At 41.9% G+C, this 288,358-nt stretch overlaps 3 protein-coding genes and 1 long non-coding RNA gene across 8 annotated transcripts in view; 2 read left to right on the forward strand and 2 right to left on the reverse strand.

Annotated features, from left to right (window-relative positions):
- Fsd1l (fibronectin type III and SPRY domain containing 1 like) overlaps window positions 1-25,139 on the reverse strand; it is a 105,745-nt gene extending 80,606 nt beyond the window's left edge. For all 3 annotated transcript variants that reach the window (XM_052715229.1, XM_052715228.1, XM_052715227.1), the window contains exons 1-4: window positions 25,008-25,139; window positions 6,477-6,572; window positions 5,520-5,651; window positions 3,313-3,414 (exon numbers count right to left, since the gene is read on the reverse strand). In XM_052715229.1, the coding sequence (XP_052571189.1) occupies window positions 3,313-3,414; window positions 5,520-5,651; window positions 6,477-6,572; window positions 25,008-25,022 (345 nt within the window). In that variant the 5' untranslated portion in view covers window positions 25,023-25,139. The remainder of the gene's footprint in view (window positions 1-3,312; window positions 3,415-5,519; window positions 5,652-6,476; window positions 6,573-25,007) is intronic.
- An 8,683-nt stretch (window positions 25,140-33,822) lies between these two features.
- Window positions 33,823-216,326, reverse strand: Slc44a1 (solute carrier family 44 member 1). Of its 3 annotated transcripts, none has more exons than XM_052718900.1 (16): window positions 216,179-216,326; window positions 173,306-173,395; window positions 162,246-162,388; window positions 136,404-136,540; window positions 124,781-124,871; window positions 117,312-117,481; window positions 115,331-115,420; window positions 112,050-112,189; window positions 110,858-111,044; window positions 109,680-109,845; window positions 108,602-108,758; window positions 107,316-107,399; window positions 101,961-102,098; window positions 91,968-92,204; window positions 89,894-89,974; window positions 33,823-34,704 (listed from the first exon to the last, which is right to left on the reverse strand). In XM_052718900.1, exons 1-16 carry the CDS (start codon window positions 216,209-216,211, stop codon window positions 34,690-34,692), a joined length of 1,959 nt encoding a protein of 652 aa, XP_052574860.1. In that variant the 5' UTR covers window positions 216,212-216,326; the 3' UTR covers window positions 33,823-34,689. The 3 variants fall into 3 exon arrangements, with proteins under 3 accessions (XP_052574860.1, XP_052574859.1, XP_052574858.1); XM_052718899.1 differs by lacking the exon at window positions 33,823-34,704 and adding an exon at window positions 85,183-87,538; XM_052718898.1 differs by lacking the exon at window positions 33,823-34,704 and having other exon boundaries at window positions 88,257-89,974.
- A 12,314-nt stretch (window positions 216,327-228,640) lies between these two features.
- LOC128096253 (uncharacterized) lies at window positions 228,641-237,832 on the forward strand. Its single transcript, XR_008213569.1, has 3 exons — window positions 228,641-228,878; window positions 229,456-229,517; window positions 237,687-237,832. It is a non-coding gene; the product is annotated as an uncharacterized LOC128096253 (long non-coding RNA).
- Window positions 237,833-287,835: 50,003 nt separating this feature from the next.
- Window positions 287,836-288,358, forward strand: part of LOC128096708 (ATP synthase F(0) complex subunit C2, mitochondrial) — a 636-nt gene continuing 113 nt past the window's right edge. Inside the window, exon 1 of the mRNA XM_052716620.1 lies at window positions 287,836-288,358. This exon is cut by the window's right edge and continues 113 nt beyond it. Within this exon, the coding sequence (XP_052572580.1) occupies window positions 287,896-288,321 (426 nt within the window). The 5' untranslated portion in view covers window positions 287,836-287,895 and the 3' untranslated portion in view covers window positions 288,322-288,358.

The following is a 288,358-nucleotide window of genomic DNA, read 5'->3' on the forward strand; positions in this document are numbered from 1 at the left end:
AAAATGAAGCTTTGCTTAACCTTCTTCTTAGTCTACAATGAAAAGATACAGAAACTAATATATTTTGTTAATTTTTCAAGCATTTTGAATACTTTCTTGTTTCTACACTTTAAAAATCTGGAGGCTGTGTATATTGTTCAGTTGATAAAGTACTTGCCTAGCATGCATACGGCCCCAAGTGTGATCTCCAGCACATAAACTGAGCATGGTGGTGTGTGCCTACAATTCCAGCACTCAGGGGGTGGAGCCAGGAGGATCAGGAGTTCAAGATCATCTTCAGTTATATAGTAAACTCAAGGTGAGCTTGGGATACACATAAATCCTGTTTCAAAACAAGCAAGCAAGCAAACAAACAAACAACAAGACTAGGCTGTCTTCCTAAGAATTTACAGAACAGTTCTTTTGCTGTCTGGGATCAATGTCAGGCTGCGTGGCAGTATTCAGAAACATCACAGGAATGGTGGATTTCCTGGCTGGTCTGTGGTTGTCAGTATGAAACCACTGTCAAACCACTAAGATTACATTTATACATGCTTCAATTCCAGGACTGTAAGTAACCTGAGATATTAGTTCCCCCAATAACCTTGCTTCCTGTGGCACGAGGCCCACATCAGACCCCCTTTAATAGCAGTACCTTTGCTAACTACACCAGAGTTGATGCTTTTTCACAGCCAACATGGAAAAGCAAAAAGGGAGTCTCCACTCAGGTGCTGGTGTGGCCATCGGGCAAGCCCAGCCTCTCCCACGTCTTCTTTTTCTCCTGCCAGTTCAAAAATCTTTGAGTTCCTCTGCTTCTCCCTGAGCATAGACTGTGGGCACATGACGTCCTTGTCTCACCTTCTCTCACCATCTTTTTTCTGCTGATGAAAGGCGTGTTTGCTTCCGCCAGTCTCCCCTGCCCAGCAGAGGCAGCACTGCTCACTGCAGAGGCTTTCCAGAACTTTCTTTGCTGCTCCTGTTTCCACATATCTTGGTAGGCTTTTTCATTTGTATTTTCCAGCCTTAAGATCAATATTTTTTTCTTCTTCAAATGTTCATGAACCTGGAGCTTCTTTTTCTTATGTAAACCCAAAGAGTAAGCCGTACCTTCTGTGGTGTAACTAAAAATATTCATTTGTGGCATGTGACATCATAGGCCACAGGGAGCAGACTCCAGGATGTGAAAACGCTCCTAATGTTTGAATCTCAAGGACCTACTGTCTCTGCCAAAGACAGGAAAAGTGTATTTCTTCTTAACATTATTTTATTTTCTTTTTATACAAAGGAAAATTAAAAAAAAAAAAGGTATCTCAAAATGTTCTTTTTCCTTTAAGCAAAAACCCTAACCTTGCCATGTAAGGAGGCAGAGGCAAGTGAATCTCTGTGAGCTTTAGCTTTAGGCCATCCTGGTCTACATATCAAGTCCCAGGCCAGCCATGTCTACATAGGGAAACCTTGTCTTTTCTTTTTCTGAGACCTTTGGAAATGAACTAGTTGCATATCCATTGATTCTATACATTAAATGGATATATGTGTGTATATTTAACTTGTGTTATATATATTTATAAATATATATAACATTATATATATATAATATATAATATTATAAATATATTATCTTTCCTCATAAATGTACTATTTTCAAAACGTATGATCAGGGCTGGAAGAGATGGCTCAGTGGTAAAGAGCATTGCTGCTTTTGTAAAGGACCTGGGCTCGATCCCCAGCACCCACAGGGTGTTTTACAACCCCCTGTAACTCTAGTCCAGAGATCTGATGCCCTCTTCTAGCCTCTGAGGGCACAATACATATACATGGTACGCATACATACATGCAAGCAAAACACTAATACACTACAAACAAAGAAACAAATGCACACATGCTCACTTAAAAGTAAATAGCCTGAAACAGTACCACTCACGCCTTTTTTATAACCAGCACATCTGCACACTAGACTACATTTCTGTAAGACACCAACACTCACAAATAAAAGGTAAAGTTCTATTTCACTGTGTGTTTAGTAGATACTTCACGTATTGTAGTTGTCCTCAAAGCTAAAGCACACTTCTGTTAAAGGTCCTTCTCTGTTCTCAGCATTCCTGACCAGCCTGAAGGACCCTCTCAACCCTCTGTCCGCAGAGCACCAACTGAGCTCCCTCTCTGTCTGCTCTTCTCATTGCTCAGGAGACTGACACACCCTGAGCGGTAGGTATTCCAGGGGTGAGTTATCCTGAGTGACAAAAAATAAAGAAGTCCTATTTTTCTTTTCATCTGTGATCAAATGCAGACGACATTGTTCCCTTTCACAGTACCTTGCAGCTGTTATTTCACTGTGGGTACTCATGTGTAGGAAACCATTTTTCCCTTTTAATCTGACAAGTGGTTGGAAGGAAGTGGATAATTATATACTGACTTGGATATTGTTCTGGCCAGTTCTTTTCATTGGAAGAGTTCAAGGTTTGAATTCAGGGTGAGAAATTTTTTTGACAAAGGATCTAAGCACTGTTCTGCAAGCCAAGTACTAGTGACAGGAGAAACCAGAGTCGGTAGAGTCCTAGCTATTTACCTAACAATCCAGATCTCATCTGAACTTCTTGCATATATTTACTATCAACCAAACTTCTAATATTCAAAAAATAAGGTGAAGTATGTTCTAAAATCCTATCACATTTGTACCATTTTACTTGTTCACTTCAGGTCATAGAATACTGATAAATAGAAGCCCTTCAAATCCAGATCTCATGCTAGGAACAGGAACACAACAACTTAAACAGTCTTGAAGACAAAGAAGTATGAAAAGAATCATTTGTGGGGTTTAGCCAAGGCTATTTTGCTGTTGTTGTTTCCAATTATATTAGCCCAACTTAAAGACTTTAATATGGGATATTTAAAAATAGTGTGATGAAAAGAATTGCTTTTCCCAGCTTACTAACAGCTCACCACTCATCTACTAATTGTCCGTCCAAGTTATCCACACCAATCTGTCAGTAACTAAGCCTCTGAAGTAGGCCTAGAGACAATTATGACCTGGCTCAAGTACTAAAAAACCTTTAAAACAAATTGCTAATAGGGATATGACTGAAAAAAGAAACATGGCTCATTTAAATTGAGCATTAAAGAAAAAGAGAACTAAAATAATCAATTACTGATCCCAAAGATACAGACTCTAAAAAATACATGCTTTGAAATCAGTGAACACCTTGTATTTTATTTAGCAAAAACCCCAAGACCTTTTCAATATCAGAAATGACAAAACACTTCTTTAAATACTCCTACAGTATACTAGGATAAGGTTTTTTATTTGTCTGTTTACTTCCTTTTCGTTTTATTTACCTTTGAGAACTCTTCAGGTTCCTTTATATCTAATGATCTTGTTGCAAATTCTAGTAGTTCTTCCGAGTTTTCTAGGGCGTTGTTACATTGACTAAGCTGACTCTAGAAGGAAGCACAACACCCAGATCATTAAAATGAACTTGCCTACTGCCAATCTCAAATGATGCCAGAATAAATTTAAAGAGATTTTAACAGTAATGATTGAATAAATAGGCATATGTTACAAAGCTACTGAAGAAAGATAATTACCATCAGTTATACATGACAAAATTGCCTCTTTTCCTATAATTTATCCAAAACAGCCTAGCTGAGGCTGACAAGATGGCTTGGTGGATAGAAGCATCTGTAGTCTAAGTCTGATGATAAAAATCTGTCCATGGTGGAAGGTTAAAAACTGACCTGAAAAAGTTGTCATCTGACCCACATTCACATACCACCCCCTCTCAGACATAAATATTTGTAAAAGCTTAATTACATGCAGATAAAAATACTGAGTATATAATTTAAAACAAAGGACAAATAAAGCGAGTATAAATAAGTGGGATTGAAATTAACTTACAGTTTCTTAGAGTAGTCAGACAACTGTCCGTAATAAACTAGAATATCAGAATAATCTACCTGCAGAAATCAACCTTTGTAATAATGAAGACTGAATTTCTCAATAATGTTTAACTATTTAAGTTAGCACAGTCTGAGTCCACTTATGCATGATTCAAGTAAGAAAAACTATTTTAAATTGTAATTTATAGTTACAGAACAATGAAAAGAACCTGGAGTGACAAGGCAAAATACAGACTACGAGAAAATATTTCCAAATCCTATAGGCCATGGGTTAACATCCAGAGCTCCAAGGCTAGGTGTGCAGCTACACAGAGCATGTGCCTAACACATACATAATCCTGGCTGCATTCAAAACCCGGCACAGCCACGCTGAAAACAAAATTAAAAATAAAAGTATAGCAAGAATACATAAAGAAAGCCTGTAAGTTTAAAACAATAAATAAATTACTCAGTAAACAGGAAAAATGAATAAAATTTCTTCAAGAAAAATACATAGACATTAACAAGCACACAAAAACTGTTCATCTCTCTCTCTAATCACTAGGGAAATGGAAATCAAAACTGTAACAAAAATACTGATTCATAGCCAGGCCTAGCAGTGCAAGCCTTTAATACTAGAACTCAAGAGGCAAAGATAGATGGATCTCTATGAGTTTGAGGCCAGCCTGGTCTACAATTGAGTTCCAGGACATCCAGATCTACATAGTTAGACCCTGTTTCATAAAAGCAAGCAAGCAAACAAACCAAATTGATTCATACCCTTTTATGATGTCTACTACCAAAACAAAATATCAGGAGACAGATGCTAATTAGAATGGAGCAGCTAGAATCACTGCACAGCTGGTGGGAATATCAGAGTGCAGGCAATGAGGAACAGAGCATGTGGCACCTCAAAAAACTAAAGGGTGGCTGCCACATCATCAGCACACTGACTTCTGGGTACACAGCCAAAAGAGTGTCCTGTCCACACTCACTGCAGCACTGCTTACAAGTCAAAGGTATAAACAGCTCAGGGTCCATAGACAGACGAACAGTTAAAGATGACATAGTATATAAAGAAATGCTATTCAGCCGCAAGGAAATCTTGGCATATGCTAGAGCATGGACAAACCTTGGGAACATTATGCTGAAGTTGCATGGTCACAAAAGGACAAACGCTGTACAATTCTACTGTCATGAGACATCTAAGTAATCAAAATAATGGAACAAACGGCACAACTGCCAGGAGCTGATGGAGGGGAAGTGAGGAATTGTTACTTCAGAGGTGAAGAATTTCAGCTTTGTAATGAAATGGAAAAGATCCTGAGTTCTGCTAAACAACAGTATAAATCAAAAAGCTGTATCTTAAAACAGCGGACAGTAAATTCTGTTATTTTTAACCACAATTTTAAAAAATATTAAAGGTATTTATGATCCAAGCCAAGTTAAAAATCACTCTGGCAAGACAAAGATATGGTTACACTTTGTTGTGTCTAAAGAAGTCCAGCAATTGAGTTCGAGGCCAGCCTGGGCTACCAAGCGAGTTCCAGGAAAGGCGCAAAGCTACACAGAGAAACCCTGTCTTGAAAAACCAAAAAAAAAAAAAAAAAAAAAAAAGAAGTCCAGCATTAAGTAGAACACCATGTTTCAGAAGCTGCACACCTCACCTGTAACTCCTGTGATTTACGGGCTTGTTCCTGCTTGATGCTGGTGATCATGCTTTCTTTTACGTCATCTAATATAGAGTACAAACTATCAAATTCTTCATCTAACTCTGAAAGTATGTTAGAAGAATTTTCCTATTTAAAAGAACAAAACAAAGATTTTACTAAAGAGCTATACAACACTTAAAAACAAAAAGGCACAAGCAAAGGGAAGAATAAATTCCTATCATAAACTACCTTACTCTACAACAGTGGTTCTCAACCTTCCTAATACCGAGACCTTTGATACAGTTCCTCATGCTGTGGTGACCCACAACCATAACATTATTTTCATTGCTACTTCATAATGTTAATTTTGCTACTGTTATGAATTGTAATACAGGATATCTAATATGTAACCCCTGTGAAAGGGTCATTCAATCCCCATGGGGTCACAACCCACTGGTCTAATAGAAAAATAATAAACTTTAATGTATGACCTCAGGTCATCATAAAAGATTATTTGCTCCACCCTGCGCCATTTCCTAAGCATCCCTCTCCCCTACCTGAGTACTGAGCCACTGCATCCCTCTATGTCCTCCTTTTGTCTACTTCTTCCACCAAGTCCTATTATCAGCACCCCCTCATTATGTATGGTCAAGAAATGGTGTGTTTTCCACAACTTTGAAGAGGCACCACTTGCTCTTAATTGGAATTAGTAAAGGAAACCCTCAGACATAAAGAACAAGACTTCAATACTTGCTTGTAAACACACATAAACAGTTGTCCTTGCCCCTTACCACTTGCTTTCCCTGAGCAGAACGCAGGGATGACACAGGAAGTGATTTTACTCTTCTGTCCTTTGAAGACCCTATTCCCAGCTGCATTACATTATACTCCTAAGTTGATGCAGTGTTAGTTATACTTCACATTTTACTAGCAATCATTCATCTATACAATTTTTGATAGAAATATTCATACCTGAACTCCTTTGAGTGTGTGATTTAGTGTATCAATAAAGATCTGAATCTCATCGTTCTTACTTGCCAGAGTTGAAATGATTCTTTGTAGAGCTTCCTAGAATTTAAAACAAAACATTATCATCTCATAGAAGGCATACTTGAATCTCCTAACAACCATTCCTAAGAACATCTATATAAGAGTGCATCACATAATAAATGGGAACAACATAAAGCTGCTCTTTGTTCAAATTTCCCCGAAGCCTATGATTACACACAGTGGGCTATGTACTTGTCCTGTTTTAAACTAATTCCTAGTACACTATGCAATCACCTCAAGACATTTCAGACTGAAAATTATCAATGCTGTTGTATACCTTTTTTTCCCCCTTTAAGATAATGTCTCACTATGTAGCCCTGGCTGACCTGGAACTCATTATGTAGACCAGGACAGCCTCAAACTCAAAGAAGTATGCCTGCCTCTCCCTCTGATTCTCAAGTGCTAAGATTGAAGGCATGTGCCACCACACCTAGCTCTATTTCATATCCACAGTATTATTTTAGACCACACAAAGCCATAATGCTTAAGCATGAAGAATAAAAAAATCCAACATATTTATTCACAAAAAATAAAAAGACAAATTTTAGAAATATGAAGAGCTACATTGCAAATCTGCAACTAGAAGAGTATTAGTTACTTGACCACTACAAAACCAGAGTAAACTATTCTAGTAGCAAACACCCTAGACTTTGACAATGATTCCAAGTCAAATAAAATGTGTGGCTCTTTAATTTCCTCATACGCTAGTTCAGTTCTATTAATAAAATTTTCTAAGACAAGTAGGCTCTGTATATGTGACCACTGGCCACATGAAGCTCTCTCCAAAACAGCTACTTATCACCTAGAACTAATTCTGTTCACTGTACAGAAATGTGGGACCACAACTGAAACTACATTTATTGTTCATATTTTAGTTTTTTCTTATTGGAATACATTAATTATACAAAATAATGGGCTTCAACGTGTCATTTTCAGACATGTATGTAATGTACTTTGATGATATCTTCCCATTCAGTTAATTTCAATATATAGAGCTATGTGTGAGCTGTACTGCCACAGTGGACAGTACAGCTCTAATTGCTTAATAACTTCACTAATAATAATGAGAAAAAATTCAGTAAAAATCAAATGCAAGTACTTTTCCTGTACAACATTTCCCAGAAGCATGGGATGCTTTCTGTAAGTATCTAAGCTTAACTACTAGTAAAGCTGATAAAATTTCATAGAACCAAGGTTCCCTTCAACATATAGTTGGTCATTGATAAAAGGGTTATATATACAGTTCCCAGGAAATAATATAAGAGGACAATCCATGTAGCATTAATGAAAATTAAGAACAGTTACAACAGATATTATTTAATTCTCACAATCCCTGGTGATAAGGAGGCATTATCATCCTTTGGCTCAACCTCAGGGCTCTCTGCTTTCTTCATTTACTGACACCATTTCTTCCCATCCTCATATTTGTGGTATTTTAAAATCTTCCCATCCTCATATTTGTGGTATTTTAAAACAATATAATTAAGTTGTGCTAGAAAAGGTCTATGGGCACCAAGAGTTAGCTGTTTAACCTGTCCATGCTCTTCCCAGAACTATGTATACAGATGGCAGGATGCAGCCAAGACTCTGAGGTGGGGCAAGCACAGAGGGGCCACAGTGCTTCTAAAGAGATGTAAAAAGGAAATCCAAGACTTCCATGTACAAGCCAGAGTCAGGCTCTCTAGGTACTTAAAGCAACACAATGCAATAGTAAGAACAGTACTACACCATCCTCTGGCTGTTTACAGGAGGTGCCAATTAAAATGACCTGGTTCTTTCTAGTTAATGGACTGCTGCTGCCTAACTCTCATCCTCACAAGGGCAAGTGTTGTAGCTTAGTGTGGCAATGTTCCTTAGATACCCTTGTCTTAAAAGTTGTTCCCTGGAGTGGCATTACTAAAAGGTAGTGGAATCATTAAGTAGAGATATGGTGGTATTTTATTTGTACTGAAATGTGATTTTAATTGTATGTTAATAAATAAAGTTGCCAGGGGGTCAGAGCTATTAGAACCATAGCAAGAGCAAGGCGGTTATGCCGCACGCCTTTAATCCCAGCACTTGGTAGACAGAGCTAGGTAGATCTCTGTGTGTAAGAGGATACAGCCAGCATTGGAGACACACGCCTTTAATCTCAATACCATAGAGGACCTGGAGGGCTGTACATACAGGCAGTGACAAAGCAGTCATGTGTTTGGGTTTACAACCAATAAGAAGGCAGAACAGACAGTCTATATAAAGACGAACAGACAGGAAGTAGCCTTTTTCGGAGAGCTCTCTTGGCTGAAGCAGGAAGGGTAAGGCTCTTAGCTCTGACCTCTTGGCTTTCTTCTCTGAATCGGCTCTGTGTCTCTTATTTAATAAGACGGTTGGTTACATCTACATAGAGACTAGTAAATCACAGGGGTATGTTCTTCCTCTCACTCCTTTGCTCCTCAGCTATGAGGTGAGTTTTGCTCCATCACATGATCCATGACATGATGTGCTATCCTCTCCATAGGTCCAAGGGCAAAAAGGCCCAAGACAGCCAGGAACTGAAACCCACAAAACCATGCGCTCAAATGACCCTCTTGTAGGTTACAGCAGATTAGCACTGCAGCAAGGGGAAGCTGAGTTCATCCACATACAAGGTAAGAGTTCTTATCCATAGAGTTCTTCTGGACAGAGAAGGAAGTGAAGACTTAACTAGCTGCCCAAGTTACACTGCTGGAGAGATACAGTCGGAATCTGTTGCAGTCCAAAGCCCATGCTCACAATCATTTTGGAATACTATCTCTAAACCTGATTAATTTGTGTCATTTGGTACACCTATACGATGAAAAAATATCCTTTAATAGTTGGTGTGTTAGGTTTTCATTGGCAAAGACCATTTCGGGAAATCCCGTAGTAGAGACTCATATTGAACTTAAGCTCTGTTCACCGTCAAGCACATGGAGCCAACTGTAGGGTCATTTAAAAACACTGACACTGCACCACAACAGAGGTAGAGGAGTCTTCAAGAGGCGACCTTAGTCTATGGAAAACAGGTGCCAGGTCCCGAGGGATGCAGCCCAACATCAAAGTTTCAATAATCACCATCCGTGTGTGCTCAGTAAAAACCGAAAAAAAAAAAAAAATGTACACAATAGTACACAAAAGGAGCAAATATCTCAGAGAGGACACTAAAACTCAAACGCTTCCCCACTTTCACTTAACTTTAGGAGCAAATTTTGAAGTTTTGTAGCAAGAACTCTGGGGACAGATGCAGACTGTCTTGGCTATATAAGCTATGAGATCCTTGGGCTTTTTTCAATGAAAGGCTTGCTTTTGTTAAGTTCCTGTTTTTTACTGAGTACAGTCAAACATACCTAAATACTCTAATTTTATGTCTTCGTAATAAATCCTCTAAATCATTAAGAGTCACCCACCCGCTGCAAATGAACAGGCTCTTGTCTACTACTGGAGTTAGAAGTTAGGGTGCAGTCTTTACTGGCTGTAGCATTCTCCTCCTTAGAGCAGCAGGCCAACAGAGATACAGTGTGAGCCAATAGTAGCCACACCAAAAGAGTAAGAGAAACAGGTGACATTCATTTCCATATTCTACTTCACCTCAGCTATCTAAAATGTTATCCTTTCAACTTATAGTAAGCATTCAATCATTATATAACTGGGCGTGGTAACACACACCTGTAGTCTCTGCTACATGGGAAGCAGAGGCAGGAGGATTTCTTGAGTCCAAGAATTCAAGGCCAGCCTGGTAACAGAATAACACAGTAAGACACCAATTTAAAGAAACCTATCGGGTTTAACAATTTTCGACGATCCTGTTTTAGGAGAACATTAATAGGGGCTGGAGAGTTGACCCAACAGTTAAGTGAACCTGCTGCTCTTTCAAGGTAAGATTCTGAGCACACACACAGTGGTTCACAACCATCTCCAGTTGTAACTCCAGTTCCAAGGGATCTGATGCCTTCTTCTGGCCTCAGCAGGCACCAAGCAAGCATGTGGAGCTGTACATATATGCAGGCAAAATACTCAAACAGAACAAAATGAATAAACCTAATTTAAAAAATGTAAATAGCGTCTCTACATCTTGAAAGTCCAATGTGTACTTTCAGCTCCCAGCATACCTCAATTCATTCAGCCTCATGTGTCCAGAAGCTAGGCAATACAACTTTACAGAGATCGCTACCTTACAAGCAGGCCGCAACTTCCTCAGAGGAGAAAGAGTTCAACTATTGATTCAACAAATTTGTAATTTGAAATAATCTAAATGTTTTCTCAACTTTTTTCTTAGATAAGTAGACATTCTTATGTTGCTTATATTATGCCAGATTCTTGAATTCTAAGTACCTTATATAAATATAAGTAGAAATGGTCAAACCAAGTTCCTTTACTAGAGTTTCAGAGTTTCACTAATTTCTAAGTTTTTATTTGTATAATTATTACACTAGAAGATGGAAAACGTTATAAAGTTATCAACTCTCAAAGGAAATGGTATGGATGCAGCATTTCTCTCGGATCCTAGAAGAATCTTAGAAGCCACCACAACCAAGGGGAAAAAATAAAGGGACTCTGCCAGTAAAACGTACACTGCTCACCAATATTTTTCATTAGAGAGGGGTTTTAGGAGATCAGAGTAAAAATGGAAACTGACAAAAAATAAAACTGTACCCAGGGACAGCTGTCATGTGAGTTATCAAACTCAAAGCCCCACCAGGACAATGTCTATTTTGTATGATAGTGTTCAATACTTCCAAAAACAGAATCTTTAGATTACAATTAATCTTATTTTTACATTTCCATTTAATTCATTAGAAATTCTCGCTATTATCAAAATAAGAACCAATGACCCTTTTCAAACTGTATTGGTCCAGGAAGGGCTATAGCAGAAAGAAGTTCTACCATTGCAGTGCTAGATGGCAAGCAGTACCTAAAAATACTATACTTTTTACCAGGAAACAGTTGGGGAGAATGGTCATTAAAGGCTGGCACCGTCTTTCTGGAAAACAGCCTCATCCTTTGATCAGGTGGAACCTCTCAGGCTCACATTTCAATATAACCTGGACACCAGGACAGTGGGAAGAAGAGGAGCAGCTTTAGCTACTGGTGATGCTGCAATGACCTAAGGCCAAACTAGGTGGCAAGAGCTATCAGCCTTGGCTATGAAACACACTGATGTGTGAGACCAGACAAGTCAGCTCTATTGGGCATTGGAGCTCTTGGATGTAACATCACATTTATTTTCAAGACTACTGTGACAGGTTTGGTTGTTTTTTTTTTTTAAGATTTATTTTTATGTATTTGAGTGTTTTGCCTGATCATAGAGGCCACATGTCTATGGAGGCCAGGAAAGACTGTTGGGATCCCTTGGAACTGGAGTTGCAGTTGTAAGCTACCATGTGGGTGCTAGAAACCAAATTGTAGCCCTCTGCAAGAGCACTAAGTGTTCTTAACCACCAAGACATTTCTCCAGCCCTGTGATGGTTAATTCTAATTGTCAAATTGACACAATCTAGAATCATCTGGAAAGGGATATGAATGAAGGTCTTAGATTATACTGGCCTGTGGGCATGTCTAAGGAGGATTATATTGGTCATCTTAATTGAGGTGGGGAGACTTACCCAGTTTGGGTGGTACCATTCCCTGGGCAGGGTTAGGAGGAGAGAAAACAAGCTGAGCATTAGGATATATGATGCACTAATTCACTGTTCTCTGCCTATGATTATATCATGTGACAGCTGCTTCCAGTTCCTACCACCTTTACTCCCCATATGACGGACTATAAAGTCTGGGATTGTGGGTTAAATAAACCCTGTCTTCAGTTGCTTTTGTCAAGGTATTTTTTATCATAGCAACAGGAAAGGAATCTAATATAGTTATTGAGAACATTATAAACTGCAGCAAATACCTATTCAGTAACAGAAACCCAAAGAAACCAATGTAACATTGGCAGCTAATGCAGATATAGTGATGCTTCTATATATATTTTTAATTAAATTTTTTTTTTATTTTACATACCAACCCTAGTCTCCTCTTCCTCCCCTCTTCTCCCCAACCTCCCCCATCACAACCCCCATCCACTCCTCAGAGGGGGTAATGCTGTGGGATGTTTTGTATGCTGTAAATATGTATTGCTCTGATTGGGTGATAAATAAAATGCTGATTGGCCAGTAGCCAGGCAGGAAGTATAGGCAGAACAAGCAGACAGGGAGAATTCTGGGAAGAGGAAGGCTGAGTCAGGAGACACCACCCTGACATCCAGAGAGCAACAAGTAATGGCACACAGGTAAAGCTACAGAACACATGCCAACATATAGATTAACAGAAATGGGCTGAGTTTAAGTGTAAGAGCTAGTCGGTGGTAGGCCTGAGCTAATGGCCAAGCACTTTTAATTAATATAAGCCTCTGTGTGCTTACTTGGGTCTGAGTGGCTGCGGACCAGGCAGGACACAGGAAAACATTCAGCTACAGGGTAAGGCCTCCCTTGGGTAGTCAACAAAGTCTGGCATACCAAACTGAGGCAGGGCCTAGCCCCTCCCCCTGCATCAAGGCTGAGCAAGGTATCCCACCATAGGGAATGGGCTCCAAAAAGCCAGTTCATGCACCTGGGATAAGTCCTGGTCCACTGTCAGGCGCCCCATAAACAGATCAAGCCACACAACTGTTACCCACATCCAGAGGGCCTAGTTTGGTCTCATGCAGGTTCCCCAGGTGTCAGTCCAGAGTCCATGAGCTCCCACTAGCTCAGGTCAGCTGTCTCTGTGGTTTTCCCCATCATGATCTTGACACCCCCCTTGCTCCCACAGTCCCTTCTCCATCTCTTCAACTGAGCTTCAGGAGCTTGGCCAAGTGCTTGGCTGTGGGTCTCTGCATCTGCTTCCATCAGTCACCAGAGAAGCTAGGTAAAAAGGAGGACCCTAAGAGGGACATGCAAGAATCACCCCAGGGGGGGAAAGGGTTAAGATCTCCTGGGTAAACTGGGAGGGGGGAGTAGAGGGGAGGAGATGGGGGTGGGAATATGAGGTATCTAAAGGGCCGAGTTTGGGGAGGAACAGAGAGGGAGAGAAATGAAAGATATCTTGACAGAGTGAGCCAGTATTGGGTTAGGAAGAAACCTGGTACTAGGGAAATCCCCAGGAACTCACAAGAATGTCCACTCCTAGCAATTGAGGGTGCCTGAGCTAGCCTTCCCCTATACTCAGATTGGTGACTACCCTAATTGTTATTATAAAACCTACATCCAGTGGCTGCTTCTATATTTAATATCCTGAAATTTTCCCAAGGACAGACTGCTAAGAAAAAGGGCCCAGAGTTTCTGAATCCACCTGCCCTTTAATCTGTCATTATGGAGAAACTGGGGGACTGCAAAGGACTCTGGCCAACAGTTTATACTTAGTGTAATAAATGAGTCCAAGTTCCACAGGAAGTATTGAGAACTAAATTATAAAGGGCACCAGGGCTTCACCCATTCTGTTCCAAGAATGAGACTCGCTAAAACCAGGGTGGAAACAACTGAACCACAGAAGAATCTGGAGCTCAGGAGACAGAAAATCAAAATATTTATGATAAACTACAACCATCTCCAAAATGTACTTTAAAAATCCGTAAACAATAATAATGTGAGCTGACTTTGGAAATTTAACCTTAGTGTGTGTATCAGACAACAGTTTTCTCTAGGTGACAGGGCCAGGAAGAGGTGTATACAGAGACAGTATGTGACTACTCTGGAACACATGCAGGGGGAGAGCAGACTGAATAGGTGCCAAGTCAGAGCGTTTCCATTTGTCTGTTTGCTTTTTAAGTAGTTTCTAAACACAATAGGCAACATGCCAGGGCAAATATGTTCTGTATTCAACTACCCCAGATGATCTCTCCAGAACTTCCAAGCTCATCAGTAGTTTTCATAACGAAAACACGAACTGACAAAGCTGAGGCAGAAGTTCAAAGACTGAAGCTTCCACGAGTATGACAGGCACTGTGCAGAGCAGAAGAACCTGAACTTTCAGGCACAAGCCTTCCTCTGAGCCCCAGACCATTTCAAGACATTTCCTACGTGAAATCTCACTTGGATGCCTCAGAAGTCAGCAGATCATCATCTTCCCTCACTGACCTGCAGCCACTCTAGTGTTCTAGCTCTATAAAGGTCACTGCCAGCCACAAATTCAAAAATTTCACATATCATTATTTCCTCCCCTGATTTATAACCTACACATAGCCACAAAGTTCTACCACTTTTAATCCTAAATAGCTTTAGCTAGTTACTAACAATTCCAGTACAAGTCACTATCATGTCTCAACCTGTACCAAAGCCCACACTCTAACAAAACTTTCAACCAACCTTGGATATATTCTTTCTTCACAATAATCAGTTTTTAACTTTCTATTAAAATAATAAGATACCATCACCCTTTTTGGAGACATCTCACTGACTCTTGTATAAAGAAAAAAATCTGAACACAACATATAAAGCCCTCATAATCTTTCTATGGCCCATCTCACCTGCTTCAATTTATAACTTTCTTCCTCTCCTCCCAGATGTATAGACTGTTTTGAGTTTCTCTATTAAGACTCTCTTCCCACCTGGGAACTCTCACATTCATAACTACAATTCTAAGACATACAATGTACTGTTTAAACAAAGGTTATATGATAAGCATTGTGGTGTCTGTGACAGTATCAAGGCTTCATGGTGAAGGAAGGCACTCATGTTGAACTGTTCATCTACACCATGGGAGCCTATCTGCATGAAAGGGTGCCTACAAGGACCTTGGATTCATGTCAGATCTCAAGCCTCCTGTTACCTTCCAAACATTTATGGCTAACATGATAAACATCGATAGACAAAGGCCATATAAATCATTTGCAGCTTACTTATTTAGATGGCTATATTTTTTTAAGACTTCAGGCAGTAATAAGTAAAAGTTCTAAATGATACAGGTCTGAAGACAGGCTCTGAAAAATACCCATCATGTAGCCATGGCAAAGCACAGAGTATGCCTCCAGAGATGAGCAGTCTTAGCTGCTGTGCTTGGTCACGTAGCACAGTCACTAGTACTTCAAAAGACCGTGCCATCAGAATCAAGACTATCAATTACTTGACTGTGAATTTATAATAGCACAACTGCTAAGCCAACAAGAAAAAGGGGGTTATATACCCTGGACAAACACAACTGCCACCATCCCCAGACTGGATCAATGGGATGTACAAAGCCTAATGCACTTTCTTCAAGGGAGCACAACTTATACTGTGGAGTAAAAACACAATCAACAGACTGGGCAAATGCACAGCAACACTTTCATACCGTCAGGAGCCAAGGCCAGCTAAAACTTTTTACATCTTAATCTTTTCAAGATTCTTATAAATGGGTCTGGAGAGATGGCTCAGTGGTTAAGAGCCCTAGCTGCTCTTTCAGAAGATTTGGGTTCAATTCCCAGCACCCATATGACTGTTCACAACTATCTGTAACCAGCATGCACACAGAGCACAGACACACATGAAAACAAAACACCCAGACACAGTTTAAATGAGAAACAATCTTGTAAGGTAAGATATTAATATTATCCTCACTTTCCAAAGAAGAAGCCAAGGCATTAAGAAGTTCAAGTAGCTTTTCCAGACTCAGACTTCAGAAGAGAGCAGTCAATATCAACTATTACACTGCACTATCTGATATGGAAAATCAGCACATCTAAGAGCATCAAAACCAACTAAGATTGTGCTTCAAAATTGAAGAAAACACCCTGGAACTGATCAAAGCAGATTACGTTATGTACTACCTACAGAGGGTCTGTTCCTTCTGTTTCACAGGACTGGTGAGAGGCGGTGCTTTGAGCCTAAAAGCAGCATGTCATCATGGCAGAAGTGTTGGACAGAGGAAACCAGGAGGCCAAAGAGAGAGCTGAGCAAGCTGGGGTAAGCCCCACTGACCTGGCAACCTCCCACCAAGCCTCTCCTTCAGTGTCACAGGCTGGGGAGCAACCTTTACCACAGGGCTGCCCAGATTCAATCATTGCACCCTGCAAGTCATTTTGTAAGTTGGAAGCTAAGTTACTTTGCTCACCACTTTGAAATGGCATTGTTCTAACTTATGCGATCCAGCAACATCTGATAACTCCAATGTGAGTCTTAATTTAGCTGCATCCAATAGCAACAACAACAACAACAAAATTCTGCCAACTTGGGCTACTTATCTAAAACCTGCCCAGTGCAACAAGCCCCTGATATTATGATGCATAACCTTCCCCTGTTTAGAACAAATGACCTCAAACCATCAGAACCCAACTTTACCTTATACCATCAACCATTATCCATGTGTCATGATTAAGAAATACTGACACATGGGCTTTCCCATCAGCAGCTCCTCAGACCAAGAGACTTCTGAGATAAATTCTACATTCATATTTATAACAGTTAAGATATACAAAACTAGAATCACTGTGAATACCACAAATGCACCTGCAATTTAAGAGGCCAATCTACTACTATATTCAAACAGGTTATTATTTAGTTAGCACTTTCAATGTCAGGAATATTTTTTAAATCATTATAAGAGTTTTCAACAATTTATGGTTGCAGAAAGATTTCAGAAGTTAACCTGATTTAGGTCACACAGCTCTCAACCAACAGTCACAATTCAAACCCAGGCATTGTCTCAGGAGCTTCAGCTTTTACTACCATAGGACGCTGCCACTATTGGGGGCTGGAGAAATAATGACAAGGCTCTAGTAACCAGAGCAAAAGAATCAATGAATCTAGCTGCTGCCAGAACGGTGCCTCTTGTATCATGTCATACCTTGGTCCTCGTTTGAATTAGTTAGAGAATTGAAAATTAGAAAGTCGCATCCAAGCCGGGTGATGGCGGCACACGCCTTTAATCCCAGCACTCAGGAGGCAGAGGCAGGCGGATCTCTGTGAGTTCGAGGCCAGCCTGGTCTCCAAAGCGAGTTCCAGGAAAGGCACAAAGCTACACAGAGAAACCCTGTCTCGAAAAAACCAAAAAAAAAAAAAAAAACGAAAGTCACATCCAGCAGATAAGCTAGGACAGTAAGTCTTACCAGTTGAGCATAGCTATTATAAACATTAACAAGAGTATTGGGTCCAGGCTTGATGAAAGAATGTAAAAAAGGAGAACCAACATGGTTCTGACAATCACAAAATAACTAAACTCAGTGAGCAGCTGTGAGTAGTACTAAATGTAAATATAGCCTTGAATGAACCAAATAATAGTAAAAGAACCAGAATGGAACATGCCTTTCTACCCTGAACTGAGTAAGCTGGAAGTCAGAAGAGGAGATAGGAGTCTCCCATCTACAAGGCAGGGGATGTAAGCGTGTGAGAGACTGAATAGGTTTTGTTCCACTCAGTGGTGTTAGAAGTGAGACGGATGAAATGGGAAACACTCCCTAGAGCACCGGGGGAGAGGCTAAGAAAGCATAGGCACTGTTAAATGCTGTTGAGAATATTAGTTTTGTGATGAGCTTTCTTTAAGCCTTTATTGTAAACACCCCATAAGGTTTTTTTTTTCTTTCTTTCTTTCTTTTTCTTCCCTCCTTCCTTCTTCCCTCCTTCCTTCTTCCCTCCTTCCTTCTTCCCTCCTTCCCTTCCTTCCTTCCTTCCTTCCTTCCCTCCTTCCCTCCTTCTTCCCTCCTTCTTCCCTCCTCCTTCCCTCCCTCCCTCCCTCCCTCTTTTTCTTTCTTTCTTTCTTTCTTCCTTCCTTCCTTCCTTCCTCCCTCCCTCCCTCCCTCCCTCCCTCCCTCCCTCCCTCCTTCCTTCCTTCCTTCCTTCCTTCTTTCTTTCTTTCTTTCTTTCTTTCTTTCTTTCTTTCTGTCAATGGGTTAAACTACCAGGAGCAGCTGTTCAGGTCTTTGAATAGCAGAACACAGCCTTCCCTTATGCTAGGCATTCCTTCTCTGGCAATCAGTCAGGCTGCCCTTATGGTAGCTTGGCTGTTTTGGATACTTGACAATGACTCTAAGAATGCTCAGGCTGCAAGGATCAATACAACTGAAGCCAGGACTCCTGCTCCAGGAGGCCTTACTCAAGTTACAGCCACTTCAGACAACCTGTCCTGGCCTTGGAAAGTTTCCTGCCAGGTTAACAAGCAGCTCTTCTCACTCAAGATGGAGGACAAGCACCACCTTAGTAACTCAGGATAAGGCAGGGACTGATGGAACCAGAAGCCGGTGCAATGACTGGCATAAACACTTTCCTTCATTTGTACAGTACACCCCTCCCCTTAGCTATATAACCAAGCTGCTCAGCTCACTCTTTGCATCCTCCTGTGCTACCCCGAGTGTTGTAATTATACATTCTTCACATCTACTGATGACTCTTAAGTAGAATGGCCTGAGATGGTAGCATGAAAAATAACAAGCAGTGGCCCTAGCAGTGGAGGTAGAAAGGCTGCCACTACAGCAGCAACACCAAGAAGACAGTGACGACTCCAGACAGCTACAGGAACAGACGTGGCAGAGGTAAAGGCAGTAGATGATAAAGGATGACAGAAGTACAGAGAAAGTGGAAAGACAAGGTGGTGGCCAAGACTGTAAGCACTGTCCACTTAAGCTTGCCTAGGAGTCTCTGAGCCTTGAGGGCTTATGGCCTTGACATGTGTAGTTCAAGAACTAAAACACTAGCCACTAAGGGTTCTAACATCCAAAGCACTGGACCTGTAAAAAACGGCTGGTACTGATTGCTATTTACTGCTGTGGCTGCTCAAAACTGAGGCTTTTACTGCTTGGGCCACTGGCCATCAGAGCCCTGAGGCAGTAAGCCTCTTACCTAGCACAGACAGCTAGATGGCTCAGGCTTCTAAGGCCTGGGGCTATAAACCTCTAGTTTTTTGAGGTTTGGAGCTATAAGCCCCAGTCCACTGGCTCAGCCCACAAGCCTTGAGCATTCAAGGTCCCAGGCCTATGACGACAGTAGACTCAGTACTCAAACACTCCAAATGTCCATCTGAGTAGAGCAACAAGACCCTTACTGGCATAAAAATGCACTTATTCTAACAAGCAAACCAGAGGTCAGGGAGGCCCAAGGACATCACAGATGGAGGCACTCAAGCACTGTGGAGAGTAACATCAACGGACCCAGCCCTTCTGAAGGGCAAATGGGCAATATAGCTTAAGAATTTTAAGTAACTGGTCATTCCATTTCTCCAAATTTGTGACAAGTAGTTTATTAAGAATATAGGCAGAGACTTGGCTACAAGAATGTTCCTTTCGCCGGGCGGTGGTGGCGCACGCCTTTAATCCCAGCACTTGGGAGGCAGAGCCAGGCGGATCTTTGTGAGTTCGAGGCCAGCCTGGTCTACAGAGCGAGATCCAGGAAAGGCACAAAGCTACACAGAGAAACCCTGTCTCGAAAAACCAAAAAAAAAAAAAAAAAAAAAAAAAAGAATGTTCCTTTCAGTATTACCTATAACCTTAAAACACTGGAACCAACATAAATATCCAACAAAGGGATAGTAATCAAGTATAATCAAGAATCACATTCATACGAAAGCATTATGCTGACTTGTTATTAAGTGTTATAGAATGGTAAGAAACTGGAAAATGTTCATGATATATTATATAAAAGCAATTTATATAGCAGTGTGCATAGTATGATACCTAATGTTTTAAGGTTTTATTTGCATTAAAAGGTAACCAGCAAATCAAATGTTGAATGTATTATTTGTATTTGTAACCTAACAGAGGTTAATAGGCTGGCTATGCTAACAATTTTTAAAAAATAATTATTATACTTAAAAAATAAAGAATTACATATACAAATTAATTCACTATCAGTCAACAGATATGAGTAATTATATCTGAATGTTGAGGCTGGGGAAAACAGCTGAGGTGAAAATATTGCAAAGGCTACTGACAAATCCACCTGCTCCAAGTATGGCCCATTGCAGTCAGTGTGGAATATCCATCACTATGGCAAACATCCACTATGTGCTTGCTGCATGAATAATCCTGTTTACATTCAGCCAAGCATTGCAAAGAAGCATTGTGTTGAAACTTAGAAAGAAAAAAAAAAAAAGCCTGCTTCATTATCAGATATTTAGAAACTGCCAAGTTCAATTAAAAAACAAGGATACCGGGGGCTGGAGAGATGGCTCAGAGGTTAAGAGCACTGGCTGCTCTTCCAGAGGTCCTGAGTTCAATTCCCAGCAACCACATGGTGCCTCACAACCATCTTGTAATGAGACCTGGCGCCCTCTTCTGGCCTGCAGGCTGAACACTCACTGTATACATGACAAATAAATAAATTTAAAAAACAAAACAAAAAAAAAAAAAAAAAAACAAGGATACCTATGAGATCATGAACATTCATATGGTGTTCATTCACATTGCACTTCACTGTCTACAGCTCTATTTTAGAGAGGTAAGATTCCTACTCTACCCTCCAAAGAGAAAAAGAAATAAAGAGAGAAAAGATGTTGGTGCAGTACAGTGATCTTATCTGGGGCAGCAAGACAGACCAGATGCCAGACCTTCTGAACCAGCTATCAATCCTTCACTATACTTGACAAGTCTCTAAAACAAACAAACAAAACTGCTACTGTACAGGGTTTGTCCCTGGTAATACTTTGTCTTAAAGATTTATTTTCTTTTTAATTATGTGTATGTGGGGGGGGGGGAGTGTACATGCATGCAGGTGACCAGAGTCCAGAAAAGGGAGCTGGATAACATGGAGTAGAAATTACAAGTGGTTGTGAGTTACCGGATATGAGTGTTGGGACTCGAACTGTGGTCCTCTGCGATTGCAGAAAGAACCATCTCTCCAGCCCCTGTTAGGGACTAACATTTTAAATTTCAATTACCTTAATTGTTTCAGTATTTAGAAGCCAAGAATTCAGTCTTGAAGGGAGGTAATGAAAAAGTGTGGACTATGAAAAAACCACCTGGTTTGAATCCAGACTGCCAGCCACTTGCTAGCTGTGTGACTCTGCAAACTATAGAAAAACTTTGCTGTGGGAGTTCAAAGGAGTCTGACACACTGCCAGATGCAGAACAATACCCAATTTTCATTCTTTTTCACTTTCCTTGAGAAACTATTTTTCTTTTTTAAATTGAGAACAAGTAACGATGAACATGGGTCAATTGGATAGTTGTGTAGCTATGGAGTAGGTCTTTCAACTGTATAGCACGTATCAGGATATAAAAAGAAACAGATAAGGAAGCCAAATACAGATCTCCCCAGTCTAGGTTTACCCTGCAGTATAAAGGAGACTTCTGAGTTCCTGCCTAGGTAGGAAGAGCATGCAAAAACAATTGGAAATTGTTTCTTGCTCTTGCTGACATCCTTCCTCGGTCCCTACCCTCATACTCTTGTTGCTTTAAGAAGCAACTTTCCTAGAAACAGGAACCTCTATGAATATCAGTGATCTGTACCAAAATTAAACTTGCACTAACACATTAAAAAAAAGTACCCAAAATACAACTGTCCTTATTTGTTTCAGTGTTTTCTCTGAATGTGCACATTTTGTCAGGTAAAGAAACCTTCGAGATTTTTATCTCAGAACCACTTAAGGACATATTCAAAAGGTCTGAGGATCAAACAAAGCCACCTATCCTTAACACATCCTGCTCACAAAAGTGTCCCAGAAACTCAATATAAACAAAATCCCTCTGTTCATTTCTAGGAGATAATACTGCTTCTGTATCCTACAGTGTGCCTTACATACCCATAGCAACTGAGTCTTCTTCCTCTACTCAAATAGAGCATCTGTTGCTAACAAAACACTGACGTCCAAGTAGTTTCCACAGACAAAAAAAAAAAAAGCAGCTGGTGAGGCTGACCCATGGGCTGACCAGGCATCAGCAAGCTTCTGGGAGACGTCCAGTTACGTCTTTACCGTAAGACTGCCTGAATCACAACTCTCCATCCTCTTGCTATTACTATTTAACAACTGTTTCTTGGCACCACCTGCTGACATAATTTCTTAAAGGACACACAAGTAGAAAACACACCTGAAAGTTCGAAGAAGTCTAGAACAAATTTGATAAGGAAAACGTTATTTTGAGGTTGAGTTTATGAGATTAACAAAAGCTAACAGATAATACTGTTAGGTGATTTTCTTGTTATGGACACAATGCTTATAACTCTTAAAGAAAGTCAGTGGTTATTTCTATTTTATAGGTGAAGAAATGGAGACTAACGGCAAATTATCCAAGCTATTATAGCTCATAAACAGCACGACCAGAGAACTGGCTCTTCTTAATAACTCACTACTTGAATCTGAAGGCCTTCCTTGCCAATTACAGCATGAACTACTTACTTCTTCTGGTATTATACTGAGGTATAGTCTCTGCTACCATTTTAACTTGAACATTCTTTAACAGGAAATAGTATCTAAATCTCATGCTATGAGTAAACTACTGTCTTATGTAATAGACAGGAATATCCATCTTAGTTCATTACTATTTGAGGCAAGTAACTTATTCTACAGCAATTCATAAAAGGAAGGTCAGGCGACAGCAGGAGTTACAAGCACTAACACTGGATATCCAGTGTAAGCTAGAAAACAAATTCTCTTCATTACAAAGATTACTTGATATCGCCAATGAAATCAACATACTTTTAATACTGAAAAGTTGATTTTCAGAGTTATTCCAGTAAGATACATCAGCACTAATTAAAAAAAAACCAGTTAATTCTTTATTACCTCTGGGGAAGCTACATAGGGTACCCTGTGGGTGCATAAATACACTGTCTGAAATGAGAACAACCTGGTTCCAACCTTAGCTTACTGGCACACCCTTGCAGAAGTCACAACCTCCAACTCTTGATTCCTCAGTGTCCCGATAGATGATCTACATTAAAACACTTTTAGTATTTTACCATGCTTGGACTATTTTAGTATAAAATATTCACAAACTTTAAAATACTGTTTTCTTAATGGAATATTTTATCCCATTTTTATAATACTATACAATTTTCTCACTTCTAGAGAACAGATAATGAAAGAGACTGATTGGTGGCTTGCGCTGTACACACAGCTAACAAATATACTGTACCCTGCAACTCACCTTTCTGGATTCCCAAGTCACTTGCTCTTCCGTTTGACCTTTGCTAATGTCCATTCAAATACCACATGCCTTTCCTCTAATAAGCTGTGCGATGTCTTACAAGCTTAGACAGAGAAGGTTTTACATTTATACATATTCAAAATACAAAAAACTTTTAATATATTCTAGTAATATCTTTAAAAGATATCACAGTCAGCCGGGCGGTGGTGGCTCACGCCTTTAATCCCAGCACTCGGGAGGCAGAGGCAGGTGGATCTCTGTGAGTTCGAGGCCAGCCTGGACTGCCAAGTGAGTTCCAGGAAAGGCGCAAAGCTACACAGAGAAACCCTGTCTCCAAAAACCAAAAAAAAAAAAAAAAAAAAAAAGATATCACAGTAATAGTTCTGGAGATAATAACTGGACATACATCCAAATGAGTTTCAAGGCAAGCACACACAATGGAATCATGCACATATCTATTAAATGCTACAATAGTAAATGTTTGATGTATCACATTATTCATGCCCCACACCCCATCACTCCTCTAGAAGGTGAATCCAGTTCAAAATTGCACAGTTGTTCTATAAGCCTTTTCTGCACTTTCTATTCAATAATAATAAAAAAAAAGAATGGCCTCTTAGACGTACCCTTGTTTTCCCTGCTGCATTATTAATACCATTTCTTTTTTCTTTCCTATACCGGAGTATACTGCAATCACACTATAATATAACAAAGAGAGTAGGGTGGCTTATTTTTTCTACACAGGAATTACAGCTGATTGTTAAAAATTCAATTGCAATTGTACTCAATACACTGGCTATATTCTTCAAATATTTTACTTAATCAAAAAGACTACTATAGATCTTTCCTTAACTTGTTCTCAAAGTGTTAAACATTCCACAAGACCACTGGGTAACTGTGACCAGCTACACCAACTGGCGGACGAGGGTGGGGCAGCTGACAACTGTCTTTTTCCTCTAGCAGGGCAAACACTGAGATCTGCTTATAAATAAGCCACGAGCAAGGCAGTGGGCAGCGGTACAAAGGAGATTCGGTCCCCGGACCTACAGAGCAGGGACCACCACGCTGAAGACTCGGTGGATGAAAAAGGACACCAGCTCCGGTGCCAGCGGGGAGGTTCCCACGCGAGACTGAGCCACGGTCCTCACGCCTGCCGAGGAGGGACCCACCTCGGAGCACGCTGCGGGCTGCGGGAAGAAAAGGGCCTAGCGCCCGCAGAGGGCGGCGGGGACCCCGGTGCCGCCCGTGGTTTCCTCCCCGCAGTCCCCGCCCGGAGCCAAGCGCTGGGCAGAGGTCGGCCGGGGTCACGGGCGCGGCCCCCGCAGCCCGCGGGTTCTCAGGGGCGGTGTGGTAGGGTCCGGTGGGTCCCAGGCCCGGCCTCGCCCTCCGCCGCCGCCGAGCCCCGCGCGCCCCGCCCACCCACCCTGCCGGCCGCCGTGCCCCCTGCTTACTTTCTGCGAGTCCATGGCGAGGGACCAAGCCCTCCGGGCCGAACCTGCCACCGGAACCGAGTGAGGAGCCCGAAGAGCCCACGATACCCACTACCTCGGCCGCCGCCTGCCCGGTCCCGTCCCGCAGAGGTCCCGCCCGTCCGCGCCCAACCCGCGCGCGCGCCGCTGCGGAGCCGCGGTTGCCAGGGTGAAAGGGCGGCCCGCGGGAGGGCGGGGTGCGAGCGCGCCACGCATGCGCATGCGTGCGCGGGGCACCCGCACCAACCGAGGATGGAAGGCTGCCTGTCCGCCTGCGCCTTCCTTCTACAGCTACCTCTTTCCTGGCATCCCTTTTCCTGTGCCATCGCTGCGGTCCTTGCAATGAGCCTTTGGGCACCCAGCAGCCAGGCCTGTGCGGAGGGTCCGGGAGCTAGCACTGCCCAGGATGCATCCCGCACCTACAGCATCTCCCCACTTAGCCTTGGAGGGGCAGTCGGGGTTGGTCAGGCCCAGCTATCCAGCGGGAGGAAATACGCTGGGATGGAGAGGCAGCGGAAATGTAGGGAAAGGTCTTGAAGGGGCGTGGTGGAAACCTGAAAGGGCCCCAGGACAAGGGGTAGGAGGAAACGTGGTTGTGGGACTATATGGGCTTTGTGGCTTAGCTACCCTTGCCCGGCTCGCACCTTGCTACTTTGTGAGCAAGTCTTTCTCTGTGATCCTCTGTCAAGGACTGTGCAGATTAAATACTGTGTCTGAACTGCCCAGGACACAGTGCCTGAGTAAATCACAGTGGGGCAGCTAATTAGAATCTGCTTAGGACGGCCGGATCGGGCAATGAAGATTCTGGAAAGCTTGGGATGAAGACAGGAGGCTTATAAAGGTTCTCCAGAGAGACAGGCTTCATCTCCATTTAGGTGACTCGAGAAAAAAATTCATCTGGGTGTTCACATACTAGAGAAATAAAGGAAAAATGACTATCGAATATTAGGTAGCAGTTCTGCAGTTCTACACAAATCGTCAGTGAAATGGCCTGGTTCTCAAAGAGCTCAAGGCCTAGTTTGGAGAATGACAAAAATCCATGAGGCTGTTGGAAAGGAAAGTTCATAAGAGAATAGGGAGATGGATCAGTGGACAAAGCTCTTGTACGGGAAGAGTGAGGACCAGAGTTTATATACCCAGAACCTGGTACCCACATAAAAACCAATCGACCACAAACACACCGACACACAGGTACCCCTGTTCATGTGCCCACACATTGGAATACACTGACACACAGCACCCACAATGCAAAACAATTTAACAAAGGAGAAAATTTCATGAGGTAAGTGGAAGAAATAAACAAATTGCATGGAGTTAATGAACTCAGAATAAGTAGGGTTCAATATCCTGACATTGCTCAGCAATGACCTGGGTAAGAGCTATGAAAGGGTCTGAGGAAGACTATCTAGTCAGAAGGACAGTAAGAACCAAGGCCTTGAAGAGGCATGAACTGTTTTTGAGGAACCATACTTAAATTGCAATGTTTTAATTATGTCTCTACCAGATCATTCCAACTATATTGTGGTTTCTTAAGACCAAAACTTTTTACCATACCTGTATCCCCACCCCAGCACAGGGCAGACAACACCCAATAGACCCTTAACTGAACAGACATGTAAGGAAAGGGATAAAAGATACAAAGGGAGACAATGGTTTCGTTCAGGCTAGGTAGACAATACTTGGAAGCCTGGGACTGAGGAGAGCAGATGTACAACTCTACTACTGCCAGAAAGGAGGAGTGGTGTGCAGTCCTTCAGAGAGGCCCCCTCTTGGTATCAAGGGAAGGGAATCTACTATCCACAGCCCCACCCCACCCCCAATTCCATGAGGAGTAGTGACAGAAGCCAGGTATCCACCCATTAACCTAGTGCTGGTGGCTCCAATGGCTGATCTGAACACAGCCGCTGAGTCATTGTCTATGGGTGAGAAATGTAGCCTGGGATGGGAGGGCATCAGAGGTCAAATCACTGCCCTGGCTTGACACGGTGGACTCATCAGAAGGGAAGGTGAGAGCGTTTGGTCTCATCTCCAAAGAATCACCCCACTCCTGCCATACAGGAGCTCCTAGGCACTTCTTGAGTGACAGGCATTACCAAAGGAGGAATAAAGAGGGTTTTGGAGACAGTCGCCCTGAAATGTGATCACTACACGGTCACAGAGACGCACCCTCGGAGCTCATTTCTGGCTTCTGGCCCCACTTTCTGTAATTCTTTCCCTTCAGGCCAGCCAAGGAGCCCATGGATTTTGACAACAGCTGTACCCCATTTGACTTCTGTCCTGCCCAGATCTCTGGTGTCTCTTGTCTGGCTTCCCAGCACAGCTCATCCGGGACCATTTGCTGACCTCATTCTCAGCGGCCAGTTCCTTAGGGCTGCGATTTGTCTCCCTCCAGTCAACCTAGTTCTCTCACTACAGTTCCCTCACTAAGTTGGGGCAGCAAGTCTACAAACCCACCCACTCACTGTGGCTCAGGACTACAGGCCTTGCGTGTAATTATCTTTGCATAGCAAATCGAGTTAGGAAATATTTTAAAGTAGCCTTATTTAAAGCAGTTGTTCTTAAAACTTGACCCCAGGACTAACTAACTGCATCAGCATTATCTGATAGCTTCTTAGAAATGCAAATTCTCAGGCCTTATCCTCAGAACCAATGAAACAGGAACTCCAGGGTCAGCTCCAGTAATCCGTTTTAACAAGTCCTCCAGATGGTACTAATGCATACTGACACCTGTGAACCCTTGATGTGAGAGGAAGGATATTGCTCTTTACAGGGGTGAGGGGCAGGGGAAACTGGAGAGATGGCTCAGCAGTGTAGAGCATTGGCTGTTTTTCCAAAGGATCTTGGTTCAGTTCCCAGCACCAAATGGTAGCTCATAACTGTTTATAAGTCTAGTTCTAGGTGATCTGGTGCCCAAGGACACCAGGCAGTGATGTGCACATCCGCCCCAGCTGCTGCAAACTATCAGAAGGCATGTTTCCTCTCAACAAAATGTCTAAAGCAGTGGGGCTCAACCTTCCTAATGCTGCCACCTTTTAGTAACAATTCCTCGTGTTGTGGTGACATCTATATCAACCCTCTCAAAGCTCAGGGAACATTGTGGGAGAGGAATGGAAAGGGTGTAAAAGCTGGGCGATGCTGTCTTCTGATGTGCACATGCATACAAGTAGGCAAAAACACTTACACATATAAAATAAAAAGCTTTGAAAGTAAAAAGGCTGCTAAGATACCTTAGTTGGTAAAATGCTTGCCACTCAAGCATGAGGAAAAGTGCTGGGAGTGGGTGCATGTGGGTAATCCCATCACTTGGGAGGTAGAGATAAGAGGGTACCAGGCACCCACAGGCTGGCCAGCCTAACCTAATCAGCAAGCTCCAGAGTTAGGAAGTGACCTTGTCTCAAATTTTAACTGAAGAGCAGTTGAGCAAGATGCCTGATACCAACCTTTGGCGTCCACACGTAGGTGTCCACAAACGCACATGTACCTGTTGTACCTGTACATAGATGTCGAACACAAACATGATACACAAACATAAAAGGAAAAGGAACAACAATGTACATTGTTTCCAAACTTGAGTTTGTGGTTCTGAAAGATGCTCATCTAGTCATGGTTATTGGTTGAAGTTTCTGGCCTTTGGTAACCTGCTTGCTTTCTGATGAAACCCCAAGACAGGATCACCTCCTGGTTGACATTGCTAATGTCCGGCAAAACTGTCCACTGCAAACTAGGTTCTTTGTCCTCTCTGAGAGATGCCAGGCACTCCATGCAGGCCTGAGCTTCCTCATGAGTTCTGGGGGAGGCAATGATTTAATTACCATGTCTCTAACAAGCTCCCCCCTTTGAGGACCAGTCTAATGGGTCCACAGGCACCATCAGCTCTCTCCATTTGAATCCTGACCTGCTGCTTGCCAGCTCTGCAGTCTTCAGTAAGCCCTCATCTTCACGAACGCTCCATTTCCTAGTGCGTGGTGACCATATTTCCTTTTTGGGGTTAGCGGGGATTAAAGGCGACTATGTATGGAAAATGTTTGGCTTAGTGGGCTGGTAACTGGTGGCAGCTGCTACTATTACTGCTCTACACAGCATGACCTTCAGGGCTCTTCTTGCAGTTATTTCTCCACTCGTGTCTTGGAGCCTTAGAATATCTGTCTCCACTCCAACTCCCCTGTTCTCTGCTCTGCCTGTTTTCCCTGGTACCCATCACTAGTCAGGTGCTGCTCTTTGTTGAAGCCTCAAATGTTCACGCATCGCTCCCCGATCAAACGTGACCCAGGTTTTCACTTTTACAACCCAGCCTGGTAAGACAAGCCTCTCTAAGCCTTCTATTTCTTCACCTGTGATACAGGGCTCACAGTATCAGCACCAGCTCATGAGTGGATTACGGAAACAATTCAGGTCAAGTGATTAGCTGAGTCTGATGTGAGATAAACAGCCAAAAAGTATCTGTGCTTTTCATCACTTCTCAACCATAGAAACCTAAACTTGTGCTTCCTTCCCCTTTCTGACTAAAATAGATTCACCCCCAAAGCTATGGAAGCTCTAGGCACTCATTAAATGACATCAAATTGGTTATGCCCAGGAGGAGGCTGGTGCTCAGTCAAGTGACCTAGCTCACACTTAGAGAGCTCTAAGTCACACAGGAAGCAGCAGACACAAACCTGAATGGTGAAGAACCAAAAACAATGTGAGAGGGAGCACAATTCAAGTACCAGATCATATTTAGCCTAAAAGGAAAAACTCAGCATGGATACAATCATTGACTTTGTCTCTTTGGGGCTGGTAGAGAGCAGATGTCTTATTCTCTAGTGTCCCTCTGGTAGAATCCGACCCAGCTGCTCCAGACTATCAGAAGGCATGTTTCCTCTCAACAAAATGTCTAAAGCAGTGGGGCTCAACCTTCCTAATGCTGCCACCTTTTAGTAACAGTTCCTCGTGTTGTGGTGACATCTATATCAACCCTCTCAAAGCTCAGGGAACATTGTGGGAGAGGAATGGAAAGGGTGTAAAAGCTGGGCGATGCTGTCTTCTGAACACAACATGGATGTCGCCCTCAAGAACTCACAGCAGATAGTTATCTGCACAAGACCAAGCCAGTCAATGATTGCAGCATGAATTGGAGAGGGCCTCATGAGGCTCCACTCCTAGCTGAGGAGCTTCTGGGAACTGGTTATTGGGAGAGGAGGAGGCATGTTTCTTCAGGGGAGTGGCCTCAGGTAGGTTGTCATGTACAAGCAGTCATTAATAACTGGACTTAGTGGGCTATTTTATTTTATTTTATTTTATTTTTTTTTTTTTGTTTTTCGAGACAGGGTTTCTCTGTGTAGCTTTGCGCCTTTCCTGGGACTCATTTGGTAGCCCAGGCTGGCCTTGAACTCACAGAGATCCGCCTGGCTCTGCCTCCTGAGTGCTGGGATTAAAGGCGTGCACCACCACCGCCCGGCACTATTTTAAAAACATATACACATGAAGGTGGGAGAGGTACATACAGAGGGTTCCTAGGAAGAATGGGAGGGGAGTTTGAGGGGGTAGATAATATATATTATGTATGTGTATAAAATTATAAAATAAAAAATAAAAAATAGAAATAAAAGAGTCATGGAGATTTGGCATACACTATTTGGTAGGGAGATCCCTACCAGTGCCAATATCCAAGCAGACTCGGCATTTGCTTAGCAGAGCTGTCATGGGGGAATCTGGGCACTGGAAGTGTGCCCGGTAGAGATAACAACATTGTGAACCCCGAGTTCCATCATTCTACAAAACTACAAGCCAGTTAATAATTCATTCCCTCTCAGACTTCACTCCGTAATCATACTTATCTTCAAATAGTTCTCTGGGTTTCTTCTCCCTAGTCCCACCCCACCCCCACATAGTCCGCTGCAAGAGACCTTGCTACCTCCTGGAAGAGAGATTACTAGCTTAACTCTATTTAAAAGTTTCTATGTCACAATACTTCCTCTGTGTGCACTGGCCTGCTTTACACTAGGCACTGGGGATGAAGCATGGAATGTACATGTGTTTCTAGTGTACCCTGCCCTGGCCCTGGACATGCTTCTGGACTCGATGTTCAGGGAATGACTATGAACAAAGTCAATTATTTTCCCACCCGTCTCTTCATGAAAGGAAATCTCCCCAGGTTGCTGGCCCCCAGCCAGTTCTCTCCAGCACAAAGGGAAGGCTCACTGCTGTCAGTAACAGAATTACTTGGCTCTCTTCTCCCTCTGAAGATACTCTGAAATGGCATGAGCCAGGTGGAGCCTAGGGACATAAAATGCCACAGTGCATTACTGATTGTACTTATTGGTTAATCACCCACACCCCAGTGCCCCACTGTTGGGGAATATTATTGTAAGATGTGTTACATTTGTTATGCTGTGGAACATTTGTTTTAATGACACAAAGATGTGTTGCGTTCTTCTATGTTGCATTTGTTTAATTCTGTGAAGCTGTGTTACCATGCCTGTCTAAAACACCTGATAGTCTAATAAAGAACTGAACACCAATAGCAAGGCAAGAGAAAGGATAGGTGGGGTTGGCAGGCAAAGAGAATAAATATAAGGAGAAATCTGGGAGGAGAAAAAGAAGAAAGAACAAGAGAACAAGGAGAGGAGGATGCTAGGGGCCAGCCACCCAGCCACCCAGCCAGCCACAGAGTAGGAGTGAAAGTAAGATTACAAAAGCAAGAAAAGGAAAAAGCCCAGAGGCAAAGTAGATGGGATACTTTAAAGTTAAGAAGAGCTGGCAAAAACAAGCCAAGCTAAAGCCAGGTATTTATAATCCCTGTGTGATTTATCTGGGAGTTAGGTGGCAGGTCCCCCAAAAGAGTAAAAAAATACCAACAACACCCCACTATTTGAAACAAAACCCAGCTTTCAAGCACTAGCTGTGTGGCCAGGACAATTTCTTATCCTCTCTATACCACCATTTTCTCATTTGTTGAAAGAATGTATTAACAACATCCCCTTGATAGGTAAGGCATTTAGACTGATGCTTAACACATAGAAAACACATAATGCAGGTTACCCACACATTATTATTTCCTAAAATAAACCATTTTCCTAAGTACAACCCCAGTGAATAATGGTGTCTAAGTCCTTTGGTACTGCAGGGCTGAGTCTGTCAGGTTAGGAGGACACTGTGTCACCCCTTCCCAGGAAAATCCCCTTCCTGAGTGAGATGCCTTTCTCATTACAAAAGTCAATATGTACTTTTCCATGACAGAACAATTGAATTAGGAAGAATGAGAGAGGATTGAAAGGTGGGACATATGGCAGGGAAGAATAATCTCTGATTTGAAAATCTAATGCATCTCTCCATTGCATGGGTTACACCATGGCCTACCAGCAGACTGGAAGGGAAGACAGAACCCTGACTATGCCAAGAACACAGCCTGAGCACAGTAGGAAATGGTGGAAAAAACAATTCCAAGAAAAAGATGTAGAACACGAACCATGGACTGGAGAGAGAAACTTTTAATGCTCCAACACTGGGAAAGGGCTAGGAAAACTCTAGAATATATAGGAGATGGAATATTCTGCACCCATGAAAGCTTATGTCTGTGAAAAAGCATATAATCATGTGAAGGAAAGCTTGAATGGTATAACTTTAAAACAGATTTCTTCCCTAAATTAATTGAGTAACGTCTGTAGAAAAAAAAAGTAATTAGTATATCTGTTTATTTTGGCTCAGGAAAAACCATAGCATCTATGAAAGCTAAGCCTGTTAGGAAATATAACACTGTCATGGGCTGAATACTTATATTCTGCTCAAAGCCATTTGTTAAAAATCCTACTCCACAAAGTGATATTAGGAGTTAGGGCCTTTGTCTGTGACAGCCCTCCTGAGTGAGATGGAAAAGAAAGGAAAGGAAGGAAGGAAGGAAGGAAAGAAGAAAACAAAGAAAAGGAAGAAGCCCCAGAAAGATCCTTTGTTCTTTCTAATATGTGAGGACACATGGGAAGGTGGCTGTCTATGAACCAGAAAACTGTTCTCAACTGGACACTGATGCCACTGCCAGCTCATTGATCTTGAACTTCTTAGTGTTATAAACTGGGAAAACTGGTTCTGTTGTTTATAAGCTGTGCAGTCTATGGCATTTTGTTACAATAGCCTGAACAGAATAAGATCAATACCTACAAGTATTATGTATTTTGCTTTCTGCTTTCATGAACGTGAATCAAAGGCAAATAAGTCAGCTTTGAAATATTCATTCAAATTTAGAATGTTTTCCTCATGGCTTAAAAACAAAAGAAGATGGGAAGAGAGATAACTAGAGATCCAATTGCCTTGGTTTCTGAATTCCAAGTCAAGGTGTTGGGACTGGAGTATGTTGTACATGGGATGCAACTTGCAAGCCTGTGAACAGATATCTTAGGACCTCCTTTAGCAAGAGGAATAGGAAGGACTTAAGTGGGAGGATTCTGGGGTGAGGAGTTGACTGGGGTCCCAGAGACACAGTTCTCACCCTCCTGCCCACTCCCTGTCTTTCACTAGTTACATCAGTACAGCCCCACAAATCCCTGCCCATCACCATCATATCTACCACCATGCCATCATTAGAACACAGTGATTATGTAGGCATTATCTGACTTTAAGTTTTCAGTCAAGGGAAAATATAAAAATATAATAAACTGGGCTTAATGAAAACTGTGGGCTTCCTTCCAAAGTCATCTAAGCCAGGGGTCACAAACTTTCCTGCAAGGACCATATTGTCAATATTTTGGGCACTGAGGATCGTAGTGTCTTTGATACAATTATATAACTCTACCATTACAGAAAGAAAGGAGTCACAGACAATATATAAAGGCTGTGGTTGTGTTCCCATAAAATTTTATTTACAAAAATAGGTGGGGACAGGCAGATTTGACCCATAGGCCATAAAAGAACAGTGTTATTTTGCTTAGAAAATAATTCTGTGATTTTTCTGTGCTTCTAAAACTCTCCCCCAAGACACTTCCCATGCACATACACCACCATCCCCACTCCATTTGGAGACTAAGTGTGATATTCCTAAGGATACTATAGGGCAGTTATCTCCATAGCGATAATGAGCAAAGCATAGTGTTATAATGGAGGGACTCTGGAATTGGAACACTGAGCCTATCAACTGTGTCATCTTTTCCACAGCACATGATCTCTTGGAGTATCTCATTTCCTCATGGTCAAAAGGTCAACAATGTATACAAACTTACAGGGCTTCGTGAGGATTCAGTATTATGTAGGGCACCCATCCTAATGCTTGGCATGCAGCAGGCCCCCAGTAATAGCAGTTATTAGCCCACATCGACTCTATTAATAGCAGAGTCAGAGAGGACAAACCCAGGATGAATGCAGAGAATTCCCGTGTGAGTCCTGACTTCAGGCCAACACTCACTAGATGAGAAGCAGGGCTTGTCTCTCAAGCATTACAAGGCCAGAAGAGAAAGCAACATGAAGTTTGAAGACGTGGCTGCAACAAAGATTACTATCAAACGCTTCTGATTAATCATTAATTAGCCACCCCCACTGTGGCAAATCCATTTGGCTGTTCATGGTTGGAGAGCCTTCTTGATCGCTGCCATCAAAGTAATGAGATCCTGTCGTCCTCACAGACTCAACAGCTGGTGAGTGGGAGATCCTTGTGTAAACAGCCTCCTCTGAGTCCATTCTCCCAGTCTCCAGAGATCCATCACCTTTTCCTCAGCTGAAAAATAAACACATCAAAAGAATGAGTGTTTCTCTACTTGGAGAAGGAAACACAAGAAGAAGCAATCAATAGCCTGAGATAAATAATGTGGGATAATCTTCAGATATTATGAAATATTAATGTGGCTGAAAATAATCACATAGGAGACAATAAATAAAGTGAATGTCTGCAACAGCCTGGGTCCAAATTCTAATTGTACCCCCTTATCAGCTGTGATTTATGAGCAAGCTACTTAACCTCTGTGCCTACATTTCCCTGCGGAAAATAAGGCAATGGTGAGGGCCTTGAAGGTTAAAGTTGTTGTGTTAATTGTCAGCTTGACAGGCTCTGAGATCACATGGGAGACAAGTCTCCAGGCACTCCTGTGAGGGATTATTTAGCCCCTGGGTATGCCTCACAATGTGAGGAAGTACACAGGTTAGATTAGATTAGGTTAACAGAGGTAGGAAGACCCACACTGAAAGTGGGTAGTATCACCCCTTCCACTAGGGTCCTGCAACTGTATAGAAAGGAGAAAGCGAGCTGGGCATAAGCATTCACCTTCCTGACTGTGATGCAATGTGACCAACCATGATGGCCTAGACCCTAGACGGTGAGCCAAGCAAACGAAACAAAAAACAACAAAAAAATTCATTTCCCTTTGTTTTCGGTATTGTATCACAGCCACAGAAAAGTAACTGATGCTGTTGTTGTGAAGATTAATTGCATGAATCTTAAACACAGTGCTGAGAACAGTCCCTGATACAAGGCGTGGGTCCTGGACTCATCTTTTCCAGTGTTGGAATGACCATTATTTTTTGATAAGGAGGTTTTTAGAAGCCCAACTGAGACAAACACATGAGTTAAATTCAAAGCTAAACTGACAAACCTGGTTTTATGGTACCCTTAAAGACCCAAACCTGAAACGCAAATAAAAATACAGCTTTTTCAAGCCTGTAATTCACTTAGTAAAGGGACAGAGCAGACCAAGATAATGAGTGTTGCCACAGTTCACTCTCAGACAGTGAATGAGTAAATGAGCTGAAAAGAATGTCACTGTGGTGCTGAAAAGAATGACCTTATCCTTAGGAAATACACATTGAAGGATGGAGAATGGAAGGGCCTAGAGCAGTAGTTCTCAACCTGAGGGTTGTGACCCCTTTCATAGGGGTTGCCTACGACAATCAGAAAACAGATATTTACATTACAATTCATAAATGTAGCAAAATTACAGTTATGAAGTAGCAATGAAAATAACTTTATGGTTGGGGGTCATCACAACATGAGGAACTGTATTAAAGGATCCCAGCATTAGGAAGGTTTAGAACCACTGACCTGGAGGTATGCACAAGTCATGCAAGAAACAGAGGCATGAAGTGGTGTGTGTGTGTGTGTGTGTGTGTGTGTGTGTGTGTGTGTGTGTGTGTGTGTACTGTAGTGTGTATGTGTTGTGGTGTGTGTGATGTGTGAGTATAAAGAGGTATGTGTGGTGTGGTGTGTGTGTGTGTGTTTTGTAGTGTGTATATGTTGTGGTGTGTGTGATGTGTGGGTGTGGGTATAAGAGGTATATGTGTTGTGGTGTGTGTGTGTGTGTGTGTGTGTATGTGTGTGTAAAGGAGTGTATGTATTGTGGTGTGTGTTGTCTGTGTGGAATGTGTATAAGTGGTACGTATGTGAGAGAGTATACATAAAAAAGGATAGAGAATGATCCTGCAGGTGGCATAACTCTTCACAGTAGGCACAGGAGGTTTGACAATGTGGAACCTGATGTTTTGGGTAGCATTCTTATTCTTACAGTCTCTCTACAAGTTTGAAATAATTTCATGCAGTATTTAGGGCTTGGCATATGATTCTGGTAGAGTGCTTGCCTTGCACATTCAAGAAATGGGGCTCTATCCACAGTGCTGGGAAAGAAGTCTTTACAATCCATTAGGATAAATCAATGAAAGAGACCTACTCGAGAACTGTGACTCTTAAGCTAACTCAGGACAAGCAGAATGCTAAGATCTTCCTGAGCACAACATGCAGGGGCGTTGCGCATGGAACAAGAAGATAGAAAGTAGCTTTAAGATCCAGCCATCTAATGGTGTCTAAGAGCTCCAGATACACTCGTGTCTACAGTAGGCTCTGCTTCTCACCCTGTCCTAAACCAGGCAGCAGGAGGCATGGAGAACAGCATCACTTTTCACTTCAGCATTTCAGTCTTGAGATTTTAGCTTCACATTCCAGTCACTGCCTCTCTGCTGACGTGCCTGTCTCAGATTTCTTCCCAATTTCAATGCATTTGGCAAATGGAAAATCAAATAAATCCCTGGATCACCGCTTTTCCGACCCCAGGCCCTCTCTCCAGAAATCGCAAGGCTCCTTGTGTCCTCCAGCACCTCCTTTAAACTCTGCTCTATGCTCTGGTCATCAGCTCCACGCTTGTGGTCTTATACGTTGGAACACGCAGCTTCGACTTTCACGATCTTTCCCCTACTGCTGATAGTAAGGCTGCCTATAATTAGACTGACACTCAATCCTGATGATGCTTAGTTAAGGTCACACAGCACAGACAGTAGATTCAGCTAAATCTGTGATTTGTCTGAGATTGAGAGCAAACTGTTTTACTACTACAGTTAATTTTAATTTAGACTTTCACTTTAGAACAGTTTTAAGTATTTTTTTTTTAAAAAATCTACAGAGGTAATAGAGTTCTCATTACCCCTCACCTAACTTCTCACATGGTCACATCTCAGAACTCTGTAGTATGTTTGTCACAACTCCTCACCCAGCATTGGTAGATAGCTACTAACTGCACACCATACTTTATTCAGATTCATTGATTTTCATAATGTCCTTTCCTGTTCCAAAAGCCCATCCAGGAAACTGTATTACACATAGCTTCCCTTCTTTAAATTTAAAATACTTAAAAAGCCAAATGCCATCCTTAAAAATACTGCATAATCATCATAATCAAAAATACTGCATCATGATTTGATGACAGTTTGATGCCATCTTCCTCACTAACTTGAACATGAAAAAATTGCTAAAATAATCCAGTTGATCCCAAGGATGAATGAGAACAGCCATTCCTGAGGTACCCATCCCACTGGAAGACAGAACAACATTTTTAAGACTCAAAGTTTAAGGCTCCATCTAATAGGTTGCCTATGAGAAATTTTTGCTTTCTATATAGTTTAGAAGAATGATTCTGTCTGTCTATCTATCTACATATTTATTTTGAGATAGTGATTTGCTAGGTAGCTTGGACTCACTATGTATCCTAGGTCGGCCTCTAACTCTTGCTCTTCCTGGAATTGTTTTTCATATTGGGAATTTGAAAGAGAACAAGAGGAGGAGGTATATAGGAGGGTTTGGATAAAGTAAAGGTAAGGGGAATGATGGAATTATAACCTTAAAAAAAATCTGGGCACAATGGTACATGCCTTTAACTCCAATACTTGAGAGGCAGGAAGATCAAGAATTGATTACAGGCTAATGACAAGGCCATTGGTTACTCTAAAAAACCTGATGGTGAGGCCCTAATGCTGAAGACAACACTCCTTATGTCATCAAATGGAAAAGTCAAGCCGGTTCCCAACTAGAAACTTCACTGCTACTGTACATAGTCCTGGAAGGTATTTTGCATGATCCTGGTGAGAAAGGTAATCATCAATATCACTCAGCTACAAATGCTGCAACAAGAGTCACCTGCCTGCAATATATACTGGTGCAGTAGTGGCGCAAATGTTATGGGAGCCACCAAGCACATTTTAAAACTTGAATTAAGGCTCAACATACAAGACCACAAGCATGGGACTAATGAACAGCAGAGTTTAGAGGAGGAGCTGGAGGACACAAGGAGCCTTGCAATGTCATGAGCTGGAACACATACCTGGCACTGTTTTTGGGGTTTTTTGGTTTGTTTTTTTTTTGGTTTTTCGAGACAGGGTTTCTCTGTGTAGTTTTTGGTGCCTGTCCTGGAACTCACTTTGTAGCCCAGGCTGGCCTCGAACTCACAGAGATCCGCCTGGCTCTGCCTCCCGAGTGCTGGGATTAAAGGCGTGCACCACCACCGCCCGGCACCTGGCACTGTTAAAGTGCCCAAGAACCTGTGACTAGACAGGCCATAGGCCTAGGGGGAAAAACCTAATACTATTATTCTGCTAAAAGACCACAGGAATGAAGTGACTCCTAGTGACATATGCCATACCAATAGATCATAGAAATGAAGTGACTCCTAATGACATATGCCATACCTATAGATCATAGGAATGAAGTGACTCCTAATGACATACGCCATACCTATAGATTAGTGCCTTATCAACTCTCATCAGATAAGCTTCTTGCATTAGTTGGGAATTAACAGAAACCCACAACTAGATAATGTGTGGAAGTGAAAGACTTTGGAGCACTTAGTCCTAAATGGGATGTCTTTATCAAACTCTTCCCCTCAGGGATCAGGGAACTATGCAGAAGAGGAGGTGGTAGGATTATAAGAACCAGAAGGGAGGGATGCTCCAGGGAAACAGTGTCTTCCAGACACAACTGAACTGATGCACATATGATATCATAAAGACTGTGGCAGCATGTGCAAGGCCTGCACAGGTTCAAGCCAGATGTGGTCCCAGCACTGAGTTGGGGAAGAAGACATGGGGCCTCACCCCTAAGGAAGAAGCTATTTGCAATGATACCTGCTAGGAAAGGGGAAATCAGTTTCTTCAATGGAGTATCACTGGCTGCATGAATAACACTCCAGGGCAAGCCCCATGCCCAGGAGTTGGCTATCACAAAATGAACTCCATGTGTGTGTGTGGGGGGGGGGGAGGTTTCATTTGGCATTCTTTTGTCTTGTTGGTTTCTTGTTTATTTTTATTTTCATGATTTTTTTTTAGAGAGAAAACATAAAAGTTAGGTGAGAAGGGAGGTGGGGAGGACCTGAAAAGAACTGGGGGAGGGGAAAACATGATTAGAATACATTGTGTAAAATTTTTTAATTAAAAAAGAGAGAGGAAAAAATAATTGGAGACTAAGTAAGGCATGGTGCTATATCATGCCTTTAATCCAAGCACTCTGGAGTCACAGGAAGGCTGATCTCTGCTATTGAGGCTAGTCTGTTCTACACAGTGAGTTCCATGCCAGTCAGTGTTACATACTGAGAGTGACGTGCAAAAAAAAAGAAAAAAAGGAAAAAAAGAGGTCAGCTTGGGCTATGTAGTGAGCTCAAGGCTAGTGTCTAGGCTACATACCGAGCACCAAAAATGGATTTTTACCAACATACATGAGAAGTACCTCAGAATGTCACTACTGGTATAGCTTCCTCACAGGCCAGGAATATTAAAGGGACCTTTTAAAAACCGTGATATCAATACATATGATATGTATTCTGCCAGTGACTTTCATCTGACCCAGTCATAAGCAGGCAGTCTATATACCCTGCTTAGAGGCTCATCGAGTAACAGGCATGGCTGACACTATACCATGCTAACTCTAGGCAAAACCATCTGAAATGTGAGTTTCTAGCAGTTTCCGTATGGGCAGATCCGCATTCCTCCTGGCAATCCCATCTTTCCTGGCTGGCTGGAATAGAAAGAGCAAGTTCCTCACCGGAGGACTGGTGTTTCTTTTTGTTTTTGGTCAGAAGTGGGTAATATTTTATTCTCTGTCACCTCTGTTTATAAGAACTTGATTTTAAATAGAATACTCTTTATCTGCTGTAAAGGAGATTATAAAGGTTCCAGATAATAGAGATGTAATTCAGTTGGTGGACTGCCTTCCTAGAATGCATGAAGCCGTGGTCCAGTCACCAGCACCACATAAACTAGGCCCTGGTGACACCTGCCTGTGACCTCAGCACTCAGGAGGTGGAGGCAGGAGAATCAGAAGTTTAGGGTCATCAGTGTCTACACAGCAAGTGGGAGGCTAGGATACATGAGACCCCATTTTAAAAACACAAAAGGTTTTAGTTAATGAAGTTCTAAGTCAGGCTGGAGGTTTGTGTCTTTAATCCCGGCACTTAGGAGGCTGAGATAAACAGGTCAAAGGCTGGCAGCCTGGGCTGCTGAGTAAGACCTTGTCTAAACAAAAAAAAACCAAAACAACAAAGAAATTTTAAAATTAAAGCATCTTTTCCAGATGAAATACTTGATATAAAATTAAATTTTGAACAATTTTATGAATCCTAATTTTTATTCTTCCTTTGTCTAAATCCCCCATAGAAAATTAAAGGCTTTCCCAAAGAAAATCACATTTGTAATTTAACCACCCTAGTGCACTTATTTTCAAGTTTCTGACTTTTCCAAGTGTGTGTAGGTGGATACATGTCTGTGGGGAGCGTGCGTGCAAATGTGTGCACATGAAAGTGGAGGTCCAAGGTCAGTGTTGGTTGTCTTCTTCATTTGCTCTCAACCTTAGTTCTGAAGCGGGGCCTCTCACCAAACCAGAAGCTCCTCGTTTTTACTAAACTAGCTGCTAGCGAACCCCTGGGGTCCCCCGTCTCCATCTCCCCAGCTCCAGCGGGACAAGTGGGCTTCATTTCCAACAGCCTTTTATGGGTTCCAGGAATCAAACTACGTCCTGACACTTGAGGGGCCAGCACTTAACCCCTTGTTTTGTTTGTTTTGTTTTGGGACAGGAACTCAGGTATCCTAGACCCGCTTAAAACTTGCTGTGTAGCCAAGGGTGACTTCAAATTCCTGACCCTCTTGCCTCCATGTCCCAAGTTCTGAGACTATAGGCATGGGTCCCTATGGCGGACTCAGGCATCAACCTGTAAATACTTTACATTGGATTGGATTGTTTTATATTGTATACAAATTATATATATTGAAATTGATATTGTTAGAAAATGTTATATATATTTTTCTAATTGTACCGTTCATCTAACAATGTAATGCAATTTTCTGATCCTTGAATGTTATTACCAACTATTAGGATATAAAGAAATGAAAGTTAGTAGTTAGATATTATAATAGAACTTGTAGTTATATTAGGTATGTTTTCAAGATTGAGTAGATATATTTTAGATAGACAGGTTATCTTCAAACCCTTCAGAGATCTACAGAATATGGCATTTAAAATGTTTTAATAACTTAGAAAATTTTTCTTTTTTGTTATGACTATGAGACATGTCGGCTCCTGGCAGTACCAATCTACTTCAGAGAAAATATGGGCATTGAAGAAACTGCATATGGAGTTAACTTTCATTGTGGCAAAAGTTAGCCACTGGACAACAAAGTATCCTCGAATCAACAGGACAAAATGGACAGACAGGACATAAAACAAAGGATTACTGATTCTTGCCAAAACAAGTGTGGTTATGGCTTTATCAAAAGGCATCTTCAGAGGCCAGGACAATATGGCACCATCCCTGAAGTGGCCTTCGCAATTCGAAAAAGGTACAGTGCCCTTTTCTTCGAAGGCAGCTGAACAGGCAGTGGGCCGATGGCCTCTGATGTGCAATGGAACAGCAGCTGAAACAGTTATTCTTGAAGAGTAACTAAGCTCACGCCTCTCAATAGTAGACTGGCATTTGATGGAGGGATACGGAGAAGAATGGGATGCTGAGATGAAGCCATATATACACAGCCAAGAGGAATGGACAGCTGAATTAAAAAACCATCAACAATTTCCAGAATTTAAAATCCTGAATCATGACATGACACTAGTGGAATTCAGGTGTTTCTGGTACATGGACTACTCTCACTCAATGTGAGGTTGAACTGTTGACCTTGTGTACATCCTACTTCACAAATGAGTCTGTCAGATATGCTAAGCCTATAGGCTGAAGATGATGCCCCAGCACTTCGGAGAAACCTCAGGTGACTGTCCAGACAGCTGTCTGTTTCTGTCAATTCACAAATTTTTTGGAAGTTGCTTGCATGCACTTCCTGTTTTTATTTTTGTTAGCTAATATTATTTCCTTCTTGGGTCTCTGAGGGAGTTGAAGATTAGTTAGTTATAGTTGAAGGTTAGTAAGTTATAGTTGAAGATTAATTAGGATACATTTTGGACTTACCAAAATAGGATAGATAATGAAATTATTTTCTCTGAATTTGTCAAATACAAATGGACTAGACATTGTTTAGGTATTTATTACTTGTATATATTGTATATAGTTATTGTACTTTTGTATATAGTTTTTCTTATATTAGTTATAAGCTTTTTCTTTTTTTTCCTTTTTATTAAAATAGAAAAGGGGAAATATGGTGATATTTTATTTGTATTAAAATGTTATTTGTATGTTAATAAATAAAGTTGCCCGGGGGTCAGAGCTATTAGCAAGCCATAGGAAACCAGGGCAGTGGTAGCGTACGCTTGTAATTCCAGCACTTGGTAGGCAGAGCTGGGTAAGTCTCTGTGTGTTCAGGGATACAGCCATTATTGGATACACATGCCTTTAATCTTAATACCAATCATGGAAAACCTGGAGGCCTATACAGACAGGCTGTGAGGAGGCGGTCATGTGGTTGGGTTTACAACCAATGAGAAGGCAGGACAGGAACTCTATATAAAGACTTTAACACAGGGGTAGCTCTGGTTCGGAGAGGTAGGACCACCGCAGGAGGAAGGGTAAGGTTTTAGCTCTTAGCTCTGACCTCTTGGCTTTCTTCTTTGCATTGGTTCTGTGTTTATTATTTAATAAGAAGGTTGGATACATCTACATCAACCATTCCATTCTTTTTGCCTCACGGTGTATTACAGACTATTTCTACTGTTCAATGTATTTTTAATCATTATGTATTAATGAAGTAGCTGTATAATCCTTATTCAAGCATTTCTCTAACATGTTGCATGAAGGCAAAGATATGGGTCTCTTTTGTTTTGTCTATTTTCTTTTGTCTTGTTCTGTACCTCAGAACTTATAAACAGTGCTGGCAAAAGGCACATACTTGGAATATATTTGTTGAATGAAAACTAAATTTAAATTTAAATGGCTCCAAGTTCTTATCCTCCTTTATTGTTGTTGTTATTACTATTATTATATCCTATTTCTTTGTTTTAATTTTTTTTCAAAGTCCTCACTGTGTAGTTCAGACTGTTCTTGAACTTGTGACCTTCCTGTTCCATGTGCTGAGGTTATAAGCTTGTACCACCTCAACTTTCTCTTAGATAGTTAACTCCTTTCTTATGCAACCACCTTTATAGAAAAGCTTTTATGATTATTTTTGAACAAACAGGAAATGGTGTGAAGACCTTTCTTCGATTCTGACCTTGCTGTGACTGGTGTGACAGCATCAAAACCCCTTGAATGTCTGAAATGGCTTTGTCCTACCCTCACACAGTTTCCAAAGATAGGATTCTGGAGTGCAAATATATTCCCTCCTAATTCTAAAATAACACCCTCCCTCCCTCCCTCCCTCCCTCCCTCCCTCCCTCCCTCCCTTCTACTGCCCATCTCACCACCTACGTTGTGTACTGTTTTAGTGTTGAAGGCCCTGGAATCACCCATTTTTTTCTTTTCTGTCTTCTAGTTTTTGTCTCGCTTTCTCAAAGACATCCTCAAATTCATCACAATGTATACAAGTTACTGAGCTTTGCATTCTTCTTCTATTTTCAGTTTCTAAGATTTGTCCTAGAGAAGTCTCTACAGTGCTGGGATTACAAGGCCTGCAGCATCACTCCTTGATCCCAAGAACATTCCTGAATAAGTTATTTGGTGCACAGGTGCCTGTGCCTTTCAGTTCCCGGAAGGGGAACCATTGGATCTGTATTTATTTTCAACTTTAACCAATAAAATGAAGCAGGTTTCCAGCATACTTTTCTGCTGACTTACTTTCCCATGAGTTATATATGAGAGTTCTAGTTTCTTCAAAACCAGCATTTTAATTTTCCTTTAAACATTCTAGTTGATGGGTAGTGTATCTCATGTGGCTTTAGGATGTATGTCTCCAGATGTCACCAATCAGATGGCTGACAGTTCTCTTGGTTTAATTGGATGGAAATCTTGGACAGACAGAGGTCCTTCACTGCTGGTATCTAGCAGTTTCTGTTTCCCTCAGGATTTGGTAGTCCCAGCAGTTAGATGTACAGAGCCACCTTTGGCAATCTGTTACATCCCAGTGAGGGCCTTGGACAAGGGGACCCTTGGTCCCCTTATCAGTGTAGCCTGTGTTATGCCGTGCAGCTTGGAGTCCAAGTCTCATGTGCTTGAGCACAGCTCTGTGGAGACCAGGGCTGCAGGTTCTCTCCTCCAGCTCCTCACAGCCTTTTCTCAGCTTCTTTCTCTCTGATTTAACTCCTTCCTTCCCACCTTGGCAGCCCTCCGCTCCTCCATCAATGGCCACTGCCAAGCAGCTGCCCAAGGCCTCTTCCACAGCCAAGCAGTGGTTCTAAGCTGGAAATTAGATACTAGTCACAAGCGGAGTCATTTAGGACCCAGTACTGGGTATGGGAAACTGGGTACCAGCTGCTAGGATGGCCTGAGAGGCCAACGATCAAGCAGTTGTAGCCAACAGCATAACTGTGCTGTGCCAGGCAGTACCAGGTTTCCCCAAGCTCCCTTGGGATTGTTTAGTCATCAAGCTGCTGCAGTGTGGCACATAGGGCACCCATCAGATTGAGGTGGGCAGCCTCCAAGTACAGATGCTATGATCCAGAAGGGAGCAAACCATTTTGGGGGGCTAGTGTTTGTACGTGCCAGGCACTGTGCACACAGCACCCATGGGATTGATTGGTGCTGTGAGACCCAGAAACCATACCCTCCCAACCTAGGGCCAATCTGTGTAATGTTTTCAGCTTAGCCTTGCACTACTGAACATAGGCAAGGCAAGTCTACTGGAGAGAAGACGTCACTGCACCTGATGTTACATTAGAAGAGGCATCACAGTACAGTGTCCCCAAGCCCGAGTGAACCCAAGCAGACTGCTAATATAGCCATAGAAAGGAGAGCATATTGGACTCATCACAGCCACTTCTTTGTCCAATCACAGCTCTGCCTCTACTACCAACGACAGCCACTGCTTGTGTTTCGGACCTCTAACAGCCTTGCCATCAGTCACCATAGTTACTCTACCAGGGGAAGTGCTTCCCCTCTGGCACTGAGGCATTGTCATTGCAAAAATGCCTGGCACAAATTTTCAAATGGCCCTGGCTGGGGTGGGGTCTCCAGGAGGCAGGGTGATCTGCTGCTGTTCTTTGTGCAGCTGTCTCAAGACCTGGGTAGAGGTTCAATGGGGTTGGTGCAAGAACGACAGTGGTCTGGTTGGTTGTTTTAGCTGAAGTCTTTTTGTCAAGCAAGTTTGAGCAGTGAGAGAAGGTACAAGAGATGATAATTATGGAGTTCAATTGCCCCATCAGTGCCTTCGCTTATTTACAGAAATGAACACCGGAGTGCATACATTATAAACTTAAGGTGCTTATCATTAGGAGTAGTCTTGACTTTTAACATATTTTAGCCACATTTTCAGATTTTTGTATTTTTAGATAAGGTCTCATATTTACCAGGTCACCTTGTGCAATCACACCCAGTTTATACAGCACCAAGGATTGAACTTAGAGCTTTTTGCCTGTTAGAGAAACACTCTACCGACTGAGCCACATCTTCAGTACCTGATTTTAAAATTCTTAACACTGTCCCTCTGCCTGGGCTCGTTATGACTGAAACAACTAAGATCACTTTATCTGCTTATTGGGTATTGATTTTCCCCTGTGAAGTGCCTGTTCATATCTCTCATCAGTTTAGGTTCTCTGTCCTTTTCTTATCCAGCCCCACATGTTGTCTTTACATTTTCAATGAGTCCCTTACCAAAGATATAGTTTTCTAAGTACTTTTCATATATTTTATCTATTTTTAAACATTTTTAAAAAATAAATATGAGGGATTTTAGTTTTTATGGTATCAAACTGAAGCCTTACCTAAGCAATTTCAAGAGAAATTGATCTAGAAGCCTGCCTTTCTGATCTAGATGTAATCAGCTGTAGAGGACAGTGAACATCTGTTCCAGAGTTAGGATTGGCCTCTTGGGCCGGATGTCCTCTACACTGAACATGAGCAGACACAAAGTTTACTGTTCCATTCTAGGGTCGTTGGCACCAGTAAGCAGGTAGAGAGATGGCAAGAGGGAGATCAACCTTAGGTGTTGGGACAGACCACATCACCACAAAGCTTTAGTCTCAGAAGACCGTAGAACAGTTTCTTGGCCATGTTTTTATGTCTCTTCACTAGAGCCTGTGTGTTAATAATCTAATGTCATGGGGAGTAAGATTCTGCAATCCTGTAGATATCACCTTTCAACAAAGCAGATCAGAAAGTCAGAACATGTTATTGTACACAAAGAAGGTTTTTCCGCCTTTAACAAGGAGTGACCCAAAGAGGTAACTGGCCTACTAGCTAATTATTTACAAAGAAAGGGACTAAAAATTCAACACCTGGATCTCTACATAGAAAAGAAGACAGATGGACACCTCCTCCTGTGCACCAGGCAGAAGCTAACCCGGACAGATCAAAGACTTCAGGAAACCGTAAATGCTCAGATGAAAAATGAAGGCTGAATCTTCATGACTTTGGATTGGGCAATATATTTGTTTCTTTATAGAACAATAAGAGCATAAGAAACCAAGGAAAAGATATATTATTTGATTTTATCAAAATTAAAAATGTGTATGCTTCAAAGGATGTTATAAAAAGACAAAAATATAGCCCAGAGGTTGAGTCATGTGTCTGAAAAGGGTCTAGAGTTCAAAATATCTAAATAATAAACAAACAACCACCCACCCACAATCAGCAGGAAGACAACTGTGCTTGTTAGGTTTTTGTCAACTTGACACAAACTAGAGCCACCTGGGAAAAAGAATTCCTCAGGTGAGGAATTGCTTCCATCAGATTGGCCTGTGGGAGTGTGGTGGGGCAATCACTGGTTAATGACTGATATGGTAAGGCCCACAACAGCAAAATCAACCCAGGGTATAGAATTAAACAGGATTTTCAAAAGGAGAACAAATGGACAAGAGAGCTTTCTTTATTAAAAATGTTCAACATCCTTAGCCATTGTGGAAATGTAAATTAAAACTGCTTTAAAGTTGTATGTTACCCCAGTCAGGACGACAAAGATAAAACCAAAAAGACAACAAATATAGTCATGGATGTGGGGAAAGGGGAACACTTACTCAGTGTTGATGGGAATGCAAATTGGTGTAGTTACTATGGAAATCAGCATGGCATTTCCTCAAAAATTTAAATATAGATCTGCCCTATGACCAACCTATACTACTCCTGGGTGTATTCCTAAAGGGCTCCATCTTCTACTATACAGATACCTGCTCATCTGTGTTTACTGCTGCCCTATTCACAATAGCCAGGAAATGAAAACAATGTAGATACCCATCAGTGGATGAATGGGTCATGAATATGTGATTCATATACACATTGGAATATCATTCAGCTATAATTGAAATTTTCAGATATATGGACAGAGCAGGAAATACTCATTCAGCTACATTTTAAACTATTGTTGTAACTGTTGTGTTTATTATGTAAGTGAACCAAACAATTTTTTAAACCTATTCATTTACTTATATAAAGTTGTTTATTTGTTCCCCACTTTATCCACTTAGTAATTTGTGAAGAGAGGGTGGATTTGAACTTGGGTTCTGGCAGATAATAACTGTGGCTTTGGCAAATTGTCTGTTTTACTTGCTTCTGTGTTCTCACCTATAAAGTGGGAAGAATGCCAGTTCCACAAGAGTAAATGAATGACGTATATGAAGATGCAGGGGTTTAACTGACTCATGAAATGTGCTCAAGAAATAGCGCTCCATGTCATGTGATTGCTGTTATCTTTAAACGTGGAAAATGATTTAGGAAGCACAGAACTGAAAATACCCAGGCAGAAAACTTCCTATTATTTCCAGTCAGGGGGATTATTTAAATACAATATGCAAAAGGAGCTATTAAACACATTGCTTTCTTTGGAATTAAAGTGAACATCAATGTCATTGTAGGTCAAAAACAAAACAAAAATATATAAATGTTGATTAGAACTAATGCAGGAATTACACAATGCTGTTTAATAACTCTGACACTGCCACCTTGAGGAATTAGTGGTACATTGCACATCCCGTGGAAGAGGAGATTTCATTATGAAGCTATATTACAAACTGGTGAGAAGATTCACTGGTCAGGGGCACCTGTGGCCAAAGCTGAAAACCCTAGTTCGATTGCCAGAAACTACATGGTGAGAAGTGAGAATTGACTCCCACAAGTTAATCTCTGACTATCTGACCAGCACCTGGCTAGTGCCATGGCACACATACATAAATAAATTAATGTAATTTTAAAATTAAAAATATATTTGCATGCAATGAAGTGAGATAATAAATGGATTTCTTTTTCTTTCCTTTTTTTTAAATTTTTTTGGAGGCAGGGTTTCTCTAAGTAACAGCTCTGGCTGTCCAGGAACTCGATCTGTAGACCAGACTGCCAGACTGACCTTGAACTCACAGAGATCTGCCTGCCTCTGCATCCTGGGTGCTGGGATTAAAGGCATACATGCCACCATCACCCAACTATATGTGAATTTCTAAATCATATACCTAATTTTAAAATTTGTTTTGGGTTCATATATTTTATGTAAGGGTTTTGCCTGCCTGTACATGTATGTACCACGTGTGTGCCGGTGCTCATGGAGGTCAAAAGAAGTCCTGGGATCTCCTGGGACTGGAGTTATGGATGGGTCCTCTGTAAGTGCAACAAGTGTTCTTAACTGCTGAGCCATCTCTCTAGTTCCCACTTACCTATTTTAAAAATAAAGTATTTCAACATAGAAAGTGATGTCATTGAAAGCTTAACCAAAAAAAAAAAAGAAAAAGAAAATAATATCTACTATTCTGTCATCACTATTGATTGACACTATTTTTAAACTATGTCTTATTTCTCCATACTTCCTCTTTGTTAATACCACTACAGTGTTTTTCATGCTATCACCTTATTCACAATGATTTTTAATGACTCCATGACATTACATTGAGTAATTGTGCCACAGCCTGACTCAACCATCTCTCAATGCTGAACAGCCATGTTGCTTCCAGGAACAATGACAATGTGCTGTGAAAGTTTCTGTTTAGATAGATATTCATGTATGTATCAATTAATCAGTGCACATTTGTACTGATTTCTCACACAGTACTTAGTTTGTGTGTACATTTCTGGACACAGTGCTTACAATTGAGCAGAGGAAACACATTAAACAAATAAACATAAAGGAATCACATGAGCATGATTTATGATGAGATGTTATGGAGAAGACTCTGCCATGATAAGATGGCAGGGTCAACCACTTGGTTGCAGAGGTCTGTCGGAAGGAAAAGTTTGGACACAAAGGCCTGGAGAGATGGCTCAGCCATTAAAAGCACTTGCTTGTCTTCCAGAGGACCTGAGTTTTGTTCCTAGCACCCACATCAGGTGGCTCACAATTGTCTAGAACTCCAGCTTCTGGGGGAACCTATACCCCTGACTTCCATGGGTGCCTACATTCACACACACACATACCGACAAGCATACACAAACACCTACATGTAATTCAAACTAATAAAAATAAACCATTTAAAAAAGTTTAAACATGAAGGCTGAAGAATTGGACATTTGAAAAGCCAAGGAAGAACATTCTAGGCAGAGGGTGTTTGATAGCCTTCAGACTGGAAATTCTTAGGTGCTGTGCAGGAAACTGAAAGTCGGTCACTGTGCCTCTCATTTGGTGAATGAAGCACACCTTTCCATGACACTATAAGGTGTATTGCACTCCCAATCTGTGAGAGTAACATGACTGATATTTTAGAACACTCCTGTTCGGACTGGAGCGATGGCTCAGTGTTTGAGAGCACTCCCTGCTCTTCCAGAGAACCCCAGGTCAGTGGCCAACATCCATATTGGATGGCTCATAAATGCCTGTAATTTCAACTCCAGGGTTTCCAACACCTTCTACTGGCCTCTATGGGATCCCCACACATGCATGTGCACACATTTACACACACACACACACACACACACTTCCACAAACAAAAATAAAATCTTAGAGAGCCATGCTGCCTTTTTTGTGTTGGCGAATGGATTGGGAGGCTAACATGTGAGGAACCAGTTGGAAAAGAATCTTCAATACTCACAAGATGAAATGGAGGATGGACACGGCTAAGTCTAAGGGCTAGACTTAAGATGGAAAGGAGTTATGTCTTATGTGGGAGCAAAGCAATGGTTAGTCCTGATGGTAAGAGCTGCTAACATGCATGGGGTCTGTACGCAGGATGACAAATATAACACCCTGTCCGCATAGTCCCCATCCCTTGATCTCACTCACACTGTGGGAGTCCTCTCATAGTCTCTGAGGGTACCTGGACCACAAATCCAAGCTCCATGCATACTGTCTCCTACAGCCAGAGCCAGTATCCGCCCTTGGGGAGAGTTTATAGGACTTGTCTGAAGGTGGAGTGAGTTCTAGAGTCTTGGGTTTTTGGAATGTGGTCTTGGGTTTTGAGTAAGCTGTTTCATTGGCTCTGTGACCTTCCTGCCCAAGGATTAGAGACCAGGAAAGGAAAAGCAAGGGAGGAAACATAGTGTTCTGGGTCTAGAGATGAAACTGACTGTATACAAAGTTACATTTGAAAAAAATGTCTTAAATCATCCACAGGCAACAAAACCACACAGCACTGTACATATACACTTCTGTACCACTGTTCTCAAATTCTTCCTTGTGCTACTTCTCAATGGCTCTCAGTTTCATCTTCTACATGTAGTAGAGTCAATATCCACTTACCTGGACCCTTGAACACTACATTTCCTTCTATATTCAGGACGAATAAGTACTTCAAAGTATTCATACTTTCTTTACAGGCTGACATTAGGCTGCATGTTACCAGTACCTGCTTAAATTAATGCATCTACAAGATAACTTCTGCATACTTTGTGAAATGATAGGGCTGAATGATGGGGAAAGAAATGTGAGAAGGCATCTGGGTTCCAGCTTAAGCACCTGGGTGCACAGTGGTGCTGTTTGCTGAGATGGGGAAGGCCAGGGAAAGAATAGATGTTGACTGCACTGTGACTCCTGGGCCTCATTCCCTGTCTAGACCTAGGTTAGCTGCAGGATTTAGTAATGGCAGAACAGCACTCAATAGCCTACTCACAAACTTGGTTAGCACTGGACACCAGGCCAGGTAAGTTATAATTCCTCCTTTATTTCAGTTGGTGATGCCACTCTTGAGAATGGACAAACAAAACAAAACAAAGACCAAAAACAAAAAACCAAAACAAAAACCCTTAACTTTATGCAGCCAGCAGGCAGGACAGAAAGATCAAGCTTTGCCCCAGGCAAAGGGCAGCATTTGACAATGAAGTTTCTCAAATTTGATGCATATTTTTGTCCTTTAGGCCATGGCCATATTAACTCTCTGATTCATGACAGAGGACTTTTTTTAATCTAGGGGTTTGTCCCAATGGTTCTTCATTTTTGAAAGATAGAGTTGGAGTCCCACAACACCAGAGACCCTTCAGGCTCCACAGGAGCAGTTCACACCTCCCCATTTGACAGTACATCTTACGCCACTAAGTTGCCAGCCGTAACACTAACCTCCAGGAACCTAGGAGATAGGAACTTCTTTACTGTTTTAACTCAGTCAAGTCCAACCTAACAACAACCTCTTCTCAACACCACTTCCTGGAAGACTTGAGCCAGCACAGAAAGGGAGACTGAGAGGCAGGAAAATAGTGATGGTGTGCCTAGGAGCCGAAGGCATTGAGGGAGATTCCTGGGGTGTTGTGAACCCAAGGGAAGATCTGGTTATCCACAATGCTGCTTTCTTCTCTTAACATGGGCAAAGAATGTTCTGCAAAGTCCTATAATCTACAACTCTGTTAATGGCCAGGTCTCTAATGCTTTCTTAAGTATTTTCTGGGTCCTGAGGCACCACATACTCATCTTTGAAAAGGGACCAACTGTCTTGTGACTCTTACAAGGATCAAAAGAGATAACACGCATAAAGCGCTCATCACAGGAGCTTTGGCCAAAAACATACAGCTCAGTAACTGCTAGCAGATTCTAAAGCAATACACACCAGTCTTACAAAGTGAGTTCATAAAATATGGATAGATCTCATTTAACAGACTGCATATTTGAAACACAGGGAAACCATTTCTAGGTGTTGATCCATAATGAAAAATAAGAAATTTAAGGTGAAATTACTTTTAAAGGCCTGACATCTCTGACTTGGTATTAAGTACAGAAAGAATATCGACTCTCTGAAAAGCTGCAATATGAAATACTCTAAAATCTGAAATTCTGGAGGTATGGGCACATTAAAAAGACTGTACAAAATTTTGGGGGTGGAACAAAAATAAGGTGTACATGAAACAAATGAATTTTGAGTTTAGATTTTTGTCTTGTTTCCAAGATATTTTATTATGTATAGGTAAATATTTCAGGATGAAACAGGCTGGAGAGATGGTCCAGTGGTTAAAAGCATGTGTTGATTTTGCAGAGGACCCGAGTTTGACTCCCAGCGCCTGCATTTGGTGGCTCCCAGCTGCCAAAACACTCATGGTCCCAAGCATTTCAGATAAGGGATACTCAACCCAGAGACAATGTGGTTAAACTTTGGGACTTCAGGCACCTATTTGTTTATTCACAGAACTATGCTTTCTCTTTGTCTATGTCCTTCCAAACAGACACTGGACACACTTCCTCAGCAGCATATCCGTATCATTGTCTAGACCACCCTAGGACAAGCACATGTTGACTCAATTTGCCCAGCTCCCTGGCACTCTGCAAACATCCTTCTTGGGAAAAAGAGAAATTGATGTTAAGGAAGGGATGTGTGAATCCTAGTGAAAGAAATTCATCTTTTTAACTTGCCTCATAGTCCACCACACACATCTCTGCGACAAAGTGAACGCTGTGACTTTAGCATTCCATGATCAACAGGAGGCTGGCCTTTCACAAATAACCCAAGCTACAGATGTTCTTGACTTTTATTTAATCAATTGTTTCAACTTCCTTTCTCTTCCTGAAGTCTAATACAAAGTAAAATAGAACATTTGATCCCTCTCCTTTCTTCTTACACAACCACTGGCATCCTGCAGAACAAGACGGTACGTTCTTGTCCTGATCCAGGGGTAATGGGTGGGGAGGGCTCTGGAGACCACATTTGTTCTGAATGCTGGCAAACAAGAGTTCCCCAGTTCAATGTGTGAAGGGCTGAGCAAGGGGATGTTAGGCTGGGGGACAACAAGAAGTGCAGGTGTAAGGTTCAAAGCATCAGGCCCAGGTCTCCAGCAATACGCTGCCTCCCAAGAGGACTTCAACGAAGGCAGGCATCACTAAATTAATTGTTATTAATAATTAACTCATCTCTATGTGTACAGTTAGACATCCAAGAAAACAGGTTACTTCCTGGAACATACTGGGTGTTCAAACTTTCTAAATCCCAGCTTGGGATGGGTGATTTATCCAAAGGCACTATCTCCTGGTGTGTATATAGTTTCTGTTCTCATTATGAAACAATGAAGAAGGTACAATCCTCATTCTGACCCTGTGAAGCTTATTCAACTTTGAACATGCTTCAAAATCCTCCAAGTACAAACAAATCAGGGAGCGATTGCAGGCCCATCATTATCCACCCACGGCAGGCCCTGTCTTGCTCCCCCTTGGATAGGACCTTCTGTTACTATTGTTCAGAAGTGTGAGCTTTCTAGGCCAGCACGCTTCCCACTCTGTGCCTTTATGCTAACACTAGAGTTCCTCCCCTGCCTTTTCCTTTTGTGTCTTTTGTTTCTTGGTTCTATTTCATTGCCATGTTCACTGCCAAAAATGTATTCAGTCACAGTTTGCCACATTTGCTAGAAAATAAGGGTAGATAAGTATAACAGAAGAGGTGCTATGTTGGGGTGTTCCCCCAAAATGTGATCCCTTTAAGTCAAAGATTAACTTCGAAGCAAATCTCTCATAATAACGGACTGTGGGCTGTTGACTCAGCTAATGAGCAGGAAGCCACAGCCTGTTAGGCAATATCTGCCAATAAGAAGGTCATGCTTGAGCAGGAGAGGCTGAGACCCTCTCCTGATTTGGGGCTGGGGCCAGTCAGACACAAGCTGCTTATCTGTATAGCTGGAACAGCCTGGTCCATAGGCCAGAAATGCTAGCTTTGGGAAATCACATCAGAGCTGTGGCCCAGGTCGGGTGAGTAAATATTGACAGACTAGAGACCTCTTGGGTGTGCAGGGGGGCTGGTTAATGACTGTCAGACTCCATTCTGGAAAGACCTTGAAATCCTTTCAGAAAGATAGGGACTCAACATCTGTGCAAAGAAGAGTAGTTACTTAATTAATCTGTCCTAGGCAAGCCCAGGGGAACAGCACAGAGCAGTGTGGACTATGGGACAGTTACCACCGTTGCAGGCCCAAGGTTGTGCACTGACTGGCCTTCTGAAGACTCACTGCACCAAGGGAGGGGAGAAGGGAGACACATGACCTGAACTTGGCTAGCTTCACTAAGGACTCACTCTGTTTGGACACTCTGCATTTCATCATCTTTCCCCCAACTGAATCCTCAAGGCATCACTAGTTCCCTTTGCCTGGTAAAGAGGAAAGTGATGGCCAAAGTGATGGGGTTGGCAAGACCCAAATTCAAATTCATCAGATTCCCATGATGCCTCCGCCCTGCCATGCCAAGTGAAAGACGTACATGATATTGCTGAAGCCCAAGCAGGGTGGGAGGAAGGACAGAAAACAGGACAGCTTGTCCACCATCCAGAAAGGAGGATTGAGTGTATATATGTGGGCATCTCCCAAGAGAGCAAATCACCCTGTTGTGGAAACACACTCAAAATCACTTATTACCCATTTATTTATTTATTTATTTATTTATTTATTTATTTATTTATTTATTTATTTATTTATCTATTTATCTATTTATCTATTTATTTACTTACTTATTTATTTATTTATGTATATGAGTGTTTTGCCTACATGTATATCTGTGTACCACATGCAGGTCTGGTGCCCATAGAGGCTAAAAGAGGGACTTGGATCCTCTGAGATGGGAGTTACAGATGGTTATTAGCCAACATGTGGGTGCTGGGAAACAAACCTGGGACCTCTAGATGAGCACCCAGTGCTCTTAACCGCTGAGCTATCTCCAGCCCCCACTTATTATTCTTAAAGGTATAAAATTAGGCACACAAATCATAAATTATTTCATGCCTTGGATTCCAATGGATCTCAGTGAGGATGGCTACGGGATTTCCTGGCATTCTACGTGGTGTGCAATGCTGGGTATGGGACCCTGCCAGGGCAGGGAGAAGAGAAAGTATAGAAACTCTGAAACAAAAGCTATGGACATTCATTTCTGTTAAACACTCACATCAAAGAACTCCCTGTTCCAGCACACATCTAATTATCTAAAATCAAGAGACTTGCTAAACGGTCTGGGAATTTTTATGTTGAATCTGCATGAAATTCTCCACTATCGACTATCGGATACAATCTTAACCAAGAGTTAATCTTACTTAACCCGCTCAGCTGGATTCGGCCACTGTGGCATGAACAGGAGGAGCTGGACTTCGAGCCGATATTCCAAAGGAGGAAACAGTCCACTTAGAAAGCATGCCATCAATTGCAACTCGCTGTGGTCATGCACTGCCTATAGGATGAAGTGTATGCAGGAAGTGGGGCCTGGCCTGACTTGGGGCTTCCTCTCTCATCACTTTCAGGAGGATGTTGTCCATAGAGTTCTCTATGAGCCACAGGTGCTGTCTCACACCTGCATCCCTTAGTGCAAACCAGGGCTCTCCTAATCCAGATGTCTGTGTGGGATGTGCAAGAACAAAACCTTCCCGGGCCTCACATCACCAGTTCCTTTTTGCCTTGTAAAGGGAGAGGCGAGTTAACCCCACTGTCTCCCCAAAGGGTGGACTGTTCCCACCCCCACTCACATTTCCATCTCTAAGAACTCAAAGGACTCTTGTTTTTCCTTTTCTTTATCTCATTAGGCATCTTTAACGAGAAATAAAGGTTGTCTTATTATTTCCCTAAAATAACTACTGGTAATAAATTCCCTAGTTAAAAAGTTGAGTACATCTTTTAGTGAAAATCCCAAAGTTGGTAAGGAGCACAGTATAGGAATATGTAATGTGAAAAATAACAACAAAAACAAGTAAGGTAATTAATTGAAAGAGAATACCCTTCAAGTATGTACTAATGGATTCTATTCACAAGCGAGCAAAGAGAAGATACAAATCTGAAACCTAGAATTCTGGGACACATGGGGCTTCAGGAAGATTTAGCTGTCACCATTAGCATTTTAAACACCAGTGAGAGGAAAGAGATGTAGTTTGGGTCTGAGTTTGTCAATTTATCACTGTCTACCAGCAGGTGTCGCCAGAGAAAAGCACATTTGCTAAAGGATGGTCCAAAGATCTCACTCCGGCTGCAATTCCAGTCTCATCCTAAGGTCACATTGTATGTGGAGGTTTCAGTTGAACAGCTACTATGGATGTCACAGTTCTCAAAGTTGACTGTGCAGAAGTCTCTGGGCTGGCTTGTGTGTGGCAAGGGTTGTTAAGATGTACATTCCTGTGTCTCTAGCTGCAGAAATTCTGACTGACTCAGCAGTCACAATTTTCATTTTAAGTATTACTCTTTCTGTTTCCTGCATTCCCTGTTATGATATGGGCTTAAAAACACTGATTTGCTCTCTCTCTCTCTCTCTCTCTCTCTATATATATATATATATATATATATATATATATATATATATATATATACACAGACACTGAACATCATTGTCTCATACTCTCAACTCATGAGATAGTCAGTCAGGCTTCAAGGGACTTGTTTGTTCTTTAATTCATTCAACAAACATCTGTTGAGCCCTTACAACTTGCTAGTAATCTCTGGGTACTTCCACAAAGTCACGAAGCTCACCCTCTGAGCTCGGGTTTGATTAAGGGATCAATCATTAAATTCAATAAAGACTCAGCTTCTCTTGAACCCACCCATCAAAGAGCCTGGCTTCCACTATGTGAAGAAAATGATCTTTTTCCCATAAAGACTATTCATGTATTTACAGAAATGCCGCCAAAACATTTGATTCTTAATGGCCAGTCTACTGGACATAAAAGTAAAACAATGTAGGTGGGAATGAATCTTGTTACTATGGCTTTAAACACAGATTTAAAAAAGAAATCCATTAGTATCTGAAAATCAAAATGTTATTGTGTATTACTGACAGCTCTGGTAGCATAAACTGTTGGGGTGAGCTGGGGAGACAGCTCAGTCAGTAAAGTGATTGCTGTGTGAGCATGGCTATCTGAGCTCAATCCCGAGAACTCAGAGGGGCTGGAGAAATGGCTTAGTGGGAAAGGGCGCCTCCTGCTCTTGAAAGAGGACCCCGGCTTGATTCCCACCACACAGATCACAACCACCTGTGGTTTCAGCTCCATGGTATCCAATGTTCTCTTCCTGGATTCTGTGGGAACTGCCACTCAGGAACACAAGGCCACTCACAGGTATACACATACACTTTGAAAGAGAGAGAGACAGAGACACAGACACAGAGAGACAGAGAGAAACAGAGGGAGAGACAAAAAGACAGAGAGAGAGAGAGAGAGAGAGAGAGAGAGAGAGAGAGAGAGACAAAGAGAGGTGTTTTTTGTTTGTTTGTTTTTTGTCAGCTGGACACAAACTAAAGTCATCTGAGAGAAGGGAATCTCAGTTAAGAGCTTCCCCCTAAGATGGGGCTGTGGGGAAGTCTATAAGGGCATTTTCTTAATTGGTGATTAATGGGGGAGAGCCCAGCCCATTATGGGTGATGCTATCCCTTGGCTGGTAGTCCTAGGTTCTGTAAGAAAGCAGGCTGAGCCATGATGGGCAAGCCAGTAAGCAGCACCCCTCCATGGTCTCTGCATCAGTTCCTGCCTCCAGGTTGCTGCCCTGTTAGAGTTTCTGCCCTAACTTCCTTAGATGATGATTTATGGATGTGTAAGCAAAGCCAAATAAACCTCCTTAACTTGCTTTTGGTCATGGTGTTTCATCATAGCAATAGGTAATCCAAACTAAGATGGTGTGGGGGGCAGGGGTGAGACATGCTTATAACCCCAGCACTGGGGAGGCAGAGACAGGCAGATCACTGGGGGTCTCTGACCAGCCTATCCACTTCAGCTGACAAGTTCTAGGCTAATGAGGTTTCTCTCAAAACACAAGATGGAAAGCATTCTGAGGAAAACATCTGAAGTTGACTTCTGGCACATACACGTGCGTGCACACACACACACACACACACACACACACACACACACACACAGGTGGGAGGTAATTTACATTGCTACAAATGAAATACAAACAAAAATTCCATTGGGAACTTAAAATTTCCATTATATGGCTACCTAGGGAGGATGAAAGGGAATTCAGTGTTAGAAAGTTGAATAAAAAGCATGCATCTGAATGGCGACCATGGGTAAAAAAACAAAACAAAACAAACACTATTCAGTGAACAAAACTCAGCACGCCCTGAGTCCACCTACATTTTTTTAAATTTCCTGACCATTAGAAAATTTCTTACACTAGAACGGAGTTTGCAGTCACTGAAGAAACCTTTCACTCTCTGCTCAATACTGCAAATTCCCATCTGCAGCCAGGGCCACAATACTCCCCAGAGTCTAGGGCTTCACTTTCTCCCCAGAGCTAAGTCAGGCTGGGGATGGCCTCAGTTCCGAGTTTTCCTCACGTCCTGTTTGATAAAAGGGAAATGCCTGAGTCTCCACCAGAGAGCCTTTTGCCACTCCGGACTGAGCACAGGTCTAAGACTGACCTGGTATCAGCTGCACCAAACCAAATCCCGTTATGGCGACTTACACAGGAGAGGGATCCATGAGTCTGGAGCCAGCCCAAAGTCAGCAAGGCCAGATCTGGAGAGCTCTATGCAGATGCCCCATCTTCCAGAGCCGTTATTGTCAGTGTCTGGCCTGTAAGATTATTGCTGTCCCTCCAGCAGTAGCAAAAAACATAAAAAACAGGAAGCACCCATGTCAGGAAGGCAAAACTTGCATCTCATTAGTCAGATGGCCACCTCGAGCCTCAGGGAACAATGATAAGGTGTTGCACTTGGCCCACTGGCATGGCATCTGGGTTATATTCATGAAGAAGAAGGGCACAAGTGACATTGGGTAGGACAATTAGCAATCACCACCACAGCCAGCAAGAAATGGATGACTAATGCGTTAATTGACAGATGAAACAGAAATATGTCTTTGCCATCACTCAACTCTTTGAGATGAGGTTACAGAAACTTTATTTTCCCATATAATCCTATCAGACACAATGTCTCTTCTCTAGCATGTCTCTTTTTCAAGCAGATGTCTTTTCCAGGCATGCTCTGAAAGCATCCCATTTGTTTATGTTCAGGTACAGGCTGACCTACAAAAAGTATTGCAGTCATCTCTCTCCTCCTGCTGTCCAATGTGCTGCTTACAGAGCCTAAAAATTACCCAAGCTCAAACACCCACTTGTCAGTTCATACACAGTATGCCTTGAATTCAGATGTGTAATGGAAAAGCATGGGAACATAGGGAACACACAGCCTAGAGTCTTTATGCTGTGATGGAACTCCACCACCTCCTTAATAAAACCGACCTCATTCGGAAGATCCCCGGGGCATACCGGCCTCATTTGTCCATCGTGAGCTGGCTTTATGGACCCATGGAAGCACAAACATTACCACCATTAAACGCCAGGCTGTCAGATTTAGTCCACTGCGCCTGTGCTCTGTTATTAAATGAACTATGTAATCAGCATTTATACTGCTAAATCACCTTAAAATTAGGCTATATTTGGGATATTGGTGAGGGCTGTGTTCAGCTGCAATGGAAATTCCCCAAACAATGGTTGGTTCCCATAGACAGAGATCAGCAGACCACAGCTGACATCCCAAGCCAGCACCCAGGAACCTTCCGACCGCTTCATCTTGTGTGTTTTCTAGTCTCAAGGTTATTTCATCATCCAGAAGGGCTGTGAGGCTTCTCGCCGCCATGTTTGAATTCAAGCCATCAAAGGGCAATGGTTCTTTAAAGGCATTTTTTAGCAGTTACCTGTCATTGCCACTCACGTCCCACTGGATCTGAGTCACACTGTCACAATTTACCTGCAAAGCAGGCTGAGGAAAGCAGTCCTTGTTTGGAGTGACTGTGTTCTTTTAGAAATCAGGTGACTGTTACCCTCAAAGACCAAGGAAAAGGATCCGGGAGATAAAATGTAGACTTGGCAACTCCAATTCTTTATTCACACCAATACTATAAATATTAAAAACTCTCCAAAGCCAAGGCCAAGAATACGAGTTCATACTTATTGTGCATTATCATTGCTCATACTTACTATGCACTGTCTTAAGTCCTTTACACATAATAATGTAGTTAATACTCACAAAGCTCTCTGAAGACATTATCATCCTATTACATAGGTTAGAAAACAAAGCCCAGGGGCCAAGGTCATAAGAGACACAGCCACACTTGGAAGACAAGTTCCTAATTAACTGCACCACGAACCACCTTTGGACAATGTGGGGGATAGAAACTTGTCTTTTGGGGGCCACTGTTACTTTGGAACTTTTCATTACATATATCAAGAGTCTACCTTCTCCACTGGAGCTCCCTATGGTTCGGTTCTTCAGTTGACAACTATTTTGCTCACATTTCTTCTCAAGTCTGTTTTGGAGTCTTGTCCTTTATAATTAGGATGAAAAGGGTCAGGCCCCAAAGTGAGGCTTAATTTGCAGAAGTATGGGAAATGTGCCCAAGTATGACAGCCCAGTCATGGCCCTGTAGAACACTGGAGCAGGGGACAGGTTCCAAAGCTCTGCAGCAGGAAAGACAGGTGGAGGATGGAGATGGAGGGGATTGGGAGGGAGAGGGAGAGAATGGAGGAGAGGGACTGGAAGCGGGGATGGAGGGTGAGGCTGCAGCTGGGATGTAAAATAGACGAAAAAAAGAAAAAAGACAGGTCGAGTTCTGGATCTACCATTTGCCACAGGACAACATCCTTTACCTCCTGTTTTGCTCAGCTAAGATTTTGTATGTTTTGTTTTTAGGACTCAAATATGAGTGCACATGCACACACCACACATAAATGCACCTCACAGCACAGAGCCTGGCATCTGACAGGCACAGGTTGCTTTACTGCTTTGCTGATGGTCCATGGAACTTCAACTCATTATTGGAGTTCCAGGCTATCTACAAAGGAGAAAGAAATGTGAAGCCTTAGAAGTAAGAAAAATGGTGAAGGAGAAAAAACTTTTTAAATGCATTATTTTTTCACTTTTAGGAATGTAGCTGAATGAACAAACTCAACTGAAGAAAAAACATTGATGCCAGTAGGTCAGGGCTGCTTCAGCAGCTAAACCTACTGGTCTTGCTGTGCTGGTTAGTTTTAACTGTGAATTTGACACAATCTAGGATCACCAGGGAAGAAAGTTTAGTGAAGAATTCTCTAGAGCAGTCTGTGGGGACTGTCTGGACTATTAACTGACATAAGAAGACAGACCCATCCCATTGTGGGTGGCACCATCCCCTAGTCCTGAACAATGTAAGAGGAGAAAGACAGCTAAAAGCAAACAATGATGCATCAATTGTCTTTGCTCTTAACTGTAGATATGATGTGACCAGCTGCTTGAGTTCCTGCCCTGATTTCTCCTCAATGCTGGACTATAATCTGAAACTGTAAGCCAAGCCAAAGAAATGTTTCCTCCCCTAAGTTGCTTTTGTCGGGGTACTTTACCACAGAAACAGAAATGAAACCACAACACCCACCTACTGTACATATGGAGAAGAAGTAGGACTTGGTGCAGGGGGGCTCAGAAGCTCAGCAAGACTCCAGCCCCTCCTGTAGAGGAGACAAGGGAGCTCTCACAACAACATGAAGAAGCAATTAGGATTTAGTATGAGTGACAAAAGGAAGCCATAAGTGATACACTGTGTGTTTGCAATTATTACACAGCTATTCTTTTGCAGGACTAGAAGGAAAAAGTTTAATGTGCACCCTAAAAATGTTCTGGAAACTTAACCCTTACTGCAATAGTAATAAGAGGTGGACCTGCTAAAATGTTATTAGGCCACAGATAGATTAATTGCATTATTGTAGGAGTGAGTTCATTTACTGCAGGAATAGATTCCTTATAAAAAAAAAAAAAAAAGGATGAGTTTGTGGCCAGGCAGTGGTGAACACACTTTTAATTCCAGCATTCAGGAGGCAGAGGCAGTTGGATTTCTGAGACTGAGGCCAGCTTGGTCTACAGAGTTAGTTCCAGATAGTCAGGGCTACACAGACACACCCTGTCTTGAAAAAACAAAAACAAAAACAAAAAACAAATAAACAGAAAAGAATGAGTTCGTTCTTGTTATCTTGCCATCTACCTCCAACCATCAGAAGATGTAGTGTGAAGGCCACCAGCAGATGCTGAGCCCTGACATTGGACTTCTCTGCCTCTGGAACTATAAGAAGCATCTCTCTTTTTTTAGAAGTTTCAGGTATCTATTGGAATATCACAAAGTGGACTAAGATAAAAAGTGTAAAAGTATTCAAACTGATTTGGCACAAGGAAATAGGAAAAGGCCTCCTTTCTCTCTAGTGTTTTCATGAACTGTCTGTCTAGTTAAAGGGATGGGGTTCAACTCGATTGTAGAACGCTCACTTGAAGGCCCTAAGCCCCATTCTTGGGACAACAAACAAAAACAACAACCAAGAAAAATAAGCAAAGGGTTTAAATGAGAGCTTTCAAAAGTCATTCAGGCAGAAACTCAGTGTTTTTGATTTCTCAGTAAGAGCTACAACAATAAGGCGAGCCTTTGGTTTCTAAATCCCAGTTTCTACGGAAGGGAATTTGACCTTGAAGACTTGGATGATGACTGAGCTAACACAGGGGACATACAGAGGGGCGGGACTTCTGGTGGTCAAAGAAGGGAGAACTTAATGAGTGTCAGGAGAGGGCAAAAGGACAGGGGCCAACACAAATCAGCTCTTATGAGGCAAATTTAAGATGATTTGGGCATAAAAATAAATGACAGTCATGAAGAAAATCCAAGATTTGATATTTATTCTTCATCCAATTATACACTTGCAGAATACTAACATGTGTTTACTGCATTTATGTGATGACTAAATAACTAGTAGGAGAGCAGGGGAAGCTCTTCCTTCCAGCAGGACACCACAGAGTTAACGCAGGAGAAACAAGGGAACCAGCAAATTACCACTGTCGCATTTCTTTTTCTTTTAAGAACTATATGAGTAGATGCTGATGGTGGTGGGTGAAGGGATGAAGAGTGCCATAGTTTATGTCGGCTTGACACAAACCTAGACACAGCTGGGAAGAGGGAATCTCAGTTGAGGAACTGTCTCCAACAGATGTCTGTGGGGCATTTCCTCCACTGCTAATTGATGTGGGAGGACCTAGTCCACCAGGGGCAGCGCTACCCCGAGGCAGTTGAGCCTGGGCTGCATCAGAAAGGTAGCTGAGCAAGCCAGAGGAAGTGCACCAGGAACCAGCATTCCTTTGTGGTTTCTGCATGAGCCTCTTGGAATTCCTGCCGTGACCTCCCTGGATGATGGACTGTGATCTATAAGCCAAATAAATCGGGTCTTGGTCTAAGTTGTTTCTGGTCATGGTGTTTGTTACAGCAACAGAGAACCTAACCAGGACAACGAGAAATGGGATGTTTACTTAGCTTCAAAACATCTCCCTCTAAGGCACTAACTACAAAGGGCAACAGTTTATTTGCAGCACAGAGACCAAAACCATCCACCTGAACGATGTGGTCAAGCTAACATCATGGAGACGGGACAGGTAGGCCTCCTGACTTCATTTTCTGAGGACTCAGTGTACGGCACGGCTGCCGGAATTGCTTTGCTTCAAGATCTAATTATGAGGAAACTTAAGACAGCTCAAATGGAAGAATATTCTATAAAACAAATGGCCTGGTTCTTTAAAAAGTGCCGCTGTGAGTGGCAATGAAGGACCAAGGAACCAGTCCAAATGAAAGGACGCGAATGGGATATTAAAGTTAAATTCCAAGTATGATCCCAGACTGGAGCACTGACTAGACCATTCTTTTTTCTCTCCTCACCAATCAAAGAAGACATTAGTGAGAAAATTATGAAAATTAAAAGAAGGCCTGTGAACAAAGGGAGACGGGGAGAGAGGGGGATGGGGGAAGAACAGTAAAGCAAATGTAACAAAACACATGCAGGGAATCTGAAGAAGACAAAGTAACTCTATATTTTCATCCTAATTCTCTGTAACTCAAATTATTTTTAAAAAGCTGAAAATAATAGCTAACAGTGCCATTAGCTTTTATGTTTTCTGGAAAAACTTATATAGCATAAATGTTGCCATTTTAAAGTGTACAATTTGGGGACATTCAATACATTTATGTAGTTATGTAACCAATAGTACTATCTCATTGCAGAATATTTTAATCACCCCACAGGGAACCCTACACCTATCACACAGTGACCCCCTATTTCCTTCTTCAAAGATTATAACAAGTGCTGACACACTTTCTCACTCTATGAACTTTGCACGTTTTGGACCCTTATTATACACGGAATCAGACAATGGGTTTCATGTTGTGTCTGGTTTCTTTAGTGTATTTCAGAGGTTTATTCATATTATATGATGTATCATAATGAATTCCTTTTTAAATTATTTATTGTTATCATGTGTATGTATAATGTTGGGGGAGTACATGCATGCCAGTGTTCATGTAGAGGTCAGAGAGAGGACTACTGTCAGGAGACCAGTCTTCCCTTTCCACCTTGAGTTCCAGGGACTGAATCCAGCCCATCAAGCTTGCACAGCATGCACTTTTACTCTCTGGGTCTACTCACTGCCCACCATTCCTCTCTATGATTGAAGTTTTCACTGTGTGGAGGTACTTCATCTTGCCATTTGGCAGCTGGAGGACAATGAGTTGTTGCACTTTTTGGTTATTGTGAATAGTGCTGCTGTGAAGACTTCTGTACAGCTTTTTTTTTTCTTTTCAAATACATTTTCAATTACTCTGGGTATATACTGAGGTATAATTGCTGGGTCATAAGTAATTCTGGGTTTTACTGACTGAGAACAGCCACACCAGCAGCGTCGCAGAGGGGTTCTTATCGCTCCTTGTCCTTGCCAGCACCTGTTAGCATCAAGGAGATTATAGCCGTCTAGTAGGTATGAGGTTGTATTGCACTGCTGTTGTCATGGTAATGAAGTTCAGCACCTTTAATATTCTTCGTGACATTAAAAAAAATCTTTTGAAGACATGTTTATTCAAGTCCTTTGCTCATCTTGGGTTGTCTTTCTGTTAATAGTATGAGTTCTTTATACATGTGGCTTTTAGAATCTGGTCAGTATGGGACGAGCGAATACCTTCCTTCCATTTGGTGGGGTTGTGTTTTCATACTCTGCTCTTTCGTGTGTTTGTATGGTGTATGTAGTTGATAGTATAGAAGTGTGATATATGGGTGTGAGTGCACCTGTGTGCTTATGCACATGGAGACTACAGGGAGATGCTGGATGTCTTTTTTCAATCACATTCCATAGTTTTACACACACACACACACACACACACACACACACACACACACACACACACACACTACTTTGAGACAGGGTCTCTCTTTGAACCTGAAGCTAATCGATTCAGGTAGGCTGGCTAGTCAATGGGCTTCAGGCATCCATCTGTCTCTAATCCCCCAGAGCTGAAGTTACAGGTATGTGCCCCTATGCTTGGCTTTTTACATGGATTCTGGGGAATCTGAACTTAGGTCTTCATTGTTACACAGCCAAAGATCAGTCCCATTAATTGACTTTTGAATCATCAACTTTTTGGTTTTGATGAAGTCCAGTTTACTCATTTTCTTTTGATACTTTGTTTCTGGTTTCAAAGCCAAGAAACCATGGTCAAACCAATGTCACAAGGACTTAGCCTTATTTTTCTTCTCGTAGTTTATTAGTTTTAGCTCTTAGATTTGGGTATCTGTTCCATTTTGAATTAATTTATATATATAACATAAAGTGGGAAACCAACTTAATGGTTTTGCCTATGGCTATCTAGTTGTAAAAGTGACGGTTATTGACATTAGTGACAATCTTTCATCCATTAGTCCTTACTAAAATCAGTTGATTACAAACACAGGTTTACCCCATATTTTAACTCTACTCCTTCAATTTCTAGCCTGTGTCAGTACCTCATTGCTTTATTTTAGCCTGTTAGGGGGTTTTGACATCGGAAAGTGATGCTTTTCCAAACTTACTATTGGAATTGAAGACAGTTTCAACTATATGGGTTTCTTTGTAATTCCTAATGAATTTTCATATCATCAGCTTTCACTTGTGAAAAAGTAAGGAGAAAGTGAACTGCAGTAACTATGTGGCTTATTGTAGGTAGCACTGCCATGTAAATTTTTCTAAATGATGAGGTATTCTGTTTCTAACTTCCATGCAAATGGCTTGCATCAACTCGGCTAAATTTATCTGTCAGTTTTATTTTGTTTGAAGTAAATGAAACTATTTTAATTTCTTTTTCGTATTGTTCACTGCTCATGTGTAGAAACAAAGATGGTTTATGTATGGGTTGACCCTGCATCTTTCAATGTGTACTTATCAATTTTAAGTTGTAAGTTATGTATGAATTCTTTATGACTTTACTTCACATGATGCCACCCAATAAAGGGGTTTTAATCATTCTTTTGAAGTTATGTGTCTTTACTTAGTTTTCTTATCGAATTTTCCTGTAAAAAAAAATCCTCAGTAGTACAACACTGAATAGAAATGGCATTCCTTTTTCTTCTTGATCTGGATGGATCTTTTAGTCTTTCATCACTATCTGTGATGTTATTTATCTGGTTTTGTTTTCATAAATATCCTGTAACAGGCTGAGAGAGTCCCCTTCTGTTCCCAGTTTGTTGAGAGTTTCTTTTTCAGTAATGGGAGGGCTATGAATTTGATCGAAAGCCTTCTCTGGATCCACAGTGGATCATATTGGACACTCCTCCACCTTATGAATCTGCTTTGCTCACTTTTGCATTTTACTGGATAAATCTTACTTGGCTTGGCACAGAGGTCTTGGGATATGCCAATGGGCTTCATTGCTTATTACTAGAAATGTCCCTATCTATATTACAAGGGGTAATGATCTATAGATTTTTTTCTTGTGATGTCTTTGACTTTGTTATCAAAGTATATGTTCCTCTTCTACATTTTGAAAGAGTTTAAAAACTATCAATGTTAATTTTTCTTGGTCAAGCCATTTAAAAGTCTGTTAGGTGTTTTTTTTTTTCATCTTTTCAAGAAAACTGTCATTTTTTTCTTTCATTTACTTAATTCCTTTCCTTGATTTTCACTCTAACCTTTATTTTCTTTCTTCTGTCTATTCTGGATTTACTTTGTTGGCAATTAAGATTAATGTTTTGACATCCTTTTCAATGTTGGCAGTTGGCTTTATATTCCCTGTATGTACTGACTTAGGGGCCTTTCATCACTTGAAGTATATTGCATCATTTTCTTTATCTTTGAATATTTTCTTATTTCCCTTGTGTCTTAAGTGGTTATTGAGGAGTGTGCTGTCCATTTGCCACAGTCATGTACACTTACCAAAGCTCCATGTTAATGTTCAAATTTCATTCCTTTTATTGACCTGGAACATACTTTCTATAATAAAACCTTTTAAAGTTTCCTGTTACTTTTTATGACCTACTTTACAGTTTAAGATAGTGTTCCAGGTCCTGTTGGGAACAGCACTGTGGAGCAGAGCATGCTAAAGACACTTAGGCTAGCTGGTTGTTTCATGATATTAACTCTTCTGTTTCCTTGTTGATCTTCAGTCTAGTGTTTATCCATACTGAAAATGGAAGAATGAAATCCCACCTATGAGTGTTGATTCACCCACTTCTTCCTTTAATTCTGTCAGTTTCTGTTTCTTGAACTTGTGTGTGTGTGTGTGTGTGTGTGTGTGTGTGTGTGTGTACGCTAATGTGTGCAGGTGTATACAGATGTGTGCATATAGATATATATGTGCACATGCATGTGGAGGTCAGAAGTCATCCATGAATGTGTTCCTCTGGCACCTTCTAACTTGTTTTTTGAGACAGGTTCTCTCACTGACTTGTAACTTGAAAGCAGGGTAGGCCAGGGATCCACCTGCCACTACCTCCCCAATACCACCAGTATTACAAGTGTATGCAATCACATCTGGCTTGTTGTGTGGAAGCTGGGGGACTGAACTCAGGTCCTTCTGTTTGTATAGCAAGCATTTTACTGAATGAGCTATCTCCTCAGCCCTGCTGCATGGATTTAGGGTTCTCTTATCAAATGTGCATATGTCTATCATTGCTTTATGTTATCAACAGTTCGTACATTTTATCACTATAAAATATTCTTTAGTAACATCCACTTTTGTCTTAATACCAGCTTGCTTTTGGTTACAGCTTGCACAGAATATATTTTTTAGCCTTTTAGTTTCTATCAAATTAATGTACTCTGGATCTAAACTGAGTCCTTTGGAGATGTCATGTAGTGATATTATGTTCTTCTTAACACATTCCTCTGACTCTGACTTTTAACTAGAAAGCTCTATCCAATTGTATTCAAAATAATCACCCATGAGAAAGGGTGTCCTTCTGATGTTTTGTTCTTTGTTTTCTGTGTATATAAGCTTCTGTGTCTCTCAGTCCCCCACTACTTACTGCATTCTTTCATGTGTATTCAAAGAGAAAATTGTTTTGTTGTTTGTGTGCTTACTTGAACCCATAGATTAGTGCTGCTCTCAGCCTGGGTCAGAGAAGCTTTGGTTTGTACTGGTTAGTGGTTAATGCAGACTCATAACTGGTAAAAGTGATGAAAATAAATGGCTGCTGAGTGTTTGGCCCTGAATGGGATATCTGTATCTCTCGCTCTCTCTCTCCCTCCCTCCCTCCCTCCCTCCCTCCCTCCCTCTCTCTCTCTCTACACACACACACACACACACACACACACACACACACACACACACACACACACAAACACATACACACACACACACACAAACACATACACACACACACACACACACACACACACACACGGAACATTCTGGGAGAGGAGATGGAAAGACTGTGAGTACCAGAGGATGAGGAAGTGTGTTGTGAAGTGTTTTCTGGACATGATAGGACTATTGCACTCATGACTTCACAGGAACTATAGTGCCCTGTGCAAAACCTGTACAAGACCGAGCTTGCCAACATTTCTTCATGAGACTCTACCTCTCCCTGAGAGGTATTGACAGTTGATGGTTACTGTGGAGAGGGATGTCATTTCTTTAGTGGTGGAACCACTGGTAAGTTGCTCCTGGCCTAGGAAATAACGCCATGCTAATATTCAACCTTAATTAAACTCAGTGGGGGGGAGAGAGAGAGAGAGAGAGAGAGAGAGAGAGAGAGAGAGAGAGAGAGAGAGAGAGGAAAGAGAGAAGGGTTTCATGAGGAGAGAGAAGAAAGAGAAGGTAATGGAGAGTGAAAATGATCAAAATTCATTATATAAGAATATATGTCTAAAATAAACAATTTATCATTTTTTCTTGGTATAGCGTCTTGTTGTGTAGCCTAGGCTGGCCTCAAACTTATAATCCTCCTGCCTCAACTTCCTAAATGTTGGAGTTACTGCCATGCACCACTATGTCCGGCTAATCAATTTTCTTTATTATTTTGGGTCCTTTCTCATTTCCTTTTCTGAATATACTTTCATAATGTTGCCCTGGTGGTTAGAATTAACATCTCAAGTTAGCAATAGATTAGTCTGAAATAACAGCTATTTAGTTTCCATAACATATAAAATTCTCCTTATGCTTCTGTATGCCCACCTCCTGGTGTTACCATCATGTATTACTTAAAAAACAGTATGGTGAACAATACTTAAAAGTCATTTTTGTTTATAACTGAAATTCAGAAAATTCCCCAAGTCATATCTTTACTCACGAGATTCTTACACATCCCATGAATAGTGTCTCTGATCATTCCACTGTGCTTTAGCCAAATAAGCTTTTAGGAGGCGGCTGCTATCCAGTTTCATGCAGGTTCTAGCTCCCTTGGATTGGCCAAGCCATCCAGGATTGCTTATGTGCAGCTAGCTCTCAGAGTGCAATGCCTGGGACCCTTTCGCTTATTTTCCCATAGCTTTGTTTAGCTGGCTTTAGGCAGAACTCTTTTCTGAGCAATAAAAACCACAAAACCTTTCTGCTGCTCTTATTTCTTTTCTTTTTTTTTTTTTTTTCTTTTAAAGCCCATACTAGCTGGACTTGAATTTTCTGATAGGATAGAAGTTAAGGATATGCAATAAAGGCCATGATTGCCTTCCCACCCACCATAAACTCAGTTTCCTTGGCTGCTGTGATGTTCAGCTTCCTTAGCTGGGACCTGAGGTCCAAGTTCATCTCCAGCTCCCATAGCATCTGAGTGATGCTGAACTTGGACTCATGAAGTTAATTTACTATTCAACTTCACTGTCTTGTCACTTGAACAAAATATAGACTTCCTGCTGACCACTGGCTTAGGAAGAACATGTGCTACAACGTGATGCATTGGGGGTGCCAGTTAGGATAGATTTATGGTTATTGCTTTAGGCATATAGAAAAAGGAAAAGGAGAAAAAGGCAGTGCTAGTTTTTATGTTTATCTGTGGAGACACCTGCTGCTCTTGTTTCCTGCCCTCCTCTCTCCTCTCTCCCTCCTTCCTTTCTTTTTGGATATGGCTAAGGTAAATATCCACTGTCTTTTCATTTCTACCTGAAAGATGCCCTCTAGCATTTTTTCTTTGAAGAGTAGGTTGGGTGGCAACAAACATCCTCAGATTTGCTTATTTAGGAGTGTTCTTGTTTCTCCTTTAGTCTTAAGAATAGTACTATTGGATAAACAACATGGGATTGATGAATTTTTTTTCCTTCATCACTACAAATATTTTATCTCATTGTCTTATGGCTGTCATAATTCCTGGTATCAGGGAATATTTTATTATTAAGAATTATTTATGAATAACGAGTTACTTAACTCATGTTGTAAGCAATATTCTCTCTTTACTTTTGCCTTTATCAACAACTTGATTACAGGGGCTCCCTTTGAATAAATTCCACATGGAATTTGTTGAGTTTCATGGATGTGAAGATTTATGGTTTGTTTGCTTGTTTGTTTTGTTTTTAATTCATTTAAAGGCTCTGCAAGTTCAATAGCTGGGCTGTATCAGAGTTTCTACTAAATTTTCCTATTAATAGGTTATACTTTATTTCTTTTTGTTGTTGGCAGGCCCTGAACTCACCATGTGGCCAAGCATGATCCTGAATTTTTGATTCTCCAAATTTCATTCCCACCCCTCTCTAAGTACTGAAATTAAAGTATAAGCATACCTGTTTTTATGTAGGGCTGGGGATCAAACCCGGGGCTTCCTGCATGCTAGTTAAACATTCTTCTCACTGAGCTGTACTTCCAGCCCTCTCTAGGCTTATTTATTCCTCTTTTTTAATTGATGCTTGTTGTGGGGTGCAGTTATTTATTTAGTGACTTCTCTAAACTACTTTTTTGGTAAAGATGGTATTCAACCTAAAATCTGGTATGTGGTTACTGAAATCTCTATTCAGCTAGTGTTGTGATAGATTCTTTCAATGCTTGGACCTCTCAAGCCTCCCCAAACATCATTTCCTAGTCTGAAGATTCACTTTGGGTGTGGGCATTCCCATAATGCTTAGCATGGCTGTTTTCCCACTCTGCTTTAGCCTTCACTTCCTGCTTACATCCTGAAAGTCACCCAGAGGTAAACTACTCAAGGTTTTCTCATGGTTTTCTTTTTTTCCCTGCACCTACACCAGTGGTTCTCAACCTGTGGGATGCGACCCCCTTGGGGGGTGAAACGACCCTTTCACAGGAGTCACCCAAGGACATCAGGAAACCCAAATGTTTATATTACAATTCCCAACAGTAGCAAAATTACAGTTATGGAGTAGCAATGAAATCATTTTATGGTTGGGGGTCACCACAACATTAAAGGGTCACAACATTAGGAAAGTTGAGAACCACTGACCTAGATAGACTAAGGCATCCATGTAGCCTTTACAATTTCTGGGCACACGCAAGAGCATGCTGTGCAATGTCGTCAAAGGTTTTGTTTTCCAATCCCTGTCCAGCTCTAGACTCCTTTTCTCCGGGCTTTCCATCTGTCTGTTTCTTGCCCGCGGGTATTATCACACACACAACTAGACTTCTGCACACTTCTCTGAGAGCATTTGCCTCTAGGTGCTTTTAGCAGACATCCCTGCAGCCACTGCTTCAGATTTAAGAAGGGTCTAAGGAAGGTGAAACACAGACCTTGGAGCTGATTCTTCAGACAGCCTCCACACCATTCAAAGAAGCATTTTTGAGAACAAGGGCCACACAGGTCACTGTGGCCTCAGCAAGCCACTCTAAGAACACAGGCTATGCTACCACACCCTCAGCTGCCGCTGAGTGGGGCATACTGCGCTGGTAAGCTAAAATGCCTGAGTGTATTTTTATTAAATTTCTTCAGTTAGCATTCTCCGGCTTTTAAGTTATGATTTATTATTATTACTATTGTTAGGTTTCCAGAGTCTGGCAAAAGTTGATTTGAGAGTTTTTGCCAACCTGATCATTCCTTCAGAAGGAGAGAGCCTTTGAATTTCCTAGTTTTCCATATTGGTCACCTCACCCCACCATTAGCTTTTCTACAGAGACTCCAGCTTGCTTTGTTCCGTTCTATTTTCTGTTCATAATAGACAGTAGAGACTCTGAATATGTGTTAGGTGATGATTGCGTGAATGAAAAAGAATACCACTAAACTTTATACAAATTCCTGTAAGACATTATTATTCTCATTTTACAAAGGAAGACAGAGAACCCAGCTCCTCTAGATCACACAGTTTATACAAGTGCCAGAAAGAAATTTAATCCCACATCTATGACTCCAACCCCTTTCTCTCTCCTTTATATCACACTGGCTCTTTTAGGCATCAGGAGATACCAATTCTGTTGTATGTAACTGGTTTTGAAGTGCACTCCTCTCCACATTTGCTATCAAAATAATCCTACAGCACAGGCTGAATATCTTTCCTTGCATAGGTATAGAAGCTAAGGCACAGAAAGCAAATAATAACCTGTAATTGGATTGGAAGATTGAAGATGAATCCAGATGTTTCAATGCTGGTGTTTCATCTTGTCTCCAACTAATGCAAACAGTTTACCACGGTTCTTTCTCTTCAAATTCACTATTCCAGGGAAACCAGGACCTGGAGAGTCACACCTGACTCCCATCTTGGACCCCCTTTGAACATCCAGTTCTATTGATTTCACATCTCATTCATTCTTAAACACATCCCTGTATCCTCCTTCTGTTGCTGGGATCCAAGCTAAAGATTTCATCTTCGCTCACTTGACGTACTACAAAAGGCTCCTCGCTGGTTTTCCTAACTGGGAAGATCATAACACTATATACTCCTTCCACAGAGATTCCCCCATACCCAAATGCAAATGTCAATCATCCCCTTGCTCACAGAGCCCACACTTCCTTCATCATAAAGTCAAGTCTCTTGGGATGGCCCACAGGACCTTTGAGATCTGCCTTCTTTTGGCTTCTCCATCTCATGTCCCCAGACATGCTCTTTAGTATAGAGCCCCAGACACACACACACACGCATGCACACGCACACACATGCACACGCATGTGTTTCTGCCGGAACACCCCACCCCAAAGGCCTATTTATTTACTATATCTCCACCTCCTTACCCCACCCACCTTCATGTAGGTCTCCCTGCACTCCTGAGCTAACTCTGTTAGAGTAGCTGGCATACTCTATGCCAATCATCTGCTTATTTCTTTGCTGTCTTAAACAGACTGAATTTGTGCAAGGTAGAGACTAGGCAGCTCTTTTTTTTCTTCTTGCTTAAAAAAACAAACAAAAAACTTATGTGTGTGCACACATGTGAAGGTGAGTACATCCACGCATGTGTATATGAAGGCTAGAAGTTGTGCTAAATAGCCTTCCTCTATCCCTCTCTACCCTATTTTTTGAGACAGGGTTTCTCACTGAACGTGGAGCTTGCTGTTTAACCTAGACTTGCTAGACAGCAAGCATCCTCTATCCACCTATCTCCACCCCAATCCCCAGCACTGAGCTTACAGGCACCCACTGCCATATCCTGCTTTTACATGAGTTCTGGGGAGCTGAACACAGGTCTCGCAAAGCAAGCACTTCACCCCCTGAGGCATCTCTCTGGGCAGGCTGCTTCTGTAGTGACAGCATTCCGAAGAGTGCCTGTACTCTCTTCTACCACTGAAGAAAATTCTACAAACAGTAGTGTGTTCCTTTTGTCTTGACATTGCTGGGAAGCTCAAGTATCCCATGTCTTCATGCTCTGTGACCATATCTGCTCCGGAGTTTAGGGCGTTTGTTACTCCTGCCTGCCTTCTGCTTTTTTCTTTTAAGAATCTTTCTGTATGGATGCCTTCTTGGAGAAGACATAAATATGTAAACATGTATGCACTAAAAGTAAATTATTCCTGTTTCACATAGAAATAAACACTTAAGGGACCAGCAGGAGGGCAAAGTGGGGGTGTCTCCCTGCAGCTACCAAAGTTAGGTAAGCTTGGGAACTCTCAACTGAAGCGCAGATACTAAAGGGGCTCATCTGTCACAAAATGGAGAAGCCCTTTCCAGCCTAGAGAAATAGTTTGAAGACCTGCAACTTCTAACTTGCTTTTTTTTTTTTTTTTCATTACAAAGGCTTCACAACAGAGACTTGAGCAGAACAGGCAGACATTTCCAATAGCCAGTGAATTAGAGAACCAGAGCTTGAATGAATTTGGTCACCTGTCACCAGCTCCCCACAAAAAGAGGTGGCACACATCATCCTGAGGATAAGCCTCCATGTAAGAGATCCTGTCCCAAAAATATCGGGGAAGGGGTAGAGGAAGAATGTCTGGCATGGATTTCTAGTCTACACACGCACACACCCACCTACCATATGTTTGTTTGTATGTATGTATGTATATATGTATGTATGAATGAATGTATATAAATACACATCTAATAAAGTACACATCTAATCAGTTGCCATGTCTGCTGATTGCCCTCTGTGTCCTCTTCTTGCCCCAAGTTCCTCAGGACCTTGCTCCAGCCTCTTCATATCCCTGTCTCCTCCTCCACTTGTACCTCTTTCCAGGCTCCATATACGCAGGCCACTCCTCTGCTCAGAGCCCCTACAATTCAGCATAGGTTGGAGCACACAAGTGTACCCTATCTTCACCACAGTTGCGTATCTGCAACTTCTTTGCTCTGGACATCCCCAGAAAGACTTTTTCTCCTTCTGTTGCCATGGTTGTCTTGGTAATTGTTTTCTCCATCCCAGGTCATACTAGTTTAGTTTTACTGGCCCGTCCCCTTCAGATAATTCCTAGTCACCCTTCAAGACTTAGGTAGTCTCCTGATAACCTCAGCAAGTTGCTTGGTGCTCCCCACACCGACTTCTCATTGTAACTTCATTGCTGGCTTCATCCCCCACTGGGCTGAGACCCCATACCTATGCTGGGCCTCAGAAATGCTTACTGAACTGGACACACTGGGGTAGACATGCTCAGGAAAGGCATCTGGAATGAACCTTACCATCATGTTTTCCACAAATCGGATATGAATCTCACCAGCTTATCATTCTTATAATTTTTCTAAGCCTTCAAAATTTATTAAATCCTCCTGACTAGTGTTCTTGACTCTTCCCTTGCCTAATCACCAAACAAACAAACAATTTAGAGTTGACTAAGGCTTGTTTTCACACTGAGAGTCAATGGTCCTAAATGTCATTTACTTAAAATTCTCTCCTTGATTTGACTGGTATATATGTTTATCTTCTATGAAATTCTTACCAGTACTAGGATTTGTTTGGGAACCTTCTCTTCTACTCCACTAGATTAGTTATTATCGTTTTATTAGCTTACCTGGCCTTTTGTTTTTTTAATATAATGTGATTTCTTCATATTAAAAAACCACAGGAATATTCTATGTATACAGACAAGCAAAGAAAATAAAAAGCAACCAAAGTGGAATTATCCATAAGCTCCCAACGCAGAGCTTAATTATCATTTTAACACAAGAATAATTATCATTTTAATGTAATGACTTCCATTTAGCCATCTTGCCAGATTACCTGACATTTTCCGGCCTTTTGCAGAATAGTCCGGCTAATAATTACAGAATGCTCAGCGTTCCTGGAGAGGGAGTTAGGCCCTGGCGCCTGTGCCTGTTCTAGAGATAGTGAGGTGTGCTTGGCAGAAGTCAGGTGTATTTGTTGATGTATATTATGCTGGGTGAGGTGACTGCTCCATTGTATACCAGTAAAAACATGACAGAGCAATTTTATGAAAATTGATGCTTTGAAAAACTAAATGCCTGGGAAAGAGTCAATAAAGGTAAATTGCTGAAAATAATATTCATGGATGTGAGATACACAAACACTAGAAAGAAAACTATAAAATTATTTGCAACCATAGTTGGTAAATTTTGGATCCATTTTTAAAACTCAAAATTTCATGTTTACTCTTTGGGGATGACACTATCCACTAGTGTTAATTAATCCAAAATTACTCAGCAGACAACTTTAGAGGAGTTCAAGAATCATAAAATGAATAGACTTTTGTCAAAGATTAGCCAATTACCATGCGTCACATCTGTAATTTCATCACTTAGAAGGTTTGAGGCAGGAGTATCATGAATTCAAGGACAGTCTATATTACATAATGAGACCTTGTCTCAAAAACACAAAAACCCAAACACTGGCTATGAATATTAATGTATCAAAATTAAAAAAAATTTTGAACAACTTTCTATCTTAACAAGTTCCTATCAACTATCAATGTTAACATAATCAATAAAGCATCTACTATACCTTTAAAATGTATGGAATATTTATCAAGTGGAATAATGCTGTTAACATTCCTTTCCTCCCTTACATTTTTCTGACTACACTGTGAAAGTTATTCTAATCTATTATACCATATTTACAGCCTGTTCTGCCCAGTCTTTCCTATTCACCTTCTATGCAGCTATAACTTTTACTTAACATTTAAAATGTATGTCCCTATATTGACTTTTTCTCTTTGCTGGAAATTGTTAAAAAAAAAAAAAAAAAAAAAAAAGATTAAGTGTAGTCTTATGCCCAGGCCAGGGTTTCTTAAATAACTCTTTTCCTTTCTTATTGGTTGAAATTATTTTGTTGTAAGCTGCAAAAGTCCTTTGTGGGAGATAGTGAAAGTAACTGACCACATATCCCTAACATCATGTCTCCCACTGTGAGGTCACAAGACTAAAAGCCCCCAGTTCATCTTTAAGGCAATTTCTCTGAGCTGTTGCTGCTCTATGCTGACAGACCTGGCCTAGGATCTTGGTAAGATCTCAGGAGCTTTAAGATTTCTATTAAAAACTTGATAAGACCTTGTGATGGTTTGATGGTCAGCTCTTCTTTTTCCAGAATCCTCAAGTCAACCTAGAAGGCGAAACTCCTAAAACTATGTTTCTTAGAATTTGGACAATAAATGAAGCATGACACCAAATTAAAGGCCTCACTGTCATGTGCTACATCTAAAATAATAACATGAAGAGGTACCATCCTGTACATGGGTTACTCCCACAGCACCTGATGAAAGGCAGGAGCCAAGCAGCCTCATAGGACACTGGCTTCCTTTAACTGCTCAACCTCTGTGAGAGCTCAGAACTGCATGCTATCTGACCAGTTCAGATTTTCATCACTACATGTGTATTACGTTGGGCTTCATGAGTACAGTCATAATATTTTGGTCAGTAATTAACCGCATTTATCAAGTCAGTCTCCTCTAAGATCATTTTACGCAAGGATACTGCATCCATGTAAGTTTGCATAACATATTCTAAGATATCTACTTGACAATGACATTGCCTGATGATGTATTTCTTCAGACCGTATCCCTATCATTGAGAGACACGTGTCAAAGAGCTCGGATCTTCCTATATTTTCTGAAGTTTGGGGCTCTATGACAGGACGTACTTTTCATGACCAAAAGCACAGAGAATGACTTTAGGGTACCGTTCAGGAAATGAGACTTTTCATAAGCTCCTTGGTCATTAGGAGGGATGTAATTCTGAATCAGAACCATGCCAAAAAAGCCCCCATGAGTCTAGACTGATTAGTTCTCCAGTATCTCAGACACCTGCAGTATTTGAAGATGCCTCACAAATGCTGTTAGCAGCTCCTTTAGCAGCCTGGCATACACACCAGGGCTACCTAGGCATCACTCTGAAGCTCAGGCCTCAGGAAAACTCACAACTTATAAAACAAGTTGAGATTTCCTGGTCTGGTCACAGATCCTCTGCTTAGGAAGCCAATCCCTTCCGGAGTCCTTAGTACCACTTAAAATGGTTAGTTTTGAACCAACTTGATCTTTTACAAATTCTAAGGGAGCACAGCTGCTGCTTTAATGATGGCCTGCCTCAACTGTACACACCCACTAATTCACTACAAATGGAGGCTCTGGGTACCTGCGCCACTGCACCTGTGCCATGCACGCTTTCCATGGTGAAGATCGCACATCGAGGCCTTTCTCTTCTACCTGGATTGGACTCAGTTGTAACTCTATCAGTTATATGGCCACATGGTCACTCAGATACCACCAAGGAAGCCTGGCTGGGCAGTAGATAAACTTTGGACTTTAGAAACACAACTTGGCACACTAATACTTTATAGTCTAAGACCCTGGAACATGCTCAGATGAGGAGGAGGAAGAGGAGCTGGGAATTCTCTGCTACTCTCGCAGCAGTAGCCTGACCTGAAGCCAGGACTACTTTCTATCAACTACCACCATGGGTGTGGGAAAGGGTTAGGACACAGTAGACAATATTCTTTCCTATAAAATTTTATTTGTTACATAAAAAATTCTATACATTTGTTAGACTAAAATACAGTTTTCATAATAATTCTGGCAACTGAGTCCATACAGAGAAAACAGCATTAGACCAGCACTTTTTTTTTCTAGTTCATATTTCTGCACAAGTAAAACATTTCAAAGCTCCATTTCATATAAGCTCATTGAACTCTGAAGCTAGATGGAATGTCATCCAATTCAGAGCTCTAGGCATTCATCTGCCTGCAAGAGTTGATCGCTCCAGAAAGTGGATTGCTTGATATACATAGTTCTTCAGTCCTGTGAGAGCATAATGCTCTGAGTGTAACGTCTGCACTGTGTTAGTACGACAGTCAAAAGACCAGGGCTACAAGTGCATCTGTGGGGCATGGTCAAGCACCTACATGTTTGTTTCCTCACATGCATAGTGTAGTGATGCCAGTAATAAGAAAGAACCCAAAAATAACACGAAGAAGGTAGATGACCCCAAACTATATAATCCATGGAAGGCTCAACTGAGTTCTGTTTTTAATGAAAAGAGACAAGGTGTGACACAAAAACTTATTTCAGCACTCTGAAAACAAATGAGGACAAATGTGCATTAGAATGTTGTTTACGTTCTCATCACCCAGGACAATGGCTAGGCTTGACACGGGATGTAAGAGTGCCTGAGAGAACGGCAGGTCCCTACTGTGTTGACAGGCCTTCAAAACTTGGTTGTCTTTTTTCTATGAGTTCTAGCCTAAACTCAAGTTCAGGGAGGCTGGGCCAGGCAGTATGGATAATTTGACCATTTGGTCTACAAAAAGACAGGCTTTTGTCTTTGGTTGTTTTCCCGGAGCCTCTGGCATTTTGTTAGATGCCTTCATGCTCTTCCCTGCCTGTCAGTTGGAGAGTTCTCCCCCGTCTTGTATTCTAACCAGACAACAACTTACTTGAACTGACTTCATTAGATGCAAGATCTAGCAGAAGTGCATTTGGTGCTCCTAACCTTCGGAGACTGTCACACTGAAACTTCTGCTCATATAGTTCAGTGTTCCGAGAGAGGATGGGAGGGACCAGAAGGCATCAATAAAGAGGAGCAAGAGAGCAACACAGAAAGGGTTGACTTGGTTCTTATGATCATCTTTGGATAGTAAAACTCAAGAAGTGCTGAGCAGAGGACTAGAACCCAGAGGCCAGGAAAGAGTTAGTTTATAGTCCCTGGCTCAAAACCTCCAGCCACCACATTTCTATGTAATATATTTCTAATACAGTTTATGGGGCAAGGAGGCCTGGACCTGATAACCACATGGTAAAGGAAGAGGGTCTTCACAGTTTTTAGAAGCTGATATACCCCTTCTATCTCTGCATGTATTCTCCAAACCTTTCCACAGCTTACTTACTTATAGATTTAAAATCCCTTTCTCCAGCAACAACTAGCACAAATGATATTCCTAACCAGCAGGATGTGTAGGTAAATTCAAAGACAGAAGTCAGAAAGTTCCCTTTAAGTCATATGCTTCTATGACAAAGGAACCAATCAAGTTACTAAATTTTGGGCCTTGCCCTCCTCTTACACAAATTTACAGCAGTGGCCTCTCCATTTACAGCTGTGGAAGGTTCATTCCAGCCGTAAGGGTTCAGGGTAGAGAGCTGACTTTTGTTATTTCTCCGCTGACCTGCCAGTGAGATTGCTACTGCTTTGTTCAGTCAGACAATGGGGTTTAACATCTGACTGTGAACCGGGATCCACTGGGGTCAAACCTTTAATAAACTTCAACCCACTTTTCCAAGGGCCTAAAGAGCCTTCCTGGAGAGCTGCTACATACCTAATGGTGAGCTGTGGAAGCAAAGGACCCCTTAGGCTTCCTCAAAGCATGAAGGAGTGGACATGGAAAATGGAGGCAGGATCCATCAGCAGAGTGGTCTATCCCTGCTCTCTAGTGTGTGGGAAAGTGAAAGACAGACAACACCTCCCAGGCTGGTGTGTGTGTGTGTGTGTGTGTGTGTGTGTGTGTGTGTGTGCTGGGTGGAGTGGGGGTGAGGCTCAACGTCTACTCCCAGCATCGGTTCCTCTAATTGGTCACTCCACATTTTTTTTTTAAATCAAGTACCCACTCTACTTCAGTTAGCTCATTATCATTATCTTCATCTGTTTTTCTTTGTGTTGACAGATGTATTTTAAGACAGTTATATACTGGCCACACTATGCCACATAATGCCATATCTGAGTACATCAAAATAGCTGTGTTTTGGTAGAATTCTCTTTTCATCTCTTTTAGGGTGCACCCCACCCCACTGGAAAGAATTTGGTTCATTGCCAGAAATTTCCCCAGGGCACATCCCACCTCATACTTCTAATTGGTGTAATGATTCCATGTTGCCCATTCAGATTAGTGTGGTTTTCTACTTCCAAACCTGGAACTAAAGCACATACTATTTTCAGTTATAAAACTGATTCAGGTCAGAGGTAATTAGCATCATCCCCATGGATAGGCAGTAGGAGGTCTAACCACTTGGAGGAACACATTAGAGATGCAGTGAGGTACATTTAGGAGGCAGTTCAAAGCTTCCACAAGTACAAAGAGACCCTATGGTCACTCAAACCTGCTTTTGAATTTCAAATACTAAATTTGGATACCAGCAAATAAAGTGAAAAACATCTGAAACATGTATAAAAGAATCAATGTTTTCATAATCAACTAGATCTTGATTAGATTATGAAGAAATGCTTGATTTTTCTGAGCTTTCTGGTCTGGAAAAGAAATCATTTAGGTTGTAAACCGAGTATAAAAACTGAAGATTGCCGGGCGGTGGTGGCGCACGCCTTTAATCCCAGCACTCGGGAGGCAGAGCCAGGCGGATCTCTGTGAGTTCAAGGCCAGCCTGGGCTACCAAGTGAGTTCCAGGAGAGGCGCAAAGCTACAGAGAGAAACCCTGTCTCGAAAAACCAAAAAAAAAAAAAAAAAAAAAAAAAAACTGAAGATCAGTGTAATATTTGGGTCCCTAACCATTCCTTATCTTTTAAATAAATGCGCATCCCCCCTAAAAAATACCAAACTGAAATCCTGCATTTGTAATTTACAAAAGCAGCAATTGTTCATGCAAGAAAGAAACTCAATCGTTGGTCTATTGTTATACATATAAAGAAATCAAAATGGGGAGGAAGAAAGAACACAACAGTCCTAGAGACAAGAAAAGGTTTTCCGCAGAAAGTCACAAGTTAAAAGTTCTGCATTGAAGCCGGGCGGTGGTGGCGCACGCCTTTAATCCCAGCACTCGGGAGGCAGAGCCAGGCGGATCTCTGTGAGTTCGAGGCCAGCCTGGACTACCAAGTGAGTTCCAGGAAAGGCGCAAAGCTACACAAAGAAACCCTGTCTCGAAAAACCAAAAAAAAAAAAAAAAAAAGTTCTGCATTGAGGTTTTCTGTAAGAAAGGTAATTTCAAAGTTTTAAATTTTGAATTGAAATTGTTCTCTTAAAATATGGAATATAAGATTTGGCTCAAATTTAAGAAATTCCAATGGGAAAAGTGTGTTTTCTCAAACTTTTCACTGTATATATTTTAATTTTTATTTTTGTTTTTAAGTTTTTGCTAACTTTAGACTTTTTTCTTTTTCTTGATATACTCAAAGATCCTGTCTTTTCAAAACCTGGACCATATGCCACTAAATGAAGACAAGTTAATTCTGCAAGCTGCCACTGTATATGAACAATGGCTACTTTTCAAAAGGGCCAACACGCATTCCGTAATGAACACAGCTACATGAATATGCATTTAAAGCAAAAGGCATCATTCTATGCTAGAATACAGAACACACAAATCTCTGCCTCGTGCATTTACTTAGGATCCCATAATTCTCTAATATATATTCACAGACCATATCTTAACTGTAGCAAGCACTTCTATCTGTCAGACGGAATGCATGAAAGGAATACGGAGATTAACATCATCAGGAGCACTGATAAGCCTGCAGATTTCTGATGGATTGTTTGTTTTCCAAGTGGCCATAGCAAAGCAACAGTGAGCTGACTTACTGATGTTTTAAGGAGAAGGGTGGTGCGGGGCCTTGTGAATGCTGAACAACTGCTCCTGTCACTGAACTATGCCCGCAGCCCAGAGCTTACTTATTAAAAGATAAAAGCTCACAGACCCCTTTGAAGGAAATTTCTCAGATATTGCAGTAAGGCTACTGGGAACCCCAATTCAAATGAGAAGCCAAAAATAAAAAATAAAATGAAATGTTCAAGTCACCATAACCAATAGCTCTGGGTTTGGAGCTGATTTCAGAACGCTGCTCTGAATGTAGAGGGACCTCCTGGAAGAGCACAGAGCAGCAGGGACTGTGCATGGCAGGGATGTCTGAGGCCCAGAGGTGGAGGGAGGGGTGGTGGCACTGTGTGGCTTGCAGATACCTGGAGCATGCATTTCTGGTACTATTCTGAGGAGGGAGAGGTATTTGTGAGTCACACTTAAAGCAGCCAGGACCAGGATAAAGGGATCCACATCTGACCAGGGTGTAATCTTCAGAATGTGTTTAGAAGGCAAATATCATGGTCCGTGGTATTGGGCAGAGGTTATAATTAGATGCTTAATACCTTTCATCGAAAGAAGAAGAAAGGAAAAACTAAGAGTAAAAGGGCATCTCTTTCAAAGAAAACACGTATTTTAAGCATAATTTTTAAATACACTCATTAGGACCTCCATTAGGGAAGACTGAGAACCAAGCCAGCTAAGCTACTTGAGTGGCATGGAGTTAGAACATTATTATCTGTAGGCTACGATGAAAACTTTAATCCTAAACATTAACCATTGCATTAAATGGTATCAAGGAACAAACTGTGTTGAGCTCTGCTCATCCATGCAGGGATTATACAATCTTAGTGCCCTGGCTAAGTGTTAATGATTTATTATTATTGCACTAGTAAGCCTCTTGTTGAAGATGGGGCTCATGGATTCACACTGAAATAAATCCAACCCTTCTCTTCCCACATTACAGTAACAGGACAACTTATTCTAGAGGCAGGAGTCCAGAAGGTCTAAGTCATTTAGAGTCCAGACTCTAAAGTGCCTGGTGGCAGAGACCAAGTGGCACTGAGAAGACCACTACCATTTTTAAAAGGAGACCCCACGTCTAACGCCAGAGACAGGACTCCACAGTGTGGTGTTGAAAAACCATCACAGGAAAAGAAAGAAGTCACAATACAGAACAAGATGGTTTATAAAGTTATCCAGGTGTCCAGCTTTCACAGACCATTTTTGCTCTGGGTCTATTCTTCTCACTTGGGCGGAAGACGGAAGCGGTGAGCAGATGCAGTAAGGCAGCCCATAGCTAGGAGAATGACTTGCGGATGGATGAAAGAGGCAGCAGCAGGGTACCCAAGCGGAACACTTAAGTATTACTAACAAGCCTCGGCCAGGCCTTCTAAAAGTAATCAGAGAATGGAGCTCAGGGCAGAGCGATATTCCATACGTCAAATATCTCTCTGTGTGCACCCGGGTAATAGATATGCATATTTGCATATAACTATATGGCACACAAATGTACTTGGGGCAAACAGTCTGGAAATTAATTGAACTCAAATGACATGGTTACACACATAGATCATAATTTCTAAACACAATGTTAGTAAAACAAAATTTATTTGTAAAACAGGACCTGTTATATAAAATGGCACACAATCAAGTTATACAAAAATACAAATTTTCTTTTCTGATTACAGTTCTAGTTGCAAATGATAATTAGAAAGCATTCCTGGTGGTTTCCAGTAGCTGGAATTGCGAGCACATGGAACAGGGGCAGCAAGAGTCCATGATGCAGGGATGTCCAAGTGAGCAGAACCTGATTCCCAAGCTCAAGTCCATCATCAGGTCACTTTGGAGGGACACCTCCTAAAATGGCTAGCTCCTGGAATGTCTTCCGGTGGGAGACCCATCTTCCAGGCTTTGGCCTGTTCTAACCTTAGTTCACAATGTTTCTGAATGTCCGAAATCGGGGTGACTATGAGTCACATGGTACTCTGATTTTTCTCTCTCACCTAGTAGGACAGTTGTTAGTTACATAATTAAATTCCATTTCAAGTGATATAAAAGTACAGTGACACTATTTGGCAACACTAGATGTTAGATGTTAATTTCTGGCGAATTGTTATTTCACAATAGCTATGCTTTCAACACTGGTTTCCCGGATCCTGCTCAGACATGAACTCTTAACTGTGTGTGTGTGGTTAGTTGTCATTTTAATCCAGACTCTTATTGCAAATACTCTGAAGGTTCAGAAATATTCATGAGCTTGAAAAGAAACCAAGGCATTTAGCGAAATTTAGCCTAGCTAGATTAAAGAACACCAGTACTTAAAAAAGAAAATACAATTTACCTTTTGCAGCAATTTAAAGGTCCAACCCTTTGAAAGGAAGCACATTAGCAAACAGCTGCTGACTGAGCCCTCGGGACACTGTATGCAATTCCATAACACCAGTCTAATTCACTGTCTAGTTCTGATAGGCAATGCTTTCTTTCAAAAGATTTTCTTTCCATGGAATGATAAATGCTGAGGCTTTTTTTTTTTTTTTTTACAGAGCCTGTATTTAGTGCAATAAGTTTAAAAAATTTGCTCTGAAATATTTACTTTACATTAACAAAAATAGCTTTTTTTTAAAAAAATTGTAACAAAAAGGAGTTATCGCATAAACAGATCATGAATTATTCTTAGCAAATTACACTTTTTTTCTTAAAGCATTCACCATTACAATAAGCAGAACAATGGAATATTAGCCATTCATATCTGGTAAGCTTTAGGAATTAAAAAAACCCCAGCAAAACAAAAAAACCCCAAACGTACCCCCAAACATAAAGAACATTCACACTTGAAGATTAACACTAACCAATTCTTCAGTTAAACATTGTAGAACTCTGGATATTCAAAATGGATGACCAAGGAGGGGAGCACCTGCCAGTGTGTTCAGATTTCAGAGCGAGCATTTGAACAGATGGCCGTTGAACCCTAAGCTCCTGACTTGTTCTTGAAACAAGAGCAAAAAGCACTGGAATTCCCAATGCTTCATGCTTCGTGTTTCTCTCTCTTACGCCTTCTAGAATCACCTAAGCTGAAAATCAATACACAGAAATGGAAAGGCTAAACGGGCTGGGTGCCCCAGTTTCCTTTAAAATCAGGCATACAGATGTGTGGTGGATGCTACTAGAAGTCAAAAAGGAAAGCGACAAAATACAGGAAAAAAGTTTGCATAATAAAGATATCTACCCCTTTCTTTCTCTAGGTCTCCTACTTTCTTCTATAGAAGCATTAGGGTAAACTACAAATACCTGAGGAGTTGGTTACTTTTGAATGTCAGCTGACAAATGCATGAGCTATTATGAAATTCCCCATAATGGCCCCACTCATATGCTTCTGAAAATAAAATGACATGGCTTGTTTGATTGGGGGAAACAGACTGGAGAAATCTCCTATTTGTCTGAATGCACACGCCTAGTCTGACGGACTAGGACTTAGGCATCAGTAAAATAAGATGCTGATTTGAAACGTACACCAGGGAAATCATCCCTGCAAAAACTTACACAAGAATTTGGTACAATAATTTTACCTAGGTTAAGTAACTAAAGTTAAAATTTCCTCTAGTTATTAAAAATGTTAATCAGATATGAATCTAACATTTCCATTAAGACAATTACAATTGAAAACATTAAACGACGGAAGTTGCCTTGTAAAAGCCACCCGTATGAAAGGAGTACATGTTTGACAAAAATAAGCATAAAAAAGGTATTAAATCCCTGTTCCTTTTCTCTGATTTTGGCTGATTATGTGTGTGTGTGTATATACATATACATATATATACACACATACATATACATATATACACACACCCACACACACAAATACATAGTTATGTGTATATATTGTTTTGGAATGTCAATGGGGTCCATAACCGCCGGCTACGTTCAAGCAGAACTTGCTCCCGAAGCCTAGAAAACAAAGTCATACAGAGTATAATCTTAGAAAATTACCATTGTAAGGAGATACGAATGATGCTATTAGCATACACACATGGTCACAACAGCACCCGGGCAAAATAGGTTGAGACTCCTCTCTTGAACCTACGATGCTGGAATACTGCAGGCCATATTTCCTTCAGGTCACCAGTGAGACACGCATAGCCCATTCCTCCACTACTCCAGCCCACATCCCCAGAGAGCTCAGGTTGCCCTTTGAAATCTTGTCCTTGTACAACCGCAAGCAGACAGCCAGATCTCCAAAGCATTACATTCAGCAAACTCTTCTAAGAATTGTAGAGAGACCTCATGAATCTTAAGAAGTTTTTTAAACTAGTGAGGCTCTCTTAAATAGTTCAAGAGGAAAAGTGGCAGTTTCTTATTTAGTTCAACAACCCCCATCAAGTGGACAATCTGAAAACCTCATTTTCTTAAATATTTTTACAGGATAAAAAAAAAAATCTAAATGAAGACAGCCCATATGGAGGGAGCCAGGCAGGCGGCAGCGGTTGTTGCTGTGTGTATTACAAAACAGACATGATGCTCTCGTGGAGAGCTTTCATTGAAAGAGTAACAGCAAATGAGAACAGGCTGTTCACTTTCTATAGTCCCCTTGCTTCAGTGGTGAAGGTCTCAGATAATTCCTTACGACACAAGGGCTGGGGGAAGGTAGGCATCAACTCTGATCATGTTTACCAGGCATGAGAAGAAATGTTTAATGGCATGCTTAAGAAATAGGGCTGTCCACTCACATTTGCCACTGCTTGGGGGGGAGGGGGCGGGAGGGAACGGGACACTTCTTAACTACTTACAGTGACATTCTTGGGAGTCAAACACTGTAGTGCCCAACACACCAGCAGGACAATGCACACAAAAGATGTGTTTGGGGACAGAGCTTGCAGGAAAGCTATGATCCGATGAGCAACATAAAGTGAAAGGAAAACCCACGTGAAGATTAATACACTCCTTGGGGTACGGGCCACAGGTGAAAACTGAAAATACTACTCAGAAAAGGCTGTGGCTTTTAACAGAACACTATTAACTTCGGCAGGTCTCTTAGGATTAGTGTCTATAAATTAGGGTTTCTGGTAGGGAAGGGATACTTGTACTCTGGTCTACCACAATTCATCTTCTACTTACTAAGAGTCATGATGGAAATACATGCCAAGTCCATGGCCAAATTGGCTGGTCTTCAACATCAAATATTTCTACCTTTCTTAAAATGCTTATTACTGAAGATTGATTTAATGGAAGCTTCAACCACCAGAAAGGAGGGAGAGGCAAAAGTCAGTTCTTTACAGTTATTTTTTATATAAGTCCCTTTAAAGTTTTAGATTCTTTATTTCCTAAACAATGAGGACAACTAGGCAGTGTAAGTGACATTTCTTCATGTCACTATTGGATTGGTAGCATCATTCTAATTAGACTAGTATAGGTTTGAGATATGTACTACTACACTACAGGAGACTATCTATAAAAGAAACAACTCGGGGTGCGAAACTGATTAAGTCACTTTCCTCCCCCAAATAAAAAGCCTATTTTCCTGTCTATTGATCTATGAGATCATCCATGTATCCATCCATACACATATACATTAATCTTCTATCTGTCTGTCTATCTGTCTATCTACCTACCTAAGTATAAGTCATCTACCTATCATCTGTGACTGATTGGAGAAAACAATTCCTTTTACAGCTAAGGTGTGAGAAGAGTAGCTTCTTCCTACCAAATGGAACGTGGGTATTGATGGAAATCGCCTTGTTTGCAGGTGAAAATAACACAAAACCAAACCAAATAAACAAATAAACATAACAACAGCAAAGAAAGTACAATCTGAGCAACAGAAGAAAAAGTCCGCAAAGAGGTAAAGACAGCAATGAAAACAGAACAATTTTTTTTTTTTTAAAAGGAGGAATATGAACTTCAGCAAGCTGAAAGGAACCTTCATGGTTATCTTCTACAATGGTAAAAATGAACTGCTGCTTCAAACATACCGCTAAACGTCCAGTGGGATGAAAACTAAATCCTGACAGTCAGAAAACAAGAGAAACCGTTCTGACTTGGAGGCAGGCGAGCACCCGGGCCCTCTGAGCACTGGCAGAGACACCACTGTTCCTTTCAGCTCACTTTTACAGATGGTAGTCTCAGCTGTGACAGGAGTTCTGCCATCCAAGTGATGGGTAAGCAGACAAACAGAAAGAGCAGCATGTCCTGCGTGATACAGATAACGAACGCTTCTCCAGAGGACGTGCAGTCAGTGAAGACAGAGAGAGAGAAGAAGTGAAAGGGAAACTCGTGGAGGACGGCCACCTCCTCATCTCCACCTACCATCGGCTTTAGTTCTCTGGCATCCGCGACGCCTCCCTTACCGGCTTCTTTCATCGCTTTCCTACTGTTTTCCACAAATTCCTGCAAGATATGGACCACACAGCATTAATTCAGGGATCGTTTTAGATTTCAGTCAGCAGGTGAATTTTAACGGTACATCCTTACTGTGGTAAACAATACTTTGAATGAACAAGCAAATCACTAAATTTGTCAGGATGGATTGCAATTCGCAGATGTAAAATCTTCCTTGCATCACCCATTCTGACATTCTCACTATGGCTCCAGGAGATAATGTTAGTTATAACCAACAGTTTTAAGAGCTTGCTTTTCCTACATTTAGAATATCTTTTTTGTTTTGTTTTCCTTATCAAGATAAAATGAACCAAAAACAGTTTGCTTCAAAAGCTTCTGGTTTGTATTATTTATATATATATTTAAAATTTTTAGCCAGGGTTTCACTATGTAGCCCTGGCAGGCCTGTTACTCACTGTATGGCCCAGGCTGGCTTTAAACTCATGACAATCCTCCTGCACCAGCCTCGGATTATAGATGTGCACCACCACACCCCACAGCTATCTAGCCTTACCATTTCCTCCTCCTTATCACCTGTATCCTGCTATTTACAGCTCTAGATATTACTCCATAAAGCAGAGATAAGGAGAGCGTCAACCAGAACCTGTGGTCAGAAGTTGGGAGAGTAGGAACATTTCCCAGGGGATTGTACCGCTCTATCAAAGCCTGCAGAATACTTCTTCCCTAGTATCCTCAGTATTCCTACAGAAGAAAACAAAGGGCATGGTGGCTCCCGCCTCTAATCCCAACACCAGGGAGACTGGGACAGGGAGAGCACAAGTTCAAGGTAAGCATGGGCTACAGAGAGTTTACCTTAAAAAAAAAAAAAAAATTGATCAACAGAAATTTCCCCTTGAACTGCTCTAGTCACAAGAGACTGCAATACAGATGAAATTCCATATGAAAATAGCCAGACAGAATTCATTTAGAACTTATGAAAGCATTCAACATGTAGTTGATGATGCTATTAGTTGGGGACAATCAGTATCAAACAAGTCAGTTCATTTACCTTCAATTTTTCACTACCGAAGAAAAAAAGGTATGTCTTATAGTCACACATTTACTTCAGATTTAATTGGATACCTCACACTACCACAAAATAGCTGTTTCAAGGTATCATATTCAGTCTTAAGTATCTTTAGTTTGCTATCATTTAACCATCATAAAACTGTATTTAAAGCAATCTTAAATTATTAACTTTTTTTTTTAATTTTAGGTGTATGGGTGAGTACGGGTGTGCAGTCCCCAGGAAGCCAGAAGAGGGTGTGGGATCCCCTGGAACTGAAATGACAGAGGTTGTATGGGTGCCATTCCAGTGCTAGGAAATGATACCTGCTCCTCTGCCTGAGCAGCAAGTGCTCAGAATCACTCTCCAGTCCCTTAAAGCATCTGAATATGGTTTTCAAATTGTTTCAGAATTCAGCTGAATTTCTAATACAGAGGAACTTCAGGGGCTGCACAGATAAATCTAGATGCAATATGCTTAAGAAGAGTCAGTACAAAATACTTTGACAATTATAGGCTGCTTCCTGTATTCACTACAAATTCCTTCAATCTGGCCTGTGAGATGTAGGCTGATGGGTTTTAACCAGGGTTGATGGTAATAACTTGGATAAGTGGTTGCTGGAGAAAGGCAATCAAGATCTGAAAACAGGAGTTTTTCTTTAAGAAACACTTCAGAAGAGGACACTTGGATCAGATCAGTGGCTAGAAGACATGTTTTAAAAGTCCATTCAAATCTGTGTAGTGTAGAGAGGGGCAGATTGGATGGAACAGTGAGTGCTTAGAGTTATTAATGAGTACTGTTCCTGTAGGTGGATCTGAAATGGTCTCTGCTGTCCCAGGAAGACCTACCCCAATTTTTTCCAAAACAAACTTCACTTGTGATTGAGTGCTACAATTTAAATACTGAATTACTCTGGAAATTAACCATACAGTGTGTTTTGAAAACACTGCTACCATTTTTATCCCTCAAGCAACAGAGGGCATTTGAAGTACTTACCATCAGCACTTTATCCATATAGAATTCCCGGCCAGGGCTCCCATCATTGTATTTTGTATCAATGGCAAAACACAAGAACAATACATCCACTACCATTTCGTAAATGGACAGGAAGCAATGAGCGACTAGGAAAGCAAAGAGGCAGACGATGATCAGAGGTGGCACCCATACTGTGTAATCTTGCTGGTAGTTGAGCAGCATAATCCCAGCCAAACCCGTGCTGCAGACTATCAGCACCTGCAGCAGAGAGAGCAGAGACCATACTTAGTATGCCACCACCGCCAGCCACAGGTCTTCATCGCTGCAGACTCAAAGAGAACTCTTCATCAGTGATTGCTGCCTAAGGCTGCTCCATCTCAAATCACAACGTACACTCTACATAGACCCAACAGGAAGTCATTCATGGGCATCGAATCAATTTAAGAATACACAGTAGATGATTCATGTTTATAGTAAAGGGAACTTAGTTTTCCATGGTTCCTGATAAACCTCACCCATTGAGAAGTGGGTAATAAATTTTAAGATAGATGCATGAATATTTTTAAAAATTTCATTTATATTCATAAAATTGTTGATACTAGAATTGATATATGATTTTTTAAAGTACTCCTACATATATGAAATATATATATGAAATCATATTATATACAAAAACAATAAGACTCTTCATTACAATTTGGAGTATCATTATAAATGCTTTGCAAATACTTCCTTAATTGTATAATTTCATCTTCTGAGTGATTTAGAATTTATTTGACCATTTTCTTACTATTAGAGATTTATATTGTTTTCAGATATAAGTGAAACTGCAACAATCACCTCTATTCTTCAAACTTGTCCTGTGTTTCATATTTCATATGGAGTACATAGTAACTATAATGTAATTTTCCATGAAGTTTAGGTTTGGACTATGTGTGAAGCAAAAGTTGCCCAATATATCCATGTCCATGCTAAAATAAAAATAATCAGCTTGCTTTTTGTGAAGAATCACCTAGATGCTTCCTTGCCTCATGTCTTTTATAGTTTTTTTTAACACCTTGTATTTCAGATTACCAATAATGATACAAATACTTGATGGTAAGCATTATCAACCCCATTTCTTAGACTAGGGAACACCCTTGGAAATGTCAGCCAACCTGTCCAAGGTCACAGATAAGGAACAGACTCCACTCAAATAATGCCACATGATGCCAACCCCATGATTCTTTACAGGTAAAAACCCAGCAAGTATTTGATACTAACATTATGAATCTTAGATACTTTCTTTTCTGGCTCTCTGTTTAGCTTAGCACCAGGCTTCAGATTTAAAAAAAACAAAAACAAAAACAAGAAAACACTCTAGATTCACTTCTTATGCAGTGCTGAAGACAGGCAGAATCTTGCAGCATCCTCACTATCAACAACAAAGCATCTCTCCTTTGCTTTCATAGTAACTGTGAGTCATAATGCATGTGTTGCACTAACTCAGCTATAAATCAGTCACTTTTAGATGCTTTCATGGACCAAACCTGGGTCTTCCAGAGTTTTAGAAGACCCCACTGTTGTAGAATACTATTTTAAAGTGTATTATTTTTGTTTATGTTTGCATTTGTTTAACTCTGTAAAGCTGCATTACTGTACCTGTCTAAAACACCTGATGGTCTAATAAAGAACTGGCCAATAGCAAGGCAGGAGAAAGGATAGGCAGGGCTGGCAGGCAGAGAGAATACATATAGAGAGAAATCAGGAAAGAGAGATCAAGGGGCCAGCCACTCAGCTACACAGCAAGCCACGGAGTAAAAGTAAGATTTACAGAAGTAAGAGAACAGGAGAAGCCCAGAGGCAAAAGGTAGACAGGGTAAGTTAGTTAAGGACAGCTGTTTAGAAACTAAGTCAAGCTAAGGCCAGGCATTTGTAATTAAGACTAAGCCTCCGTGAGTGATTTCTTTGGGAGTTGGGTGGTGGGCCCCCCAAAAGAGAAAATAAAAAACAACACCCCACTATTTTTATGGCCATAGACTTATTATCTCTTATAGTGGCTTCTTTTCTGAGTGATTTCCATATATGGTTAACTGTATTATTTCTTTTACTCATGTGGTTTCAATTTTTGAATGAATTATTTCTTATACTATCTTCAAATTCTACACACTCTATGGGAAAGCTGGAGTTCATTGTATTCTTACGATCCCCCTAAAATACAAGCCATATTTGAAATGTTAAGGTTAATTCTAGGAAAAGTATGGCTCAAAGTAGATATTGAGACAAAGAGGTTAAGATGGAAAGCTGCATATTACATCATGTGAGAAATAACTCCAAGAACAAGTGATAGTTCCTCTCAAGAGACAAATGTGGGAATTACACCAAAATATAACCAAAGAATATCACGTATTTTTTAAAAAATATTTTAATGGCAAACTTAAATGTCACAGAAGACAGACAACATTAAAAACATGTACTTGCGTGTAGGACCACTCAGAAAAGTACAGTGAATGGATGGGTCATGTATGTATTCAAACAGAGATGACTTAATGGTTCTCAAGCTTTAGAGAGGTGAGGAATGCAGGTTCCTGGGCTTTGGCTCCAAAGAGCCTACTGACTGAGTCAAAGATGAAGCCCAGAAACACACAGTACCCCAGGTACTGATGAAGTACACAGTCTACATCTCAGGAAGCAGAGCCTGGGTACTGAGTACCAATCTTAACAGTACCCCAGGTATTGATGAAGTAAGTACACAGCCTTCATCTCAGGAAGCAAAGCCTGAGTACTGAGTACCAATCTTAACAGTACCTCAGGTATTGATGAAGTACACCGTCTCCATCTCAGGAAGCAATGCCTGAGTACTGCACACCAATCATCTCACACTTTACACAACATTCAACTTCTTTTTATATGTTTCACACACTTAACATTTCTTTTTTAAATATTCCTCATAATACTTGCTAGTAAAATATGTACACATATCATTAATAAATGAAGGTAAATGCAGGGCTTGGGATATATTAGTAGCTCAGTGGTAGATTGTTTGGATAGCATGTAAAAGGCTCTAGGTTCAATCCCCAGAAGAAATAAATAAATGAGTGTGCTCTAGCTTTTATTTATTTATTTGTTTGTTTGTTTGTTTGTTTGTTTATTATGTGATTGAACTTAAATTCCAGAGGATAAGATATTTAAACAATGAAAGAAATTCAAGCACTGGGTAGGAATATGAGAAGTCAGGAGTAAAGAATGCTAGTTTTAGAGTGAGAAAGATATAAATGTAAATGACAGCTAGTGTTTGGCTTTTGTGCCCCAAGTAAGTTCATTTAACCTTGGAAAGAATCATAACAGTACAAACATTCCATGATGGTAAAATCTGCAATCTGAAAACATCTGAAGCAATGCCTGCCCAACGTTCCTCCCTTCCCCCACTCCCTACCCCAAATTTAAATCCTGCACTTATCATAACCTTCTCCTAGGAAACTATATTTTGAGAGACTTTTGTTTGACAATAAAATAGCATTTATAGTAAAACATTTCCTTAAATGAACTGTCAACTACAAGATATGACCAATGGGAGAAAGGTATTACAAAATAAAGGGAAAGTAATTTCACACAGGAGAAATCAAAACACCTTTTTTAAAAAATGGGACATAGCTTTATTAGGGCAAATATCAATTTTTTTTTAAAGACAAAAACCTTAGACTTGTAGCTTACAAGTCTCTATTACTGTTAGGACACTATTTGCTAATGATCATAGGCTACAGTCTATTAACTAGGACTACCTACCTAGTTAATAGATTTGGATATTGCCTCTGCCAAATGTAACTTGCCATTATATAGAGAACACTTGGAGCTCTATAGTAAGGGGATCTGTAGCAGGAATCTTAGAAAGTCTTATTAATAAAATCAAACCTGAGGCCAGTTATTGGGGTGAATACTGGAAGATCAGAGAGACAGAACAAGCCACAGCTACCCTCACCTCGCCGGATCCTCAGCTGGTCCTGTTTCCTCAGACTGAAAACTTCTGTGTCCTCATCCCAATGGCTCTCAGCTGAACTGTGCTGCTCAAAACCTAAAAGCTTAACCAGCCAAATGCTTAACCAGCCAAATGCATCTAGTTTCTGGTCCTCATGCCTTATATATCTTTCTGCTTTCTACCACCACTCCCTAGGATTAAAGGCTCACTTTCTGGGTTTAAAGGCGTGAGTCAACATGCTTGGCTGTATCCTTGAACAGATGGATTTCTGCCTCTGGAATGCTAGGATTAAAGGCGTGTGCTACCACTGCCTAACCTTTATGTTTAATATTGTGGCTGTTCTGTCTCTGACCCCAGATAAGTTTATTAGGGTGCACAATATTTTGGGGAACACAATACCACCACAGGGACCTGTGATGTTATACTGTTTCTTTTAAAACTTTTAAATTGAATTTTAAATTTGAGGAAATGATGCATACAAGTATAAGAAATAACTCAGAGTGAGTCCATGTACTCTTTAGCTAGCTCCGAGATATCATCTTATGCTATTATAGTTTAATACCACAAGAGATACAGGTGCTGACACAGTCCAGACAAAGAACATACCCACCATCACCATGTCCTTCACTTGACCATACTATAGTATCCTCATTACCCCCTCTGCCATCTTTAACCAGATGACCACAAATCCACTGCATTATGGAAATCTCTAATTCTACAATGCTGCCTATCAACAATTTATCAATGAGAACATAGAGTACTAATCTTTTGAGATTAGATTTTTTTTCCTACTCAATATAATTTCTTCAAGTTTTATTCAAGTTACTGTATCTATCAATAGTTAGTCCTTGAGATCATCTTTCATAATGCTTACAATCGTCTACTTAAGCTACTCTCCTCAGAAACTATTTCTATACAACAGCAACCATTTAACTATAATAAAATTCTTTTTAAAGGATTTGTGATCAGAAAAAGTATATATATGAAATGAAAGGTACCATATATATGTGTATCTCTCTCTATATTTATATATAAAATATGAGGGAGAGAGAGAGAGATCCACTTGTCTCTAACTCCTGAGTGCTGGGATTAATGGTGTGAGCCACCACTGCCTGGCTTATTTTATAGTTTTAAAAGTAACTTTTTTTTTTTTTTTTTTTTTTTTTTTTGATTTTTCGAGACAGGGTTTCTCTGTGTAGCTTTGCGCCTTTCCTGGAACTCACTTGGTAGCCCAGGCTGGCCTCAAACTCACAGAGATCCGCCTGGCTCTGCCTCCCGAGTGCTGGGATTAAAGGCGTGCGCCACCACCGCCCGGCTAAAAGTAACTTTTAATGATGTTATTATTAAAGATTTTATTTTAATTTTATGGATATGAGTGTTTGCCAACATATATGTATATGTACTACATGTGTACCTGGCCCATGGAGACCAGAAGAGGGAGTCTCCCTGGAACTGGAGTTAACAGATGTTTGTGAACCACTGGTGGTAGCTGCTGGGAATTGAACCTGGGTCCTGTGCAAGATCAGTAAATGCTCTTAACCCCTAAGCTATCTCTCCAGCCTCCACTTATGTTGTTATTAAAATTTTAATTTAGTAAATCACATTAACAACTCTAATCAATTCCACTTCTAGGTGTCTAGGATTGAACTAAGCCAGCAATAAACAACATGGGAGTATTTGTGCAAGCAATGTCATTGTAATATAACTTAATTAGTAAAAACTTGAGAATAGTATAACTGTTTAAAAACACACACACACACACACACACACACACACACACACACACACACACCAGAGGAATGATCAGGAAATGATACAAGTGTATAACCATATTTAGAAAATTTTTCTGAAACTAGAAATGCTCATAATACCAAGGGAAAAGAGCATACAGATTTCTCCTTTCCCCAGCACCTAAGTTGTGTTGGCACAAAGACAGCACCCAGGACAGTCTGTAGTACATCGCAAGAAAGCAGTCTATATTTGTGGAGTGAATAAAAGGATATGATCTTTTAAAGAACGTTTCAGTCAGATTACTAGGATGTTAAAAACAAACCCCACAAAGCCAATTTAAACCCACTGCATTTCATTGCCTATGCATTCTTCCTTATAGAAGGAATGCACACTGCATGGAAAGAGAATTGTCTTACTAGGGAAACTAATGGGGAGGTGTGTGGGGTATCCACCGCTAACATTCTCAGACATCAGCTTTCATTCTTTGAATGCACATTCTAGTTGTTATTGTTCTCGTCGGTGGTGCTGGAGATCATGCCTAGGGCCTTCTGCATGCTCAGTACATGCCTGTCACCAAGTCCTTGACACACAATTTTTAAACACTATTGTGACAGCCCACCAGCTTTACTCAGGCTTTTCAATGACTACATTATATACATTTCTTTATCATATTCAAAACTCACAATAAGATCATTGTTAGTTAGGCTGGCTCTTAAATCAAGCCATTTCTCAATTGTTAGCATTACATTGTTTACAAAGGGCTCCCATTAACCCCAAGAAAGACACGGGGATCGCTCAATGATGGAGAAATGGAAGAGATCTACATGAACAGCCTGGACATGAGTGGGGGTAATGAAGGGCGAGGGTTGAGGGAAAGAGAGCTTGGGGGAGCGGGAGATCCCAGCTGGATCAACAACAGAGAGGGAGAACAAGGAATAGGAGACCATGGTAAATGAAGACCGCATGAGAATAGGAAGAAGCAAAGTGCTAGAGAGGCCCACAGAAATCCACAAAGATACCCCCACAACAGACTGCTGGCAATGGTCGAGAGACAGCCCGAACTGACCTACTCTGGTGATGGGATGGCCAAACACCCTAATTGTCGTGCTAGAAACCCCATCCAACGACTGAGGGATCTGGATGCAGAGATCCATGGCTAGGCCCCAGGTGGAACTCCAGGAGTCCAATTAGCGAGAATGAGGAGGGTTTATATGAGCGACAATTGTTGAGACCAAGGTTGGATAAAGCACAGGGACAAATAGCCAAACGAATGGAAACACATGAACTATGAACCAATGGCTGAGGGGTCGGTCACCAACTGGATCAGGCCCTCTGAATGGGTGAGACAGTTGATTGGCTTGATCTGTTTGAGAGGCATCCAAGCAGTAGGTCTGGGTCCTGTGCTCATTGCATGAGTTGGCTGTTTGAAACCTGGGGCTTATGCAGGATCGCTTGGCTCGGCCTGGGAGGAGGGGACTGGACCTGCCTGGACTGAGTCTACCAGGTTGATCTCAGTCCTCAGGGGAGTCTTTGCCCTGGAGGAGGTGGGAATGGGGGTTGGGCTGGGGGTAAGGTGAGGGGGGCCGGAGGGGGGGAGAACAAGGGAATCCGTGGCTGATATGTAGAACTGAATTATATTGCAAAATAAAAATAAAAATAAAAAAAAAAGGGCTCCCATTATAAATAAAGCTACATTTATTTTATATTTAGAACTGTTATCAGGTGTGTTTGTATTAATGGTTGTACATGGTTAGATCAGACAGGCCTGAATATGAACTCTAGCCTTGCCACATTCTAGTCCTCAAAATGTGGCCAGTTAATGACCCCTCTACACTTTAGTTCCCTCTGCTATGAAATAAAATGATGGCAGTAATAGGTCACCTTCCATGGGACAATCAGGCACTGCCAGTTAGTATAAGTTGTCCTCGTCCGTCTGCTTCCTCCCAACTCCAGCCCGTGTGTGTGTGTGTGTGTGGGTGTGCGTGTGTGTGTGTGTGTGTGTGTGCGCGCGCGCGCATGTGCATTCTATTTTAGCTTTAGGGGTAAGTTATAAACTTATAAATAAAAGCAGCACAATCAAAATGAAGAATCTAAGTCCTTGCTGAATCAACATGTATCATATTCAGTCAACACTGTAAAACCCTGTTCTTGGCTCTTAAAGAACACTGATGCATTTCACCTTTACTATAAAAATGTCCTCTCATATAAAAACACGACACAAGCAAATTTGTTACAATGTAAACTTAATTACAGGTATTCAAAGCAATTATCCTTAATTGTTTTCAAATGACAGTTCCCTATGACGCTACACACTTTAAACTGCACAGAGCTATTCTTCCACTAGACCAAACAATTGTTTTTCTTCTCAAAGACCTTTTGAAGGCATAGTGGCTGCTCCATCCCAGTGTTTAAGAATGGGGTTTAGTGGGAGATTGACCATAGTGCATAATTATGAAGGTCATCAGGGCAAGATAAGGAAAGTGGATGAGACTGTGTGGAAGAAAGAATGGGAACAACAAGTACGTACGCTATGACTGTCCCACCATAGAAACACAAGTCTATGAGACTTCACTGGAGCGACAAAGACACATGAGGGACATTCCAGTGATGCTGCAACTGTATAATTCTCTCCTCATTTTCCAATTTCCTAAATATCTTCTGGTTTTAAATACAGGTGCAATGAAATCTAAGTATAATGCTATTTATGATTAGGTAGATTTTGATAGCATGGAATAAACTCTTTTCTCAGCTCTAAAGAAAGTAGGTCTTGTTCCCTAACAGCTCTATTTTAAAAGGATTTTTATATAATAACATCTAACATTCACCCAAAACTGCTAACATTCACCAAAAACTAACAATGTGTCAAGCACTGTCCTAGATACCCTGCATGTATTAACCAGTTTAAGCCTCACAACACTAAAAATATGTCCCTATTATTATCCCAGTTGTACAAATAGTTGCACAAACATCAGAAGACAGCATCGAGATTTAAATCCAGGGAGCCAGACTCCAGACAGCAGGTGCAATCCTGCCCCAGCCTTAGCTACTTTTCTATCGCTATGACCAAAATCAACATGAAAAGGAAAGCATTTATTTCATCTTGCACTTTCAGGAAACAGTCTACCACCAAAGAAGTCAGGGCAGGAACCCGGAAACAGGAACTAAAGCCACAGAGGGTGCTGCTTACTGGTTTGTCCCTCGTGATTTGCTCAGTCTGCTTTTTTATACAACACAGGACCACCTGCCCAGGGTCTGGGCCTTCCCACATCCATCATTAACCAAGAAAATGCTTCCACAAACTTGCCTATAGGCCAATCTCATGGAGGCATCTTCTCAATTAAGATTCCCTCTTCACAGATATGTCTAGGTTTGTGTCAAGTTGACAAGAACCAGTTAAGACAACCCTCATCACTACACAGACTGTTTCCCAATTTTTTTATTTTTGTATGTGTGGTTCTGAGGATTGAGCCTATAGCTCCGCATGCACTAGCAAGTATTTTACTGAGCTATATCTCTCCTGATTTCTTCTTAAAAACAAAACCACACACCTTTAATTCTAGCAGAGGTGAGTGGGTCTCTGTGAGTTCAAGGTCAGGCTAACCTACAAGGTGAGTTCCTGAGAGCCAAGACTACATAATGGAGAAAACACCCCCATCTCTCTATCTCTCCATCTCTCTCTATGTATATATCTATCTACATATGTATGTATCTATACATATAGTCATATTTCTGTTATGTGTATATATCTATCTACATATGTATGTATCTATACATATAGTCATATTACTGTTATATATCTATGTATGTATAGATCGATTATAGATAGAGTGAAAATTGTGCATATGTATCATCACAGGGAGGGAGTACCCACGCCATGACATACAAATGGAAGTTAGAAGATAAGTATGTGAATCTTTTCTTACACCTTTACATGGGTGTTGGCCCCTGGGATCGAACTCAGGTTGCAAGACTTGTGCAGCAGGTGCCTTTACCCACAGAGTCATCTATCTCATCATCCCTCTGAATCTGTTATAGCTCACAATATATACAGAGAAACAGGCTGGCAATCAGCTCTGCCGTATCAGTTCTCCTGTTAACTGAGAATACTAGAGCTTAACTCATGAATTTATTATGAAGATTAAATGAACATAATACAGACAAAGTAAATTAAGAAGTATCTAATGCATATTCAAGGTGCTATGAACGTTTGCTACATAGTACATGACTTCTAGTTTTGGGCTAGGCCGGGTAGTTTTTTTAATTAAGGAACAACACTTCATACATTTCCTCAGACATTATGTGTGTCTCAGATAAGGCAGTGGTCTTACCTTGCCTAGGAATAACATGAAGTCCCCCACCGTGTTGATGGTAGCCACTCGCAAAGCATTCTCCACTAGAATGACAAAGGCGTCCTTTGCTGAGGTGCAGAAGTTGGTGCTATTGATAGCTGTGGCTGTGTATGCATTCTAGACAAAGGGGGAAGGATTTTTATCAGTCACCAGAAAGGTACTTTTAAAGACATAAACCATGCACATTTACAACGCAGCTGGTGGAAAGACTTGTCAAACCCACGGCTTTCATGAGGTAGAAAGAAAGACTGGGCACAGAACATATGAGGCATAAATGGACGGATGGATGGATGGATGGATGGATGGACAGATGGAGTATAACTGCTATGATAAAAAAAAAAAAAAGCCCCTTTCCAGTCCTCTTAGTTTGGACCTGTAACAACACTAACACAGAGAAACGTTCTGACATTCATGAACTTTCTCTCTGTCTTTCAAAAACCACATATAACTTAAACTTTCCCAGATGTCTCACACTTGTGACTAGAAGGATAGGGGTACGCCGCTAACCATTTCTTCGTTGGTTAAAAATGCAGATCATTCCATCCTGCTTGTAGTGTCAGTGGGGAGTCACAGCACTCTGAGCAATTCAGCAGGACACTGAGACACAGATTTTCATCCTAAAAACTGGGATAATTTACTACCTGAATATGTTTATTTCAAAAGCTAAAAGATACAATATTTTTTTTTTAAAAAAATCACACCCTTGCTTTTCTATTAGCATTCATTAATTCCTTCCTTCCTTCCTTCCTTCCTTCCTTCCTTCCTTCCTTCCTTCCTTCCTTCCTTCCTTCCTTCACTTCTTGCTTCCTTACATGGCCATCTGTGTTATCAGTTAGAAGACAGCAGGGACCAAAGAATTGTAACTACCTGACTGCAGAGCTCTACATTTTTTTTTTCCATTTTGTACAAAAATTCCTTTTTGAAACATTCTGCAAAATGCCTCAGTGAAGTAAAAATAAACCATCCTTTGGGCTTGTGTTACAGTAACCCTGCTGGAAATCTATGGAAAGCTACTGCTCCAGCCAGACCTACTCTCAAAGAACAGAGTGGTTCCCCATGCTTGCTGGCTCCCTAAGCACTCACAAAAACACCCATCTAGCCATTTTATTCCAGAGCAGGGATGGTCAAGGCACCACCTAAGGGCACTGGCCATGCCTGGTCTGCTGGCTGCCTTCGTAAATAAGGTTTTACTGGGACAATGTCCTGTTCATTTGGCAGAAACAGGCACTTAGCACTAAGACCACATGGCCGTTAAGGCCCAGATGCTTTCTGGTTCTTTCCAGAAAAAAAAAATTGGCTGGTCTCTGTTCTGCAGTACTGATGAGGATCTGTAACAGTTTATATGACTTCCTTCCTCACTCTTTTAGAAACACTAGCCTAAAATGCCCATTTCAAGCTTTAATAGCTTCCCATCTTTTAGCATATTATAATTCTTGTTTTTCCTTCTCACCTAGGTGCTGTGAACCAAGCCTAGAGCTCAAATGTGCCAAGCAGATCTAATCTAATCTAATCTACTGCCCCAGCCCCTCATAGTGCTCTTATTGATTTATTTACTTTATTGTTGAGACTAGAGTTCGTGTTGCCTAGACTGGTCTCAAACTTGCTATACAGCCAAGAATGGATTTGAACTCCTGATCCTCCTGCCAACACCTCCATAGTGCTTGGATTACAGGCATGTAGTACCATGCCTGGCCAATTATTTAGCTCAATAATTTACCAGAAGAGCTCTTCAGTGATATGGGATGTAACTCCCTTGAAGAGAAAAGTCTCACTTCCTTCAGTTATTTATTCTATTTTTCCAGTGCTTATATTTGTTGGGCGAATGCCGGGCGGTGGTGGCGCACGCCTTTAATCCCAGCACTCGGGAGGCAGAGCCAGGCGGATCTCTGTGAGTTCAAGGCCAGCCTGGGCTACCAAGTGAGTCCCAGGAAAGGTGCAAAGCTACACAGAGAAACCCTGTCTCGAAAAACCAAAAAAAAAAAAAAAAAAAAAAAGTTTGTTGGGCGAATGCTCTACCACTAAGCCACATCCTCAGCCCTAATCTCCTGTACTGTAAGACATGATAAAGTTATTAACAATACATTTTCAGGAGAAAATACCCTCCCATATCAACACATTCTTCCAAGGACCCAGGTCCGTTTCCCAGCACCCAATGGTGGCTCACAACCTCACAACTGTCCGTTAAATCCAGCTGCAGAGGATCTGGTGCCCTCTTCTGTCCTTTGCAAGCATTAAACACACATATATGCAGGCAAAACATTCATGCACATAAAACCAAATTTAAAAAAAAAATCTAATAAAAATGCATCCTGATTTAAAAAATCATTATAATGTCCAAAATTAAGAAACCTGGGCAGCTCACTAAACAATTAATCAATTAATTTCTTTTTATTTTTAAATAGAGTCTTACTGTATATCTCAAGTTTGTCGGTAACTCACTCTGTAGCTCAGGATCAGCCCTGAACTCCTGACCACCCTGCCTCAGTCTCTCAAGTGCTAGGATTACTAGCTGAGCCACAGAACCTGGAGAAGAAAACCTATTTAAACCAATTAGGTTCTTAGGAACAAGTCAGGTTTAGTTGTGATGTGCTCCTTTCCAGTTCCACCAGGGGTCTCCTTGAGTCAGGAGGCTCCACATACCCCCATCTCCTCTGCTACCATCATTACAGCTGCCTCCGGCAAGGATCCAACCATTGCTAACTAAACTATAAATACTTCTGAGTTCATCTGCGAATCCATTACGTACTATAGTCTATAGTTTGAAACATGGAAATGTGAGCTGCTTGACTATTTTTTGTAAAAATGTATTTTGTGTTCTTTAAGTACACACACACAAAATATACATACTACTAGAGGCAGTGTGAGAAATGAAAAGGGCCAGGTAAAGTTAGGCTTAAAAACTCCATCCACCTCGAGGACAAGCAATGTGCTACAAGCCCTCCGGTCTCAATTTTCTTATCTCTAGAGCACAGGAAATAACGTCTTATTTATAGTTGTACTGGGGAATTGCTAATGTATACGAATATCAAGTGTGCTTGGTACGTGTGTGTTGTGGTACACGAAAAACTACTGGCTATGACTCCTGCTCACAGAGAAAAGCTGTGTGACTAGAAGAACTCATCAGGCAGCACACAGTGTTGGACAGCTAGTCCCAAGTGGTGCCGGAGGAGAACAAGACCAGCCTGACGCAAAGCCCAAAGGAGAACACGTTCTACTGGCAGCAACCCCTGCGCCTCCTGTGAATGCAGTGAGAGCAGACGAACCGCCACCTTCGCGTCACAGCCAGCACTAAAGAACAAGCAACAGTTCACAGGTTGCTGTTTGTACAGTTCTGGTGCCTACCCTGTAAATAATAAATGGCTCATCAATTCTCCTCTGTAAATCCTCTACAGCAGCAGCAAACAAACTGTGGCCCATGGATAACTGGCACCACGTAGCTCTAAGAACACTTTGCTAGCCTCTGAGAAGACAAGGTTTCTGCCTTCAAGTAGCTGTCAGTCTACAGGTTAAGCTAAAGAAGTGACAGACAGATTCACTTCCTTAGTGCCTCACAGAGGCGGGACTTGGTGCTATAGAAGGTCAGCAGAGGGCTGAAAGCTTACCAATGAGGTATAGGCAGAGGGCCAGTTGAGTGTTAGAAGGGAGTCATTCCAGGAACCCAGAAACTGAGTACTCAAAGGGTTTCTGTGGCAGGTGCTAAGAACTGACACTAGAGAGCCAGTCCAAGCATATCTCCGTGGGGACAAGCTACTTACGTTAAGTATAAAATTCAAGGACAATGACTTTTAGTATGTCTATCAGTTGGTTCCAGGACAAATTTTAAAGATTTTTTTTCAGGTTGTTCTGGGTAGTATTAATTATTTTTAAATGAATTTCTAAACACTTACATAACCATGGATAACAATATGATCTGTAAAAAATATTTTGAATATATTATTGAATATAATGAAGCATTATACCCACTTTCTCATATTAGCCATAGAGCTCAATAAAGCAAAGGCCAGGTATGCTCGATACCACTGCCACGGAACTACCACCTCTTGGCTAATATGCAGTGAATGGAAAGTGCAGTGTTAGAGGTAAGTGAAGGAAAAGTCAATCACTTAGAGGTGAATAGTAAGAAAGTCAATTTCGCTTTGGCCTGCTGGATGAGGGCATCAATACATTAAAATTGATTTTTAGGGAATGGAAAAATGGAGAGGAAAAAAAAAAGATGATGATGAGAGAGGCTAGGGATGGTTCCAGGGCCAAATGTGCTTGCTAAGCAGGCCTGATAACCTGAGTTTGATCCTCAGAACCCAGGGAAAGATGGAAGGAGGGTATCGATCCCACAAATCTGTTCTCTGACCCCCACATGTGCACGACGATGACATCAACACACACACACAACAGTAAACAACAACACAAAAATTACACGATGGAAAGAGAACTCTGCAACAAGTCCTACTTGTTTCGATATAGAAAGACAGAGGGAGTCCTAGCCTGCTTCCCTAAGTGTTAACTCCCTCAGTCAACCTCAGAAGCAATACCTCCCAGGGCTTGCCGGTGGCTCACTCGGTAAACTGCGTGCCATGCAGGAGGACTTGAGTTCGATCCTTAGACTCATATAAAAATCTGGGCACAGTGGCACGCACCTTTAATCCCACAGTTGGGGAGACAGAAGACTCCCTGAGGCTTGCTGGCCAGCCAGGTTAACTGAATCGGCAAGCTGCAGGTTCACTGGGAGGCCCTGTCTCCAAAAACAGGTAGCCAGTGACAGAGGATGATAGTGGACACCCACCTCTGGGCTCCCCACATGTGAATGCACACAGAGACATGGACACATACACACACAGAGAAAGAAAAGAAATAGCACTTGCTCTGATAATGTTCCTCAGGCCAATACTGTAGTGATCTAATAGCTGGCCCAGAACAAAACAACAACAAAAAACAAACTATCTCCATTAAGAGCAGTGATTTCAAAGAGGAGTCTAAAAAGGATAAGCACCCACAACAGATTCCCACTAAAGGAAAGCTTTCAAGCAGTATTTCAAATAACGCAAGAACAAAAATTAAAAAAAAAAAAAAAGATGTGAATTAAGAGAAAAGAGATTATCTTTGCAGAAAGATGAACCCACTGACATGTTTATCTGTGTATTGAAACTAAGATTAATATAATAATGATATCGGTGAGCAGATCCATTAGTTTAAAAACAAGAACAGGATTGGAGCATATTTGGTCAAGGAACAATGTATAATACCAGAAGAAAAAACCAATAAGTTCAATTATTTTATCTTGGAAGGAGAAATAACAAACCTCTACTTGAAAATGAAGTCATGTAGAGTATATGTTACCTGATTTAAGTAATTGAGGCACTTTTCAAGACACCAAAGGCAGCAAATGCAGGATTTCAGCATACATCGTGCACAAGCATTTTCCTGGACAGGGGAAAAAAGCAAAATAATTAACAAATGCACAAGTAAAAAAAAAAAAATCTAATCATCATGCATGCAACTTCAAATGCTAGAAAAATAAAAAATTTAAAAACCACAATCTAAGTTTCAAAGCTTCCACACCCATTTCTTCCCTCTTTCAACACAATGGCTAAATCATTTTAAAACCAGTTCAAATCAATATTTATTTATTTACTAATGATTGTATATATGGCAGAGTAAGGCATGTAGGACCAGCAAGGAATTTAAAAGCTAGCAAGGCAAAAAAACATAACAAAACAAACAACAAACAAAAACAACAACAACAACAAAAAACCCGATGCACCAAAAGGTTAGAGTCCGAATGTGGCTTTGAGAATGGAAAACAGAAAGAGAACACTGTCTGGGGAAGGAAATCAGGTCTGGTTTCTAGGAAGAGGCAGATTTTGAGCTAAACTAGGTTGAAATCTACATTATTTCCAAAGTCAGGTGGGGAATTCCTATATTCTAGACAGTAACCCTTTGTGAGCTGTAAGGATTATGCTGACTTTCTTCACTCTTTGGTCTTTCAAATGCTTCCTTTGCCACAGAAAAACCTTTGAGTTTGGTTAGCACTTCATTTACCAGTTTTCACTTTTGTTGACTATGCTTTTCTGTTTAAAAAAAAAAACAAAAGCCTTTCCTAGATCAATGTCAAAGACCACTGTTCCCTGTTTCTATCAGCAGTTCAAGACTCACTGTCACACTCGTTGACTTTCTGGTGCTCTGTCACATAGTAGGGACACCTGTCCTAGACATGAGGGTTTGAATGTTCTGACCACAGAGATATGATAAACCGTGTGATGTTGTGAGGTTTGGATGTGCTGAGGAGTCTGACCTGATTATTCAACAGTTGACACATACAGCAGAACAAGCTGCACCCCAGATGCATGGACAGCTATTATGGGTTCACTAAGACAAACTTCAGAAGAGAGAAAGGGTAGAAAAGCGTCTCTAATTCAGTACACCTGGTAACCAGTGACTAGACAGATAGTCCAGGATATGTGCAATGTACAGGTGGAGACCAGGAGGAAGAGCTGGATCCCACTTTGTTCAGACTCTGAAGAAAACATGCACAAGCTGATACCCTACTATGTGCAGAAATGAGGTCTGGCATACGATCCCATGAAAGTCTGGTTAACCCACCCCACATCCCCATACACCCTTACCTTTCCTTTGAGCTGACTGTGGATATACATTAGGATCATCCTCGGGATTTTGACTAGGGTGATAATGAAGGATCCTTTTGCCACAGTACCAAGGTGGTAACGAATAAGGCGGTTCACTGATGCCAGAATAGGTGTGAATGGCAAATTCCTTTTATCCCTGTTTTAAAAATGATCAGAGAGATAATTAAAGCCTAGAACATGAAGGAAACAGAAATATACACGGTTTGGAATCTAATGCAGTAGAAAACAAAATAACTGTAGTATTATCTAGCTTTAGGATGAAATGGCAAAGTAACCACTGAAAACATTGTGAAACTGCCACAAAATCAGTTTCATTTCTCTATGGTAGTACCATGTGGTTCTGTAACTTCATGCTCTGTCACTTTAGATAAAACTGGGTTTTGAAAGTTCTTATTAATGAATATTTAAAGAATAAGTTGTAGCATCAGAAAATAGAATTTAAAAAACAATCTACAGCTGGCCAGGTGTGGTGGTAGCACTCGGGAGATGAGGCAGGTGGATCTCTATGAGTTTGAGGCCAGCCTCATCTACAGAGTGAGATCCAGGACAGGCACCAAAACTACAAAGAGAAACCCTGTCTTGAAAAACCAAAAAATAAATAAATAGATAAATAAATAAATAAACAAAAAAAATCTACCATTGGTAGCCCATTATAATAGACTGCTGTGTGGCTTATTCCTTTAGGTCTTAGCCCTGAAGTTAGCAACAGTTCTTCAGAGAGAAGTATATGAGGCTTGCCCCTAACAGCTTTTTAAACCTGACACTTGACAAGGTGTACTTCCCCACACAAGGCAGTTTAGGTTACACCATAGTCTGCTGCTCCGAAACAGGTTTTGAGGCAATAACAGGGAAGTGTGAAGAACAGGAATAATCAACTCCCCGGAATTATCAACTGCACCACTTTGTCACATTCCTTTCCAACCTCCTCCCTCCCCCTCCTCTTTTTTTTTTTTTTTTTTTTTACAGAAATGAAGTTGTGGCTTCAGTCACACTTTGTTCCCTTGTAGACATGGTTACTTGAATGAACTGGAGTTTTCTCACAGTTAGAAAGTCTCACCTAGTAAAATAGTATGTTACCACAGCTCCTGCCACAGTCATCTGCTGACATGCAAGAATGAATTCACTGATCCAAATCAGGCCAACCACATGGTACCACCGCATGTACTGCAAAGGACCAGAAATTTTGTACTCCACAAAACCTTCTTCGTTCAGAGTAGCGCTGCCTAGGAAAATGACAAGGAAGAAAAGCAGCATTATGTAAAGCAAAAACCAAGACACACGGATACTGAACGTAGGAGATCAGTAAGATTTCCCATGACAGGTGGCACTCCCAGGAGCAAGTATGCCGGGTTCTTAGTCCTGGTCACTAAGGGACAGCAATCGTTATCACTTAAAACACTGTGAAATTAAACCTTACACAATTACACATTAGGCATTTGAGAAAGTGTTTAAACTACTCTAAATATAGTTCTAATTCCACTATCAGTTATTTAGGCATGAATTTTCAAACACTTTAGTGCTTTTTCTTTTTGCAGGGTTTTATTTATCTAGTAATTAGAGATCTAAACTATTAACTAAGCATAGAAATGAATGTTGTGTTCACTTAGTGAGTACGAGTTTGCTATCTTTACACCCATTGCTCAGAATTAATACCTGTGTCTTAACATTCGGTACTGAGTCCACCTATCAGTAAGTAGGAGTTTACCTACAGAATTGTAGTTCAGGATGACTCTGGGCTGTGAAGCAACTGCAGAGAGGCTATGAATTCATCCATTCAGTTCAGAATGGATCCAAATATCTGAGAATTCACTTAAAATCCATGACCCTCTCAAAATTACGAAGCAGTTTTAGGTCTTAGCTGGTCTAAATGCAAATTGCTAAGATCTGCTGAAAATCACAAAGAGGGAATAAGTTACTGAAGACCACTATTGTTAGATTTGATGGTTACTGCATCTTTGTCAACAAATGGATGGAGAGTTGTATCTACCTCTCTGGACTCTGCGCGAGTGCGCACGCCCGTGTGTGTGTGTGTGTGTGTGTGTGTGTGTATGTGTGTGTGTGTGTGTGTGTGTGTGTGTGTGTGTGTGTGTGTACATGTACTAGGAATCAACAGGTCCTCACTCATAGGCAAGCACTCTACCACAGGGCCACACCCCCAACCCTCTCTGATGACTTTGAATATCTGAGTGCCACTTAGCTTCATGGAAAAGAGGAAGAAGCTGCATTTCTTCTTACCGGTAGTGCCAAGGAAAAGAAGTGTCATTATCCAGTATGCCCAAAATAAGACAAGAGCAAAAAAGGTCCAGAAGGGCTGGAAGACTAGCAGTGGCAAGTGTATGAAGACCTTGCCAGCCACGTGGAACAAGGCGATGGTGAGTGCGACACGTTTGCGCATGACCAGCATTATCAGGAACAAAATGACCTGCGTGGAGAGGAAGAAAGACAGGGTTATTTCTCTAAGCAATGAAAACAGAAGCTGCAAAGTAGGAGATATTTCTAACACAACTTTCTCCACAGAATAAGATGGGAATTTTCTACTTTCACTTTCCCCACTAACTACCAGTCAAAATGTGTTGTGGGGTTGGGGACTTAGCTCAGTGGTAGAGCGCTTTCCTAGCAAGTGCAAGGCCCTGGGTTTGATCCTCAGCTTGGGTGCCTGGGGGAGACAACAAATGTTGTCAGTCAGGACAAGACTCTTCATTTGTATAGCTACATGCCTATCATTCTGAGAAATGGTAGGAGAACTATATGCCATCATCTCAAAGCAAGGGAAGTATTTATTTGTAGTTCATCTCCTTTGTTGACTGAAACTCTTTAAGTGGGATCTGGAGCAGAATAACTATTTGTCTATTTACAATCTCCACCCCTTCCCTAGAGAAGCTAACATAGACAACTACAGTTAAAGAAGCATGATTAACAAATATCTTTGTAGCCAATAGCTTTAGTGGCATTAATGTTATTACTAGTCCTACTGATGCTCAAAATATGAGATCATCCCTCATTTAACTAAAGGCTAGTCAGTCGGATTTTTACCATATAACAAATGTCTAAGTAGAGTGCACCTCACCTATATTTTTAATACAATATATACTGTTAAAAGGTAAATTTAAAGGAAATGGAAAATAATGAATGACCATGTAAGGGGAACGATACTCTATTTCTTAATCTACTATTCAAAAGTACGGAGAATTGCTTCTTAAAATGTAATTATCTTATAACAATAAGAAATATGTTATTAGCAAATGACAACATAAACATCCTAGGTGAAAGCAGACAAGAACAAACTGTTGCATCAATGAACACTTGTCAAAGCCTCCAGCAGACTTTGAACTGGAAGTACACTATGGGGCAGCAATACAAAGGCCAGAGTGAGCTTCAGCTCCATTTAGGATCACCTGCTAGCATGCACACGACACCCTCAACTCACAGTGAACACTGTAGCTGAAATGGCATAGATGAGGAGGGCCCGCAGATTGTTTTCAGCTATCTGATGCTGTTCAGGAATAACACTTTCTTTGAGGGACCTTCTCTGCTTTGCATACAGCCACCATAGCACACCTGTGCCACCTGGAGATAAAAAACAACTGGGTTTGCAAAAATCAGCACAAGAAAATATGTAACATATATGCTCAATGTTCAGGACCTACACTTTTTAACACCATGAATGGGACACAGTGACAATCCACTTAACTAGAAAGCATGCAGGTGCAATTGTTTGGAAGCATAAGAAGGAAGATAGGTTTCACATTAAGTATCTACAAATCCCCCGGTGTATCAAATAGACTTTCTTCCAATATAATCATCATTGACTATGAAGCTGAGGACAGAGCTAGTAACAACAGATAACCTCCAAGGGAAATTCGTAACACCAATGCCGAGCCCTGACAGCCATGCAAAGGATTAAATATTTGTACAGTGATTAAAGCAATGAATAAAGGGTGTGAAAGAGTAGTTCTCACCAAAGGTGGGAACAAAAAACAGGAAACCTCTGATGGCAGTGGGTTCTGGGAATAAAGATCTTTTATCTCTAATGCTAGTTCTGATGTAAAAAGGAGAGTGAAGAACAAGGCAAACCTATTGCCATGTAACAGTTGAATTTTCACTCAGTGCATTCATTGAGCACCTCTCCACCAGGAATAGGGTAGTAAAAAGTCCCTACTCTCTGCTGCTCACTGAGCTTACATAGCAATGAGGAAATGGAAATTAACAAGAAGTAAGTAATAACTGAACGTTAAATCTAAGGAGAAAAATCCCAGAAGGAGAGTACTTGGTTTAGGAAGGCAGGCCAACTTTTTAACACTGATAAGTAAGGCTTCCCTGAGATGACGTGTCTGGACTAGAGAATAGAGACTGAGAAAGATCAACTTTAAAAGTAGCTAAGGAGAATGCACTCCAGGCAAAGGTCTAAGGCTCAGGTGAGACCATGACTGGTAGGAAAGTTCTTTCTCTGATCCTAAAGAGACCACTGGTCCATCCTAATGCAAGCCAGCAAGAAAGATGTGCTGGAAGTATGAATGCAGAGAGAGTTGGGGACAAGACTACCTGCAAAGAGTTACTGGCTATGATAAGGAAGGGACATTCAAAGTAGAGTGTGGGGAAAGTAATACTATAATGCCCGACAGAGCAAAACCTGGACTAAGGCCGGGCGTTGGTGTCGAACGCCTTTAATCCCAGCACTAGGGAGGCAGAGCCAGGCGGATCTCTGTGAGTTTGAGGCCAGCCTGGTCTACAGAGCAAGATCTAGGACAGGCACCAAAACTACACAAAGAGAACTTGTCTCTAAAAAAAAACCAAAAAAAACCCCAACCCCCCCCACCCAAAAAAGGATGCTGCTGCTCACAGTAGGCACTGTGAACCAAGGATGCTGCTGCTCACAGTAGGCAATGTGAACCAAGGATGCTGTTGCTCACAGTAGGCATTGTGAACCAAGGATGCTGCTGCTCACAGTAGGCACTGTGAACCAAGGATGCTGCTGCTCACAGTAGGCACTGTGAACCAAGGATGCTGCTGCTCACAGTAGGCACTGTGAACCAAGGATGCTGCTGCTCACAGTAGGCATTGTGAATCTGTGCTAACACCTGTGATGATCCCTTGACAGTTGTGACCTAATTTATCCATTATAACTATTAAGTAGTCATTATTAATTTTACAAATTATAAAACTGAAGTGAGGAAAGTTAAGTAACATGAAAGACCATGTGCACTAAATGGTAAATTAAGATTATTAAAACTACACATCTGAACATGAATTTGACTCAAAAGGCTGGCAGGTGAAATGAAAACACAGCCAAGAGGAGGAGGAACAGATAGAATGGGACTGGAGTAACAATATCCCTGTCATCACCGGACTGACTGCCAGTGAGAAAACTAACACCTATGGGCAGCAGAGTCAGCACGGTGAACTCTTCCCAATGCAAAAGAAAACAACAAAAGTCCAAAAAGACAGTTTAGAAGATTATAAAATATTCACGGAATAAGCAATGCCCTTAAGAAAAAAGCCACTGGGACAGGAACAGTGACCAAATATAGAAACAAAACACCATTTCAGAGGTGGGAAAGAGCAGTCCCCAAAAAACGACAGGCAAGGATAAGAACCAGACATCTTTTTCAAATCTTTAAATTATTAAGGCTGCAGTAAAAATCATATAAAACTGCAAGGGTTGAATCAGGCAAAGAAACAAAATGCAATATGGTCATTCTGAGATTTCTGGAGAAAATGCACAGGCATGAAGGAACATATGTGTCTCAACACAGTTCTATCCAATGAATCCAGAGCATTCTGTGTCTTACACAGTTCTACCCAATGAATCCAAACTGTGCATGTAAAGATAAAGACAATACTTGATATTCAAGAATTAGGAAAATACAGAATCCATTAAGTCCCTCATGAATAAATCATCTGAATTCAAGTAATACAAAGGTGAACCAAATTATAAATTCAGAAAGGCTTATAGATACAGATCAGTAGTTCCAAATAAGTCTAGTCCAAGAAACCTAACCTGAAATGCAACTGTAAGTCTGGGGTCTTTTGAGACACAGGTAAATAAATTCTTAAGACACAGTATAAAGAAATAATATTTTAAATTAAATTTAATTTAATTTAATAACTTGAATGTAAAAGCTGGAATTATTTAGCAAGGTTTCAAGCACAAATGAGCAGAAGGGAGCAGGTGACCCAGGAAGTCTGGGAAATGTTATACCTAAGGCACGGGAAAAGCCACCCACATCATTTCTGCCTTTAACTATCACAGGACTGAGCAGTATTTTACAAACAAACAAAGGTTACCGACTGCAGAAGTAGAACTATATTAGATACAAAAGCAACGCTGAGGACTGTCAGAGAAAATGGTGTACACAGAAACGCTAGAGACAAGGAGATACAAAAAGCAGGTGAGGCAGGAGCAGCAACCAGGGCACCAGCCAGATTACAGCCGTAAGTGGAGAGACGCCGTCAACTGGAGCTCGCAATGTTAACTAAATGCTGTGTATTCACGTACACGCACACAGGAAGGAGGATGTGCTTCAAGTGCTAACCAGAGAGAAACGAGGGACTGAGAATAATATCAGGACACCCTCAAGGCAGAAATCAACACTCCTTCTGGAGAAGAAACAGCACAGACAAATAAAAAGTTCATCTGCCTCTTCTGATTTCTATTTACTACCACGCAATTAGTCAGGTACAGTGAAAACCAAGAAGCAAATCACTTACCAAGTGAACCCAGTATGACCAGAATTGTTAAGATCCACACAAGCACTCTCGATATATACCTGATAATCACCATCAAAATCATGGACAGAACTGCAGGGAAGACAAAGAACACAAAGAATATCATTTGAAAAAACACAAGAGACTATAAAGAGAAAGACTTACAACTATTGCTTTTTCCTACAGGAATAGTTTGATGCTATTAGTTCATGACCACGATTTTGAAAAGAAAGGAAATGGGCTGCTTTTGAAATTATGACTCACACACTTAAGTAACATCTCTGAAAACCAAACGTCCTAACTGTGTGGGTTATAAGCTACAGAAAAGAATACATGCAAATGCACAGAGCGACTCCGTGATAACCGAGGCTACTGTGGAGTCACCAGCAGGAAGACATCAGACATGCAAACAGACATCAGCACAGGAGGTGGAGAGAGTGATATGTCATGATGGTGAACAAAACAAAAAACAACAACAACAAATAAAAAACTGTACCATGTAGCTGGATCAATCAGTGCTACACTGCCCTGAGTAACCAGTATTGTCTCAGGACAAAGGTCTCTAATTCAACAGACTAAATGGCATTTTAACATTGTCTAGTATTTTACATTTAACTCTGTAACTCAAAGAGAGGGTCTGAGTCTATATAGTAAAATGTCCTTAAATTTGATAAAGCCAAATGCCCTGACCTCTTTTCTCAACTGACTGGAGAGCTTTTCCTCAGAAAAGAGCAAAGATTAGGTTGAGTTATTTAGCCAACTCGTTACCTATCCCAAACTAAATTCTTATGTGCCAAAATTATAATTAAAATGCTTGAAAAGGAGGGTAGTTAACCCTTGGGTGAGAAACATAATTCTGAAGTAACACTTTATAAACATTTAATGATCTAAAGGCTCATTCTACAAACAAATGAACAAAGATATCTTGAATTTATATTATACTCTTATGCCTCAAAGATATTCTAATAAAAATGGAATTCCAATGAATTCACATTAGTGTTATTAATCTGAAACTTTGTATATAGTTTTTGGTTTAAACACTCAACTATTTCAGAAAACCAAGTGATTATTCTATCAAGTCATCATATTTCTTTGGGCCATTTGAAAAGCTGAATAAATGGTTAGGTTTGTGTCTAGGAATTTTAAGGTACTACTTTTGCAATAAATATATAGGAATGAAGAAACAGATGGGAGCCCTTCGAATATCACAGAACCAGAATTTCATAAGGACGGGATTACTTTGAGTCAAGTACCAACTATGTAAAAAGAATACACTTTCTAATGACAGGAAAGCCAGAAATCTAGCCTGTATCTTCTCAATGAATATAACTGCTATTAAACATACATAAATACTAATTTTACTTATGCAATGAAATAGTTTGGTTGATAGTAGCTTATGTCTCCCAATTAAGAAGGAATACAAACTCTGATATTTCCCTTATACAGTTTTAGAATAATATAGGTATTTTTTCATCTTGAAAATAAAATTGATTTTATTATCTAATTATTGATTAAATAATTCTGTGGCTAACAAGTGGAGATTTCTTAGTTTTTCCAGCAAGGCAGTAATACTATGAACTATAGCAATAAAAATAAAATTACACACTTCAAAAGTAACCTGTGTTCTTAGAATATATAAGAGAGTACATAGCCTCTTTTATATATAAATATACCTTTGGAATCATATCTAAATCATTAAAAGGAGCCTTCTGCTATCATTAAAGATAATCAATGATGATTTAGTAACCAAAGTTTGGGGAAACAAGTCTTCAATGAAAGAAAAAAGAAGCGACATGAGTTTCAGATATATACATATACATACTTTTATGTATATATTTATAACTATATGTAATCTGAAACAGTTATTTTGGCCATGGGTAGTCAAACATTTTACACGTATCCCCAGTTGTATGCATATTTTGGCTAAAGACAGAGCAGCCTTCTGCAGTACTACGAAACAGCTAATAATGAGAAAAACAATTACCTAGTGATAACAAGCAAAGTCCCAATATAATTTCTTTGCTGGTCATTACTCCACTAATCAGCCTGTGTAAGACACTATTGTCACTGACAAAGGTGATCAGGACCTCTGCAAACTTGGCATAGCAGGAAATGTTCACAGGAGCACAGCGATGGAAGAATGGAATAGGTGCACTGGTGACACAAGAAAAAAAATCAGAAAAAAAATTACTCCTACTTAATATAAATGCCACATCAAACACACAAATGAGAGGTGAATATGGCTGCCATACACTCCACCCTCCACACGACGGGAGCTAAGTGCTGTGCGCGCTAGGAAGATGACTGCTGTGTGTAGGGTGCCAATCTTACCAGAGCTTATCCAAGAGGGTGGAGTGCATATTCCAACAGAAGACATTACCCCCCACTTCCGAACACAAATAACACACATACACATACGCATGGAGAACTACCAGAAGCAAAACCGAGCACAGGAGACTCCTCAACTCTGCACATCCACCAGAGGCAGATGGCAAAGTTTACAAGCATGTACTTCATTGAATGGAAAATGGACTTTTGCCAAAAGCAACTTAAAAGTAAACATACACACATGCTTTTACATGAAATGGGCCACCATTAATAGAATGTTTCCTCTTTGAAAACGTCATAGGAAACCTCATATTAATAAAGGTGTTTAGGGCACAAGCGTACATACCCTCATATAAACAAAAGCATGCCAAGACATTAACAGACAGCAACTGAAAACAGCCATGAGAACTAATCTATAGAAATGCTTATAACACAGAAATACATGGGGAAATTACATATAATGTAATGGTGATGTCTCTGCATATAAAAGATTACACACAAATATGGGAACAACAAAACACTCTATTAAAAAGTGAAAAATACATGACTTGTTAGGGTTATGGAATTCTGGACTGTTTTCTTGCCCTTTTCAGTGCTTGGAATTGAACCAGGGCCTCAGGCATGCTAGACAATTGCTCTACTACTCAACTATATTCCAGCAAATTTCTTTACTTTGTATATATGTATGATATATGATATGCATATATCATATACAAATGATTATAATTGTCAAGAAAAAGGGAAAACAGCCAATGATTTAAACATTTAATCCAAGCTTCCATGTACTACAGCTGTGACTTGTGAGAGAACACAGGTGTGTATGAGCCATGATTTGAATCTGACTTGTAATAACATGGATCTGCTTCAACTTCTGAGAGAATAATACATACATACACATCTAACCAATGACAATACTGTGAACCAGAGAATGTCAGGATTCCAGGAGAGCCCATACATATAAACATACATGAGTGAATTAAGTTAAAATTTGGCCATCTTAACACAAACCTAACACCATTGGAGCTGATTGTCCAGAGGTAGACAGGGGCAGGTCTAATATAACATACTAGCCTGGACCAGAGAGCTGTAAATTTGTTCTCATTCTTAAATACTGGTCTACCTGGAGGGTAAGATTACATGGCTGGGCATCAAATTTTAAGGCTTCTGGTCTTAGGAAAACTAACTGACCTGAAACAAAACGCTGTCTTTGTTTCTTTCCTCAAAAAATTTTTCCCTTTGAAGTCAGAATGAGTGGACTGTTTTCATTAAATGTTGGTAAATGAACACTAATGGCAATAAGCAACATCATCCATACTACCAAATTTCATGAAGCAGAGTAACTGTAAAGATGAAGCCTTACCTTAGTTACTTTTCAGTAAAATGTATCCAAAAATGATATAACAATATAACAGGAATATTCATCTTTTAAAAAACTCATCTCTATGTACCTGTATTGTATTTGTATATACTTCTAAAATGGCATTAAATGAGCTCCCTACAGTCAATGCTAAAGATCTAATGCTTTTTTTTTTAATTGCAGGAGGCTAGAATATTCTGAGCAATTGTTTTTCTTTTTCTTTTCTTTTTGTTTTTTGTTTTTTTGGGTTTGTTTTTTGTTTTTTGTTTTTCGAGACAGGGTTTCTCTGTGTAGCTTTGCACCTTTTTCTGTAACTCACTCTGTAGCCCAGGTTGGCCTTGAACTCACAGAGATCCACCTACCTCTGCCTCCTGAGTGCTGGGATTAAAGGCATGTACCACCACCACCCGGCTAGCAATTGTTTTTTGAACAAACATTATATCATTAAAGATGAGAAAAAGTATCAAATTACACAACACTTTTAAGTGAAATGGATCTAGTTAGAAATACTACAAGAATTTAAATGGATCAGCTATAAATCTTGAAGTCAAGGGAGGCTGATTTGGGGCAGAAGTCTTTAAACTGATAACTCTGTTATAAGGGACAGGTTTTCTTTTTCCTAATGTTGTCTAGAGAGAAGCTCTTTCTGTGAAATCAGTACCTCTGTCTAAGCATGCATCCAACTATATATATATATACTCAAGGCTGGCTCTGCATCTTTAAAACTCAAATGTTCTCTACTCTGCAGCCATCTGCATCTCTACCCTCTGTGTGTACTGGCCTACCATCTCTTACTTAGCTTCAACTGAACTCATCTGCCCCCACCTTTACCCTGAAAGGTCCTTAAGGCCCTTTTTCCTTTTCTTTTTCTTGTTGACAGTATCCACTAGTTTCCTTGGCCCTACGTACTCTTTTTTTTCCCCCATCGAGTATCAGTTAAAGCCCTAATTCTCCTGACACTGCAGTTGCAAGCCATTGACTTTCTGAGTTCTCTTCTCTCTGCTGGAAGGGTGGGTAGCACAGGGTTCTGTGTGTCGCTTCAGATCATCGGCAGCGACACCACTGTCACCCAAGAGCTCACCCCTAAGACAATGATTTCAACTCTCAGGAGCAGCACAGCCAGGATGGCCCCTGTTTACTTACCTGTGAGTTTAGACTAAGAGAGCAGCTTGGAAAGGGAAGGACTGGACTTTTCAAATCCCAATTCTATTTAGAAAGAAACGTCGAGTGAGGTCTGCACTGAACTTTTCCTTTCAAGTCTCTTGGCCAACTCCAAAGAGTACTTTTGTAAGTACCCCTCAAAGAACTGGAGCAAAATAACAGTAACCCTTTACCCTATAATTTACTCTATATTAATTAAGAAATACCTCTAAATTTAAAAGTATAAAAATACCGAAAACTGGTTAATTGCTTTGTCTAGTTAATAGTAAAAAATCTGCTTTTAGCTAAAACAAACAAAAGATAAATAGGAAAGAACTTATGGATCCATTACTCAAAATAGTTAAATACTTAGCTGTGAAATAAAAAGCACTGCAATTCCTTGCCTGCCTGCCTGCCTTTCCCTCCCTCCCTCCTTCCCTTTCTTCCTCCCTCCCTCCGCCCCTGCCTCCCTGTAGAACTCAGGGCCATAAGCTATGGACTACCACTGAACTACATTCGTGGCCTTGTTGCTATTGTTTGGTTTCTGATACACAGTCTCACTCTGCAGTCCAGGCTAGCCTCAAACTCATAGCAATCCTCCGGTCTCAACTTCCCTAGTGTCTGAAATTATAAGTTGTTTATAAGGCACCATATCAATTTTGAATTCTTTTTTTCTAAAAAAAAACTTAGTTTATTTAAATTTTTATCAATTAAATTTGTTCGTTGACAATTTCATCCTTGAATAAAATTCATTCATTTTACTCTCACAGAATTCTTTTGAGTACTTCTGACATCAAAATACTTGTATTATATTTTACTGTTTAACATAATGCATTCAAAATGAATGATCTCACTTCACATACCTTTGAGAAAACACTTCTGAGAACACGGCACATGAGATCATGTCTGCACTACTGTCCAGCCTATATGACATAGTCTGTGCCTCTTAATGAAGAGGGCACATGGAAAGAACTTTCTTTACAGTAAGTTTATCTTTTTTCAGAGCCACAGGTTCATCTTGAAGAGGCCAGTGTGGCTCCTGCAGGTCATGGCATTTCACGTTACTGAAATGTTAGTCAACAAGAACAAAATGGATCTGTAACAAGCCTTTTAAAGGCTTAAAAAGGAATTAGCCACTCATGTAAACTATGTGTCACCTTGGCACTGCTCCCTTCCCTTCTGAGTCCTCACTATCACAGTGAATGAGCTCCCTAAAGCATGACAAACAGGACCCAGCGACCTGGGTCCATGTCCTTTGTGAGAGAAGGCAGGGATCGGCATCTCAGTAACTATTTTACAACCCCAAGCTGAAAATAAACAACCACACATGATTTCTAGCTGTACGTTCTGAGAAAAGAACAGCATTAAAGTATATAAAAAGCAGGAGATAAGTCAAGAATCTAGCAGTTACAAAAAGTGCTTCTTGTCCACTTCATTTTACTTTTCTCTCTTCTTTCATTTTTATACACTCTAGAAACAACAACTGTTACAGAGATCCTGTAAGACCCAGACTCCAATTCTGACTCAGGAATGACTGTGTGGCCTTGGGTAACTTATGTTCCTCATCTACATCCATGTTCCTCATCTACAAATTAGGGGCAAAATCTGCACAGGTTTTGTGAGGGCTGGATGATACATACGAGAGACAGGATATTGGTCAGCACCCAGTAAGTGATTTGTTGAGGGTCTGATGATATAATATATACGAGAGATCATATGTTGGTCAGCACAAACACAGTCAGTGAGTTGTAAATATTAGTTTATCCACCAATCTTCAACTCGAAAATATGGGTAGGTAATACTTTGTCTTGATGACTCATTTCTCACCTCAGTGTCACATTATTACTTGCCCAGCAGCTAGCCATCTTTCCGGTATCAAGAGGCACCTAAAACTGCTGTCACTGTTGTCTTCCCAGCCTGCATGCAACCCCGCTGCAAGCACACAGGTGGCACTTGCCCAGATCACCACTCCACTTGGCATTTCACCCACAGAGGTGCGAATCTGGATAAACTGTTGCCTTTTCTTGCCATTTGCTTTTAAAACACCAAAGCTCTCGGGCCATCTGACTTTTAATGCGCTCGTGGTATTTTACTGCAAATTAGTTTACAGTTGCTTTTGCTAAGGCAGGGACTATCATCATCAGATCTCTGGGTACCCAGGAAGGCCTGGGCAAAGGGAAGGGCTCTAGAAGTAGGGAGAGAGAACGCTTCCCAAGCTGAGTACCAAGAACAAAATGGACATTTAATATCTATTATCTTAAACTTTGGAACAATTTTTGTGGATATTCCCATTTATTCACAGACAAACTAGATTTACACATAGATTTACACATATCAGCTCCAGCTGATAAATAGAACAGTGGGACAAAGTCACCCAAGACCTATACATTTTAGGTCTTTCTTCCCAAATATCGTTGAAAACAGCCCCTTTCTTTCATGTCTATCGACTTTCAATTTTGATTTTCAGAAGCAGCTTGACAAGACTGAAAAAGCTAGAAATCATTTTTGACTGATGTGTCCTTTTTCTATTTTCCAACAGAATATTTCATATTCAAGTCTAGAAGTCACGACTTGTTTGAACTCAACGTTCATGCTGTTCTGTCCTAGAAGGATGCTATGTTCCTAGGAGGAGGGGATGAGGAAACGTCAAAGGAGGCTAGAGAGAAAGATCAACAATTAAGAAAATTTCGTGCTCTCCTGTAAGTTCAGTTTCCCACACTCACATCAGTACTCCATTTCCAGGGGATCCAACATGTTCTTCTAACTTCTGCAGATACCCACCTACACCTACATACATATTTAAATGGGACTAGTAATTGTGGTGCACACTTTCAATCCCAGCACTTATAAGGCAGAGGCAGGGGAATCTCTAAAAGTTCCAGGCCAACCTGGTCTACATAGTAAATTTTAAGCCAGCCAGAGCTACATAGTGAGACTCTGTCTAAATTGATAGATAGATAGATAGATAGATAGATAGATAGATAGATAGATAGATGATAGAGAATAGATGATAGATAGATAATAAATAGACAGATGACAGATAGATAGATACCCAGCCAGCTAACCAGGAACAGGTGTTGCCCAATATGGCAGGATCAGAGGTTGGGGTAAGGGTTGTGATATGAGCTACACCCTCATCCACCCACAATTACGTAGGAGCAAAGCAACTTCATTGCCATTCCCAGAACTCACTAATTTAAAAAAAAATATATATGTTTTAGCCTAGAAAGAATATTCAAAACATACCTTTCAAATAAATTTTAGCAGTTGGGTAGACATGCACATAAAATTCTTTTTCTCTTCTCCATTGAGGAGCTGTATTTCTAAGACAGGGTTGACTACATTGCTCAGGTTAGCCTCAAACTTGCTGCTTAGCTCAGGCCTTGAACTTGAGGTCTCAAGGATCTAGGACTATAGACCCATACCACCAGGCCCAGCTCCACTTGTTTTTATAGTAGTGAATTTTCTGCAATGACTGGGTCCCAAGCACCTCCTTCGTCTCATTCCTGCGGCCTCCCTAGCAGCCTTCACTTCCACTCTACGAACCTAATCCCCTGAGTAGTTGGCGTAAGGCTATGATTTTTAAATCCTTCCCAAGTTTCTTCTAAAGCAGTCCCTTTACTTTTATGCCTACAGAATTTCAATTTTGATTTTCAACAGCAACTTAACAAGGCTAAAAGAGCTAGAAATCAATTTGATTACTGTGTCCTTTTTGTACTTTGCAAAAGAAAATTTAAAATTCAAGTTAATAAAGCACAAGCTACTGCCTAAGTAATCCTAAAGTCAACATGATCTGCTTCCATGTTCTCAAATCTCAAATTTTTCACGTAATAAACCAATATAATATACTGAGATATAAAAGTGACATCTAGTCATTTTTTAAGAGGTTTCCTATGTCACATTGCTAGAAAGATATTTCAAAGTATATGCATGTCTAAACATATGCACACACATATATAATTTTGAGAACATACCATACAATGCCTGAGTTTTTGTATCTTAAGGAAAAAAAAAATCTATGTATCATGTTAATGTTTGCTTTAATTCCAAGGACTCTTAGCCACTGCCAAGGAACATTTCTTCATCTTTGGTCTATTACATGTAGTTGGTTTTTAATAATAAATGTTTGCTAAATAAGATTATGGATAAAACCTGGCAAATAGCCTAACACTGAGAATACACCTAAAGAATATAACCTAAACAACCTGTGGAGAATAATCATTCACATGCTTTTAATATCAAAAGTAAATAAATAATTTCAGTAAGTATTACTAAGATCAACTTCTATAGGAACAGTGAGAATTGGTTTCTAAATTTATTGCAGATTTGACAACGATTCAGCAATTCTGTACACTTAAAAAAATTATGGACTGAAAATAAAAATATCAAAAAGCCCCTGAAAGAAATTCAAAATATCTGAGAACAAGAGAACTTGTTTGTGAGTACATTTTTTTAAGTATTAAAAAAAAAAAAAGTTGTCACATCTATTCGTGCTTTTAAAATCTTGTTATCAAAGTAATGGCCCCAGCAACAGGCATCATCAAATGGCAATTCCTCAGAACAACACAGTGTTGAGTTTACCTATGAAAACAAAGGCTATAAGGTAACAACTATGCAATTAAATTTACCTGGCTGGGACTGGGAGTTTGGGGCAACGCTCAGACTTTGAAGACAAAGTGTATTCAGAAGGCTTTATGTTGTAGTCACACAGTGCGGAGCCTGTTGAAAGAAAGTCACATGTTAGCTGGTGGAACAGTCTGGACAAAGTCTCAATTGTTTCTCCTTAACTTTAGACGTTAATGCTAACAGACCATTTCTGTCATTATTAACGTTGTAAAATCACTTAATGTAGACCATGAATCATCTGTGTATACTATGAATCATTTAAAACAGTTTTCTCTGAAATGACCAATAATTTAATGTATTTTAGGCACAAATTTTAATTCCTAAAACCTTTATTGACTATCACGTCAGGTTCTCTACCAGTTGAGACATATACATCACTTACTATAAGCCTATAAAATGGGCATTAGGACACTCACAGACCAGGAGATAAAGAAGCTAAAAACAGAGGCAATTGGTAGAAGGGCTGGGATTAATTAGGCACCCGACTACTACCACAAAGCCTGCACTCCCCTGTGTGACTGCCTCTGGTTCATGTATTTTCCATTACTGAAAACTGTATATACTGCACACAGAACTGCATGCAGGTAGGATATCACTTTCTTTCTTATTTAAAAGGCACGAACCATTCCCAACGATAAATCACTGAACAAACTGATAAATTGGTAAGTGATCTCCAGTTTCCAGAAAATTCAACTTTTGATTGACTATAGAAAGAGCTTTTTGATTATATGACTAATACTTATCTAAATAATGCTGAAAATTAAGAATGACAGAGTCCACTGAATTTAGTATGGACTGTCTTATGAAGCTGCATTTATTTTTGATATAGTGACTCCAATATAGGAAGGTCCGTTGTACACCAACAACAGACGCCGGTGTGTGAGGAGCAGGCTGTTGCTTTGGTTTTGCAGAGTACCTACTGCATTATACCCATCAACTATTTGATTAACTGAAATTTCTACCAGGCTTCTAAGTTAGCAAAATATTCTATTATTAATACAAACAGAAAAGCTTGCATTTGTATAATGAATGATAATGAGATCTTATACTGTACTACTATGGGAAACGCTCAAAATATACGGTGAGGCCAGAGTGGTCAAACTAAACACTGGGTTAATTTTGGAAAAGGCACTTGATCATATCTCAAGGAGATGGAGAGGATTATATAAAAACATATCCTGGTTTGTTTGGGACAAAATTGGGAGTGAGTTTATTTAACTTTTATCTTGTTTCATCAATCAAACAAATTGTTTGAAATTTCCAGAAAGCAATATAACAGAAGCAATGTTGTCTGACCCCAGCAAACTATCTGGTAAATGTTTAAATATGAGGGTCATAATAACATAGTCACCAAAATATAAAGGGGATGTATTTCATGCAAAGATAAGTAATTGGACAGTACAAAACTATTTTTAAAGATACTTTAAAGTTACACGGCACATGGGTTAAGGATACGCTGGGTGCTAAAATGCTCTCCTTGCATTTTTGAGACTCTAGGTTTGATCCTTAATATTTAGGGGTGGTGGGGAGAGTAAAAAAATGAATATTAAGTACATAACTCCCCTGAAAGTATTGTCTGTCATGTCTTAAACTAATGCCAGCAAGTTCTATTCATTGCAACTTTGGAGGAAACAAGACAGTAACCAAATATTTAGACTAATCCTAAAATAGCTAAAAGTCCTATGGAGAAATACTCATTAAAAAAATAAAAACAAAAACAAACAAACAAACAAAACCTGTGCCAACAAGTGCAGAGAACCCAATGTGACTGCAGACTTCTTGAGCATACCTGTCAGCATTTCTTTCAGAGATCAAGATGGAATAAACATGCAAAATTATCAAGGCACTCAGCAAAGCACTTTGTGCTGTGTCCCTGCTGCTCAACACACTGCTCCACTGGAATTCAATGAGCACAGTCTCCACCCGATCGGTGCCTTCCTTCCTTTAGAGAAGGAGGTCACTAGGTGCAACGAGGCTCATTTTATAAATACTTTCCCAGAGTAATGCTCAGTGAACGGATAACAGCTTTATCGCCAATGGTCTGCTGGGACTTAGGCCAGCACTGAGATCCTGTACTAAACACACGAAGGGGGAAAAAGTTCTTTATAACATGTTAGTGGCAACAATCAGTCCTGAGAAACTTTCACTGCCTCCTGCTCAGAGTTGATAGATGGAGAAGGCACAAACACATGGGAAAAACCCTGCAATGCAAACATTTTACAGTTGCTTTTTTTTCCACTTTATTCATGAAAGCACTTTCAATGGGCATTTTAAAAGCAGCACCTGATTCTTAATTTTTCTTTACAGCAGAATTATACACAATGCCTACCACAAGAGGTTTACACCCAAGGAATCAGACACACAGGGTTTTTTAAATGCAAAAACAGGCTTAAAAAAAAAAAAAAAACCCACACTTGAATAATGAAAAGCCAAAAACTAAAAACAAAAGCTAATTTAAAGCACACCTGAGGCAATCCATACAACTCAGCCAGTGTTATTCAAAAGCTATCCAAGTGAGAGATTTCAGGAGCCCAACTTAGGGTATACAAACATTTATCATGGTAAACACTTACTATCACCCCCTGAGAATGTTTAACTTCTATGATATTTCAAATGTCTTAAAATATTCAATTATTTATTCTTTGGTTCAATTTTGGTTATATCAACCCTATGAAGTCTGTTTTATTACTACACTCTAGAAGTTGAGTGAGAGAGGGAGATGAGAGAGGGAAAGGAAGGGAATCAGTGAGCTGTTTACAAATACAATTCTCTTTTCTTAAGTCATTATTTTTTTGTTATTTATGATAATCATAACCAGACAAATATTCTATAAGGTCTAATGCCAAAATATGCCCCCACCCATCATCCATCCATCCATCCATTTGTCCGTCTATTTGTCCATCCATCCACTTATCCATCCATCCATCCACCCATCCATCCACCTTCCACAGATTTCGAAAAAACCATTTGTTTGAAGAAAACTTATTTCCAATACCCATTCTTCCATGTACTTTAATCCTGGTTATAGTTCCACCATCCTTGAAGACCCCAGAGTGAAATATATCTTTATCTGATTTTTTTTTTCTTTCATACAGCTGCAACTGGTAAAGACATGAAGCCCTGTCAGTAGGACCTTCCCATGTTATCTTCAATCTTCATGATCTGCTGGGCCATTTGCAATCTCTCCCACAGGGCTTTTCTCCACCTATCACATGACCCTCAGGAGGGTCTTTAGAAAATGCAGGTTCCATGTTTTATACCCTCATCCTCAGGGTAAAACTCACACTCCTTGAACTCAAGGCCTTTCTAAAGCAGGACTGTACCTCTAAGTCCAGCCTCATTTCAATCCTTGCTGTTCAACATCTCCAGGTCTTTTGTGTGCATACGCCCCTCCTTCTGCTTGAGCTGTCCTTTGCAGACTAAGTATCGGATTAAGGTCCTGCTAAAGTCACAGCAGAATTTCAAACTACTCAAACACCAACTCCTTCAAGTCTTCTCTGACCCACCCAGGAAAGAGATTTGCCACTTAGCTCTATTATAGAACACAACATCTTTTTTTGTAATTTTCAATCTACCATCTCTATTTTCAGACGATGAGCTCTTTGAGAATTGTGATCCATTTCCTAGTGGATAGGTGAAACTAGAAACCATATTCTTAGGGCATCATATTACATACAGTATTCATATGCCTTACACTACACACTTTAAAACTAGTTTCTCAAGCCCAGTGGTAGTGCCACGCACCTTTAATCCCAGCACTCAGGAGGCTGAGGCAGGCAGAACTCTGTGAGTTCAAGGCCAGTCTGATTTACAAAGAGTTCTAGGACAGCCTGGGCTGTTACACAGAGAAACCTGTCTTGAAAGACCCAAAATAAATAAATAAATAAATAAATAAATAAATAAATCTAGTTTCTCAGTCGTGGTAATGATAGCATGTTGCGGCAGACAGTTTTGGTTATGGAGGACTGTCCTACACAATGCAGGGGTTTACTAGCACCCTTGGCCTCTCCCTACTAGATTTCCATAGTTTCCCTCTAATTCCTTGCTCAAGCAACAACCAGAATATGTACAAACACTGCCAAACACAGCACCATTATGGTGTGAACAATGGACCCAAACCCCAAATCACCTGAATTAAAGATATAGCATAGACCCAGCACTCGGGAGGCAGAGCCAGGTGGATCTCTGTGAGTTCGAGGCCAGCCTGGTCTCCAAAGCGAGTACCAGGAAAGGCGCAAAGCTACACAGAGAAACCCTGTCTCGAAAAACTAAAAAAAAAAAAAAAAAAAAAAGATATAGCATAGAGGTAATATTTTGGGAAATGGTATTAAATTGCATTTGGGAAATGCCTTAAATTGCATTTACCAACACAGCAATCTTTACAAGCATTAAAATATGAAAAATAGACCCCCCTAGAATGATTTAGAAATTTGTACTGAATAGAAAAAAAGTTTCATATATGGATCTGTTTTCATTATGAAAAGCAAATTCTACTGGCTTGTGAGAGCTAATGAATTTAACTTTCATTTTTCTAATTAGGAAAATATTGTGCATTTATATTCTGGCAAAATAAAAATCACTTTTCCAATTTCAATCTCTAGTAATCCATGAAATGTAGGGACATATTTACAATTCCTAAGAAGCACCATCCATAGAAATTAGCCATTGGTACCACCCTGTCAACCATGTGTGGCACATGGTAGGTACTCAGAAAATATTTGCTAAGTGAATTTTAATATCTACACTCAAGATTTCTAGGTGATGTGAGGACAAGAAGTCTGATCCTGCTGGACTACAAGCTTCTTTAATATGGGACTATAATATGTATATCTGGTGCACACTTTATTATAGATACTAATTATTTGAGCGAAGGAATTAGTTTAAATTTTATTATCAACTGTAAACATTTTTTTTTTCCTTTTCTAAATGATCAAGCATCCTGGTCTCTGACTTGGAAACAATTAAATCATTTGCTAGAGCAGATCACCATGTTCATTTATACACATTATCAAGTCTGACCTTCTGCATCACTATGTAAAGAACAATCTATACTAACTGTGTGCTCTAAATCATGTTGTTACTGCCTGGAGGGAAAGCATACTGATCTGATGCTGACTGTAAAGTTAACAGCCAATGACAATCAAAAGGCTTATTAGTATTCACGAGCAGTAAATTTTATCCAAATGTCATATAATTTGTTAAAGTTTTTAATGGCAAAACAATAATCATTCTGAAAGCACCACTCAACACTGCTGTCCTCAAAAATGTGTCTATGATCCAAACAGCAGGTCATAGCATACTCAGAATTACATGAAATATTGTACATCAGAGAAGCACTCCTAAATTGTAGTGCTTTTTATATACTATAAATGAGATGCAAACGGGGGGGGGGGGGGGGGGGGGGGGGACGGACCTGCCACAGTTTGCTATTATGTTAGGCAAGGCAGAATATATATTATAAAAGAGAGTAATGAGAATGATGTCCCATGTGAACTATTCCCAACAACTGAGGATGTGGGCCCACCTGTCATTTATAGAAGAGATGTTTGTTTCTAAGCCGCTTGTTAAAAATAAGCTAGAAAACTATGCAAAGCATCTGTTTTGCAGGGTGTGGTACACAGCACATAGTAGGAATCAATAACTGGTATGCTGAAGCAAAACGCGTGGCTTCAGTCAGTCACTAAGACCCAGATGCTTGGACTGAGCCATGCGGCCAGAGACAGTGGGCCAGAACTGGGGAAGAGAAGAGGCGGGAGAACTGCATGAGCAAGCACCGTGGTCTTCCTTGTCGCCTGCCATGGTTTGCCTGGGTTCAGCTGAAATCGCATAGAAAAGCAAAGCCAGTGTCAGGAGGAGTGTAATTCATCCCCTCAACGATGTACACGTTATTTTTTTTTTTGCTTTCAAAAATCATAATAAGGAATGGAAAGAAACCTGTTCACCAGAAACTAGAAGGAAGGAAAGTAGGGGTAAGATGGAATTCACACCCTGCTTAAATAAGAACTCAGATGGGAGCTCTCACCAGGCAGTTTCAATTTTGTCTGTAGGACATAAGGTTGGGAAAGGGACGGAACAAGAGGGCTTAAGAGAAGAAAAGGGTTGGATAATCACTTGGAGAGGGTGTAGAAGAGAGATAAATTAATGAAATCAATGATTTAGATGAATTTAAAAAAAAAAACTGATTTCACAGCTATTCTGGTTAGATCAGAGCTAAGCAATTTACCTGCTGGTGGTAACACTCATGGATACAGAATTGAGGATAAAGAATGGAGAGGATGAGAAATTAAGTGGCAGTAGAGATGGATAGGGAAATCCAGTCCACGTTCTTTGAGAAAACATTATGAGTATCTACTGTGTGAGCTCATACATTGGAGCCTGGGTATGTAGAGATAAACACAGTATGATCCTGCCCCCAGGAGAGTCCCACAGAACCCCAGGGACGTGATGACAAACTGATGGAAGTTTATGCAGAGTCCTTACAGTTTCTGGTAACTGCGGTTTTTTTAAAGACCATTTTAAAATTGTTTTCTTTGCTAGCATCATGTGTTTGTGATATTCATGCCATATATGAATTACAAACCATAAGAAATTCACATTTACATATGTATCACCCAATTCACATATTAGAGAGTATACTTTACAGTTATCTAGCTGCTCCTGCCCGCTTTTAAAGCTCTGTAGAAAATGACAGCACTTCCACAGAACCAATCTAGTTCCAGACATGTCTCCTAACGTCTCCACTCTAGTCAGGCCCATCTAACAAAAGCTTCCCACAAATGTCCAAGAAAACAACCCCTCTTCCTTGCCTAAAAGAAAAAAAGATTTCAGAGAACATTTTACTTCCCTAAAAACTGTGTGTTTTATAAATATTACTACAGGACCAAGGAGCTTCCTCTTATGTTGTTATGAAAAGGATTTATATTACACTCTCAGTCAGATAAGAAACATATTATCTTACCCTGCGTTTAAAAATAAGGTTTAGAATTAGAATTGTAAAAGTAATTCACACATGATCCTTTTCTTTCAAGAACACTTTTAAAAATTATGATAAAATACAGGTAACATGAACGTTACCGTGCTAACTATCTGTGGGGACACAGTCAGTAACATCAGTCTTGGTGTTTACAACCAGCACCACGATCCATCCCTAGAACTCTCTTCCTAGGAAACTGAGACTCTCTAGGAGTTAAACAACAGCTGCCTACTTTACCCCCACTAGAGCCCCTGTCGTCTACCATTCTACTCTCTGTCCTGATGAACTTCACCACCCTAGGAACTTCAACTATGTGGATTTTCCAGTACTGTTTGTCCTTTTATGGAGGGCTTACTTCTCTTAGTATGACATAGCCTCACTCCAACCAGGAACAACTGTCGCCTGTGACCGGATTTACTTCTTCCTTCAAGCTGAATAATTTCATCTTATGCATATTAACACATTTTCTTTCTTCACTTGTTTTTTGAGACACAAACCACCATGTTCAGCTTGAAAATTTCCTTAACCTGTTAACCTGTCCATGGACAGCCCAGGTGTTTCTGCCTCTTGACCAGTGAATAATGCTGCAGTAAACATGAGTGTGCCACTATTTCTTCAGATCCTGCTTTCAATTCTTTCAACTAAATACCCAGAAGGGACACTGCTAATTTAAAGGGACGCCCACATTTCCACAGCAGCCAAACTACTCTGTATTCCCATCAGCAGTGATAACAGTTCTGATTTTTCTAGAACTCCATCACACGGTGATTTTCTTTTGAATGGTGCATCTTAAAGGCACAAACACTCCCATCCAGTATGTTTGAGAGGACATGTTGAAAGCTAGTCCAACACTAGACTGTAACTCCAAGTGCCAGATAAGACATACAGGGTTTCTGAGCAATGGAGTAGTGTTGACTGAAACCTCTGAGAACCAAAATGGCTATGACATGGTCTGGATAGTAATCACCGGCCAGATAGAAGACTTGCAAATATTTTCTCCTGTTTCATGAGTTGACTTGACTCTGTTGATTTTGTCCTTTCTCGCATAAAAGTTTGTGATTTGTTTATTCTTTTTCATTTTTCATTTTTTCTGAGACAACGTTTTGCCATGTAGCCAGTACCAGACTTGGACTTGTAACCATCCTCCTTCCTCAGCGTCCTAAGTGCAGAGATTACATGTAGGCACATGTCACCAGGCCTGCTTGTATGAAACTTTCAATTCTGACGTAATCCAATTCTACTTCCTTCTTTCATTTCTTATGCTTCTGGTGTTATTCAGAGCCATTCAAGAAAGTATTGTGAAATTCAATCCCCTGAGGCTTCCACCTATGCTTTGTTCTAATAGTTCTATTAACTAAGCTTTTTCATGGACTTGTAATTATTCTCTTCTAGAGATTTCAGATTTCCCACTTACACCTGCATCATCTCTTATAGAAAGCTCCTCTCTGAAAGTAATAACTGAGGTCTATAAACGTGAGCTCAAAGGGCCTTTACTTCCTAACAGACACAACTGTGTACAGAGGCACAGACACCAACAAAAACAAAAGTTACAAAGACCAAAGAGGAAGGGTGCTAACACAGACATGAGAACGACCTCTCTTGGTGATGGCACTGGGATTGTAGCTCATCGGGTCCAGCTTCGTGCCACCAATCTGAAGAACAGTGGAAGGTCTTTTGAGACATTTGGGAATTCCAATTTAGGGCTTGCTATTAAAGCAGGTATTTGGGTACCTACAACAAAGTTTCCTCTTTTTAGGGATCTTAATAAAGTTTCATACTTGCAATTAAAGTTACTGTTGCTGTGCTTTTAGATGCTGTCATTATTATTGTTGTATTTTATTAAACAGGAGGCAGCCCATCCTGGTATAGCCATCCTCCTGCCTCTTCCTCTCAAGGATTGGGATTTAGAGGCATACAGCAACATGCCCAGATTCTTTATTATTCGTTATACAAACCAACTCCAAAGCCTAAGGGTACTTGCTATTTGCTAAAATATTTATTAATTAATATTTCTGAAACACAAAGCTACAAACTCCACTGGAAGTGTCTTCTTAAGACCACACTTCAGTATCACATTTACTTATAAGGATACTGGCCTAGAAACAAAGCATGTCAGAGCAAGGCACAGACCAATTCTCTTCAAGAGATCACAAGAACAGGTCACACAGAGGACAAGGAATTAGTCTTTACTTGGTACTCCCAGAGACAGCTCAGGTTTAAGGCAGCAACACTCACATCCAGTATGCTTGAGAAAACATACTGGAATATAGTTTAAGATTGGATGATGGCTCTGAGTGTCATATTTTGTAAGCGTTCTTAATCTTGTACCATTGATGAGTTCAGAGCAATGGGTGAGTGCTGACTGAGAACTCTGACAACATATATGTCTGTTATATAGCAGCTGTATTTAAAGCAGTGGTTCTCAACCTGTGGGTTGAGACCCCTTTGGAGGGGGGTTGTCAGATGACCCTTTCACAGGGGTCGCCTAAGACCATTGGAAAACACAGACATTTACATTACAATTTCTAACAGCAGCAAAATCACAGTTATGAAGTAGCAATGAAATTAATTGTATGGTTGGGGTCAGCACAGCATGAGGACCTGTATTCAAGGGTCGTAGCATTAGGAAGGTTGAGAAGCACTGATCTAAAGAACTGGTGGAGAGGCTGGATGTGGGGAGAGTGTTACATTCTACTGGGAGAAGAAAACTGGTAAGGGTGGCAGCTAACACCAACTTTCAGCAACTTTTTTTTGCCAGCTACACTTATCAATATTTTTCATGTATTGATTTATCAAAAAAAAATACGAATAAGGTATGCTGGGTACAGACACTGCCCTATATGACAGACGAGGGGCTACGGCACAGAGAGGTCAAACAACTTTTTCAGAGTCTCAAAGCTACCAAGTTGAAGAGGCAACAGCTGAATCTAAACAATGTACCTCAGAGCCTGTACTGTTCACCAGCACTACACCACCAGTTGGGTACCTGGGATAAGGAACCACAGCCTACCTAAGATGGGGTCTGGTAAGTTACAAGCTGATGCTTGCAGCATAGGGCTGAGCAAGGCAAATGTCAGGTAGTACATGGGCATCGAAAATGAGCTCTTGAGAAGTACCTGGGTCCTTTTCATTCAGTGTCCATCACACACTTGCGATTCTTCACATAGCCTCACGTTTATTTGTATGAGGACATCTGGGCTCAGAAAGCTCCTTTATCTCTTATTATGAAGCCAGTGACTGAATCTGAATGAGAATTCAGATCCTCTCCAGTCCATGACTTTTCCACTGTCTGTATTAAGGGCATGAGGTGGTAGGTCAAGGACATCACCCGTCCGTCTTCTTCCCTTGGAAGACCAGCATCCTATCTGGAAGAATCTGAAGCCATGCAGGAATAGGCATGGTTATGATTCTGGGCATTTTTCTGGCCAGCAACATTCTATGCGGAGTGAATACCTGAGTCAACTGTTGTTCGAAGGACCTAGCCATAGCCTTGGATTTAGGCAGCCAGGAAGGCCTGAGAAGCCCTACACTCAAAATACAAACATGGAACCTCAGGAAGGTTAAAAGACATGAACCAGAGGGGCCATTAGTATGCGGTTCTCCACAAAGAGTGACTTTAAACATAATCCGAAGAGAACTGCGGCCCCTGGAAATAAGGGTTTCCAAAGAGCAGGGCTGACTGCATCGAACAGGCTCTGCTTCCATTCTCTGCTAATTCCAAACTTTGAACCTCAACGTTCCTCAAAACTATTCTTAGAAAAGGTCATGACATAACATTACATTTAAGAGCAGAACATAAAATTATACGTACACCAGCATACTGAAAAGGAACTGACGGCAGAAATTTGATTATAGTTCTTTATATTCATTCCTGTAACTTGCACTGTTTGCTCTTACACATGCTTATATTATACCGTTAACCACAGATGAAACATAGTCTGAGGGGGAAGGAGGGAGGGGAGACAGACTGAGAGATTTAAACAAGACTTAGAAAAAGGGGAAAATCTGAACTTTACATAGAGTATACTAATAATTCCAAATGATTCTCTAGTGCACCTGGTCACCTGCAGAGTAGCATTCACCTGTAATTCCAGCACTGGGCTGTAGGGGTCAAGGCAAGAGGGTCATCAGTCCATTCAACCAGCTCAATTTCAAAACAGCGAAACAAAAAGTATCCAAAAGTCTCCAAAAGTACCAAAGCATTTATTTAAAAAAATACAAATTTCTACATCACAAGGACCTACTCAGAATTTCCCGAGGAAACATCTCACCCTGGGGAAATTCTACTGTTTTCTTTTCTTTTTCAGTAAAGGTGTGAGACGATCTATTTCAGTTTTGTTTTTTGAGACAAGAGATCTTGCTGTATTGTCTAAGCACTTAGGCTAAGCAATCTTTCTGCCTTGGCCTCCTGAGAAGCTGGGGTGACAGTCACACACCACTGCACCCAGCAAATCCAGAGTTTTAACAATCTCACCGAGTTGACTCTAGTATTTTAAACTAGAAAATCTAAAACCACTTCAGTTTTTTTCCTCTTTAAGGTTGTTTTACGACATATTTACTATGAGGACAGATGTATACTGCAACACGAACATACAGTGTTTAACAGTGACACAGATGACCAGAGTGTCAACTTGGACAGCCTAACATCTCACCATTGATCTCTGCAAACTTCTGGACGTCACTCAAGGTTCTCAACTCTTGTCTTGGACATGCTGCTACACACAGTGCTATAGACTTGATCTTCCTGTTTATCAAGTCCAGATTGCATGGATCCAAAAAGAACACATACCTAAAGCATGGAGAAAAGAACCAAGATATTATTTCACAAAACTCATATGGTTCATTGCACACTCAATTAATCCCCAAAGCAAAGGACAGACTCCATTGAGCTTCACAATCAGCATTCCTCAAATAGAACCATCAGTGAAAGTTTTGAAAACAATGACTTATAATGCTAATAGAGAGGATGGAGTAATTGAAGCACTTTACAGTTTTCAGGATTTCTTTTCCTAATGTTTACATTTTATAATGCGCAGATTTTATTGTCAGAAACCATCGTTTTCTTGTTTTGTTAATCTTACACCAAACACTATTAGAATATCCCAATGTTGTGATTTAACATATATTGCAGTTTCCATGGAAACTACAAACTTTGGTTAATGAATATTATTACGGAATGCGTATATTAATGGAAATGCGTATATTAATGAAAATGCACTGCGATGAATAGAGAATTGAATGAAAACTAGAAAAATACACAGCAACATTACAGCCACTTATGGGAGTTTTTAATTTCCTTTTCAGGATTCTCACTTTCTAAAAATAATACAGATTACATTTTAATTGGAATATCCACATTAAATACTTTCTATTTTTAAAAAAATTCATAGCAGTTACATAAAAACAATACACACATCCTACATTATGCCCTCTGTGCTTTTGTATAATTACATTTTTTAAAGGCGGAAGCTTAGGTGGAAACCACAGAATTCAACAGATATTACCACCTCTCCCAGAGAAGTAATTACCAACCATCCTCCAACAAGATAAACAGAGTGTGGTGTTGCAGACCACGGGATGGAGAATAACAAGGAATGTCTCACTGAGCACAAAGTTAAAGAATACCAGCCCTGATACATTTTTTTTTTTCTGAGTCCATGGCGGATTTTACAAAGTAATGGCCTTTCCCATAAACCACTCAAATCTACACTACAAATACAACTAAACATAAGAATTAGGTGATTACTTTTCTCAGCCTTTGGCTATAATCGAGTGAAGAAACAGGACGAAGCCCCAAATCTAAAAAGCAAGAGAATAAAGCCAATGCACACATAAGATGGGTACTGTAAAAGAATACCACAAAAATGGTGCAGAAGGCACCAGAGAAGCCGTCACAGATGGAGTAGTTTATTTTTATTTTAAGTGCACTGCTGTTTCGCCTGCATGTGTGTCTGTGTGAAGTTGTCAGGTCCCCTGGAACTGGAGTTACAGACAGTTGTGAGCTGCCATGTGGGTGCTAGGAATTAAACTGGGGTCCTCTGGAAGAACAGCCAGTGCTCTTAACCACTGAGCCATCTCTCCAGTCCCTACAGACGGGGTAATAAAACTGCATGGCACAGGGCAGCCAAGAGACCATCCAGGAGACCAGCAAGAAGGCGAAGTATAAGCTGTAGTACCAGTCAACACGCTCTTAGAGACTCTAAATGATTAGTGTTCCAAACAGATGAAAAGAATTCAAAGAAGCCAGATGTGATTTGGAAGCAGAGTTCATGGACAGCTTCCATGGCTGAAAACAAGGAGGCAGTTAGTACAGGCAGGCACAGAGAGAACAGTTGCTGGGAACCCTTGGGAGACACAAGCAGCCTCTCACCGCTTCTCGCTGCATCTGGCCCAGGCATCTGACTCAGTGTGTCTGTTCCTAGGACCCCAGACAATGAACCACACACAGCCAGATTCTGGGTGGGAACCCTCGTGTCCTGGAAGAGCGTGTATCAACCAGCTCTGCCACCACCAGTGACGAGTGCTATCTACAACAGCAGTGATGAATGGAGCCAATGCTTACTGAATGCTCACGTATGTGCCAGACACTCTTGAAAACTCTGTGTATGTACTTATTAGTGCCACACAAGAGTGCGGTGTGTTTCTGTGGAGACAGTGGAATGTGAGTGGGGGGAGAGTAACTGAATATATAGTTCTTAATGATAAGCGATGCCTTGAGAAGTATCCAGAAAAATCACGTGACAGTAGAAAACAAGTTTAGAGACCAGGAAAGAAAAACAGCGGCTACCAGGCCTCACAGCTGGGACAGGGCTAGATCAAGGACAACCTCCTGAGAATAGAAATTTTGTCTGGCTGTCCTGCTTCTGCCCCTTCCAATGCTAAAACTGTCCTGGCTGCTTTTCGTTTATAGGCTGAAACACCGCAGCAGTTTGTACTTGGGAGTGGGAGGCAATCTTGTACTGTGCTTTGGTTACAGCAACCTGAGCTTGTGTCCTGGTTCTTTTTTTTCTGAGAAGGTACTGCATCTTAAACCCACAATTCTCCTGCTTCGGCCTCTCAAACAGCTGAGACTATAAGTCCATACCATCCTCCATTTTCAGTCTTCCCTTTAATAGTTCTTTGGCCTAACTTAAGGAAAACATTTTTCCTTCTTAGCCTCAGTTTCCTTTTTTATAAAACTATATACTATTTATTCTATAGTCTACTTTAAGGTCATTGACAGTACACACTTAACAGACACTGTGTATATACCAGTTCTTATCAGTCTTGCCCAGAAAATAACCTGACTTTTATAAAGTCTGCATTTGGTGGTAAGCCACTCAACTGGTTCTAGTTAAGGGCACAGAACAAGACTATAACACTATACTAAATGAATATTTAGTATTCATTTGAGAGAAAAATCTGCATAGACGCCATTAGCTCAAAAGCCTTGGTAAGAACTAAGAAGCCCCCAGAAGAGGTCAAGTAAAACAAAAATGGCTTAAGAAGGTGAGTGGAATTCTACAATGTCTATCAACCACTATCACATTACCACTGTTGATTATAGATTAAGTGCAAGGTTTCAGAAAACCTAATACCCATAGAACCAAAATGTAATTTTAAATGACATCTGCTGTGGAATAATGCTTTTATACATTGGTTTAATAAAACGCTGATTGGCTAGTAGCCAGGCAGGAAGTATAGGCGGGATAAGCAGACAAGGAGAATTCTGGGAAGAGGAAGGCTGAGTCAGGAGACGCCAGCCTGCTGTCCAGGGAGCAGCATGTAATGGCACACGGGTAAAGCCACAGAACATGTGGAGACATGCAGATTAACAGAAATGGGCTGAGTTTAAATGTAAGAGCTAGTCAGTGGTAGGCCTGAGCTAATGGCCAAGCACTTTTAATTAATATAAGCCTCTGTGTGTTTACTTGAGTCTGAGCGGCTGCGGACCAGGTGGGACATAGGGAAACTTTCAGCTACAGGCATCTTCAGAAATGTATGCTAATATACATGCTTAGTATACATACCTAAGAACATATTAGATCTAATTCACACACACTAACACTGTGAAAAGCTACTTACAGGCCCTCAGTTCTGTGTGAATGCCTTTTGGATGATAGAGAGCTTTCTCTCCCTTTGACAGTGCAATAAGCTATCAACTCTATTTACAAATAAGGCTAGCACCAGCAGGTGGGACTCCAATGGTGCCCCTTATCGAAGTCTTTATTCCATGTGGTTTTAGATACCTATGGCCAACCAAAGTCAGGAAATAGTAAAAGGAAATTTTCAGAAATAAGCAATATATAAGTTTTGAATCATTTTTATTAGTATTGGTATGATTGCTCTATTTCATGGTTATTGTCAGTTTCTTACTGTGTCTAATCTATTAATTAAACTTTATTATAGGTATGCACTCATAGAAGGAAAATAAGAGGTACCCAGAGGGTTTAGTATAACCCACAGTTCCAAAGACTGCATTGTACCTTGGAATACTTTGCATGAAGATAAGGGGGTCTAATTTTTAGCTCACCAACAACTATAGAGAATGTTTTTCAACCAAGAGACACAGGATAAGATGCAACAAAACAGTATCCATCTCAAAGCCTATCCTAATTCCAGCCTATGGCATAGGAATGTTGTAGAAGCTCAAATCTATTAATAACTCGGAAACAGCTTTGTTTAAGTTGCACATCCTTTAGAGGACCCAGAATAAATAGAATACCCCAAGTGGGAATGAAGGAAGGATGAGAAACAATGAGAATACTCCAGAAACCGAACAGCCTGGACATCTGCAGACACTGGCACATACAGTATACACACAGCATGCTCAGGTGGTCCAGAAAAGACATTTGCAAAGGGAATTGCAAAATGCCTAGGCAAGCTTTAAACTTAAAAGTGTGATGGGGGCTGGAGAGATGGCTCAGTCACTAAAGGCTAGGCTCAAAACAAAAAAAGGGCAATGGGGGTGGGAAACAAAACACAAAGAGCCCTGGCTGTACTGCGGAGGAAGTGCTGAAGGGGGTGGTGAGGGAGGGGTATAAATACACGCTCCAGTCCAGGTAGCTTCTGGGGTTATTTGAGGAAGATACAAAATAAATCCACTTTAACGTGAAAGTCTGGAAATACAACATCAAATTATGTCCGAAAGGAAAGGGAAGAATATGTAAATACAGTGGTCTGTCTGCACAGTAAACAGGAGGACACACGCATCAAACACGAGATGAGGCCACAGTGGAGAACAGAGCACTAAATCACTGATGCTCGGGAAACAGAGAAGAGCCACAGGAAAGAGGTGACTTTAAAAGCTGTGCTTGGAGCAAGAAGATGAAACCCAATTATATGATGCCATAGAAGTTTTAAAGGTAGCTTAAACCTCTATCCTGCTTTTACTATCTTCACCAAAGACCAGAGAAGGTAAAGGAAATGAGATTTACCAAGAGGTTACTGCATGTCACAAAGCATTGGAGGCTGTGTCCTCACAACCCATAATTCAACAGCTAAGGCAAGGCTCTAGAAGGCAGGTGATAACTGGAGGTCACATGGACTTAAAGTCTGACCCACAAGTGTTATTCTTTCAATCCCAATGGGAGAGAGATGATAGGGACAGTCAGTGACAGACCAATGATGACTGGCTGGTTAGATCAGGTCTGTAGCAGAAGGAACCCCACCCACTCAAGATTCGGTAGTTTATCTTGTGAGGAACAGCACTCAAATGATAAGCACTAAACGGGACTTCATTCACAGAAGAGCATCCCATTATTCCGCAAACATTGCTAAGTATTTACTCCCAGGAAAAGACTTTTCAATACAAAACCCACAAAGCACAAATTTTGAATGCAAATAACTTACAGACTGCAGGAAAAAAAGAGACAGAAATACAACTAGTCATTTCAAAACCACATGATGTGTGTGAGGTTGAAATGGCAGCAGAAACTGTATTATAGTTCTGCATGGAGGGAAGCGGGAGGGAGAAAACATTAGGGAGGGGCGGAGGAATCTAAGCCGCGTTTTGAAACTGAGTAGGAATTTTCCAGACAGATGGGGAAAGGAGCACTCCAGGCAGAGGAAACCGCATGCCTAAAAGTGCAGAAGCATGAAAGAGCATATTTAAGGAACTGCAAATAATCGGATAGGGCTGACTACAGGGTGTAACATCAAAGAGGTATGTGCCAAGGAGAAGCGGGGACAAAAGACGGCTGTCCTCAGAATACAGGAGATCTTACACTCTGCTCCATAAGGCAATGTGTAATCACATGGCCACCTCACAGTAAGGCCCTGGTGTAACCCGCGATCAAGTTGAAGGCCAGAGGGAAAGGCTGGGGCACAGCGGTGCGGTTCTAGAGATGAGCCCTTGCCATTAAATTGCCTCCTGCTGCCATGGCAACTCCGCAGCAAGGCTTTTTGGAGCAAGAGGTGGCAAGCAGATACCAGGTCTGCTGGCCGCCTCCTGCCGAATTTGGCGTCTCTCCTCTCTAATCAAGCATTGCCACGCTAAAGCTGGGAAGCTGGCAGAGAAGCCCCTCGGATGCCTTCTGCTTTAGTGATTCCTGACACATGTCATCCCCAGAGGGGAATAAAAATGGAGTCTGATCATTTGTCCAATTATTACCTGGAATCAACTGATAATTTATAGCCCCTTTCTGCAGACTGTATTGCCCTTACTGAATCACCAAAAGGAAAAACACAACAGCAACGCAAGCCTCCTGCTAGGGCTAAATATAGGCTGCAGAGGGCCTGAAGATCTCTACTCCACCCACGGTAGAGTTCTGCCCAGAGAGACCTCTTGTTTCCTATGTGGAAGAAGGAAGGACTGCAGCAAGACAAGTCTAGGCATCTCACCAGGCTGGGTACCAAGTGCCCCAAGGAGGGCCATCTTACATAGCCCACAGAACTATGGGAGCAGCACATCCAAACTAAGCTAACCCAGCTAACTACAACACACACGTAACTAAAACATGTTTGGCCCCCGCATTCTGGAACAAAGCAGTTAAGAGAGACACGTGGAGAACAGTGATGAACTGTAGACAGTGACCCAGGAGGTTGTACAATGTTTGCAACAGTCCCCCTCCTCCCCATAAGCACTTATATTGCTATACTTGGAGTATCTGTCCCTCAGAATTCCATGTCCAAAGGTGCAGATGTAGCTCCATGGTATAGCACTTGCTTAGTGTGTATGTGAAGGTCCGATCCCCCTCAGGCAAAAAACACCAAAAAACAAAACCAACAATCAAATACCAATCAAACACCAAGTGAAATCTGTCACTGTGACAGCATTAGGAAGATGGAGCTTTAAGTGGTGACCAATGATCATGCACTGCTGTCATAAATGGATTAGTGCCAGCATCAGGGACAAAAGGGTGGAGGCAGGAAAGTGCTAATCTGAGGTCAACCTGAACTAGGTTGTGAGACCCTGCCCCCATACACACACCAAAAAAACAACAACAACAACAACAACAACAAAAAACCCAATAGCTGAGGAGCCCCCAACTGGATCAGGCCCTCTGGATAAGTGAGACAGTTGATTAGCTTGAACTGTTTGGGAGGCCTCCAGGTACCTGGACCTGTCCTTAGTGAATGAGCTGGCTGTTTGGAACCTGGGGCTTATGCAGGGGCAGCCTGGGTGAAAGGAGGAGGGGAATGGACCTGCCTGGACTGAATCTACCAGGCTAAGCTGAATCCCCAGGGGAGTCCTTGCCCTGGAGGAGATGGGAATGGGGGATGGGCTGGGGGGGGGGAGGAGGGAGGACAGAGGAATCCATGGCTGATATGTAAAATTAAATTATAAAACTAAAAAAAAAAAATTATTTGCTCCTCAACCCTTCCATTCATGACTTGTATATTTAAGTCATTTATCTGTTTTATTATCTGTCTCTACCACTAGAAATCAACTCTAGGGGAGCAAAACTGGTTGACTATCTAATCCATTTCTATATCCTCAGTGCTTAAATAATGCCTGGAATGAGGAAGGAATGCCACAATCATTTATTGAATCACTAAATAGATGGTAATTGTGTGAATTTTGCCAGGTAGAAATGAGGTGGAAAGGAAGTAGGGAAGATGTTTGAGGCTGAAACACTCTCAGATATTCAACATAAAAATTTTAAACACCTCCTCTGCCAGATGACAGGGTCAAGAGATATAATTACAAACATGCCAATACCAGCCAGGCAGGCATGTGACTCAGGCCTCTAATCCCAGTCATTGGGAGGCTGAGGCAGAAGGTTTCAAGTTCAAGGCCAGCCTAGGCTTCCTACAGAATTCAAAGCCAGCCAGGGCTATGCAGCAAGATCCTATCTCAGACACCAAACCAAAACAACCACAAGAGAGATTTACAAAGTTTCCCTGACCAGATTTCATGGTACAGAGGACTAAAAGAGTTGCAAGCCACATGGCTGGATCAGATGGGTCTCTTGAGAGGAGCCAGGAGGTATCTAGAGAAGAGAGAAGTACAGGAACCAAGAATGAGTAAGAGGCAGCCGGGCGTGGAGGGAAGGAGGTGGGAGCAGAGGTCCAGCCCCAGAGGGAAGAGCGTGGAACAGGTCAGCATGGCTGATGTGGATTGCAAAGGAAGATGCAGAGGCTAAGCAGGGACACGGCAGCTGGACCGTGGGCCTTAAAGATATCCGAGAGGCGGGACAGTTCGGAGTTCATCCTAAAGCTGGGGAGCGACTGGGAGCTCCCTGGCTGTCATGGGGAAAATGAACAATGGGTGAGTTAGACAGGGGGGAGGGAGGCTATAGGATGTGTACCAGGAAATGATGCCTTTGACCAGGGTGAGAATTTCAAAAGTACTCAGGAACGAGAAAGGAAATGTGATGGCGTGATGAGGAGGAGAAGAGAAGAGCATCCGTGCTGACCAGGATGTTTGGGCCATTAAGGTTTGTAAACCTGTTCCAAAAACAAACAAACAAACAAACGTTGAGTGCTGGGCACTGTGGCCAAAGCCAATAATCCCAGTACTCATGAGGGTGGAGTACGGAGACTAAGCCTGAGAACAGTTTGAGTAACACAGCAAGACAGTCTCCAAACACACAGACAAAGGGGGTATGCAGGAAGACACAGAGCACAGAGGGATAAACACCATGCCCACCTTTAGAAAGCCCAGTTTGATGTCCTCGGTATATTTACATTACAAACAAAAACATGCAAATCGATAAGCCAGAAGCAAAGGTCAATCCTCCTGTGTAGCTAGGAGTGTCTGCCTCCTCCTTACACGGGTACCAGAGAGGGAGAAAATTTGCTGGAGAGATGGTGCAGCCCTTATGAGCTTCTGAGAACCCGGGTTCAGTTCTCAGTACCCACATGGTGATTCACAAACATCCTTAACTCCAGTTCCAAGGGAGCTAATGACCTCTTCTGACCTCCACCGGCTATGCAGGCCACACACACACACACACACACACACACACACATACACACACACACACACACACACACACACACACACACACACACACACAAATAAATCTAAGAAAATCTTTTAAAAAGGAAGGGGAAATAAACATTAGAATAAATCAGAGAGTCACTGATTCTATCTTGTGCAAAACTGAGATAAGAAAATAAATAAAACACTTTATAAAAATTTTTCATGAAAGCTACCAGAAAATGAGTTTACTACTTAGCAAAGGTAACTAGAACACTACAAAAGCCAAGTTCACTGCCAATACCAGTCAGAAGAAATAGTCTCAAATTCAACTTTTCAAGAAATCACATCAAAAAATGAGGCAATGGGCACAAAGCTACACAGGGAAACCCTGTCTCGAAAAAAAACAAAAACAAAAAAAAAAAAAATTTAAAAAAAAAAATGAGGCAATGGTACAAGATTTTATTTTTATTTTCTTTTATTTTTCTTATGGTAACGTCATAAAGTTCACTTTTTTAAAGTGTATTCCACTTCCCTTTAAGACAGGGTCTCACTAAGTTGCTCTGGCTGGTCTCAAATTCCTTGGCTCAAGGATCCTCTTTATTACCTAAGCTTTCTCAGTGTTGTGACTTTAGGTGGGACCAGGGACTGTGACTATAGGAGGTCCAGGGCCTATGACTAAAGGGAGGCCTAAAAGCTACTACACGTACCACTGTGTCCAGCTAGTTCAATGTTTTTAAGTATGTATTATTGAATTGTTTATCACAAAAATCTAATTCTGAAATATTTTCATCCCTAAAGAACTCCCACTATCTATTAGCTCAATTCTCTGTATTTCCTACCCCTACTTAGCATAAGTTCAAAGTTCAGCATGCTACAGTGTATGTTTTAATCTTTACTCCTATTATGGCCAATAATATTCCACTGTACAAATATAACACAATTTTGTTATTCATCCATCACTTGATGCAAATTTGTGTCAGTTTTTTCCCCTTTGGAAGCTATTATCACTCATACTGCTGTCAACATTCATATGGATGTCTCTGTGCATACATGTGTTTGCATTTCTTCTAGGCAGGTTTCGAGAAGTAGACTTCCTAGGTCATATGGTAACCGTGTTTGGCATTTTGAGCAATGGTCAGTGTTTACCAAGGCAGCTGTTCATTTTAAACTCCTATTGCAAAATATGAGTCTCCAATTTCTCCAAACCCTTGTCCACATTTAAAAACATGTATCAGCTGATGCATGAATAGCCAAACTGTGGTGTATCCATACAAGAGAATGATTTTAAATTATCATTCTTGTAATGGATGAGAAAGGAATAACTCTCCGTTCTGCTTTGTATTTCATTAGTAGCTAATGGTGTTCAATGTCTTTCACAAGCCTATTTCTGTATATTGTCTTTCAGTTCTTTTGGAGAAATGTCCCCTTGACTCTCTCGCTCATCACAGATTTCTATCCATTTGTACCAAAGACAGAATGATGAGGCAGACTCAGGTACTAAATCCTGTTACAACACTATGAAAAAAAATTACAAGAAAAGAGTTAAATAATAAGGGTGAAAGAGGTCAAAAGATCAGTCAGGAGACAACACAAGGGCAGAAGATTAGAGACAAACAATTCTAGAGCTGAAGAATGGATGGAGTGATAAAACAAAACAAAATACATGCACACTGGAAAGATGAGCTTGCGGCCAGAAAAAGGGGTTCTCAACTAGGTTGGGTTGATTTTATAGGTAGAGTAATTACAGGCGATGAAAAGATCAAACTGTGACTCTGGAACTATGGGAGAGTAAATCCTGAAAGCCTGAGGAAAAATGGAAATGCTTCCCAGGGCTAGGGTGAGAATCAACAGGGCAGGCTATGGTAATGAGCTTTGTAAGCAACACACATGGAGCATGGCCTAAAACAGCCATGCCTTCCCTTTGATTAAAAACAGAAGCAGTGACAACTTCCAACGTCTTTTGAAAGAGGATGATGATAATGAAGATCTCCAATGGCAATTAACACAATTCCAGGTACTGTGCTAAGGCTCCTATGTCCCCACCACATTTATTTAGCCAAAACACCACTGCATGTCCATACTACCAACAAAGCTCTCTGGGCCAAATATTACTGTTGCTATTTCCTACAGTGCAAACTCTTTAATTGCTTCTCCAATGATCTACCCTGAAAGATATCCTCAACTGCCTGAACAATTCAACTCACCATATAAAAACTGAAAATGCTGTTTCAAAATTTTAATCAAACATGACAACCTTGATATTATTCAATTTCTTTATTGCTTCAACAATGTACAAATTATCCCCTCTTCAATAATGTACACTATTCACTTCAAAATATTTAATTCATCTGGAATTTAGTTTGTATGATACGACATTAAAATAGGTCTAAATGTCGCATCCTTTATATTACTAGCCAACTCAGTATTTTTATTTATTTTTTTGTTAAATGATAGTTGCTTTCACAAGTTCTACTTGTTGAGCTCTAATATATGATTTCTATTCTGTTTCCATGACTATATGTACCTACATTTAGACAGTTCTTATAATATACCTTGGAACATGACTTAAGTCTAGAACATCAAACCGCCTCCCTTTGCTTCCCTAGAAAGAATATAACAATGGCAAATATAGCTTCATAATCTTAATAGAAATCCTCAGTCCCATGTCTTGTCTGGCCAGCACATCAATTTCCAACAGTTTATTGTTTTGCAGGGTGGAGATGAACTTAGGGCCTTGGACCTGCTAGGGAGTGTTCTACTACTGAGTCACACCCCCAGCCTTTCAGTGCCAACATTTAAAAATCAGAGCTGGAGAGATGGCTCAGAGGTTAAGAACACTAGTTCTTGCTGAAGACCTGGGTTTAGTTGACAGCATCCCCATGGCAGCTCACAATCATTCGTAACTCCATTCCAGGAGATCTGACACCTTCTGACTTCTGTGGGTACCGGGCTCACATGTGTTACACAGTCACACAAGTAAGCAAAAACATTTACATTCATAAAATAAGATGAATCTAAAAGTATAAGATAAAAATCAGAAGATTGGCAAGCCTTATGTGCTCCCCTCACTCTTCTTTAACCTGTCAATGGGTATCTGGTCTCACTTGAAAACTGGGCTGGGGAGATGACTGGGCAGTTAAAGCCTTGCTGTAGAGGCAAGAGGACCAAGTTCAGTGCTCAGATCCCCAGAACCCATGTCCTGGCAGGCATGCTGGGCTGCCTGTAATTCCACCACTGGAAAGCAGAAACAGGGAATTCCCAGAGTAAGCTGACTAATGACTCACTATATAGGTGAGTCTGGGTTCGACTGAGAACCTGTCTCAAAGAACAAGATGGAAGAAGATTCCCAACACCAACCTTGGACCTCCATGTACATACATGTGTACACACACACACACACGCATGCGCGCGCCCACAAGAACATGTATATACAGATACACACCACACATACACATGAAAAGAAAACAACTCTAATATCAAAGTCTCTTCTACCTACATTCTGTATCTCAGCTAGAATCACACAAAAAATCCCAGTGTGTGGCATTCAAAGTACCCAGTATCTCCTATGGTTTTTCACCCAGTCTATTTAGGTCACTTATAGTGTTTGCCTGATGGCTTTTGGGTTTCTAACTTCTGATGAAGCCCACAAGTTTCTCTTTCTGTTTCCGAAGCCAGAAAGTTCATAGCTCATTTGGTATTCAACTTCAGTAACTACACTTAGCCTAGACATCTGGTCTACCTCTTCGACAAATCCACTATGTGGCTCCAACTCTCCCTCTCATGTACCAGTCCACTGTCTTACAATATACATGCTCCTTTTAATCCTCTGAAATTATTTTGCAAACAAGAATAATTTTTAAAAGCATTCACCACTCGAGAAAAATTTTATCTGCTTTTTATTTTATGATTTATACCAACCAGGATTAATTCACTATCCCGTTGGGGTCTTAACTGGTACTGTATTAAGTCTATAAATTAACACTGGTTGTATTGTTGTATTTATTGCATTGAGACTACCCACTAGGAGATTTTATTTTTATTATTGTTCTGCTTTCCTTCTATTAAAATATTATAATTCTCTGCACTTGGCAATTTATAAATATGCACGTGTATGTTCAGGTATAGAAAGATAGACTAAAAAAAAAGTATTATATGTTCAGAATAATAATGAAATAAATGACTGAATTCATTTAGGCATATGTTTTATAACCTGCAATTTAAGCATCTCGTTTATGGCATGTTGTGTTGCAGCTCTTCAACAGCCCATGTTGCCACTGGCAAACAGTATTATTTTTCTCTCTCATGGCATACACATATTCCATTTATCTTTTATACGATTTGCTATAACTAGTTATTTAGAACAATGGTATGCAAAGACAGCATCCTTGTTTGTTTGAGGTAAATTATTTCTATCTCTACATAACCTTGGTAGCTGCCCCTACTACACTCCTTTTATAACTTAAAATGAATTGTCAACAAAAGGTGCCAAGGTAATTCAATGGGAAAGGTAAGTCTTTTTGATGAATGCTGCTGGAACACTCACATCTTTCTTTAGGGCAGGGGATCAATTTCGACTATTTCTTCACACCATCTAAATTGTTTAAAAACACAAAGCCGGGCAGTGGTGGTGCATACCTTTAATCCCAGCAGAAGCAGGCAGATCTCTATGAGTTCAAGGCCACCCTGGTCTACAGAGCCAGTTCCAGGACAGCCAAGGCTACACAAAGAAACCCTGTCTCAAAAAACCAACACAAACAAACACACAGAGAGAGAGAGAGAGAGAGAGAGAGAGAGAGAGAGAGAGAGACAGAGAGAGAGACAGAGAGACAGAGACAGAGACAGACAGAGACAGAGACAGAGACAGAGAGAGACAGAGAGAAAATAAGAACTAAATTTAAAGCCCTTAAATAAAGCATAGAAAAAATCTTTGTGACTTTGGGGTAAAGTAATAAATTCTTAGAACAGGAAATAGCACAGACCATGAAAAGATCATCAAAACTGAAACTTTTTCTCCTCAAGATATCATTAGGAGAGCTGGAAAGATGGCTCAATGGTAAGTGCTTGCCACACAAGTCTGAGGGTCTGAGATCAACCCCAGAACCATGTGAACAGCTCAGTGTGGTAAGACACTCGTAATCCCAACACTGGGCAGAGACAGCAGGAGCTCTGGCATTCACGGGCTACCCTAGTTTAATGGTCCTAGACCATATCTAAAAAAAAAAAAAAGAAGCTGGAGGATCATGAGAAACACCACCTAAGACTGACCACTAGCCTAAACACACACACACACACGCACACGCACACGCACACGCACACGCACACGCACACACACACACACACACACACACACACACACATTTTCCCCACAAAAACAAAAGGATAAAACATAGACTACAGAAAATATCACCAAAACATATACACAACAAAAGTCTATCCAGATCATAAAAGACTTGGATTGAGATTATGTCATTCTTGAAAGTCTTCTATAAAAACCAAATAGCTTTTAAAAATGTGAAAGGGAGGCTGAAGAGATGGCTCAGTGGTTAAGAGCATTGGCTGCTCTTCCAGGACCTGGGTTCAATTCCCAGCACCCACATGGCAGCTCATAGCTGTCTATAACCTCAGTTTCAGGGGACACCCTCACAAGGACATACATTCAGGCAAAACACCAATGCTCATTAAAAAAAAAAAATGTGAAAGGTATAAGTACCTCACAAAAGACAGGTGAACAGCCCATCATGACTTTAAAAGATATTCAGTGTTGCTGGTCATTGGGAATATGGGATTAAGAACAAGTAAAAAGACTGAAAAGTGACATGTGAATTACAACCATAAGACAATGAGGCACCATTGTACACCCACTAAAATAGCTAAAAATAGACAATACAAAAAGCCACGAGGAGACAGAATAGTTAGAACCCTCCCACTTTTCCTAACACAGATGCAAACGGTGTAACCACTTTGAAAAAGTGTGAGAACATCCAAATCCTAGCATCCACCCAAGCATGCTGAAATATATGTTCTTACAAAATCATGTCCACATGTTTCCAAACTAGTGTCACTCATGATGGTAAGGGAGTATTTTTTAATTAAAAAAACAAAACAAAACAAAACATAACAACAACAATAAAAACACTGAATAAGTAAAATATAATACATTCGCACGATAAAATATAACTCAGCAATTTAAAAAAGAATTAAACTACTGGTATATTTATAAAATATGAATGAATATTATATTAATAACATTTTTATGCTATGTTTAAAGAAAAAAGGCAAAAAACAATCCAGGTATGGTGGTGCATGTATTTCAAAAACCTAACAAAGAAAAAATAGAAGATGCAGACAAAACACTATATATGGCATGTTTCTATGTCTAAGAATCCTACGAAAAAAGAAAACGGCACTGACCAAAAGCAGGTCAGTGGCTGCCTGGGTTCCCCAGGATGGGGCAAGGGCTGACGATAAAGGGGCAACAAGGCTATTTTCTAGCATCAAGAGGTGTGGATCACTGTGGACAATGCTTAATTGTACACCTTCACCAAAATTCTAAATGCGTGTATTATTTTATATGTAAATTATACCTCAATAAAACCATAATATAAAATATTTAAAATTCCTTCTTGAAAGTGCCCTTTGCAAAATCCAACTCAATCTAGACCACCAGTACGCAGGTAAGAATTTAACTTTATTCAGAGGGAGAGCTGAACTTTGCTCTTGGTTCCTGGGAGTTTCTCTCTACATCTAAGAGGAGTGTCTTTGTTTAACTGGGCCTTGGGTCATGGCACGCAGTCTTACAACATGATTTACAATGAGGGACGATACTGTAGGAATAGTTTAGGGACTGATTTTTCTAGAAAGACCAATATCACCATGTAGACAAGGAGTTTGGGATCACATAGTATCCATTTGACTTGTGAGGCAGAGAGCTAACGACTAAGTCACCTATACAACAAAGACACAATGAAATGTGCCAGGGTTCAAAGAGCTTCCTAGTCGACCACACTCTGTATTTTACACATCACTGCTATGATGTGCTCAACTCCACCTTGCTTCCCTCTTTCCCCAGATAAAAACAACACACTCCTTTTGTTGGCCAACCCATATCCTTTATGAGGAATACACTGGATGCATGGCTGTAAAAGCTTTCAGTGACTTTTTTGAGTTCTTCTGGCAAATACCTGAGCCCAAGAGTCATTACTGAGCTCTGAATCTACAACTGGCATCAGAAGTAAAGGTGGCCATTTGAAAACTTCATGCCTTTTAGTACCCCAGGTGCCCTCAACTCAAGACCCAGATACACTCACACCCATGGGCAGTGGCAAAACAACGTCTATGAAACTCCTGTTGAAGTGGTTAATAATTCTCCCAAGTATGTTACAAAGGTCTCAAAAAGCCTTTTAAAAATCTTTATGGTGCCAGGTTAACATGGAACCAACTCAAACAGAAAGACTTTGGACCAAGCATATGCACCAGCTGCCTAACTCAGATCTGGCAAGTGTGTACACTAGGCCTGCACTAAAGGAAACCAGTCACCCTGCCTTGCTGAGCTACATTCATGTGATCTCATTCTGTTAAGTAGCTTTCCACTTCCCTATTTAGAATCTGTAAACCATTCGGCTTGCATCTCCTGCATTCCCTGAAGATGAAGTACACAACTGATGTCCTTTGCAGACTACTAGCAGTATTAGCCACAGCAAGTATTATGCTATGGGCAGAATACCAGTAGAAATTACTTTTTTAAAAAATTTAAATTAAAGCTAGAAAGTAATGAGATCACAAAATATAACAAAAATTATTTTCCAACTATGCCTCCATAAACTTGCTGTTTGAAAATTTAGATTTTACAACTTCTAATGTTTTCTATGAGGGAAAACAAGTTTGGGGAAATTGCATAAACGATACAGCAAGTTTCAATTTGATCATAAGTGTTACCATTTCCAAATGCTGATGATGCTTGTGGGATACGAAGTCTACAAGTGCAGGTTCATTTGAGGTCTCTATCTGGGGTATTCTTCCTCATTTCATTTGAGGTCTCTATCTCGGGTATTCTTTCTCATTTCATGCTAAACCAGAAGAGGCAGCAAGCTAATGTTGGCATCTAAAAGTATCTGATGGGAGACTGGGCTTGGCGATTTCTTTCCAAGCAAAGCAAAAATGCTCATGGCTGAGTACATACCACAGACTGAGAACAACATATCCACCTACTTAAACTGTGGGAACAAGCAGGTGAACAGCTGGCTGCTCTGAAGTACCCCGTAAAACTCAAGCTGCAGGACGATGAATCAAGGGACTACATCTCATGTTTTAGCTGCTTCAAGGGACTGACTATATCTCATGTTTTAGCTGCTTCAAGTCTTCACCCTGCATTAGCCCGGCCTGCAAGAACCCCACCTACCAAACTGGGGCTCCACATCTGACTAAACCTACCTAATTCCTAAGCCCTCCATTGCTGGTTGAGGCTCTTAGAACTAAGAAGTGGCCCCGAGGGAAGACTCATAACTGGAAGACCTTCACCCAGTGTCACTGGAGGAAGGGCCTCATGCGCCACACCTACAGGGATAGGATACTTCGGTTGAAGCTAGGCACTGAAAACGACTCCTTGCATAGTAAGCAAGGAAACAGGACCTCAGTCCTAAAGCCACATGGAACTGGCACTAAAATATGGTGGGAAGGTGACTCACTGCCCAGATTGACAAGAAGGCACCGTAGCTCCGCCACAGCTTTGATTCCAGCCTTAGGAAAACCCGGGATCGAGAACCAGCTAAGGCCCAGACTTCCGGTTCATAGAACCCCATTGTTTTCAATCATTAGGTTGGAGCAATGAGTCGCAATAGCAATAAATAAACTAACACAATGGCACTTCCCGTCCTTCTATCCAACTGCCCTACTTTCCTCTCTCTGCCAGGACAGCAGAGTCACAAGGTGTCAAAGGATGGTGCTGCTACCATTGTTTACCCCTGTATTCGTCTTCCTCGATACAAGACGAGCTCTTCAAGGACAAGGACTATGAATGTCTCTATTTTTTAATTTAATGCATGTAATACATATCATGTGTAAAAAATAACTCAGAGAGAATAAAACCTATCCACTGGTCAACAACAGCATCAATATTTCCATGTCATTCGACAACTGATTTCCACATTTGTCATATATTAATAAAATTAGCCTCTACATATCGTTCCATAACTTATTTTCCCCTTAATAACGAACACAGGCATCCATGTCAATAGATATGCTAACTACAATGTCACTTACTGGGTCTACTGGGTCGTAGACCTGTTCTCCCATTGCAAGCTCCTGAGCCCTAAAACTTCTCTCTGGTAACACTTCCTCCAATATTGGTGACTGTGTGATGTTTATGAAGGTCTACCTTTTTTTTTTACCTGATTATATCTTCCATGAGGTAAGAAAATGACCAAGGAGAGGAGTGCAGCGGTGAAAACTGAATTTAAGTCAACTCTCCTCTTGTTCAGCCATTTAGGCTACTTTCTATTTTAATGTCACTAGAAGTGGCCTATAACACACAACTGATTTTCAGTGAATGTATGATAAGGGCCAAATAAAATCACTAGAATTTTTTTTTATTTTTTGCTAATGATTTTTTATGTATTTTACGTATACAGATGTTTTGTCTGTGTGTACAGAAGATGGCACTGGATCCCATGGGACTACAGGTATAAATGGTTGTAAGCTGCCATGTGGGTGCTGGGAATTGAACTCAGGACCTCTGGGATAGCAGTCTGTGTGCTTAACTCCTGAGCCATTTCTCCAATCCCAAAGGAAAAAATTATACTATTTGGGTCTCTCTACATAGCTGTGGCTGACCTGGAACTCACTATGTAGACCAGGCTGGTCTGGAACTCACAGAGATCCACCTGCCTCTGCCTCCCAAGTCCTGGGATTAAAGGCATATGCCATAACCACCCTGCCAGAATTTTCAAGAAAGGTGAATGATAACCCTTGAGCACACAGCAGTAAGAAGATAAGTCTGGCCAGAGCATGAAGAGCTGTTGTTTAGCCCATAGGAACCTCAAAGCAAGCATTTTAGCAAACTTTACCTGTACTTCTTTCTTTTTCACACAGGGCCAAGGATTTTCAGTTAACAATATTTGAAAACCCTTTTTAATATTTCCCAGAGAGATGTTAAGTTACACCGGCAAAACAGCATACAACTAGAATCCCAGCAATCGAGGGGCTGAGACAGAAGCACTGTTTGAGGTCAGCTGGCCTACAGAGCAAGACTTGGTCTCAAAAAGAGATATGAGATTTAAAAAAAAACAAGCAAACAAACAAACAAACAAAAAACCCAGCAACAACCAAAACATTGATTTACTAAAGAAAAACGTCTGGAAAGCAGAAGGCTGTGTGACATGGTACGAGCCCAGAGAGCTTGGCAATCATTTAAAGGGTGAACACACTCTACACAGTCATACAGTGTCACTACTAACTCCCTGTATCTGCCTTATACAAGCTCATACGCTGAGGAGGAATGTGGGGTGGATGAAATGGAACGGCTAACCACTAAGGACAACCAGTGGCCATGAACGTCCTAAAAAAACCCTCAACATTTCTACAAAATAAAAGCAGTACTCATGAAACAATTATCCTACTTAAGAGCTACATGGTAGGTATGCTTCTACCACTATGATAAAAACATATGAACAGTAAAACAAAAATCTAACTATGAGAACAATGGAGTTCATCAACACAGTTCACATTCTTCTACTAACAGAAAAAGAAACTTGCAATTGCTCTCAAATTATTTAAAACCTTATAGATTTGGTCTCTTTCAAGGACTCTGTGGTTATGATTTCACATAAGCTGCTTCTCTCCATGTCCCCCAACAGCTGTTTTCAGTTTAAATGTTGAGAGGACTCTCCAGGATGAAAAAGGTACAAGCCCAGAATCACTGTACGGCTCACAGGAGGAAGAGCATGCAGAAGGGGGGGGGGAGTACTAGCTGGAGGGGGAGCAGAGTACTAGCCTGCTATCAGAGTCTGCTTAACCAAACACAGACCAAAAAAAAAAAAAAATTAGAGGGAAAAAATGCACCTGTCATATTCAGAATTACTTTTCTTTTCCTTTCTTTCTTTTTTTTTTTTTTTTTTTTTGTTTTTTGTTTTTTTCAAGACAGGGTTTCTCAGTATAGTTTTGGTGCCTGTCCTGGATCTCGCTCTGAAGACCAGGTTGGCCTCAAACTCACAGAGATCTGCCTGGCTCTGCCTCCCAAGTGCTGGGATTCAAGGTGTGGGCCACCACTACCCGGCCAGAATTATTTTTCTTAATATTCTCTAAACAATACAGTGTAACAGCTCTTTACTCAGTATTAGGTATTATAAATAATTTAGAGATGGTTAAGTATACAGAAGGACATGCATAGGTTACAAGCAAAATACTCTGCCATTTATGAGGAATGTAAGCAGCAACTGATTTTGGTATTTTCAAGTGTGTGTTTACAGATCATTTCCATGGGAATACAGAGGAGTAATTTCACATGTCTCCATCAAGTCACTCATGTTTCTTAGATGTCAGGTTCTATATAATAAAGGGACTCAATGATCTTGAGGTCCCTGCGAGCACAGATGTGGCAAGCTGCTAGTTTACAGTGAGAATAAGCACAATTAAGAGAAGATAAATTCACCACATTCTGGTTGTTTTCACTCCATTTCCTTGAAGATTATGCAAAAAATTCAAAGAAGACACCAAATAAGATGTTCCCCATGGACTACTCACGCACAGACACTATCCTCTTCCTTAGACCTCTAATTCCTTGCACCCTATTAACACAGATACCTCAAATCTGAGAGGCATTTTAGGGCACGTAACTGGGACTTTTAAATAGCTTCTTCAGTGAAAATACCGAGAGATGAAGAAAACTAGATTTATGGGAAAATACATCTTTAGAACCAATAAAAGAAATCGATACTGGTAAGTAAGATACACTGGAGAAATTTCTTAGCATAACAAAGAAAGTTGACACTGAGCAAGATTGTGTGCAGGAAGGAGGGCAAAGTTCTCATGACGTAATACCTCAATCAGAACAACTCAGAACATGCCCTCCCCTACACTAAGAGCCACTGCCCCCTTGTCATACCCTCTTCTCTGGGCACCCAGGAAGTGGCTGTGGAAACGCCAAGCTCTCCCCACTACCTTCAGCCTCCTCTCAGAGGCCAACGGAGACCCCTTGTCTCAGCACATTACCCTGAACTAATTCAGGCATCTGAACATAAGCAGAAGCATCTATGCTCTGCCCACACCGACATGCATGATATGGGGCACCTTCACAACAACACTCCTGTTTTCAGATGTTCCTGTTCCCAGCATGCATCCCACCATCATGCAATGACATTGACCTTTTGGCCACCTCCAGAGTGCTAAGCAATAGAGCAGCCTCTGAGACTAATAAACCCTTCTCTTTATAATAACGATAGCAATAACTTTCACATACATTCTAAGGGTGCTTATACATTATAGATCCAAAAATTACCAGCCAAATTAGAATGGCAGAGAGATTTATTTTTGGAGCTGCCAATCAGTTCACCACCCACTCCCTACAATCAAAAGTCTGGCTCTAAGCCCAACCCATGGTGTGTGTAGCATCATCACCATAGCTCAGCTACAAAGTAAGTCACTCTCCATTCACAAGTATGTGGCAGGCTGGTATCAGATAAATGACCTCCCATATTTTAGAACTCTCTGACTCTATAACAAATGAGCTTATCTGAGGTGACCCAGACTTAGACCCTTATCTGATTTTGCTTCTATGCAGGAAAGTCTTACATTCCTCAAGCAGTCAACTCAGAAATGAATTTAATGTTATCTGAAGTTGAGGCTTTCCTGTTCGGCATAAACACTGACCTGCAGTTCCCTGTGCAACATTGTTACTCCAACAAATACACTATCAGGTGCAAAGTGCTACTGGGAGGGAGAAAAACACTGTAATTTAGAAGAGTCAACAAATAGGACTTTTTTTACTAGTAAGAACATTCTTACAGCCACCTTGGCATCTTAAACACTGAGTTAAAATGAGACAGAGCTGATCCCTTCTCCTCCCTCCCTCCCTCCTTTACTTTCCTCCTTCTGTGATAGTTACAATTAAATAAACCCTCATCAAGGACCAGGAGTACTCAGAACTGAGGGCTACAAAACCCACGTTGCTTCCTGGAAGACAGAGTGTGGCAGTGCAAAACAGAGTCCGAGAGGCCTCCCTCATCCCTGACTCTTTTGTTCATGTCCTTATGCAATTCTTATTTCCTTGAGTTTGAGTGAGACCTGAAATCTGTGCCTTACCAGCAAAATATGGCAAAGATGACATACATCATTTCCACAATTCCAGCAAATACAGGTGTAATTTCCATATGGCTAGCTGACTTTCTTTCACGACATTACTTCCATAACTATACTACATAGAGGTGTAAATTCCATTGTTCTAGGAGATTGTCTAAACGCTTTTCTGTTGGTTCTGATGGAGGAAATTGTCACCCCCACAATCTACATCTAGACTTCTGAACCTATAGATACTGACATGACAAATATGTCTTGCTTTAAGCCACTAAGTTTACAATAATATTGTTACCTAGCAACCAATAATTAATAGACACATGAGAAACACAATATAATTAGAGAGGAAATTGAAGGCAACAGAATAACAAGTATGAGAGGAAAGTTCAGGCAATCACAGTAAAGGGATGCTTACTACAGGGCAGGGTTATTTTGGAACACTTCATAAAAAGGTCAGCTGTGAGACCTGGTAGAAGTGTTTCAAAGGTTCAGATAAGCAGACAGGCAGAAGGAATAGCACAAAAGTGGAATCAATCAAATGCCACAGACAGTAATACCACCACACTGAGGAACAGTGGGAGAGGACTGGGTAGGTGAAATGGGTCCAGATCTCAAAAGGCCTGCAAGGTCAAGGGCTGAGTGGGCTCATCTTTGATACTATAGACCACAGCAGGAAGGCAAAGGCTCTTGAAGAGGAAAATGGCAAAATAAAAGCCCTATTTTCAAGAACTTAATCCTATCACAGCATAAAGGATGGAGCTGATTACAGATAAGAAGACCAAGAATAGATATGCTAAGCACAATAGTCTTCATGAGAGGCTAACAAGTGGGGGAGGGGCTTCACTCACATTAATAACCAAAGACATGCAAATTAAAACTATAAAGCACTATCCTGTGATTTATCAAATTAGTAAAGAATAAAAACTAATAATACTAGCAAAGATAGAGCAATCTCGGACACTGTTGGTGGGAACATAAATGCCAACAGTCTTTATGGAAAGCCGTTCAGCAATATGCATTAATAATCTTAAAATATTCAGACCCTCAAACTTGGTAATTCACTCCTTAGAGCGAATTCATTTACTCAATCAGCAAGCGTTGAATGGATTGCCTACTTCATTCCTGACACAGGGCTGGGCTCTAAGGATTCAACGCTGGAAAGAGCAGGCCTTACTGCTTCCAAAGCATTTAGGAGAGACACTCCTTTAACAAATCATCAAAAACACATGTAATTATTTATATTACAGGCCACAAGGAGAGTGTGCTTTCAAATGGTTATTTTAAATTGTGATAGGTGCATTTTTCATTCAGTAGGTAGAATGTCAGTCTCACAGTTGAACTTGTGAAGCCAATGGCAACTTCTCTGGGAAGTGACCTTTCTGCTGAGAGAGACGAAGGATGAGTAGAATTTAGCTACATGAAAAATGGAAAGAAAAAGAATTCCGTAACAGAAGAGGCAATACTCATGAAAGGATTTTAGAGGATTTGTTGTTGTTGCATTATTCAACAAACAGATATGATGGCCAAATAAGGACCAGATACTGTGATAAGTAAGGCCTTGAGACAAAGGTTAGGAGAAAGCAATCAAGGTGTCAGCATACACCACAGGTAGAGGAGTACTGCATTAACTGTGGAAGGAACGGCATGACTCCAGACAAAGGTGGCCGAGACATGAGGCAGGAAGAGGGTGGAATAAAGCTAATACAGACAAAGAATGCCACCTGCTTGTCACAAGTTCAAATATGCAGACTTACCTGAAAATGGATATCCAAAATCCTACCAGCCATGAAAATCATTACCATTTATAGACAGAAATATTCGGCTAGATTACACTGAAAATATGCAGAGGAGATGAAGTAGGGGTTAAAAATACGTAAGTAGGTATGGTGGCACACACCTTCAAATCCCAGCATTGGGAAGGATAAGGCAGGAGAATCTCTGTGATTTCAAGGCCAACCTGGTCTACATAGAGAGTTTCAGGCCAGCCAGGGCTACAGAGTGAGACCCTGTCTAAAAAAAAAGGCACAAAAATACATGTTAAATAAGTGTATATGAGTTAAGAAAGAACTACTTGGAGGAAAACCATTTTCCCTACAGTTAAAGATGAATGGTTTTTGACTCTGCTAAATATTCAGAGAAAGTTACTCTTCTCAGAATAATATATAATTTCTATTTCCAGAGGCCAAAGTGTATATAAAAAAAAGTCAGAAGGTTTGTATTCTGCCTAACCCTCAACTCCCCCACCCCACCCCACCCCTGCCACCGCCCAAGCCTGATGAACAGCACAGGGTTAAATGTGGAGAGTGGTACCTTCGTGTCTTAGCGTAAGTACATGTTCAGGGTCACTGGCATACTGGCATGTCACGGAGGGAGCCATGAGCACCCTCTCCTTTCTGTGCCCTCAGTTGATAGTATCATAAACTTGGTCCATTTTAACAGCACTGGGAATTTTAAGGACATCTTATGACACGGGTGCTGTCTTAGATATTAAACAAATAGATGCTTCTACATATCCAAAATATTTCAAAATAAAAAAATCAACAAAAAAGATAGAGGTACTCTCAGTATAAAAACTGACCCAAGGTCCAAAATGTATATTAATTTCATGAGCAATTATAAAAAAGTACAAATGAATCTGTTTTCTCAGCTGCTAAGACTCAGTTCCCAGTCCTCTCAAGGGATGCAGGATGCCAGTGCACTTCAGGAAAGATGCTCACAGACTGCACTGGAGCCTCTGCTACCCACCACCCAGCTACTCAGCCTAGGCAGGTACCTGAGCTTGTCTAAGACTTTGTTCCTCCTGCTTCCTAGGGTGGTAAATGCTTGTCAACTACGAGATGCCACATACATATTCACTGTTGTTACTTAAGGCTTTGTTTATTTGACCTGTATGATCTCTTTCTCATTAGAAGGAAGCCTTCTTTAAGAAAGGATAGCTATTCAGAGTTCTTCAAGTTTGTGAAATTATCAAATTCACCTTATACAGAGGGGCCAAGAGTTAGCCAATAGATTCATACAATAAGTTGTTACAAATTCTTCTCATGGCAGATGCTTGCTACGAACTCAAAATGTTTTGATCTGACTTTTTCTATAAAGTATATTAGACTAATTAGCCTTGTTATCTTGCGATTAATTTTATTAATTCTGAAGACCTTGTTTGACTTGAAATAACATAAAGTTGTTTGATGGTATATATACTCACAGCCTGAAAAAAAAATCATATAGTAATCATACATACAATGTGCTTACTGGATGAAATATATTTTCCTCTCTGACAATAGAGAGAAATAATAGCTCTTGAAGAAAAAGGACAATTAAAGTCAGGCGTTTCAGGAAATCCTAAAGATGAACAGTAAGAATCCATAGCAAATTTTACAGTCTGTCAAAGAAGATGTAGCTTTTATGGACTGGAAAGGCTTAAATACTTATAAATAATGCATCACCAAGTATTACTTTGTAACTTTAAGGCTTTGATATCCATTTTCATCTGACTGTCTTCCATTAAGTATAACCTTAATGAGGAAAATATTACCTTACTTTCTGGGTTAAGAGGTAGAACATAACCTAAAGGCTTATCATGGGAAGACAGATCACAAGAGGGACCCTTTCAATCAAGGCTTTCTTTATCCACTAAAACTTCAAGGTGGCCCGTTTAACAAGGCAGTTAATTTTGTTTCCTGGAGAATATATTTGCTAAATGAAAGCAGAAGTGATTAAATACCCCATCCAAACAACAACAACAAAAAACCTTTTACAAAAAGTTAATAAAATATCCCATAGATATTTAAGGTAGAAAGAAAAGCATGCCTCCTGTGCTTCCCTCCAAGTTTCCAGACTGTTCATCATGCAAGAGTCTACTCACTTCCGGTGGGTGTGGTCCAGGCCACTGTTTGGTATTGCTTCCAGCTTTGCATTTCTCTGCCCACAGATATTTCCATAGCTGTCGTATCCTGACACTAGTCTGGCTGCTGCACCTGTTGCTACTGAAAAGCCACAAATAAATCCCTAGGAAAGAAACAGAAAGAAACACACACAAATAAACCATTTCAATAGCAACAGTCACTACTTCATATGATAATGAGTTTCTTTTGTCTGCCAAAGGGAACAAAGAGCTATATTTCCTTATAGCAAACACTATTACACTGTTGCCCTGGTCTGCATAGGAACAGCATGATGAAGTCCACAGGGAAATACCATTTGCTACAGGAACAAAACACATCCCAGCCTTCCACATCTCAGGATCACCTTTGCATTTTGTGACATTCACGGCGATGCTTCCATACTGAACACCTGCTCTGAGCCAGGCTGCATGCAGGGTATTTATCAAGCATTCACTAATTCTCCTGAGGAGGAAACTAAGGCCTGGAGAGGTTAAATAAGTCACCCAAGGCCACAAAAGCTAGGAAAAGATCAGAACGCAGAACCAAAGCCAGCTGTCGTCACTTGTTACTTTTACTTGATCATAAAGGAGTTCTGTTAAATGAACAACAAAGGATAAAAAGGGGCTTAAAATCCAGTGAGTGAGGTTTGACTCATCACTTCACACAATCTTCCTGCAACAAAGCTGTGTAAGAGCCAAGATTTACATCATGAAGCTCACTCTTGATACTGGAGAGTGGAGGGGGAGGGAGGTGCTGGCTTCATGCACTGCAAAGGTCACTTATTTCACGGGGATATGCTTCACCCTGGTCCCAAAGGCAAATGGTAGACACTGGGGACCACATCCTGCTTGCTGCGTCAGGCACGGGGCTGATCACAACAGAGCAAGGGAAACCTGACCCCACCACAGCAGGACAGGCATAAGAACAGGAAGTAAGATCAGGATGGCTGACATGCTGGCTGGCGGGGGGCGGGGCGAGCCGGTTATGGAGAGGACTCCTTTCTGCTCTCTTTAGTCAAGTCATGGAGGTAGAGACAGTCACCAGCAAGTCTTATCTCAATGGCGCTGCTGGATCTCAGGCTGCAGACGTACATCCTCCAGTCTCAAGCAATTCCTCAGAGAAAAGCATTCTCCCCTTTACCTACTTCTCCCCTTTACATACCTAAAAAGCCTAACCACCTAAAAACTCCTTTTTCTCCATTGCTCTTCTGACTTTCACCGCAGAGATAATGAGAGATGAGAGCACAGCTCTATTTAGGAGAAACTTCTAAAACCACGCTCTACGAGAGAAAGTGGACTGAGAACGAAAGCCACGACCAATTTTCTAGTCTCTGCTCCAATCAACTTCCTACTTCAATTTACTTACCTGACAAATGGACATAAAGCTGGGGTAAGGATGAAACGGCACAATAGTGAGAGCTTAATAAATAGCTCATATATTGATATTAGAAACTAGGGCATGTATTAGAGGAAGACTGTGGGCTTTGGAGTCACATAAACGTGTATTATCAATGGGGCACTGATGATTGATTCCATTTTCTACATGTATGACTCTGGTCAAAATTACTCAATCCTCCTGCCTCAGTTTATCCATCTACTAACTGGGATTAAAATCACTTAACCCAAAGGCCATCGTAAGATGTACTAGAGACAATACACGTGAATGTGTGTCTTGGTAAGTACTAGCATCTCATTCCTTCAGATCCACAGCTGAGTGGCCAACACTGGTGACAGGCGTGGTTGACCAGCAGTCTCTCACTTTTACTCCCCAGTTGCCCTGTTCCCTCTCCCCTCAACACTGAAGAATGCTAAGTCCCACCCCTGGACTTAACCAATACTAAGACATGAAAAAACTACTCTTGTACACACATATTCAAATGAGCACACCCTGTTAATCCTATGCTTCAATTCTAAATCAGGAAACCATGTGCTGAGCAGAATCCAGAAGGAAGGGTAAATACAGAGGCCACAGTGGAGAATTTTTCTATCAGTAGGATCCAAAATGTCTCCCCCAAATCTCTGTATTAAAAGCTTTAGTCCCCAACCTATGAGCCTATGACGTGACTGGGTGGTGATGGATCTGTAACAAGTGAACCTGTCATGTCTTCAGGTTACACGGTGCCTTTCTGGGGACTGTCGAGCCCTGGCTGCCGCTGCTTCATAATCTCTTTCCCTGTCAGGGCATGAAGTGAGTGACTATTCCATGCTCTAGTCCATGTTCCTACCACAAGGGGCCAACCACAGGCCCCAAAGCAGCAGGACTAACCAATCATGGACTAAAAACTCTAAAATAAACTTTTTCCCTTTAGAAAGTGACTGTCTCAAGTACTTGTGATAGTAATAGAAGGGTGCCAGGAAAGATCATGGGGTAAAAAAGGGAATAAATGCTTAGTAGGTGGACTCACCCTATCATTTACTACCTGGGTGCCTCTGATCCAGTTACCATGTTACACTCTGCTCTCCTCATCTCTAACACCGAGCACGTCCATCCCTCAGCATAATGATGAGAGCTAAAGGAGATAACACAGATTCAATCCCTGGCTAAGTGTCTGCTCCCTGGCAGGTGATCAATACACAGGAGCCCTTAGTAGTAGATCTGAATGGTGAAGTCAGCCTGCAGAGGCTGACATCAGTACCAAGAAGTGACAAAATTCCTTTTGTTCCCTATGTCAGAACAAACGAAATTTGGTGGGGTGGGGGGGCAATGAGTAAAAATGCTGGTAATTTTGTTATTACACAAAAATACTTTCAGATCACAATTAACTTCTTTACTAGTCCGGAGCAGCAAAATGGTTACTTAAAAGGTTATGTTCTTCTTTCACTATTTATAGGATTTTTTTTTCAAAAAGAAAAACACTAAAATCCAAATGCAGGCGACAATATAGTTTCAGAAGAGGTAAGAAAAATACAGTATATGAAATTAAAACAGGGTGGGACTTTCCAGAATATATTCAATACTTGAAAGGCTTTCCAAAAAGGGGAGGGAAAAGGTGCCCAGCTGTGGTGGTATTGTGTTCCCCAAAATATTGTACACCCTAATAAACTTATCTAGGGTCAGAGACAGAACAGCCACTAGATACAAAGGATAGAAAATGGTGACACTCACACCTTTAATCCTAGCACTCCAAAAATCCCTCTGGATCTCTGTGAGTTCAAGGCCACATTGGAAACGGCCAGGCATGGTGACACATGCCTTTAATCCCAGAAAGTGAGCCTTTAATCCCAGGAAGTGATGGTAGAAAGCAGAAAGGTATATAAAGCGTGAGGACCAGAAACTAGAAGCACTTGGCTGATTAAGCTTTTAGGCTTTGAGCAGCACAGTTCAGCTGAGATTCATTCAGGATGAGGACACAGAAGCCTCCAGTCTGAGGAAACAAGACCAGCTGAGAAGTTGGCCAGGTGAGGTTAGCTGTGGCTTGTTCTGTCTCTCTGATCTTCCAGTGTTCACCCTAATACCTGGCTCAGGTTTGATTTTATAAACAGGAACTTTTGAGATTCCTGCTACACCCAGCAGAAGGAAATCACACCACAGGAGTGAATGTTTCAGATGAGGAAAGCCTTTGTCACTGTGGAGCAAGACACAATCACTATTACTAAGTAAGACAGGCATGGTGAAAATATTAGAATGACGGAGTTACTGAAGGGTTTGGGGGACCACTACGGTGTGGGGGGGAAGAGGCACAGACAGATCACTCACAAAACTAGGTGACTAAAAGCAGATAAAGGTACAGAGCTGAGGGATGGGGGGTCACAGACAAGACCTAGCTACTAATTATATATCACTGAAATAAGAGGACAACTTGCAAATAAGAAACTATGCTGCAACCTCCTGTTATAAAGGGCTAACGTTACTTAAATAAGAATTTTTCTTAGTCTTGTGCACCATCAGGCTACACTTTTCTGTCATGTGCATGTTTGATTTTCACACCTAAATTTTAACTAGGCAACTGAGCAGAGCAGATGGTCTTCACTAGGCGTGGGGGTGGGGGTCCAACAAAAAACTGCGGTAAGTAGGAGGAGGATGTGAATATGCCAAAAATGTTGCAAAAATAGGAAGTGGGGGTAATGAGTGACGGCATGGCTGTGTCCCAGCAGTGCATGACAACACCCACCCACCCCCCAGCTCTTTCTCAGACACCAACACATCATATGCGGCCATCCGTGCCGGGGTCAATCTCCCCAGTAACACATTTTTAAAGCAGTGGGTGGGGTAATACTTGGTTCTGTTGCTCCTCTTCTGAGAATCCTGAGACTAGGAAGGATGTTGGGATCTAGCAGAAAATCAGAATAGAAGGCCCCTGCACAAAGGCATACTTATGCAAACAAAGCTTTTGTCGGTACACCAAATCTGCAGCTTCCTTTAAAGTTTAATAGGATGCATTGCCCTAAAAGGAAGAAAGAAATGTTTGACAAGTCCAGGAAACTTCCACTCAATAAGCAGATGTATATTTAGTATATGCAGAGGCAAAGCTTTGCACAAAAGAACTAGAATGTTCTTAAAGGGAAAAAACAAAAACAATGGGGCACAAGGGAGCAAAATCCAAATCCGAGACTCAGTTTCACAAACAATTGGAGACAGACAGATAGAAAGAAAGAAAAGAAAAAAGCCACAAAAACAGATAAGGAACTCAGAGAACTGAGCCAGGCTTTGGCACTAATATGCCTAAGGAGCAGAATTCTCCAGCCTGTGTCCTTACTAGTGTAAAAGACTGAACTAAATTAACCCCCAAGTTCTTCCACACCCCGAATCCTACAGAAAAACAGAGAACAACCACCACCACCACGAAAAAACAAAAACCTTTAAGGGTCTAATTGCAGGGAGAATATAATACGCTTGGTTAAATATAGTGGTCAGGGAAAGCAGATTAAAAACAAATGTAGCCTTTAGTCCCAGAACTTGGGAGGCAGAGGCAGGCGGATCTCTGTGAACTCAAGGCCAGCCTGGTCTACAAAATGAGTTCCAGGACAGCCAGGACTACACAGAGAACCCGTCTTGAAATGCCAAAAACCAAACCAAACCAAAACAAAAAAGCCAAAAATAACAACAACAAAAACAAAATGTATTTAACTGAACTGTATACTTTAAAATTGTTAAAGTGGTATTGGGCATGGTAGTGCAGGCCTGTAGTCTCAGGTCTCAGCACTCAGGAAGTTGAGGCAGGAGGATTGTGAGAGCAAGGGCAGCCTAAACTACATAGTAGATCTTGTTTCAAAAAAAAAAAAAGTGGTAAATGATATGCTATATGCCTTTTTACCACTATTGCTAAAAAGAACAGAAAAGAAAATGGACTTAACAAAAACTGGGTAGTTACCTGAGCCAAAACCTCCAAGTAATTTTTGCAAGCTATTCTCTTTATTCTATGATCCTGGTGAAGAACAGACCGTCAAATAGGTAACTTAGCACTCACTGAATCTCTCCCCTTGTGCCCCATGTTCACCTGCTGCAGTTAATGAGGTAGAGACAGCATGCCCTGGAAACTACATGCTATAGAATTAAAAAGGTCTTTGGGAGCAGTCTAAGGGGACCCCTGCACAGCAGCTCCTGAATCCAGCTCAGACCCTGACCTGTCTCTAAATTCAACCTTGCATTCCCACTGGTGTTTGTTATTCTTCCCGAAGTCTCCAGGTCTCAAAGCCATGCTCTCTTTCCACACTGCCCCAGTCACCATGTTTTCCTGCATAACCTGTCTCCATCCAGAGCAGCATGGTCTGCAGGCTGCATGTGGAGGTGTGCAATAAGAGACTCCTTTGCTCTCTTTCTTGCATGCTTCCTTCCCTGTCACACCTATTGCTGAGCTGTTCAGTCTCAGACACTGATTGGCTCATAGGTAACTATCCCAAAGTTCCATGTCCTAAACAAAAAACATCTTCTGTTGTTCCTGATTCCAGGCGACAAAGAGGAGTCTACCTCTTGAGACCTTCTTTCTCCTGGGACCAACGCTGCCACGGTAAAATCTTAGATAACTTATTGAACATACCTGTGTCTGGATTTCCTTAATCTTTGAAATGGGATCATTATAGTGTACACTTCTATGTGAGAAAGAAATGTGTGTTTTTATGTCAAAACACCACCATGTCTACCCTATAAGTAGCAGAGATGACCCATTTCCACAGTGGACACTCCTGACACACCCAATCAGCTCCTCTTGTTCCTGCCTTTTTGTGGCAAGCTGATGGATGCAGAGTCTAGGTAGATCCAGTCCCCGCTCTTCATATATATCCCCAAGAGGATAAAGTGTGAAGGTCCTAGATTACCAGGCCCTTTAGTTGGTCCAAGTCATTTGTACCATGGAATGGTTTGGGGGTAGGGGAGCATAATATTAGGTGCCTATTCCTGGGAGGTACAGAAATCATGATTGGGAATCTAGGAGAAACGGGTTAGGACTTGAGCTGAAAAATTCTACCCAGAAATCACTAGAACAAACCCTCAGAATCACGTTGATTTGCCTTTTGCTTCTGCACCATGGTAACCGCTGGAAAATGTTCCCAACATGCTTCTTTCATCTCGTTTCTTTCCTCCTTGTTTAAAAGCACTACCTTTGGAGTTTCTTGCCACTTATTTGGACTTCTGCCTTAGTCTCCAAAGTCCTCGACCTAGAATCTCTCCCACTTTCCAAGCCACTTTTTTTTTTCAAAAATTATTTATTTATTTTTATTTTATGTACATTGGTATTTTGCTTGCATGTATGTATGTCTGTGTGAGGATGTTGGATTACCCTGGAGCTGGAGTTAAAGACAGTTATGAGCTGCCATGTGGGTGCTGGGAATTGAACCTGGGTCCTCTTGAAGAGCAGTCAGTGCTCTTACCCGTTGAGCCATCTCTCCAGTTCCCCAAGCCACCTTTAACACTTGTTCCAGAGTCACTCTTCTCAATGCAGTCATGTCGCATTCTCACAAATCTTTTCTGTGACTCATCAGAGTACTGAATGGGGTCTCCACCTTGCCAGATCATCAGCGCCCCAGAGATCTGACATACTTATTAATGGAGAGCTGAGGAATGAGATTTCAAAACAAAATTCCAGATGACTGTCATGTACAGGTAGAACTGAGAACTTACTTGACTGAAAATAGAATATTTTCAATATCGAAAATTGAAAACAGGAATCTGGAAATGTAATGTTATATCCGATACCACGGTAACATATCTGTGATCGTAGCAGAAGCAGGAGGATTGCAAGTTCCAGGCCAACAGGGAGCAGGCATGGCAGCACATGCCTGTAAACCCAGCACTTGGGAAGCTAAAGCTGGAATATTATGACTGGAAGTCCATCTTGTCAGCAAGATTTTGTACCCCTCCCCCAAAATTAAGTTCAAGCATGAATGATGACCGTTCTCAAGAATACTGATAACAATTTACATTGTAAAGCACCTTAAGTTCTTGATAATTCAGGCGCTAAAAACCTTGTTATTAGAGAATAAGAAGTAAGTAATGACAAGGAGATGGGCATGGGCCCTTCCTTAAAATGAAGGTGGGTGAAAGAGGACAAGAGCCAAGGTACCAAGGTAAAGACACCGGGCTTTGAGCTGGGAAATGGTCTATGAAAGGAGCAAGCAGGGCCAGTCACTAAAAAGAACAGGGAAAGCCCTATCTTTGTCACTTAAAGATAAGCTAATATTTACCATCACTATACCTTGCTGATACACGGGTGTAAACTCTATCTCACTGGATAATTCAGAGACTTACATGAGCTACTTAAATGAAAGTGTGAACATAGATTAATAATGTTCAACAGATGCTTGTGGAGTGTTTGTTTTAAAATTCCAGATAGGGCTGGAGAGATGGCCTTGGTGGTTAAAAGCATTCGCTGCTCTTGTAGAGGACCCAGGTTCAATTCTCAACATCCATACAGCAACTCACAACCATCCATAACTTCAGTTCCAGGAGACCTGACACCCTCTTCTGACTTCCACAGGCACCAGGTACAAGTATGGTACACAAATATACGTGCAAGCAAAACACTCATGCAAACAAAATAAAACAATGAAGAATTAATTTAGAGCTAATGAAGAACAGCATTGCTAAAGAGTTTTTAAAGAATAAAAATGAATCCAGATTGCACGGTCCCAATCTGAAAACCCGAAGTCTAAAATGCTTCAAGACTTGGAGCTTTCTGAGGACCAGCATGAGCCACATGTGGAAAATCCCACCTATGACCTCCTGTGACGAACTGTAGCCAAAACTATATAAAATTACCTACAGGGTATGAATATCAGGTATATATGAAACATGAAGGAATTACGTTTAGACTTGAGTTGATGATACTTCATTTCATTATATATATGCATAAATATTCCAATTTTAAATTTTTATATTTGTGTGTACATGGAGGTCACAGGACAGCTTCAGAGAATCAGTTCTCTCCTTCCATCATGTGAGTCCTGCAGCCCAAACTCAGGCATCAGGCTGGGCAGAAGGCTCCTTTGCCCAGTGAGCCATCTCAATTGCCATCCAAAACGTTTTTAAAATTTTGAAATGGAGCCGGGCGGTGGTGGCGCACGCCTTTAATCCCAGCACTCGGGAGGCAGAGCCAGGCAGATCTCTGTGAGTTTGAGGCCAGCTTGAACTACCAAGTGAGTTCCAGGAAAGGCGCAAAGCTACACAGAGAAACCCTGTCTCGAAAAAACAAAACAAAACAAAACAAAACAAAACAAAAATTTGAAATGGGTAACACTTGGAACCCTGAGCATTTGGAATGTGGTTCAACTACAGAATGAAATTCAAAGGGAGTGAATGAAAAACCATATAAAACAAAACACAGAAACCAGAAGTAAAACTATGAACCTCAACTGTGCATGCAAGATGGGCAACAGGACTTTTAAATGACTTCCATCTCCTCATGGCAAGGTTTGACATTGGCTCAATTCCATGGGAAAGCAATCTATTTAAAGACTCACTCCAAAACAAAGAAAGTTGTGCCTGTGTTTAAAGGCACACACAGTGGGTCTTAATTACCAGCGCGATGAAATTGACATTATATTAATTACCACTGCATTAAAACATTTCAGTAAACAACTCCTTATGCTCAAGTCACTCCCAAATCAGTCTATTAACATTAATGATTGTACTTTCCAGGGCTATTTGAGCACAGAAAATCAAAGGCACCCTGGGTGGCATGGCACATGTTTTTACAAACATAATTTTGAAGGCCAGTTGCTGTTTGTTCTGAGGTTAAAATGGGTGTGGAAAAGCTGTGGACCGATTTGATTAGTCAATCTTTCCATGATCTTCGTGAATATTCATGCATTGCTGAACTTCTGATGCGATTCCACTAAACTAAGCAAACTCTTGAACAATATCTCAGAAGGCCCGAGGTAGGAAATTAGTATTTTGACTTTTTTTTAATGTGTCCTAAATTTGGTGAAACTGTACTTTTACCTTTAAAAAAAATACTCCTTATTTTCCTAAGTTTATTATATCTTATTCAAGCATATTGTTTTCTTCTCCTCTGCTGGGCCGTAACTACAGCTGTGGCTACTAGCTTAGATGATGGCTGCCCTGTGAGTCACAGATAATGCCTGTGGTGTGCAGAAAGCCAAGGAATCCTGAAGACTTTTATTACAGACAGACAAAAAGCAACACTTCCCAAAAGAACCTCTAGAGAAAGTGCGGGAAGATGGGGCCAAAGACAGATCATAAGACCAGGGCTGCTCAAGACAGTGTGACTGCATTCTGAGGGGGACTAAGAGATGGAGAATGCTGCTGCTGCTGCTGTACAGAGTTCCTGTGATGAAGAGGGAAAGGGTTCTAGAAAACGCTGACCCAGTGCAGAGCTGGGCAAGCAGCTCCTCCATTCACCAGCAGTGTGGCCTGAGGGTCGTCCTCTTCCTCGTTAGGTTTGATGTTTAATCTATAAACTGAGGGTGATGGGCCAGATGAAGATTCCTAAGCCCTCCAAAGCTCCAAACACCTGTCTGTGCTAAAGCAGCTGTCTATTATTTTGGAGCCTAGCACCCTGGCTATACGAATCCCTATATCCAGAACTCTGCCAGGCAAAGTAGGTATGCCTCACACCGAGCACCTTGCACCAAGACTCTGCTCCTCATCCTCTCTACCAATGTCTTGATTTCCATCAGAGAGATGCTGCTCATCATGGTGGATGGCAGGCTGGGGCCTAGGGCTAACAAGAGGGGAAAAGCACTGGGCAGCCTCTTCCCCTGCAGGAAGAACTCAAACTGTGAGAACTCCAAGTGTAGTGGGTATTGGATACCTAAACACTCACTTCTCTAAAGAAATCTCAAGTTTCTGGGAAAAGACATGACTGGCCCAAAGATAACCATGAGGCTTGTGTGACTAGAAGAGTCATACTCAGGGTTCTCAACTAACCCTTGAAGATCAGATTTCAAAGAAACTTGTGTTGTGGAATAATCTTCTTGTACACCATGTAGATTTGTCACTCGAATTGGTTTAAAAAAAAAAAAAAGCTGAACGGCCAATAGCTAGTCAGGATTTTTCAGGGCAGAGAGGACGCTGGGAAGAAGGGTGGAGATGCAGAAAGTCACCAGCCAGAGGGAGAGGAAGCAGTATGGGCAGTTCAAAGTAAAGATAATAAAGCCACAAGACAAAAAGTAGATTGATTTAAAAAAAAAAAAGGGGGGGGTTAATTTAAGTTGTAAGAACTAGTTAGTAACAAGCCTACACTATTGGCTGAGCTTTCATAATTAATAATATGTCTCCTTGTTGTAATTTGGGAGCTAGCAGAAGGGATAAAAAAAATCTGCCTACAAACTTGCATCAAATGATGTGGCTTTCTCAGATGATTGGGTGAAGGGGCTAAGATTCCCACTGGCTTCTTCATTTCTATCTCAGTTTTCATGCAACAAAACAAAAGAAAGTAAAATAGCAAGAGAATACCAAATACTACTGAACCCTATTCAAGGGGAAAATAACCCCCTTGATGGCATCTTAGGCCCTCCAATTATACCAATTATCAATAGCAGGGAAGAGATGATGAAATACATACACACAGATACATCGGAAGTTCCCACTTCCCCCTCATTCCCTTACATCCAGAGCTGAGGTTGGTTAGCTTGAGTGTCCTTACCATCCCAATGCAGAAGAGGACAAAGAGCAGCAGCCATGGTATGTCTGTGCAGCTACGGTCCTCCAATGGCTTCCATTCTCGTTTGGAGCTCTAATTCAAAATACAAAGTAAGAGAATATGGTAAGTGTCAGTATTAGCTAAAACTGGAAAGGTCCAAACACACCATTTTTACCCACATCCTTTTTTTGCTGGACAATGTCTACTGAACCTTTAAGGCGAAACTCAAAGATCTATGTATCTTTGTCCACCCTAGCTTCCTTGACCAACAACGTAGTGGCTCTAGTCCCACTTCTTCCCTGGCAGGTATGGATAGATTTTCTGGTACTCCACTGAAATATGTAGTACGCTGAACTGTTATTCTCTTCTATTCTTCTTTTGAGACAATGTCTACTGTGGCCCAGGTTGGTCTTCAACACCTTATGTAGCCAAGGATGACCTTGGATGCCTAATCCTCCTGCTTCTACCTCTTGAGTATTGGAATTACAGGTGCACGCCACCACATCTGGCTTATGTGATGTTAGGGATCAAACCCAGGCACTGTACATACCGAGCAAGCACCTACCAAGGCACTGTGCATACTGGGCAAGCACCTAACAAGGCATTGTGCATACTGGGCAAGCACCTAACAAGGCACTGTGCATACTGGGCAAGCACCTAACAAGGCACTGTGCATACTGGGCAAGCACCTACCAACTGAGCTCTATCCCCAGCCCTGAACTGTTATTCTTAGGTAGCCTGTGTCTGTAGCAGACTGTGACCAGGCCAGTCTCATTTCCCATCATTTGAGATGATGCCTAAACCTTTGTATGTTCTCAATGAGGACCTTCTAAATAAATAAATGAACATGCTCTTTCACTCATGTGAGCTTTTTCTTTGTGTGTCCAGATACTAGACAAACAAATAAACATGTTAGAATATGCTTTCTATATGGTCTCTTTGGGAAGTAAGCCCACCAAGTGAATACCCCACCACCACCTCTTTTCTTTTCTTTTTTTTGAGACAGATTTCTCTGCGTAACAGTTCTGGTTGTCCTGGAACTCACTCTGTAGACCAGGGTGTCCTTGAACTCACAGGGATCTCTGCCTCTCGAATGCTGGGATTAAAGGCATGCATCACTACGACATGGCTTCAAAAAATTCTTAAGAGGGAGATTTATCTAAGTTAAATACAACTCAAGAAGGAAATATTCATTTTTTTCTAGACAGGCCTGAGCAACTCCTAAACCTCCATCCTTAGATTTTCATTGTGTTCCTAAAAAATGTAAATGTTTCTAGTTCAGAGAGATTCCTAACTAGAGAACTAGAGGCACTCTGAAAGTTAATTTGCGAAGTGTTGATTAGAATTCCAAGTCAGTATTTTTTCTTAGTGCAACAGTCTTAGGTTCTTTCGGTCAGCTCATACATCCGTTTCAATCACTCTTCTGAACTTTGAATTTCACATCCTGTCCTAAAAGTGGGGAAGGGAAGGGAAGGGAAGGAGGTCTCAACCCTACACAAGGAACTATAGGCAACTGTCGAAAGCCAGGAGAGGGAGAGATGGCCTTCCCCAGGGAACAGCACAGCCACTAGTTGTCTAGTGCCAAAGGGTCAGCCCTGAAAACAGACATACAAGTAACACGATGTGGACTAAGTAGGTTATATTTAGGAATATATGTATAGACACATACGTGCGCAATAACAATTAATGGAAAAAGAGGCCTTGAACTTGAAGGAGGGTAGGGAGGGGTATATGGGAGGGCTTAGAGGGAGAAAAGGGAAAGAGGAAATGGTATGATTATATTATCATCTCAAAAATAAAAAAAGCAGAGGAAAATGCCCTGCAAACAAAACAAAACAAAAACAAACAAACAAACAAACAAACAAAAAAGGCTGAGGCCTCTAGTGGTTCCATCTGAGAAATCCAGAAGTCTCTGGAAGACTTGTCAGTAGGAAAGGGCCCCAGCAGAAGGCAATGGAGATTTAAAAAAAAAAAAGTCCTCTAATTAGTACTTAGATTAGAATCAGGCTTATTCTCATTATCAACAAGAGTTTTAAATAATGTATAATATCCCTTGATGAAAGCTACAGATTCTTTTCTTAAAATATAAACATATATTCACATGATTTTCATAAGAATCCAGACATCAGGGTTAAGAAACTCAACATTACAATAGCTGATTATGAGGCCTGAGTTCAATTCCGGGCATCCACACAGTGGCTCACAGACATCTGTAGCTCCAGTTCCAGGGTAGTCAACTTCTGACTTCCACGGGCACATGGTACATATACAGACAGACAGACATTTATACACATAAAATAAATAAATCTCTTTTAAAAAATCATTGCCTATGAGATGGGAGGAGGATTGGTTGGTAAAGTGCCTGTGTGCAACAGTGAGGACCTGAGTTTGATCCCAGCGGCCATGTAAAAACCCAGGAGGCCTGGTGTATGCACCTGCAATCCCCGTGCTGGGGAGATGAGACAGGAGGATCCGTGGCACTTGCTGAAGTGGTGAGCTCCACGTTCAGAGAGAGACTGTGTCCCACAAAACTAAGATGGAGGGCCCAGTGGACCAAGGCACCTGCCACCGAGTGTGATGAACTGAATTCAACCCCTACAATCCACATGGGAGAAGAGAACTGACTCCCTCGAGCTGTTCTCGATCTCTATGTGCACACTGTGGCATGTGCACTCCCCTATACAAATGCATAATAAAAGAAATTGTGTGTGTGTGTGTGTGTGTGTGTGTGTGTGTGTGTGTGTGTGTGTGTATAGTTATATATATAATGTCAAGAGTGGTTGAGAAAGACATCAGATGTTAGTCCTGCCTTTCACATGCACATGCATGCATAGGTACTTGCCCCCATGTGCACACACAAACACCACATACATTACAAATCAATAATTAAATAAATAGCTGCCTATCAACAATGAAGGCAGAGAACTTGAGCTACAGCCATTTCTTTCTCACTCCTAAAAGTGCTAAAGACAAATGCCCCATTATGCCTTACACTGTTCCACTGTCACAACGAAAATACTGTTAGCTTGCTCCCAGACACCCACACAAGAAAACAAAAGAACACTAGTTAGTCATGGAGGGAAAACAAAACAAAACAAAAAAAAACCCACCTCACCAAGACTAACTAGCACTGGAACCCAGGAATGAGAAGGCAGTTTCTCCAGAGGGGTACAGCACTGTGGCATTAACAGATGAAGCCTACTCTCCCAGGCTCTGTCATTAGTTAGCTGACTTTAGATAAATTGCTTCATCTCCCTGGGTGGCGGGGAATGAGAGAGACTGGATCTCCTAGGTTTCTTCCAACTCTACAAATCTATGACCAGGATTGCACTGTCTTGGGAGGACAAGAAAAACAGCTACAAAATAACATCATTCCTGGTGGTATTCAAATGCCTGTATTGTGGTCTGTACTTTGGAAGACAGCTGCTCACACGTGAATAAAGAATGTTTCTTTGTATTAAATAATTTCAGTCTTGAATAATGCCTACTGCGGTAAAATTACTCATGGACACAGGATTTGGAGACATCCGAAATTCATTATATTTACTCCATGGTAATTTACAAAGCAATCGCTCTACTAGAAAACACTATTATTTATTTGTCTTCAATGCGAATGCATAGGAGGGACAGAAGCCTCAGACTGCTGTAGTCTCTTTATCTGCAACCATTTTCAGACCAACACTCTGTGTGCTAATGCTGAAATTTCCTTCTGTAACACAAAGCCCAGAGGGATTGCACTTTGACCAGACAAATATGAAGACCCAACGCTGCAACAGTTCACGTTCTGTGAGCCACTGCTATGTCAGACACATGGAAAATCTCTACTGGGAACAGGAGTAGGACGGGAGGTACAGAGAAAACTGGCAACAGAAGCCAGGGAGAGTGGGAAAGCAAAAGGGCAGCACGGTCACCCACACCGTAACCAAGAGACTTCCTACAAGAGGAGAGCAGGCTTCTTGATGGCGTCTGTCACTCGAGAGCAGTGGATTCTTAGTAGTTTTTATTACACGTCAACATTCGCTCTTTAGTTTAACCTCCTCCTAACTGTTAAATAATCTCTCTTTACAATGTGACCTTTTCCATAAAAGGTGTGAGAATACTAAACTCTCTTTCCCCTTTAGTTATATTAAAATACTGATCTGGTGGCAGCCTATTTCATTCTGGCTGCCATTTTCCATGCCATCAGTGACTGATTTCTTATTAACCAGGAATTTACCTAAAGCTTTACACACACTGTCTCCTCTCTTCAAAACAGCTCATGATATAGGTACCATCCTTGCTCCAAAGATGAACACACTCAGGCTCAGAAATTAAATAAGCAGCCCAAGATTTCAGAGTCGTGCAGCCAGGATTTAAATCCAAGTCCATGACTCCAAAGTCAACTCCAGTAAGACTGCTAAATCTTATTAGCAGTCAGTACGGAGCATTAGTGATTCTTCACGTGGCAAATACTCAGACACCAGACTGATAACGTAACATCCTTTAAGTGCAGAGAAACTGAGTGAGACATGTTATGAGCCATGAAATTTCTCAAGTGAGCCAAGAAGCCCAACAGTTGAGAATTTTTAATGATTTTTTAACAGACGTAACCAAGTGACAACTGGATTTAATGCTATCTGTTTCTTCCAATTAACATCCCATATAAACCCAGCAAAAGGAAAATGTGCTGCAGAGGCACTTTTAAAATGTGATTTGTAGTCTTTCCTCAGATTCTACAGATTAATAGACTGTCAGGAAGTGTTAGGTCTTTCTCCTCTCACAAAAATCTTACCTTTTAGGAACTAACAAAACCCAGTAACCATGTAGAGCCCCTCAGTGAGAGACTGAGACTGGAAGAGGAAAGGCCTTATAGCAAAGGCTCCCACTTCATCCATGACCTCTTGACCATTCTCAGAACATTCCCGGCGGGACTGTCCAGTCTCCACTTTTCTATTTGTTAGAAAAGGAAAGCAAGGCTCAGAGAAAACCTCGGCGGAAACCTGAGTTCTCAAACTCCAGCAGAGCGATAAGCACACACACACACATACACAGACACACACACACACAGACACACACACACACACACACACACACACACACACACACACACACACACACAAAACAGTCCAGGAAAAGCTAGATTTTTTTTTTAAAAAAATCTAAAATAGGCAGAGTCAGGCTTGTCAGTAATTAAATATAGTTAAGGAAGTGATCAGTAACCTCAAGGTACCCCCCCTCCCCCCGCAAAAAAAGAAGAATTTAAACTCAGAAACCAGAACACTCTTCAAAGGGTAGGACAAAAAAGACACAATTTAACACGTGCATAAGGGGAATCAAAGGACTGTGTGATGGAACAGGAAATATTTGAAGATATAGCAACTGAAAAATTTCCAGAAATCATAAAAGATATTAAAATTTAAAAAAGATGTTAAAATAGAATAAAAATAATAAAAGAGCTAAGGAATCAGAAAGTTATCCAAAATTAGATGAATACAGCATGCATGTGTGTATATATATACACACACACACATACATACACACACACACACACACACACACACACACACACACACACATATACATATGCGTTCACACCCACACATGTAAACCTGCATACAGGCACACACACAAAAAACAAAAAAACTCAAGACTCCTTAAAATGAGTAAAATAAAAGGAAGATTTGAAATTCTCCATAACGAAGTGTTTCTGAATGTTTAAAGAGGTTGAATATGCATGTATAAAAGTTTCTACACTGCCAGGAGGTGGTGGCACACACCTTTAATCCCAGCACTTGGGAGGCAAAGGCAGGCGGATCTCTGTGAGTTTGAGGCCAGCCTGGTCTACAGAGCAAGTTCTAGGACAGCCAAAGCTACACAGAGAAACCCTGTCTCAAAAAAAAAAAAAAAAATCCACACTGATGGTTCTTTTGTGTACTTGTCCAAGGCTAATATAGAAGGTAAAATTACAATTTGTAGTACTGGTTTAAGCATCCTGGTCCAAAGCACTGAATCAGAAATGTTCCAAAACTTTTTTTTTTTCTGAGATAGAATTTATCTGTATATCCCTGGCTGTCCTGGAAACTCACTCTGTAGATCAGGCTGGCCTCGAACTCAGAGACCTACCTGTCTCTGCCTCCTGAATGCTGGGATTAAAGGTGTGCACCACCATGTCCAGTTTCAATTCCAAAACGTTTTTTAACATGATTTGTGAAAATTCCATACCATGAAAGTTTGCTTTATACACACAATTACTAAAAATAAGTAAAGTATCCTGAGGCTATGGATGTGCTGCATATATAAAACAATGAATTCTGTATTTAGACTGGTGTACTGTCCATAGAATACATAATAAATATTCCATTTTTAAAGTCCTAAATGATTCCAGTCCCAAGCATCTCAGATAAGGAATACTCAACCTGAACTACTATTAGACCATTAGAAAGTCCTGTACACGAGAGCCACAAGATGGCTCAGCACGCAGAAGGCCTTGCTGTGCAAGCCTTATGACTTGACACCCATCCACTCAACCCATGGAAACAGAAGAACCAATTCTTGAAATTTGTCCTCCGATCTCTAAAGATGTCTCCTAATCTTCCCATGTATGCCATGGGATATGCATATAAACGCACACACAAATAATAAAATTTTTAAATGTGTATATGTTCTTCTATGCCAGATCATAGATGTCATTCATCATATTATTCATGTTCTCATAGTCTTAAAGATAAGCAAGGACAAGACTGGGCATCTTCACATTCCTACACTTCATACTGCATGGGTGTTTAACTTTTCAGCTTCTGCAATACGCTTGTAAACAACGTTATGGACAACTGTGTAACTGGCCCTACATTCACAACCCCTAACAGCTGAACCAAAGGCCTCCTAAGGAACCTGACGTGCTCTTTGAAGGGTCTACATTCTCGTCAGGAAATCAACTTGCACAAAGTTTGAACTCAACTTTCAATATTATTTCATAGAGAACGGTATTTGGTAAACTTATTTGTAGCTAATGCCAACACAGAGAACTTTTGGCAAGTGCTCTGCTGTACCTAGTTAGCTCAGAAGTGCCTGGAGAGCAGCTGCAACAGGCCAGGCCACAGGCAGGGAGGGGCTGGTAGGTAAGAATTACATCATAGAATTAGGAAGATATAAAAAGAAAAGGTTGTGAAAGGCAGCAATCTGGATTTAAGATTAAAAGAGCCAACTAGGTCTCAAATACGAAGGAAGGAAAAGACTAAACCCCTCAAAGAGGCCTGCATAATAGCTAAAGACAAGGACTGAATGTCCTCTGTCCCCTTTTTGTATTGTGCCTACTATGTGTAAACTTTAAGACAGATGTTCAAAGCTTCCCCAAAGATTCCTTCAGTAATATAATAACATATTATGTCAGGGCATGTTTCTAGAAGCCTGGCTTCTAAATAATAGAAAACAGAGGTCTTTTAACTGGTGGTGCCTGACTGTGAGATAATATCGTCGCCATTTTGATGGTTCTTCAAATAAGCACTGAGCACTACACGAAGTACCTGTGATTCACAGGCAGGCTAGACAGCTCCTGCCCTTACTGAGCTCTCATTTAGTGGGAAAGACACAGACCAAGTGCTGTGACACTGCAAACAGTGCCAACATAGTGGGGCCCAAGAGGGACTGAGGACACACAGACAGGGACCACAGAGAAAGCACTGCCGGGCTCTGCTGGAAATCACCTCGCAAACTCCTGCAGCTTGCATGCCGGAGAGACACTGAAAGGATCCTTCAGTGTCTAAAACAGAATGTGTCGTGTGCCCCCAAGCACACTAAAAATTCCTGGGAGCCATGACAGAGAACCATCCACTGCCAAGTACGAATTTTATTTCCACTCAGAAATGTTTAGTAGAAAACAAATAGAAACACTAAGTTGGCCATTTCTCAGGTTTCTTTACATGCTTCAGATTTTGTCTTCATGTAGGAAGAGATGCTGGAAAGGAGGAAAAATAGCTTCTTTTGTTTTTTTTTATCCTTAGCCAAGGGCTGTATTTACCAAGCTTCTTGAACAGCATTTTCATGCACATGTCATTGGGGAGACACCTATTAACCCTGTGTTAAGAACTGGCTGGTCACATCTATCAAGGGTGGAACTAAGCCAGAGAGCTGTTTTCTTCAGCACTGAATGCAACCAGCTCAGAGGATGAGAAGAGGTGTGCCAGCAGAGGTTAAGCCTGCGAACAAATACAAGATAAACCAGCCCTGATCTCAACCTTACTTGGGCTGGCAGTTCAGAACTATGTTACCCATAATCCGGTGTTTTTTCATTAGCTGGGAGGTGTTTAAACATCCATCACTGGGAACAAAGTACCAAAACTTTGGAATGGAAGCAGAATCTGAGTTACCCGTGCGGCAGTCATCAGTGCACGGCTACATCTGCACAGGTCAGCAATAAAGAGCACGGTGCTGATAGGCTAGGATGGCACAGGACCTGATGCCAATACGTAATGACAAGCACACATGTCATCCATCCCGTCTGCTGCCTGGAGCACAGATCTGCTGCTGCTGTCTTTCCCGGATTACGATGAAAAGCCAATAATGCCTGTGAAGGGCAAAGCCAGCTTTGGTATGGCCTTTCACCCAGGACACACTGCCACAAGTGTTCTGGGCTATTGTTGGGTAATTTACAACACTTCTTCCCTGCCCCCCCCCACCTCTGGCTCCCAACCATGAGCATCAGCCCCTATTTCCTGGCTTAACTAGGCCATTTCCAAGAAGGTCTGATAGTTCCGCAGCTCTGCTCTCGTTTCCACTGTCCCAACTGCCCACTGGTACATCCCCAAAACACACTGAGTACACCTATCTCAAAGGTCACTGCCACATAGGAACGTGTGTGACTCAGGCACTTATGTGCCAATACTAGTCTACCAGTGAGGGCTTAATTTGGTTCTTGTCAACCTGCTTAACACAAAAGCCTTCAGTATTAAAGACAAAGAATTGTGTACTCAGATTCTCCAAAGCTCCCTCCAAGGACATACTGCTTCATTAAATCCCCCAAGATTCTTTTATTTGCACAGAGTAGTAACAAAAGAATAAAAGAACTGATGTGTATCGTTTTGCCAGTTTTCAATAGAGTGAGCAGGCATGATGAAGTTGGGAGGCAATAAAACATGGAGCCTTTCAGCCTTGTGTTCACTGTGCCTGCAAATAAAATCTTATAATAGGATTTTTCAAAGACATTGCTTGTCCTTTGGGAAAGCTCGGTCAAGGACCTGGTGTGCGTAACTACTCACATTTACCATAAGTAAATCTGTTTCATTTGCTAAAGCCTGGTGATGGCAATTTATATTGTGAAGGTGAATATCCAAGCATGGTTTTTAACAGGCAGTTAAAGGTAATAAGATACACTGAGTGGAAAGACACAGACATCTGTGTCTAACTACTTTTCTTAGCTCATGAACTTTATGCTAAGTCAAAAGCACTCAACTGTCTAAGGAAAAGGCAACTTAAAGTTGCTTTTCGAACTGTGTGTAGTGATGGAAAGATCCCAGGGAGATATGTTACCAATGACTTCATTATACCTCCAACTCCTCTAAAAGAAATAATTATGGGTCTGTTCCTTAGCTTGTTGGTGACTATCCTTCTTGCACATAATTACTGGGCAGACGCCAGGTTAATCCTTTTCTGCAACACTGCTAACCATACCTCCTACCTCTATCGTCAACTGCTGAGAGCTGCAGTATTGCCAACTTTTTTTTAATCAGTCTGAAGCAATCTTTTAAAAGTAAAATTATTATTAATTTTCTGAAATTATATTCTGGGAAACATTTGATAGCTATCACATCCTAGAGATGTCAAAACTTTAAGAGCTGATAATGCCTAGGACAAACAGACAGAACCAAATATCTGTTTTACACCTCCTACCTGCCACACCAGACCCCAGTGATTCTCAACCTTCCTTATGCCGCAACCCTTTAATACAGCTCCTCATGCTGTGGTGACTCACAACCATAAAATTATTCCATTGCTACTTCATAACTGTAATTTGCTACTGTTATGAATTATAATGCACATACCTATGTTTTCTGATGGTCTTAGGCGACCCCTGTGAAACCGAAGGGGTCGTAACCCACACAAGTCTCAAATGATTCTCAAATCATTGCTATATCCTGTCTTCAGACTACTAATTGATTTTCTGGGTTTTCATGCTACCCTGTAACTTTTAAATTTTTTCATAGGTATACAATAAGATTCTATTCCAATTGTGCTTCCTATCCATAATGGAAGTGTTTTGTGAAGCTCCAGTAACCTCTGAGAGGCAACATAAAATTCACATCATCATATGAAAGCATACAGGTGGCTATGAGGAAATTTATGATTTAAATTAAAATGAGGCATTTAGTCAATGAAGATATTTTCATTCCACAATCTTCAGTCCACAGTAGCCACGTAAAGCAATGTAGCTCAGTTCCATGACAGCTTAAACATGCGCCATATCCCTCCTGCACTGAGAAAGGAATTTAGGAAGCACTCAAACATGGATCAGGCTCCTTTCCTTTATCTCTCTTTGAACATACTGGGTATAGACAATACCATCACAGTAATTACCATTCTATATAATTGTTTTCCCCAGTTCATTATGAGTTTCTTGAGGTTAAGGACAATGTATCTGTTTAAATCAGAAGTCAGCCCTGTTAGACACTGAAACATTCTCCCCAAAATACAAGTCTAAAACAACATGTGCAGAATCTTCCCTTAGGCAGCTGAATCGTATTGATTTTTCCTGTTTCACAGTATATTTCAGGGCCAGGACTTCTTGGTTTTGTTCACTGCTATGTGTTGAGAAAAGCCTGGCATATTGTAGGCTCTGGGGAATTACTTAATGAATGAATGAACAAGGCTAGGTCTCTTAACTACTAGGACGGAATGTTGTGACACAAACATCCCCCCTGCCTCTCCCTACAGTGGGTAATTTCCACTGTACCAAAGGCTGGCTCCTTTTCCTGCAGAAGTATTTCTCAAAGATATTCATTAATGGTTATAAGTCTAGAATTTTTAAAGTTTTATTTTTATTTTATGAGCATATGTGTTTTGCCTGCATTTATGTCTATGCATCATGTGTGTGCCTGGTACCCAGAGACTAGAAAAGGGTGCTGGATCCCCTGGATTAGAGTTACAGACAGTTAGAAGTCACCAGGTAGGTGCTGGGAATCAAACCCAGTTCCTTTGCTTGTGAGCCTAGTCTTTAATGGCTGAACCATTTCTCCTGCCCCAAACCAGGTCCTTTGGAAGACCAGCCAGTGCTCTTAACTGCTAAGCCAACTCTCCAGTCCCCCAAAGTCTAGTTTTTAGGAACTACTTCTTTGAGTTTTTATAATCAGACTCTCCAAAAATTATTGAGTCACACACTCTCTGGGAAATTGGGATGAAAACAACATAACTTCAGTTACTATATTTCTTTGAAAAAAAGGATTTATTATTTGTAGCATGAATCTTTAGAAGGTCTTATTAATAAAAACAAACCCAGAGTCCGGTATTGGGGAGAACACTGAAAGATCAGAGAAATAGAACTAGCCACCACTAACCTCACCTTGCTAATTCCTCAGTTGATCTCATTTCCTCAAACTGGAAGCCTCTGAGTCCTCTTCCAAACAGATCTCAGCTGAACTGCTGCTCAAAGGGCTAAAAGCTTAACAAGACTCTAGTTCCTGGTCCTCACACCTTACATACCTTTCTGTTTCCTGCCATCACTTCCTGGGATTAAAGGTGTGAGTCACCATGCCTGGCTGTTTCCAGTGTGGCTTTGAACTCACAGAGATCCAGATGGATCTTCTGTCTCCAGAATGCTAGGATTAAAGGTGTGTGTGCCACCATTTTCTGGCCTCTGTCTATCTAATGGCTGTTCTGTTCTCTGACCCCAGATAAGTTTATTAAGATGCACAATATATTGGGGGACACAATATCACCACAATTATTTAATTATTTGTGTGTGTGTGTGTGTGTGTGTGTGTGTGTGTGTGTGTGTGTGTGTGTACCATGTGGCCAGAAGAGAGCCTAAGACCCTCTGGTGCTGGAGTTACAGGTGGTTATAAGTGACCCAAACATGGGTTCTGAGGACTAAACTTGGGTCCTCTGTAAGAGCAATGAGCACTCAACTGCTGAGCCATCTGTCCAGCTGTGTCTCACCATATTTCTAAAAATCATGGTTACAAAGGCTATGGTTAGGTAGATACTCCTCCCGAAAGACCTTCACACCAAAGGCTGGCAACACTGGTTAAAGCTATATTAAAACAGTAATATAAATTGGTTAGTCACTTTCAGAAAGTAATTTGGCAATATACTTCAAGAACCCAAGGAAATAATCTACAACAGTATAATGGCTGCACATAATATGTTCAACGCAGCGTTATTATGAGAAATAATTAGAAATTAGCTAGACAATAGAAAACGGTTAAATATAAAAATGGTATATTAAGCAGTCATAAAAATAATTAAGAAAACTGCATAGTAACATAAAGATGATTATGACAAAGGTTGTATAAAAAGCATGGGATGAAGTTCTATCTATACTCTGGTTTGATAGCTAAATAAAACAGTATATGTAAATATGACAGCCCTGGAAGGGGATGGAAATAAGTATGACTTATTACGTATTTTCCATTTTGATTTTCATTATTGCTATTTAATTTTGGAAGAAATAAAAGAGAACATTGGCTCCCGCTTCTCCAGATTAGTCTTTTTCTACTTTCTCGCTATAAAAGTCAACTACAAAGACACAGCATCAAAACCACCGGAAAAAAATGTTTAAGTCATCTACCTGACACTGAGGACAGATCAGAACACTTCAAAGTTCATTAGAAAGCTGCATGCTAAAAATAGCCCGGGCAGAAGCAAGACTTTCACTGGGGAATGAAGGCCAGGAGTGTCAAGAGGGAGGGAAAGCTGGTACAGGGAGGCGAAGGAGCCCACACGGCTTGAGCCCCCGTTCCTCTTCCCCGTGAGTGTGGTAAGCCAGTCTGGCCTCCCTACTCCTCAGATAAAGGTAGGCACCCTTCGGTGGCACTTTAAAGTTTCTAGCAGAACTAAGTTCCACATCACCCTTGACACCCTTTCTCAATGCGGTGTGGGGAAACTTCCCTAGGAGGCATTCAAGAAAGGGCACGCCCATAAATACTCATTCTAAACACCTGTGAGTTGTTCCCAGGGTGCAACGTCATGTAAAACACATGCGTGCAAAGCAAGAAGTGAATGAGTGCACAAGTGTTCAGACAACTGTGGTCAAGAAGCAGAAGAGCAGCAACTCTCAAACGATACATAATGTGGGAACTGAACTGCTTTCTTCGTCATAACCCCCACCCCATCTTTACTAAGCGGTTAAAAAGCAATAAAGAAAACACATTGGAAGGTGTATATATGATATTTCAATAGATGTATATGTCTTAAATTCTTAATGAAAGTCGAAGAAAACTCCAATTCTGAAACCCATAATGAATATAATGATTTTAAGAATCTATTCCTTTGGCCAGTAATTAGTCATTACCACAGGAAAGGAACTATATTGGAGCACAGGAGAATCCATCACTTGATTCCACCTTCGGGCCATTCTCCTCTTGCTAACTAACCATTTCTGAATCCTACCTCTCCCCCTCTTTCATCTGAGTTCACATGAGAAGGTTGCTGGCAAGCAAACTGCACTAACATTTTTGTGGTATTAAGAACCGAATGTACACAATTATTCAGGATGAGAAAAGTCACGAATCAAACATAATCAGACACAGTACCAAAATAATCTACTTTAATACATGTATTAACATGCCCGTATATTGCCATGCAAACTGATACATTACAGCTAGTATCAATGTACATACTCCATATGCTTTGTTTATATTAACTTAATCTGCATGACCAACCCACCAAGTTGATAATTCCCTATTTTACTGACGAGGACATGAAGAGGGAAGGAGTGTTAAGTCACATGCCTATGTGGCACAACAGAGCAAAGTGAGAATTTGGGCTCCAGACCCACAGCCACTCTGTTCAGATGAGTAAACAAACCATGGCTGGTCTACCCAATAAGGACACTGTGGAACAGCCAATGTGGAAATGAGCAGGGAAAACAGGAAAAAAATGCATAAGAATTACAGAAAAAATTATCTTGATCACATTTTATACAGTTAACTTTCTTCTTATAAGAAAATTATAGATTCTAACTAAGAATAACGTATTAAAGCACTTTGTGTTTTGATTTCATAGGCAATTCCCAAATGTCCAAATAATTACTCTTGCTATTTGAAGAAGACACTGCCGTGATGTATAACAGGTAGAAACAAACTGTTGTTTCCTCCTGGCCATCTGGACCATCTACTCCATAAAGTGTTTGTCTGCACTTCAGGAAGAGCAAAAACAGAAAGTGCTTCTTTGCCATTAAGAAATCCCATGCCAGGGTCTAGAGAGATGGCCCAGTAGTTAAGAACACTGTTCTTACAGAGGACCTGAGTTCGATTCTCAGCATCTACATGGTGGCACACAACCATCTGCCACTCTAGTCCTAAGGAATCCAACACCTTCCTCTGGCTTCCACCCTCTTCTGCCCTCCATGGGCATCAGCCATGCACGTGGTACACAGACTTACATGCAGACAAACACCAATACACATAAGATAAATTAATTAAGTAAATTTAAAAGAAGAAATCCCATACAAATGTATGATGAGAGATTACCTACAATACGGCCCAACCCAGCTATTGAATAGTTAGTTATCCATCAGAAAAGAATGAAATTGTACAGGACACAACATGGGCAAATCTCGAAAACATTCTGTCAAGGCATCCACACACCTATGTGAAATGTGCAGACAGGTAAATGTCTAGACAGAAAGCAGAACAGTGCTTGTCCAGGGCTGAGTGGGAGTTTCGGGAAATGGAGACTACAGCTAACTGGGGTTTTGCTAGTGGGGGAACAATTTGTGAAAGTGTTCTAAAACTGATTAAGGTGGTGACTCACACAACTGTGAGGAAGTAATAAAAATTACCAAGCAGTACATTTTAAATGAGGAAACTGTACGGCATGTGAATTATATTTCAATAAAGTGTTACACGTATAAAAGACTGTCCCAAACCCCATATGTGAAGTCCTGATTTCATGTGAACTTCAGGGAGCATTATTCATGCAGCCATCATGTCAGACAGATAAAAGCAAAAGTGGTTCATTGAAGAGCTAATGAAATCTGACAAATAGCCTTTTTCTTTAAAGATTTATTTTCATTTTCAAGTATGGGTCTTTGTGCAGGTACGTGCACATGCGGGAGCTCATGGAGGCCCAGGGACATCAGGGCTTAACTTCAGAACTGTAGAGGCTGTTGTGAGCCACTGGACACCGGGTGCTGGGAACTGAAGTTGGGTCCTCTGCAAAAGCAATGCATGTTCTTAACTACTGAGCCATCTTCACAGCCCCTAGGTTGTTCAGTTAGCTGGGTTTGGTTTGGGTTTTAAAAAAAAAAAAAAATCCTAAGTTAATAGAATGACTTCATAAAGTGCTGATTTTCCTAAAATAATCCAATCTCTTTGTAGGCAATTCAAAGGGGAAAAATAATGAAGTTACAAAGAACTAGCTTAAAAGGTAGATCCAAAGGAGTTAGAAAAGTCATCTTAAAGTGACCAAAAGCCACTCATTGTGCCATAGTAAAACTAGACTGCAGTATACACAGCTATAGAAAGCTTGGACTGGTCAGAGAAAAAGGCCTGGGCAGGATGGGACAGTCACAATTTACAAGAACCTAGGAGGTGCTGGACTTGTGCTTGGTCAGAAAAGTAAACCTTCATGCTGCCCTTCCTAAGTGTCTTGGAAGGGGTGCCAGGGCAGAGACTCATGCAGTCATGTGCTTACTGCTGACTAGACAATGAGACCATAGAGCTGCTCCTGAACAGTGAGTCACCCACCCACTCCCCTATTTCATGCAGTCAGGCAGACTCTGCCTGCCCTCTGGCTTCCCTCAAGTTGAGAGCGCCTGGGGGCTAGAGCAATAGCAGTTATTGCATGCACAGTGACTCTGGAAGAAAAACAAGTTGTTAACCTCATTATCTCAAGAGGTGGGATCACAAAGGACTGCATTTGATTGGATTTTGCTTAAAGCATTATCTATTAAAAGTAAATATTTCGTATAGTAATTTGGCTGTGTCTTCATGCTAGCCAAACAGACAAGATTTTTCTAGTCTATAGTCAGTCAGTTAAGTCTTTAATAAATTAGCATTCAGAATGGACACATGGCCTTTATGATGCTGTTTGCTTATGTTCACAAACAGATGCATACTTAAGTGTATTAGTAAAATCATGAGTCTCCAAAGCCCAGGGCTTGGTGAATTGCAAAGTCAGTGATACTTGGTAAAGCTTGTTGATAGCCTTTGTTGCCTTCCATGGTAAAACCTGGGACCTCATCAAGTACTCATGGTTCAAACTGTATGTATGGCCCAGGAAGCTGGTGTCCTAGGACAGCCATGAATGAAGCACAGCACAAAACTGTAAACTTACTTAAAACATTATGAGATCTTTACGTGTGTGGTTATCTCTTTGTAACTTGAGTGTGCAGCCCTCAAACGTGAACCTTACAGCTGACAACGTGTTCAATGTCAAAAAGCTGGACAGGCCTGCCTGAAAGCTGAAGCTATTACAGAACTCCAATGTGGAACTGCTGGAGAATGTGGCATCTGCACACAGGCAGCTTCTCCATCCACAGGCTGCCTCTCCCTGTCATCAACATCCAACACACACCCTTGCCCTCAAAGACAGGAAGCCCCAAGAATGCAAGAGTGCACAGTTCAGCCTGACCCTAAAATGTGAACCCTAAATCTAACTACACTACTGCCCTTTTCCCAGAGGTGCTCAAAGTCAGGGTGCCCTCGAGCACCTTAACTTACGTGCAATACTTTGGCACTAGACAAACAGCTGACCTCCAGCTACCCAAAAACATGACTAAGTGGTCAAGTGACTGTGAGGGTGACAAATTATTGCAAAACTTCCAAATCCCCTTTCTTGTTAAAAGTCCAACTATCAAAACTCAAGAGCCAACAGATTATTTGAGTCTGAAAAGGTCAAGAAAACTCTAAGATCAAATATCAAACTATGAAAAGACAACTCAATCCCTCCCAGGCATGAGTGAGAGTCAATGGTTTCAGGACCAGTGACAGAGAGCACATGTTCACATCACAAGCTCCATTAATACGAACCAGCTATAGATCTATCAAGTGATTAAAAGCACATACCCAGAAAAAAAGTCTAGAAACTTTCAAGTAAGTGAGTGGGAACCCTGAATCATCAAATTAATAGCCCTGCAAATGATGGACACTAAGCTTGCTATTAAGGGGGGGTTGGGAGAGGTGGACGTTAACAGATCAAACTAGGTAAACAAGTGCTTTAAAAATACAAGCATCTGTAAGTCTCCATACCCAATGAGTCACTAAAACGCCCCACTCCTAAGAAGCCATTTTGGACACTAACTGAAGCTAGTCAGTCTCAGGCACTGACAGACCTGGACTGGCTCATACCCGAATCCGGAAATCCCAGCCATGCCTCTCTGTGTCCATCACAAGTTCTTTTCGGTTTTAAGGCTAATATTCATTAATCCCTTAAAAGCAACTACTTCTCTTCTCTTTCCTCACTACGTCCCTACATCACTACCCAAAGTAACGATACCCAGTAAAGACATCCAGCAACCACCCAGCTTCTAACAATATCAAGCCCAACTTGCAAACAAATTCTACAGGAACCCAACTTCCCACAAAATCAACATAAGAATGCATTCATCTACTAGAATGGAAGGTAAATTCAGGGGGGTAGTGCTGTGGGATGGTCTGTATGTCAAGTGTGTTGCTGATTGGTCAATAAATAAATCACTGATTGGCCCATGGCCAGGCAGGAAGTATAGGCGGGACAAGGAGGAGAATAGAGCTGGGAAGTGGAAGGCTGAGTCAGAGAGAACCGCCAGCCGCCATGATGAGAAACAGCATGTAAAGATGCCGGTAAGCCACGAGCCATGTGGCAGGGTATAGATTAATGGAAATGGATTAATTTAAGCTGTAAGAACAGTTAGCAAGAAGCCTGCCACGGCCATACAGTTTGTAACCAATATAAGTCTCTGTGTTTACTTGGTCGGGTCTGAGAGGCTGTGGGACTGGCAGGTGAGAGAGATTTGTCCTGACTGTGGGTCAGGCAGGAAAACTTTAGCTACAGGGTAGGGGGACTTTAAGATTCTAAGATAGCATATACAGGATGGAGTTACCAAATAACCAGATTGAAATAAATTGTGGCAGCAAAAATTTTTATCAGAAGTCAGAAAACACTTGTTATCATTTTTTAGAGCCAGGGTTTCATGTAGCGTAGGCTGGCCTAAAACTCAGTATGCACTTGAGCAGGATTTGAACTCCTGATCTTCTTGCCTCCACAATCTAAGTGCTGGAATAACAAGCGTGGGCTACATTTGACTTAAACTTGATTTTGTTTTGTTTTTTCTCCCTTTGGACTACTGATTGACAAACCCCAACAGATTACATCCTGTGACTCAGTTTACCACCCAATTTGTGAGCTTTTCTTATGTAGAAATATGGCCCTGCACAGTCAAATCAGTTTGACTTTAGGTCTACCCTCACTGCTTACGCTCCTTGGAGGTTTGATATTGTTACCTGTTTGCTTATTTCACAGGATTTATTTTGATACGCAGTATGAGTTGTCCAAAAGTCTTTAACTAAACCTAATAACTAATAAATGATTTACTGACCCAGAATGGTTCCTTTAACAAATAATGAATTCTTATTTAACTACACATATAGACGACTATTTTCCATGGAACCTATTAATAACTGTGGTTGATTTGGTTATCTAATTCACTTCTTGCTGTCATTCCCCTTGTTTTTCGCTTTATGGTTTACCACACTAATTAATCTTCTAGACCAATGTTAACAGTGATAATAAACTCAGTATAAATGTCTAAACTAAGTCCTTATTGTCAAATACATTAACTTGCCTAACAAGTGGGTCTTGTTAAAGATGTAGCGATGTTTTTTCATTCAAATATCTTTAAAATTTTTGGACATTTTATTTAATTCTATGAGTGTTTGTGAGAATATATGTTTGTGCACCAAGTGTATGCAGTGCCTACAGAGACCAGCAGAGAGCACTGGATCCCCTAGGACTGGGGTCCCAGACAGTTATGAGCTGTCATGTGGGTGCTGGGAACTGAGCGAAGGTCCTGTGAAGGAAAGCCAGTGCTAACTGTTGAACCATTTCCCCATCCCCAACACAATGCTGTTTTTTGTGTATGTGATTTTCTTAACAGCTTTTTAAACAGATGTTGATTTATTTGGTGTTTTTCTTTTTTCGAGTCTGTTTCGCTTGTTTCTGGAGATGTCCAGTCATTAAATGACCCAGAACAACCTTGAACTTGATAAATAGCCCAGGCTGGCCTTGGAATTATAGTTCTTCTGCCTCAGCCTCCCAAGTACTAGAATTTTGGATGTACACAGTATATCTGTCTTCACATTTTTGTTTGTTTGTTTGCTGGTTTTGGGACACAGGGTTTCTCTGTGTAGCCCTGGCTGTCCTGGAACTTACTCCATAGACCAGGCTGACCTCAAAATCAGAGATTCACCTGCCTCTGCCTCCTGAGTGTGGGGATTAAAGGCATACACCACCACCCAGCCATCTTCACGTTTTTTAAGCATACTATTAAACTAATATTATGGTATTTCTTGCTGAATATCCACATATCTTCACGTGCAGCATTAAGGATAAACCTAGGGCTTCCCATTTGCTAGGCCAGAATTTTACAGCTGAAGCATATCTGCATGCTCTGTGTGCCATCTTAACAATAACAAAAAGAGCAAAGAAGTGGATCCCAGCTGCAGGGCAGGTCTAAGAAATGGTGGGGCAGCCATGCAGCATGCTCTGCCAGTGTTCCAGCCTCATGCATGGCTAGCGTCAGCATGTTGTAAGGTCACACTGACTCCCATGAGACTTTTCCTAGCACGCTAATGTTTTTAAGCAGAGGTAGGTTTTTTCAAGTTTATTAAGGAGAAAGCCTTGGCAATAGAAGACAACTTGGTGGGGGGGTGGGGGAGCTGAAAATCTACATAATCATCACAAATGCAGCAAGAATCTGGAAGGCAACGACGGAGCGGAGACACTGCCATTATTATTGTACTGCAGACATACAACTAAGTTGTGAAAACTTGTTCAAGAGATTTATGGAGCTGCTTCTGCAGATCAAGGACACTTGGAATTAAAGGGCTTTGAGTGGCTCAACTTGTCAGGCCCCCTGGTGACTCACAAGATTGTGCTTCCATGATAGGACAAGACATCCCAACACACCACGCTGAAGCTGCTGGGGGTGGGGGAAATAGGCGCTCTCTGGACAGGATCAAGGGAAGAGCAGAGCTGGGCTTCACAGCGGAGGATGTGTGACCAAGGAACTGGAGACGGTGCTTCCTAGTTAACCTGCCCCCAGGCTTAATGGATTCCCAGAATTTAAAAACCAGAGCTTTCCCAGAAGTCAGTTTCTAAAGGTCACTAATTTTTATAAGAACTGTCACACTTTTACTGTCTGTGTTTGCCTCTGAGGCACAACCCCCAGGGATAGGCCTGAATTATCAAGCACTTATCACACTGGCATTGCTCACATTTTCCTGAACAAAATGCAAGAGCTGAAAGTAAAATCTGCCCAACACAAAGTCAATATCCATGACACTCTGAAGATGAATTACAAGCTCAGTGCTATCCTAAAATGTCTGACATGCACTCAACTTTGCAAAGTGTTTATAATCCCAGACACCGTATAACACTCCTGTTCACAACGGAGCTAAAACCGGAGGGCAACACCACCTCTGAGGTAATGCCTGAGTTATGGCAAAGCAAGGCATGCCTAATAACCCACCTTATAGTTGCAGACGATGGTATTCCTTCAAATGTCACTTTGCTTCTATTTAGTAAGCTATGTATGAGGACAAGAGCTAAATCTCTAACTTTGTGTAGAAGTAGGGAAAGCTTAACTTTGTGCTCCTGGAGAAAACAAGTTTATGAAGTTATTTTCTAAATTGACTTCTTATTAGTTTTGAAATCATAACATCACAAGTCTGTTTTGGCTATTATTAAGGAATCAAACATGTGCACATCCTTGTAAGGCGAGCCAGGGCCAATCGGACCCTGAGTAAGGTCAGCCTGGGTTGCACTGCAAATTCCAGGCCAGTCAAGTCAATGGTATGCATACCGATATCAATTTCTTAGTTTTAGCAAACACACTACCGCCGTGGGAAATGCAAGGACTATAAGATGCTGAAGGGAAGACACACACAGGAACACTACTACGCTAACTTTTTCTCAGTATATATTCAATTATTTGGAAATAAAAGTTAAAACAGTCTGTGGTGATATATTGTGTACCTTAATAAAACTTTCCTTTATTTGTGCTCAAGTGGGTCAGAACTAGATTAAACACAGAGGCCAGGCAGTGGTGGCACCCACCTTTAATCCCAGTACTTGGGAAGCACACACGCCTCTATTGGCTGGGTGGAGAAAGGTAGATAAGGCGTTAGGAGACAGGAACTAGAAGACTTTTCAGTCTGAGGAAGCTCATTCGGCTATAGGCCTTTTGGGGGAGGCTCTGTAAACTGAGGAGTCTTAGAGGTAAGACACAGCAGTAGCTTGTTCCTTTGTCTCTCTGATCTTTCAGCATTTACCCCAATATGAGGATCCGGGTTAACTATTACAAGACCTTTAGAATTTCAAACAACAAGAATCCTAATCCTAAAGCCAAAATAAAATTCTGAAGGTGAGGCACTGAAGAAAAGCCAATGTCACAAAAATCGATTTATATCGACCCACTCGAGCACAAATAAAGGAAAATTGCCTTAAAATTACAACAGCAATTACATATGCATGGACCTTGAGTTAGAATGAACCATTATTTAAACTAAATATTGGGTGTGGAGGACATTCTAAATTTGGAAGAGATTGGTTTTTTATTAAAATGTTTTTAATTAATTTATTACTATTGGAGGAGGCCACCCAAGCCTTGGTGTGGAGGTCAGAAGACAGCGTTCATACGTCCGCGGGATCCTGGGATCCGACTTGGAACTCTGTACAGCAAGTGACTTCGCCTGTGGAGCCGGTCACCAGCTCTGCTTGCATTGGTGTTTTGAGACAGGGTCTCACTCTATGAACTCACTTGTAGCCAAAGCTGACCTCAAATTCTGGGTAGTCGTCCTGCCTCAGCCTCCCAAGTGCCAGAAGCCACCATACTAGGCTCTGAAAGGAGTGTGTAGTAACTGTCTCTATTTGCTCCAACTGTGAGTAACTATTTTGTTTTTCAAACTTAATAAAGAGTACATAAAGATTTTATAATCTGATGCCACACATTCATTTGGGTATTAATGTGTCTATGGAGTTGAAACAATGCGAGGCTACTTCTGTTCCTGCAAGCTTGTACGCTCTTGTTCAGTCTCCATCCCCACCTCCTGCACCTGGATGGACTCTGAAGAGTTCTCCCTCTCAACTGCATCACCAGCCAGAACCCTGGTCCTTTCCATTCATCTCTACTCGATTTTCCCCTGTTATTTAATTATCTGGAGACTGGCCTAGAATACATCACTTCAGTTGAAATAAAATTAAACCTAAACAAGAAAACTCTAACGGCTCCCCCACTGTTTAAAGAGGAGAAAACAGTATCTTTCGGGAAAAGGGATGTACAGAAGCCACTAGTTCTCATATGCTTTCCAAGGCAGAGCCCACTCTGTACAACACGTAAGTTCCCAAAACACTAAATTTTCCACAAATTCAACAACTTCCTCAGGTTTCTTCCTCATTAATAAAATGATTTTGACTCATATTTCCTGGGTGTTTAATGTCCTAGACACAATGCTAAAGGGCTCGCACGCGCGGTGTTGGTTTTGTTCTGTTTTGTTTTGAAGCTGTCTAATCAACCCTTAGGGTTACGTGCTACTCAATGAGGAAACGTCAGAAACATTACTAATTCCCAGGGTTTCTTGACCAGTCAGTAATCATGAGAACTGGAACTCCAAAGTCCAAACTCTGAATATAATCTTTCTTCCAACATCAATCCCTTTGTCAAGTCTCAGAAAGACAGTGGGTGAGTCAAGTACCATCCCAGTCCCTCCCTCTGGACATGATCATCTCTTCCATGGACCCACACGACTCTAATTATCTTCTCTTGATCCTATTATCCTCCCTCATGTATAAATGACAAATATTCACCTCTCTGCTGCTACTACGTTCAAGCACTTTCAGAACAAGAACAACTAAGTTATTAGCATACACAACCTGGACCTATGATGGTGGACTGATGGGCAAGCGACTATCTCTCAGTAGAGACTTCATATTCAGAGAAAAACAGACTGATTCTTTATTCTCCTGGTTGTTAGAAAAGAGTCTGAAGCAGACATACAGAGAATTCCTACACATACGAAGGCATGCTACAAAGAGCATAGCTTCAGCTGGGCAGTGGTGGCACATGCCTTTAGTCCCAGCACTCAGGAGAAAGAGGTAGGCAGATCTCTGTGAGTTCGAGGCCAGCCTGATCTACAGAGTGAGTTCCAGGAGAGCCAAGGCTACACAGAGGAACCTTGTCTCAAAAGGGGGGGGGGGGGAGATAGCTTGAATCTTGGCAACCTGTTAGTCAATCCTAGCTCTACCACAAGGAGCCTAGCACAGGGCCTCGGGACAACTTGTTCAGCCTGTGTGTGCCTTGATTTCCTTACTGTAACATTTGTGAGAATGACACACACAAAATACATAGCACTGCACACAGCAAACACTTGACAAGCACGGAAATGTTTCAGGACTCTGTCTACTATGCGAGTATACGCAGCGCACTGAAGTACGTCCTATAGAACAAAGCTGTGTATCACTAAATTCTAGGTATGAGTACTTTTTTTATGATCAGTGTGGACTACAGATGAAGGTTCCCTGAGAGGAAAGGATATGAGCTGACTCATCAGAAGACTGTTTGGACAGAACGAAGAAAATGTCTAAATAAGGACATTGTAATTAAAAGCAGTGAGGACAAGAGCAGATGCTTTTTCAAAAAGGCCACCATGCCCCCAGAACAATTCTTGCTTAGTAAAAGAAGACCAGATGAGTAAAATGAGGGCAAAATCCAGAGGGAATTTTAAATACAATGCTGAAAAAAAAAAAAAAAAGATAAATTGCTAAGGAAAACAGGAGAAAAAGGGGGAAGCTTGTACAGCTCAGGAGAAGGGCCCAGCAAAACGGAAGTCGGTTTACCTAAGGAAGGGTGAAGAATTTGCTGAAGCAGATCTTACTGAGACACAGCCTTGGCTGTTCTTAACCCATCGCTGGCATTCCTACTCCACTGTGGCTTTAAGCATGATGATAAATATCCAAATACAGAGAGAAAAGGAATGGGAACTAGCCACTGCCGTGTGCCTACAGAGACATGGACAAGAGAGCTGGAGACCACAGAACTGAGGACTTTATACAAACGCTGTTTGATCCCTAGGGAGCTTTCAAAGCCAAAAAAAAGTGGGGAGGGACTAGTATTAACATTTCTCAGAACAATAACCACCACCAAGATAACCAGGTGCTCCTGAAGAAAAAAACAAAAGCAGTAATCGTAGAGCAAAGTAATAAGCAGACAATGGGGATTCACACAACGATGTGACTACCAGGCTCTGCAACTGCAAGGAAAGAGCCTGATGTTTGCTAATAATGGATTCTGAGCTCCTAGATCCCTGTTTAAATGAATGTATCACTCAGACGCAATTTTACACAAATCATCTACCATGAAATGGCATATGAGCCCAGCATTGTAGTTTACATATAGATTCTTTTTCCAAACCAACAGGCACCCGTTCAGAGTTGGGAATCCCAGAAAGGAAAAACACAGCTCACACACATTAATTAGTAAGAGCATAACAAAGCCCATTCATGTCCAGAGTGCTCATTATCTATGTTAAAAAATAAGCAGTGATCTCCACCCTCCACTAATTTATCAACAACATACAGCCTAGGAAGGTCTTTAAGTAACTCTTATCCTACGCACAATCACCAACCAACAGTAATAGTTAATGCCAAACACACAATCCCCTTGGAGAATGGCAATGCCACTGTTGGTTCTGGGCACACAGCTCAGTGATGGAGCATATGCCTAGCATGCCTGAGAGAAGTCCTACGCTCAATTCCCGGAACCTCGAAGGAAAATATGAAACAGGAGCTTTGACAATGTCACTGCTGAAAACATAAGAAAGTTAAAACATCTTGGAAGGTGGTACAACTTACTTTTGCAACCCACTTACAGGTGTAGCCCATGAGGAACTTCAGAGGCTCTGCATTTGTTTTTCTCTCTGAGCAGATGGGGAAGGCCCCCTTTGACAATTTTTATTTTTTTCCAAGTAGTCAGCAGGCCATTCATCAATCTTAAGTGGAATTCATGGCACTTGAAAAATAACGAAATGACAAAAACTTGCACTATAATTCCAGCTCATTTGTTTACTAAGTAACCTTGGCTCTGTAACCTCTAAAAAATGAAATAATATGTAAAATACTGAGAGAAAGGCTGGAATATACACCAGTGGCATAGTTCTTGCTTTGTAGGTGTAAGGTCCTGGGTATGAATCCCCCAAACCACAATTTTTTTTTTTAATCTAAGAAAATAACTTCCAACCTAGAAGCTTTCATCCATTCAAATATTAGGAATATTAAGAATAAAAACAAGAGCTAGAGACCTAGTTCAGCAGTTAAGAGCACTCATTGCTCTTTCAGAGGACCTGGGTTCAGTTCTCAGCACCCACATCAGACAGCTCATAACCATCTGTAACTCCTGCTCTAGGAAATCTGATACCCTTAGGACAACTGCATGAAATGTGGTGCACATAAACACATACACACAGAGATCTTGTGTCAAAAAAATTAAGGCAGGGGTTGGGGATTTAGCTCACTGGTAAAGTGCTTGCCTAGCAAGCACAAGGCCCTGGGTTTGGTCCTCAGCTGGGGGGGGGGGGGGGGCAATTAAGATAAATGCAAGTTATTAAAAATTTTGTTTAATAAGAATAATCTGAGTAAAAGACTAGATAAACAAATAACAATTAGGAAAGAATCCAATATTATCAACTCAGTAAACCAGTAGACCTTTAAGATAAATAAGGGACAAATTAGTACATGTCCTTCAATAATAGCTCTAAATGTAAACAGTCATAACTTTCCAATTAAAAAAAAAATACATGTGGGCTGAATGAATTAAGAACCAAGATCCAACTGATTGCTCTTTGCAAGAAACTCACCTTACTGGGAAACACCATACACTCTCTCTCTCTCTCTCTCTCTCTCACACACACACACACACACACACACACACACACACACACACACTAAAAAAACCATACACACGGGGAAGGGGGGGGGGTATGAATCAGAAAAGACATTCCATGCAAATATGTAGTAATTATCTGAGAACACATGTAGTAATTATCTTCCTCAGCAGACTTCAAGCCAAACTTAGCCAGAAGAGATAAAGGTCATATAGTAACAGAGGGAACAGTCCATAAAGACACGGTGGTACATGCCTATAATCCCAGCTACTCTCGAGGCTGGGTTGGATTGTGAGTTCAAGGCCAGCCTAGATTACAGAGTGAGTGATTCTAAATACATATATACCTAATGTTAACATGTATTGCACGTAGAGAGATGGGTGCAGAAACAATAGTGGGTGACTTCAACATCACTTTAACGGGAAATGTTGCACATGAACCTTAAATCCAGAGCTTGGGCAATGCAGAGTCAGTCAACCAGGTGAACATTTAGGAACCAATTAATCGTAAGTGCAAAAAAGAAGCCAAGCAAACAGCAGAACAAGAACGGAACAGAACTTTCACCCCCCAAGGACAACAAACCATAAAATACTCTATGATTCAGCTAAGAGCATTTACTTAGTCACAGTGTAAGGACTAAACATTAATCCAAAGTCACAACATTCTATAGAGAACAAGGGTGCCCACATGAACAGCGTATACAGGATAGACACAAAGGATAGGGTTGGAAGAGCTCAATCTTCATCTTTCAGAGCAGACACAGATACTGCAAACTGGAGAAAGAGGTGGCAGACATACAAGCATGGCAGAGATAGAGAAAGAAGAAATAACTGACCCAAAGATTTAGAGTGATGGCCTCAGGACAACAGAAGACGGGGTGGGGCAGGGTGTCCCATCACTTTCCTTGTTTAAATGGCAAGCACTGAGAGAGAAGGCTCGGCAGTCAAGAGCACATACTGAGTTCTATCCCCCGCAGCCACACTCCAGCTTCAGGACACTTTTCTCTATCTAGCCTCCCTGGGCACCTGCACTCACCTACACATACCCACTCACAGGAATACACATATAAATAAAAATAATAATTTTTTAAAAATAAATGGCAAGCACTAGAAATGTTTAGTGCTTTAAAATATGTGCATATGTAGCTTTTACATATATAACATACATATAAAATAATATACATTATTACATGATAATCTTTTAAACAGAGCATAAAGAAAAATGAATCCAGAATAACAAAGGCTCTGGAGGCACGGCTTTCTTTTCAATATGACAGGTTTTTACATTTAAAAGACAGATAGAGAGACGTACACATAAAATTCAGCAAACACTGAAGGCTGGTTTCAACTTTTCATTTTATGTGACTAACGGGTACAAAAATCAGGGCCAAGGATGAAGTTACAAGGACAGAGGCTCGGCCATGAAACCAAAGGCTCCAATAACTGCAGAAAGAGTTCTCAGTAGCTGGAAGAATTCATGCAAAGCCTGAACCAAACTCACTGAGTAGGCATGATATAAAATTCACGGCTGCCTCAGTGCTAACTCTGTCAGCCCCAGCCATTGTTTGATTTCTGGAGAAAATTTCCATGTCAAGCAGGTGGTGGTGGTACATTCCTGTAATCCTAGCACTCATGAGGCAGAGGCAGGAGGATCACTATTAGTTCCAGGACAGCCAAGGCTACAAAAAGAAACCCTGTCTTGGGGTGGGGGGTGGGGGAAGAAGATCCATGTGTTAACTTTCTTTGAATTAGCACCACACCCAGACACAGCTAGAAACCGTCATAGGTGAAGGGCACCAGATACACTTCCGCTTCCATTTATGCCGCTCCTACCAACGACTAAGTCTTCAAAATATCTGATTACCAATCACCTAACATATCCATGGGAGCAGACAAGGTAAAACACAGACAGAAGAGAGACTACATGTCTGAGTGGGAGGCAGCTGGAAGATAAACAAGATGGTCTCGTACAGCGTAAGAAATGATATGAACACCTGGGCCCCTGCATTCTGTGGTTCCATGGCTAGGGATCGCTAAGCAGTACTATACCTACTAAGCGTGAGACTTAGAGACCACGTGAGCAGCTGAGCTCTTGGTGGTGAGAAGTCAGAGATCTGTGATGCAGTCACATGAAGAAAAGTAGCAAAGGTGACCAGACTAGTCAACAAAAATTCCTTTCTTTTTTTCCCCTTGTGGCAAGGTGTCATGCACCCCTTCCTCCCCATCCTGCCCCTGCAACACACACACACACACACACACACACACACACATACACACGATGCTTGACTACACTAAGAAAGAGATTCAGCTCAGGCACACTGACAAAGGCCCACCTCCCTCCACTCTGTCTTTTTTACTGACGTTTAGGAATGGTTGGTTACATGTACAGAGATATACTAAGAATTTTTAATTTCCAAACACCTGTACACACATTCAGCTTTGGCACATCTATAGACTAATTTCAGCTCTTCATTCTCTCTGGCTAATGGGCTCAGCAGAATCAGGGCTGAACACAGCACTGTCTCCTTTTAGAGGGAAGTCTCATTCTTTAGTTGGACCCACCAAGCAGCACAAGTCAATACATGTTCAACAGAACCAACACTCCCCTTTTTATTTCATGGCATCTTTGATTCTTTGACTTTTTCTCTTCCACATCATCTTTCTGTTCTGGGAAACTCCTTACTCCTGCCCACATCGGAGAAAAGTCATGTTTGCAGCTCTACTGCGGTCCACCCTGCTGGTGGCACGCGGACAAAAATATTTAGGATCTGCAGTTCTCCTCCTGTTCTCCTGGACCATCCAAGACAGGCATTGAAAGCGTGGCTTCCATCATGTTCCTCTGCACAGTGGGCCAGAAAAAGGGTGTGTTGATGAAGACAGGGAAGAAAGGAAGGAGAACCATATTCTTACAGATGTATGACATGTGCCAATGTTCCTGCTGTACTTAGGTCTTGATGTGGTCCAGGGGGTTCTATCATACGCTGTCCCTTCCCAAGATCAGCTAGCCATAATTAACACCTTCATTAAGACTTCATTATAATGGAGGAGCGCATGCCTAGATTAGGTTCAAAAGCAAACCAGAATTAACAGGAACATTTATTAGCACAGAATTGTTTTGATTTTCAGATTCCATTCCATTTTCCTCAATTGACAAGCTATATTTAATACTAGTCTTGAGAAGTATCATTAGTATCATAAACTAAGGCTTTAGTCTTCTAACACCCTACTCCCCTCGACATGCACTGGGATGCGTTATTGACTTGTGTCTATCAAACGTCAAGTCTGCCCTCCACTCATTACTGAATGAAAGAGCTTTGATCAGTGGTCCCATCCAGGAGGGGTTTACAGGGTTAAGTGGTCAGTGTCACTGCCACTAGTGTCTTGGTGGCAAACCTGAAGAAAAGAAAACCCCTCAAGACAGACAGCTGTTTCCCCTCTTGCTCTTGGCCGAGATGGTCCCACAGCAGTTTAAATTCTGAGGCTTTGTAATTCAAGTTTCTTTTGTAACCCACTTGCCTGTCCCTAATTTCCTCGGTGTGATGGGTAATCTTCATTGAAAACTTTAGAGTTCAGAATCACCGTGGAGTTTGGTAAGGCACACCTCTGTGTATGTCTGTGAGTCTGCAGAGATCAGCTAAAGAGTTCGAAAAGGCCCAGTGTGAATTCTGAGGCCCACATGCAGCACAAGGGGAGAAGGAGAAAGCTAGCTGAGTACTTGCATCCCCCGCTTCTCTGCTTCCTGGCCTGCCATGATGAGAAGTGCTTGGGTTCAGTTTACCTTACTGGCTATGGCGACTGACCCTCTAAAACTGTAACTCTTGATCCTAACCACATTCATTTTTCCATGAAAGACGTTTGGGTCATGAGGTACACTGAACTCACAGCTGGAGACCTCAAACCACCCAGATAAGAAACAACGCAGGCAGGGTCATGCTTTCCTGTCTCTGCCAACACACCAGGGCACTGTGAGTTCAAAGCCAGTGTGAGCACACAGTTTAGTACACACTGCACCAAAAAGTAGAAGAGAGCAGGTGAGGATTCAGAATGGTAAAAACGCCTGCCATACAAGCCTGGCCCTCCTGACAGCGGTCCCCCGCCCTCGCACGTTTAAAAATGAAAATTAAAAGGAAAGAGGAATGAAGAAAGGAAAGAAAGGAGAAAAGGAAGGGAAGGAGAGAGAATGGAGGGACTTGGGTGACCAAGTTTAATGTGCTCAGACTTTTAAAATCTGTTGGGGAGGGAAGCTGCTTCGTGATCCAACAAATTTGTTTTAAGTTTTTTGTTTGTTTGTTTGTTTTTATATATATAGGGTTTTGCTTGCATGCCTATCTATGCGCCATATGTATACAGTGCTCTCGCGGGGTGAGAAAGGGGCATTGGATCACTTGGAGTTACATACAGATGTCGTGAGCTGCCATGTGAGTGTGGGGACTCAAAGCCCAGTCCTCTGAAAGACTAGCCAGTGCCCTTAAGCACAGAGCCATCACTCCAGTCCCTCCAACAACTTTCTTACTGCTTTTACCACATCCATTTTTATTGTCATTCGGGGCCATGGAATTGAAAGTACCACCTCAATCAGGTTTTTCAAAGTCAACTTGGCAGGATGTAAATCCTTAAGTAATAGGAATGATACAAGATGGATGATGTAAATAGAAAAATATTTACAGGATGGCTAAGTCCAGTGAAGGCCAGGGAGGTAAATTCTCTTCTGGATGTGGGCGTGAGGGTGAGGAAATGACCTTCTAAATGTCACCATGTACTATGACTTCTCAAGGAGGGACAAAGAGAAGGCAGAAGGTGGCTGGAGTTCTCAGCTGTCCTGACTGCAGACGCCTCAGTGGAGGAACAGCACACAAGCCTTCAAGCTTCAGGAGCATATGCTTCAGGGAGTGAGCAAGGCATTTTTGCAGAAGTCATTTGTATCTTTAAGTGAGACAGACAGAACATGGAATAGCCCCAACCCGGCAAGAGCTAACCATTAAGTAGCTGCATAGGGAGTCTCATTCTCTGTTGCTTGTTAGCCACTCAAAAGAAACAAACGTTTCCAGTTGATCATAACTTACTTTCTCCAATTAAACTGTATTTTTAAAAGGTTTAAAGGACCACCAAACTAGAATCACACTCACTTTTAAAATGAAGTGTCTTCTTAAACTATTGTTTTCCAAATCTTCCTAACCAAATCTGACTGAACTGTCAGCAACTGTCTTAAAACACAAACCAACCAATAGGCAAAATCCTGTGTGTGTCTGTGTGTCTGTGTGTCTGTGTCTGTGTGTGTCTGTGTATGAAGAACCAGTGAGTTCTGAGGGAAAGACAAGTTCACAGTCACATTAACAAACCTACTTCCATGATAAACTTTCTCAGACCTAAGTTCTCAGAGGAAAATACAGGAAGGCTCAGGAGGAAACGCAGCCATTGAGTCTCAAATTTTACAAAAAGCACTTGCATCAACCACTCACCAATATACACTTTTCAAAAAATTAATTCTATTTATTGGGGAGCCCCACAGCACAGCACATGACTGGAAGCCAGGAGCAATCTACAGCAGCCCATTCTCTCATTGCATCATGTGGGTGTCAGGCTATTACATAATCACAACATTCTTGAGCCTGTTTCATCTATAAATTGGGGCTAACTCAGGTAGCCATCTTAGATCTTAGAATACAATAGGAAATGTGTAACCTGGGCCCTCCAATCAACACCCAGCGGTAACTGGCAATCTGTATAGCTGCCTGCTCCGATTTAGTGCCTATTATGGTTTAGTTCTGAAATGGATCCCACAGGCTAATGGATCTGAATACCTGGTCTATGCTATTCTGAAAGGCTGTGGAGCCTGCCTGGCAGAGACTGATCTTTGACGGTGAGCTAAGAGGGTGGACCTTGGAGGGTTATAGACGGCCTTGCTTCTAGACTGAGATCTCTGATTCTGGATCTGTCAAGATGTGAACAAGCTGCTGTCTCATGTTCCTGGCAAAAGGGACCTGCCCCAGGCTTTGTGCCTTCCGCACAATTATCTGTATCTCCCAAAACATCATCCAAAACAAACCTTTCCTCCCAAGTCACTATTACAGTGCCTTCCCCTGCCCCTTGGCAACCACCCATACCTGAAGCTCCTCCCTGCTCACTGCGTAAAGCATGTTCCCAAACCCATCTGTGATCTTCAGTTCATTAGGGATGCACTAGCTGATGGCACCAGGAATCACCTCTATGGAGCCCATTCAAAATTCGATTCTCCTTCCTCTCCTTACTTACTAGCCCCACCAATTCCCAAGTCAATCAATCTCAACAGCCTTTTCCCACTGCAGAGGAGTTCTGAATGCCATTCCAAACATCTGTCCTTAAAGTCCACATTCAGGCATGAAAGCCTTCCTGACTTCAGCTCCACAAGGTCTCTTCTGTTTCCTCCGGGCCCTCTGTCTTGCATCATTCCCCCAAAGCACAGATACACTGTCACACTGGGCTTCTTTAAACGCCCATGGCTGCCCGTTTCCCATCCATTCACACACGAACACCTTCCCTTGGCATCTCTCCTGCCTCCCCGGTCAGCTCCTGTGTCTCTCCTTGCTGGACGACACTCTCCTTTCCACTGCTCTTCTTCCCAACTTCTCTAACCTCTCACTCTTTCTAAATGCAGGTGAGGTAAAGAGTCACGTTCAGGAAGCCAACTGCGGCACCCCTCTTCCTCACTCCCTAAGCTCCTAGGCCCACCTCGGCCTCTGTCCACGACTACTACCTATTTCATTCGTAGCCCTCAGCCCCCTAACACTGGAAATATTTTTGGATTCAGGGTCATTATTCCAAAGTTCAAATCCAAGACTGCCTTTTTAATGGGAGCATGAGTGAAAGAACTTTTCAGTTGACATTAATCTGGAAGCTTCTGAGAAGTTTTTATCATTTGTACAGTTTGATACAAGTCCATGAAGTTTCTACTTTCTTCAGGTGACACCAAGGTACCAATGACCTAAGATAAGACCCAAATAAGTGAGCTGGTGTTGGGACTGAAATTCAAACCCATAGTCTGGCAGCTTCCACACTCCTTCCGGTACCTAATGGTGCTCAATCCTCTGGTGCTAACAGCCTCTCAGAGGAGGGAGGCATGAAAAACCTCGGCAGCAGGTCAACCACCACTTAACCACTAAGGGAGGACTTAGTGGGCAGTGGCTAAGTCCAACACACTAAACGCAAATGGATTTTATATTTTAAAAAGGAAGGAAAGTTTTTTTTAAATCAGAATACAAAAATTAAGCCTGAACTCCTAAATAACACAACAGGGCCCAAGAGGTAGCTCAGTGGTTACAGGCACCTGCCACCAAGCCTGATGACAACCTGACTTCAAGTCCAGGAGCCCACATGGTAGGGAGGACTGACTTCTACAGCTTGCCTCTGACCTCCACATTCTTATACCCACCCACAATAAATAAACAACATAAGCAAATAAGGTCACCACAGAAGCACTCCTGCACATCATATGACTATACTTTAGATTACTAGAGGAGGTCAACAACTTTTTTAAATGGCTTTTAGTGTAGGCTGTCAAGCAGTACCCCAAGAGGGTTACTCCAATTTATTCAGCAAATCGATAAAGTCTATTTGAGTCAAAACCACAGAGGCAATTAATATTATTCTGCTAACTTATATCAAGGTCACTGGCATAAAGGGGTGCCCCTCCTTTAGCCTGAGTGGTAACAAAATTGAACATGTTTACACATTCGCTGTTTACTTGGGGCACGCAGAGAGACCGCTTCCTATCAGGGATATTCTAAACAACGTGATTCTTCATTCTCACCGCTCTTATAAGAAAAAAAAAAAAAAAGCCAAAATTAAGCAGGTGAATGAAAAACCTCAACAGGGCCACTCGCTGCTTTCTTCCCAATCAGCCAGAGATAAAGAGCACCAGCAGCCGGAAGAGTTCCGAGGAGGCAGGAAAGGAAGAGTGGGGGGCTGGAATGGAAAAGGCTCTCTGAGCCCTCGGGCTCTCCTGGGACCACTCTCGGAGGAATGTTAATTAACTACTTAACCATACTCCAACCTCAGAAGTTCTTTATCTGAAGCTGTTCTTTTGTCAGCCAGAGAAAGGGGCAGTGGGCGTGATAAATGAGAAAGAAAGGGGCTTCACCCTGACTTGGGGGGGGGGGGGGGGGAGTCACTGTGTGTGTGACCCGGAACTAGAGATTGTAAAAGGTTTCTATTGGAGACATATGAAAATGTTCGGATACACTAAGGAAGTGTGATTTCAAAGACAGAAGAAAACGGCAGGGCCAGTAGCTCCTAGACTCCTGAGGCTACCCTTACACAGCCATCCCAGCACCGCTGGGCCCTCCCACTGTCTGTTTTACCCTACCTATCTGACTTAGAGAGAAACTCGGGTTAGTCTACCAAGGGTGTCCAACCTTCTGACACCGCGACATGCTGTTGCCATATACAAAGTTCACATCGGAGAACTACACAATTGTCACAAGAAGTAAAATAAAATAAATTAAAAATTCTCAGCCGGGCGGTGGTGGCGCACGCCTTTAATCCCAGCACTCGGGAGGCAGAGCCAGGCAGATCTCTGTGAGTTCGAGGCCAGCCTGGGCTCCAAAGCGAGTTCCAGGAAAGGCATAAAAGCTACACAGAGAAACCCTGTCTCAAAAAACCAAAAAAAAAAAAAAAAAAAAAAAAAAAAAAATTCTCCTAATATATTCTGTAAGTTTATCATTTTGTGGTGGGCCGCATTCACAGCTATTCTGGGGCATGTAGGCTGCAGACTGGACCAACCACTAGCTCTTTGCTTCCACGCTGCTAGACACTATACAGGGATGAGGATTATAGCCTTCTGTAATTCCCATCCAAGGAAAACTAGGAGAGATTGTTAGAAAAGGCCATCAGGGAAGACGCAGCCAGCTCCAGATCAGGAGTGGGCGAAGTGAGGAAAGGCTGCCTTCCTGAAGACTACAGAGAGCAGGGTGTAGCTCATACCAGTAGTCTCGGGACAAGATTCAGGTAGAGGCAGGAGTCTGAAGCCAGCCTGAACTGGAGGGAGGGAGGGAGGGAGGGAAGGGAGGGGGAGGGAAAGAAGGGGGAGGGAGAGAAGGGGGAGGAAGGGAGGAGGGAGGGGGGGAGGGAGGGAGGGGAGGGAATGGAAACAAGGAGACTTGCTTGTCTGAGTCATCATGGAGTCACTAAACAAACTCCCTGGGACCCCACCCCCACCCCGGGACTGAACAAGAAAGAATAAATTCTGTTGAATGTTTCCAGTATTTGGATTCAAGGGTGATTTGCTGTTTCCTTCTTTTGGCTACAACACCCTACGTGACTAATAATGAGGATTCCTGCTCATGTGACCACAACACTACAAAGTAAAGCATGCAAGCCCATCTTGAAGTAGCCACCTCTTTTTAATTTCTCCATCTTCTCGCTAGTTTCTTTCCTTGACATTATACAAATGTATCCAGAAATAACATTTGTGCTTAACATTTCTAGGTATCTGGCAACCTTAGAAATAAGAATATGGAATGGGGAGGGAGCTCAGTCAGTAAAGTGCTTGCCTTGCCAGCATGAAGAGCCAAGTTCAACCCCTAGCCCAGGTGGAGAAGCCAAGCGTGGCACTACACCCAGCAAGACAGCGAGAACCCGATGCCGTGGCCTGGCTCCCCAAACTCCCTTTCCCACTAGTGAGCTCCAGGCCAGTGAGAGATTGCGTCAAACACAAAGGCAAACAGAGTAAGGAAGAACACCAGACTGTCCACTGGCCTCCGCCCACATCTACACATACATGTGTACTCACACACACATGAATACATACACAGAGGAGAATAACTCTCATTTTTAAGAATTTCTCTTCTAAATAAATGCCTGTTTGGATATGGTGAGCAACTAACAGGAGTAACAATGTAGTTTTGGAAATTAAATAAATTCTAGCAGTTTATCAAATGTTTGTAAAGCTTTATTACAAACTACTGTTTATGCTGAAAGTAATGGTAAGTCTCTAGCAAGGGAGGAGAAGTTGATATTCCCTGATTAAGTATAATAAAATATACTGGAAAATGCCACTCTCCTTTAAAAACGAAAACAAAGAACGCATGCCCTACTTCAAATAAATCAGAAAAAAGTAACAAAAGAGAAGAAATTATGTTTAAAAAAACCATGAATCGCGGTTCACCAGAGGTTGTCTAAGGATATAGCTGAAATTTGTTGAGATTTCCTCTAAAGAACTAGTCCTTAAGCAAAACAGTCCACACTGAATTTGAGAGCAGGAGAGCTTGGGAAGTGGCTCATCTACACCATCGGTAGGAAGAGCATACGTTTAATTTGTTCAAATACTTCCCGAGCACCTACAGGAATCAGTGTCCCTAAGCAAAGCCCAGCAGGAACACACAGAGCAGACAAGATCACCCCTTCATCAGCCCAGGACAGAACAAGGGTCAGCAAACAATCCATGCAAAGAGCCCTGAGTTAATCCTGGTGCTTGTGTGGAATAAGGTCCTGAGAACTACTGTCCTCGGCCACTGAACAGCAGTAAAGCAGCTGCAGCCAGGAAGGATGGCTGTGTCACAACAACACCTACTTTAGAGGAAAGAAATCCAGATTTCATCCACTTCTCATGAAACAATATTCTTTTCCAATTATTTGCCTCAATCATCTCATTAAATATGTAAACACCATTCTTGCAAGCCATATAAAAAAAAAGGTTAGCAGGTCAGACTCTATCCATAGGCTACAGCAGCAGACTCATGGTCTAGACGTCAACAGTAACTGTAATTACATGCTTACTGCCATTACGTGCTCAAAGAGAAAAACGCAAGGCGATGGGGAGTTTAATGAAGAGACGTGGCCTAGTTGGAAGGATAAATCCCCCAAGAAGTGAATTTTAGGATGCGACTAAAAGTAACTAGTCAAAGGCCAGATAGAGGGAAAAGCTGGAGCCTTCTCAACAAGTGAGCACATGTGGAAAAGCCCTGGAAGAGTACCGCAGAGCACTGCCTGAAGAACCCGTGAGGCTGAAACACCGAGGGAAGGGAGGCTGCAAAGAAGCTGCAGAGGGACCAGTCCATCCTGTTGATGCGAGGAGAATCCAGTCTCTGTTCCCAGGGTAATCAGAACCACTGATGATTTAAAGTAGGAGAGGAACACAGCCAATCAGTTTAGACTTTTCAAGGACCATTAAGGCTCCAATATGGAGAAAGATGAGGCGGAAGCCTGAAAGGACACAAGGTACTAGCTGGAGACGATGCTTAGCTAGGAGGCTGGCAGTGATCCAAGAAGGCAAGATACGGTGACAGGCTTGGAAGAACAGAGCCTTCACGACTCAGGCTTCCTATTTCCACAACTACTGCTATCGTTCTGTGAACCAGATATACTGAGATATGGGATGAGGATAAATCTGGAGGCCAACTTGGGCTTTAGACACATGAGCTGAGTATCTACACAATGTTCTAGTGTCAATCAGTTGCTGGTAACGGGTCAGAAGGGGCTTGTTTCAATTTAATGATTCAGTCTGGGAATTGTCCTCACAGGCTGTAATTGGAACCACTGGAGACGAAACTGCCTGGACAAAGGTGATTGTCTCAGTCACCAGTGGGTCTCTTCAAATGCTGATGCCCAGACAGTACCACTGAACCAGTTAAATCGGAATCTCCAGGAGTGAGCCCCAGGCGTCGGTATTTTTAAACTTCTCCAGTGATCTAATGTGTAGTCAAGGTTGAGAATAATTAAAGATACTAAGAATTAACAGCAAGGGTCCCAGATACCCCATAACTAGCTCTATGAACTGACAACTTCATGATTCTGAGTTGTAGTTTAGACCAACAGAACAGGAAGATGGTGATGCTGCTTCATGTCTAGTATCTCCTACAGTCGACAAAACGAATCCAAACCTACAAAACTGAAAGATTTCCTTAGCATTCTAATGGGGAGGGAGCATGGACAGGGTGTGAACCAATTACCAGTAGCAAAATATATTTGTATAGCTAATACTCTTCTCATGTCAGTAGCACTTTTAAATGACAACGCTAACACATCAAAAAGTAAGGACAGACCCTGCGAAGTCTGGAAGCATTCCCACTGGATAAGGCCTGCTTGACCACACCAGGGTCCTCCCCCGTTCCTAGCAGGTGGTTCAAACTGGTATGAAATTTAACTTGGAAATTCTTTGATACAAAATTGACCTTTCTTTACAGATTACAAAAAAAGTACACAGCAACTTTAGACTTGGGAACTGTGCACGTGACCACAGGGAAAGCACACAAGTCAGGATGCAGACAATGCCAGAGGGAAGTCTTAACCAGTGAGTGGGTATCTCTCTCTGTGACTCCGGCCACTTCCCTAACCGCCAAGTCTCAATTTCTTCAGTTATAACAGAAAAGCAAAATCAACCTGAATTCCTGCAGATATAAACACAAGAAAATGACTCTGAAAATAGATAAAACAACATACCATTTCAATATTATTTCCCAGCCAATTCTAACATTCATCAACTTTTTAACATACTGGGTGTTTGTTTGCTGGAGGCAAGGGCTTGCTACACAGTCCTGACGGGCCTGGGAACTCCTCTCACTGCCACTGCATGCAGCAATCCAGCCTTCTGAGTGCCTGAACTGCAGGCCTCCACCAACGCAGGCTGGCTTACATATTTTTTTGGCATGACCATGTTCGCTCCTCAATGAAGTTTACTTCCCAGATCACGTTTTTAATTGAACAACTTTGTCTCTGTCAGTGATTCCACTAATCCAATTTCATTTTTATCACCTGACTTCAAATTCTACAAAGCAGATGTGAATACAACATTAGAAAATTGTTGTAAGTTATTCAGATGGTAATGGGTAAACTACTGTTTTTTGTCACTTTCCAAATACGGCAGCATGGCTAAGAAATGGCGGTTTAATTTAAAGGGTTGGGGTCAAGACAGTGCCCGAAAGTCTTCTAAAGTGAGGACCATAAAGAGTAGTCTCTTCAACTGGAAAGACGCCTCCCTCTTTCTTTCCAATTCTGAGGTTAGGACTGAGGCACACGGAATTTCACAGGCTTGAGAAATCTCCTTGCCTCCAAAGCACTGCTGTAAGAAATAATGAGCTAGCCATTAAGGACAAAGACTGAGAGAAAGTTGCTAAGCAATGTTTCACAAACCTCCTTCATTTACACTGGTCTGTCAATGGGAAAGAACGTTTAATAAATTTGAAGATTTATAAGTGAACTTTGAAGTTTAACATTACAAGAGCAGAAATTATGTCCAGTTATAGCAGAAGAAACAAATTATGGAGAGATGGGAATAAATTGTTAGAGTCTTAGGGAAGATTAGTGTGGTAAAAAGAAACTTCAGACTGTCTTTACTTTGATGCTTCCTTCAAACAGGCTTTTAGGCAACAGACTTATCATGCACTGGCTTGTTTAGAGCAATTTCCAACAATATGTAATGGTTACTCATTAAGGGAGAAAAAAAAATCACCCTAAGAGTTCTATAAGAGCCGTGTTAGTATGTATCTAATACTGTAGGGAGTTCTGTAAGAGCCGTGTTACTATGTATCTAATACTGTAAGGAGTTATGTAAGAGCCATGTTACTATGTATCTAGTACTGTACAGACTATTTTGTAAATAATTTGCCCCTTTAGCAGTGAAATACCAGCATAGACTATGACATTTTAAATTTAATTCTTAAAGCAGGATAATTATTTTGATGGGAAATTATGTTACCCAGAAATGGCAAAGGGAAAAAACAGTATCAGAACTCCAGAGGATCAAAGTTCAGAAAACCATAAACTATTTTATGAGCATCTACAACATAGTAAGAGACTAGGAGGGGAAGTCAATTATACTTCAACACCCAACCCCAGCAAGAAAATAAGATGTACTTTACATACACTATAAAGTTTAGCTTCAAAGTTAGTGGTGATACCTCTGAGTCTATTTTGATAGAAAAAGCAGGGTCTCATCAGAGCTTGCAGGTAAGTCTTAAAATGTTACAGTCACTGCACCAACTAAAATAAATACAAGAGGAGCAAGGTGTCAGGAGAAAAGGGAAGAACTTGCTCCATTTTACAAATGCGTGGGGCTACTGATGGGACAGGAATAAATGTGGGAGAGGAAGGTGAATTTTAACGTAACAAAGGTGGGTTTGAGTTCAGCAGAGGATGGCCTGTGGGATTAGACCACCAAACACAGGAATTACACAGGCCTGGGCTGGGGGTTCATAATCAGCAACTTGTTAGCCAAATGTTCAAATGTAAGTATGCACTCCATTCAACAGCCACAGCTGAGCCACTCTGTAAGACACAGTGAGGCACTGTAGTAAGTGGAAAGCTAGGAAAACAAAAGCAGTTTCTATACTCAAGAAATTCACAACCCAGTAGAAAGCAGAATAAACATATCCCGGCTGCCTGAAAATACATGAATGACCCCTAAGATGAGCTCAGGAATTTGCAGTTTTGTATCTAGAGAACATTTAAAGTTATACCCCAATTTTATTTCAATACAACACACATAAATACAAGAGTACTCTAACTGCCTGATGTTTCTAAGCTGTGTGTTAAAGAATCAGGAGATTGAGAACACTTCATAAAGAATGATGTCCAAGAAATCTAAAGAAAAAAAAAAAATGATGACCAGCCCCTGTACATAAAACCTGCCCCAACGCTCCACTGAACACTTGAAGTCCCTAAAGCTGAACTCAAAGGCATGTTAACAACTGCTGAGGGTTAGAGAAATCCACAAGGTGGTAAAAAATGCTCCCCCTCAGGTGCAAGAGAGGAATCTTGTCTGTAGAATGTGACATGCAGAAAACAGTGGTTGTGAGAAGAAAAAAGGAAAAGAGAATATATGTGACAGCATTCTGCAACATACAACGTGGAGCAAGAAAACCACATGACTCACTGCCCATTTAAAGCGGAGTTCTGGTGCAGAACCCATTCCTCCAAAATTATCTTTCATGCACTGAACAAGCCACCCATAAACTATCAATACTTCCTGTCTTAAAGGCATTTCAGCGCCAAATGAGCATGCACAGTAGCCCAATTCCGAAAAGAAGGGCAATGTGAAAGGCACCTTTTTTGCTGAAAATTATATTTAAATAAATATTAAATGAACAATGCCCAACTATTAATAGATGAGCCCCTGCCCCTAAATTCCCAACCAGTTGAAAGGTATGTGTTTTTCTACACCTCTGTGTGCTAATTCAAAAGCCCTGATCTAGCCTTCCTTAACACCAGCCACATGGTTTTTCTTTGCTATCCTAACTGACTGGGAAGGTTTACTAACTAAACCACCCAGCCTAAGAACTGGACAAACAGGATGAATGCCTAATAAGCCATAAATGTCCTCCACTCAATTCTAGTCGTTTCTGTGACAGATCTCAGATTTTTCAGAACAAGTATGCAGGTTATTTAAAACTGAGTTATATATAGTCACTAAGCAGCAAACACTTCTGTGTCACAGACGCTACATCTCTAGAGGAATTCTCCCCCAAAACTAGCATTTTTCTTCGCCAAAAACCCACTAGCCTTTATTTCTAGAAGCAAGCACATAGCCCCCCGCCCGCAAAAAAAAAAAACCAAAAAAACAAATCACAGACTACTGTTAAATTCTACGCTAATGAAACTGTGGAGAAACATCCCAGGCGTTGTCAGAGCCTATTTTTCATACACCACCACCAGACAGTTTGATGCAGTATTCCTGATTGCTTTTTATCGTATTTGTAAATACACTCACTAATCCACTAAATTAGGTAATTTACAAACAGGTCCTCTCAGTTATTAGTGGCCAGCAGTCAAGTTCTATTACATCTGATCCTTACACAGTTGTCCAAACATTTCCACCCAGGTTAGAGGCTCTGATCGGAAAGGAAGAAGGCGGCTAGCGAAATTTGGATGGGGGCAGGGTGGCAGCTGGGAGAAATCTCTGCATCTCAGCCCTCAGCGACAACATCCAGCCAGTGCCCACAGAAAAACTAAATTCGGCACCTCTTCCTCCTGTTACACTGGCAACAAAGAGGGAGTTTCCGTAACGCTCCCGTCACCCACCAGGTGCCCAATCTCCTTCCCAGCCCAGTCCCCGCGCTCCCGCAGGGGCCTCGGTGCGCCGAGAGGCCGCGGTGCCCGGGGTCAAGGCACAGAGGGGGGATGGGGTGAGGAACGAGGGGGTGGGATCTGTGAAATGGGCCCTGGAAGGGCACGAGGACCCACTGAAGCACCTGATCCTGCCCAAGGGGACCGCAGGCCAGGGGAAATGGGCAGCTTATTAAATGGAGCCGAAACTGGAATAAGGTGGAAGAGAGGTGAAGAGCTCAAGCTGGGGTGCACCTTCTGGGGACACGGAAAACAGTCTGTGGATGGCGGGGGGGGGGAGCCCAGCGAAGGTGGGGAGCAAGCAGGCGGGCCCCAAGACGAGGGAAGGGGGATGCCTCCTGGGGCAGAGCGGGCGCCCGGGGCGCCTCTACCTGCAGGCGGGCAGGACGGGCGGCTCAGGTGAGAAAGCGGGGGGGAGGGAGTGCGGCGGGCAGCGGGGGCCGCGCACGGGTGCAGGGGTCGGCGGGGACCGGAGGGGCGCAGGGCACCGCAGGGGCGTCCAAGGCACGGCTCCGCAGGCGCGCACGGCGCGGGGTGGCATCCGGGCGGGCGGCCGGGAGGCGGGAGCCCCTCACCTGCGCGGCGGAGGCGGAGCTGCAGCAGCCCATGGCGGGGCCGGAGGAGCCCGGAGGCGGCGCCGGGCGCGCAGCTACGCCCCGGAGCCCCTCGGCATGCGAGCCGGCGGGCGCCCGGGGAGGGCGCGGCCTGGCCCCGCACGACTCGGCGGCGACGGCAGCGACGGCGACGGTGGCGAGAACTCAAGAGGCGGCGCGGCTCGGGGCAGGCGCCGGCCACATCCCCCGGCGGCGGCGGCGGCGGCTGCGCGGCTCCGGCTCCGCTCCTGCTGCTGCAGCTGCTCCCCAGCGGAAAGGGGCGGGCGGCGACGGCGGCACCTCCCCCTGGCCCCCGCCTCCCACCGCCCGCGCCCAGTCCCTCTCCCGCTCCCTCTCCCGGGCTGCTGCCGCCTCCTCCTCGGCGCCGCGCGCGTCTCCCATCAGACTCCCCGCCCCCAGTGCAGCGCCGCGCCGCGCGGACGGCGGGGCGACGGCAGTCAGAACGAGGCCGGGCCCTTGGGCGCGCGCCGGAGCCTGCGCGGCGCCGGGCCCATTTCGCGGTGGCACCGAGGCCGCCTTCTGCCTCGGGGCGAGAGGGCGTCGGAGGCCGAAGCTCCCAAAGACCCGGCGGGCTCGCAGCCGAAATGCAGCCGACTTGCTTCCGGACCCGCGAGGCACGGGAAGGGCACCCGGGCTTGCCCCCTCTCCAGGTTGGGCACGCCACGGGGGTCACGGACCCGAAGCTTTTAAGGGCTCTGGCGGATGCTTATTGTACCCAGAAGGAAGCGTCCATGCTAAACCTCCCATGGAGAAGGAATGGGTGATCGAAGATGAGGAGGAAAAAAATCATCTGTTGCTCTTGTCCCCATTTTGCTGATGTGGAAACTAAGCCTTGAAAGAGGCCTACAACGACAGCACCCAAGTGGAAATTGTAGTAAAAGAGCCAGAAATGGGAGGGAAAGATAGTACTCCAGGCCCTCAAGTCAAAGCCATTTTAGATCTTAACTAAACTTTGTTACACATGGTAGCTCATGCACACACACACACACACACACACACACACACACACATACATCAATTCATATATAAAATTTTACCGAGACGCTATATTACATTCTAGAAATTTATTGACACTAAAATTAAACAGGCGATAAAAAGCAAAGTTACTATTCTCTTACCAAAAAACAAAACCAAAACACCTGTATTAATGTGCACGCCGGGAGCAAAAGTTAGAACAGACATGCACAATCTTTTAAGAAATTTCCAGTGCTTAAACGTCTTTAGAAATAGTGTGACACGAGAGCAGCTTTAAAATGGCGAGAATAAACAAGGTCATGGTTAACAGTCACAGAACCGTTCATGTATCCCACACTCGTATAAACCTTCATGTCTCATTTCATATTGTCAACGTGTTTCAAAGACAGAAGCGAAAGGTTTGTTTGCAAAGATACGAGAGAGCGAGACCGCAGAAGGACTGCCTTGCCAAATAAAAGACAGATTTCAAGGTGACTCAAAGTCAAAAAGGGGAAGAAAATGAACACTGAAGTTGACTGTGTGTGCATGTAAAGGAGAAATCTAAGGGGGAGGGGGGCCAGAAAAGAAAAAAAAGAAAGGCTAAAGAGGCGAATTCCCTAGTTGGTGTGTGTTGCATTACCGTTTCCTGGGTCTGTGGGTATAAATGACTCGTTCCTCCGAACCTCATGTTTCTCTGTAAAGTCCTGATAGCAGACAGGGATGGCTGCAAACTGTTCTTAAGATTAAGTAATGTAGGAAAGCAGCTGATAGGTCAGTGAATAAGCACTCAGCAAGAGCTACTTTAGGTCCTTGAATTTTCTGCAGTTTGACTTGAGGCTCTTCCATAGGCATGGGATGGGTGAATACGAAACGGTCCCTCATGGTAACCATTGGGTCATTAGCTAGAAGTGAGGAAATAAAACTGTTCATTGCTGTGGTCCCAATTCTGTTCATAAACTCAACAGTAAGACTGTAAACTCCCTGAGAACAAGGGGGTGTATTTTCTTCTTTGTATCTCCCTGTGCTCTCTGGGATGTTTGTTGAATTATTCAATACAGTCAGGAATAAAATCCCTCCCTTGAGATTTTCCCTCAAAGCCAGAAAAGGACATCTTGTTTTTAACTGAGGGGGGATGCTGAAAGTAAAATTACAGTCTTAAACAAGAAGCCATCTGTCTTCCTCCTTTATAATCAAGGAAAGAGGAGTTGTTTCTCTTAGCAAGTCAAGATGGGAGCTTTTCTCTCAGATTATAAAAATCTTTCTGGCTAGCACAGTTGTTCCATGTAGTAGCTAGTGCTTATTTTAACGTTAGAACTGTAGAAGTGGTTGGATATGTAACTGGCTGTGCCAGTGCTTCATAAAAACGTGTTTTATTTTGCTGGAGATCTCGTTCCTGCCATGGATGATGGATGAATAGCCCAGTCCAAGCACATTCCATTGTGCCAGCTCTTCTCTGGAGTTTTCCCTTTGAGAGTTAACAGAACTGGGCATCCTGAGGTTCTGCAAGGTGTTTGGTAAACACACTAGTTGTGTATGACGTCCCACACATGCATATGAACGTGATGCTGTAAAATTACACTCTGTCATTAGCAGGAGAGAGACAGAGGCCTCCTAAATTGATAGTCTGCACTTTAGAAGAACAAGTCTCTTTCCCATCCCCATCGTGTCCAAAGAAGCCTCCCGAATGTAGTGGTTTAGGAGTGTGGAATGAAGCTCAAGCTTGGCAAGGCTGAGTTCAAACTCCCACACCAGAAAAAATAATAATAAGTGATTTAGAGGGAGGCTTTACTGTTCTGTTCTTCTTGCTCTTTCTCATAAACAAGCACACACAGCATTCAGTGGAATTAAATTACAGCAAATTCAGAAATGAGGAAACAGATTTTTTTTTATTTTTATTTTTACCCTAGCCAGAGCTCAGGGCACTGATGTCACTACCTGGAGATGTCATCAGGGAAAATCTCTTTAAAGGGGTTTAGGAGGTTTGTTTTCAAAAACAGGGAGATTTAAAATCCCCCCCACCCCTGTTACATAAGAACAACGTTTGCACTAACCAGGATAAAATTATAAGGCCTATCAATCTTGATGCTGCAGGGTAAAATCAGATCACCGGCTGAGCCAGCCGGAAATGCTTCCCAGTAGTCTAGTATTACATAATTGGCCGTGTGAATTCAGAGTTTCCAGCCTCCTCAGAAGGGAGGATTGGTGCTGGTCACTCACTGAGGGAAAAGACGGAACTAATGGTCTTTCCAATGATTTTAATAAAGCCTGACTCATTGTTCATATGAGTTCAAGCTTGAGGTGGAGGAGAGGAGACGGTCATAAATGAAACGTCATAAAAAATAAGACGGGGTGTGTGTGTGTGTGTGTGTGTGTGTGTGTGTGTGTGTGTGTGCGCGCGCGCGCGCGCGCGCGCGTGCGTGTATCCACTCAGAATAACCCTCTAATTTAAAAAATCGTGGCATTTGGTGCGTTGGCTGTGTTACGTTCTAGCACATACTGTGTTCACAGCCATATCCCACAGGAGCACAATCCCTGCAGCTGAGCCCCAGCTTCCAGATCTGCCTTACCAATCTCCCTAAGAGCATTCACAGATCACCCCTGGGAAATGCTCCAGAAGTGAAAACTAATTGTAACCGAAGGCTGTAGCTGTTCATTCATTACCAAAGAGCCAAGAGCAGATTCTATTTGAGACTTCAGAAATATATCTCAGGTTCCCAGATAAGTTCAGGAGGGAAAGACTTTCTGGGGAAGATCTCTCCTGAATTCATACTCAGTCATTGTTATTGTCGAGTCTAGCGATTCTAATTCCTTTGCTCTGTAACTGTATCTGCCCACATTTGTAAATTTATGTTTTTCTAGTGTTGCTTTATAATTCTGACTTTTATTTAATTGTTTCACTTGGATTTTTGTTGCAAGATCAGCTAACATAAATATGTTCCCTACAAACTGTTGGTTGTGAATTTGTGTTTGGAGGGTATGATTATTTGAATGTAATTGGCTCCCATAACCTCATAGGGAGTGGCACTATTAGGGGATACAGCTTTGTTGGAGTGGGTATGGCCTTGTTGGAGGAAGTGCGTCACTGTGGGGGCGGGCTTTGAGGTTTCATATACTCAGGATACCGCCCAGTGTGTCTGTTGATTTCCTGTTGCCTTCAAGATGTAGCACTCTCACCTCCAGCACCACATCTGCCTGCATGCTGCCATGCTCCCCACCATGATGGACTGAACCCCTGGACTGTGAGCCTCCTCAATGAAATGTTTTCCTCTAAGAGTTGCCATGGTCATGGTGTCTCCTCACAGTAATAGTGACCCTTAACTAAGACAGAAGGGTAAAACATTTTCCCTATTATTTCTCCAAAGGACTTGCATTCTTCTGTAGTCGTTCAATCCACTTGGTAATTTTTCTAATCGACTTCTTCTTAGCTAAATGTAAGTGATTTTGATGATGTGGCATGGGCTGAAATATCAGTCCTCGGAGATTAAAGCTATTGTTAACCTAACACCAGTGGGTATTTGGGGGAGGGAGGCAGTGAGATGAGAAAGTAGAAGAAATAAAGGCAAGGTTGTGAATACTAAATTAAGAAGAAAGGTGACAACTTATAGAGTAGGGAAATACATTTATTTAGCAGTATGTTTCTTGAGCCGCTGTAATAGCCAAATTCCTAGCTAGAGACAAGAAAGGCCCTTGCTTTAAAACCACTTACATTCTAGTGAAGGGCAGGGGGTGAAACCTAGGGTTAGACAAGTATAACAAGAGGGATGAGTCTGCATGCTACATCTGCTTGGAGAAGGCCCATCCCTGAATGTCCCACAGTCTTTCCCATTCTTGATTGCACTGTGGTCTTGTGTCTCCACCTGGCTGGAAATTCTAACACACACTAAACACAGGTGAAACCTGAGAACACTGTGCAGAGTGAAGTAAGTCAGTCATGCAAGGACAAATATCATCCAAGTCCACTTGTACAGAAGACACTTACAGTGTCAGAAGGCCACATTGATAGAAAAGAAAAATGGTGGGGATGGGGGGACTGTAGTAGGGGCAGAGTTCCTACATTTATCGGACAAGATAAAAGAAGGTGGTGATGGTTGAAAACTACTGCCCTTCACCCCAACTATATATTCTAAGTGGTGAAGGTGGTAAAGTTTATGTAATAGGTAATTTACCATAACGAAAAAAGTGTAATGTGGACGTTAACTCAGGACGAGTAAGGAATAAGGAACTCATGTTAGGATGAGATGGTGTTCTTCACTGTAGAAACGTGCCAGAAGGTACAATTCTTTCCTGTGATGGTAAATATAGATTGTCGACTTGATGGGATTTACAATCAATCAAACCTCTAGTCATATCTGTGAGGGGGTTTCTACGTTTGGCTAATTGAAGTGAGAAAATCCACCACAACTGCAGGCAGCATCATTTCATGGACTGGGGTCCCAGACTCAATAAAAAGGAGAAAGTGAATGGAGTACCAGCATTCATCACTCTCCACTTCCTGTTTGTGGATTGCCGTGCAATGTGAGCAGTTATCTCAAGCTCCTGCAACTTTGACATTCCTCCGTGATGGACTGTACCTTGGAACTATGAGCCAAACTAAGTCCTTGTGAAAGACAGAGACAGAGGGAGAGAGACAGAGAAAGAGACAGAGAGGGAAAGACACAGAGAGAGGGAGGCAATGGAAATTGATTTATTTTGTCTATAAAAATTGTTACATTAATTGTTTTTCTCAGCCAGGCATGGTGGTGCACGCCTTTAATTCCAACACTCAGGAGATTGTGTCAGGCGGATTTCTGTGTGTTCAAGGCCAGCCTGGTCTACAAAGTGAGTTCTAGGACAGCCAGAGCTGTTACATAAGGAAACCCTGTCTCAATCCCTCTCCAAAAATTTCCTGATTATTCTTATATATATTTTTTTTAACGAAACAACCCCTGTCTCTTTTTTTTTTTAATTTATTTATTATGTATACAGCATGCAGGCCAGAAGAGGGCACCAGATCTCGTTACAGATGGTTGTGAGCCACCATGTGGGTGCTGGGAATTGAACTCAGGGCCTCTGGAAGAGCAGTCAGTGCTCTTAACCTCTGAGCCATCTCTCCAGCCCTATTCTTATATTCTTACCCCCACCATACAAGCTCCCATTGTATGCCAGATGCCAAAAACTGATTTGATATCCAAAAGTACTTATGAATAAATACATTTTGTCAATGAGTCTCTTGTAATTTAGATTTTGTAAAATATCTCAAGTGCTTCAAAATAAAACTCTTCTCAAATTTTAAATGTTTTGTTTGTTTGTTTCAAGACAAGATTTCTCTACGTAATAGTCCTGGCCATCCTGAAACTCACTCTGTAGATCAGGCTGGGCTCGAACTAACAGATCTGCCTACCTCTGCCTCCTGTGTGCTGGAATTAAAGGTATGGGCCACCATGCCTGGTTCTTACATTTTTTAAATATATGTTTTTTTTTCTATAAAATTTCTGAAATGTGTTTTTTTAATTTTAAAAATTGCATTTGTTTAGAGAGAGTGTAGGTGTGCGTGCACTTGACCTTCAGAATGCATGTGGAACTCAGATGACAACTTCCAGGAATCAGTGCCCTCCTTCTACCACACAGGTTCCTGGAATCAAACTCAGGTCATTAGCCACCTTAAGCCAAATATGGCTATTTTTAAAGAAAGGACGTTTCTCTGGGAAACAATGTAGCCTGGTATTTTATCAAAAGACAGATCAAGAATTAACTGCATAAATATTTTTTAAAACCCCTTGATGCAAAAGATATCACAAGTGAATACAAACAACAAACATAAATAACATCAGCAACGTCTATATAAGAGGTTTATGTAATTCACATGAAATTCCCATTTAAGAAGAAAGGGCAGCCGAAGCATGCCACAGTGAAAGAAATACAAGGACTAATAAAATGTGAAGTGCTGTTTAGTCTCCCTGATCATAAAACTGTACCTTAAAAAAATTAGGGAATATCATTCCTCACCTAACAAATTGGCAACGATTTAAAAGCTCAATAATAACCAGCATCAGGGAAGATCATGGCACCCTATCCACGATTGTTGGGGCTAGAAATACGACCCTCTTCCTGGAGAGGAAGTTAAGAATCTGTATAAAATCTAAAATCTACATTTCTTCTAACTAAGCAGTTCTTCCTCTGGGGATGTCCAATCATAATCCAGTATTTTCAATAAAAAAAAATTAAGGAAAACCTAAACTTCCATAGTATAGAAAACTGGTCAAGTAATTGCCAAAAATAATAGGAAATACTATATAACTGTAAAAAACAAAAACAAACATGTTGCAACCTATATTCACTGACATGGAACTGGTAAAATGATAGTAGTATACCTACCACATGATAACAATCTACCGTTGTCTTAGTTACTGTTCTATAGCTATGAAGAGACACCATGACCAAGCCAAGTGATTTTTTAAAAAAGCATTTAATTGGGGGCTTGCTTACAGTTTCAGAGGGTGAGTCTATGACCACCAGGGCAGAGAGCATGGCAGCAGGCAGACAGGCATGGCGCTGAAGCAGTGGCAAAGAGTTTGTGTCTGATCCCTCATCAGCAACTTGTAGGCAAAGAGAGCTGGGTCTGCTGTGACCTTCTGAAATCTCAAACTCCACACCCAGGGACACACCTCCTCGAACAAACCTACACTTCCTAATTCTTTTCCAAAAATAGTCCTACCAATTAGGGACCGAGCATTAAAATACATATGCTTACGGGGACCACTCCATTCAAACCACCACAGCCATCAATCTAAGTTAAAAATCAGTATTGTGACGAGATACTACCGTGTAAATAGCACGTGTGTAGAAGAAGTCAGAAGGAATTTTTATCTAATCTGTTCATTGCAAATGACTTTGAAGAGAAGAGGTCTCCATTCGACTCCGTATTGCTATAACAAATCACCTGAGACTAATTTGTAAAGAACAGGAATTTATTGTTCATAGTTTTCAGAGAGTAGGAAGCCTGAGATATGATCTTGGCATCTGGTGAGGATCTTCCTCCTTCATCTTTACATGGTAGAAAGCAAACGGGCAAAGGGCGGTGAATACTGCTGCGTCCTCACAAGGCCACAGAGCGGAAGGAGTGAACTCACTCCTGCAAAGCCCTTTCTTCTCTTTTCTCTTCTTTTCTTCTTTTCTTTTCTTCTCTTTTCTTTTTGGTTTTTTGAAACAGAGTTTCTCTATATAGATTTGCACCTTTCCTGGAACTTATTCTGTAACTCAGGCTGGCCTCAAACTCACAGAGATCCACCTGCCTCTGCCCCCGAGTGCTGGGATTAAAGGCGTGCACCACCACTGCCCGGCTAAAAGCCCTCTCTTCAATGGCATGAATCCATTCAGAGGACACAGCTCTCGTGACATACACAAGACTCCACCTTCCAACACTGTCCTGTGGGGACTCCATTTCCAGTGCAGGAATTCAGTGAGAGACTCATGTAAAAGCATATCAGGAATAAACCAGGGCAAGGCCGACTATCACAAAAGGAAGGTTGTTATAGGGCCTGTCCAGTCCCATCGCTCCATCCCCTCAACACTGAAACATTTCTTCCAGGAAGGAGAGGGAGGCTCAGAGGCCTCTGATGGTAAAATGAGGTAAAATTAATAATGATGATGATCATGATGTCAAAAATGGAGGCTTCTTTTTTTGGGGGGGGGACGGTGGGGTGGGGTTCAAGACAGGGTTTCTCTGTGTAGCCCTGGCTGTCCTGGAACTCTATAGACCAGGCTGGCCTCGAACTCAGAGATCTGCCGGCCTCTGCCTCATGAGTGTGGGGATTAAAGGCCTGCATCACCACCACCACCCCCCCCAGAATGCAAGATTCTTAAGGGCCCCTGTTGGTGGGCATGGAGACGCTGACCAGCCAAATTGCTGGTCAAAGAAAGAGAAGTTCAGGCTGACGGCGCTGCCCACAAGAGCTCCGGGGCTCCAGGATTGCAATGTTGAGGGTTCATCGGCCACACTGGGGTGGGCTTGGTGCAGCTATTTTGAGCCGTCCCTGCTCCTTGAAAGTCACTCCCCACCTGCACCCCTGTTAGTGACCCCAATAAACACTCACTGGTTCGCCATGGGACACAGGTGCAGTTGTTACTTTGGTTTGTCATGGACTCCCCTTTCTGAGGTGAGGACATGGGTGTGCTGGGCCTCCCCAGGAGAAGTCTATCACACAAGTCAGGACTTTCTGAATTATGGACTTCTCCAGAGATGATGCTTTTAGCAAAAGCATCTCTGTTTCTTCAAATGATTTAAGGGATATTTTGATAAAAATTACTGTGAGAAACGAGGGTCCTGGGGAGGGAGGAGGCAGGGATTTAATTGGCCTCTAGGCAGAGCAGTAAGAGATGACAGTTAAACCTAATGGTTAAGAAAGGCCTTGCGGGCCGGGCGGTGGTGGCGCACGCCTTTAATCCCAGCACTCGGGAGGCAGAGCCAGGCAGATCTCTGTGAGTTCGAGGCCAGCCTGGGCTACCAAGTGAGTTCCAGGAAAGGCGCAAAGCTACACAGAGAAACCCTGTCTTGAAAAACCAAAAAAAAAAAAAAAAAAAAAAAAAAGAAAGGCCTTGCGGAAGAAGCTGCCTTTAAGGTGACCAAATAGCTTTGGATGACTGGAGATGGCTGGGGGGGGGGAGGGGGGGGGTGAGAAGAGGTCTCTTAGGGGTAAAACAACTTAAGCCAAGGTGTAGGCTGAGGAAGGATAAGACCCATCCAAGGTCTCAGTTATACATCGCAGCACCACAAACTAAACTAAACGCCCATGGCCTACAACAGCCACGACTTGTGACTGTCTCTCAGAAGTCTGAGAGCTAAGGAGGCTCAGCTGGCCCATTCTCCCTTGGGTGGCTCTCGTGTGGCTGCACTAGATAGTGGATGAGGCAGGAATTATCTTGACGTTTCCTCAGAAGAGCCTGGCAGTTGGTGCTGGCTGTTGGCTGCCAGCCAAAGTACCGACTTGGGGCTTTGCCATGTGACCTGGGCTTTCCTGTGACAAGGTGGCTAGGTTCCAAGAGCAAGCATCCCCAGGAGGACTAAGGTTGACACAGCCTTACCTTTCCTAACCTGCCTCAGGAAGCACATGACACCACTTTGGCTATAGTCATGGGCCCATTTGGATTCAGGAGAAGGGTGGAAGAATTATCAGGGTCATATTGTGAAAAGAACATATGGAATGGAAAGTTATGGCGAAGGCCCTCCTGTTTGCACAATTATTAATGCTCTATTGACTCAACCTACACTACTGCCTCTCTACATGATCTCTTGTACCCCTGGCTAGCCTTGAACTCACTGTGTAGACAGGAGGAAGGGGGTTTAAAATATTCTATTAAACTGTGATAATTATGAGTGACAAACATTCACTGAATATTTTGTTTGTAACACCACTTCATGTATACTAGGCTAGCCTCAAACTTCCTATGTAGAGGAGAATCACCTTTAGTCTTCAGATCCTCCTGCCTCCACTTCCCAAATGCTCAGATTACATGAACGGACCATAACACCTGGTTTTAGGTAATACTGTGGCTCAGACCCAGGGCTTTGTGCATGCTAGGCAAGCACTCTACCAGCTGATTTACACCCTAAGCCCTCCAAAGTGTCCTCCCACAGGGTCCAGTGTCATCCATCTGTTTGACCCTGTGGCATCCAAAGGCTATGAAGTTTGCACTTTCTATGGACAAGGTGACCTAGATGATTTTGACCAGAATAACACAGGGGTGAGCTTCTTGCTTTAAAATGATCAGTGTGATAATATCACCCAAGACAGACTACAGAGAGAAGAGATTAGATAATAAAAACAGTAAGTGCTAAGACAGTGGCCCTACTCATCAACTCCCTGCTCAGTACAACAAAATGATGCTTAAGTGTGATTGATGGTGTCCTCCACATTCTTTACCAAAGCATTCAGTCTTCAGGGTGCTCTCAGTGGGCCTCGATTCCTACAGAAGCAGATGGTCCTGTGCCCAGTATCAAATTGCTAGGTCATGGGAAGTAATTAGACTTCCTAGGAACACATAGAAAGGGAGCACTTTGGGGATACTAACTCATATTTCTCCCACTCAGCAAAGGACACAGGCTCCCTGGAAAGCAAGCCTGACATGATCACCAAGTCACTCAATTCCCGAGAGCTCCAATAGCTGGAAGCCCAGGGTGAGTGTGACATTGCCCAATAAAGTGAGGGAATCCAAAGGAGGAGGCTGTGCGGTCTGTCTGGCCGGCAATCGGAAGCTTAGCTGCCGTCACTCCCAGTTTCCCTCTAGACCTGTCAGGGGATTTGTGTCAGGCAATAGAAACTCCAGTTTGAGTCTGTTTTTTGAAGTTTCTTTCACTAACTAGTGTTATTTTATTGGACAAACTGCCAAAATTCACCTATTCTTTCTCTGAGCGCTTTTCTTCCTTTCCCGTTGGTGCTAGACAGTCATTTTCCCTAATGCTATATAATTTTAAAGAGGCTGTGTCAATTGCATAAAATATTTCTAATCTCCATAATTAAGATGCTGCTGGCCTGACAGCTCCGCTCTCTCACTCCCCCTCAGCAAGTTGCAGGCACGTAAAAAGACATTTCAAAAGAGTACTAAAGCAAGAATGACATGCTGTTCCCGTCCCAGAGGGCCTGCTCAAGACTGTCTACAGCCTCGCTAGGCTCTCTTCTGGAGAGGTTCAGTTTTGGCTTCTTCAGAAAAGAGATTAATGTCAAGGTTCTCATGACCATCATCGATACGTTTCCCGAAAAATGTACACCTGTCTCCAGTTTCTGTTAGCCCTGCTTCTGGCCTGTCTTCAATCAACCAGGAAAACACTGGACTTGGAAGAGTCACCAGTGGAATGACCAAATCCTGAGGTCAGAGACAAATCAAGAGTGAGAAATAATACATCACTGGAGTGGATAGAGAGGAGGCTTTCACCGTTACATAGTCCACTTTCCTCTTCTTTGAGGGGAAAAAAAAAGTAACAATTTACCCCCATTTTCACACTCACTTCTTCACCCATCCTGTGTGTTAAGTCATCTATTCAGTTCTGGGGGCACAAAAGTCTCTTTTCATCTTGATGGTACATCTATTGAGTTAAAAAATAAAAATAAAAATTACTCTTTTTAACAATTAGCACAGAGAAGTATAAACATAATCTAGGTAGAGTTGATTATGCTGGGATAATGAATTTACCCTCAAAGCCACATGTTTTAACAACAACAACAACAACATCAAAACCAGGTTTATTTCTCCCTCACAGCATGTAGGACACAGCAGTTGGCCCACTAGAGAGAGGTAGGGTTGGTAGTGCCTGTTCCACATAGTCATCCTGGGGTTCAGGCTTTGGAGGCTCAGAGATACTTTATCTGTGCAAATCAATAAGTTGTCCCCAGGAAAGACAGGATTAGACATTATTTTTATCACTTTAGCACCAAAATGACACATATTTCTTTTTGTTACATTTTACTAGGGTCAGTCGAGTCTTCTCACAAAAATAGGAGCAGGAGGTGAAAGAAAGATTTGGCAATGTGACTATTTCTACTATTCCTCTAAGGGAGAAACATTTCCCCACTGTCCAATATCTAGAAAATGGCAGGACTGTCTCGCAAATCCAGGTCGTCGGAACCCTAAACCCTTAACTACTGTGGTTTCTCTTCATGGTACCATCGTCCTTTTGGGGTGGAATTGACTGTGGTTCGGGGAGACAGCTCTAAGAGCTCTGCACTTGACCCAGGTGAGTATCCGCTTTGCTGTTACAGCCTTAGCTTGTCACTGTCCCTTAACTTGTCTGCTAAAAGTCAATCCCCTGCCTCTAAATGATGAAGAAGAGGACTCTTATATTTTTGGTTGTGAGCCTAGCCTTTAACGGCTGAGCCATCTCTCCAGCCCAAGAAGAGGACTCTTACTGGATGGCTGTGAGGAAAGTATAAGGACCTTCACTGTATATTATACACCCTTAAAACTGGTTGTCAGTTCTTTAAAAAAATTCTTTATTATATAAAGAATTATTATCATAATTATTATTACAAACTATTTATTTAGTGTGAGTGAGTGCGTATGGAAGTCAGAGGACAGCTTGAAGGTGTCAGTTCTCTCTTTCTACCATATGGGTTCTGGGACTGAACTCAGGCTTGGCCACAAGTGCCTTCAGACACTAAGCTATCTTGCTGGCCCAGTATCAGTTCTTAGCCTTTCCTCTTTCTGACCCTCTTTCTCTCTCTACTTGTATGTTCCCAGCAATGCAAGGCCTTCCGTTGTTTGGTTTGCTTTTATTTTCTTATTTTGTTGCTTGTTTGTGCTTCCCTCTCCAGAAGCGCTATTGAAACGCTGCCAGAGGGAAGACGTCGGTTGCCCACCTCAACGATGCCAGCAGGTAAGTCTGGCTGACTCTCTTACCAGTCCTTCCCCTGACAGCAGCAGCTTTCTTTATACATTGCCCAGCACAGCTCATTCGTGACTCCGGGGGGAAAGGAAAGGATAATGTCACAGTGAAGCCTCCAATGTGGCTTGAGTGCCATCACACGTTTAAAAACACCGTAAACACTGGAGCAACTCTAGCCGGTAAATGTCAAGGCACACATAATACGACATGAGTGTGGCGCCTGTAGGTATCACCCGATGAGCAGGCCATTTGGTCCTCCATCACGTCCTCTTCAAAACACTGACAGTCAGTCCTCAATATTATTTCAAAGAAGTTAAATGTGGATTAAAGTGACTAGTAAGAGCAGGAAAACATCTTATTTAGAAGCCCGCTATACGTTTTTCTCTCCAGGGAAAGAAAATGGCTTCCTCAGAAAGGTACATAAGTTCAGGTCCCTGGGCCATCACTCGGGAGAGCATTGGTAGAAATAACTTACAATCTAGGACCCTAGGTTCATGGTGAAGGTCATGAACTTCCCCAAGCAAGGCTCTCTTTTGAGCCTGAAGCGCACCGTCTTTATTTCTCCTTTTTCCTTTTTCTTTTTTTTTTTTTCCGAGACAGGTTTTTCTCTATGTAACAGCCCCGGCTGTCCTGAAACTCACTCTGTAGGCCAGGCTAGCCTCGAACTTACAGAAATCTGCCTACCTGTGCCTCCTGAGTGCTGGGATTAAAGGCGTGTATCACCACTGCCCAGCTTTCTTTTTCCTTTCTTGTTAAGAACTCAAACACCCTGATGTACTAGTTGCAGTTTGTGACTGTGGAGTCAGATAAATATCAGCAGCTCTGCAAATCACAGAATATGGGGGCATTCTGCAAATGACATGCATCCTCAAAAATGAGGGAGAATCCTTCCCAAGGCTCCAGGAGAGAGCCTGGTTCATGAGCCACCGGCAATCAACCACTTTTAATCCACTGCTTTCAATGACAATATTATTATCAATAATTTTTTCTTAATTTATTTTTTCACTTTTCAGAAGATATTTACAATTTAGAAAAGTGCACATCAGCTGGGAATGGCTCATGGAGATGCATGGGGCCCTCGTTCTGAAAATAAATGAAAGAATACATGTGAGGTTTTTTTAAATTATAGCTTTTCTAATTTTCCCCCACTCTTGGGATTGAACCTATGAACTAAAACATGCTAGGTAAATTCTCTACTACTGAGATACATCTAATCTCTATCTATCTATCTATCTATCTATCTATCTATCTATCTATCTATCATCTATCATCAACTATCTATCTTTCTATCTACTAGACAGGGTCTTCCCAAGTTGCCCAGCTGACCTTGAACTCACTAAGTAGCCTAGACAATCCCTGAATTCATGATCTGTAGTTGGCATTTTCTTTGAGCTGCCAACCAGCTCCCAAATACAGACATGGAGACTTACTATTAATTATAAATGCTCAGTCTTAGCCTAGGCTTGTTTCTAACTAACTTTTTTCTTTACTTAAATTAACCCATTTCTATTAATCTATGTGCTGCCCCCAGGCTCATTTACCTCATCTACATACTTTCCATCTTGCTTCCTCTATGTCTGGTTAGGTGGCCCCTGGAAGGCTGGCCAACTCCCCTTTTCTCTCATGGGCATATGTGCATGTGTATTTGTGTGTGTGTGTGTGTGTGTGTGTGTGTGTGTGTGTGTGTGTGTGTGTGTGTGTGTGTGTGTGTATGTGTGTGTGTGTGTGCACACACATTTGAGTGCAAGTGCCTATGTAGTTCAGAAGGGGGCATCAGATTCCTTAGAGCTCAAGTTCCAGGCCATTTTGAGTCATCCAACATGGAAACCAAACTCTGCAAGAGCAGTATGTGCTCTTAATCCATTTGACATCTTTTCAGCCTCTTCATCTTACATTTAGAGGCAATGACTTTCAATGAGCCAGGAGCTCACCTCTTATCTAGAATGGTCAGCCAGTGAGCTCCAAGGGTCCTCTTTTCTCTGCCTCCTGAGCTCTGGGGTTACAGATGGGCACTGCTGTGATCAGTTTTTCAGCCGGAGGCAAGAAATCGGGTCCTCATGTTTGGCTTACTGACTAAGCCATGTCTCCAGCCTCAGTAGATACTTTCTAATTAATAAGATACACAAAAATCTTTTTAAATGTATGCAGAAGATGATAAATAATGACAGCCAATTACTGATCATTTACTGTATCCCAGGAACTACACATTTGTTCCTGTATTTAATCCTCACTCTGAACCTGTGAGGCACTTCATTTCCACATGAGGCTTCTGTCTCTTTTTCTCCCTGCCACTTTCTCTTTTTCCCACCCTTCTTCTCTTTACTCTTTCTTTCTCTAAAGGAGGTAACTGAGATCCAGTGAGGTCTTCTACACAGGTAGAGGTTGTGAACCTAAGCCTGCATGTAAGATGCAAATCTGGGATTCAAACATCTTTGTTTGATTAAATGCCCAAGAATTCTGCTGCTTGATATCAACTCCATGTCCCCAATGACCATTATCAATATTTTAGTACATTTACTTTCCATTTCTTTTCCACATGTGCAACCTGAGATATAGCTATAGGTAATGTATGCATATGGGTGTATGTATATATATATATATATATATATATATGGATTTTTAAAAAATAAATTAGATTTGTGTTGTGTACAATGCCATTTTGTATACTACTTTTTAAACTGATTGCTACATTGTTGCATTCCCTGGTCCTTGTGGACGCTTCTAAAGCATAACTTTCAGTGACTGCAAGATAGTCATCATATGCTCTATTGTGCTGGAATGAAGAAATGCCAATGCACTGGATTTCATGATTTTTTATGTTAAATAAAGTTCTTAGAAGTATGGATTGTTACAACCTTTCTGAATGTCAATTTGGTTATATATCATGAGCCTTAGGAAGCTCTTGTCTTTAAAACTTCACTTACAGAAATTTACTCAAAGGAAATTACAGGATTTGTAGAAAGATTGATGCATGAGGCTGTTTACCGCAATAGCTATAAAGCCTTTATGCGGGTGGATGCAATATGAGAAGGAACTGGTAATATCTTTATGGTGGCCGACACTTAGTTGCTGAGTTGATGATGGCTTTTATTAGATACACTTTCTGAAAATGCTGTAAGTATGAATGGCTTCTGGAAATTTGGAAATGAGTATTTGAAAACTTGCTGGTAGTTTTTTGGTGAATTCTAACCCATCCATCGTTGAATCCTTATCTTCCAGGCCAGGTTTGATTAAAATGGTCTGTGTGCTCACACTTTCCAATAATCTTTAGCTTATGCTATAAATAAATGTCACTTACTATCTTCTCATAGTTCCTTTAATCCTCAACAACTAACGGCTCATCTCCATCAATTCTATGATAACTCCTAAACCACCAGAGACAGCGCATTCATTTGATTCTCTGACAGGTTTTTTTTAAGGTCATTTCTTTCATTAGGACATTCAAGAAATAATTAAACAGACATACTTTTTTTCTAGCCAGATGGAGTATTTTTAAAGATTTTATTATTATTATTTTATTTTGTGTGTATGACTGTCTTGGGTGCATGTATATCTGTGCACCACATGCATGCAGTAGCTATAGAGGCCAGAAGAGCCCTGGAGCCCATAGTGGTGGGGAGAAAATTCTCCTGTGTACATGCTCTAGGGCACACATACACAACACGCATCAGGACACATGCACTAAGAAATAAAAAAAAAATTAAATTGAATTTCTTCCTTGTAATTATCTCTCTCCAGAAAATTTAGAAATTGTTAACAATTTCTGGAAGTTTAGGAGAAAATAGCTGCTATGGCTTTAGTTGGAAAGTCTCCTGCAGTTTCACATATTTGAGCCCTTGGGCCTCAGTGTGGGGCAGGTTGTTAGACCTCTGCACTTAGGGCCTCAGCTAGTGTCAGTGGTCACAGTGGGGGGGGCCTTGATGGCTATACTTGACAGAGGCTCTGGTCCTAGCTCTCTATCTCTTGATTCACCGAGATGTGTGGAGTTCATGCTCCTGCCTGTGTGGCCAGAGCCACAACCGGCCACCATGCCTTTCCCTCCAACGTGGACTCTTCCCTCTGGAGTAATGAACCAACGCTGTGTCTCCTTCCTTAAGTTGCTTCTGGTACTTCTCCTTTAAATTTTTTATATATGTGCATACACACACACACACACACACACACACACACACACACACACACGGATAGTTGAACATGACAATAAGAAAAGTAACCAATGCAACGCATTAGCTGTTAGCCTCAGCAAGTCTCTCTTAGGACCCAGTTTTCCCATCTGTATAAATGACACCAACTCATGAGTTATAATCCTTAGGTAAAAAGAGAACAGTAAAAGAGAGAACAGTAAAAGACTGGGTATTAGTTCTTTCTAGTTCCAATTCTGAAGAAAAGATGTGAAGATATAAATTCTTGGGCCTGGAGAGATGGCTTAGCAGTTAAGACCTCTTGCTGCTCTTGCAGAGGGCCAGTGTTTGGTTCCCAGCACCCATGTCAGGCAGCTCACAGCCACCTGTAGGTTCAGGCTAGTGGGTCCAATGCCCTTTTCTGGCCTCTGTATAAACCCCCCACCACACACACACACCTACACACTTACCACACACATGTTCACACACATATTCACAGAAATAAAAATGTTGCCGGGCGGTGGTGGTGCACGCCTTTAATCCCAGCACTCGGGAGGCAGAGGCAAGCGGATCTCTGTGAGTTCGAGGCCAGCCTGGTCTACAGCGCGAGATCCAGGAAAGGCGCAAAGCTACACAGAGAAACCCTGTCTCGAAAAAACCAAAAAAAAAAAAAAAAAAAAAGTTAAAGACACTTTGTTTGTTTGTTTGGTTTTTGTTTTGTTTTGGTTTTTGTTTTTTCAAGACAGGGTTTCTCTGTGTACCCCTGGCTGTCCTGGAACTCATTCTGTAGACCAGGCTGGCCTTGAACTCAGAGAGCCACCCGACTCTGCTTCCTGAGTGTTGGGATTAAAGGCATGTGCCACCACCGCCCAGCTACACTTTTTTTTTTTAAGGTGAAAATTCTCTGAATGAAATCTGTTAAGGGGCTTAGTATAGTGTGGGGAAAGGATGCTGGACTTGAAGCTATGCGGTCCTGAAAGTGCCTCTCCCATTTATGAGCCTTAAGCAAGTTAATAAACTCTGGCTTCTTGGCGATGCGTCCCTCCATTTTCACAGGTTTCTCTAAAGGAGCTGTGATGTGTTTTATTTTCCCAACTCTGACTGGGCATGGCTGGGACTTAGGAATCTGTGGATGGTACGTTTTGTTCCTTTTAGAAAAGTTCCAGCATTTCAGTATTCAAATACTGCCTCTAAGAGCACCATGATGTGACTGCTGGGAATGGCTTTACCATGCATCAACAATGAAAGGAACTGAATAACTGGCATCTGGGGAGTAGACATGTGGGTTTTATGGCACATTCTTTGCTTTTTTTCTTTCGTGTGTGCTTAAGTAACTTTACCATAAAAATAAAGAGACCCGAGAAGAATGGCCGCCACTCTGTCCCCTTGTGGAACTTGCACAGACCTTCTCTCCAGCCTCGTGTCTCCTAATGATCATAGTTTTGTATTTTTATCTCTTGTGTCACATTCTGGGTAATTTTATCTAACCTATTTTTACTCCAATTATTCTTCCTTCAATTTCATTTAATATGTTATTGAATATTTAATTTCAGCTATTATAATTTTTATTTATAGAGACACTGATTCTTTTTTAAAAAATATGTTCGAATTTTTTTTGTACTTTCTTGTTCCTTATCATTTTTTCTCTAATTATAGACGACTTCTCTGTAGGGATTTTTTAAAATGCTTTATTTCCCAGCTATTTGAAAACAACAACAAACTAGAAGGCCCAGTTGTCTTCAGAGTAGTGGCTAAGGAATTTTGTCTTGTGGAAACAGATCCCGAAGAACAGAGTTCTGAAGCTCCCTCCAAAGCAACAGCCTCATTGGAAGCACTGTTTGGGGAAATTCAAGTGTAAAGAATATCTCAAAAATAATGGAGATTTTGATGGTAAACAGTTGAGAGAAGGTTGGTAGTTCCACAGGGCAAGAAACTACAACCACAGGCCAAGTGGTGTACAGAAACCCAGGGAAAGATGAACAGCAAAGAAGGACCTTCTGGGGTCAGAACAGACTTTGAACACTGGGCTCAGTGACTTACCAGGAAGGATGAGATTTAATTGGATTAGATTTTCAGGCAAGTTATGTTCCAGGGCTTTGTCAAAAGCAGTAAAGCAATCAGCTGGCAATTAGTGGAGTCTCACAAAGGCAGGCAGCTTAACAGAGAGATCTGGAAAAAGACAAAAGCCCAGCTGAGACTCCTGGCATCCATGGCGACTACACATGTCCAAGGCACTGGACGCCCTCTGAGGAGTGATGTCAGAGGCGTCACTCAACACACAAAATAGACCTCATTAAAATAATCCAGGCAAGTCCTTGAACCAATAAGTAAGCAAACAACAATAAAACAAGCCTTTGGTGAGGGAGGAAATGAATCTCTGGAAATTTATACTGTATTATTAAATCCTTACAAAGACACACAAAGAGAGAGAGAAATGTGTCGTCCAACAAACGGTGTAGGTAGTGGAAACTGCCTTGGAAAGACTGCTGGTTCAGATGTCAAGTTTGCTGGACAAAGCTGTCAAGTCAGCCGTCATAAACATAGTCGAGGAATGGAAGGAAACGGTGCTTGATGAAGATGGGTATGATAATAGAGTATCAGTGAGTAGACGGAAACTATTTTTAGAAAGAACCAAGCAGAGAGTTGTAGGTCTGGATTTGGGCAGTACAGCGACTGAATTTAGAATTTCACTAGAGGGATTTAATAGCCCATTGGGGGGTAGATTAGGACTGGACTAAAGGTGAATTAGCAAACATGAAGAAAGGATGATAGAGATTATATGACTAAAGAACAGATCAAGGAAACAATGAAAAATAAACAGAGGATCAAAGAAATGGACAAGTCAAGACATTCAACAGGCTGCTAGTAGAACAGATGCACACCCAGACCCACCATGGCAAAAAATGCAAAAGACACTTTCAAAGAGAGAAAAATTGAAAGCGTCAAGAAAGAAAAGAGACTCCTCACATACAAGAGGACCCTAATAACATTAAAAGTTGATTTTTTTTTGTCAAAGCCAATGGAGACCATAAGGCAATATGATCAAATATTCACAGTGCTGAAAGAATAACAGCCAGGTAAGAATGTCACACCCAGAAAAAAAAAAAAAAAACGCTTCAGATCATTCCCCCGTCTCTTGGCTGAGCTCAAGTGCTGTAAAACTTTTGGATAACTTCTAGCATAGCGTCAAAATTACATATTACATGACTGAGTGGTTAAGAGCATTGGCTGCTCTGCAGAGGACCTGGGTTTGATTCACAGCACCTGCATGGTGGCTCACAAGTATCTGTAGCTCCAGTCCCAGGAAAACCAGCGCCCTCTTCTGGCTGCAGTGGGCACTGTACTCATGGTGTGTACAGACATACATGCAGGCAACCCCCCCCCCCCCCACATAAGATAAAATAAATAGATCTTTAAAAGAGATTTTTAAAAATTGCAAATTATGGTCTACACAGGTGTCAAATTCTCTGTCCTCCTAAAACATATTTCCCTCATGAAACCTGATTGTGCTGCTGTTTTTTTCTGCCTGTCGCCTGCTGCCACAGAACCCTTTAAACAGGCTGCTTCCCCTGTCTAGAACACTCTTGTCTTCATACACTTAAATCTTGCCTTTGGAGCTCAGCTCAAGCTCTGATTCCTCTGGGAACCCTTCTCCCATCTCCCTGCCTGGCAAGATATACATACTCCCATGTGTTTCTCTTTCAGAGCTGTGATATTATATATAGGTTGGTGTATTTGATTAAAAAGACTATGTTGTAAATTTTACAAGGAGAACTGGAGAGATGGCTCAGTGGTTAAGAGCACTTACTGCTTTTCCAGAGGACCAGAGTTCAGTTTTCAACCTCCAACTCAGGTGACTCGTAACCACCTATAACTCTAGCTTCAGGGGATCTGACACCATCTTCTGAATTCACACCTACATTCACGTGCACATTACCACAGACAGATACACATATACATATTGTTAAAAAACAAAAAATAGATCTAAAGAAAATTCTACAAGGGAATAAAATGTATGTGTGCCTTTGTTTTGCTGTAGGGTAAGACGACTGAAAGATTTTACTGAGGAATAGTGATCATTGCATCAGGCAAGACCTGTCTGTGGTGTCTGCCCAGAGATCGGTAAGGATGCGGTTGTAGTGTTCCAAAGGAGCGTTCATCAGTGTGTGGAGACCAGTCAGGGGATGTCTGCCCAGAGATCGGTAAGGATGTGGTTGGAGTGATCCAAAGGAGCGTTCATCAGTGTGTTGAGACCAGGTCAGGGGATGAAATGCAAAGTATGTCAGCTCTAGGGGTGAAGTCAGAGCAGAAGGACCCATCAGTGGATGGGATGCCAGCTTGCACAATGCAATAAAATGGTTTCATTTCGGTCACTAGAGTCAGACTGTTGAGAGTGGGGATGTGGGCAGACTGAGTTCACTTCGGAACCACTAATTCTGAGGTGTCAGGGAGACCTCTGACAATCATTTTAAGTAAGCAGTTGGGCACAGGATTCTGGAATGTGGAGTTGTTGAGTGTGCAGATCTGCAAAGGCAATCTGAAGCAATTGTGGTTAGCCCTGAGGCTCCACTCCTCCTTCACACCCAGGGTGCACTGTTACGGTCAGTCCCCAGCTGCAGCTCTGCTCTGTCCCAACCCTAATAAAGCTTGGAATGTCCTCCCCAAACTCCAGCTGGTCTCTGCTTTCTCTGAACCCCACCCTGAAGGAGGGGTTTGTCAAGGCTCTTGGGGGATCCTTTTGTATTCGGCTGGTCCCAAGAAGAAAAACTGCTTCTCAAAGTTAATGAAAAGTCTTTTTGTGTCTCTTTAGTTTGAGTCTCCCAGCCTAAAGCTCAGAGGCAGTCTGTGTGCTGTACCCTGAGGCGGAAGGCATATTTTTCTGTTTGTGGGCCAGTTCTCAAAGGTCAGGCAGCTGGCCTAAGTCACGCCGATGGGCTATGGCATTTTACGGAATGAGATTTTTTTCAGCTCAAGGGAATTCTAGAAATTTTCCAAATGAGGCCTTTGTCTCCAAATCATAGTGATAATTACCTTACTGGCAAAATCAGAATTCCCACTCAGGTCTGACAGAAAGCCCATTGCTAGAGCTAGGGAGGTGATTCAGTAGGACCCAAGTCCAAATCCCCAAACCCACATTAAAAAGCCAGCAAAGCGATAGGTAGAGTCAGAGTCAAAACAAGGGGGAGGAGCAAGAACCAAATCCTGAAAGTTGCTGGCTGGCTTCCACATCCATGGTGTGGCACATGCTTGCTTCCTCTGCTCCCCCGATGTGTCTGTCTCTCTCTCTCTCATACATACACAAATAAATAAATAAATAAATAATGATTTTCAAAAAAACGGCCCATGGCTTTTTCCTGACCACAGTTTCTAGCTTCTTGGTGGATCTTTTCCATATCAAACACCATTCCTAACACATAGTATAACTGAATGTGGGGGTTGTGAAACATTTGGCAAGAGTAAAAGGTTTCTGAATTCAAAACCCAACGTGTAATGAATCTGAGCTGTTCTTGGCAGCACTGATCCCTGTTGAGTCCTGAGACTTCACTGCTGCCCGGGTTGTGAACACACAACACGTGAGCTTCGAACCGTGCATGTGGTCATGCCTTGCGTGCCAAGAAATGTTGCTTGCAATACCTTGGCTCTAGTAAGAGACTATTGTATGTTCTGGTTGCAGTGTTTTTACTGCACGTACATGTCTTCTGCCTTCATGGAACATAATGGTTTAATTATAGAAAAGGAAAAGACTTTTAATAGTTTGCTCTGATCATCTTCAGCACATATCAGGTCGGCATATATTTGGAGTGTACTGTGTTAGAATGTTTGATTTTAAAAATTGCTATTTAAGTTGCTGACTTCAGTTTCATTAAAAAAAAAATCATTTAATGAATTTTGGCCCTGAAATGGTCCTGAACATACTTCTGCTGTTCTGCACTACATATACATTTATTTGAAACAACATTTTCTGCATTGATTATATAATCAGAACATTGATCAACTCTGATAAATGTTGAAGATGCTTTACGGTACTGCAGGATCAAATATTCAGCCACGATTTAATTCTTTTTTTTTTTTTTTTTTTTTTTTGGTTTTTCGAGACAGGGTTTCTCTGTGTAGCTTTGCGCCTTTCCTGGAACTCGCTTTGGAGACCAGGCTGGCCTCGAACTCACAGAGATCCGCCTGGCTCTGCCTCCCGAGTGCTGGGATTAAAGGCGTGTGCCACCACCGCCCGGCTTAATTCTTAATGTATAAATAACGTGAATGAAAAAAAAAGAAATAAAAAGGAAAGGAAGGACTGCTCCTGGGTGTGGTGGAGGAGAAAGTTTATTGTAGATATGTAGAAGAGCACAGCCAGAGTCAGGGACATCTGGGAGAGTCCAGAGTGGACATGACCCTGAACCTTGTGAGGAGGGAAGGAGAAGGGAGGGGAGAGAGGGGAACCAGGTGCAGCAGCCAGGAGGCCCAAAGAGCAGACGGTAGAGCCATGTAACCAAAATGGTTGGATTATATAGGGAAGGGCAGCTGGAGGAAGGGCAGCCCAGCCCCTGGGCTGGAGCAGTTTAGGGTAGGGGAGTGGGGTGTGTCACCAGGAGGGCTCTGTAACAGGTGGGGACTGAGGGATTGCAGGGAGAACCTGGTGGCCAGGGCCAGGTCTGCTTTGATAGGTTCAATAGGTACCTCAGCATTTGTCCCAGGTTTGAAACCAAACATCATCCATCCAATAACATGAAACTTTGCTTTAATAGCAGTCAAATCACATGTATGCCAAAGAGCTGCTTTAAAAGAATTCTTTATGATTTCATAAATGTCTCATTTTCCTACCTAGTTTATGCATATGGGTGCCAGGAGTCATGTAAAGAATTCTAGAGCAAAGGGGGTTGGCTAGTGAACATTTTAAGCAGCCGTGGTATAACTGCTTTTGCTGGGAAGCCCTGGCTCCTCATTTGGGCTCACCAGGTAACACAAGGATAAAAGCCTGGTGTTTCTGCCTTCACTGTGTAGCTGCCTTCTTCTCTTGGCCAGTCATCTGTTTGCCTCTGCATGGAGGCATGTTAGTCTCTCAATGAATATCTGTCTAAACACTGGTGGCACTTAACGTCTCTCATCCCCTTTCAAGGCTAAAGACACAAAGACCCAGGTAACTGAAGCATCTTCCCTCAGCCATTGTCCTAAGCCTGCAGTCATCTGGAGGCAGAAGAATAGGACACAAAATTAGTACAGGAGAAATACCTTGTTGGCAAAGAGGCAGGCTAGATCTGCCCCCTTTCTCCCCAAGGCTAACTGGAACTGGCCCAGGCACACAAAGGTGAAGGTGACCTATGGCTAATTACATACCCAAGATACACTCCCCTGGGTGGAGCCTTGAGCTCACAGAGACCCACCTGCTTCTTCCTCCTGAGTGTTTTGATTCCAGGCATGGTGATCATCTTTGTGTGGGTCCTGAGTGTTTGGATTAAAGGCATGGATACGGGTATCAGATGCACCAGTCAGGTGACCACAGTGACAATGACTTCTCTGAACCACCTTAAAGAACCAGAATGAGGATAATGGTCAACCAGACTGCACCTTGACTGAAATTGCTAGTTATACATCTCCCATTCCAATTTTTCCTCTTATTTAAACCTCAAGCCTATGGCAGCATATTGGACACAGACTTAGGGCACTGAGCCCCTTTATGTGTACTTCCCTGTGTGGTCACACTGATTAACTCTGCTTTCCCTGACTTTTGTCATTAATCTGGATGAATTACTGGCCCAGTATAATCTCTTGCAACTTCTAACCTTGAGGCTTCTGCCCTAAAACTCTAGTACCAATAGCCACGTCACAATTGTCATCCAATGAATAAGGAAGCAACAACCATGCTATTGCTATTTGTCCTCTCTTTGTTGCATAGCAGGGATGAGGTGGGGTGGGGCACAGAACAAAGGCCAAGCAGTACACTGTGCCAAGGGTTTGCAAGCAGTGTTACCAGCGAGAACAAATGACCTTTGCAGCCTCTGTCCTTCTGGTCATTTCATCAAATGGAAGCTAGAACTGCTGCTCATTCCTAGCACAAGCCCTAAAAACCACCTGGTGGAAAATACCAGTTCTGGGCTGTTGTATACGAAAAAAGTTTCACACCTAGGTGTCTGATCCAACTTGAGTTAATTTTAGTAAAAGGCATAAGATCTGTGTCTAGATTAATATTTTTCCATATGGATATCCAATCATTTCAGTATCTTATTGAAAAAGACCATCTTTTCTCCCCTAAAATGCTTATATTCCCTTGTCAAAGATCTGTTGACTCTATTTGTGTGGGTATATGTCTGGGCTCCCTATCCATCAGACTACCTGTACATCCCTTTGCAAATACCATATTATGAGGTGCATGAACAGATACAATTCTACAATGAGATACCTTTTAACGGCTGCCACAAACATCTGCTTAGAATTAGAAGCCCCCTGGATGGTTATAGGGTACATCTGTTGAGATGAGTTGATTTGGATTCATTTCTGCTGTGATTTACTCCAAGTCCAGGCTCTTGTCTTTCAAACCAGGAACAGAGTGCTGGAGGCCACCATCTGTTAGCGCATCAGTTCACCTTTCTCTGAGAAGTACTCAGCTTTACTATGGGGGACTTCCCCTCTGGAGACTTCCTCTCCTCATTCTTAGTCCCCGTGCCTCAGTGGAACCTGAGACAACTCCAGGCGCCAATGGGACCTTGGCCTTCAGTAGAATTAGCTGTTCCAGACAATTCGTCTTTATAAGACACCTGTGGACCCTTTACCCTGAAGGTAGACTGAAGAGTTTGGGGAACTTAGCCTGTGGCTGTCATATCACTACCTTTTAGAAGTCATGACTGAAACCAGCACACAAGAAAGTAGAGCCAAGATACCCCAGAAATCCTAAATCCGGATAACTCTTATTGAAACCTGAATCTATTTTCTTGGAGCAGGCACCAGCTCAGAGTTTTTCTGTTAAGTCATGAACCCATGAGCCGGCAGCATGGCTCAGTAGTAAAGGGATGTGGCACCAGGCCTGAGAATGTGAATGTGATTTCTGGGACCCACACAGTAGAGGGCCTGAATGGACGTCTACCAGTTGTCCTCTGCCTTCCACGCATCTGCTGTGGTTTGCTCATGCACACACATACAATAAACAAATAAACAAACACATCAAATGTGTTTTTGTTTTGGGGGGTTTGTTGTTGTTTTTAAGATGAACTGTAATATACTTGCATGGTCTGAGTGGCTCTTTCTGTTAGTTGTTGTATCATATATAGCTTCAGTTGTCAACTTGATACACTGGGAAGAGGGGACCTCACTGAGGAATTGCCTCCATCTGATTTTTTTTACATCATATCTGTAAAGCATTTTCATGACTGCTATTTGATGTAGGAGGGTTCAGTCCACCCCTAGGCAGGTAGGCCCTAGCTAAGTAAGAAAGATAACTGAGCAATGGCTCAGTCCTTGAGAGCACTGGCTGTTCTTCCAGAGAAGCCAAATTTGAGTCCCAGCATCTACATGGCCACTCACTACTACCAGTCACTTTAGTCCTGGGGAGCTGATGCTCTCTCCTGGACCCCGAGGGCACCAGATTCACATGTGGTGCATAGACATACATGCCAGGCAAAATACTCAAGGTAATAAAATCATTTTGTATAAAAGAAAGGTACCTGAATGTGAGTCTGGAAGCCAGCTACTAGGCTGTTTCCCTGGCTGCTTCAGTTCCCGCTTCCAGGTTTCTGCCTTGAGCACCTTGGTTACCTTGATGATGATTATATATAACCTGGAAGTCAAATGTATGTTGTCCTTCCCTATGTTGCTTTTGCTCAGTGTTTCATCAGGGCAACAGAAAAAAAAAACCAGAAAATGTAGTCATGAGGGTCTTAATTTGCATAAGGACATTTCTCTTCCCACTTCTCTTTTATGAACTTAATATATATATATATATATATATATATATATATATATACACATATATAGGTATATATGTAATAGTATAGAGCCACCTAGGCAGTGGGAAGGCAAAGTGGTTCAATGCTGGCAGATGGTCTCTTTGAATGCAATGTGGGCCAGGAAAGTCATATTTTATCCATGATCATACACTGTACAGTTAATAGATAAGCATATGGCCTATGATTTTTGGAACCAAATACCTTTCCATTTATTTACCACACTTCAGATCACATTTGAACCACTGTTGGATAAGTTTTCTGGATAAACTGATTATATATAAAATTGTAGGTGTATGGTATTTTGCCTACATGTATGTTTGTACACCATGTGAATGCTTAGTTCTTAGGGAGGCCAGAAGAGGGTATTGGACCCCCAGGACTGGAGTTACAAATGGTTGTAAGCTGCCATGTAGGTGTTTTGAATCAAACCCAGGTCTTCTGGAAAAGCAGCTAGTGCTGCTCTTCCAGTGATGAACCATCTCTTCAACCCCATATGTACATATATGTGTGTATGTTCATGTACACACAGGTGTATGTGTATGTGCTGGTGTTGTGCATGTGCACAGAGGCCAACCTTGGGTATTGTTCCTTGGGTGCTATCCACTTTTTTTTTTTTTAAAGACAGGGTTTCTTATTGGCCTGGAATTTGTCAAGTAAGCTAGGCTGGCTGGTCTGTGGAAGGAAGCCTGAGAATGCATTTGTCTCCACCTCCCCAACTCTAGGATTATATGGGTGTGCCACCACACATGGAATTTTTATATGGGTTCTGGGGGAACAAACTCAGGTCCACATGTTGACCAAGTCAACACTTCACCAACTGAGCGCTCTTCCCACTTTCTCCCCCATATATATTTTGAACTGCATTCTACAATGTGGTGGCTCCTATCCTCATACCCCACTTTACAATAAAACAGGAAACTCAGCTCTTTTCATGCTACTCACATTTCAAGCTTACACTAGCTACTCATGAATAGCAATGACTGCATTAGACATGGTAGAAACAGATGATTTCCACCATCACTAAACTTCCAGACAATATTGCTCTAGAGACCTTTCTTTGTGTGATCATAATTAGGGTCAAAAAGCTTGATATAATCTTTCCTTTCTACCAGGGCAGATAAGATCAGACAAGTGACAAACCGTGGGCTGCCAGTCACAGTTTTTTGTGTGAACTTTGCTTGGCTATGGGTAAACTACCCAAGGTTAACAACGTGGCAGGAAGAATGATTTATTTTTGCTCATGATTTTAGAAGTTTCTATCTGTGGTCATCGTCTTGTTGCTTTGGGCCTAGAATATATCATGGCTGGAAGTTACGTGATAGTGGAGGTCTGTTTGCTTCATGGCAGCCAGTAAAAGAGAGAGAGGGAGAAAGAGAGAGACAGAGAGACAGGGACAGAGAGAGATAGAGAGAGATAAAGAGACAGAGAGGATGAAAATGAATATGAACTTGGATCCCAGTGTACCCTTCAAGGTCCAGGGGCATGCCCCCAGAGACCTATATCTTCCCACTATTTGGTATTACCTCCCAAGAGTTCCATCATTCTGAAAACAAGCCTTTAACAGACATGTTTCCTAGGAATATCCAAGATGCAAGTCATGATGAGCACCTGTCATCACAGCAGCTAGAGGTGGAGGCAACGAGATCAAGACTTCCAGGTCTTCTTGGCAGCTTCCAGCTACGTGGCAAATTCAGTGCCATCCCGGGCTACGTGAGACCCTGGTCCTCCCACCTGTGAATAAACATCCAAATCTTAAGATCATCTGTTGATTTCATACTTTCTCAGCTCTTCAGTGGAATGGATAACCTAATTACTCATCTCAGGGATGGATAAATCTGAAACACGTCTTTTAGTAAGGGATGATTAACTGGCTGCTCTGTGAAGCCCCTTGAGCATATTATATAAGTAAATATAAAATATGCATCTCTCTCCCCTACTCTGTTCTACCCTGTGAATACATACTTCTTGGGATTTAGCAGAACATGATGATTCATTCTCAGGCTGGTGGTTCATTAAGAATGCATTTCTCAATGACAGTCTCACAGATCATCAGTCTTCAAGCGGGAACTATTTCCCTAGGTCTCTAGACCTATTTCCTTTTCAGCTTAAAATGCTCTGAGAAAAAGATCTAAACATTTCAATTCTTTCAGGAAGTAAGCTCTCCGGCTGGAAATCTGTAGCAGATTTTCAAATTGGGAAATGATAACTATGGTGTGAAATCAACTTTTTTTTTTTATTGGACAGAGCATACAAATGAAAAATTATTGTCACCTACATACCACAAGTGAGTTATTTTCCCAGGGGGAAAAAAAAAGCAACGACTTTGCTTTGCTTTGCTGTATGTCAAATGAAAAAACCGGAAACAACAGCAAAGATAAACAGATAACACACGGGACCTGGAGTGACAATTGCTTTTGGAATTGACATCAATAGCTTGTATTGCAAACACACCCTCATTCACTTGTGTGAAATAACCGAGAGGAAAAAAAAAAACCACACAATTTTCACAAAATTGGAAAAGGAAAAGGAGGGATTATCTCTAGTGCTCCCTTGTCAGGTGGGTAATTTTGTATCGGGAGGTAGCCATGGCGACCGTAAAAGTTACTCACACGACTAACGATGCAACTAATGATGCCCACAATTACTTAATTGCAGGCATGCTTAACAGCTTTTGCCATTTTGGGAGGGCGCTTGTGGATAATTGTGGCTGCAAGTGGGTAAGTACAGGTGCAGTCAGGTGTGTTCCTAATTTTTACATTTGTGCTGACAGCAGGGGAATAAATGGTCCCATCTAAAGCAGGGAGCTACAGGAGGAAGGCTAAAATTAGCTCTTCTAAGCCCAGCGATGATGGAACAGCCCCAAACATGAAAACAAACACAAGCCACTTTGTGTTTAAGCAAAGGTCTTCATCAGCGACGACTTGCCAGACCCCAGAATCACCTGAGCTCTCTTCTTTCTGCTCCAGAGTCCCCCCCTTGGATCCCTGCTCCTTCCACGACCAGTGACAGGGGACTTTAGCTTTTCACCGTACACAGCTCCTATTCTGCCATGAAATGAATATACTTTCGGATGTTTGTGTGACACCCTCTGTATTTGCAAATGCTTTTGTTTCATATTCTGATACTTATATGTTCAAGGAAACGTTAATATATACCCTGGGACAATGAGTTAGCTTTAGAAGCTCTCTCACTGGTAATTAAAACCCCAAAGGTGGCTATACAACATTTTAAAATGTTTATCACACTCCTATATGAGGGTTTTAAACCAGTAGACACAATGTTAGGGAGGTTGTTTAAGATTTAAAACTTTTTATTTTGTGTGTATGAGTGTGTTGTCTGCATGTATGTCTGTGAACATGTGCGTGCAGTACCCTCAGAGCCAGAAGTGGGTGTTGGATCCCCTGGAACTGGAGTTACAGATGGTTATAAACTGCCATGTGAGTGCTGGGGACTGAACCCAGGTCCCCGAAAGAGCAGTCAGTGCTCTTAACCACTGAGTCATCTCTCCAGCTCTTAGAGAGATTGCTGAATGGCAAAGATGAGACTGTTTCAGTGTTGTGGGATATTTGTACACTGTGTGAAAATGTATTGCCATGATGGGTGTATTAAAAGGCTGAATGGCCAATAGCTAGGCAGGTGATATAGGCAGGACTTCTAGGCAGAGAAGCAACTCTGGGAAGAAGAAAGGCAGAGTCACCATCCAGACCCAGAGGACACAGCATGGGCAGTACAGAGAAATGAGGTAACAAGCCACGTGACAGAATGTAGATAAAAATAAATGGGTTAATTTAAGTTATCAGAGCTAGTGGAGCAAGCCTAAGCTAAGGCTGAGCTTTCATAATTATTAGTCTCTGTCATTATTTGGGAGCTGGCTAGCAGGACAGAACGAGACTTGTTACATTTCAAGACATGATTGACTAGAAAGATTGATTCTCTACTCTTGCAGGAAGGGAGCATAACAACCCAACAAGCTCACAGGTCAGCCTTGGTATGAAAGCCCTATGCTCCTCTTGTTCAATGAAGACTGTGACTTGACCCTGTAGAAAGTGGGCAGGTCCTACACTGCCCTTGTAATATCCTCGGGTACTCTTTATAATGCTTTTGTCTATCACTTGTAGTGCTCAAGGCAGAGACCATATCTTCTCCAAGCCTCAAGAGCTAGATGTAAGAACGTTATGGCATCTGCTGGCTAGGAAACTTTTGTAACTTTGGCTGAATTTTGCGAAGAACCTACCTGGTATGCAAGTTATAACACACCGAATGTATGCCATCACCTACCTTAAACGACTGGACCCTACTGATATTTACTCTACAAACTGGGCAGTTGTTGAATGGCCAACTCAGCTTCAGTCAGTCCAGAACATCTTGATTTCTCCATGAAAAAACTTCCACAGGCTCACGTTTACAAAAAAGAACAAAACGAAATAAACAGGTGCTGTAGCATGGCACCTTATACCGGGTGATTTATATGGACAACTAAAAATTTTTGCTCACAGTTCTAGACATCAGGAAGTCCAAGATGAATGCTAGAAGAGTCAATGTCTACTGAAGATCTCTAATTCTTTATTTTTTAAAAAGTTTTTATTACGTGTGTGTGTGTGTGTGTGTGTGTGTGTGTGTGTGTGTGTACAACTTTCAGACTCAATTCTTTACTTCCCCCATGTGGGCTCTAGGGATCAGATTCAGATCTCAGGCTTGGCAGCAAGCTTCTTTTACCCACCGGGCTACCTCACTGCCCCTCATTCCCAGGTATCTACTTCTTAAATGATGTCTTCTTGTTAGTGCTTAAATGGGAAGGGAACAAGCTCCTCAAGGCCCCCCCCCTTTTTTTGTGAGTCACGATCTCATGAGCCCAGGCTGGCTTTGACCTCACTGTGTAGTTGAGGATGACCTTGAACCTCTTTCCTCTCACTTCTATCTCCTGAATTCTAGGATGAAAGGCCTGTACCACTGTACCTAGTTTTCTGTGGTGCTGGGGAATCAAACCCAGAGTTTTGTGCATGTTAGACAATCACTTTGCCATTTGAGCTGCATCTTCAGCCCTCATACCTCTCTTACAAAGATATTACTCACATTTATGAGCACAAAGTTCTCATGACTCACACCATCCGAAGACCCCAAGTACTAAAAAAAATCTTATCATTATTATGCGTGTGTCAGTATATGTGCACATGTGTGTGTACAAGCAAGTATACATGTGCCACTCTGTGCATTTGGAGGTTAGAGGATGACTTTGGAGAGTCACATCACCTCTCACCTTGTTAAGGCAGAGTCTCTATTTCTGCTGTCCTATGTACTCCAAACTAGCTGGCCTGTGAGCCTCTGCGCTATTCTCCTGTCTCTGCCTCCCATCTCTTGTAGGAGGCTGAGATGACAGATGCGCACTGCTACATGTGGCTTTTTGAGTCGGTTCCAGGGACCGAACTCAGGGTCTTTTGCTTGCTTGGTCAGCGTTTTTACCCACTAAGGCATATTTCCGTGTCTGATCCTACCTCTTCATGCCATCACATTGGCGATCAAGTTTGCATGCATAAATGCTGGTAGGGGACACAAAACTCAGACTGTAGTGAGTAGATGCAAAGGAGAAATGTAGTTGTAAAAGTCACTTCATGGAGAAATAGAAGCATTTTCTAGGAATAGCAAACTGCCTCTACCTAAAGGACTGCTGTCCCTTAAGGCACTCACATTTTGCCTGGCCCCTGACCTACTGAGCCTTTTCCCAAGTACTACACTTTGCTTTTTTTCTTGTCCCATGAGATATGCTGATTATGTTCAAACTATTCTATATTCCACAAATAGTATTGTATAGTTCATTATGTGTATTAGACACTATCTGGGCTTTGTGTTGCTTTAGTGAGTTGAACGGCATAGGCTGCTCACCCAAGGAATGATTTCCTGTGAGGAAGCTGTAGGCTTTAATTGTCTACACTTTTTGTTTGGGTCTTGAGGTACAAGATTTAGTCACAGCCAAGTGACAGGACTATGAGGACTTGGAAGTAATGAGGTTGAGAAAGTGTTGGTCACCAGAACCCCCTGAGGAGGAGTGCTCTATTTGATTAGATGGAATACTTTAAAATGACATTTGGGGTGGAAGGTGAAGTCCCAAAGGCCTTCTCCATCACGACAGTGTGTCTGCTAAATTGCTTTGCATGAGAGAGGAGATGAATTCTATGGCCCCTGGATAAAGAGGCGGGAAGGCAGAGAGATGGAGGGGAAAAGACCTACCATATACGATGGCAGAGTGATGGCAGTGGTCCAGCGCAGCCCTTCATGGCAGAGCTGTACCACTGATAAAATTCGGTGAAATAACGAAATGTTTACAATGTATGACTATCTTGTGAATGTCAGCGAGGAGACTGGGCTTGGTATCTGGACTAAAGCTGAACACTTCCATGTCTTCCTCTCTCCCTCCAACTCCCTCTTTTCCTCCCCTGCCTTTTTCATTCCCTCCCTCCTTCCTTCCTATATTTCAAGTATCTTATACCGTAGCAGAGAACAACTTGGGAGACAGAACAAAGTGGAAGAATATCCTATAACACTGTGACCTGGCAGGCTGAGGGTACCAGCCGGCTTGAAGAGGTGGGGTGTAGCCCCCAGGCATTGCAGCCACGACTCAGAGGATGGTGACACTTACAAGGGCTAGAAGACAAAGCTACAAGGCTTGTTCAAAGCCCAGGCAGACAATCTCCATCCAGGCCGTTTTCCTGTGTCGTAGGATTTGAGTGGGCAGAAGTGAGAGGTTTGAAAATGTTCTGGAGTTCACGATGTGCCTGGCCCAGTTCTGGGGACTCCAAGGAGATGAAGATACTACTGCTCACGCTGAGGCAGAGACTGTTAGAACACAGTAACAGAACTATAGCTGGAGAAAGCTTCCTGAGGGGCATGATACCTGATATGTTCAGAAGGCGCAAGGAGTGGCAAAGATGTGTAAAGAAGCCTTCTGGGCAGAGGAGTGAAGCGGAGACGGAGGAGAAGGGCTAAGGGCGGAGGGGCACTGAAGCAGAGCAGATGTTCTCAGGGATTAGAATGGCTTTGTTAACCACTTGAGAAGTCTGGACTTTATTTGAAGGAACTGGGAAACTATGGGATAATTTAAAGCTGGTGAAAATTATTTCCTGTTATGAAGACCTCCCTGAGCGAGGCTTGGGAAGGTGGCCCAGCAGATAACACTTGCTGTGCGAGCCTGATGACTCCAGTTTGACCGCTGTAACCGATGGGAAAACCAGATGCAGCTGTGTGTAGCTGTAATCCATCACTCTTACAGTAAGATGGAATGCAAAGACAAGAGAATAAGCTGGGAGTGGTGAGCAGTCCAGCTAGCCTGGAATACACAACATGACAGCAACATGAGAAGCCATGCCTCCACGAGGTAAAGGTGAGAAGAAACGCCCCAATTGTCTTCTATACTTGTGCTGTGTGGTACACTTAAACGCACACACACACACACACACACACACACACACACACACACACACGCGCACGCGCACGCACACGCACACGCACACACGGGGCGGAGGGAGGAGGTAGTACTGAATGAAGATGGAAGCAGTGGAAGCCTGAAAGAGAATGTGAGGATAACTGGGACTGAGAGGCAGGGCCTCAGCTAGAGACATTCATAAAGTGGGATCCCCTGGGCTTTGGGGTTAGTGAGGAAGACTCCTTTGTTTTTTACTTTGGTGACTTGGAGCACAGAAACATACAATCAGAGGAGCAGGTTTGTTTGGAGAGGGGGTAGGGAGGCTAGCCAGTCTATAGTCTATGCATCATCTGGAAGCAACACACAGAAGACCACTTTTGGGGTAGCCCGTGTCCTCTGACAGGGAGACCACAGGTTAGAGGTAATAAGCATACAGCTGGTCTTTGAAGATGTGAGGGTGGATATGATCTCACGGGCAGAAGACAAGAGGAAGAGTGATAAAATCACGGAAAATGTCAACATTTGGGAGAAGAATGGACCAAGTTGCTCTTGAAGGCAGAGTTGGTACCATAGAAAGAAAGAAAACTGGGAGAGAGAGAATTGTGATAGGTGTCGTTGTGATGGAACACTTCCACTTGGCGTCACATGCTCTTCCATAGTTCCCAGCCCCTTGTAGTTAAGCGGTCCACGTGACTAATTCTGCCCAGCGGTCATGATGTAGACGTGACAAATGACAGGTGTTCCTTCTGAGCTGAAGCTGTTAAGAGCTGGCAACGTGAGACTTTAGCTCTCTGAAGTTCTCTTTGTGACTTGATAGAGCCAAGATGGAGAAAGCCTGGGCAAGAGTCTCATGACCACGGAAGCCCCAGAGCAACCAGTTTTGCAGGAGTGAGAAATGAGCTTTTGTTGTGTTAAGCCACTGAAATTTGAGAGTCAATTTGCTTCTGCCGCAAGGCAGCTTATCCTGACTACTGTACTAAGAAGTTGTACTTCAAGAGACCGGTAGAACATGATACAAAGTAAAAATGACCAGGTAGATTTAAAAAAAAAAAAGCTAGTGGGTTTAAAACATTAGGAGACAAAAAAATGTAGTAGAAGCGATATTTATTATGAGAAACCAAGGCTTGAATGCTGAGAAGGAACTGGGAATTGTGAATACAGGTGCAGCCTTCAGAACTTCAGGAAAGAAGTGAAAAAGGGAGACACAAGAACACACAATGATTGCTTTTGTCCTTAGGAAAAGATGTTTGTGGAGTTGAGCGGAGCAGGACGGGGGGGGGGGGGGGGAGAGAGAGAGAGAGAGAGAGAGAGAGAGAGAGAGAGAGAGAGAGAGAAAACTATAGGAAAGAGCTTAATCCCAGCACTCGGGAAGCAGAGGCAGATGAATCTGAGTCCAAGGCCAGCCTGGTCTACAAAACCAGTTCCAAGACAGCCAGGGCTAAACAGAGAAACCCTGTCTCAAAAAACAAACAAACAAAAAACATAGGAAAGGAAGGATATAATAGAAAGGGTAAAGTCTCTGAAAACATCATGAGTATGAGCCCATTGGGACAGAGACAACTGCAGAAAAATACTTCTCCATCTCACAACCCATTTAGCATCTTGTTCTCATTCTAAACTAGGATGCTAGGACTCTTCTCCATCTCACATTCCATGCAGGATTTTGTCCTCATTCTGAACTAGGATGCTAGGACGCTTCTCCATCTCACAAAGCCCCTTAGCTGGACTTCTCACTGAACAATAAACTGAATGGATGACCATACTTAGCAAATTGCCATGACTCAAAATGTGAGTTCAGTGTACCCTGGGCTTACCCCAGGGCGCTGTCCCTTTCGTGGTTGGCTGCTTAGGGAACTGAGTGAGAAGCATTCTTCTGGAATCAAACTGTGAGGATGGGTTAGACCAAACTGTGTTCTCTCCAAATTCTCACATTAAAGTCCTAATCTCTAGGACCCTAGAATGCAAACATCTTTGGAGACAGGGTCTTAAAAGGGGTAATTGAATGAGGTCATGGACGTAAGCTCTAATCCATTAGGTCTGGGGTTCTCTCTGCTCGTCTTTCTATGCTTCCTGACTCTCCTGTCTCCTGTAATGCCATCAGCAGACTCTAGTGGGGACAGCACAGTAATGTTCAAGTCCTCCCAGGCTGGTGAGAAGGAGACATGCTGAGAAAACTTTTGTTCTTGGCCAAGAACTCCAAGTCAGAGCCCTGCCTGTGTTACTGGTAATGAAGATGACACACAGCTGTCAGATGTGGGACGGACAATCAGTAAAGTAGAAAACCAGCTGGACTATTTCCTTTCTGACCTGCTCAGAACCCTGTGATCTGAAGTCCTTTGGAAATTCTGCAGACATCAATTATTTAGAACTTCCTGACGAGTAGAGTTGGAATATTGCAGATAGAAAGCCAGACATTATCACAGGCTATCTTTAGTCCCTCTTCTGACGATTTATGACAAAGATCTGTTGCTGACTAACATGCTTTCCATGTTCAGGTAAAACCTTTTCAGATGTATCGGTTTGCACACCATTGGCTTCCACCGACTCAAAGACCAAGAACCTCGTCAGATCACATGGAAAGCGACTAGCAGAGGCTTCACTACTTCTTTGTAACCCTCCTGCTGCCCCCAGCCATGTTCTGACGAATGTGTTGACTTTGGTCTACGATTGCATAAGTTCCTGTAACCACTTCCATGGTGGAACATGCCATTCAGAACAGCCTGTCTGTATTCCCAGGCCATGGTCACACGTACTTGGCTCAGGAAAAATGATCTCTTATTTCCTTTACAGTGAAAGCAGTGTTTTACACTGACAGACCATTTCCTTTCCTCTTCCTGCCTATTTTAAAAAAAGCAGTACTAGAGATTAAACCTAGGGCATCATGTGTCTGAGGCAAGTGCTCCTCCACAGGGCTATAGCTGTAGATCTAGAAATTTGATTTCCAAATACGGATTGGGGGCTGGTGATAGGAATTAATGGGTAAAGACATTGCTGCCAAACCTGATGATCTGAATTTGATCCCAAAGACCCACATGGTGAAGAGGAGAGACTCCTGTAAATTGCCCTCTGACCTACACACTTGTGCTATGGCAATCCTACCCCCTCTACAAAATGTACAAAATAAATAAATACACTTAAAAAATAAGTACAAACCAGTTCTCAAAATTTAATGCTAGAGGCCTAAAGTCTGGCCATCATAAGTAAATACTGAGGTCCCTTAGACATTGATCAACAAATGGTTTCCATACATGAAGAATTTGCTTATTCATATATTACTTACACAACTGTGGAATCCATGATCAACTGTCTGAGCTATTTTTATTGATTGGAAGTATAGAGAAGAATTGAAACCAGTTTTTGTCTGTTTAGAATTTTTTTTTTTTTTTTGGTTTTTCGAGACAGGGTTTCTCTGTGTAGCTTTGCGCCTTTCCTGGAACTCGCTTTGGAGACCAGGCTGGCCTCGAACTCACAGAGATCCGCCTGGCTCTGCCTCCCGAGTGCTGGGATTAAAGGCGTGCGCCACCACCGCCCGGCAGAAAAGGGTTTTCGTTTTTGTTTTTGTTTTTTTGGTTCTTCCAAGACAGGGTTTCTCTGTGTAGCTTTGTGCCTTTTCCTGGAACTCACTTGGTAGCCCAGGCTGGCCTCGAACTCACAGAGATCCACCTGGCTCTGCCTCCCAAGTGCTGGGACTAAAGGCGTGCGCCACCACCGCCCGCTGTTTAGAGTTTTTAAATTGCATTTTATTTATTTATTTTGTATGTGTGATGGAGGACAATCTGAGGGAGTGGATTTTCTCCTGGTCCACCCCCTTATCTCATTCTCCCTCCCCTCTTCCCAAGACACAGCAATGGTTATGAGGTATCTATTTCTACTTTATTTTTTCACTAGCTCATTTTGTGTTGTTGAATCCCAAGAAGAATAAATTTCATGGACTGCCTCCCACCATGTCTATTTGGATCACCTTCAAATTTACACACAGCTACAGAAGGCCATCCTAGTTCCTATCTGACATGCCTGTGGGTCTCTGCTTCTTTGTCTGAGTTTTTGTTTGTTTATTTGCTTGTTTCCCCATTCCAGACATTGTGGAGGTGTTGGAGACTTCAGAAGGAGCAACTGTCAACCCCTGAGCAGTGAGTTACACAACTCACAACTTGCCAAGGTTTAGTGGAACAATTTTAGGCTGTGTTCTACTCTGCCCTTCAGAGGGCTCACCGCAGGACCATGGTAGGTTTTTGTGAGACCAAAACAGGAACAATGTACCTTGCATGTTAAGGGTTCTGTTTGCAGTTAAGACAGTTAAGAATAAGTTCCTGTTTGTCATATGTTTGTTTGACCCATCTGCACCAAATGTGCTTGATCACATATGGACGGGAGGTACGCAGGCAGGAAATACATCAGGATGTGTGCTTATCCCTGATTGGGCCTGATGGGAAATGCAGTGAATTATGGGTTTTGCCATTTTAAGCTCCTGCAAACCGTGGCTCATGACCATTTTCTGGGAACCCAGGGGTGGACCTGGCCAGAGTCTGTCCTCCTGGCCAGTAATTATTTAAAGCTTGCTTCAAATTTGGTTCAAGGTTGTGGTAGTGGTCTTATTCTTGACTGGTGAGATTAACACTTTCCTGCTCAGTAATTTGACTACTTTCCTTTCAAGGCTTACTTGAGCTTCCAGGAATTATTTCCCAATTAAAGTGCCTACAGCCAGGAGCTGCTGGGAAGCGCAGGGTAGGTAGACAATGCCAGGAAATAGATGTGTTGGAACGAATGTGTGTACATAATTAAAGATAATACTAAGCACTATATTCTGGGCACATCCACATGTCCTGTATCTTCAGTCTTAGCAAGCTACTGATATCCCCATTTGCAGATAAAAAAAAAAACAGAGTAAAACAGGAACTGGGGAAGACAAGCTCTGTCCCTAACGTGCTTGCTAAGCAATCTTGAGGCCCCTGGTTCAGTCTCCAGACCCACATAGAAAGTCATCCATGTGTTGTACTTCCAGTACTGGGGAGGCAGATACCTGGGACTCACTGGCCAGTCCCCCTAACCACAGCCAACGAGGGACCCCATCTCAAAAAATGAGGTGGGTGGATCCTCAGTCCACTTGGGAGATGAGGCAAACCTCTTAGGTGATACCTAGATTCAGCTAACCCGGATGGGAAGACCTGCCCATTGTGGGTGACACCATTCCATGGACTGAGACAGTAGACTGAACGAAGAGGAGAAATGGAGCCAACCCTTCATTGCTCTCTCTTCCTGACTGCAGATGGGACGTGAGCAGCTGCGTCAAGCCTCCCCAGCCTTGACATACCTGACATTGTATACTAGACTTTGAACTGTGAGCTGAAATAAACTCTTCCTTCCTTGAGCTGTGTTTGGTCAGGAAAAGAAACTAGGGGACACACACACACACACACACACACACACACACACACCCACACACCACATGTAAAGAGTCACCCAAGATCATGTAACTAATAAGAGCTACCATGCAAGTCTGTGGCTGTCATCCATATTTTTTTTGCCTCTCTTCTGTTTTGTTTGGATAGCTATTCTCTAGCAGCCAGTGGCTTTTTATCTTCCCACTTTTTCTTTTTAAATGGTTCCATTTGCTTATCTGCATTTTGAATGGGAGAATTTCCTGCCAGTTGAACTTCAAGTTGTAAGTGAAAAAAAAAAAAAAAAAAAAGCCCATCTTGGTGTGGTCTCCTAGCAACAATTTATGAAACACTTTAAGGTAATTATTCTTCTCAAGCACGTTTCAAAATGTTGAAGCATGTTCATTCACTTCGATCATTAAGACTCCCAAGAACACTCGTTGTAGAGCACACAGTTCCAGTAATTATAAGCTCCTCAACAGGTTGCTCAGGGGGTTGAGAGCAAAGGCAGACCACCTTCCCTCTGAGAAGTCAAGCACATTGCTTCCAGCCTAGCAGGACAGGGTGGATCTACTTCTTTCTGAAAAAAAAAAAAAAAAAAAACCAAACAAACAAAAAAACAGCTTAATTGACTGGTGGAGAGGGATGGAGGGAAAAGAATATTTAATCCTCAAATGGCCACCTGTAAAATGTGCAGCCCATGACAATAAATAACATCCCAGGGAACACTTGAATATCTAAGGACCAATCAGCTCTCCAGAAAGCTTTCTTCTCCTCTTCCTCTGGACCCTCTCCTTGGACCTGCCTAAACAGGAACATCAAACAGGCTCAGCATCCTTCTCTGGCCCCTTAAAGCCGGAATGCTGCTTTATTTTCCTTTTAAAATTTTATTTATTTTTATTTTTGAAGCAAGGTCTCATGTATCCCAAGCTTACCTTGATTTGCTGTATCACCAAAGATAACTTTGAACTGATCTTCTTGCCTTCACCCCAGTACCAGGGTTACAGGCATGTACTCATACAGCCAGGAGGATGAATTGAGAACCCTCTGCATGCTATCGAGCACTCTATCAGCTGAGCCGCAACCGTAGGCCCAGCTCTGCTTTAAAGTGGCGGTCAGTTGGGTATCTTTGTTTTTAATTCTCTTTTTTATGTTTTTGAATATATGATTGAAAGGGAAAAGCCATTTAGCACATGGAACTGTCATCTGGCTTTTGTTGCCCTGACTCCAATTTTTTTGGGGGGGCCAGGGGGCAGGGTGAGAAAAATTACAACCAGTTTGGTTCCTTGGGACAAAAGCTAAGGTGTCCTGGGAGGTTTTAGAACTAAGACTTAAGGGAACTGTGGAGTTACTGGCTGATACGGGCAGCTGATATACATACATACGTACACACACACACACACACACACACACACACACACACACACACACACATGTATATATACACATGTGTGTGTGTCTGGTGATAATTTTGTGTATGCTCTAACAAGCTTGCCTGAAGATCAGAGGGCAAAGCCAGCCACTAGTTAGCCATCGAGGCCAGCAGTGGTAGCACACACCTTTAATCCCAGCACTTGGAATCTCATGCTTTTGTTCCCACTACTTGGGAGACATATGCCTTTAATCCCAGCACTTGCAAGAGGGAAACAGGAAGTGATAAGGCGGGGTAGAGAGAGGAGCTTGGCCCTTTCAGGCTGAGGATTCCTAGAGGTAAGAAGTCTTTCTAGTGGCTGGCTGCTCTGCTTCTCTGATCTTTCAACTTCCACGCTGCTATGTGGCTCCAGGTTTTTATTATTAAGACCAATTAGAATCTGTGCTAGAGGCATGTGGTGACTGAACGTGTTTATGAGGCACAGTGTGACAGAAGGTGTCACACGCTTTACTCCTGAGGACTCTTCTGACTAGGGCTGCTTCACTGTCACAACCTCGAGGCCTTTATTGTGGTTTGAATGTCCTCACAGGCTCATGCATCTGGCTATTTGGTCTCCAGATGGTGGCGCTGTTTTAGGAGATTGTGGAATCTTGAGAGGTGAACCTGTTTTGGAGGAAGTGGGTCTCAGGGAGTAGGACTAGAATGTTTATAGGCTGGCCTCACTTTCTGTCTGTTCTCTGCTTTCTGACATCATACTCATGTGGCTAGATGCCTCACGTTCCTACCCATGATTGTGCCACCTTGAGTATGGTGAGCATTCTTTCTTGTCAACTTTGATTCATTAGGCATTCTTTCATACATCTAAAATAAAAATACGTTTTTAGGTGACGTGTTAGATAGGACCTGTTTCGGTTTATGATTTTGTAGCTTAGGGAAATGATTTTATTTCTATGAGCATTGGTCTCTTGGTGTATGGGAGGTGTTCAGTAAATATTAGTTAGCTCCCTTTCCTCCCTTGTGTAGGTTCTCTTGGATTTCACTTAGTTCCAGGAGATGTCTCAAGCATATCTGAAGTTTGCCTTTCCTAAGTAAGACAGCAGCAGTGACTATGCCATCACTTCTGCCGAGACAGTATCATCATAATGCAATATTAGCTACTGAGGTCTTCTATCGTTTCCTGCCTGGAGAGTTATGGCCCTGGCATTGAGGATTTAAGACCTACAGCCTGAACACTACTTACTACAAATCTCTCACAAAGCTGCTGCAATAAATCTCCTGGAGGAAAAGTCATTGCATAAAAAATCCTCAACTCCAGGGAGCGGGCCATTTATTTTCCCAGAAAAGGGACTGTGATGAGAGAGATTCTCTGAGCCTTTGACGCCACAGTACAGTCTCCAACAAAGCATTTATCAGGGAACACCAAGTGATGAACCAATCAGATCATTTGGGAAAGGAAACTTGAGAGGGAAGTGCTTATCCAAGGCTTCCCCTTTCCTACCTTCAGCTCTGGCTGTTTCTTAGCCTGGGGAACAGCTACACCAAGAGCCAGAACTACAGTTTGTGATTCCTCAAGACAGACTGCCAGCAGTGGTGCAAAGACGGGGGTCTGCAGGGGGACCTGCAGTGGGGACCCAGCTATTCCAAAGATTTATTTTAGCACACACACACACACACACACACACACACACACACACAGAGAGAGAGAGAGAGAGAGAGAGAGAGAGAGAGAGAGAGACAGACAGACAGACAGACAGACAGACAGAGACAGAGAGAATAAAACATGCATTTTTCTTAGTTTCCAATGACAAAATTTGAAAAATTTCCAAAGATGAAATCCAGATTTTTGACTTCTGTAAACCAATTGGAACATCTGACAATCATATCCCAACATTTCTGACTCTTTGAGACGCTATGTACATGCTTCAAGTTGTGCTGTGTCCCACTCTGCCTTCTTTAATGGAGCTTGTAACCTCATACTTATTTGGTTACCCTTGGGTCCATTCCCTCACCCTTTGCCACCTCTGTTCTTGCATTAGGAGTATACACATTGACTAGGAAAAATAGTTGATTGGCCAATCTGAACCATGGCCTCTAATGCCTTTAGAGAGGCAACCTGTTGTAGTTGCTCAGCTTGGGTAGTACCTAGAGACAGAGCTCAGCTCAAATCTCATTTTTCTCTTACTCTAGGATATTTGCCAACTTGCTCAACCTCTTGAAATCTAGTTTGCCCATAGCAAAAATATATATAATAGAATCTCCTGCCAGGATATTTGTAAGAACTGAATGTGGTAAAGGCTGTAAAGTGCCTGGCACCTTGGACATCTCTCTGCTTTTGCAATGCCATGATCTCCATTCATGCCTTTTTGTGGTTTCTTTGCTTCACCTTCAATACAACTTACCAATACCCCAACCCCAGTAAATACTTTGTTGCAATACTATTCAGAATAAACACTTAATGACTATATCTCTGTTGCACATCCAGATCATAATTTACCTATCATTTCTTTTTCTTAAATGTCTGTGTGTGATGATTGTGCATGTGTGTATGTATGTGTGTTTTTATGTGTTTGGGTGATTGGGTGCATGGAAGCGTGTGTGCATATAGATGCATGTATGCATGGAGGCCTGATTTTGACATTGGAATCTCTCTTTTTTTTTTTTTTTTTTTTTTTTGGTTTTTCGAGACAGGGTTTCTCTGTGTAGCTTTGCGCCTCTCCTGGAACTCACTTGGTAGCCCAGGCTGGCCTCAAACTCACAGAGATCCGCCTGGCTCTGCCTCCCGAGTGCTGGGATTAAAGGCGTGCGCCACCACCGCCCGGCTGGAATCTCTCTTGATGGCTGTCTACTTTATTCACTGGGTCATGGCCTCTTACTGGACCCAGAGATTACTCATATGGCTAGTTTAGCTAACCAACTTGGAGGTCATGTCCTGCGTGTTGGAGTTACAGGCAGGCTTCCATGCTCCTCTGGCATTTGTGTGGGGTCTTGGGATCAGAGCTCTGGTCCTCAAACTTACTTCATGAAGTGGACAAACTTTAACCATTAAGCCATGGCTTCATGCCCTAGTTTACTTATTATTCTATCATTGGACATTCAGTTTGTTCTACTTTGTTTGAGATAAGGTCTCATTATGTAACCCTGGTGACCAGGAACTCACTGGCTTTGTAGACCAAGTTGACCTTGAACCTTTCATGATCCCCCTATCTCAGCTTTCTGAGAGTTGGGATTACAGCTGGATGCATATGTTGCTATACTTGGCTTTGTTGTTGCACTTGTGGAAGATAAGAATTTTTGTTTTTGCGCATGTCATTTTTCTGCTTTGTGGTTACTTCTTGATATATAGTCTCATTTTTCCATTATGCTACACCTTCTTTTAGTCCTTTTCTTCTCTCACTCTCTTCCTAAGAGCTCAGGACTCTCATATGTCCTTTATTACTTGCTTTTTTAAATGTGATCATAGTAATTAAAATGCAATAAGGCATTAGCAACTGATACATTTAAAGAATTAAATCTTTATTTTGATGTGATAAAATGTTTTCAAAATTGCATTTATTTATTGTGTGTGCTTGTGTACACACATGTATGCATGTCATGACAAATGTGACAGAGAACATGTGGAGGCCAGAGGGCAATTTATGGGAGTCAGTTCTCTTCTACCATGTGTGCCCTGAGGATTGAACTCAAGTCATCAGGTTTGACATCAAGTGCCTTTAACTGCTGGACCTTCTAGCCAGCCTGAGACAAATGACTAATCTAGGATTATTATTTTCTTTTTCTTTTCTCCAGTCAGAAGTAATCATCTGGTAGCCAGATACATTTTCCATCTCCCCTTGTCCAAAAGGGAAGAATCTTATTTGATAGAGAAAAGTTACAGCAGGGAGAGTGTAAAAGAAGAAAACAATTGTTGGAAACAGCTTGTTGGTTGATTCTTATGAGGGATAGGATTTGGGAACCCAGCTAGGAGCGCAGCTTCCACATTTTATGACAGGGTACTCTTGAGGAGATAGGGGTAAGAGATATTAGATAGAAGGATAGACAGGGAGAGAAACAGATAAAAACACAGGATAGCCTCAGGAGGGCCTGAATCATTATCCACTGGTCCCTCCAGTCTCTTCTAAAGGGCTATTTATAGGAATGTCAAGAGGTGGAGCAAAAGACCTCCCACTAACTCAGCCAAGTGTAGGCTCTTCCAATCACCTAGTAACCATGCACACGGTCAAGCAATCCTCTAATGCAGCTCTGCTGGGTAAAGCAAGCTTAGATCTCACTAGGAAACCTTTGTGGGTCTCCACAACTCCCCCTTCTTGATATAATAAAGAGCTCCCCAGAGCCTTTCAGATAGACTGTGCCTATCTTAGGTCGTGCTTCTTAATCAATTTTATGTACATACAATCAGGAAGCTATCAAGAAGAAAGTTGCCTGTCTTTGGCTACCAGCCTCTGGCAAAAGGGGGTACAGAGTTTAGTTCAGCTCTGTCCCATGTCCCTACTAAGAGCTTGCAAACATTCACAGTGATCTCCATAGCTGCCACACCTTCAAGCAAAGGAGTAGAGGATAATAAAGATGGAATATCCTTTTTGGAATGGGTCTAAGATGACCATAGCAGTCTTAGTTGCACCAAGCCCTTTTGAAAACTCTCTCCTAACAGGTGTTGAATAAAATTTTCAAGAGACTATTTTGATTCTTAGGAGAAAACAGTCATTTCAAATCACTTCAAAGTATCCACTCATGTAAACAAAAACCCATGCTAATTATAAAGACACTTTTACAAGCTAACTCGATTGTGGGAGGCTTATCCCTTTGTGGGAGGCCTACCCCTTTCTAAATTAAAAACAGAAGGAGTGGAAACTTGTAGGAAGAAGACAGAAAAGCTCCCCTAATTATTATACCTTCATTTGAGTTTTCCAGGGGCCATTGAGACCATAAAATTATATTTTGACTTATCATGAAAGTATTCAAATATATCTGAAGGTAAAAGAGTAATAAAAACAATTCTAGTATGAACATCACTATATACTTTTTACAAACTTACATTCAACATTTATACTTTTTACATTCAATATTTACACTTCTTACATTCAATATTTACACTTTTTACATTCAATATTTACACTTCTTACATTCAATATTTACACGTTTTACATTCAATATTTACACTTTTTACACACTTATATTCAACAGGAAACTTTACAGAACTACTTTATAAACTTTAGCACATATCTAGAAGAATCTCTTAACAGAACTAACTTACATTCAAAAGCAAACTCTATAGGACTACTTTACAAACTTTAGCAAACATCTAGAAAAGATTTCTTAACATAACTATTATATTTTCTTTCAACAAGATAGAGAGTATGCAAATCATGAGTTACCACAATTAAAATTGTAGGTGAACTCAAAACTGCTTCATTTCTAAAATTTGGAGTTTATGATTAACTTCGCTATGAAAGTCCTGTGGGTAGCCAGCAAGTTTCCTTTGGTGACTAAGGGTAAAATTCCCTATTTTTAATTTTTTAAAGCTGCTTATTAAGATTATCATGAGTGTTTCAATGATGCCAATGTTTCTTTCTTGCATTTCAAGCACAACCCAAGTTTCTTATTTTTTTATTTGCCCATAAGTTCTTTCTTTTTTCACATCCAAAGCAATTTCCCAGTGTATAGACCTCTTTCCCTAATTTTCTTGCTAACTGCTTTCTCCATGCCTGCAACTCCTTTCCAGGTCCCACACTGCTACAGTTCCCAGATATAACCTCTAGCTGCAGGGGATTCTAATGCTGGCTTAAAGGTGAGATAGGACTACCAGAGAGGATTTGCCATCTTTCAAGAGGTTGTTTTTTTTTTTTTTTTTTTTCTGGGGCAATTACAGATCTTCCCATTCTGATAGATGTTATTTCCAGGTGAGTTAAATGTTTGCCCTTATAGAAGGAGGAAAAATCTGAGAAGGAAAAACCTGAAGAGCTTCCAGTTTTTTAGAGAGAGATTACTAAGTTTTTCCTAAGACTTCTGTTCCCTATTCTTGGCTTCATGGCCAAGGACACTAATTATGATGGTACAATGTTATTATATAGTAACAATGTCAGTGGAATGAAGAGTTTTATTTCATCCACATCTACCTCAGGGAAGATTCTTTCCTCTGCCATTCAAGACTTAAATGTAAGCTGTTGACAGGCCAAAAACTTCCACAGGAATCTTTTTCTGCCCATTTTTTTCATCTTTGATAGATTTTTCTCTGATTCTTCCCCAGGAGTTTGCATTCATAGTCCCATAGTTGGAAATCAAGGACATAGTTCCTTTGTCTTGTTGCTTATCGTATCCTGTTTTTCTTATACTATATTCCTACATTCTACCTTATATTTTTTCCTTAATTTTTTTTGTTTTGTTTTTTTGAGACAGGGTTTCTCTGTGTAGCTTTTAGCCTTTCCTGGATCTCTCTCTGTAGACCAGGCTGGCCTCAAACTCACAAAGATCTGCCTGGCTCTGCCTCCCGACTTCTGGGATTAAAGGCATGCACCACCACCGCCTGGCTTTTTTCCTTAATTTTTATAGCTAGACAAAGATCAGAACCTGGATAAAGAGAGGTATTTGCTGCAGCCTCACTTTTGAACTTTGGCATTCAGCTGCCTTATTTTCACTCCCGAGAATAAAATACTGTCAACTTTATCTTTACTTCCTTAATGGGCATGCCCCATTTCATCCGTGATGCCCCTTCTCTCCTTTTGCTAAGTCCCCTGTCCCTGTTCCTGGCACCATTTGTGGGAGCCCACGTATTTTAGGACAGGGAACTCTTGAGGAAAGAGGGATAAGATATTTAGATAGAAGGATAGAGGGGAGAGAAACAGATAGAAATACAGGATAGCCTTGGGTGGGCCTGAATCCTAATCCACCAGCCCCTCCTGTCTCTTCTAAAGGGTTAAATATTTATAGGAATGCCAAGGGGTGGAGCAAAACCCTCCCCCTAGCTCAGCCAAATGTAGACCCTTCCAATTACCTAGCAACCATGCACATGGTCAAGCAATCCTCTAACGCAGCTCTGCTGGGTAAAGCAAGCTCAGATCTTTGTGGGCCTCCACGATGGGCAAGAGGAAGATTCTACAAAAGTCTGAGGAAGGTGGCTAAACAAGGAAATGGAATTTTAGTAAGAGGAATATATAGACCTTAAACATGGAAGTTTACAAAATTACATTTTCAAAATGGCAAGTAAAAAAATGGAATTATGGGGCTGTAGGTGTGGCTCAGTGGTTGAGAGTGCTTACTGCACTTGTTCAGGACTGAGTTTGGTTCCAGACACCCACATCAGGTGGCTCACAACCCCTTGTGACACTTTATTAAAAGGAAAGAAAACAGGAATTCTCTTTAGATGAGTTTTGCTGATTAAGTGTGTTAGCATTTTGAGAATACTCTATGTGTATCCTTGGATTGCCACAGTTTTCATGAGTCATGCTTGCCCTCCTATTCAAAAGTTTTATGACACCTTACACAAACACAGAAACTATAACAGAGTGGGATACTTGATCAAATAAGGGGGAAAAAAGACAAAATTTCATTGAAACCAGAAGATCAGGATGTAAAATTCTGAGGTTCTCTGAGTTTGATTGTATAGTGAGTTTCTCAGCCAGTTTGCAGGAAGAGAACTTTTTCCTCAATGCTCACTAGGTCAAATCCAGTACCCAGAGCTGAGAATGAAGAGAAACTTCTTCCTGTGTGATTCGCAAGAAAACTCTTTGTGACAACTTTTGACGTGTCTATAAAAAGCTCTCAAACGACACTTTGATGGCCTCTTAGAAGCAATTTCCCTTCTTGTGGTCTAATGTCAAAACACCAGATACAACCAGCAAAAGCCAAGTCAATTGTTTCCTGACGGCCTGACTTGATCCGAAGATAACATTTTGACAGCTCAGAGGAATGGGTGGGCTCCACATCCTTTAGGAAAGCCTTCACAAATATTGGTTTCCGAAACTGCAACTTGATAAAGATTGGACACTCGAAAATTTATATTGTTGTCTGTATAGAAAATAGTCATATACTCTGACAATCCGCTTGTCAGAAAGAGCTGAAATATTTGTTTAGAATAACAGAGCAAGAACTTAAAGTACAAATATTCTCAAAATGGCCTCAGAAAAGCAAATGTGTCAGATCTCTACAGACCTGTGACTCCTTAGTGTAGCGCTGTCTTTGAAAGCACTCTGCCTTCTTTATCCATGTGGCTAGTCTTGGATAGAACAGAATAGCATCTGGAGAAAATAGCATCTAAATTAAGGAAGGGATCAGTCCTATCCGACTGAGAGAAAATGGTAATTTGGAAGCAAAGCAGGAAATGTTAGATTCACTTAATGAATTTTAAGTATTTGCTCCAAGCTGGCATGTGGCCTAGACAGTGCTTGGCTCATGAGTGCTTGGTTGCCAAATGGATACACATAGATAAAGGCGAGACAGAAAAAGTCAGATCTGGTAGGGAGGTAAGGGGTGTAGCCACAACCCGTGGAGAGGAAGTGATGGGTAGCCATCAGTGAGTGGCTAGGTGGCTGTCCTGGGACTCTACTTTTCTTTATGGAGTCATGCCTCACTCGTGGGCACCAGAGTAAAGGAATGAAGACACATACTGATTTTACACTGAGTGTGTTTGGAGGGTTGATTGTCCGTGGGAAGCCAGCTGGTAGCACAGAAGCCAGGCGATGAAATGTCTCAAAGTTACCAGAAAGGAATAAGCCTTTCCTCGCAAAGTTTCTAATAGGCTAATTCTTTTCTTGCTCACTGTAATATCTTCTTCATTCCCTGCCAGATTTAGCATCCACTTCCTGTGGCAGATTAACAGCCATGTCCTATAAGTAGGACTCTCACCAAGAGGGATAGAAAGAGAATCATTTCCTACTTTTCTCTGAGGAGGAGCCCATTTTACAAGCTGCTCTCCATGGGGCTGCTTGGCACCTTGGATCCCAGTGAGGCAGGAGAGCCTCTTATGACATCCTGGATCCAAGGATACAGTAGACATTATCCTTGACCAACATGGAGCTTCAGAGCCACACAATCTTAAATACCAGGCAAGAAAGGAATATGGGTGCCAGATTGGTTAACCAAATTGTCAGAAATTTCACCATCAAGAGAAAGCAGACTTACCTTCAGGTGCTTCTACTCTTTAAAACAGAATTCAGCATGCTAGGGACTACGAAAAGGCTGATCGGCTGCGTGTTCCCGGGTTGCACACTGGAATAGTGCCACTCAGCCCAGTTTTACTGAGGTGAATTGCTTTTAGTGGAAGGTAGAGTGAGGGTTTGTGCTGCTTTTGACACTCTGAAGTTCCATGTTGCTCATTTTCTGCAAGAGTACCTTAGAAAGGAGAATGAAGAGTAGCCTTGAGGGGTCCAGACCAGAGAAGAGAGAGTCTAATATCAAGAGGGTTTTTGTTTTGGTGTTTTTTTGTTTTGTTTTTTAATTATTATCAAAAGAAAAACAGCGTGCTGATGAATTCAACACAGTCTTACACAGCCTGACAATACTATTTTGTCATAGAACAAATTGTCCCTCCCTTCCTCCCCCTTCTTGTCCTTCCTTCTTTAAGCCCCCATTCCTTCCCCTCCCCTCCCCTCTCCTTCCTTTTCTCCTTGTAGTGGGGTCGAATCCAGAACCCCGAATGTGCCAGGCAAACCTTCTAAGCTGCATTCCCCAACCACTGGAAAGAAGTTTTCACCTAAGCTCACATTTCTGCAGTACTCGGGGGAGTTTGTAAAACCAGCAAAATACCAATTTAGCGGATCTCCTACACTCTTCAAAAGCACTCTGACCCTGTCTTTTTGTTTTTCTTAACTGAAGTAGCTGGAGCATTATTGAGTTGGCTATCCATGTCCATGGTTCTAGCGTGGAGTGGCACAATTTCCTGGGTCGCTTCTTCCAGGCAGACACACCCAATTGTGCAAGCTCTGGACTTTTGACCTACATAGCTGCGAGCTAATAGTTGGGGGTCATGTCAAGCCATATGGTGCAACAACAGAGAATAGGTGCCCTGCCTTCCTCTGTCATTTCTTAGGAGCAACTCCAGAAAACCCATTGCTCAGCTGTAGTGCTAGTGAACAGTGTCCCAGAAAGGAGCACCCATACTGCCCTCTGCTGTTTGCTTTGGATAAAACAGGCCCTGGTGAGTGAACCACCTCTTCCGAGGTCTGGTCGCGGTAAATTGTGGAAATACTGATGCCAACCTGGTATAGGAGTCTTTTCTCTTTGGAATCAAGCAAATATTCAACACAGCACGTCTACATCCAAAGCTCTTATGGGTAGAGAGAATGAACACAGACAGCAAGGCACCTGAGTGACAGGAGCAAGGACCACTAGGGAGGGATACCTTATCAGAGATCTTCCACTGCCCAGTCCATTGTTCACTCAGGCATGCTGGGAGCTCAGAAGCACTGTAAAGCAACCTGCTCCCTGCTAGCTCTAGGGCCTGTGTCTGGTCATTGCCTCCGCCCAGGAAAAGGAGGTCATGGGAAGAAAAAGCTTGTCTCAGTCTCCGTAGCAAATTATCCTCAACGCCTCTTCCCCACACCCGAGTAAGGACAGACCCACATGTAGCCCCATTCAAGCCATACAGGCTCCTATACGCCAGGCAAACTCAACCACATCTACACAGTCCAGTCTTCCTTCTTCCTAGACTGGCCACCTCAGAGACTAGTAGGGCCGGAAGAGCTGTTTTTGGGGGGATTATTGAGGTTATGTTTATTTATCCAGGTTCGTTCTGGGCCAGGGCAAAATATGTTCATTTGACAGCCTTAAATAATCATAAAGTCAAGCTGCAGGGACCAGGCACTTTTGAACATCATCCTCAGGACAACCTTGTGAGGTCGACAACAGTGTCACCACACCACAGAGACTAAGAAACAAGACATGGCTGGTCTAATTGTAGCACTGGAGTCTGAGTCAGATTTACAATTCATACACTGCTCCCCTCCCCCACCTCCTTCCGCTGTGCTGTAGATCAACTCAGAACTTGGTACATGCTATTCCAGAGCTTACTGAGCAGCCCTCCCAGCCCTTCTTTTTTGAGACAAATCTCACTGTGTAGCCCCGGTGTCAGGCTGGAAACACAAGAGAGTTGATATTACACATAGTTCAAGGCTGAAGGTCATCTCCTGGCTTTGAAAGGTCAGTGTTTTGTTTTCCTTGACCTTCACATCGTGGAGGGCAATCTGTTTTACTCAAAGTTCACTGATTTCATTGTTAATCACACCCCAAAACACTCTTACTGAAACAGCCAGAATTTTATTTGCCCAAATGTTTGGGCCCAGCAAGTTAATACATTAAAAATTAAAATTTAATTAAAATTAACAATCACAGACAATGAAACTGACTCAGTCCTTTAAGAATGTGATGTTTGAGGCTGAGATGACTCAGTAGTTAAGAGCACTGACTGCTCCTCCAAAGGACCTGGGTTTGGGTTGCAGCACCCATATGGCAGCTCACAGCAGCCTATAATTCCAATCCCAGGGGATTTGACACCTTCTTTGGCCTCTATGGGTACCTGACATGCACAGACATACATGTAAGCAAAACATCTATTCACATAAAAATACATTAAAAAAAAAAAAAAGAAGGGGATGTTTATAGGCATTTAAAGACAGGAACCTCACTGGAAGATCTCTGGGTTAAATACACAACCTGTTAAATACATAGATTGGTTAAATACGTAACATACTACTGCAGGGAAGTCACACCACCAACCACCAACATAACTTGCAATGTTGTTGATTCTGTGCTTGTAGCTAGTAGAAGGTACCTTCTCACTGAGAATTAAATAAACTTCAGGTAGGCCTTGTGAACTGTGGTTCCGTATGGCATTGAAAGGAAAAATTGCAGTCTCTTTAATTGCTTTACATGGGTTCTCCTACCACCTTGTATCTGATGCCTCTCCAATGTAATTACAAGAAAGCATTTTGCCTTGCTGGACAGGCCCAGTGGCCTCCTCCAGGCTCTGCTCTGTCCCACTCTTCTTAGGAGGCAGGTCACTCGCCTCTTCTACCCAAATAACCAGAGAGAAAAGGAAGATCACGAAGGGACATCAGCGAAGATGCCACCAGAAAGCGTTCTGGAACCTTGTTTTTGCTTTCCCTTTCACACTCAAAACTCCACTTCCTGTTACAGTGCTCCAAGTGATATGAAAGCTGACCCGTTCATAGGAACACCCTTTTCTTTACTGGTGGAGTAGACTGAGGCATGGCAGAGTAGAGAGAGAAAAACAGCCCACCCACAATTCAGCCTCATCTGAGAGCCCTCATTTTATCTGAATATTGAGGACCAGTCTGTCCCTTGCAAAGCTTTGCATTCTTCACTCCATCTGGCACCAGGCCTGATGTATTTGGAGCTGGGTGAACTGCAGCTGCATGATTGGAAGGGGATATTATGGGCTCGAGGTTTTGTTAGAAATGGAATCATGCAGGAGAAAACAGTTTGAAATGGGTACACCAATGACTTGCTATTTCAGAGGCCACACTTTGAAGCGGTATCTCGAGGACATGGTACCCTGGAAGGAGTAGCTCTCAAAAGCATAAGAAAACCTTTTCATTAAAAAAAAAAAAATGTGACCCAGATGGCAGTACCAAATAATAACAATTAGGGTGATACAAATATATATATATGAAACCGAAGCCTGACAACGTCTGGCTTTAGATTATAAATTGGCTCATTATCAAGAAAAAGATATTTATTGCAACACAGCAATGATCAATGGGCTCATTATCCTCTTGGGGCAGCCAAGAAGGCCTGAGACACAGCCTGTCGCAAAAGCCAGGCAGCTTATGTACCAGTCCTATCTGGCTCACAGCCTCTCCACAGGGTTGATCTGTTCCCAGAAGAGGTCCAGGGACAAGAATCGGACTTCAGGATCTTGATCTGATTGTCTGGAAAATAGAACTAATTGAGATGCTCCCCTGGGGGGCTTGCTCCATTAGTGCCTGGTTGAGAGCTCAGCAAGCTTGAGAAGGACGCCTCAGTGTGGCACATGTCTTATTATTTAAATATAAAACCTCATAGGACATAGCCTCCTTCACTTCTTTTCTGAAAACGATTTTTATTAGTATATATTAAACATGCACAGCAGTGGGCTTCATTATAACACTTCCTTGCATGTGTATGATGCATTTTGATCATATCTACCCTGTTACCCTCTCTTGGTCCCGTCCTGTTCCCAATGACCTCCTCTTCCCATCTATTCCCCCTTCGATTGCATTCTCATGCATTTTTGTCTGTGTGAGCCAGTGAGTTTTAATTGGGGTTACTTATAGGAACATGACCATCTCACAGTAGCTATAGCACTGAAGGAAACCTCTCTCCCTCAGCCTGCTGCACTTCTTTTTAAGTTTCTGGCTTTTTGTTGTTGTTATTGTTACATTAAGGCTCTTTAAAGAAAGTAATTACCTCTATCTGTGCCCCTTGAAACATTTTAAATAGTATTTAGCGTAGAATACATAGAAAACCCAAATGCCTGCAAGATCACAAACAATCCAAGCGGATTAACCAGGATGGTTTATACAGTAAGCAACCACTGAAGGGGTATCAGGAGCAGAAGTATAGCATGCCGTAGATGGGTTTTTTAGTATTATTGGATCTCAGTGTGCCAATTAGGAAGAATGGGAGCATTGCTTGCCTTTTTAGGGAGGCCTTAGGAGTCAGGAACGTAGCAGGTGTTTGGAAATTATAGAAATCTGGAGCTGGAGAGTTAGCCCAGCGGTTAAGTGTCCTTGGTACTATTGCAGAGGTTCCAGGTTCAGTTCCCAGCACCCACATGGTGGCTTGCAGCCTTCCAAAACTCCAGTTCCAGGTGACCCAACACCATCTTGTGAACTCTAACACTATCAGACATGTGCTTGCTACACATACATACATACATACATACATACATACATACATACAGGCAAAACACTCACATAAAATAACTAAATAAATCGAAAAGAATTATACAAATCATTATCCTTTTCCTAGAAACACCAAAGGTATGAGGTCTGGTAGGGAGCTGTGGACATTTAGGGACCCTCCTTCAGGACATCCTGAGTGGGGAACACAGAGAGTAGGGACATTTCTAGTCATAGACATAGTGGGAACATTCACAGTCAACTGTGGACTCACTGGCTCCCTTTAGAATAACCAGCAGTGAAGTATATACATGCCTGACACGGTCAAGGATGTCAAGAAGCCAGACAACGGGATGAGTGAGGATCAGAAGGATGGGACTGACAGACATACAGGATTCACCGCCCACTTCATAAGTCAGGAACTAGGACTCACAGACATAACACAGCAGTGGTTAGGTACCCAGACACACTAAATGGGCTTCTTGTGCGTGTGTGTGTGTGTGTGTGTGTGTGTGTGTGTGTGTGTGTGTGTGTTTTAAACCTGAAAATTGGGGCTTATCACCCAGGATAACCTAGCCTATGCTGTAATAATGAGTGGTTCCCCAAAACCTCAATTGTACACCACAAATGTCTTCCATAAGTCACCTATGGCTCTGCTTCATAGCTTCATTATCTAAGACACAGGTAGTCAGGACAGTTCCCTCTTGGGGACACGGCCAGTCATCATGGCATAGTGGAAAGGGAAGATGGTTGAGTTAGTCAGTTTCCTCCTGTTGTGACAGAATCAGCTTAAAGGAGAAAGGGGTTACTTAAACCATGTTCTCACAAGTTTTGTTCCACAGTCACTTGGTACCATTGCTAGGAGCCTTGGGGCCAGACATTATGACAGGGAGCATGTGGCGTAATGTGGTGGCCAGGAAGCAAGAGAGAAAAGGTGGGGGGTGCCGGGGTCTCAATAGTCCCTTCAGTGGCAAGTCCCCAGTGACATAACTTCTCTTTATCATGCCCCTCTTAAAGGTTCCTCCAGCTGTCAGCGACATCAGCTGGGGACAGCACCTTTAACACCTTTGGGAGTCCCTTGAGATACAAACCATAACAGTGAGAAAGCACACAAAGATATTTTAAAAACTGCATTTTAGAATTATCTCCTGACACTGTCTGAACTTTATTGGCTAAGGAAAGCCACATGGTCACTCCTTAGTTCAGCAGGGTGAGGGATGCGGAACACCCACAGGCAGGATAACTAAAGGAAGGAACCAAAATATTTGACAAACAGTAAATGAACTGATCACAGGTGTTGACAGAGGTCCCTCACAGGTTGCCCTGACAACCAAACAAATTATTTTTATATATGATGTGTGAGTGACACATTAATTATAACATGCATTTGCTATGAATATGATGATTATACAGTGGGTTAGTGATGGGTCTAGTGAAAGAGATCCCAGGTGTACTAATTTGAAAGGCAAAAACTATTTGTGTGTAATGAGAACTATGGATCATAGACAACTGTAGGCCAAATACCTATAAAGCTGATGAGGCGGGGGGCGATGAGAATAGATGGAGGAAGGGTGAAGGGTAATGGAAAAGAAAGGAGTGATAGTAAGGAGGGCAGGGAGACGAAGGACAGATAAAGCCCGACTGTGGAACACAGAGTGAAAGAACCTTCAGGGAGACGACGGGTCTCCCTGCCACAGAGGCTCATGTCCTCAGACCCTTCCTCCACCTTGGGCTGAAGTCCTCCTAATGTATTTGCTACGTCATCACAGACATGCAGACTTTCTTCTGTGCCTGTACCTCCGGCCCACAATCGTTCTCAACAGCCTCGAGTCCGTGCTGGGTGGGATGCTCAGGGCCTCCCTCACTGTGAAAAGAAATATCTCCTGGGTCTTAGTCATGGGCGATGAGAGCAATTGTGTCTGGGAGGCTGCTGAATGGGGCCAATGTAAGAGCTCACCTTCAAATGCCACCAATGTACCCAACACTCCAGTAGGTTAAAAACTCATCTTGTGTGTAATTCTGGGTTACTTTGTTGTGCCCTTTATCTAGATGGGGAAGCTGAGGACACCAAGTTCACAAGACTTGGTGAGTTCACACAGTACCATGGAGTTGATCTGAGGATTGCATTCTGTGCCGTTTGTGAGCACAATGTGACTGCTAATGCCCATTTAAGGGACTACAAGGGTTTTGTGCCTTAATAAAGCAGTGGAATTTTGATTTTAGGACCTGGATATACACAATTTAAGAGCTTAAGCTGAACTTGGTGGTATAAGTCTGTAATCCTAGTCACCTGGGAGGGTGAGGCAGGAGGATGTCAAGCTCAAAGCTTCACTGGGCTACAGAGTGAGTTCAAGGTCAACTTGGGCTATTTAGTGAGACTCCGTTTCAAAACAAAAAGTAAAAAGAAGGCTGGGAATGTGGGTTAGCTGTAGAGTGTTGTTCTGGTATATGCAAATGGTAGAGGGCTTTCCTGGTATATGCAAACCCCTGAGTTCAATCCCTGGTGCTGCCTTCACAAAATAATAATTAAGAGATCACTGTCAGGGGCTTACTCCTTTCCTCCACACCTAGGAGGAAAATATAAAATAACATAAATAGCAATTGGCAATTTTTCATTGCTGCTGATTATTTTTACACCATTGTCTCCAGAAACAGCCAGCACACACATTACCACTTCCTTAGGGCCTGCAGGGGGAATGTGGGTGGGACTCAGTAAGAGGTTCCTTTTGGAGCAGTGGTACCCCAGAGCCCTGGATGCAGAACCTTCTCCATGATCGTTGTCAGCATCTGTGTCTGCACTGATTGCCTGCTCTGCTCTCCACCAGCCTCCTGTGGACCATCCCTAGCTGTGGCAGCTGGAATTTTATTGCTGAGTCAGACAGTTTGCCCTAATTGCCTGTATCAACCTCCAGCTGTGTCTCTTCCTTAGTCAGGAAAGCTTTTCTCTTAGAGCTAGGAGGCCTGCCTAACTGGATCAGATGCCCAGGTTGGCAGCACTGGCCACCTAGAGGGTCTTCTGCAATGTTTAAGCCCACAGGTTGTGGCTAGAGGAAAATGAGGAGCCTGAATCTTTTATACATACCTACCAGCTCCACTTCACCATCCTACACTGTCACATGCCTGGACACGCTGCCCTTTATGGACCCTATCAAAAGTTCCTTTAGGTTGTGGCTTCTGACTGGGATTCCCTGCTCATGAGTATCCAGGGAGGAGACGTGAGGAAAGCGAGGGAGTGCATTTCCCTGGCGTCTTCCTGTGAGATATCATCAGTTTTTTTCAAAGAGAAGGTCAGAGTTTCCCTCGAGAGGCCCAAAGCTTGAAATTCTGAATTCTGTTAGGTACTCCTTCCCCTTGCTTTAGGGGTATGCTGCAGATTGAGTGGCTGTCTCCAAGTCATTGCTCTTCCTGGTATCTACCTGCTCTGCCTGGGTGTGACTTGGCAGATGCTCACTTAAGAGGCAGAGTGTATTACTCCTTGCCCTTGACTTGGCTCTGTGACCTGCTTTGTCTAGGATGTGTGGCGAACATTTGTCTGTATGCTAGGCCAAGCCAGAGTCCTAAGAGGCATGTCGTGTCTCTGTGTGCCTCTGCCATCTCTAGAAGAGTTTTTCCTGGGCAACTGGTGAGCTTGGAAAGAACATCTGTGGGACTGACCAAAGTTAAGTCAAGTACAGCTAGAAACCAGTTGGAAGCAGAGTCCTTAGTAAAGACCAGCTACCTGCAGTCAATCCAGACACCCAGGGAAAGTAGACACTTGGGGCTGCATCTTCCCAAGAGTACCCAATAAAGGGCAGTAGCATCACAATGTTTCTCCCAGAAATTCTTCAGTATCCCTTGTCTCTATAGTCTGTCCTACACTGTAAGTACCTCCTTTATTGAACCCTTGAGGAACCATCCTAATTTGAGTGACACCGAAGGAATGATACAAGCACTGGGCCAGTGCCTCCCCACCACCCACCACATCACCGTCAAAGCACAAAAACATGACAGGACCAGATGCTTTCTCTCTTTGTTTCCAGCTGGCTACTCAATATTCAGTTGAAACTTTGGTCTTAGAAGCTCATAGGAGCTTATTTTATTCTTTCTATGCATTAACTTTTAATTTGGAAATATCTTCAAACATACACACAGAGCGAGTTGACGTTATAATGAACACCCATGTACCCATGTCTGGGCTTCAGTGACTGACATTTGCAAAGTCTTATTTCATCTGCTCCTCTCTTATTTATTTTTTTCTCTTGAAATCTAATGGCCTTTGAATTTGAAGGAGAGCAGGGAGTGGTATATGGGAAGGTTTGGAGTGGAGAAAGGGAAGGGAGAAGTATTGCAATTAAACTATAATCTCAAAAATAACAACAACAAAAAATGGGGCTGAGAGATGGTTCAGAGGTTAAGAGCACTGGCTGCTCTTCCAGAGGCTCTGGGTTCCATTTCCAGCACCCACGTGGCAGCTCACACCTGTCTGCAACTCCAGTTCCAGGGCTTCTGACACCCTCACACTGACATGCAGGCAGGCAGAACACCAGTGAACATGAAATAAAAATAAATTGTACATGTTTACAAAGTAACAAAAAATGTAAAAAGAAAGAAAGAAGGAAAGAGAGAGAAAAGAAAGAAAGAAAAAAAGGAAGGAAGGAAAGAAGGAAAGAAAGAAAGAAAGAAACAAAGGAAGGAAGGAAGGAAGGAAGGAAGGAAGGAAGGAAGGAAGGAAGGAAGGAAGGAAGGAAGGAAGGAAGGAAGGAAGTCTTTCTAGTCTCAGGGTGTCTGGAAGTCCCACTGCAGTCCTTATTTCCTGTAGCCATGTGACGTTGCTCCCCTTCCTTCTCTGCTTCTGTTTGCTCTCTCCTACCCACCAATCTCTTGTGGTGGCTGTTTGCTTATTTCCTTTCTTTCTTTTAAAAATTTTGATGTGTGTGTCTGTGTGTGCACGAGACCAGAAGTTGAATCGAATATCTTTGTCAGTCGCTCTCCACCTTCTTGCTGAAGACAGGGTCTCTCACTGACTCTGGAGCTGACTGGCTAGACTGGCTGGCCAACAAGCCCCTGGATCCTTCTGTGTCCATCCCCCAGAACTAGGATTGCATGTTCATGCCACTGCACTCAGCTTTCTGGATTCTGGGGACCGAACTCAGGGCTTCACTCTTGAGTGGCAAACACTTTATCAACAAAGACATCTTCTCAGGTCCTGTTTCTTATTTTTTAATTCCTGGCCTGGCCCTTTGAAATCAGTGTTCCTGAGCTAGAGAAATGCCTTAGCATGTGAGGTACCTGCCACCAAGCCTGATGACCTGAGTTCAATCCCTGGGATCCATGTGGTGGAAAGAGAGAACCAATTCTTGGGGGTGGTTCTCAAATACAAATTTGAAGTATCCTTTCCACAGCTCTTAAATTTCCCCTTGCCATTTAGAGATTCTTGTAACATTTGAATTTGTTATTCCTGCCAAAGGAGACAGTCAACATGCTATGTAATTTTTGCGTGTGTGCAAGCTCATTAGCATCTCTCTGTTCAAAAGAGGCCCATTTGCCTTGGCAGTGGATATTGTCGCCATAGAAATACCAGCAGGGTGAAGTTTCTAACTCTTCTGGAGGACTTTGATGTCCCCAAGGCAGGAATGGTGTGTTACTCATCTGTTTATATATCCCCAGTGCCTGGCACATAGGAAACAACGTTTATTTGAACTGCATTTAAATTAGCAATGGGACTAGAGAATAAGACCCAGAGAGGGCACAAATGTCGCCAGCCAATCACGGGGAAAGCTGCCAAACACACCATCTATGAGCTGAAAGGCTGGGGTCCCTCACTCCCTGCAGCAAAAGCCTCCAAGCCTGTCCGACATCAGCCACACTCTCAAAGCTAGGTGTCCAGGTGGACAGCTGGAATTTTCTTTGTTAAACTTGTCATTCCCCAAGGTGGGTCTCTGACAGGAACCTAGTGAGATGTCCAACAGAGACAGTTGTCGCCAAACCTGGTAGAGACATTTCGACAGCTGGGGATACAGCTGCAGCCCAAGACTTCATTTGTAATGCTTTCTCTCTCTCTTTTTTTTTTTTTTTTTTTTTTTGTTTTTTTGTTTTTCGAGACAGGGTTTCTCTGTGTAGCTTTGCGCCTTTCCTGGAACTCACTTGGTAGTCCAGGCTGGCCTCGAACTTACAGAGATGCACCGGCCTCTGCCTCCCGAGTGCTGGGATTAAAGGCGTGCGCCACCACCACCCGGCACTTTTTCTCTTTTTAGGGAGGTCAAAACGATCAACAAACAAATAGCAAAGTGAAGCCCGCTTGTTAGGTTGCAGATGTGATTAGATAGGAGCCAGGTCACATGGACCTTGGTCTCAATTCTGCTTACTGGTTGTGTGACTCTTAGTGAGTCATGTCTCTCCTCTGAGCCTTGTGTTCCTCACTCATGATGTTTTTATTGTAAAAACCAAATGAGATACTATCCACAGAACTGTTTTATATACTGTAGAGCATGGCTCAAGTATTAGGCATAATTGGAATATATTAAAATTGCATCTAGTCATTTCACAATATTTGTTGTGGAGAAGACTGAATGAGATAATATCCTTGGAAATGTTTTATTCTCTGTAAAGCACTGTTTACATGTTAGCTATAATTAGAATATATTAAAATTGCATTTAGTTATTGCTGTGGTTTGGATATGAAGTATCCTGCCCAAACCCATGTGTTAAAGGCTTGGCCACCACTAGGTAGATCCAGTCATTGAGCCTGAGGACCCTGACCATGATTAATCCATGGATAGGTTCATAATTTAATGACACTATTAGAGAATGGTTAAAACTAGGATATGGGTCAGGTTCAAGAAAGCAGGTCATAGATCTGTGCCTTCAAAGGGTCTGTTTTTGTCTTTGGCTTCTTCTTGTCTATGATGTTTAATTTTCAGCATGATTTCAGGCCTAAAATGATCCTCTATGAAATCGATTTTCTCAAATATTTGTCACAAGAATGAAAACCAACTAGCACAGTCATTCTACAATACGAGCATGCACACACACACTAAGTATGGGATGATACTTTTACATATCAAGTTAATCGGTGTAGGTGGCTGTAAAGGTTTAGCTTTAATTGCCAACTTGACACAATGTAAAATCACCCGGGAAGCGTCTCCATGAGATATTGTTTACATTGGGTCGGCTTATGGACATTTCTGGGTGGAGGTGACTTAATTAAGGTAATTGATGTGGGAAAATCCAGCCTCCTGGGAGTGTCACCATTCCCTAGGAAGGGAAATGCTGAACTGTATGAGAGTGCATGCATTCGTGTCTCTCTGTTCTTGACTATGGGTGTGATGTGACCAGTTGCTCGAAGTTCCTGCCTTGACGTCCCCACAGTGGAACTATAAACTGAAATCAGCTCCCTTCTCCCCTAAGCTGCTTTTCATTGGGGTATTTTATCACAGCAAAAGAGGTGCAGCTAGGACAGTGTCCATGCATTTGGTCAAATGCTATCCTGCATGTGTGTGCGAGGCTCTTTCTGGATGAGATTACCACTGGCTTGGTATCCTGAATAAAGCAGACTGCACTCCCTTCATGTAGGTGGGTCTCACGCAACTGACTGAACACCTCAGTAGAACAAAAAGCCAGTAAGGGAATTTCTCTTGCCTGGTTGTTTGAGCTGGGACATAGGTCTTTTCTTTCCTTTGAACGTAAACAGCGGGCTTTTGTTGGAGATTAGGCTTGCTGCCTTTTCAGTGGAGCTTTTGCTGAAGATTCTCCTGAATCCCAGGCAGCTCTTCAGACTTAGCCCTGACCTCAACACGGGCATTTCTGGCTCCCTAGCTTGCTAACTGCGGCTCTCAGGGCTTTGCAACTTCTATAACTGTATGGCCCAATCCCTTCCCTTATCATCTGTCTGTCTGTCTGTCTGTCTATCTTATCTATCTTATCTTATCTATCTATCCATCTATCTATCCATCCATCCATCCATCCATCCATCCATCTATCTATCTATCTATCTATCTATCTATCTATCTATCTATCTATCTGTCTATCTATCTGCCTACCTATCCATCCATCCATCCATCCATCTGGCCATCTGTTGCATTTATTTCATCTTTCTATCTCCTGTTGGTTCTTATTCTTTAGAGACCATTAATACAAATGGTCAAAGTGATGCATATTTTCTCACTACTACATGTTCAGCATTCTGCTCGGCACTGTGATAGATGTGAAAAATTTTATGTTACAGCTTCCTGACTTTTACAAGCCAATTGGGAGATGAGACTAATCTATTTCTTACTTGCCATGTTTCTTCAGGGACGGAAAAATTCCTGGCGTGAACAGGAACATATCTTTCTGTTTCTTCTTTCACTCTTTCCAAGAGAAGAATGACACGGCTGGTGAGCTTGGGAAAGGGCGCTGAGCAAGGAGGCCCAGCATCTCTGGCTCCTCTCTTTCTGAGCTATGGAGCAGATGGAATGCATGTTTTCCCTGCTTGGCCACAAAGTAGTGCTGTTGTTGGGGTGAGTGGAATGGGCATTGAGAGCCCAGCTCTCAGCAACGGTGGGCAGGCTCTGTGGAGAGACTGTGGGAAATGCACTGCACATTGGTAGCATCAGCCTTTACTCTTGATCCTGTGTCCTTCTTTAATCACTGTACTTCAAATCTCCTTCTGTTTATGAGACTAACCTATCGCTTTCTCACATGGTAGACTTACCCTCGAACTCGCTAATCTCTCAACCCTAGGTTATTTAGGCTAGACCAATGCCTTAGGTTTACACGAAGTCCCCCAGGTGGGCTGTGTTGCTGTGAAGGTATTTTTATAAATGTAACCAGCATATGCAGTCAGTGGTTCTGTGGTGGCTAGTTTTATGTCAACTTGACATAAGCTAGAGACATCAGAGAGGAAGGAGCCTCAATTGAGAAAATGCCTTTATAATATCCAGCTGTAATGCATTTTCTTAATTAGTGATTGATGAGGGAGTACCCAACACATTGTGGGTAGGACCATCCTTGGGCTGGTGGTCCTGGGTTCTATAAGACAGTAGGCTGAGCAAGCCATGAGGATCGAGCTAGTAGGCAACACTCCTCCATGGCCTCTGGATCAGATGCTGCCTCCAGGTTCCTGCCTGCTTGAGTTCCTGTTCTGACTTCATTCTGTGATGAACAGTGTGTGGAAGTATAAGCTGAATAAACCCTTTCCTCCCCAACTTGCTTTTTGGTCATGGGGTTTCATTGCAGCAATAGAAACCATAACTAAGACAGGTTCTAAGAAAGGAATATTGCTCTGGAAAATCTATATTAGCCTTACCCACTTAGTAGAAAAGACTTCAGAACAGAGCTCAGACCTCCTTGAGGAAGGAGATATTACCCATGGAGTACAGCACCAGCTCTTACTAGGCATCTCCAGCCTACCTTTCCTAGTAGTCTGCTCTATCAATTGCAGGCCTGTCTGGCTGCCAGGCCCTCAATGATGTAGGCCAATTGTAATACATCTTTTTACATGCTACGAACATATACATCATACATGCATCCTATTTCTAGTCCTCTGTTAGATACAGGGGTGGGGAAAAAAGAAGATAACAGCCTCAGCCGGGCGGTGGTGGCGCACGCCTTTAATCCCAGCACTCGGAAGGCAGAGCCAGGCGGATCTCTGTGAGTTCGAGGCCAGCCTGGACTACCAAGTGAGTTCCAGGAAAGGCGCAAAGCTACACAGCGAAACCCTGCCTCGAAAAAACCAAAAAAAAAAAAGAAGATAACAGCCTCAAACTCCCCCAATCTGCTGCTGAAAAGAAAACTTATTTTACAGAGCCAGGATTTTCCATATACCTGGGATGGAATAAAGACAAAGAATGCCACACACAACAGTGTTCTAAAGGAACCCCTCACTTTGACAGAGGCAGAAATGAGTCACACACAGAGAATATTCTAGACTGTTCTGAGGGACCTGGAATGGCAAGCCCATCTGTTTACTCATAATCAACATTCAGACATTTTTCTTTAGCACTTTGGACATGTCTAGCAATAGCTGCGTTGAGTGCTGTTCCTTCTGAAGTGGGGTCTGCTGTAAATCAGTCTCTATTTGCTTTTCTCCCTGCACGTGGGTCACACGTTCTCTCCACTTTGCCGTCTTTTCGTTATTGGCTGGAGACTGGACGTGCTAACTAGTAAGTGCATGGCAGACCGTACACTGCAGATGGAACTGTTTTGTTTTTCCTGAGTTTCAGGGCGTTTTTATTTCATGGACAGGACTTAAAGTATGAACTGTCACTGGACTGTGGTGGTGCATGCCTTTAAATCCTAGCCCTTGGCAGGCAGAGGCAGGCGGATCTCTGAGATCAAGGCCAGCCTCATCTACAGAGCATGTTCCAGGACAGCCAGGACTACACGGAGAAATGCTGCCTTAAAAAACCAAACCAAACAGCAACAGCAAACACCTCTAAAGGGTCCTCCTGCAGTGTATACCCACTGCTGTCTGTTTTTAAAAGTCTAAAATGTCTGGGCCCCTAGTGATCTCCTCACTGCCTGTGTATGTCAGCACTTTCAGCCAATGACTGGGACAAAATTAATTTTCGATATTTCAAGCCAGCGAAGCTTTGCCCTCTGCTGCCAAAGTTATGTGTTCATTTTTCAAGAGCACAGCGAATTTATAAGCATCCCTGGATTCAGTGTCTGGTCGGCCCTCTGCAGTCTCCCCTGCACATATAACTTAGCAGTTAGGGGTGTATGGGAGTTCATTCTATCATATTCGAAGCTCCTTACATTTGTAGCCACTTTCTTTGGTGATGCCACCTCTGCCTGCTAAAAAACAAGGCCTCTGGAAGAGACCAGTATAATGAGGTGGATGGGATGGGAATGTGCAGTCAGAAGGTCATAGATTCAGCACTCCTACCTGGTCTTGTCTCCATTCTCTGCCCTTCTCTCCTTCTCCTCATCCCTTCCCCACCCCTCTCTCTAGCTTTTATTGATTCTTTGCAGATTTCACATCATGCATTCCAATCCCACTTATCTCCCCGTCTCCTCCCACCTGCCCTCTGCCCTTGCAACTCTCCCCGCCCCCAGTAAAAAACAAATTTAGAAAGAAAAACCAAAGGGCTGGAGAGATGACTCAGTGGTTAAGAGCACTGACTGCTCTTCCAGAGGACCTGGGTTCAATTCCCAGCACCCACATGGCAGCTCACACCTGTCTGTAACTCCAGTTCCAGGGGACCCGACACCCATGGCAAAACACCAATGCACATAAAATAAAGTTTAAAAAAAATTTAAAAAGCCAAAAGCCAAACCAAACAAAGGAACAAAACAAAAAGAGAACAAAGAAACAACAAAAAAGAGAAGAATCTTGTCGTGGAAGCTGTAGTGTGTTCAGTTGGAATACACAGTTTACCCTTTAGTCCACTCATCTTTACTTGCAAGTGTTCATTGCCATGAGTCATTGATCTGGCTTGAGGCCTCTGGCTTCTGCTTCACCACCGATAATGGGCTCTCACTGGGGCTCTTCTTGGATATCCTGTTGTCCGTGTCACGGAGATCCTGCTGTTTAGGATCTGTAGGTTCGTCCCCTTCACATGCTCCAACAGTTCATAGTTTTGGTGGATGTTGAGGTGGGCTAACTCAGAGCCCTGGCTCTGGGCCTGGGTGGTAGCTGTGTTAGTCAGCTCACTAGCTTTCCCTCATCGTCACCACCCAGATGAGCTCTCCAGCACTGTCTCGGCTAGCTCACTCAATGTAGCCTGAAGCAAAAAGCAGGGCCAGTTCTCAGGCTCTCGGGCTTTCAGATCTGGGTCCCCCTCACTCACATCGCCAGGGCCAGCTCTACAGTTTTGCCCAGGAAGTTGCAGGGCTGTCACTCCTGATTACTGTAGGGAGGTATGCAAGAGGGTGCGGGTCACCTCTCCTGCTCTCACGCCCTCAGGGCTGGCTCACCTGTGCCCCCAACCACAGGGTCAAGTCTAGTGGGCTGTCCAGGCAGGGTTCAGGGCCTGTTCTCCTGTGTGCTGCAGCTGGTGTGGGGCAGGACTTTCCCTCTCCTTTTTAAGAGCAACTGCTTCTGGCTTTTTGCATTATGGCCTACCTGCCTAACTTGGGGTGTCTTAGTACTACACAACAGTCAGTTTTAGTGGTTTTGTTCAGTTTTCCGTGAAGGGCAGACATTTGCTTTCTTTCCCCCGCGGAAGGTTCAGCTCAGAGGCTCCAGTTTTTCTGTATGTAAAATGTCTTTGCAATGTCACTTTTATTATCCTCAAATATTATAACTCAGAGGCAATATCACTTTACACATATAATTTCAAACTATCAATATATTTAACATAAAGGAACTATTAGGAAAACTAATTTGGAATGGAATTGCACACACCCAGAAGCCAGAAAGTTAAAACTCCGTTTCAGATTTCTGAATTCGTCTTTCAGGTAATACCACATCCTTTGGAACACAAATACACACACACACACACACACACACACACACACACACACACACACACACACCATACTACAGAACACACATACACCACACACATAGTACACTACACACTACTCACATACACACACCATACACACAAACACTACACTACAGACCACACACACACCACACACGAACACCACACACACACACACACATCACACACGTGAACACCACACTACATGCCACAAACACATACACACCACACTACACACTACACACACCATACACATGAACACCATATTGCACACCACACACACACCATACACAGGAATACCACACCACACACACACACACACACACACACACACACACACACACCACACACATACCATATTACACAACATACATACATACATCACACACACACACACACACACACACACACACACACACCATACACATGAACACCACGCTACACACCACACACATACACACCACACACAAACACATGCATGAACATGAATATTCTTCGCACAAAGAGGACATTAATTTCCAGAGACTGTGCAGTTCAAACCCATGACAGAGCAGTGCCCGGTATCATCTGCCTCACAGTTCACTGGTTTGCTGTGGCTCACAGGACAGCTGCCTCTCCTCACCAAGCCACAGGGTGGTTTTTAGTGTCCATCCCTGATTTCAATTTTTCATCTCCTCATGCTTCCTAGAAATCACAAACTGAGCTCACTAGGAAACCACACCCTTCTGTTTGATGAGAACTATCAAGATTGTTCAAAGCCTGGGCCCCAGCCTTTTGTTAACGTGTGAGGGTCAGGTAAGCATCAAACGAAGCCCCGCCCTCTCATTCTGCTGCATTTAGGCTGAAGTAGAGGGAATGGGGTGGGGTAGGGTGTGAAAGGCAATTTAATTCTGTTCTTCCAGAACACCTTTGCTACATTCTCTAAATTTCAATCTTCCCTTTGATTTTAAAAACAACAGTTAGGGGTTGGGGAAATGGCTCAGTAGGTCACAATGTTGCTCCACAAGGACAAGGACCTGGGTTCAGATCCTGACACCTGTGTATGTCTACAACCCTGGCGCTAAGAAGGAGGAAAAATCCCTGGTGTCTGCTGGACAGCCAGTCCAGCCAAATTGACAAGTTCCCTGTTCAATGAAAGACATTGTCTCAAAAAATAATGTCGACGGTTACATCAACCTCTGTTTTCCATATGCATGCCCACATGTGCATACACTTCCATACATCACACACACACACACACACACACACACACACACACACACACACACACGAGCATTTAGGTGACAGATGGAAAGTGGTCCACCTGGTTAGCATAGGCTAGCACCTATGTGCAGGAGCCTGGGTTGTATTTTCTTTCCCTGTGTTCCCTGTGCTCTTGTAGCCCTCCTGGCTCTTGCAATGGCCAGTGTTTGGGATTTGTATATTGTTTTGTCAAACACTGTCCAAATTTTCTTTCTTATTAATAAATCCCATTTATTAGTCACAAAGCTAGAAACATCTAAGGAGTGGACACCTGTACTGGCTAATTTTTTTTTAATCAACCCGACACATAAGAATAGCCCGGGGGAATTTTCTTAATTAATTATTAATGTGGAGAGGTCCAGCCCATGGCGGGTAGTGCCACCCCTGAGCAGGTGGTCCTGGGGTATATAAGAAAGCAGGCTGAGCAAGCCAGCAAACAACACTCCTCCATGGCCTCTGCTTCGGTTCCTGCCTCCGGGTTCCTGTCCTGAATTCCTTCAGTGATGGACTGTTCTGTGGGCACTTAAACGAAATAAACTCTTCCCTCCCCGAGTCACTTTTGGCCATGGTGTTTTGTCACAGCAATAGAAAGCCTAACGAAGACAAAAGATTTTGAAAATTCTCAACAAGATTTTGGCTTCTTAAGTAACAGGGTATTTATTTTAGGGCTAAGGACATGACTTTGTGGCCACAGTACTTGCTGTGCGAACATGAGGCCCAAAGTGCAGATTTGCAGCGCCTTCACTGAAACTTGGGTGGGTGTGACAGCCTGTCTGTAATCCTGGAGCCCGGGAGCTGAGATGGATCCTGACAGCAAGCTGGCTAGCTAGCCGAGGCAAATGGGCAAGCTCCAGGTTCACCAAGAGACATTGACTCAGTAAGTAGAGCATGATCAAGGAGGGCACCAGTTGTCAATGTCTGGTTTCTGTGTGCATTTGTTTGTTGCCTTATTTTTGGTCTTTAGAGACAGGATCTAATGTAAACCCAGGCTTGGCTGGAAGTCACTCTGTAGCAGAGGTTGGCTTTGAACTCCTGCTCTGCCTTGCCTCCACGTTCTGAATGCTGGCATGATAGGTCCAGGCTACTGCTCAGGTACATTTGTAAGGTTTTACTCTTTAAAAATGATGTCAGGCACTTGGACCAAAACGTTTAAGAGCTAATAAGATGCTGACTATACTATTTGCAGAGGCAAAAAGACAAAGATAGCATGAATGGCTAGCTGACCAGATTAAATTCTGGTTTATTCATTCTTGACTGTGGAAATCATAGTCTCTTTGTGTCTCAGTTTTTCAAATCTGTAAAATGGGACCATAATACTACTCCATAGAATTATTAAGAAGATTACATTGAATAGTTCATAGACACTAGAACAATATTTGGTATGGATAAATACTTGAACTTTGACTACTGATAACAAAATTTTAGATATTTTCTGAAGTTTTCTTAAGAAATTGAAAGATTTCCCTAAGCCCCCAAACTCTTGGGGGTTAGATATGTTTTACAGTTAGAATTTTTGGTTGTCAATTATACAATATAATTAGTAGTATCTAGAGTAAAAAATAACCTTAATGAAATGCATTATAATTTTTTCATTGAAAATTAACAACATTCACTAAGAGGTATGAATAAAGATTTTTAGAAGTTTCAGGTCAGGTCAGGTTTTACGGCCAAATAAATAAGCTGCAAACTTCCCTAAAGTTTTCAGAGTGTTTCGGGTTATGAAATTGTGTATAAGTTTCACTGTAAAACATGTACTTCAGAAATACCACTTTGTCTTTTAAAATAGTGTCTACATTCTTGTGGTGGTTTGAATTAGAATGGCCCATATGTTTGAATTCTTGGTCCCCAACTGGTGAAACTGTTAGGAAGGGATTAGGAGGTGTGGCCTTGTTGGAGGAGGTTGCTGGAGGTGGGCTCTAAGGTTTCAAAGCCACATACCATTCCAACTGTGTTCTCTGCTTCTTCTTGGGGTTTGGAGATGTAAGCTATTCTGCCCACATGCCTTTCTTTACTCTGCCATCGTGGCCGCTAATCCTCTGGAAACACAGCCCAATTAAATGCTTTTTAAAAGTTTCCTTGATTATGGTATTTTATCACAGCAATATAAAAAAGCAACTAATACTATATTGAAAAGAAAATTTAAGCCATTGTCATGATTTGAATAAGAATGTTACCCATAGGCTCAGGTATTTGAATGCTTGATCCCCAGTTGGTAGCACGGTTTGGGGGGTGATGAGGAGGTGTGACCTTGCTGGAGGAAGTATGTCAGTAGGGTTAGGTTTTGAGATTAAAATCCTTGCCTATATCTAACTTACTCTTTTTGCTTTGTGCTTGCATTTTAAGAGGTGAGCACTCAGCTTCCTGTTCCTGTGGCCTTGGCTGGTGCCTGCCGCCATGCCTCACTGCCGTCATGGACTCTTATCCCTCTGGAACTGAAAGCCCAAATAAACTCTTTCTTCTGTAAGTTTTTTTTTGGTCATGATGTTTTATTACACCAACGGAAAAATAGTAATGCAGGCTTTATTGTTGAGTAGTCAATTTCCTTAGATGTTAGAGTTTTGAGAACTCATTGAACGCTACATTTCGTGTGATTTCATTGCACTAAACAAAAAGAGACACCCGCCCCTCTCTGTCTTCTCTGCCCTGGGAGCAGCTCTCCTGCCTTGGCCCCTCACCCCTGAAAATGTATGCCTGCTCCAAGTTCATCTCCACTCGCTCCTTGATCAGGAGCACCTCTCAGCTGCTGAGTCGCCCACTGTCTGCAGTGCAGTTGACCCGACCACAGACATGGACAGATGAGGGCCCCAGCAGTTTGGCAATCCCTCACCCTCTGACCTCAGTCATCCCTAGCCGCAGCTTCCAAACCAGCGTCATTTCCCGGGACATCGACACAGCTGCCAAGTTCATTGGGGCTGGGGCCGCCACAGTTGGGGTGGCTGGGTCGGGGGCTGGCATTGGGACTGTTTTTGGGAGCCTCATCATTGGGTATGCCAGGAACCCTTCTCTGAAGCAACAGCTCTTCTCCTACGCGATTCTGGGCTTTGCCCTCTCAGAGGCCATGGGGCTCTTCTGCCTAATGGTGGCCTTTCTCATCCTCTTCGCCATGTGAAGCAGCTGTCTCCACTTCCACCTCCCATAGCTCTTTC

Source organism: Peromyscus californicus, unplaced genomic scaffold, assembly GCF_007827085.1.
Source record: "Peromyscus californicus insignis strain IS unplaced genomic scaffold, ASM782708v3 Scaffold_5__1_contigs__length_169319896, whole genome shotgun sequence".
Taxonomy (NCBI): Eukaryota; Metazoa; Chordata; class Mammalia; order Rodentia; family Cricetidae; genus Peromyscus; species Peromyscus californicus.

Bases quoted from the DNA above. Each gene is read 5' to 3' on its own strand.
- Slc44a1 (XM_052718898.1), bottom strand. From the start codon at position 216,211: ATGGGCTGCTGCAGCTCCGCCTCCGCCGCGCAG. The intron at 173,396-216,178 runs GTGAGGGGCTCC...ATTTTGAATTAG, and splicing joins GCTCCGCCTCCGCCGCGCAG to AGCTCCAAACGAGAATGGAA. The intron at 136,541-162,245 runs GTGAGTAGACTC...TCCATGCTTTAG, and splicing joins CTGGACCACACCCACCGGAA to GTATGTGTTCTTTTTGGATC.